At 34.9% G+C, this 288,358-nt stretch overlaps 1 protein-coding gene across 2 annotated transcripts; it reads left to right on the forward strand.

Annotated features, from left to right (window-relative positions):
• Window positions 1-121,328: 121,328 nt before the first annotated feature.
• On the forward strand, window positions 121,329-240,592 carry LOC149544225 (fructose-1,6-bisphosphatase, cytosolic-like). Of its 2 annotated transcripts, XM_089798740.1 has the most exons (12): window positions 121,631-121,840; window positions 152,293-152,340; window positions 152,548-152,622; window positions 152,761-152,822; window positions 152,943-153,009; window positions 155,420-155,533; window positions 158,816-158,902; window positions 166,050-166,120; window positions 166,198-166,263; window positions 239,801-239,887; window positions 240,042-240,117; window positions 240,266-240,592. In XM_089798740.1, the coding sequence occupies exons 1-12, from the start codon at window positions 121,682-121,684 to the stop codon at window positions 240,374-240,376; spliced, it is 1,023 nt and encodes a 340-aa protein (XP_089654866.1). In that variant the 5' UTR covers window positions 121,631-121,681; the 3' UTR covers window positions 240,377-240,592. The 2 variants fall into 2 exon arrangements, with proteins under 2 accessions (XP_089654867.1, XP_089654866.1); XM_089798741.1 differs by lacking the exon at window positions 166,198-166,263 and having other exon boundaries at window positions 121,329-121,840.
• The last annotated feature ends 47,766 nt before the right edge of the window (window positions 240,593-288,358 follow it).

Consider the following 288,358-nt stretch of genomic DNA (forward strand, 5'->3'; position numbering starts at 1 on the left):
GGTGACACTAAATTCACTACACTTAGGGATATAAAGATTGGCATTTATATTGTCTAGAATATTCCTGAGCTTAATTACCAAATGAGGCTTATAGAGACTATGACATAAATTTTGGATGAACATTAAATCTCCTCCTATGTGTAGGATATTTGTAACAAATATAGCAATAATCTCTACATTTGATTTTAGCCTATCACTAAGAAGAGAAAATTCATGGTTGGCTATCCTCTTAATTAATGCAAGGGTAGGTGAAAAAGTCAAATTATAAAACAACCAATGCATAGAGAAACTCATCCAAAGAAGGAATTAGACATGACTGAGTATCAACAAAAATGATCACCAAACATGCTCGACCAATAAAGCACTCAGTGTATACTAGCACTCAGCACACACTAGAACTCAGCCAACACTGAACTCAAACTTGGTCAAAACTACAAGTTGGCCAATACTGGAACTCAAAAAACCAACAAAGGCATGAAGGATAGAAAATAAACCTAGGATTCTCTTACATCCAACAACAAGGGTTGAAAATAAATGATTCTCCTAAATCATGAAGGTGTCACAATCCGAGTTGAATCCAACTCAGATTGAGAAATCCATGTAGTTTCTTCAACTCGTTTGTTCTCCAACTTTACCAAATACTCATAGTAATATTTTCCTATCATACTCTTGCTAACTCTTTGGTCTAGTATCTATTCAATCTACTTCTTAGGATAATCACTTGGTATAACAAATTCATCATTTACCTCATGATACTCATATAAATTAGTAGCATTAAATATATGATATATATCCATGTCATCAGGTCATTCAACTTCATATGCATTACCACTATCAAAATTACTCAAGATTCTACAAGGACAAGCTTCTTTATTTTAAACTTACTATATGTACCAATAGGAAATCTACCTATTTTCAAATGAACCATTACCTCATCTCTAACTTCAAAAACATGGTGTCTTGTTCCAACCTTGATTTCACTTCCTCATGCAAAGACATCATGACATTAGAAAACACTTCTCGTTTGAGCACTCCTCTTTTCTTCTCCAACAATATCCTTCAAATCTGATATACCTCTAGGCTGCATTCTAGTAACAAATTGAAAAGGTGTTTTCCTAGTACTCCTATTCAAAGAATTATTATATGTAAACTTAGCTTGTGCTAATACCATATCCCTATTACTTTTTTTATCCCCAACTAAGAATCTTAGTAAATTACCTAAGCTTCTATTCACAACCTCCATCTATCCATCTATCTATGGATTGAATGTAGAACTAACCTTCAACTTAGTATCCATTTTCTTCCATAAATAACCAATGAACTTACTATATCGGTTAGAGATAATAGTCCTTGACAACACATGAAATCTAACAATCACTTATATACATTATGAAATGTGACATCTTAGAAAATCTATCTATATCAAAAAAATATGGAATAATACCCTCTTTCTATCTTAGGTAAGCCAAGAATAAAATCCATACTAATGTCACTACAATGGCTATCAAGAATACAAATAGGGGTATGCAATCTAGTATTCTAACTTACTCATTTTGTAACTTGATAAACTCAACAACTCTTTACAAACTTCTCGACATCCTTATACATCTTTGGCCAATAATACTTATCTTTAAGAAAAATCAATGTCTTATCAATACCAAAGTGTCTAGCCAATCAACCACAATGTTTTTTCTTAATCAAATTAACTCTCATAGAACTTCTTAGTATTCAAAACTAAATCCCTTTGAATAACGTACCTTCTTAAATAAAATATTCTTCCTATATACTCAGTTGATTTTATAGATTTAGTTCTTTACATTCTATACATGCCTCGAAACAATTAGGTTTAGTATCTTACAACTCCTTTATCTTAGAAAAGCCAAAAACTTCAACCTTCACTTGGTCAATAAAGAACATCTTTGGCTTAATGCATCTAAAACTTGGTTAGTAACTCCACTTTTATGCTTTATTATAAATATGAAAATCGACAAGTACTCAATCCACTTTATATGTCTCTGATTCAACTTATGTTGACCTCCCAAGTACTATAAAGTGTTATGATCAATATACAACACAAATTATTTAGGAAGAAAATAATGTCTCCACTTCCTCAAAAATTGAAAAATGGCATAGAACTCTTGATCATACATAGAATATATCCTCTTAGTTTCATTCAACTTCTCACTAAAGAAAGCAACATGTTTACCTTTTTTCCTCAACACAGCTCCTATGGCACTACCAATTGCATCACACTCAACTTGAAATACCTTAATGAAATTGGGTGAAGCAAATATAGGTAACCCGACAACCTTTTGTTTCAAATTCTCCAAACTCTTATCAGCACCATGTGTCCACTTGAAATCATTTTTATCTCCTCACATTATCTCTGTCATAGCAATATAAATAGAACTAAAATTATTTATGAACTTTCTATAGAAACTAGCCAAACCATGAAATGCTCTTACCTCTCCCACATTTTCAGGTGTAAGCCATTCAAGAATTACCTTAACCTTCTCAAGATCCATCTTGAAACCATTATTTGAAATCACAAATCCCAAATACACAATCTCCTCTTGCATGAATGAAAACTTCTTCAAGTTAATCAATAATCTCTCCTCCTTCAATCTCTATAACACTTGATTAATATGTTGAAGATGTTATTCTTTAGTCTTACTGAATATTAGAATGTTATATAAATAAATAATCACAAACTTACCTAAGAATATCTATAAAACCTCATTTATCAACCTTGGGAAAGTACTTAGTGCATTAGTCAAACCAAAAGGCATAACCAATGATTCATACAAACCATCATTTATGTTGAAAGAAGTCTTCCACTCATCACCCTATCTAATTTTGATCTAATGATAAACACTCTTCAAATCAATATTGGTAAAGTATTTTGTTCCACTCAAACAATCCATTGTGTCATCCATCTTTACCATAGGAAACCTGTATTTATTGTTATCTTGTTAATAGCTCAGGAATTAGTATATATTCTCCATTATCCATTCATATTAGGTTCCAATACAAAAGTTACATCACATGGACTCAAGATTTCTCTAATCTAACCTTTTTGCAACAACTCATGCACTTTCTTATTAAGTTCTTCATTCTTAGTAGGTGTTAATCTATATGTTGCTTTATTCAAAAATCTAACTCTAGAAATTAGATCCATACAATTACTTATACTTCCCACTTGTGGTAAATGATTAGGTATATCTTTTACAACAATCTCCTTGTATTCATTAAGTAATTCCTCAATTTTTGTCAATACTCAGCTTACATTGTCATAATTTTATGTCACTTGGTAAATACTTCCTTCTATCACATGGCCAATATTATCTTTTGTCACTCAAACATTACTATCACGACTTAGCCCTCTAGGAATCACAACAAAGAAAACTTTGTTCTTCTTCATTTTTTTTTTTCAAATTATTTCCCATTAACCATACAAGCTATAACATTAGGAAAATTTACCTCATCGGGAGCTTCAATCAAGGGAAACAATATTTTCTTTCTTCAATTCACCCAAAGAGTATATTGATTCAATCTACCACAATGTACAACATGTCTATGATTCTTACACTTTGACCATTATTACCTTCATTCTTCTTTCTAGATTTTTTTTCACTTGAAGGATATATGTCCTTCTTCACCACATTTAAAACAATTACCACTAAATCTTCCTCTTCCATAACTACTCTAGTAAGAATGACCCCCTTTCCACTTGGCCTTTCCTTTGTCTTCATTTTTTCTGCTTATTTTAACACTTATATTGCATAAAATTATTAGATCTACCACTTTATCCATAAGATCCACCTCTTTCTCTTTTCTTTTGGTCATGTTTTTTGCCAAGATTTCTTTAAGGCATATTTGTATGCTTCTTCCACACTATTCATTTTCATAAAAATTATCTCATCTTGAATTCCAGATCTTAAAACATTCAAGTACCTTGCAACCTTCTCAACCTCATCATCAACATGTCCATATTTGATGTATGTACAATCTATAGAATTCCTTAGTGTACTCCTTCAAATTCATTCCTTTTATCTTAAATTTTGCATCTTTTTCAACAAGTTCACTTGATAATCAGCAAGGATGAACTTCTTCTTCAATTTATTCACCATATTTGGCCAAGTTTGTATCTTATTTTTTCCCTTCTTTTGTCTATCAATTTGCAAAGGCTCCCACCACAATGAGGCATGGACTTTCAACTTAGTAACAAATATTTGCACCTTCCTATTATTAGAAGTGCCTTCAAATTCAAATAAAATTTCCATCTCAAAGATCTAATCCAACAAAGCATTAGTTTCCAATCTTCCATAATATTCTTTTCATTTTAATGGAAGGCTTTGAATGTGCCCAGGATATGACTTGAAATAATATTTTCTCATTAGATTCCACCTCATGTTTAGGTTTAGGGTTTGATGCTCTAGGTTTTCCTTCATCATCACTAATATCATCAAGATGTACTCCTCTCCTTTGGGATGTCTCCACAACAATTAATCTAGCAGTAATCTATCTCAACATGCCCATTATGGTGTTGCCAACATTTTCTCTATGTCAAGCCATTTTAAACAAGCTCTTGCAAAATAGTAACTTTTTGCAAGTTATAGGTTAGACAAAGATCTTCCACCCTACAATAAAGATCAACTAGGGTTCTACATAATCTAATCTCTACAAGGATGAACTTTCTTAGATACCACCTAATGCAAGGGTAGTTAGGTAATTAGGTCTAGAGGTACACCTAACTATCAGACCACCTTGTTGAGTAAACACAATGGATGTGGCACACAAAGAACAACACCAAGAAGAGAGAGAAGAAACATTATCTTATTGATTCATCAAATGATCTGCAAATATGGCTAATTGTGTAGCCTTCCAAGTTGTAACCAAAAAAAATTATTACAAGTTACAAATTAAGATCCATGATCTCAATATCAATCTCACTCTATATAATATTGCTCATCCAATCATACTCCCAAAAACACTACCTAACCAAAAACTAGACAACTTTATTTATACTTTCCAAAATGGTCTACACAATATTCTAGATCTTTACATTAGATAAGATTGACCACATAATGATTTGCACACATCCCAATGCATGATCCTTACATTAAATGTACAACTCAAAATAAATGAACAAGTTGGCTCACAAAAGAACCAACATGCAGAAAAACTTGGGCAAAGAAGGAGTTAGACATGACTGAACACTAGAAAAAATGACCACAAAATAGTCTTGGCCAATAAAGAACTTGCACTAGAACTTGACCAACACTAAACTCAAATTCAGTCAAAGTTGCAACTCGGCCAACACTGGAACTCAACAAAACAACAAAGACAAGTAGGATAGAATAGAAACCCAAGATGCTCCTGCATTACTAACTACATGGATGATTAAGTACTAAGAAACATTAAACATTAACCTAAGTATCCTTTCAAAGATTTCCCCCCAAAAGTGCAAGAACTTTTTACTAGTCTTCATGCCGATATTGGTATCCATTTTCATTGAACAAATATAAAAATAAAAATTGTAAAGGGCATTATAATAAAAAAATACTACACTACATGTGAGATTACTAGAGTGGAATGAAATAAAGGTACATAATAGGAGGAGGAGTTCAAAATATAATAACACTTGGGATGATGAGAGGGCTCACACAAATATAGATAAGCCAAATACTGAGTAGTCTTTGAAGAATTCAAATGCCAATTGGGTGTAGTTAATAATTATAGGGATAAGTTAAGATTTAAAAAATTAAAGGAGCAAGAAGTTTAGAAATGGTGAAAAAATGTCACTAGAAAAACTTTAGGAAGGGTGAAAAATATGGATTCCATCAATACACATATTAGCTAATGAGTTCGCATGAGTATTTCCTTCCCTGTATATATGAGTAATTTTGTAAATGGAATGGTGATTAAGAAGGGTCAAAGCTCTATCCAATCTAGAGTTAAGAGACCAATAAGGTGAGAATTTATTCCTAAGGGAATTTAAAATAATTTCAGAGTCATCTTCTATAATCAAATTATTGATATTAAGTTGCTTACCTAACAACAACCTTCTACCAAAGTGAACAACATATTGCAATTTTCCAATCATGAATTTGTATAATGCTTGGTTCACATTAGCATATTTATCATTCTTAGATAGCTTATGTCTTGTAGACATAGGTGTTTTCACTGGTCTTGAATCTTCCATTCCAAAATTCTATAGTATCGCATTGATGTATTTGGATTGAGTAATGAAAATATCAAACTTCATTTGACATACTTCTAATCCAACAAAAAATTTGATTTCACCAAACATGGACATTTAAAATTCCTTCTTCATTCCATCAACAAATTATTTGCATAATGTTTCTCTTACTCCAAATATAATTTCATCAACAAATATTTTAGATAGCAGTACTCCATTGTTCTTACCATTCTTCAAATATACATTATAGTTATCATCTGTCCTTACAAAACCAATCCTCACCAAATAATTATGTAGTCCTTTTTACTATTCTCTTGGAAAATGTTTCAACCCATACAGGGATTTATTATGTTTACATACCATATTCTTCTTCTCTGGATCTACAAATCCTTTAGTTTGTTCAATGTATACTTCCTCCTCAAGTATACGATTAAAAAATGTAGATTTAACATCCATTTGATATAACTTGAAATTCTTGTAGGCTAAGTATGCAAGAAGAGTTCTAACTCCTTCAAGTCTTTCCACAAGAGTAAAATTTTCTCCATAATCAACTCCTTCTTCTTGAGCATATCCCTTGCACACTAGTCTTGCTTTATTTCTTGTTACTTCACCATTTTCATTGAGTTTGTTTCTAAAATCCCACTTTGTTCTAATGATATTTTTGTCTATAGGTCTTGGCACTAGAGTCCAAGTATTGTTCTTCTCAATCTATTCAATTTCCTCTTTCATTTTCGAAATCCAATCTTCATTTCCTAAAGCATCTTTCACGCATTGGGCTTAAATTTGCAAAGTAAACATGTGTCATATTTTAGTCTTTTTCTTTTCATAACACTTGATTTAGCATCACCAATGATTTTTTTCAGGTTTATGATGTCTTCTCACGTATTTTGCTAGAACAAGTTATTTCCTTCTTTGTTCTTCTATAGGTTCATCTTAGACATTAATCTCAAGCTCATTTTCTCTTTCTTGTTTAGTTTTTTGTTCAGCTTTTGCATGCTCAACATCAACAATCTAATTGTTGGCATTTTTTTTGTATGACTCGGCATCTTCAGTATGTTGCTCAGCCCCACTCTCTACTACTTGGTAATTTGTTGCTCTGCATCATTTCCTATTTGCTGAGAGACTATAGCTTGGTTTTCTTGTTCATTAGGATTGCATGCAATAGTCTTTAGGTTCTTCTTTGCATGCAATGTCACTTCTTTCTATAAACTCTTCAATTTTCACATTTGCACTTTCCACAACTTGGTTAGTGTTAAAGTACAAACACTTATAAGCTTTTCTCTTAGTGGAATATCTTAGGAATATTCCTTTCTCACTCTTTGCATCAAGTTTTCCATTCCTATTATCTTTAATTGTATAGCATCTAATTCCAAATATTTTTAAATATTTCACATTAGGAGCATATATATACCATATTTCAAAAGGTGTAGCATTTTCACCTTTCTTGACTTGTACTTTGTTCATAGTATAAAAAGCAACACTAGCAGCTTCTCTCTAATATTTCTTTGATACACTCTTCTCCATCATTAATGTCCTTACATATTCCATTATTGATATGCTCCTCCTTTTAGCTATTCCAATTAGAGGAGGGGTCCTTGGTGTTGACATCTATCTTTTAATTAAATTGTCATTGTAGAATGTATCGAACTCATTTGAAATGAATTCACCAAAGCTGTCAGATATCAAGCACTTCAGATTCTTATCTTTTTTTTTTTCAACTTTGGCTAAATACCACTTGAATAACTAAAAAGCATTAGGTTTATCTTTAATAAATATCACATTCATCATCCTAGAGTAATCATCAATAAATAGAATGAAATAATTATCTCCATGGTACCAAACATCTTCTTTTTGTGCAAACAAACATGTCTCATTAGATAGATCTAGATAGAACAAGTTTCCTCTTATTTTTTCACTACTTCCAACTAGCTTAACACTTATCTTAGCCTTCCTATTGTGAAATTCAACTCTGTATAAACATTGCCACATTTTATCTTATCACTCAATTGAATATCTCCTTTACCTTTTACAACACATGGAATATCATTACCAAATTTTACACATCCACCTCAACATATAAACTCAGTGTGGAGTATCTACCGAGTAACACTACATCTACCGAGTCACCAGTGGTCACTGAGTTTAGAACTACGTCCAGTGATTAGTATGGACTGAGCCTTCACTTCTATCAAGTGCATGATGATGTTGAGTAATGCAAGGGATGTCAAGTATCAGAAGGTCACCGAGTCAGTTCAGTGAACTCGAGTTATTTACTATTGGGCTAACTCATTAATGTTTTGTTTACTTGTGTTTTAGCTGACCTTGTAATTATAGCTATTGAAATGATATATATGTAATGTATTATATCATTTATAATGCATGCATGAGAGTATCAAGAAATAGACATGTAATGTTTTGAGAAGTGTAAATGTGAATCAGCAGCAGAGAAGAATACTCAGCAAGGTCAGCAAGGAATAGTAAAGATTCATCAATCACAAAAGGTGATCTATACTTCAAGGATCTAATCAACAATCAAGTTGTAAGTCAAAGCTACTGTTTCATCCTAACAGGTGAACCAATTTCTAAATCCTTTAACAACGTAGACTTAACAATCTTTTGTAAATCTCTTAACCAAGTGCATACTTCATTATATGTTTATAAATCCTCTAACAAGGTGGACCTAGCAGTCCTTTGTGCTCCTAACAAGACAGATCACTAGAAGTGGTCAATGTAAGCCTTAACAGGCCAACTTTATACTGCAATATTGAAGTTTTGTGGGTATCATCCCCACCCCAATTTTACTTTCTATTTGGAAGGTTTCTGGGTCACCAAATCACTGTGTACATGTGTTATGAATGTTTGATCTCTCATACATACAATAGATTAGATGAATGAATGGTGAATAGTATATATGATTAACGTGTTGAATTGTATTAAAGTTTTGAGGTTACTTATTCACCCCCCCCCCCCCCCCCCCCCCCCCCTCAGTAACCTGTCATATCTTGAATATTTTCAACAATTGGTATCATGGCTTTATGGTTCTCAGGATAAATATTGACAGCTTGAGCAAAGATCAAGGACAATGGAGATATTCAAACTTGACAAAGCTATTGAAAATGAAAAGCTAGATCTGGAAATGGCTATGGCTCAACTCAAAGAAGCAAAGGAGCATCTTTCCCAATCCCTGAAAAGAAGGAAGGAACTTGCAAGAAAAATGAATGACCTCAGTATGTTGAAGAAAATATTGAACACCTTTTACCATCAAGCATTTTAGATGAAGCTAATGAGGTAATTAAGGAACTCCTAGCAAAGGATGGCTCTCTGCAGGAAGAAGTAAGAAATCTTGAAAGAGAACAAGAAATCCAATCAATCAGGCTATGTGAAGTTTTGGAATAGAGAAACAAGGAAAATGAAGAAATGGAGGCAAGAAATAATCAATCCAATCAGCATGAAGATCTTATAGATCAACTATCTAATGCAAATGAAGAAATTATGAATCTAAGATTTGAAAATGAAAGCCTGAGGAATGATTTAATCACTGAAAGACAAATCAATGAAAGCTTACAAAGTGACTTAAGATCTGAAAGACAAATCAATGAAAGTTTGGAAAATGACTTAATCATTGAAAAGAAAGTCAATGAAAGGATAATGAAATCTCAAGCAGACATGACTCAATTAAATCAACAAAGTGAGCAAAATCTTCATAGGCAAAAAGATAAAGCTGGTCTTGGTTATAAGGAAGAAGTTGAAACCTCCAAACAAGGTGCCCAAAGGAATCAAAGACCTACTTGCAATCACTATGGTAAGTCACGTCACACATCAAACAAATGCTAGAGCAATGGAAAAGGTAAATTCAATGGCAAATGCTACAATTACAGTCAGCATGGTCATAAAGCTAATGAATGCAAGGAGAAACCAAAACTTAAAGGTAATTGTCACAAATGCAAGAAGCATGGTCACAAGGCATATCCAATGTAGATCCAAATCATTCAATCCAGTTGAACAACTTGTTAAAGTAATATTTGGATGGGACTAAAATACTTGGTGCAGATGTCATTATTGTGGAGAATATGGACATATTGGTATAAACTATGCAAGACATCACCTAAGAAAGAAGGACACTATTGTAAGGTTCTATACATGCATAGAACTCGGTCATATAGCTAAAAATTTCATGAATATACGAAGAATTGAAGATGAAAAGAAAGCTAAAGTTGATAACATTTGGAAGCAGATGAGGCAACAGTGGATTCCTAAATCTACCGAGTGGAACAGTTCAAATGATGGAAATGTCACTCAAGAAGTGGGTGACTCCACCATTTCTAGTTAGATCTATAAACAAGGATATGGAATTGTATCTTCAAGTGATATCTCAAGAAGTTCCAAATGAAAGAAAGCAAAATGATCAAATCAGTATTCTAAATACACAAGGATCAAAGAAAGCGTATCCTTCACCGAGTTGCATCTATCGAGGAAAGTCAGTTGAAGACCTTGCCAAGCTAGGTCGGGAGTAACAAAAGTTTTGTTCGATCACCGACCTGCAAGCTTCTACCAAGAAATGAATGACAGCCTATCAAGCACTATGTCATCTCATCTACCTTCATACCAAGCATTTATGGAAAAAATTTCATCAAAAGGGCAGAATTTGATTTCATTCTTCATCGTGATTTTAGAGCTAAGAGATTTCCAAGTGCACTCAAGAAAATTCCAAGTGATTCCAAGCAGTTTTCTAGCAAAGAATTTGTTCAAAAAAAAAATCTTACACCTACCAAGAAGCAATGGCATCCGGGAGTAGCAGTAGCAGCAAGGCAAAGAAGGGTTTGGAGATGCTAGTAAAGGGTGTAGAATGGAAAGCACCTAACTTCAAAATTGTTTCGGCCATTGCAGAGTCAATTGACCCTAATGGAGCTCAATCCCAAATTTCACCAAAGGTACTCCTCATAAATGATATTCGTACACATTTTAAATGTTATATTCAAGAGATTGGAAACCTAGAAATGGACAATGCCCTAGGAGAAATGAGTGTTGATGGCTCCTTGAAACCTAAGCATAAGCATCTAGAGACCAAAGGATTAACCCATATCTCACATATGCCAAAAAGTTTCCAGATTAGGTGGATCAGGTACATACTCAATCATGTTCACAATGGTCAACTATGGTTAGAGTAGCTAGTTTTAATCACCAAGAAGATGATTCATAAGATTATTGGTCTCTCCATACTCAGCAAAGCCAAAACTACCAAAACCCTAGGTCGGGATGAACTACAAAAGAAAACCCTAGCTGAATGGGATGGTAGAGGTTTGAAGGTTAGCACTATCTCTGATGTTGAATTAAGATTTGGCATTCACATCATTGCTCATAAGATTTATAGCTCTATTCATTTGAATAGTGTTCCCTGTGAGGCCATGGATTTGGCATTCAAGATTGTGAAGAAAAATCTAGAATTTGATCTGTCAGAATTATTGTTGAAACAATTGAACAAGAATATGGATAGCATAAGGACCTCAAAGAATAATCCCTATAAATTTGGCTCCCTATTAACTTGTACATTTTTCTATGTTCAAAAATTCTCTCCATCAAAGGGCTTAGTTGTATGGAGAAAAGACACCCTAATTCTATATCAGATTAATGAGTTTATTGCTAAGATGGGTGAAACCTTTGAGAAGGTTATGGATATTTACTTTGAACACTTCAAGGAAAGAATGAACAACAGGTTCTGAATTCCACCAAAATTGGTTGTAGGCTACAAAGATTATGCATGCTTCATGGTTGACTACGATAGAGTATACATTCAAGCAGTTATACCTCGAGTTGCATGGGTAAAATCTCTTCCTTATGAGGTCAATATTGACGAAACTAGAGATATTATTGAAGCACTGGTGAATGAGCCTATAGATCCTAAGCGTCCTGCCTTTGGCACTTATGATGAAGCAAAGGCTAGAATTGAGCTTGAAATCAAGCTACCCTAGGCTATAAGTAAAGGAAAGAGAAAGATAGCAAAATTGAAAACTGCAACTGGCCCTCTAATGCTTACTGAAGGTAAAGGAGAGGATGATGATGAAGAAGAAGAAGAAGAAGGCAAAAAACATGAATATGAAAAAGAAGAGGAACCGCCAATGAAGAAAGGAAAGGTGTCTATCACCAAACCTCAGAAGAAGCCAACTGCAGTATTCACTAGGAGAACCAGGGAAAGCAAGCAGGAAACTGTACTTGTCAGGCCTCCACTCACATTTGAGGAAAGACTAAAATAGTTAAGGATTGGAGCAGGTATCAGCAATTTTAAATCTCTTAAATATGAAACTCAAACTCCTGTAGAACAAAAGGAGATTGAAGACTTGGTAATGGAAAAGTTAGGAACTTGGAAATCCTCTCCTAATCAATTTACATCTCAAATTCTAGCAGTACTTCTTGACAAAATAAAAGTCAGATGGAAGAACATCATACAAATTGTCAAAAATATATTTGAACAAAAATAGAAGGAATTAGTACCCAGTCTAATAGATGCAGAAGTCAAAAAGGCATTGAAAGATCATGAAGGAAGAATGAATAAGAGATTCAATACTTGTCTTATATTATTAAAAGACATTGAATCAGTTGTCAAAAATGCTACAGATATTTGGAATGATGCATATCATCTCAGGAAGCCATCAGATGATCCTGTCAAAATTAAGGATGATGATAGCAGTGACAATGATGATTTTGATAACACTCCATCTATCATAATTACACTAGAAGAGCTGCATGCACTTATGAAAGAAAAAGAGGAAGAAGCGCTTGAGGAAGAAAAAGATGAAGATGACCTAGAAAGAATTGTAGTAGCAGTCATTGCATCCCTTCCTCACTCTCCACCAAAGACTAGTAAATCTACTATGGAGACAGCTTTTGCAAGTGAAATTGTGAACACAACAACAATCACTTCAATTTCTCAATCTTCACTAGCCACATCCCAACTCTAGGTATATGAAATAGAAGTGCCAAGCACTTTATCTACCAAGCTACTTGTCACTTCTTTAGCTATCGAGTTAGCTACCTTAGCTCCTTCACCATCAGTTAGTGTAATAGTAAGTTCTACAATATTGTCTCCATCTATTCCAGTAAGTTCTATAGTTTTGTTTTCATTAGCATTATCTATATCCACTTCAACTCCAATCAATTCAGATACTACTATGGGTACTCTACTGAGTGTGACACCATTTTTGGGAAGTGTTTCAATTTTTTATCCAGTTAGCACTTCTATTGGCATTCAATCCTCGAGTCCTATCCCATTTTTCACTACTAGCCCTTCTATCTCCACTATTGTGTCTATTCCAAAGGTCAAACCAGTAATCAAAAAAGTCAAACAAAAGAATCCATTAAAACTTTTGATCAATGGAAAGGAAATTGAAATAGACATTGACTTAGACATAGAGATAGTGATACCAAAGATTGACTTTGACACTATTACCATTGAAGAGATGAGGTTAGCCAATCAACTCATAGAGATGAAAGCTACGCAGAAGAAGTTAAGGTCTGAAAGGGATAAGGAGTATAGAATAATTGAGAATGCCAAAGATATAATTATAAAAGCTATTGGTGTTGAAGTAGATTCCACTCAACACATTTTGATTCAGTTAGAAGAGGAAATATAGAAATTTAATGAAGATCCTTCCGAACAAGAAAAAATAGTTGAAAAGGCTAAAAGGAAATTTGATGACAAGGTGCTAGAGCATATTGCTCAATAGATAGCAATCAAGCAAGTTGAATTGTCCACACTTTTGGGTAATTTTGAAAATTCTTTTAATAATGTAGCATCACTTTTTTCCAAACTTTGTGATGTTTCTAGTTTTACTAAAGAAATAAAGGATAAGCTAAATAAGATTTACATTGATATGCAATCAAGTGCATCCAAGCTAAAGTTGGACTCCTCCTCCACAACCTCCCTTCACACGAAAATCAGATTTCTAGCAGATGTGTAGGCAAAACTATTGAGAGAGGAAGCAAGGATCTAGTCTACACTAATACATCCAGAACATGATCCTTCCTATCATGCATACAATGCAGAAACATATTGCTCATTGCAAAACATTGGTCCAAGATCAGAACTTCTCAGTGGCTAATCACATGATCCAATTATCAACAGAAGTTCAAATTGCTCTCTCCACCTGTCAAATTTTGTAGCAGACTTGGGATAATACTTTTTCCACCATCCTTAAGATACATCAAGATTTTCTATCTCACTTTGGTGTAGCCATATAAATTATATATGTAGTCCTTTCACATTATTGTCAAAAAGGGGGAGAGATTCAGCATAATAAATGAGGAGAGTTATCAGTATAAGTGAAAGGGGGAGTTAGCACTCAATAGAATTAGCATGTGTACTTAAGTATCTTTGTATATACATCATCAAGAAGATATATGTAGAAATGTATATGCAGCAATCCTATAAAGAGTTCTACAAAGATTAATTTTAAAAAACCAAAATTCAGTGAGTCAGGTTATGTACATATGTTTTGTCTTATAAGTGTTTTGTCACTAATGCCAAAGGGGGAGATTGTTGGTATTAAGTTACTATTGCCATTAGTGACAACACTTATCTATATTAGTATAGCTACTGAGCTCAACACTCAATTTCTTACACTCACCGAGCTTAGAAATGTTTAGCGGTTTACACTAAGCATCTTAGTATACACCGAGCATCTCAGTGTCTACTGAGCAGTCAGACTGTGTCATGAGAATTCAGTGTAAACCAAGCATGGAAGTTATAATGTTTACCGAGTAAAGAAAGGTAAACTCAACGTGGAGTATCTACCAAGTAACACTACATCTACTGAGTCACCAATGGTCACCGAGTTCAAAACTACATCAAGTGATTAGTATGGACCGAGCCTTCACTACTACCAAGTGCATGATGATGCCAAGTAATGCAGTGGATGTCAAGTATCAAAAGGTCACCAAGTCAATTTAGTGAACTCGAGTTATTTACTATTAGGCTGACTCAATAATGTTTTGTTCACTTGTGTTTTAGCCAACCTTGAAATTATAATTATTGGAATGATATATATGTAATGTATTATATCATTTACAATGCATCATGAGAATATCAAGAAATAGACATGTAATGTTTTGAGAAGTGTAACTGTGAATCAGTAGCAAAGAAGAATGCTCAACAAGGTCAACAAGGAACAGTAAAGATTCACCAGTCATAAAAGGTGATCTGTACTTCAAGGATCTAATCAGCAATCAAGTTGTAAGTCAAATCTATTTTTTCATCCTAACAGGTGAACTAGTTTCTAAATCCTTTAACAAGGTAGACTTAACAATCTTTTGTAAATCTCTTAACCGAGTGCATACTTCATTGTATGTTTATAAATCATCTAACAAGGTGGACCTAGCATTCCTTTGTGCTCCTAATAGGGTAGATCACTAGAAGTGGTCAATGTAAGCCTTAATAGGCCAACTTTATACTGTAGTATTGAAGTTTTGCGGGTATCATCCCCACCCTAGTTTTACTTTCTATTTGGAAGGTTTCTGGGTCACCAAATCACTATGTACATGTGTTATGAATGTTTGATCTCTCATACATACAGTAGATTAGATGAATGAATGGTGAATAGTATATATGATTAAAGTGTTGAATTGTATTAAATTTTTAAGGTTACTAATTCACCCTTCCCCTCTCAGTAACCTATCATATCTTGAATATTTTCAACAACTCTAATGGCATAAATAGGGAGTAGACTCCTTAATACCTTTCTTATCATAGTTTTATCTTTGATTTCTCCATTTGCACCACAAATAGCATTAACAACTTCTTTAACTCTTGTATAATATTGCACTATGTTCTCACTTTCCATCATTCTCATGTCATCAAATTTACCTCTCAAGCTTTCTGATTTGGCTCTCAAGAAATTATCATCACCTCCATATATGGTTTTCAATTTTTCCCACATTTTCTTTGCACTATCACAATATTTTAAGTCATCAAACTCGGCATATCTTAGGGCTGAGGCAATCTCCAATATTGCTTGGTTCTTTTCTTGCTTTTGCTTTAGTTGATCAGTTGTCAAAGAAGTAGTGCTCACCTTTACATACTCATTGTCCACAAAGTTGATAGCAACATCACTGATGCTAGATTTGTGCAACCTCATCAAGGTTTGTCATGTAGGAAATTTCTCCTTGTTTAGCTTAGGTACATCTCTCTTGTGAGTCATGATCTTTGGCATTAAGTACCTCCAAAATTTTCTTTGTAACCATTGAGATCTTATACCAATTGTTAGAAATGTTTAGAATAAATGAGCGGGGGGTGAATTAGTTACTCAAGGTCCTTAAGTATTATTTGAATAATTAAAAATAAAAATTACATTTTTTTTCTTATCCTTCTGTTACACGGTTTCTTGTGTTACTTAGTCTCCACTGTAAACCAAAATTATTGTTCCAAAATATAACATGCTTTTATGAATATAAAATGTAAAACATATAAAGCATTCAACACATATTTGATAGTAGGATTTTTATGTGGAAACCCAATTTTGGAAAACCACCAACAACATATCACCACTTTTTCACTCTTTTAAAGTGAGCTCTATTTGGAGCCAACCCTAGTAAACATTAAAATATACACTGTTAAATGTGACCTAGTTAGAGGATTTAATCTCCCTATTAGGAGTGGTATTTTCAGAGGAATTTGGTCATTCCATTTAGAATATCACCTTGTAAAAGGATTTACATAGATTTTTAAGTCATTCAAATGACTACTAGGTCAACATCTGTTAAAAGGATTTCAATACAAACTATTTACAATGATTAAAAAATAAAATAGGATATTTTGATTTGTGATTACAACTCACTTTGTGAGTTCAGATTTTTTTCAATTCAAGTGTTGATTCACTGATAAGCTCTCCACTATCATCTCTACTCTTGATTCACTTGGTAGCTCTTCATGCAATCATTCTTCCCCCTTCAAAAATACTTAAGCCTTCTTGATCATATTTCACTTATCACTATCAGCAATATCTACATAAGAAATCTCTTTTAGCTTCACACTCACTCTCACACTTGTGCATCTCAAATCAACCTTGCTTTGTATGCCTCGCACCATACTCTTTGGTTTGTCTGTATACCTCTTTAAATAGTCAATTATTGATTTACCATTTTCCACAATCACTGTAGATCTTAGGGTTTATGATTAGCCTCAACACAAATCATTATATCTATCCATCTTCTTGATCTTCTTTTAGAAACTTCTCTAGAATCCATTTGTTAGGTCCTTACCTAATCCTTGGCTTAAATTTAATGATCCAACTCATCAATTTTATCTTCAACATGGTTTACATCTCCCAAGAAATCAACTAAGTTTGTTGGGAATCATGATTTCTTCAAATTCATCTTCAACAGTATTACTCGGTAATCACTTAACACTTATGTACTATAAAACTTGTGGCTCAGCATCGACTAGCTTGCTTAATTGATACTACTGTTGAGTCAACACTAGATTTTCTCAGCACTAATTGTGGCTTAGTTAACACTAGCATCACTCAACATTTCTTTTCCATTTACTCTATTTCTTAGCTTGGCTTAACTTTCTTGATATAAACAATCACTTTTCTTTATCAAATTCTATCTAATCAAATGTCCATTGTAGCTTCCTTTTCATAACTCAATCTTTCCTCTAGGTATTATTGTTATGATAAATTTCTCAATCTTCTTCATCAATCAAATAGATATGGCATTTACATTAGGTAGCAATATGTCTTATCAATATATTTGACATCAATGAAAAAACAAAAGTTGATCCAATTGTAAGTTTCCAACATACTAGATATAATATTTTACATATTGCATAGATGATTTGAAATTTAAATAATCTACGAGTAGGAATGCCTATCAATCCCTCTATTTTGAGGCAATTGTATCAAGTGGATTGTAACCTCTATCCATAAGATTTTATTTTATTCCTAGGGGGTATAACCTCTTTTCTCTTGTAATGGAGGTTGAATCCTCTCCACCTACAATTTTTATACATTTCTTGTCTCCTTTTCAAAATAATTAAAATTAATAAATTTTGTTATAGCAACAGGTAAAAAAGTAAAGTTTTGAGAAAAGGGATAATATTTGGAAGATAATGGACTATTAAATGTTAAATATTATTTTTAAAAAATTATTCGCCCCTCTTGGATGTGAGTTAGGGTTATTCACTCTTTTAATGGGGTTTGGAGGCATTTTGGACTCATGCTTGGACTTGATTCTTATTCGTTTCTTTGTTATTCTTCAAAGGTTGCTAATCCTGTGGAGAAGGAGACCAAAAGATGAGATTTTTTGGGTGTCTAGGAAGGATAAGTGTGGGACTTTTAGGCTCTTCCATGTACAATCTCATGCGGAGTTTTCCTTTGTGCTAGTGCTGATTTGTTTGTTTATCGGGTGTGTTGCATGTGAATTTTGTTATTTCGGTTGAGTTTTGCATACCAGTTTTTGTTTCTTTTATATTACAAACATTTTTATGTTAAAATAGATTTTAATAAGTTCATTGGGTCATGAATTTCTTTCTCTATGATTTTTTATAGTGGCTTTGGTGTTTCTGGGCTATTATAGTGTTGTTTTTGGAGCTTGATGACCTTTATATTTGAGCTCCATTTTAGAATTATTTTTTAAATATATTGAAGATCAATAAGTTTCATTTAATAGGATTTTATGCTTCCAAAATTTTGTGTAAAATTTTTACTTTCAAATTCATTAATATTATGTGAATATTTGGAGTTTTTGGCATTGTTTTAGGTATACTTGATTTAGGCATTTTGGAGAAATTTGCATACTCATTTGAAATTTCGGTTGTTGGTTTAAAATTATGTTAAGAGGATTTAAATTTTATTAAAAATTATAAAGGTTAATTACAATGGTTTCATATCTAAGATCTTTCTAGCCTAAGGGTTTGTAGAAATTTGCTTGCAACTAAGTGAAAGAGAAAGGAGATCTTTGCAGCAAGAAAAGAATAAAGAAATTGTGATCAAACCTCTAGTTAGAAATTTAAAAATTAAAGGAAGGAATAAGAATAGCTTACCTATATGAGATGGGGGAAAAAAATTCTTCCAAGACATCCAAAACAATCAAAAGAAAATAATTGATGGTTTGGTAGAAACTAGAGAAGCTCTATAGATATTGACAGAAAAAATCCAAGGAGTTGTATCTACTAATGAGGGGGGCACTTCAGAGGAGCCAATAAATTGAAACTCACACCAACTAAATTTTTTTAAAATGTAGTTTTTTATCTACAAATGTGCCGCTTGTACAAAATCCATCCCTTAATCCTATGGAAGAGGTTTCAGGAAACTTGATTGCATTTAGGGCTTCTTACAATAGCTTAGATGATGACTTTCATAGTTCAATGCCTTTCAAATAATATATGGACATGATGAACATTTTGACACCCAGAAAAGAGTATAGAAGGGAGTAAAAAAAAATTGGAAGATAAATAATAAATAAATAAAGAAAATTTGCAGCAGCTACTTTTGATGGAACAAATAAAATGTTAGTTAGAGCATGGCTGCAAAAATTATAGACCTTCTTCACACTTAACCCCATGGAGGAGAGTGATGTCATTTAGTTTGCAAATCTACATGTGGAAGATGTAACCTATGACTAGTGGTACCATGAAATGACTACTCAAGGCCATGATCAAGTAACTACATTTGATGATTTTAGTCAAAGAGTGATGGATAGATTTGATCTCAAGGATAATGAAGAGTATTTTAAAGAATTGTCAAATTTGAGACAAACCAAATCTGTTAATGAGTATGTAGAAGAATTTCAAAAAGTGATTGTTATCGTACCTAATATAAGTGAAAAAGGGATTGCTTATCTTTTTCTTGATGGATTGTAATATTCAGTCAAGGGTTTGGTAAAGCATCTCTCACCCTCAACCCTATAGGAAGCTATCAAAATAAATTTACAGCTAGAAATTTGTGTGCTTGTGAAACTAGTCACTAATCAAAAAACCCCAAATCTTTGGCAACATAAGAAAAAAATTTAGAAAAATACTTTTCCAACACCACCACCAAAGAATGTGATAAATTAATAAAAAAAGGAAGGTAGATAAAGAGACTAAGAGTGAACTACGAAGGAAAAAGCTTTGTTTCACTTTTAGAGAGCCATGGGTTCCAGGACATGTCTTTGGAGAAAGTTCAAGTGCACTATACTGAAGTTGCTTCAAAATCTGATTCAGATTCTTATGAGGAATTTCCTAACTCTAAGGAGGAAGAAGAAGAAGAGAAAGAAAAAAATAGCAAGAATGGCACTTTTGGAGCATTATCAAGAGTCCTAAGATACCATCCTTTGCAAATTCAAGGGGTACTAGCAGGAAAAAGGTTGATAATTCTTCTTGATAGTGGAGAAACTTATAAATTTATGGATGAGGTATATATCATGAAGAGAGGGCTTCAAGAAGAAGATTTTGAAGGATTCAATTTTACTCTAGTTGATGGATTCATTATGCCTTGCACATGGGTGGTGAAACAACTCAGGGTGAATTTAGGAGATTATGAGCTAGAGGATGAATTCTATGTTGTTGGAATTGGGGAAACATATATTGTATTGGGTGTCCAATGGTTGTATTGTATTGGATGCTATTACATGAACCATCAAACTATGGAATTCAAAGTTCATTCCAATGGGAAAGAAGTCTTGTTGAGAGGCTTATCAAATGGAGCACCTAGGGTGGTCACTACAAAGAGGATGGAGAGGACTTTTTGAAGAGGACAAGTAGCATGGGTAGTAGGAGTCATAATACACCCTAAAAGATCTTCAAAGAATCAAGGTAATTTCCATTTTGAAATTCAGAATATTCTTGATAAGCATAGTATAGTTTTCAATTATTTGGCTCTAGAATTACCACTAGATAGAGGTTTTGAGCATGTTATAGAATTAGAACAAGGTCCCAAACTAGTTATAACTACTCCATACTACCATCCAAGGGGTTATAAGGAGAAAATGGAAAATACTAGACATGGTATTCAAAAGGCCTATCTCTAGTCTATTTGCATCCTCTATGGTGCTTTTCAAGAAAAAGGATGGTAGAATGACAATGTGTATAGACTACAACACTCTAAACAAGATGACCATCAAGAATGGGTATCTCATACCATGCATAGATGAACTCATTGATCAGTTACATGATGTATACTTTTCAAAAAATTTCTTAAGACCAAGTTACCATCAAATCCACATGAGGAAGGAAGATGTGGAAAAGACTACTTTTAAATGTCACTATGGGCACTTTGAATTTTGTGTTATGTCATTTGGCCTCACTAATGCACCATAAATATTCTAATCTTGTATGAATAAGGTATTCAACAAGAATCTTCCAAAAAAAAATTTGGTGTTCTTTGGTGATATGTTAATTTATAGTAAAACATAGAAAGATCGTCAAGAGCACATAGATACTATTTTGGAAATCTTGGAGTAGCAAACCTTATATGCTAAGTTAGTAGCATATTTAGTATAACCAAAGCCTAAATCTCTATCACATTTTTAGTAGCAATACCAATAGGATTTTCTACTTGTCCACACAACTTGTGAGAAATATTTAGAATAACTAAGAGGGGGGGTGAATCAGTTACTCAAGGTCCATAAGTACCATTTGAATAATTAAACATAAAATATTCATTATTCTTCTTATCTTGTGGTCTCTACTATACTGATAAAATTCTTGACTCAAACATAACATACTTTGTTGAATATAAACTATAGAATATATAAAACATTCAACACAAATTTGATACTAGGATTTTACACGGAAAACCAATTTGGAAAAAACCACCAGCAACATGTCACCAATTTTTACTCTTTCAAAGTGAGCTCTATTAGGAGCCATCCCTATTAAAGGTTCACAATACACACTATTAAATGTGACCTGGTTAGAGGATTTAATCACCTTGTTAAGAATAGCCTTGTCAGAGGAATTTGATCATTCTATTTAGAATGTCACCTTGTTAAAGGATTAATGTAGACTGTTAAATCCTTCAAAAGACTGTTAGGTCAAACTTTGTTAAAAGGACTTCAGTATAGACAGTTTACAATGATTAGAAATAAAATAGTAGGGTTTTCATTAGTATGATTACAACTCACTTTGAAAGTTTAGATCACTATTTGATTCATGTGCTAACTTTCTTAGATTTTTCTTATCAATGTCAGCAAAATATGTATAATCAATCTCCTTTTCCTTCGTATTCACATGTGTGTGTCTTTGATCTACCTTCTTCTATATGCACTTAACACTTGCACTCAATGTTAGCATGGCTCTAGATCTCTTCAAATAGGTAATTTTTGTATTGTCATTTTCCACAATTACCATAGATCTTAGGGTTTAAGGGTAGGTTCTATTAGAGTAATATGATATTGTCTTATTAATTAGATCATTTTGATTTAACTATTAAGTCACTTATTATCTCTAGTTTACTTAAGCTAAACTTTAGGCATATAATAATGAATTATTTTATTAATTATTATCGTGTAACTTAGGTTTCACTTTTTAGGGTTTTGATCTCCTTTTATAAGGATTGATCTCTTTGTAATTTATTGATTCACTTTTGATAATAGAAATATCTTTTTGCTCATCAAGAATGTCTCATTTCTGGATCTAGGAATTCCAACCTCCATAGCTTTTGCTTCTCTCTTTTTGTGACAAGTGTTTGCATGCACGTCATTCTTGGGAGCTGTGGAGTTGATCTATCATAAACTTTAACATGGTATCAAATCTTTAGATCTTCATGCTCCTATTATGTTTATGAGAGGTTGGGCTTGGCTTTTAGATCTATGCTTTTTTTTTAGAGGTTTTCATTTTTCATAGTTATTTTGTATAGAATCTAGGGGGCCATGATTTTCAATGCACTTTGAACCCAAGCAGACATCATTGTTGAGCTCAGAGCACCCAAAAATCCCTATTTTAAAATAAAATTTGTTGAATTTGGACACAGTTGAAATCTGAGGCAAAATAAAATTTGCTCCCAGATTCGGCATGTTTCCCAAGATAGTGATTTTTAGATTTTTGCATGCAAATCAAGATTTTTGTTTTGAAAATTGAGATTTTTGGCATGTTTCCCCAGGCAATGATTTACTAAATTATGGCAAGCAAATTGAAATTTTTCTGAAAACCAATCCTTTTGGCACATTTCCTAGGGCAGCAATTTTGTGATTTTTGCAATAAAAATAATGATTTTTTTGGCACATAAATTGAGATTTTTGCTCATGCAAATCAATATTTTTGGGCACACAAATTGAGATTTTTTATTATGTAAATCAAGACAATTTTGGTGTAGAATTGACATGCTTCTCGAGGTAATTTCTAGTACTAGTACACATGCTTTTCAAAGCATTTTGGCACAAATCTCGATGCAATAAAAATATTGTCCTTTTGGTATTTTTTTGACCTACATGTGGTTTTTTGGCCATAACTTTCTCATTCGAACTCTATTTTTCAGTCCAAAAAAAGCGTCCAAAAGATGATTTTGAGCCCGTCATGATGGTGTAATTTATTTATATTTTTGATGCTATTTGGTGGCATATTTTTTCTATCAAAGTTAGAAGCTCTATTTTTTAACTTCAAGAGACATATTTTGAGACATTCTATTTTCCAAATTTTTCTCTAGGCACATCCCATTTAGTTTTTTATTTTTTTGAATTATGATGGATATCTTGGTTATTTTAGGTCTGAGGATCAATTTTTTTGTTTCATATGATTTTTCATGGGTTATTCTTTTATAGTATGTTTGCAAATGCACTGAGATAAAGTGCCACTCTATTGCATTTTGGGATCTTCCACATCTTTGTGTTTTTTTGTACTCACACTACATTATAAAGTGCCTTGGGGGGTTTCATGTTTGCTAAATTCACCGTCTTCATTTTTCTAGTGAGTGTTCCTTCCATGACATTAACCTCATTATGTGTCTATGACACATGCAATAATAAGTGTTTGTACTTCTTTTGCACTCTCAATGTTCCTAGTTCTTCTTTCTGTAGGAGATATTACATCCAATTTTAGTGTTCATGACTTATCTATCAACATTAAAGGGGGTTATGTTGGTTCTATTTCTTTCTTGGTTCGATGGAGTGAGCTATGTATTCAGTATTTGATCCTATGAACTAGGTGATTGCAGTGGCTAGATACCTATGCATTTCAGTGAGATAGATCATTTACCATATAGATATACTTTCTTTCCTATTTTTGGAGACCATGAAGATACCTTTCATCTTTGATTGATCAGCTCTTCAAAATTAGTCTTCTCTACCTAGTCATATTCTATATAGTGGAGGTTCTTCATATCAATAGTTTGGCAGTGTGTATAGCTTCATGCTTTAGTGGTGTTCTACATGATCATCCTTTTGTTCCTATCCTCTAGAATATTCTTTCCATCTCTTTTTGGAGCAGAGTTTTTTCCCATGTGGTTTTCTCTATTTCTCCTCTTTTCGTAGATTTGGTTGAGCTCGGTACCTCATCAGGCTATATTCTTAGGACCCAAATTTGTATTCTAAAATCCATCTATTATGTCTTTACCTAATCCTCACCTTGAATTTAATGATCCAATTCATCAATCTTATCTTCAACACAATTTACATCTCCCAAAAAATCAATTGAATCACCTAGGAATTGTGATTTCCATGAATTCATTCTCAACATTGTTACTAAAAAATCACAAATTTCTAACACTCAATCATCACTTAAGCACTTAGACATTGTAAAACTTCTAGCTCAACATCAACTATCTTTCTCGGTTGATATTGATGCTGAGTCAACATTAAATTTTTTTGGCACTTACTGTGGCTCGGTTGACACTAGCATCACTTGGCATTCCTTAACCTTTTTACTATATTGCTCAACTTAGCTTAACTTTTTTGATATAAAAAATCACTATGTCTTATCAAAGTCTAACTAATTAAATGTCCATTTGTAGCTTCCCTTTTCATAACTCGACATTTTCTCTAGGTTCTATTGTTGTGAGCAATTTCTCAAATCAACTTCATCAATAAAATAGATATGACATTTAGATTAGGTAGCAATGTGTCTTATCAAATAGATTTGACATCAATGACAAAACAACAATTGTTCCAATTGTAAGTTTCCAACAATCTCCCTCTTTGGCATTGATGGTAACATTTCAATATTAGAAATAACTCAATATCTCAATGTATCTAACTTGGTTTCCATACAATCCAAAAGATTTCACTCTGATTCTCTTTATTGATTTTCTCCCTTTGGGATACATATTATGCTTTGACTATTGTATGTCTCTCCTTCTTTATATATTTTTTTTGGAAATAACAATGGGAAAGTAAGTTCTAAGAGGGGGGTAAATCAACCCTTAAATTTTTTGTCTCTAAAACATATCACCAACATCCATCTCATAACTTAACATGTAAATTGAAATAACATACCATGCATCACATCAATAGCATAAAGTAAATAATATATGACACAATAAATTGGTTACCTAGAAACCATCCGATGAGAAGGTAAAATGGGGATGGAGATGACACCCATAAATCTTCACTACTATAGTTATAAATTGTGGCCTATTATGGCTTCATTATGTTTGATCATAATCTATGATCTACCCTATGAAAGGTTTACCCTATTAATAGCTTACAAATACTGTTAGGTCTCATCTTGTTAGAGAATTTAAACTTACAATAAAGTAAGCACTTGGTTAAAAGATTTACAAAAGCCTATTAGAACTACTTGATTAAGAGATTTTCTCTATACCACCTACTAGAATGATTAAACACCATGATCCTTTCGTAAGCACCTTTCTGCTTGATGTCAGATCTTCTTTATTTATTAAACCTTGATCCTCTTAATCATGTATGTCTAGTTTGTCCTTTCACTTCTTTACTTTTTTCTTCTAAAATTGATTGTGCAATGCATAGCTCTATGATAGCCATCTCAATCACCCTAAATGCTCTCTCAACTCTTATTATTCATCTCCTCGCACACATACTAACTCTCTATGGTTTTCCTTATTAAATAAGCATTGGTGAGGATGGATTAGGTAAGAATCAATGGATGTGGTTGACCCATATTGTTGTCTTAAGCTTCTCTTTTTCAAATTGGTTCCATGTACTACATAGGGATTCATAATATACCTCCATACTTATCTTTCATAATCATAAAATATGATTATGTGAGCCCAAAAATGGTTTACATAAAATTTTGTGCCATTACAAAAAAACAATGCCAAAAATTGTTCACTTGACATCTAAAGACTCTGATGCTTGACCCTTATTATGCTCCTAATGTTGTAACTTAGCTTTTGAATAGCTTGGTACTCTCTGTTTACTCGAAACCTGAATCAGTCGACATGTATAGATTGTTTATCACTTGAATGACTTGGCACTAACTATCTATATTTCTTGGCATGTATTGGTTGACAACTTATGCTCAATATTCTTAGATCACTTGGCATACACTATGTACTCAACATGCATTGTAATTCTTCTAGATTATGACTAAGTGTTTTGTCACTGCGTTGTCAAAACCAATCTAAGATTAACAATCTCCCCCTTTGACATGAGTGGAAAAAACACTTTTTCATGGCATATACATCCTTACTTTATGCATAAATTAGACAATATATTCTTCGTTATTTTCATCATGTCCAAAACTTTAAAATTTCAAAATTTGCAAAAATTTTGTTTCTCCCATACGTTATTACTCCCCTTGAGTAAATGCTTCATTTATATTTCTGCTCTAATACTCTTTTTGAGTAGATATTTGCCTTAACAAACATTTTCCTTCAAAATTTCATAATCCCCCTTTTTTTGACACTATATCATTTAGGTCATACAGTAACTGTGTATTTGTCAAAAAATGGCTTGTGAAGCTCCATGATTATCTTCAATGTTGCATCCCAACTGTTGCATACTACCTTTAGAGATTGAAACTATGTGTCTAGCTGGCTAAAAAGGTCAACTAAGCTAGCATGTGTTGAAAGATGAGAATCTTTCTTAATCAAATTTTATGCATTGGCCAGTTCCTTATGCAACACTTCCATGTGAGGAGTTAGTATTGACTAGATACTGATCAAAGTAGATTTGATTCTAACATCTTGTGCTTTCAACTTGGATAGCTTGCTCTAAGTCATCAATAACCTTTGGAAATGTATCTAACTTTGACCAAGAAATAGATTTAATGTATTACCTATGAGCTATAGATCTCCCTATAGTTTATCAATAGCCCTTTGGGTTTCTTGTGTGAATAATTCAACATTGCACAACTTAGTGTATAGAGAGAAGATATTTGCTAACACTATCTTCACACTTTCCATCTTGGTTGCTAGATAATATTTTCTAAGTGTAATAACACTAGATATCTTTTCCAAGTCCTTGGTATGAAACTTTGTTTCTGACCATTAGATAATAATTTTACATTGGACTCTAGGTCTACATCTTGTATCTTGTCCACAATAGTAACAAGTTTCTCTATTATAGGCTTATTTTTATTTGGTTCTGAGAGGCTGAAAGCATCAATGAATATGTCTTTGATGTCATGTAAGACTTTATTTTTCTTGTATTCCCTCCTCAATATTTCTTGGCTCTTTTTCCTTTGTAGAGCCTCCTACAGTATACTCATTTCTTGAATAGTGATCGTGTTTAAATCAAACTTTGGGAACTCAATCACTTCATCTAAACATACATCCTCAAATGATGCTAGGAACTCAAACTTGATATTTGCAGTGGTGTATCTTGGGTACTTAGCCTTTAAAGAGTTTGACTAATAAGAGGAGATGTAGAAATTGGTAATGTGACTAGTGCCTATATAGCAATATGTTCCTCAGCTCAGTAGTCAATTTTAACTCTTCTGAGTTGTTTTATTCCTTCTGGATGTCACCCTATTGTGGAAGTGTAGGTACAGGACTTGCTTCCTAACCTATGTGAACTTTAGTTCCATCATTCTCAATAGTTACTATTGCTAATAAACTTGAACATTTTAGGCTTGGCACTAATGTGTCTATTGGTTGTTCTTTTTCCTCTTTCATCTGAAATACAACTATGGGCATTATAGATGGTGTCAATTGTGTAGCCTCTTGCTAATCCTAGCTTACACTATGATCTTGTGATAGATCCTATTATTTCTTTTCTTTCACCTATGTAGATGGTGGGGACACATTTGATGTATCTTTTGGTTTCTCCCTTATAGATACAAGTTCTACCTTTGAAATTCATCAACTCTCACCAATATAGGATTTATGTAATACATTGGTGCATTGGTAGAATCTTGTAGGTTTTTATTCAAGTCATCCTTAGTCAAAGGATTCACATTCTACGTTGAATTATCCAAAACATCCTTGATAATAACAACTAAATCATGTTGACTCTCTTTGTCTATATGTCAAGGACTGCACTTGGCACTTGTACATCCTATACATCCTAATGCTCATCTTTAGTTGTGGCCTCCTCTTCTATTTCTTTAGTACCTTCCACATTATCTTCCTTGACTAGGTTTTCATCCTTGTCTTTCTCTTCCTCATTCTTATTAGGATCTTGCCTTTCTTGCTCACCTTTATTTGTAATTTCTAGAGTGAATAACCCATAGATTGATTTCCAAATTGATGTACTTTTGTTTACCACATCTTCTATATTCTTTTTCAAAATATGGAAAGCTCTATATTTAGGGGAAATTTTACTTTTATGCTTTTACATAGCTTTAGAAATCACTCTTTTTATCTAATTCAAGCATAACTTGGGCTAGTGTTGTTTCCTTGATTTGTCTCTCAGTTTGTAAGTTGTATTGGCATTTTTGCTCAACTCTTTTATAAAGACTTTTGGGTATAGAGTTGGTAATTTCTAGAAGATTTTTCTTGAATGTAGCCATCATGCCATAAATGGCCTCCTCAACTTTATTTTTATCACCTTTTCCTAGTTTACCAAAATCTACATGTGTGAAACCATATAAATATGCATTTGTAGTATTTTTTTCCCACAAATTATCAATATCAAAAGAGGAATTTTGGCTTACCACCTTGTATTGACTAAGTCATTTGAATTTTTCTTCTTCTCATCTAATTTCTTCTAAGGTGTGTACTTCTTCTATAGCCTTTTGTAGGTCTTCTTAGTAGGCCCACTCATCTCTGTTGTGTCAATTCCTCTTTTGCCTTTAGGCTTGGTAATTTCTATAGCTTGAATAGTGGCTTCCCTTGTGCTTTACCTAGTTATAGGTACAAATGGCTTCTCATGTGGCTTCTTCAGAGGCTTCTCAGTTTTCTCCATTATCTACTCCTTTGCTTTCCTCTTCTTGGCCTTCTCTTTAGGTGCTTCCTTGACTTCTTCTTCCTTAAAAACTTCTGCATCTTCGCCTTGATCTTCACCTAGGCCTTGTGTTAATTTTAATGGGGCTTGGCCTTATTCTTCCTCTTCATCATATTCTTCTTCTTCTTCTCCTTCTCCACCTTCACCAAATCTCTCTTTTAGCTTCTTAACTAATTTTTTCTTCTTCCTAAGAATTTTAGTTGTCTTTAAATCAATTGTTATCCTAGATTTGGCTTCCCCATAAGTTCAAAGTGAGGTTGTGTTGGGACTAAAAATTGCATGCTTCATTTTTAGTCACATTTCAAAAAATTTGAGAAAATCAGGCCTATAAATTCTTTGTGAAGCCTATGTACCCCGTTGTTGAGTTAATGCATAAATGGTGTTTAATGTTTCTAACACCCTTCATTTAGCCCGTTCACTTATTCTGTAATGATAAATTGATATTCTGAGCTGTTTGGCAAAGTCCTGCTTTAGTTCATGTCTAATTTGCATTTTACCTCAAGTGACAAACAGCGACAGGAGGTTGTGTTTGCGATTGAATATCTTACACCCAAAAAGGTTTTGTAACTTTTCACTTTGAGAGTATCTAGTGTCTATACCTGAGAACCTATGTTTTAGATTTCAAGTTGTTTTGAGTTTGTTTGACTAAGTTTTGAATCCCTCAAAGTTGGTCATTTAAATTTGTCATGCTGATGCACATTGCACATAATTCTAGGAAGCCCCATTTTTCGTGTTGTAACTTTTGACCAGTTGACCCAAATGTTGAAATTCCTATTGCAATGCAATATAGACATCAGAGACTTTTTATGTTTCAAGTTTTAGCTTATGAAAAATCTGTTTGATCAGTTTTCAAATGCGATTCCAAATGGAATTTCTAAAGTTTTACTGGTGTCAGCAAGTGCAGATTGTTTGGTACCCCTGTTCATGATGTCATAACTTGAGATCCATGATTGCCTAGATCAAATGGATTATACCATTGTTTTTTTCTTTAAAAATACTCCTAGTGTGTCGGTTTTCAAGTCACGACGAATCCATTTGCACACTTTTCCAAGACAATTTTGTTTGCCAAAATCACTTTTCAGTCAGTGTTCCTAGTTGCAAAATTCTGAGTAGCCCACTTTGACCGCTCGCCATATGGGTCCTATTAATCTTCATGAGCCCAATTCATAGAATCATATTCTTCTCATGATAAAGAATCAATGCCCCAGTTTTCGTGCCCCCAAGTGTCAGTTTGCCCAATTTTCAAAGCCAAATTTGAACCTAGTTTGTCATTTTCTGACTTTTTACTTGCGGGTAATTTTGAGAAGGCAACTTTGACTGCGGATATCTTTTGACTAAGAATTCTTCATAAGACAAGATCTAATAGGATGAAAGTATGCAGAACGAAGCATCAATGTGCCAATTTTTAGAGCTTGATCAGGCGTTTTGGTCAGGTTTTTTAAGGCCAGTCAACAGACCTCTTGGCGCAGATGTGACAGTTAGCAAAAAGTGATAAAATGAGTTCTAATTATTGATTCAGTGATCAAACCTGATTCTAATTAGTTCAAGATGATCATAGAATAATTTGATGATTCAGGTGTTTGGAAATGAAAAAAAAATTTAGCTGGACCCATTTTGCGATCTGACTAATTGCTTCAGAATGATGGACTGATTTGAAGTTTGATGGGTATAATAGAGGCTGGTGAAATTGAGGATGTGTTGTTTAGAGTGAAGAATGCAAATGGCTATGAAATTGAGGAAGATATTCTCTTTCGAGAGGATAATATAGATCCAAAAACTTGGGATCTGAGAGATATCCTAAAAGAAATAGAGAAGTGTGGCAATAGCATGAATATAGACATTGCAGAGCAAGTACAAGAACTAGGAAACAACATAGATATGGGACCAGATGTAGAAGAAACAAATAGAAATAAAGAGAAACAAGATTTATTCAATGAATTTGAAAGTGAATGGTTAAATAAAGAGCTATGAACTTTCTGTAGGAATTCTTCCAAAGTATTTTGATGAGTGGGGACTGGTTAGCCATCAATTGAATTCATTCAACCACTTTATGACTCAAGGTTTGCGAAAGATGTTTGATGATCTTGGTATGTTTGATGTAGAACCAGAACATTAAAAAAAATGAGATCATCATTTTTCTTGAGAGCATAAAAATAGAGCAGCCACCGCAGCTGGTTAAATAAAAAGCCTTCACGCCCATATTAACAACAGTCAATGTAGCAAAAGAATGCAAAAAGCTCCAAGCCCCACGCCATCAGGAAGGAGGAGTTCTAGCACTAAAAAATCCATGCTGAAGTAGGCCATGGGAGTCACAGCCATAGAAGGATTCTTCACGCCATTTAAGATGAAACCTACACAATCAAAGTTAAAACACCACCAAACTCGCAGCTCATAAACTCCACGCACCAAGAGGAGAGCACAACATGCAGTGAGAAGAGAAAACCCATAGTCAAAAAAGTAATCCCCATGTATCAGATTCAACATGGCAACAAGAAGGAAGCTCAATGTTTTGAAAGCAGGAAAGAAACTAATAAAAAGGAATCCACATCCTCTCACAGTAGTCGCAGGGCATAAAAGAACAAGATCATGCATGATGAAATGGACTCCATGTAGGTAAATGGATAGAGGAAGCCATTTTAGTAGGGCATTTGTAGCAGATTAAGAATACAGATCCACGGCTTCCATAGCAGCAAGCAACCCACGTCAATGAAGAAAAGGACACCATATGCAAACAAGAAGCTGCTGGAGAACTCGCATGTAAAAGCTCCCGTCAACCCATAGCCAAATATGGAGTAGTAAAAACAAAAGAGATGCAGCCAAAGCAAACGCATTAAAATAGAAAATAAAAAGGAGGCAGAGAACACATTTGAAGAAGAAGCAACTTGTTAAGATGTGTCTCACGCACAAGAGTTAGCAGAGAACCCAAAAGCACCAAGCTGCAAGTTAAAACATGGTCTAGGTTGGAGGCATTAAAAAAAATTTAGAGGAAGCTACTCCATGCATTATCAAAGAATCTCCAACATTTCAAGGAAAAGCTGCAAGCCAGGTTTAGAAGTCACACCATGCCAGTTTAAATGGGAGTAGCCAAGCTACTAAAAGGAAGCCCCCACACTGAGAAAAATAAGAGGAAGGCCATGCCCATTTAAAAGGCGATAGTATGTAAGAAAAACCCTATGTTAAAAATGTCCGCAGGAAGCATATGAATATTCATGCATCGATATGGCTAGGCAATGTGTGCAATTGCGAGAGATAGTTTAAAAACATAGTCCCACATAGCCCAGGTTTCAAAAACTTTAGTCTTTAAATACAATTACTCATAGCATGTATTGTGACTTAGAGAAGGAGGCTTTAGGAAGCCATGGAAAGTGCGTAGGACCCCCCAATCCAACCCTAAGGAGGATGATGTCAATCAGATCCGAACAGGGCATAATTTTGAATGGGCACACAACGCAAAGTAGAGATGATGTCAGCAAGGTTAGAGGCACCGGAAGAGTCAAATAATTTGGCTAGTCACTATGTTGCTAGCCAAAAAATCCAAAAAATTTGGCTAGCGACATGGCAAGTCGCTGAAATAATCTAGAAATTCAACAAAGGCAGATGAGCTCAGAAGGAGGAGATTTTGCCACATGTCTTGATCATGCGGCCGTCGTTAAGTCGCTATGCGAAAGATGCAAGGAAGTTACCATAGCAAGTTAGCGAGAAGGCAACATGTGGCGTTGACATGGAAGGAGGGATTAAGGAGTTTGCTGAAAAATGTGAACAAAATCCTGTGGTCACCATGTCGCCACCAAAAAAATGAAAAATTTCTGGCAAGCAACTTGGGAACTTGCCAAAAATTTCAAAAAATTGGCAAAGCTTGAACATGGGTCCCGCTCAGATATCAAAACCAATCCCACGGTGACATGTGGCACTGTGCACAAGCCTAAGCTAGTTAGAGATTGACATGTGGCACTGATTGATTAGGTGAGGCAAAAAAGGGAGTTCAAATTAAAAAATATCCCTGCCTGTGCACGATCACTTGAAAAATGGAAATTTTGATTTCAAATTTTTACTTTTCTATAGTTCAAACTATAGATTATTTTAAATTTCTCATTTTTTTAATTTCTTTCCATGAAAGCCATGAATGGAGACACAAACTTTAGAAGGCTGTAACAGGAGCATTTTTTAACTGAAACGCTCCAATATACTGCCAGAATCATGGAAGTCTAAATTTTCCAATTCTGAGGTTAGTTTTTGCACAGGAATCTGTCTGTTCGAGCAGTATGAGGTTTTCTATCAGGTTCATTTTCTACAACCGTATTCAAGTATGGAAGTTCAAAATTGATTCCTAGCATAATGATGACATGGGTATGGTTAAAAGATAGTAAAAATGCAATTGGGGTCGAACTGAATTAATTTCAAATCAGTTAAAGTTTGATTCCTTCAGCATTTCATGAAGATTTTAGACATTTTGGCAAGTAAAGGGATTTCATCATGAGGCAAGGATATTTTGCAAGTTCATTACAGATTAATGATGAAATCAAATTAGATTAGATAGGAGAAGGAAGGACGAAGTTTCAGTTGCTAGAAGATTGAATTTCAAGTGGACACTTGTCAAGTAAAGATCAGAACCAGAAATTCTCTCTTCTATATCTTTCTATCTTTCATTCATTGTAAGGGTTCCAGTCTTGGTCACTGAGAAACCAGTAGGTTGGTAGTTCTCTCTGGGTAATACCAGCAGGGTTCCATTGATTTACTATGAAACCAGATTTCTTCAGTAGATTTCTCTTGTATGAACAGCAGTAGGAAGGAAAATACAGATAGTTCAGATCTGTTAGGTTTTTCATGTCTTTCATTTCATGCATATGATTGTATAATTTCAAGGAAATAATACAGAGCAATAGATGATTAAGCTTCAGTTTAAATCTTGTCTCCTTTCTCAATTGAGCTATGATGTTTTATGGTCTTGGAAGAAGGAGCCTAGGTCATAGTTGCAGTCCCTTAATGTTGTATGTTGTTTCATTGTTGCTAACAATTCAAGGAATTGTGGAAATGCTTTAGAGATTCAATAGGGTTGTAGGTTCATTGAGGGGGATATCATGTAAGAATGAGATTAAATTGAACATTGATGTCTATTTACATGTTGAATAGATAGATCGTATATCTGAAGATGCAAGTAAGTCTCAGATATCCATATGTATGTTTGTGACTCATGGATCTGCCCAATGGTTAAGACATTGATTAGTTCATAGGATCACTAGGTCTTTCTGCTTCATATTTGAGGTTTTGCTGAATTCAACATTATTAATCAAACATTTTTCCCCCTTTATGTTGAAGGACTTAATTATTTTTCCCTCACTCAGCTTGTGAATATTCTAGATCTGCATTTAGCTACTATAGATCTATGTCATTACATGAGTTACTAGTAGATATAAGGGCTTGTATCTATAGTAAATAGATTCATGATATATTTTACACTGGTTCAATATTAATTGAATTTGAGGTCTACTCGCCTAGGTCTTGCAGAGCCTGAAGTAGAAGAAAGGTTTAGCCTTATAGTTGGCCCTGTGTCTGAAGTGGTACATTGAAAATGGGAGTTAGTTGCCCCTAGATGTGTCATATACTCATGGGGATAATTGAAAAACCTCCAGCATTTTCAAACACCAACAGGTTGCACTCTTCTCAATGTCTTCTATTAATAACTTTTTTATTGTTGTAGAGGCTTCATCCACATTGATCTCATATGGCAAGGGTTTCAGCCATCTAACCCTGGGTATTATTGCTTGCACATATGTGTGGTCTGCATCCATTAGGAAACAAACAACATTGTAACGTTCTTCCACTAATGATATAGGAATCTTCAATCTTTGTTTCATGGATTTCTTAAAATATTCAAAGTAACTAGTCATCAATGACTCAAATTTATCTCCAAGTTGCTCAATAAATTTTGAAATCTATTGTGCAATTGACCTATTGGTCTTCCAAGCAACTTGTCCAAAGGTGGGGAATGTGTTTTGCACATAAAATAATATGCAAACAAGTAAAGAACCAAACCGGCATGATGCACTTTTAGCTTCTTGATGGCCTCCAAGTTTTTTGATAGTTGTTGCAATTGTAATTCGTCAAGGTCATAGGAATGGTCTCTCTTTACTGCCATATAAACCAAATTAACTACCATACATGAAACACTATTCAGTCAACTAGACCAAAAGAACATGTGAGCTATCACTTTCACTACAAAGGAAACAAGGGGATTTGAAATAGGATCATTAGACATCCCTCTCTTATTCCACATGGTACCTATATTCTTTTCAATGATTTCTTTTTTATCACTTCTCAAATATCAGTCCCACGTATACCTTTGATTGCCTAGTTGGGGTTGATGTGATCACTTGATCCATTGGATGAAGTGACCTCATCTAAGCTTGATGTACTAAATTCTTCCTTCTTTTTCCATGTCTTGTTCATTTGCACCTTTAACTTCTCAACATTGACCTTTTCTTTTCCTTTACTAGTTTTGTTACTTGATGTTGGTGACCTAGTTGGACAAATTCTACTAACATGACCAGTCTTGAGATAACTAAGGCATATAGTCTCACTCAACCATCTATTTTAGTTGTGCCTAAAATATGTCCTTATGTAATTTATAGGAACATGTCCATATTCTTGACAATAGTGACAATTGTAACTATGCCTTGTGTCATAATCCCAATCATAGGAGTTTTCATTTTAGTGTACCTTTGTCTGCTAGTTTGATGTTCACTTGGCCTTAGATCTGCATTCATGTTCTTTATGTCCATACTTCTCACAATTGTAGTAGTATCCTTCAAATATCTTAGTGCTCACGGTCTTAGTCTTGCATTCATTTTCCCCATGTCCTTGTATTTTGTAGTTGTAGTAGTATCCTCTATATTTCTACTTGGGGTTCTAGTTGATAGTTCTGCTCCTACAAAAATTTGTTGTATGACCATATTCTCCATAATTATGACAAGTAGGTTTTTAGTTCTTACATTTTTTATTCCTTTGATCACCACTTTTAGATGATTCTCTTTCCTTAGTATTAGTGTATCCCAATCAGCAGTATCATTATTAAGTCTTGGGGATTTTATCAATTATACAAAGTGTTTGATGGCTTCACTTAGTTTTTTGAATGTTTCAATGAATTCCTTTTATGCTATGTTTTCATGATATTAGTCCCCTATATTTTTCAAGGTCATAGGATTAGGGTTGTGTCAATTTTTCATGTATGTGTCGGGTCTAGCTTTCTATTATGATTTTTCTCTCTCATTTGTATCCCTGAGCTACCTAGGTGGGAATACAAGAATAATGTAATAGATTCAATTAGTCAAGGTGAGTAGGATTTGGGATGGTAAGTTTCTACATACCCTAGAGAGAGAGAGAGAGAGAGAGAGAGAGAGAGAGAGAGAGAGAGAGAGAGAGAGAGAGAGAGAGAGAGTTCTATTATATGAAATCCTAACTCTATGATCAGGTACTCCATTAAAGACATAACATAGATAGAATGAAGAAATTACGGGCATATACAGAGAAAATACAATAGAGAAACATCAAAGACTGAGGCTTGAATACAAAATGTAGATCATGAGAATGAGATACAAGAAAAATTAGTTGAATTTGCATGTAGGAGAACCAGATAAATGTAGAAATGGCAAAGAAACATGGTCAAAAGTGGTGAAGACTTGAGTTGAAATTGAATCAACAAATCAAAATACATATAATGGTCCACATCAACAAAGTTGAAAAGTCAATTGAATGCAAGAAAGTATGCTATTAGCCAATTGAAAAGTCCAAATGCTTACCTATCAGATCGGATCCCATTTAAATATCAGATAAAAGTTGGATACCTTCACCATCAAATTACAAAGAGATCCATAGATGTCACTATCTCATTATATGAAGTTACTCGATCATTATTCTATGTGACGTAGTGATGATTTGACATGTGGAACTATGGGGCCAAATTTAGTTTTTTGTTACAAAAGAAAAATGGGTTCCAGATTGGTGTGTTACAATTAAATAGATTCTCTAACAGTGATAGAAGTGGGTCATTTTTGCAAGCATTGTTAGATCTTCAAAGATCAACACTTCTCGCTATGTCTCTATGGAGAGATCCATAGAAATTAGTCTTAGTGAAAAAGTGACAAGAAGAAACATGTACTCAGAGGCCCCATGGAAGGAAATACAACAACAGTAATAAAGGTTTAAAATGATTTAATCATGACCGTCAGATTGAGAAGGTCGATAGCTAGAATTTGAAATGATAATGACTGTTGGAATATAAAATATATGGGTTTGCCATGAAACAACGGAACATGAAGAAAATAATGATTTTCTATAGGATTTGTGGAATTAAAGGAAGATGAAAGGTTACTAGGTGTTTGTTTGAGATGCCAAGGGAGCATGATCATGTTAAACATTAGATATTTTTCATGTCTTATTCATATTAGTTTTGAATGATTGTTGATTTTATGAGTGATTCAAATGCTCTATCAATGTAACTAATGAATTTTTAATTGCCAAAACCCTAAGAGGGGGCCTATAAATGTAACTTCATTTGAAAATGAAAAGGTCGGCAAACTTGATGGTGAATGAGTTTATAATTCCATTTACTTTTTATTTACTGACCATGTTTTCTTTCCCATTCCTAGATTAGTTCTACATAAAGAGTTGAAGGACAATTGTATGTGAACCTATGATAATCAGGTGGATTCCATTTCATTTGATGTTTGCAGTGAAAGTGATTCCATTTACTTTCCTCATATATGATTATGCTTCCTCTCTTGTTCATTTCATATCTTGTAAGATAGTTTCATTGGGAAATGAAACATAAATGTATATAAATCTATTAGTTATTGGTTAGATTCCATTTCATTCAAGGTTGATAGTGAAAGCAATTCCATTTGCCCTTATGTGCATATCTCTTCTTTTCTCTTTTGCATTTAGATGGTAAATATACACTTAGAAGTAGGAGTAGATGTTAGAAGAACTTCAAGGTAGCTTTTAATATCCATTCCACTGGGTATTATAAGTTGCCCAAATCTATTTCTACCTGGGGTGCTTATAGTTATGAACATCTTGGTTTATCCTTTTCTTCTCTCAAGTTAAGAGCATACTCCATATTCCAATGATCTATTAAAAACACAATTTGTTGCATATATTGCATATAAGGGAGTTGTACCTTACAATTTAGATGGCATTGATATAACACATACACTGACCCATTTGTTGGTAACATCCTTTTGTTTCCTCACATTTTTGGGCATCTAGAGTCAAGGTAAAGCCAAGATAGTAAGAGGGACAAATTGTCAACCAACATGCTCTTAGTTCATTTTTTCAATACATCATTTTCTAACTTTAGGGTTACGATCTCAATGTCCTTTCCATTCAATTCATGATTTTCAAGCATTAATTGATTCATTGTATCCAATTGTATGTTAGAAAACTTTTGTAAATTTTATGTCTTCTCTTCAAGTTTGTTAGTCAATATTTTTTTGTCATCTTCAATCATGACTTTTTCTTCCTCAACTTTATTTTTCTATTTAGTCACCACTCATAGCAATACTGATTAGACTTCTTCTTCTATTTTAAGATTGTTGACCTCTTCAGTTAGGGCATTTTTCTTTTCCATTAGATTTGGAATTGCTACATCAAATTCACTTGAGTTTCCATCCTCAAACAATCTATTAGTGTCTTCTTCTTGATATTCAGTGTCATTTCTTTGAATAGCCAGTTCCTTTCTTCTATTCAATGAATATTGCAATTCATATCTTTCCTTCTTGAGTTGATGTAAGGCAAGCGGTATTTCAATTTTCTTGTTCTCAATAGCCTTTCCCAACTTGTAGACTTCCATCTTCAAGATCTTACCTCCAAAGTTGTAAAACTATTCTTTCTAGAGAACAAAGCTCTAATACCAATTGTTGAAACTAACAATGGAATAGTAAGTTCTAAAAGGAGTGCTACATCCATCTCATAAATTAACATGTAAACTAAAATAACATAACATGCATCAAATCTATAACATAAAGTAAATAACACATGATATAGTACATTGGTTACCCAAAAACCCTCTAATGAGAAGGTAAAAATGGGGTAGGAATGACACCCACAAATCTTGACTATTGTAGTTGTAAATTGCAGCCTATTATGGCTACAATGTATTTTCCCTATGAAATTTTTTCCCTATTAAAGGCTTACAAATACTATTAGGTCTCACCTTGTTAGAGGATTTAAAATTACAACAAAGAAAGCACTCAGTTAAGAGATTTACAACAGCCTATTAGGACTACTCGGTTAAGAGATTTCCTCTGTATCACATGTTAGAATGATTTTGCACCATGATCCTTTGGTTAGCACCTTTCTTCTTGATGTCATATCTTTTCTTTACTGATTAAAACTTGATCCTCCTAATCATATATGTCTCCTTTTTCCTTTTACTTCTTTACTTTGTTCTTCTCAAACTAATTATGCAATGCATAGCTTTATTACAGCCATCTCGACCACCATGACTATTTTCTCAACTTTTAGCATTCATCTCCTTGCACACATACTAACTCTCTAAAGTTTTCCTTGTTAAATAAGCATTGGTGGAGATGGATTAGATAAGAATCAATGGTTGTGGTTGATCCATATTATCACCTTAAGCTTCCCTTTTTTTGAGTGGTTGCATGTATATCATATGGATTCACAATATACCTCAATACTTATCTTTCATAATCATAAAATATGATTATGTTGGCCTAAAAATGGTTTACATAGAATTTTGTTCCATTACAAACAACTATACCAAAAAATGTTCACTCAGCATCCAAAGACTCTAATGCTCAGCCTTCACTGTCCTCCTAATGATGTGACTCAGCTTTTGAATAGATCAGTACTCTCTATTTACTTGTCAAAACCTCAAACACTCGACATGTATAGAAAACTCAACACTTGAGTTACTTGGCACTAATTATGCACATTGTTTAGCATTTATTGGCTGGAAACTTATGATCAACATGCTTATATCACTCGGCATACACTATGTACTCGACATGCATTGTAATTATGTTATATTATGACTAAGTGTTTTGTCACTGCCTTATCAAAACCAATCTAAGATTAACATATTCTCCCTCTTTGGTTTATCTCTCCCTCTTTATCTATTTCTTTGTATATTCCCCCTCTTTAGTATATCTTTCCCTCTTTGACAAAAATGCCAAAGATACTTAGCTTTTTGAGCTTCAAATACATCTAAATTATGTAGATTTTGCATGTCTAGTTGACTTCTATCATCTATCCATGATTGATCTTGTTATGCTATATGTGACTATCTACCTTAGGTATTTCCCAAAGTCAAGATCTATTGCATCAATATGTAAGATATTCCAATTAACAAATTTGATGCAATGCACCTTGTCTTCTTAAGTAGCTTTTTTTAGGGGAATCACCCCCAATTTACCTCTAATATATTCATGAGCATCTTTAGGTAAGGCTTTATTGAATATGTCAGTAATGTGTTCTTTGGTGTGCACATATTCTAACTTCACTTCTTTGTCTTGAACTAGTTCCCTCAAGTAGTGATTTTGATAACAATGTGCTTTATTTTAGTGGGCATCATTGGATTCTTTAAAATGTTAATAGCACTTTTGTTATCACAATATATAACTACTAGATCTATAATTTCTTCTTTCGTACATTTCAATAATTACTTTATCCACATAATGTTTGAACAGTTCATTTTAGATGCCACATACTCAACTTTAGCTATTGAAGGGGAAATATAATTCTATTTTTTGCTTGTCCATGACACCAATCTCTTTCCTAGAAAGAATGTATGTCCAATAGTGTTTTTTCTATCATCAATATTTCCTACCCAATCTGAGTCAATGAATACCTTCTTTTCAAATATATCACTTCTCTTGTAGTATAATCTATAGTCTTATGTACCTTTCAAAAATCTCATTATCCTTTTTATAGATGTCATGTGAATGTCCTTAGAATTTGTTGAAAATCTTGTAACTATCGCAACTGCTAATGTAATATCAAGTCTACTATGAACAACGTATTGCAATTTTCCAATCATGGATATGTATAATGCTTGGTTCACATCAATAGATTCATCATTCTTAAATAGCTTATGTCCTGTAGACATAGGTGTGCTCATTGGTCTTGAATCTTCCATTCCAAAATTCTTTAGTATCTCCTTAATGTATTTGGATTGAGTAATGAAAATACCAAACTTCATTTGACATACTTGTAATCCAACAAAGAATTTGATTTCACTAAACATAGACATTTCAAATTTCTTCTTCATTTCATCAGCAAATGATTTGCATAATACTTCTCTTCCTCCAATTTGCATAATGCTTCTCTTCGTCCAAATATAATGTCATCAAAAAATATTTTAGATACAAATACTTCATTGTTCTTACCATTCTTTAGGTGTAGATTATAGTTATCATTTGTCCTTTCAAAACCAATTTTCACCAAATAATTATGCAGTCTTTCATACCATGCTCTTAGGGCTTGATTCAATCCATAAAGGGATTTGTTCAATTTACATCCCATATTCTTCTTGTTTGGATCTACAAATCCTTCAGGTTCTTCAATGTATACTTCTTCCTCAAGTATATCATTCAAAAATGTAGATTTAACATCCATTTGATATACCTTGAAATTCTTTTAGATTGAATATGCAAGCAGAAATCTAACTCCTTGAAGTCTTGCCACAAGAGAAAAAATCTCTCCAAAATCAACTCCTTCTTCTTGAGCATATCCTTTGCATACCAGTCTTTCTTATTTCTTGTTACTTCACCATTTCCATTGAGTTTGCTTCTAAAAACCCACTTTGTTCCAATGAAATTTTTGTCTTTAAATCTTGGCACTAGAGTCCAAGTACTGTTCTTCTCAATCTTTTTAATTTCCTCATTTATTTCCTGAATCCAATCTTCATTGTCTAAAGCATCTTTCATTGTTATGGGCTCAAATCACAAAGTAAACATTAGCCATCTTTGAGTCTTTTTCTTGTCATAACACTTGATTTAGCATCACCAATGATTTGCTCTAGTTTGTGATGTCTTCTTACAAAATTTTCTAGCACGGGTGGTTTCCTTCTCCATTCTTCTAGAGGTTCATCTTGGAAAATAATCTCAAGCTAATTTTCTCTTTCTTGATCAAGTTCTAGTTCATGTTCTACATGCTCAAAATTCTCTATCTGATGATCAACATTGCATATCCATGACACAACATGTTCAGTCTATTGCTCAACACCCACTCTCTACTACTTGGCAATTTGTTGCACTTAATCATCTTATGTCTAATGGAAAATTGTAGCTTGATTATCTTGTTCTTTAGGACTGTTGGGAGCACCATCATCCATATAGATGAATGTACTATATTCTCTAGGTTCTTCTTTGCATGCAATGTTACTTCTTCCTATAAACTCATTAATTTTCACATTTGTACTTTCCATAACTTTGGTAGTGTTAGAGTTCAAACACTTATAAGATTTACTATTGGTGGAATATCCTAAGAACATACCTTCATTTCTCTTTGCATCAAGTTTTTCATTCATGTTATCTTTAAGTATATAGCATCTACTTCTAAAGATTTTGAAATATTTCACATTAAGAGCATAACCATACCCTATTTCAAAAGATCTAGCATTTGTACCTTTCTTGACTTGTACTCTATTTAGGGTATAGATAATAGTACTAACAATTTCTCTCCAATATTTCTTTGATAAACTTTTCTCCATTATCAATTTTCTTGCACAGTCCATTATTGATTTGTTTCTCCTTTCAGCAATCCCTATCTGAGGAGGGGTCATTGGTGCTGACATCTATCTATTAATTCATCTGTCATTGTGGAATTTATTGAACTCATTTGAAATAAATTCATCACCTCTATTAGATCTCAAGAACTTTATACTCTTCCCTATTTCTTTTTCAACTTTGGCTAATACCACTTGAATAACTGAAAATCCATCATATTTAGCTTTAAGAAACATAACAGTCACCATACTAGAGTAATTATCAACAAACAGAATGAAAAGCATATCTTCACAATAGCTTTGAACATCAATAGATCCACATAGGTCAATATGAACCAATTTCAAAATATCACTATAAGTGTATTTTTTGCTCTTAAAACTAGACTTGGTCATTTTTCCCAATCGACATTTTTTACACATAGCATTGTTAGGATTCTTTAGTTTAGGCAACCCTCTTACTTTCTTCATCTTACTAATATTCACCAAATTGTCAAAGTTCACATTACATTGCCACTTGTGCCATAATCAAACATCTACATGTTGTGCAAATAAACATGTCTCATTAGATAAATCTAGATAGAACAAGGTACATCTTGTTTGATCACCACTTCCAATCATCTTATGATCAATAATGTATCTTGGCCTTTCTATTATGGAATTCAACTCTGTAAACTAATTTATTCAACTATGAAGCACTCAACAAATTATAGTTAAGTCCTTTAACCCAATAGACATTGCAACATTTTATCTTATCAATCAATTTAATAGTACCTTTACCTTTTACAACACATGGAATATCATTTCCAATTTTGACACATCCACCTTTGTATGGACCAATATGATATAAACATCCACTAGCAATTATCCATTTTTCACTTTTGTTTACATAAGAGATCAATGAAATTTTCTCATCTTCATTAGAATATTCTTTCCTAGAAACATAAAAAACTTTATCAAAATTACTTTTGGATTCATTGCTAGTTTCTTCTTTAGCAATATAACAATATTTATTGCCTTTTCCATCCTTGTTTCTCTTGTAGTCTTGGTCATCTCTTCTTCCTTTATACTTTCTTTCCTTTCTTTCATCCTTATCCTCTATGTTAGGACACCTAGCAACAATATGACCAACCTTATTGCATTAAAAACAAATAATAAGTATTTTACCTTTGTATTTACCTTTTCCTCTTCCAAATCATTTTGTAATAAGGGCTTCAAGTTCATCAATCTCATCATTAGAACTATCATTGTCAATCTTCACATATTTTCCTTTTCTTTTTGCTAAGAATAAATTGTGACTTAAAGGTAGATTCAATAGTAGCAAGTGTGTAGTTATCAAAGCTAGACATCTCAAAAGTAGTTAGTATACCAATTACACCTTCCAATTGTTAGTTTTTGGTGATTGATCAGAGAAATGTTATAACCCTATTTTATCACACCTTATTTAGGTAGGCATATTGCAACCCTAAAGAGGGATATATTATATAAGATAGAATATGGTTAGGGATTGTTAAAATGTGATGTATAATGAGATAGGTTGTTCTTGTGGTGGTATTGAGCTATAAGGGTTTGTACTATAAACACTGGATAATAAGAAAGTTTGGACGGTTGTATAGGTGGACGCCAAGGTTTTGGGTGAAACATGTTAAATCTGTGTGTTATCTATGTCGTTATGGTTTTCTTCTTTTGTTTCTAAATTTAATTATTTATTCATATATTAATAATTGGTATCATAGCGAGGTTTTTTGTTGTAGATTGATAGGACTTTCATATTTGAGTAGAAGCAATGAAGGATTTCAAATTCAAGAATAAAAAATTCAGTGGCCAGAATTTTCAATTATGGAAAATGCATATGGAAGATTATCTATATCAAAAGGATCTATGGAAGCCATTAGAAGGGAAAGCTAAGAGACAAGGAATGATCATAGATGAATATTGGGAGATCTTGGATAGGAAGGCACTAGGATCTATTCGATTATTTCTTGTACCATCTATAATATTCAATATATCAAAGGCAAAAATGATTGTAGAGTTGATGGAGACACTAGCTAAGTTATACGAGAAACCCTTAGCTTTGAATAAGGTATTCCTTATGAAGTATTTATTTAATATGAAAATGGGTGAGGGAGGATCTATACCAAATCATTTAAATGAGTTTTATTCAATGAAGAGGTAAGGGCTCTCTTAATTTTATGTTCTTTTCCAGAAAGTTGAAATAGCTTAGTTATGGTTGTAACTCTATCTCTAGTTCAAATACTTAGAAATTTGATGAAGTTGTTGGTGTTATCCTAAGTGAGGAAATGCAATGGAAAAGCACAAGTGAAACTTCAACCTCATCAAGTTTCGCATTGAATGTGGAGAACAGAGGAAGAACAACTCAAAGAGGAAAATGCCCTTCACATGACAAGTCAATAGGGAAGTGAAAGAAAGGATGTTCTCAGTCTAAAGGAAAGAAATATTGTTGGTATTGGGGAAAACTTGGTCACCTAAAGAAATATTGTTGGTCTTAGAAAAACAAACAAGGAGATAGAAATGAAGATGACAGTAAGGAAGGTAATGTTGCAAGTAATGATTTACAAAATGCTTCCATCTTATGTTTAGATAATGCTAATGACTCCTATGTAATAGATTTTGGGACCTCATTCCATGCTACACCCCATTAGAAATATTTTCAAGATTATGTTCAAGGTAATTTTGGACAAGTATATTTGGGTGATGATTATAATACCCCAAAATTAGCTCGTCACCTTTATACCAATTCAGGTCTATCTGATCAAAGCTAATTCTTGTCCTGACATTTGCTACTTGACCTAATTGTTAGATGCAGAAAATCCTAATCTACATTTATCATGCTTATTATTTAATTCCTATAGTATTTACTCATATTAGTCGCATTGAAACCTATTTGATTTAAATTTAATTTAATATAAAGTATTCATACTTTATTAAATTAAATTATCACCTAAGGCTAATATACTAAGGAATTAAATTTATTTAATTTAATAAATATACTTATTCTAATCAATTGAATGAAATTATTTAATTGAATGGAAAAGGTATTTATGAGGTCATATCTCATTTTATTAAATTAAATATCTTTCCTAATTCTACTCTTCAGTTCAAAATGGAAATTCCTAGTTAACTATTGCTCAAATTAGAAGTGATTCAAATCACTTGCTCTCACACTAGAGGCTATCTGAGTTAACTATTTCTTACACTCAAGATCTAAGGTAGTTAACTCTATCTAAATTTGGAATCTTCCACTATGACTGAAATTGTGCTTCAATCCCAACCGTTGATCCGAGTTGGTTTCAACCGTTGATGGATTCCAGGAATTCTATCTAAGGGACTCATAATTCCTCGTTAAAAAAAGGTTGATTTGAATTGATATCAAATTTTTGTTGCATTTCATACTCATTTAGCTCATACATTTTCATATCTTTACATTCTTAGCTTAATTTCATTTAGCTCTTAATATGCATACATTTAATATAGTTTCTTTTACAAGTTCTTAAATTAGTTGCATAATCATTCTAGATTACTTTGCACACTCATATAGATTAGTTTTCTTTAAATCTTCATTCTTAGAAGGTCTAGTTGCGTGCATCTTGAATCTGAGGATGTTTATAGGAAAAATCCTTCTAGATAGTAGGCAATGGGTCACACTGTCAGGTGTCTTCGTGGATAAACAATTCAATGTTTATTCTAGGATGACTTCACAGGTAATGACTACATTTCAGTGTGTGTGTGTGTTAACAGAGACCACATTCCATGCATACATTTATGGCACCCACCGTGGGTTTGAGGAAATCAATTTCTCTGGCCTCATCTATATTTTTTTATGTTATTTTAGTGTTATGTCCATACTATTCCGTACCATTACTCAAATCTTCACATGAGATATTCCATTTTTGCCTAAGGATTTGAAGGTTCTCACGTGAAGTTTTACACCGTATCGCACAAAAAAGTGCCCCATTGTGCAAGTCTTTGCACAGCACATCATTTTCTCCCACAACTTAGTGAAAGATTTCATACGACCCTGCGCAAGATTTAGTGCAAAAATCTACAACAGCAAGTTCAATTTCAGCATTTTTCAACATTTTGTTCGTTCAATTTTTTTAATGTGTTTTTTTTGGAATCTGTGTTGTTATGTTTCTCTAATTTTCTACAGCTTAACAGTTGTTTGTAGGATGTTTTGATGAAGATTCCTTATAAAACTCATTCAAACAGAAACTGACCCTTGTTTGCAAGATGATTGCCAAAGATACATTTGATGAAGACCATTTTTAAAACCCACAAAATAGTGTGTCTTCTTTATTACTTTCAAAACATAGATTAATTAGGGCTTGTGAACTTCTTAGGGTGCAAGGCGGAAGAATGGGGGATTATTCTCTTCACCACCTAGAGGTCATGGCCAAGGGTGAATCTAAAACCTAGATGCTTCTAAAAGACAGCATTCCGAGGGAGGCAAGCAACTTAGTGGTTCTCTAGTGCTTGTTCTTTTCTATGATGAGATGATGGTTTCCTTTTATAGGGAATCAAAATCTTTAGGAAGAATGAATCTAGATTGATTGAGCTACGTGGTTAATTAATCTATTCTGTGTGTTTGGGTGAGGAAATATGCTAGAGGATTATGCTCTTTCCCCTTGAGAGAAATCAAAAACTCAGACCCTTAAATCCAGACCACTAGTCCATGTCAATCCTTTAGAGGGTCTGCTAGAGTGATCCAACCTCTGAGAATGACCCAAGTGAGCACACTCCTTTTTTTAAAGATTCCAACTCACTATAATCAAGATTCTTTGTAGAGCGAAAGACTCCAAAGCCAAATTAATTTCTTTGCCTTGATTCTTGATATCGCATATCAAGGGGAAGCTCTGTCTATGCACTGGTTGGCACTGGCCCCTAGCTTGCTAAGCAAGTAGTGTGCACTTTCAAATGTTGGTGTGGGCCACTGGTCTCAACTCCACTTGTGGAGCCACTGAGAATTAATACAAATGGAAGCTAAAAACCTCTTAGTTAGAAGCTACCTGGTTCACCTCAAAAAGGAGGCATAATCTTTGTGCAAGGAGGGGGAAGAATCTCTCTTGTAGAACTCACCATAGGCATGCTAATGGATGTTTGAAGGTGGTATATATGCTCATCCCCTGCCACAAGGGTGTTCGTTCAGCATATACTATTGAGTCCTTTGAATATACCAAAAAAATGGGCACCCTCTAGGGTATGACACGGCTGTGTGAGGTACACGCATGCACATAAGATGTGGGACAAAGGTTTTTCCTTCTCTACCATTTTCTATTTCTAGGGATAAAGCATGTTTGTTATCAAGTCCAAAACATGTCCAAACTTCCTCAAACAAACTAAGAGTCAAGACTCCCTTGTCCCTCTAAGTTGTTTTGCCCTCAGTTGGATTGTATTTGATTATTGATTATTTCCCACTGTCTAGTTCAAACACTTTTCCTTAATTGCAACTTGAAACACTTGTTCAAGTGATTTTCAAAGTTAACCTTGTTTTCTATCCAATAAATTAGTCCATCTAGTCTGTCCAATTTGTCCAAACAATCGAGAAGTCTCTTCAAAATCCAACTCTGTTGTCAGTCTGGTCCTGAATTTTGTGCACAGTCTTGCATTTTCTTGCATGAGAATTTGATTTTTTATGCAAACTAGTTTAGGTATTCACGTGATAACTTGTGCATGCCCACATGAAATCTTGCCAATACTATTTGCTATTCTTTTACTTCTTTGCACGAGCCAAAGACAATCTTTGCGCAAATTTAAACTACTGTTCTAAGTTTTTGCCAGACCTGGTAAACTTTCACACACGGCTCACAAAGAATATTCGCATTGGACCTTTCTTTGAAACTATCAAATTAGCTTATTCGACCAATCTATGACGTCCATTCAATCTATTTCTTGCATTAAGTTGTCTCTTCCCTGTCTGTACATAGTCTCGAATAGTGTCATTTAGCTTAACTGAAGATTTGTGATCGGCATTTTTGACTAGTCTTTTCCTTAGTTCTCTGGATTCTCATTCTTTATTTCTTTTCATACTCCATGTAATGTTAGTTATAACCTTTGGTTGTTCTAGCCTTCAAATCAAACTACTTGTGCCTTAGTATACAGTAGTCTTGTCTTGTCTTATTGAGACTAAGTTTTAGTGCGGTCCTTGTCTAGGTTCTTGCTTTTTGTCCTTATCTATAACTATCACAGCAAGGAGCAACAAGGAGCAGCACTGTGTTTTATCCTCTTAGACTTAGGTGAGGTCATGCTAGGGGTTGTAATCATAGTAGGGGTTGCCTACCTTTTGTTACAAAGCCTACATCCAATTCGTCCAACAAGGCATCTTCATGATCTCCCTCACCCGTCAGGTCATCTCGAGTCCAGTGAACACTTTCCATAAACCTACAACAAACTAGTAATCCTTTGTATCAAGAGGATCCTGAGGTAGGTAGAGGTCCTATATCTCCAAACATGATGTATGACTTCCTTTTCAAAGGACCTTTCAAAACACAACATACTGAAACTGAACACCTTCCTCCAATGACTAATTGTGAACCTAAACATGGTAGTCATAGTAGACATCAAGAACCACCTAGGAATGACAAGGAGAAAGAGAAAGACCATGACATTGATGAGGAATAGGAAGAGGTGGAAATACTCCCTGAACACATAACAAAATGTCGAAGAGGCAAAAACTTTCAAAAGGTCATGGGAATCCTACTCAACAAAGAGAAAGAAAAGTACTTTCTCAAACTTTCCCAAGAGGGAGCTAAGCTGCCCTCCAATTTCAATGTGGAAACCATTATCACACTTGAAGAGGAAACTAAGACTTCCAAACTCCAAAAACAACTTAAAATTATGCAAGATCAACTATCTCAGATGCTGCATGAGAAAGAGAAACCTGCAAAAACGTACACATTAGATGCTCTTTTTTCATTTCCATTTGACAAAAGCATAAACATGTCTCCATTCCCATGAGCCATAGAGCTACCTAAGTATGACAAGTAATTTGGCACTACTAATCCCCAAGATCACTTGTGGGATTTTGGCACCTTATCTATGGAGTTTATACATGATCAAACATACCTCATGTGTTTATTCCCTAGGAGCCTAGGTGTTCAGGCTTTGGAGTGGTTCTCACACTTACCTCCCGGTATCAAGACATTTGATGAAATTACCAACTTATTCATCTAGTAGTATTCTCATAACATTCATCACCCTGTCAACATTTGAGACCTATGCAACCTTAAGCAGAAAGTTCGAGAACCTTTTCTCACATTCCTCTAATGGTGGAGACAACTTTACATTAAGTATTCACACAAAATTTTGGAAATGAAAAAGCTTGACATCTTTACTGATAATCTCCTACCTAATTTTGGATATAGAGTCCAACTTCAAGGTCCTCATACCTTTGAAGATATGATCACACAGGCTATCCGCATCAAGGAATTTTTGGTCAAGAAAGGTGAACTCACCCTTTAGAAGGACACAAAACAAGGTTCCACCTCCAACAGGGATAAAACCAAATATGTCAACAAGAACCGAGAAATTGTACATGATGGAGTTGTTGAAAATGTCACTCCCAAACTTGCTAAGGTAGCATTTAATCTCACAGATGGCCTCAATGTAGCCAAAAATGCTAAGAAGCCTCCTCCTGACAACAAGACATCTAGGAACGAATCGAGAAACTCATGGGCCACACACCCTAAGCGCGAATATAGACCCTTGGGTGAACTTTTGGATGTGGTTTACAAAACATTTCTACAACACAAGCTTATTTCACCAATGGACAATCCTCGTCCCTATGATCCACAACCACATCCACCATGGTGGAATGAAACATCATTCTGTGAGTATCACCAAAATAAGGGACACAAAACTAGCAATAACATAAACTTGCACCATAAAGTCTAGGACATGATTAATGCTAGTGAACTTGTGGTAGATGGACATAACAAAAACTTGGATCACAAGGCATTCAAAGAGCCTTTCCTAGCCTATGAAAAAGGAGAGACTTCAAAACCAAAACCCAACAACAAGGTCAACTATACATATTCCAATGATGACAATGTGATCAACATGGTTGAACCTGTGGATTTTGAATATTGTGACATCATTACCATTAAGGGAAAACAAGATAATGACAAACCCAAGACACCATTTGTCTTGAGAGGCCCTACTTCCAACACAATGGATAACACACCCTCACAACATTGTGATAATGCTATTACTCATTCTCCTGCCAAGTTGGTGCTCAAAGGCCTTGCATGTTCTACTTCTGATCTTGAATAACACAAAGAAAAAGCCCATGCTAGTCCATTAGGCAAAGGTGTAAAACTCACAATGAACTCAATGGCAATAGTTATAATGTTCTTGATCAACTGAAATGAACTAATGCTCGGATATCTATCTTTGAGCTACTTAAAAATCCCACTTGCTCACAGGAAGATTTTGGACAAAGCCCTCACTAAAGAAAATGTTCCTCAAGATCTTGATCTTGAGTGATTTCAATCCATGGTAGGTCACCTGACCTCACCTTATCTTATGACCTTCTCTGAGGAGGATGATAATTCACTGAGTCACCCTCATAATCAACCTCTACACATCAAGGTTATGATCCATCAGACACGTGTTCTTTGGGTACTCATCGATAATGTCAGTAGCCTAAACATTGTCTGTGCTACTTTGCTTAGATAATTCAATTATTCAAAGGGCTCTATTGATCCTCAACATAAGATCACCATCAAAGCCTATGACGAAGTGGAATGAAAATCTCTAGGTCTTGTGGTCTTACCCATTTGTGTCGATCCTATAGAAAGGGATATCACCTGTCAGGTGCTTGACATTCCCTTGGCTTACTACATTCTGTTAGGATGACCATGGATACATGAGATGCATGCTATACCATCCACATATCACCAATGCATCAAGTTCCCATTTCATGGCTCCAAAGTTACTATTACTACCACTACTAGCTATACTTGCAATATGCTCAAAGCTACCAAAATTTTCATCCCTGCTAACTAAGAATCCACTGATTATCATGACAATAAGCTGAAACAAATTGAGCAGTCATTCAAACTAAAAGAAACTGGCATGGGGGAGTATCATATTGAACCAGTGCTATCATTAACATCTCTACCAGAGTGTCCTCATCATTATGGGAGACCCTCAAAAGTAAAGAAGTCATTCGTACTGACACCTCACACCAAGTATAATGGCACTTATGTTGAGGCTAAAATTCTCCTAGAGGATGAGAGTGAAAATAGAGCCATTGTTGCATGGCTTTACAAAGAAAAGACTCCAGTAGACTTAACAGAGCAAGCTCAAGAAATCACTCCTAAGAAATATGGACCTAGTCTTAGGCTTATGAAGTGTTTTGGTTACAAGGGAACTGGCCCTATTGGGTGTAATAATAATGGCCTAATTGATCCCATCAAAGCAATAGTAAAGAAACAATGATACAACTAGCCTAGGATTTAAGAAGGTTCCTTTCCATTTGGGACCTAATAAATTCATACCAAAACTTGAGAGTTCATCTAGAAATGAGTCACAAGCTGAGTCAAATACTCAAGAGGAACAATCTAATGATGAGGATTCCTATCCTCATCCTGTTCCTCATGATCTTGCTAAATTCTTCACTGAGCTAGATGACTTTGTGCCACATGTTAGCACTATGGATGATACTAGTGATTCTTCTAAGGAAAACACTGAGAAACCTAAAGATCATTCAAAAAAGGGGGAGTCTAGTCATTCATTACGTATTAAGTATCTGTGTAAGAACCTAGATGGTGAAGGTGAGTATATTCCTATCACTATTGGGGAGTTCTATAGTCTCTTCCCATGTAGCACTAATTCTAAGGAATATGAGTTCGACTCTCTTTCAGAAGAAACTATTGATAAAGACATTGACCAAGTTCGTGTCTATGAGAACCAAATTGAAATTGGTGAAATCTTTAGGGTTAGGTCAAATAGGTCTGATCCAACTAGTGTCCTAGAGTTGTTAATTGCTGACTTTAGTACTCAGAGGCATTCAAACACATTTGTGGATGAATTCGCCATAGGTCTCGAATTGCTGGTCCAAGTACTTAATGACTATACTATGAATGCAATTGAAGTAGCCACTACTCTTTCACTCACACATCCTGAGCTTATAGGCTAGAATCCTAATGCATCTAGTGGAAGTCCCCATGTTCCAAAATGACTATTCTCTCACCTATTACCTAAACGCTATCGAACTTGTAACATCTTCCACTAACAAGAAGAGTGTCAACATGACTGAGGTTGACATCAAATATCTTAGTCATACAATTAAAAAGAAAAAATGCAAAAGGTCTGATGGTGAAAACCACATTGTGGCAGTGTTGAAACCCAAAAAAGTAAAAATAAAAGACATATCCAAGGGTGAAAACCTCTCTGAGGCACCTACGGATGAGATATTTGATGTGCTTCCAAGTCACTTTCAGGAGAGATCATCAGTTTTGATAGAGCCAACATAGCCAATTAATTTGGGCACAGAAGAACATCCTCATATGATACATTTGGCACAGTTGTTGTCACCTGAAGAAAAAGAAGAATTCATTACCTTTTTCAAAGAAAAGAAGATAAATTTTGCTTGAACAACACTCTGACATGCTAGGATTGGATCCTGATCTTATCATACATCACTTGTCCATAGCACTAGGCATCAAACTAGTTAAACAGAAGCTTCAAAAAATGCATCCTCACGTTGCATTGCCCGTCAAAGTAGAACTAGAGAAACTTCTAAAAGCTAGTTTCATCCATGCAATTGATTATGCTGAATGGATATCCAATATTGTTCTAGTCTCCAAGCATGATAAATCTATCAAGGTTTGTACTAACTTCCATGATCTCAATTTGGCATGTCCTAAAGATGATTTCCCACTTCCTAATATTGATATGATAGTGGACATGATGACCAGCTATGAGATGTACTCACTTATGGATGGGTTTTCTGGATACAATTAGATAAAAATTGCACTAGAAGACCAAGAGAAGATGGCTTTCACATGTGCATGGGGAACCTTTTGCTAGAATGTAATGCCATTTGGCTTGAAGAATGTAGGTGCTACATATCAGAGGGTTGTTACTACAATTTTCCATGACATGATGCATAAAACCATGGAGGACTATGTGGATGATACCTTGGTCAAAAGTGTTAAACGCAATACTCATTTGCAAGATTTAGGACCCATCCTAGATCATATGTAAAAATTCAGTCTTCGGCTCAATCCTAAGAAATGTGCATTTGGTGTCACATCAAGAAAGTTGCTAGGATACATCATCTCTACAAAAGGAATTGAGGTGGAACCAGAGAAAGTACAAGCAATAATGGACATGCCACCACCTCAAAACATTAGTTAGATGAGAGGTCTACAGGGAAGGCTCTAGTCTATTCGTAGGTTTATCTCACAATTGGCAGATAGATCATAACCCTTCACAAAGACCTTACATAAGGGTTTGAAATTCAATTGGAGCCAGGATTGTGAGCGAAGCTTAACATAGATCAAACAATATCTTGTCAATCCACCAATTTTGATGCCCCCTATCCATGGGAAGCCTTTGCTTATATACATTTCAGCAACTAATACATTTTTGGGAATCCTATTGGCTCAGGAAGACAATGACAACAAAGAGAGAGCTATCTACTACTTGAGTTGCACATTAATCTCTTATGAGAAGAACTACAACATCATTGAGAAAGCTTGCTTGGTAGTTGTCTTTGCTTCCCAGAAGCTAAGACACTACATGCTTGCCCACACTACGCAGCTCGTGGCTAAAATAGATCCACTCAAGTACTTTCTCAGTAAGGTAGCCCTCATGGGATGATTGGCTAAATGGGTTATGATACTCAATGAGTTTGACATTCAATATGTTGAACACAAAGCTATCAAGGGACAGGTGATTGCAGATCAGCTAGCCGATGCACCCATGCAGAGTCTCCTGCCAATAAACATTATATCAAGTTCAATTTTGGGGTAACTTGGGGTATCCTGGGCATCCTCAAAAATTGGTCTGGTGATTAGCAAGTGCTCCCATGCCTAGACCTATAGGACATACACACTAGTGGCCATACTCTTTCACTCATGGTAGAATACCTTGTGCATCTCGTAAAAGATATGGGCGAGCATGCACTGGCCCCACCCGAATCTCTCTAGTGTATCCAACATCCTCTGCAACATAATGCCCCATCCACACTCTAGTCCATGTTTCCCTCTATTAAGTACCAAGAAGCAATTGAGGAATATGGCCAATCTATGTGTCTACCCATATGTATGGGCAAGCTCATCCCAAGTGATGGCCCGTCCAATTGCTAATTGTCTCCCAAAAATTGTACACAATGCCTCTATCCTTGATCGGGGCACTGTGTCATAGGTCATTCTCAGCCCATGGAAGGGGATCTGTAGTATCTTGTATATGTCCTTGAGAGTGATCGTCATCTCTCCCTGTAGCAAGTGAAATGTGTTCATTTTCTAATGGAAATGCTCCACTAAAGCAGTCAGCAGGTCGTGATTCACCAGCAATGCTAGGATCTGACATAGATAACTAAGTCTCAATATGTCTATGTAGGCCATGTTTGCTACATCCAAGCTCTGCAACAATGCCCCATATGGTAGATAGTGGGATCTAAATGAGATGTCATCAAAGACCTCCTACACACACGAACAAATAACAAACCATAAGAAAATAGTTAGTACTCGATCAACAAATCAGAACAATAAAGAAATGAATACGAAAATCATGTTCGAAACATCAAAAATGCAATTTTTAAACATGGTTGTCATAGATTCTCATGTGAAGATGTACTTCCTCACATGAGAATGCATTTCTTCAAGCTAGAATGTGCATCTTTGCACGAGAAAACATGTTCTCGCGCAAAAAAATGCGAGATCAAACAAGTGATCAGATCCCTACACAAAAAGAGATTCTCTTGCACAAACAAACAACCTTTCACACAAAAGGCGACAAGGACCTGCGCAAAACTTCAACATTCTTTACGCGAGAAGTGGGTATCTCCCATTGGGTTGGCGAATCTTCACACGAGAAAAGACTGCCTTTGTGCAAGAAAGGATAGTTTCGTGCAAAGATTGATGTTGACTACCTAAAATGTGCTAAAATTGCAATAAATGACCTCAAAATGAGTGAAAATGAAAGTACAAAGCTGGGATATCGATAACTCACTGGAGGTCCATAGTTTGTCGACCTGTTATGTCATCGGCAATGCTCAAAATGATGATATCTCATGTTTACTGCCATACCTCTCTCAAAGCTCAAATCACTAAAATACAAAATGCACAAATGAATTGAAAATGACCCCTTGGGCCCTTATATAGGGGTTGACCTAATTTTTTAAAGTTCTTCGATTTGCGTAAAAATCACCCCCTGGCTAATTTGACTACTCTAGATCCATTTTCGAGATCGAATTGGAAATCTAACACACCTAAGTAGCCCAAAAACATGTTTTAAAATTTTGGGACCGACATGATTGAATGCTTGTGCAATCCAAATTTTTCTGATACTTTCTGATTATGGGAATCTTTTCAACTCAAAATTCTTTAAAACTTTCAAAATTTATTTTGGAAAAAGTCAACTCAAGTCAACTATGGTCAAATCTAGTCAACTTTAGGTCAAACTTGGTCTTTTGGATCTCCAAATCACTTCAACTCAACTCTGCATTTTTTTTTTATCATTCTGATCTCTTCTACATTTTGCTCCATCTTTGATTTCTTTTGTATCTCTCACCATATTGCTTTGTGTCATATTTCTAGTGTGTCATCTTTCAATTTCACTCCCGAGGGGGCAGGATGATTACATCATTGAATCCTTATTGCCCAAGGCATCTCATTCCCATCTTATGTCCTCATCATTAGGGACATCTCACCACTAGGGGCATCTTGTTTCTCTCTTTCTGGTGTCTTGGTCATCTATTTCATTTTGTCATCAGTTGATTATAGGTATCGAGACAATCTAAATCTCGACTCCTAAGGATCAAGCCTCGTTGTGGGGATGATTCTATGACTCATAATTCGATCTTGATCTCTTATCAATTTCAGGTATCTAAGTGTTCTACTTGGATCCTTAAAGGTTAAGCTCTATTCTGGAAATAATCTTTTAAATGCTTTCAATTTCAGGTATCGAGGTGTTTTATCTAGATCCTTAAAGGTTAAGCTCTATTCTGGAGATAATCTTTTAAATGCTTTCAATTTCAGGTATCTAGGTGTTCCACCAAGATCCTTAAAGATTGAGCTCTGTTCTGGAGATAATCTTTTAAATGCTTATCAACCCTCAAGTATCTAGGTGTTCTATCTAGATCCTTAAAGATTAAGCTTCATTTTGGAGATAATCTTTTAAATGCTATTGATTTTAGGTATTTAGGTGTTCTATCTAGATCCTTAAAGATTAAGCTCTATTCTGGAGATAATCTTTTAAATGCTATTGATCTTGGGTATCTAGACATTCTATCTAGATCCTTAAAGGTTAAACTTTGTTCTGATGGAAACTTTTAGAATGCTTATCAGTTTGGGTATCTAGGTGTTCTACTTGGATTCCTTAGGATCAAACTCTATTCTGGAGATGGTTCTTAAAAGCTTATCAATTGGTCTCTTGATCATCAACTTCGAAACCAATCTCATCTTCACATCATGCTTTCTGATTTTCTTTTTGCTCACAAATCCATTCAAAGAGGGGCAAAATGTAATACCCCAAAATTGGCTCATCACCATTATACCAATTCTGGTCTATCTGATCAAAGCTAATTCTTGTCCTAACATTCATTACTTGACCTAATTGTTAGATGCAGAAAACCCTAATCTATATTTATCATGCTTATTATTTAATTCCTATAGTATTTACTCATATTAGTCACATTGAAACCTATTTGATTTAAATTTAATTTAATCTAAAGTATTCATACTTTATTAAATTAAATTATCACCTAAGGCTAATATACTAAGGAATTAAATTTATTTAATTTAATAAATATAATTATTCTAATCAATTGAATGAAATTATTTAATTGAATGGAAAAGGTATTTATGAGGTCATATCTCATTTTATTAAATTAAATATCTTTCCTAATTCTACTCTTCAGTTCAAAATGGAAATTCCTAGTTAACTATTGCTCGAATTAGAAGTGATTCAAATCACTTGCTCTCACACTAGCCATTTCTTGCACTCAAGAAATGAGGCAGTTAACTCTATCTAAATTTGGAATCTTCCACTATGACTGAAATTGTGCTTCAATCTCAATCATCAATTTGAGTTGATTTCAACTATTGATGGATTCTAGGAATTCTATTCAAGGGACTCATAATTCCTCATTAAAAAAAAATTGAATTGAATTGATATCAAATTGTTGCTACATTTCATACTCATTTAGCTCATACATTTTCATATCTTTAAATTCTTAGCTTAATTTCATTTAGCTCTTAATATGCATACATTTAATATAGTTTCTTTTACAAGTTCTTAAATTAGTTGCATAATCATTCTAGATTACTTTGCACACTCATATAGATTAGTTTTCTTTAAATCCTTCATTCTTAGAAGGTCTAGTTGCCTGTACCTTGAATCTGAGGACATTAATAGGAAAAATCCTTCTAAATAGAAGGCAATGAGTTGCACTGTCAAGTGTCTTGAATAAACAATTCAATGTTTATTCCAAGATGACTTCAGAGGTAATGACTATGTTGAAGTGTGTGTGTTAATAGAGGCCACATTCCACGCATGCAATGATGAGCCCTGTCTTATTTTTGGAAAAGGAAAAATAAAGATCGAGTTTCCAAATGGAAATGACTAGATGTTGTAGGAGGTAAGGCATGCCCCTAATTTAAGAACAAATTTAATTTATTCAAGACAACTAGGTAGTGATGGTTGTGTAGTCATGTTTACAGATAATGTTTGGAAGGTAACTAAAGGTTCATTAGTAGTAGCTAAAGGTGCAAAGTTTGGCACATTGTATTTGTGTACTAGGAATACTTATTCCACTTTAGTTCCTACTGATATTGATAATGCAGGGAAAGCTATTGTAAATTTTGCAAGAAAATTTTTAGTTGTTTGGCACCATAGGCTTGAGCACATGAGTGAGAAAGGAATGAAATTCCTTCACTCTAAGAATCTAGTGCTAGGATTAAAAAAATTAATTTAGATTTCTATGAAAATTGTGTTTATAATAAATAGAGAAGAGTCAAATTTCTTAAAGTTTGAAAAGAGAAGAAGAGTGAGAATTTGGAGTTAGTGCACTCAAATGTGTGGGGATTGGCTCAGGTATCATCTCTTGGTGGTTGTTGTTACTATGTTATTTTCATTGATGACTCAACTTGAAAGACATGGGTATATTTTCTAAAGAAAAAATCTGATTTCTTTGAAACTTCATGAAATGGAAAGCTTTGGTTGAAAATGAGATAGGAAAGAAGCTAAAGTGTCTCAAATCGGATAATGGAGGTGAGTATTACAGCAAGTCCATTGAAGACTATTGTTTTGTTAATGGAATTAGAAGGAAGAAGATTTTTCTAGGAACTCCACGAGAAAATGGTGTGACCAAGAGGTTGAATAGGACAATCATGGAATGTGCAAGGAGCATGAGATTGCATATTGGGTTGCCACTTCATTTAAGGGCAGATGTTGTAAACATTGTTGTCTATTTGATAAATAGAGAACTTTCAACTCCTTTGGATGGTGGTATTCCAAAGGAAGCATGGACTATAAAAAAGCTAACTTATTCATTTCTAAAAACTTTTGGTTGTGAAGCCTTTTTCCATGTTGATAAAGAAAGTAGAACCAAGCTTGATGCTAAATCTCATAAATGTACCTTCATTGGATATGAAATAGATAACTATGGTTATCGGTTATGGGATTTTGAAAATCTGAAATTAATTAGAATTAGAGATGTTATATTCAATGAGAAGGTCATGTACAAAGAATAGTTTCAGGAAAAGAAGCATGAACAAGTCAAAGAAGACTATGTGATTTTGGATGAGACTCCTGAAAAAGAAATGCCACAAGTACCTGATGCTCAGCAACAACAGGTTATCCCACAAACTCCTATAAGTGTTAAATGTTCTTCTCAGTTGAGTAGACCTCCTCAAAGGTTTTTTCCTTTTTTATACTCTATTTTATAGATTGATTTTGGTGAACCAAAGGAGTATAAAGAGGCAATACATGTAGATGCTAGACAATAGTGGAAACTGGGCATAAAAGAAGCGATGGACTCCTTATTGAAAAAAAAGACTTGAGAATTAGTCCCTTTACCTGAAGGAAAAAGAGCCTTACCTAACAAATGGGTTTATAAGTTGAAGGAGAAAGAAGGAGGAAAGAAAAGGTATAAGGCCAAAATTGTGGTAAAAGGTTTTGCACATAAAATGGTATAGCTTTTGATGAAATATTCTCCCCTATTGTAAAAATGACTTCAATTAGAACTGTACTAAGTCTTGTTGTTGTAGATGACTTTCATCTTGAATATCTAGATGTGAAAATAACCTTTCTCCATGGAGATTTGGAGGAGGAAATTTACATGCAGCAACCAAAGGGATATGAGGTCAAAGGGAAGGAGAATTTGGTGTACAGGTCAAGGAAGATTTTGTATGGCCTAAAGCAAGCACCCCGGCAATAGTATTTAAAAATTGATTGTTTCATGGCTAAACAAGGTTACCATAGATGTCATTATGATCACTATGTATATTTTAAGAGATTGGATAATGGGAGTTACATTATTCTATTACTCTATGTTGATGACATGCTTGTTTTGGGTCTAATATGAAATAGATAAATGAACTTAAAAAGAAATTAGCAAGGTCATTTTCTATGAAGGATTTGAGTGCTGCTAAGAAAATACTTGGTATGAGGATCACATGGGACAAGAAAAATAGAACCTTGAATTTGTCCCAAACTCAGTATATAAAGAAGGTGTTTAAAAGATTTAATATGCAAGATGCAAAAGCAATCAGTACACCTTTGGCTAGTCATTTCAAATTGACTAAGGAAATGTGCCCAAAGGCACAAGAAGAGGTAGATAATATGTATAACATCCATATTCATCAACAGTTGGTAGTCTAATGTATGCAATGGTATGCACACAACTAGATATTGTTCATGTAGCGAGAGTTATCAGCAGGTATATGAGTAGTCTGGGTATGGAATATTGGAGTGTTGTCAAATGGATACTTCAATATTTGAGAGGTACTACTACAAAGGCATTACATTTCATAGGATCTAGTTCTACTTTGAGTGGATTTTATAACTCTGATCTGGTAGGAGATGTTGATACAAGGAGGAGTAATACAGGGTATGTTTTTACTATAGTGGGTACTAAAGTTAGTTGGATTTCTAGATTGTAGAAGGTTTATGCTCCTTCAACCACAGAAGTAGAGTATGTAGCTACTATGGAATATAGTAAGGAGATGATTTGGTTACAATATTTTCTAGAGAAATTGGGTCAGAAGTAGGAAGATCACCCATTGTACAATGATAGCTAGAGTGTCATTCATCTTGCAAAGAATTCTAATTTTCATTCAATGACAAAGCACATACACCTCAGGTACCATTTTATATGGTCTATTTTGGAGGATGGCCAACTACAGCTTGAAAAGCTTCACACAAGTGATAATCCTGTAGACATGTTTATGAAGGCAGTCCCCAAGGAGAAATTGGTTTCTTGCTTAGCTTCTATTGGGCTTCTTGACTGATGATCATGGAGTTAATACACAACAAAGGCTTTTATCCAATGGGAGCCCCATGTGGTAGCAATATTGCTATAGGATCAATTTTCAAGTGGGAGATTGTTGTCTAAGGTGGACTCTAATCATTCCCCAAGTGGGAGATTGTTAGTTTGTGGTGACTAATCAAAGAAGTATTGTACATTCGAATCCTAACACCAATGTCAAAGTGTTACATAGTGTGCATCTTAGTTATTGAATCATAGACACTCTAATGGTATATATAGGGAGTACAATCCTTAATACCTTGCTTATCATAGTTTCACCTTTGATTTTTCTATTTTCACCATGAATTGCATTGACAACTTCTTTGACTCTTGTGTAATATTGCACTATATTCTCACCTTCTATGATTTTCAAGTCATCAAATTAGCTCTTAAGATCTTTGATTTGGCTCTAAATACATTTTCATCACCTCCATATATATTTTCCAATTTGTCCCACATTATATTTGCACCATTACAATCTTTTAAGTCATCAAACTTGGTATAGCTTAGGGCTGAGCCAATCTCCAACATTGCTTGATTGTTTTCTTGCTTCTTCTTTAGTTCATCGACTATCAGAGGAGTAGTTGTTACGTTCATATACTCATTATCCAAAAATTTGATAGCATCATCATTTATGTTGGATATATGTAACCTTGTCAATGTTTTCCATGTAGGAAAGTTCTCTTTGTTCAATTTAGGTACCTGTCTTTTGTGAGTCATGATCTTTGACTTTAAGTACCTTCAAACTTTTCTTTGTAAGAACTATGATCTGATAAAATTGTTATAAATGTTTATAATAACCAAGGGGGTGGGGGTGAATCAGTTACTCAAGGTCCATAATTACCATTTGAGAAATTAAACATAAAACATTAACTATTCTATTTATCCAATTGCTTCTCGGTCTCTATTGTATCAATAAAATTATTATCTCAAACATAACATACTTTTTTGAATATATACTATAAATGATATAAAACATTCAATACAAGTTTGACAGTAGGGTTTTGATCTGTATGATTACAACTAACTTTGTAAGTTTAGATCACTATTTGCCTCATGTGCTAATTCACTAATAAGCTCTCCACTATCACCTCTGCTCTTGATTCACTTGGAAACCCTTCAAGAAATCAATCTTATCCTTCCAACAAAACTTAAGCCATTTTCTTAGATTTCACTTATCAATATCAAAAGTATATGCGCAAGAAATCTCCTTTAGCTTCACATTTACACTTTTGTGTCTTTGATCTACCTTCTTCTACATGCATTTCACACTCATACTCATACTCACTATTAGCTTGGTTCTATATCTCTTTAAATAGGTGATTTTTTCTTTGTTATTTTCCATAATCACCATAGATCTTAGGGTTTACAATCAGGTTCAACATGATCTATTATATCTTTCCACCTTCTTGATCATCCTCCAAAAACTTCTCTGGAATCTATATATTACATATTTACCTAATCCTCACCTTGAATTTAATGATCCAACTCATCAATCTTATCTTCAACATGCTCTACATATCCCAAAAAATCAACTAAGTCAACTAGGACTCATGATTTCCTTGAATTCATTCTCAACACTGTTCTTGGCAATCACTAAGTTCTGACACTCAATTATCACTTAGGCACTTAGTCACTGTAAAACTTCTAGATTGATACACTTAGTCACTGTAAAACTTCTAGATTGATATCAACAATCGTGCTCGGTTGATACTGATGCTTAGTCAACACTAGATTTTCTTGGCACTTACTGTAGGTCGGTTGATACTAGCATCACTTGACATTCCTCAACCTTTTTACCCTATTGCTCAACTTAACTTTCTTGATATAAACAATCACTATGTCTTATCAAAGTCTAACTAATCAAATGTACATTTGTGTCTTTCTCTTCATAATTCAACCTTTTTTGTAGGTGTTATTATCATGAGAAATTTTTCAAATCCTCTTCATCAATCAAATAGTTATGCCATTTAAATTAGGAAGCAATATTTCTTATCAAAGAGATTTGACATCAATAACAAAACAACAATTATTCCAATTGTAAGTTTCTAACACACCTTACTATTCCTATCATGAATAATACATTCAATAATAGCTTGTCCCAAATTTCCCTTTGAGGCTCCATAAAAATTGAGTTTATGTCATAATGAAGGAGGTTAGTTCCATATGCATTCTTGATGACATTTTTTGGATTTAGACCCTCCTTGACCAACGTAATAAGGAATGATCAAACTAAACCATTCCTTATTCATTTAAGAGTCCCAATTCAAAATGAATCCCTTTTGGGGGATACTAGACAATAATTTATTGTTAATATTTCCACAATACTTGCCTCAATTTTATGACATAAATAAGAACTCATTTTTTATTCCTGAGAAGTTCTTCAATTATGTTCCTTTTGTAATTTCCAAGATAATTTATTTGGTGATGATTTCCAAAGTTCATCATATGCATTCTTACTAGATTTGGAGGGCCATACATGTAAATGATTTAGAAGGTCGTTACGAAGAAAGGAGTGAAAGTGAAGTTTCTTACAAAGCCATGACTAATATTATTCAATATCGGGTCATTAAAGAAGAATATGACCTGTAGATTCTTCTTGACTTTTTAGAGGCTATAACAAGAGGGTATTAAACATATAATCTTTCTAAACCATTCAACAATAAGGATTCTCTTTTGAGTCATAATGTAAAGAAACATGCATTTCTTTGAAAGGAATGACTTGTTTCAACATAGGTCCAAAGGGAGGTCTATGAGGTTACAATGCATTTGAGATGAAAGTGCATTATATCCCCCCTTGACACTATAGTGACTTCATTTATCATTAGTCCAAATAAGGGGGAATATATGATGCTCTTTTAAGATGTTCATCAATTTAATTTTTTCTTTAGGGGATAATGGGACATTGTCTGGGGCTCTCCATTCCCATCCTAAGTGGGAATCAATATTTAAAAAAGTGATATAATTATTGAAAGAATCACCCCAATTTGCTTTGAGTGTGTTGGAGATATTGGGGAAGACAACTATTGAGAGTGGAATATAGACACGCCACAAATCTTCCCAGAATAAAGTAAATTATCTATTTTCTATGTACCAAGATAGATAATTAGTGATAAGAGGTATATTATCTAACATAAAATTTCATACTTTTTAACTATTGGAAATATAAGGTAGGAAAGGTTACTTAGAGGGGAGGGGTGAATCGGGAACCAAGAAAACTTGATCTTATTTCAATTAATCCTTCATATAATATTCTGATCTAATTACATGCATGAAAGAATGAAAGCAAATAAATATTCATAGTGATTTGACACAAGATATGGTGACCCAGAAACCTTACAATTAGAAAGTAAAACTAGGTGGGGATGATACCCACAACCTTTAGTACAAAAGTATAAAGTTGGCCTATTAAGGCTTCAAATTGATCACTTCTGATGATCTTCCCTGTTAGGAGCAATAAGGACTATGAGGTCCACCTTGTCAAAGGATTTACAAACAAAAAATGAAATATGCACTCGGTTAGGAGATTATCAAAGACTATTAAGCCTACCCTATTAAAGGATTTGACTAATGCACCTATTAGGATGAACAAGTGGCTAATCTCTGATCTGTGACTCTGATTTTCTACTTGAGATTCCTTGAATTGTAATGATCACCTTGTTGTGATAGATAATACTTTTTGTCCCTTATACTAATTGTAGCCTTCTTTAATTTACAAGTCTTCTCATCATATCTTCATATACCTTCTTACATATTTGGATATGATACAATTTTTTACATATATACCATCCAAATCACAACTTACTAGAGTCAGGTGCAATACAAGTTTCACCAAAATCCACAAAGTTGGCCCAACTATTGTTACTCACATTCTAAAGGCAAACTCGGTGATGTTCTGATAGCTGGTAACTACTGTCAACACTTAGCATTATCTATCACTCAATCAACAAAGAGGCATGGTTCATACTGATCACTTCCAAGTAGCTTGAACTAGGTTAGCACTATATGACTTAGTGAACACTGTCAAACTTGACATATACTAAATCATTCGATTGATACTCCATGGCTTGTTCAACACTAGATTCACATCACTAATACTATGAGCTTGGTAAACACTAGAGAACATGGCTAATATTGTGTAGCTCAATTAACACTATGGAGCTCAATTAACACTAGAGTTTCCATCACTTGCACTGAACAACTTGGTAGGCACTGCTACACTTGGCATGATTTATACATAGGTTCTAAAGCTTGGTAGCAACTAAGAAACTTGGTAGCAACTATATAGCTCTATAGCAATGTAACCAATTGACTAAGTGTGGGTCACTAATAAACAAATTGACCTTAATGTAAATAGAAACCCCTAGGGGGGAGTTTGTTCTAAAAATACTTAAAGGATCATTTGGAGTTAAATATTTGTGGAAAATTATTTTCATCCACTTCTATTAGCATTCCTTAAAAAGTCTCTAGACTAGTTTACCCCCAAATGCTTTACTTTGCCACTCAAGCTTCTTTATACCCATGTCCCCATTCTTGAGTAGTTTGTGAATGCTATCCCACTCAATGAGAAAAATATTCTTTGGCTAAGAGATACCTTTCTAGAAGAAGGTTTTGATCTTCTTTTTAATATTAGTTTTAGCTTTGTATGTTAAGGGAAGCCAAGATAGTTGATATAAGGGAGGGCTAGTAAGGACCGATTTGATCATGGTTAGTCAACCAAAATTGGAAAGTCATCTAGATTTCCAACTATCCACTTTTCTATCCATGTTCATAATGATATGGTCCCAAAAGTTGGGGGACATGATCTCTTTATCTAGAGGCATGCACAAATATTTACAAGGGAAAGTCCATTTTTTGAATCCCAAGATATTGCATACCCTATTTTCAAGGTCCAAGTCTATATTAATAAACAAAATTTCTAAGTTATCAACATTGAGAAGTTGGCTAGAGACTCTTATAAATAAATCAAGATTAGATTTCTAGGAATTTTCTTCATTGATAGTACAATGCGCTAGTAGAAAGGTATCATCAACAAAGTGCTAGTGGATAATATTGCAGATACACTTAGTAACCTAAATTCCTTGAATGAGACCTTGATCTTGGAAAGCCTTGGTTAGTCTTCCAAAGGCTTCAAGCATGATAAAAAATATGAAAGGAAATATAAGATCACCTTTCCTAAGATCTTTGGATATGTTAAAGAAACCTTCTAGGGCTCTATTGGCCAAATTTGGCTTCCCACCAAAATTGCCACATTTGAATTCAAATGTTAAACAATTATGTCCAACCTTTAATATTAAAAAATTCCATGGAAATATGAAATAAATTAAATAAAAACCTTATATATTTTCATGTTTTCCTAAGTTATTTTCAACCCCCACATGTTTCCCTTCACTGTCAGATCTCCCAGGATCAACAGCGGGTGCTTTCCTGCTTTATCAAGATGCAAGGTTTTTCAAGAATGCAAGGAAGCAAAATTTTGGCACACATCTAAGATGGGGCCTTGCTTCTTATTTGTGGGTCATTTTTTAGTATGTTGACATCCTGATGTGAGTTGGAATATGACTAGAATTCTATCAGTAGTTACTTTCCTGCATCTTGTATTCTGACAATCTGGGAAAGTGAGGTTTTAACATGTGTACATGTGGGTCTATTCTTCTGTGTGGGTCGCTGGGGTTGGAAAGGAATGCTAGGTAGTTTCTAGGTGGAAAATATGTGTCAATTCCTTTGTCTTGATTGGTCAAGGGTTTATGTTTCTATAGAGGTGGATGTTGAGTGTTTAGTGGGCCCGAAAGTTTTAAGAGCAAGCATAGTAATAACTAGGGTCTTTCATGATCATTGATCATTTGGTGATTGATGATTGTAACTTGCCCACATTATGGACTTGCCTAGAAATTAGGTAATGTGGGAAAGCAAAAAATGACCATGTATCCCATTGGGCCTGGTTAAGGAAATAACATAGCAGTCATGTTGCGGTTAGTTCACGGTTCCATGAGTAGTTAGTGATTGAGTTAAGAAGGTGGCGTGGTTAGTTGGTCAATGGAACAGTAAAATTTATGAAGACCTTGTGAGGTGGCAAAAGGAAATAATGTAATTGGTCCACATGGCTTGTCTTGGTTGCAAGACTTAGTTGACCTATTGACCTTACTAATTCAAAGCCAGAAATGAAGGAAGATTAGGTTTTCTTGTACAATCTAATTTTTCTAATCAATCCCAACCACTTCAAGTTAATAATGGATTTTAATCATGCAAAGAACACTCTTCTCACTATTTGATCATCTATTTTGAGGAGTTTTACATTGATTGGTACTATTTCCATCACTTCAAGGTTTGCTCTAGTTAGGGCTTCCATGATTTTCATGCCTCTGCAAGTGTACCAAATCAAATCTTCTATTTGGATCATCTTAAGGGAAGTAGTTGTGGAGTAACTTTAGTTAGAAATATCTTAGTTATGCCTAAGCTATAAAGGCATATTTTGTAATCTTTATAAGGGTTGATCTTTCTCTAATTCTCTAGTATTACTTCTATACACACTACTATAATTTCTTATGCTTCTAAACCATTTTAATCTTTTTTTGAGTCTCTTTTAGCCATTAATACATTGTGCAATATTTCTTTGCCTCTAGTTAATATTGTTGTCTATATTCTACAATTTGCATGATTATATCTACTTTTGACATTTGAATGATATTAAGTGAAGACTCTTCCTATAACATTCTTTTGTTGTTTGATCTACTTGTGTTGTTAAATTAAGCAAGGTTTGAATTTATATTCTTTGAGGTTATAACTAGTTAACTATGCATTTATGGGTAGAGATAATGTCAAACACTCTATTTTGGTGCATCACCCCTTAGGTTAGAGTAGGAAGATTTTCTTTCATGCATTTCTTCTTCCTTTTCTTCTCTAAGTGCACTTAGGTGCACCTTGATAGTAAAGGAAGTCAACCTTCTCTGGAGACTCAACCTCACAATTCAAGTCCCATAGCTTGGAGGTTGTTTCCATGTTTCACAAGGTTTTCCTTAGGTAAAAAATTTGGACAAGAATGTAAACTTTTGTGACAACGCTTTTTAGCATGCCCAGTGGGACCATATTCAAGAAGATTTTTAGTCCACTAATGTTAAAAGAGAATAATTTCAATTTAATGTTGAGGAAACAATGTTTCTCTTAGGACTCTAGGCCTTCAAGAGGCTCATTTCTACAAAGCACTTGGTGACTCTACACCTTCATATCTAGTTCCAAACCAAAGTTGTTGTGATTCATGCCCAAAGCTGAAACAAGGGCATCTTCTAGAGGTAATTTTTAGTATCAAGAGCTTTCATTTTCAAATCCTAAAAGAAGAAAGACTAGATTGTCTCTATCACCAATTAGGAGTACAGGGGAAATACATACACCTACAAGATCAATTTCTATTCCACTTGTCATTAGATATCAACCTAGGTTTCCATCAACTCATATCAATATATCACTTGCTTATATGGCACAACTTAGAGCTCATGCTTTTTCCACCTTTAATGGTGGAAGTTCTCTTTAATTGGCCCAAAGACATGACATACCAATACCTACACTTAAATGGATACCTAAATTTACTAGCAAAACTTCTATCTCTCCCTTAGAACATATTCAAGAGGTTACAAATGTCTGCAATATCCATGGTGTTCTAGAAGATGATGTGGCCATTAGACTCCTAGCTTCATCTTTAAAAGGAAAAGCCCTACAATGGTATAGGGGTCTATCACATGGTTCTATAATATATTGGGATGAGTTTGAAGTAGGACTATGTAAACATTTTGAGGGCAAAAGTAACTACTTGTCACTTTTAGAATAGCTAACCACCATAAAAAGACCCCCCCATGAATGTATGACTAGTTTCAACTATAGATTTCAGAAGACATGGGATAGAATACCTACTTAAGTAAAACCTACCCCTAGTAATGCCTTCTTACATTACCTCAGAGCTTTTAACAGTGATATTGCCACTACAATCCAAACTATGGGAGTAGATATCTTACTGGATGCTTATGAGATAGCAAAAAGGGCAAAAAACATATTAATACAAGGAGGAAAGTTAGCTCCAAGGCCTCCTATGCCCTTATTCCTTGATATCCTGAATCACCAACCAAAAATAGCCCCTATTCCCACAACTTTCAGATCACAACCTCTTGATCTAGCCCCTCAAGCTTCTACATCATATAGTGAGCTAGGAGAGTTGAAGGAATTAATGCAAGATATTGGACAAAAGTTGCAAATTCAAGATAGGAGGTTGGAGGATAGTTTCTCTATGATTCAAAAGGTGAGAAACAAAGTGGTGGCTTCAGAAAGGAAGCAAGCTCAAGGTAATAAGACTCATCAATTGCAATATTAAACTTTAAACAATGGTATGCTTCCAAATCATAATTATGGGAAAAATTATTTTGATTAGAGTAGGCAGAATAGTCATGTTTCTACCTCAAATGAAAATCAAAGTAGGCCCATAGTCCCTCAAAACAACATGGCTCAAGACCAAGATTTTTTCCCCTCCTACAACTACTCCTATGCCTATTGTATGTGTCAAAATGTTGAATCCTATTTAGCTTTGACCAACTAAGAGCCTACAATAGGATAGTCATATAATGAGAACCAACCCAAGGATGCCTCACATATGTAAAGGCAAGGTGATTGCTCTTTCATGAATCATTAGGTGGAGGAATATTGTAATGTAAAATAGGACTCCATTGCTCACAAAACTAGGAGAAAAAGAAGAGCTATTGAAGATATTACCCCTCCTCCTCCTGATCAAGTTTCAACATCAAATGCAGTACCTCATGTACAAAAGGTGAATGATCAAGCCAATGCCCTTCAACAACAAAGATAGAATAATGGCAGAGGAGATACAAATGACCCCTTAATTATTCCAACTCAACCACCTACAGATGTAGTTCCTAAGGCTTCTACCAAAGCACCTAATGCCTCATTCAGTGTGGTAGAGTAGATGAAGAAGAAAAATGTGAATACTTCCATGTGGGATGTTGTTTCTACTATACCCATGCAAAAGAGGCTGCTACAACAAGAATTGGAAAGTATTGAACCAAAGGATCAACCACCTAGTATGGAAAGTGCCACAAGCCTAGTACAACATCAAGGGAGGTAGAAATAAGTAAAAAGGTTATACCTCCTCCATTTTGTGTTTCTCTAATTATAGGGGATAAACTAGTCCACAATTACATGATTGATTCAAGGGCTAGTAGTTCAGTGATGCCTAAGTGTGTTGTTGATGCTCTAGAAATGAAATATGAGCCCATTGTTAGGGATGTATTATAGTTGTATGGTAGCACTATCAAGACTGTAGGGATCCTTAGGAATGTTGAAATGGCCCTACATGCATGCCTTACTTGTCTTATAGCTCAAGATATATCAGTTCTTGAGGTCAAGCCACACTTTGCCATTTGTCTTTCAAGAGAGTTTACTACCAAAATAGGTGGTTACATATCTTTTGATTGCTCTTTTTTTTTTTAGAACAATATATGGGACCAAGGCTTCAATCAGAGAAGAGCCTCTAGCCCTCCATCATATTGAGCCCTACACCCCTAATATCATCAATATGAATCGCACTATCCTAGAAATGGATGAGAATGACATAGTAGATGAGTCTACCACTTCTCTAGTGGAGATACCTAATTTTCTCTTGGATGAATGGGATAATGCATATCAATTTGATCCCATATCAGAAACCCTTGAGATAGGTCTTGGTACATATTGTATGTTAGAGAAGGATGCTCTTGTCCCTAACCTTGTGAAGAGCAAAGAAGATATGAGTGGGATATGGAGTATGTATTTTGATGGATCAAGGAATAAGAATGGATCAGGGGCGGGTGTGATGTTGATTTCTCCTACACAAGTAAGGTACTACTTCTCCTTTAGGCTCCAATTTAGTTGTACCAATAATGTGGCCAAGTATGATTCCTTGATTTAGGGTCTTTTACTTTCTCAAAAAAGAGGAATTCAAACATTGAGGAGATAGTGAGTTAGTGATCAATCAGGTAAGAAACTAGAATATCACTAAGAATGGATTGCTCAAGTCTTATAAGCATAGAGTATGGGATTTTCTTGAAAGCTTCAATGCATTTAATATTTAGAGCATCCCTAGGAAGGAGAATAGATATATTGATAGACTTGTAGTACTAGATGCATCTTGTGATATTCCAAATAACCTTGAAGCTAAAAAGAAGCAAAAAATTAAAGTGGTAGTAAGGCCTGCTATTCTTGACAAAACACTAATTGGAAAGTGTTTGAATTTGATGCACAAATTGTAAGTTTCTTGTAGAATGAGGTAGAATTCTTAGAGAGAAACCAATCTAGGTTGCACGACCAATATGGACATCAAATCATCAATCTTGGTTCCAAAAAGTTTCCTAATGGTCTCATTACCTTAGCGAGTGTCTTCAACCTTGATGACTAAAAAGGAGACAGAGCCATTAACCTAGTTGTTGACAAAGATGATTATATACTAGTTGTGGTTGTTGATGGGAAAACCTTAAACATGGGAAAGGTATATTCTCAAATTGAGCAAGAAAATTTCATTCATCTATGTTAAGAATTTAATGATATATTTTCTTGAACACGTGATGATTTAAAGGGTTTTGACCCAAGTTTGTTTCAACATACCATAGACTTAATTAATAATGTCAAACCGGTAACACAAAAATAGAGGCCAGTGAATCCTAAGATTGAACCACTAATGAGAAAAGAGCTATCCAAGCTAATTGAGGCTAATATAATTTTCCATATCAAGAACTCATCATGGATAGAAAATTTGTCCCTGTTAGGAAGAAGAATGGAGAAATTAGATTGTGTGTGGACTTTAGAGATCTCAACCAAGATTCCCTCAAAGATCATCATCCCCTTCCTTCCATGGAGAAAATATTATCCAAGGTTAGTGGTTCAAAGAGGTTCTCATTTCTTGATGGATTCTCTAGTTGCAATAAAGTGATGGCCAAAGAGTCTGATAGATACAAGACTACATTCACCACCAAATTGGGTACCTATGCTTATAGTAAAATATCTTTTGGGCTAACAAATGTAGGTGCCATATTTCAAAAGGCAATGGAGATGGCCTTCAAAAACATGATTGAAAGGTTTGTATTGGCTTACCTTGATGATATCACAGTGTATTCAAAGGATATAGAAGATCATTTTGGTCATCTCAGACAAGTGTTCATAAGGTGTAGAGAGTTTGGGGTATCCCTTAATCCAAGCAAGTGTCACTTTGCTACCAATCAAGGAAAATTATTAGGAGACATTGTATCTAAGGATGATTTAACCATTGATCCAAAAAGAACAAAAGAAATACTTGCTCTTCCCCTACCTAGTCATAAGAAAGTTTTGCAAAGTTTTTTTGGTAGAATAAATTTTGTGAGGAGGTTTATCCCTAATTTAGCTACCATGATGAAACCTCTTACAACCATGCTTAAGAAAAATATGGTCTTTTCATGGACCAAGAAAGGAAAGGTAAGTTGTGGAGAGATCAAAGTAGCCATAGCTTCAGCCCCTACTCTCATCAATCCAAATTTTGAGAAGGATTTCATTCTTTATACCTTGGTGGTGAGTCAAGCATCTCTACTATCTTGACTCAAGAAAAAGATAAGAATGAAGAACAACCTATTGCCTTCTTTAGTGAAGGGCTTAAGGAATATGAAGAAAAATATAGTTATGTATAAAAGAGAGCCCTTGCAATCATAAGAGCTTTAAAGAAATTTAGACAACTCCTATCTCATAACAAGATCCATTTGTTAATACCGCATGCCAGTGTGAAGGACTTTCTTTTGAGAAAATATATTAAAGTGAGAAGAGATTTGGATAGATCACTTAGATAATGGAGTATGATGTTGATATCTAGATTACCAAGTTGATAAGAGGAAAGGGATTGTGCAAACAAATGATCTCATTTCAAGAGTCAAATGAGGAAGTTTCTATGGTATTGACTGAACAACAAGAAGAAAGAATTAATAATCCAAGGAATTGGATGGATGACATCATGACCTTCTTGTTAGACAATGGATATCCTCAAGGGTTGGATAGGACTAAAAGGAGATAGTATAGGCTGCAATCAATTCATTATACCATCGTTGATGGTATCCTTTTCAAGAGGGATTTCAATGGAGCCCTATTGAGATGTATTGATACAGACCAAGCTGAAAGAATGATCAAAGAGCTTCATGATGGTCCTGATGGTGGCCACTTTTTAGCAAGGACAACTACAATAAAGATTATGAGAGCTAGTTACTACTGGCCATCCTTGTTCCATGATTGTCATAAGTATGTGAGGAAGTGTGAAAAATGTTCCTTCTTCTCTAGTAAGAAAATACTTGTAGCTCTTCCTCTTCACCCCATCCAATATTATCAGCCCTTTGCTAGATGGGGATTGGATTTCATAGGCCCCATCAATCCACCTTCTAGTTTTGGTCATAAATAGACTCTAGCTACTACAGATTGCTTTCCTAGATGGACAGAGGTAGTTTCATTGAAGGATGCCATAGAATCTTTAGTTGTTGAATTCCTTAATGGAATTCTTACCATATTTGGTGCCCCTTCAACCATTATTTGAAATAATGAAAAATCTTTTGTAGGGGATTAGATTTTTGCATGGGTGGTTGACCATAATATTTACTTGAGCACATCTTCAAACTATTATCCTTAGCATAATGGTTTGGCTGATTTATCTAACAAAAACTTAATTAGGATTATGAAGAGGAATATAGAGGAGATAGCATTGTGGGCTGATAGAATAATGCCTAAGAGGGCAATAAGAAACTCACCCTTTATGTTGGTATATGGTAGGGAAGAAAGGCTTCCAAATTCATTAGAATTCCCATCTCTGGAACTAGCTCATTAGTTGGAGCTAATGGAAAGTAATACCATGACAGTAAGAATGGAAAAGCTGATGGAGCTGGAAGAGAAAAGAATTGAAGTCATGCAAACCCTAGAAACACATCAACAACAAATGAAAAACAACTTTTATAGGAAGGCCAAAGTCAAAACCTTTAGAGAAAGTGATCTAGTATTAAAATGGGATGCAAATAGGGCAAAACCAGGGAGGCACTCAAAATTTGATACACTATGGAGTGGTCCCTATGTGGTTATGAGTTGCAAATAGGCCAATGTTTTTTCAATTAAGCAAACCTAATGGTGAAATTCTGACTATTCTAGTTAATGGAATATATCTTAAGTCCTTCATTTGATAAAAGATGAGTATTCCATGTATATAATTAGGTTAGTTTCCTTCATTTTGTTTCCAATTTTTCAAGAAGTGCACGAGCACATGTGTTCTACAGAGGCTACAAAGGATTTTTTATTCCTAGTTGCAGTTGCAAAGAGACAGTTTTGAGGTTCCTAGACATGTTTTTATGTGATTTTAAGGTTTTTCTAAGTGGATTCTAATGATTTATATGACTCTATTTCCTAATGGATGTGCAAGCTACTAGTCTATTCATAGCTGGCTTGCATACCCCCTGAGTCGCCAGAATTGTTGGCCAAATTTGCCTTCCTACCAAAATTGCCACATTTGAATTCAAACGTTAAATGGTCACGTCCAACCTTTATTATTAAACAATGCCATGGAAATACAAAATAAATTAAGTAAAAACCTTATATATTTCTATGTTTTCGTAATTTATTTTTGGCCCCACATGTTTTCATTCACCGTCAAATCTCCCAAGATCAACAGTGGGTGCTTTCCCACTTTATCAAGATATAGGGTTTTTTATGAATATGGGGAAGTGACCTTCTGCCACACATCTAGGGTGGGGCCTTGCTTCTTGTTTGTTGGTCATCTTATAACTATGCTAAGATGCCAATGTGAGTTAGAATATGGCCAGAATTCTATTGGTAGTCACTTTCCTGCATTCTTTACTTTATTAGATTCTCTGACAATGTAGGAAAGTGAGGTTTTAACATGTGGACATGTGGGTCCATTCTTTTGCGTGGGCCACTTGGTTTGGAAAGGAATGTCAAGTAGTTTCCAGATGGAAAATATGTGTTAGATAGTTCATCCTAATTGGTCAAGGGTTTATATGTCCACAAAGGTGGATGTCGAGTGTTCAGTGGGCCCAAATTTTTTAAGAGCAAGCACAATAATTTAAAAGGGTCTTTCATGATCGTCGATCATTTGGTAATCGACAATTATCTCTTGTCTGCATTATGGACTTACTCAAAAATTAGGCAATGTGGGCAACCAACAAATGCCCACGTGTCCTAGTAGGCCTAGTTAAGGAAATAACACTGCAATCATGTCATGGTTAGGTCATGGTTCTATGAGTAGTTTACGATTAAGTTAAGAAGGTGGTGTGATTAGTTGTCTAATAACACAATCAAATTTATGAAGACCTTGCAAGGTGACAAAAGGAAAAAAAATTATTTGTCCACATGGATCATCTTGGTTGCTAGACTTAGTTGACCTATTGACCTTGTGGATTTACAAGTTAGAAATGAAGGAAGATTGGGTTTTCATGCACAATCTGATCTTTCTAATTAATCCCAACCACTCCAAGTTAATACTAGGTTTTAATAGTGCAAAGACCACTCTTCCCACTTTTTGATCATCCATTTTGAGAGGTTTTAGCATTGATTGGCATTGTTTCCATCACTTCAAGGTTTGCTCTAGTCAGGGTTTCCATGATTTTTATGCCTCTGTAAGTGTACCAAATCAAATCTACTGTTTCGATCATCTTAAGGGTAGTAGTTGTGGAGTAACTTTAGTTAGAAATATCTCAGTTATGCTTGAGCTTATAAAGGTAGATTTTGTAATCTTTGTAAGGGTTGATCTTTCTCTAATTCTCTAGTATTGCTTCTATACATACTACTATATTTTTTCATGCCTCTAAGCAATTATAATCTCGTGTCAAGTCTCTTTTAGCCATTGACACATTGTGCAAGATTTCTTTGCCTTTGCTTAATGTTTTTGTCTATATTTTGCAATTTTCATGATTGTATCTACTTTTGACATTTGAATAAGTGAGGACTCTTCCTATAACATTCTTTTGTTATCTGATCTACATGTGTTTTTGAATTAAGCAAGGTCTGAATCTATATTCTTTGAGGTTATAACTAGTTAATTATGCATTTATGGGTAGAGATTAAGTCAAACACTCTATTTTGGTGCATCACCCCTTAGGTTAGAGTAGGTATATTCACTTTCATGTATTCCTTCTCCCTTTTCTTCTCCAAGTGTAGTTAGGTGCATCCTGATAGCAAAGGAAGTCGGCCTTCTCTGGAGACTCAACCTCATAGTTCAACTCCTACAACTTGGGGGTTGTTTCCATGTTTCACAAGGTTGTCCTTAGGTAAAAAAATTTGGACAATGGTGAAAAATTTTGTGGCAACAAGCTCCATTGGATAGGATGAGGATTTTAAGCAAGAAGATGCACCTGAAAATGATGTGAATCTATTATCTAGAGAAATTAAATGCCTCCATGTAATTGCAAAGCAATCTCTATTCTACTTTTTCATATGCCTTTTGAATATCAAGTTTAACTAGCATAGAGAGAGTTTTATTATTTTGGATAGAGTAGATGAGTTCTTGAATGATGATTATGTCATTTGTTATGGACCAACTAGGTATGAAAATAGTTTGTTCATCTAAGATTATGAAAGTGAGGTCAAGTTTAAGTCTATTGACTTGGGCTTTAGTGAGAATCTTATAAATTGTATTGTATTGCTTCCCTTTTCATCTTAAGTCACTAGGGTGGATTTCTTCCCTTTTTTTTGGAATAAGGGTAAGGAAGGTGTGGTTAATTTATTAGAGGATATTTCCTAATTTTATGATACCTTCAAGAGCCTCTTATGCCTCATCACTAAGGAAATACTAGTACATTTGAAAGAAACATGTCTAGAAACCATCAAGTCTAGAAGCCTTGTTAGGATGCATCTTGAAAAGGTTGATCTTGATTTTTTCTTTGGAAAGTTTATCGTTCAACATTGAATTATAATCTCTAGTGACAAGTTTGGGAACAAAGTTCAACAAGGTTGATTGTTCTGAGAGTGTAATGTCCCCATTTTAGCAGTTGACCAAGTGTGTGTGTGTTAGCCTTGTTCTACATGGTCTCGAGGGCTAACGAAGGGTTTAATGGGATCCTAGAATGTTTTGGCCTAGTCATTTCTAGTTTGGGCCAAAACGAATTTGATTTACTCAATTTCAGGCATACTTACTATTTTTAGTAAGTCGGCAGGACACAGTGCAGGTCAATTTTGGTGATTGGATTCGATACTCCTTGGTGAGAGCTTTCTGATGAGCTATCACTCGCATTATTCGGAGTCTGATTGCTAATACATTTTAATGCCTGAAGTTTTATTAAAGTAACGTCTAATTTAATTGTAAAATATTAAAGTGTTACTTTAATATTTATTTTATGGTGATGTGTACCCAAGGGAGACATAAAGGGTATTTTAATATATGTTTTATATATTACACATCTTTTATCCCACATTGCCCATATGAGTTGAGCGGACCCTTGGAAATAGAATAAAAGGAAGCATTTGTGGCTTCATTAGGCAGGTTGAATATGAGAAGAAATTGGTGTGTGAGTTGCAGCTCCGTTCTTGGCATTTGAGGACGTCTATCCTCTCTTGTAACATTCTAGACGTCATTCCCTTGGGGTTTGGCCTTTGGAATTCTTTTTTTTTGGCTTCATTATCAAGCAGTTTAGTTGCATTTCTGGCTACAGGCAGATTTGGTATTTTGCTCATATCTTCTTCACTACTTGTCCGACGCTTATGCCGCTTTGAGGGAATGGTATTAGGAAGGTAGTGGACTGATTGAAGGACAAAGTATTGTAGCAGCAAGTTTGAAAGCATGGGCTGGAGTATTATGTCAATACTGCTGAAGTAATTAGTGAGTTGATAAATCTGCCATGTATTTGGTTTTATGAATTCTAAAAATAACATTTTATTAGCAGTAGTTCATTTCCACTTTGCATATCATTGTAGTTTCTTTCTTGTTTATGTTGTATGATACCAATTCCATGCATGAAACACAACAAACAAATAAACGTTTGATTTTCGGAGTTATAAGGGGTTTAAAACATTAAACGGAGAAAAAAGAAGTTGAATGCAAACTGTATGATAGAATTCCTTTCAGCAATTTGGTTTAGTTTTTTTGGGACATCCAGGGGTGCCCATTACAGAGAGGTTAGAGGAATACCACTTATTTAATATCCTTGAAGTAGTTTATTATCTCATTAGCCATGGCAACATGATCTTCAAGAATTCTTCCCTAGGAATATTTAAGTTTTGTGATCATCTTAATGCAAAATCTACCTTGAGAGATGTTATGAAAGAATTTATTCTATCTATCTTACTTAGAAAGCTAAGTTTCTCTAGATTTTGATTTCTAGAATATCTTCTATTTTGAAAGAAAATCAACTTTCTTTTTAAGAATGAATTTCTCCCATAAGTAAATTTTGTTGTCCATACCATTGTTAAGGACTTGATCATTCAAGCCCTTGATGTCCTATGATAAATTATCTAATTCTACAAAAAATAATTAAAGCAAAACTTGTTCAAGGATTTTATTGTAAATTTGAGATTCCCTAATTTGGAAAAACACCATCTTCAAACCCTAAAAATACTTTTCATTCCACCATGTTTCAAGTAGAAAAATGAACTATTTACCCTAAAACTACATATTCTCACACTTGAAGGGGATTCTATTACATTTTGGCACTTCTGCAATGTTAAGATGAGTTGTAAAGTGATGAAAACCTAATACATGATTAATTCATATAGTGCAACTATGTTTAAAGATGGAAAGGCCACTAAAGAATAAGAACTTGTCCAATCTCTTTGCTATTAGGTCAGGTGTTTATCTCCTATTATTTAATGTATAGATATCATTAGAGGTGTTAATATCAAGAAATATTTTTCTAATTATCCAATCCTTGAAATCTCTTGAAGTTTAGTTTAGGATTCTGATACCTCCTTTCTTTTCCTTAAGGCTTGTGATAACACTTAAATCACCACCTAGTACTATGTTGTTATTTTGATGATCAGATAGGTATTTTGATAATTCCTCCCACAATCTCATCTTCTAGAATGTGGAAATGATTCCATACACATTAATGAGATTTAAAGAAAGGTTAGAGTTGATACTTTTAACCCAGCCACTCATCCAATTAGCTTGGATCAAATCTAAGGTGGATTTTATAGTTTTTGGGTTCCAAATGCGAAAAGGTCCTCTAGATGTTGGTGTGATCAGGTAACCCCATACTTTCCATATCCTCATCATCCTAGCTAGTAAGGAATGGTCTTGAGATTCTAGTTTGGTCTCTTGAAGAAGGATAAAGTCAAACTCAAAATTCTTGAGGCAGTGTTTCAAAAGGTGTTGCTTATTATGGCCTTCTAAAGTTGGGCTGAAAAAACTTTCAAAATAAATGTCAAAAATGTATTTGGTCAGATTTATATGTATTGTTAGGGTCTTTCAACCCTAGGTATTAATTTTGAGTGTCTAGAACCTTCCCAAGAAACATACAATTTCCTATTTAAGAAATGCTCGAACATTGTCTAGGATGTTGAGATAAGGGGTGTTACACACATTGCATAATATTGTTTTATTATGTTATTTTTATTATGTAATGTTATACCTAGATGGGCATGCAACATGTAAAGATTCCCATGGGATATACTTGATGAGTTGTATTGTAACATTGTGATAATATTTCATGTAATTATTGTTAACCTCATAATGGTTTTTGACACTTGAGTGCCAATACACTTAACCACTTTCTATATTGGAGCCGAGTACACCATGTATGATGAGCCACAACATGAGCTGAGTTAGGAAAGACTTTAGGTGCTGAGTGATCTTTAGGTGCCGAGTAGCCTTTAAGTGCCGAGTGAAGATCAGGTGCTGAGTGAAGTTCAAGTGCCGAATGACTCTAGGTGCCGAGCATGATACAAGTGCCGAGTGATATTTAAGTGCCAAGTCACAGATGATGCCGAGCAATACAAAAATGCAACAAGAGTCGAGTAAGCTAGTATGATATTAGTGCCGAGCATCTCGAATCAGCAAGTGTCGAGTAACACAGAATGTACATATGAGTTTGTAACTTCATTGATTCATATGTAAACCATTTTCATGGCCGACATATGATGAATCTTGAAGGATTAAATGATAAGATTGAATATTTTGTATTTTCTATGCAATCTACATGCAGCCAATAAGAAAAATGGAGAAGGCATGCAACCAATAAGAAAAGTGCAAGGAATGAGCGGGAAGCAAAGATTCAATATGGATCGTAGATCCATACCTAACCCTAAGTCTTCAAATGTCTTTATAAGGAACACGAAATCTCATTAAAAAAAAAAAGTGGATGTACAAGGGTGTGGAAGGAACACTATTTCAGAGTAAAGAGTATTAGATCTCAAAGGATCAAGATTAGAGAAAGCAGATCAAGTGCTTGTATTCAGCAAATGAAGGATTGTAAGCTATCAGGTTTATTGTACCTAATACTCTCTAGCAATTGTATTAGAATGAAAAACCCTATGGTGATAGGTTAGCTTAACAGCTATTTTGTAGATCCTTTAAATAGGTGATTAAATCCTTTAACAGGGTGACACTTCATGTAAAGTGTTTGTAAATCCTTTAACCAGGTCACTATTGATATAGTGTAAAGCCTTTAATAGGGCAGACCATCAGAAGTGGTTAAATATTATTACTTCAGTGATTTTGTGGGTATCATCCCCACCCCAGTTTTACCTTCTTATTTTTGGAGCGTTTCTACGTTACCAAAATCTCAAGTGTTATGTGGTGATGCTTATGTGTTTCTCATAAATGTCTGATATGTTATTATGCATGCAATCTACTTTTAGTTAAAAAGTTTTAATGGTCAAAATACAGTACTTCTGATTCACACCCCCCCCCCCCTAGAAGCATTCTTCCTATTTGAATATTCCAACAATTATTTAATATTGGGAAAAAGAATTAAATGACCAATATTAAATGTTAGTTTAGTGGGTTAGGTAGCACATGGTTTATTATATATCACTTAGTGGTTTTGTGGGGGTTTCTAGTATACAAGAAGCCACAAGGGTAGTTAGTGTAGTAAGAAGAAGGCAAAAAGGGAAAGGGTCAAGTGGGACAAGGCTTGACAGGTTAGCCAAGGGAGCATTTGTGAAGGTTGGAAGCATGGCATAGGAATATGCACTCAAATAGGCTCCTCAAGCTCGGAATGAAAGGATTGATAAATATCTTCTTAAGTCTTAGATTCACCAAGAATGATGTTGATCCAAATTTTTACTTTAAAGTAACTAAAGTCGATATATTGATTCTAATTCTTTATGTTGATGACCTTCTAATTACAGGAGAAGACCATCTCATTAATTAGTGTAAGAAAGATTTGACTTCTGAACTTGACATAAAGGACTTAGGGATTCTTCATTACTTCCTTGGATTGGAAGTTTGTCAAAAGTATGGGAATATCTTCCTACATCAAAAGAAGTATATTGTCAATATTCTAAAAAGATTTAGTATGTGGAACTATCGACCAATGTCAACACCTATGAAAACTAGCTTACACAAGCTAAAGGAAGCAAGTGCTAAATTCATACTAGTTGATCCCACTTTATATAGATAGATAATTAGGTCTCTAATGTATCATGTGAATACTTGACCTAATATCTGCTATATTGTGAATGCATTAAGTTAGTTCATGTGTAAACATCATGAAATGCATCTTGTTGCTTTGAAGCATATATTAAGGTACCTTCAAGGTACTATTGGGTATGAACTTAAATATGAGAATACCATCTTGAAGTTATGTGGATATATTGATTCTGATTGGGCTAGAAGTGTAAAAGACTGGAAGAGTAGATCAATATGTTGTTTCACCTTAGGATCAGTTATGATCTCATGGATTTGCAAGAAGCAAGCTTCAATTGCTCAAAGTTCTACTAAGGAAAAGTATATTGTAGTAGCTATGGGAGCTAGAGAAGTAGTGTGGCTTCGAAAATTCCTTTCTAGCATATTTTGTGAGCCTTTGAAACCTACCACTATTCACTATGATAACCAAAGTTCTATCAAGTTATCCATGAATCCAATATTTCATGATAGATCCAAGCATATAGGAATTCCTTACCACTATGTAAGAGACATGGCAGAAAGAAGAGTTATTTAGCTAGAATATATTAATACAGATGATCAAACAGTTAACATTCTCACCAAGGCTCTGCCTAAAGTGAAGGTTGATCATTTCAGAAAGAATCTTGGTATGGTTGAAATGTATGTTTATGAGATTAAGCCTCAACCTTGTAAAATTGTATTATTTTTATAAAGATTTTTAAATTGTAAACTCTTTTGTCATATGTGTGACTCTATGACTAATGGGCCTACACTATGTACATTATTAAAAGGTGACAATCTTTTATAATTAAATGTTGACTCTAATATTATAAAGGTGATGACTTTATAATTACTAGATTACTATCATGATGAATATCATGTTACTTGATATTCATGGACAAGTCATGATAGTTAAAAGAACATGTTGATAGATATCATGTGACGTGATATCTGTAGAAGATTAGTATGTTCATTTTTATCATGGTGGATATTATATGACATAATATTTATGGATGTACCATGATATCTTATGGTAGATATCATGAGACTTGAAATTTGTGTACACACCATAACTAGAAATAGTATCATGAGATTTGATGTTGTTAAGTATATCACTATCTAGGTGATATCACTTTTCAAATAAGGAGAACTTATATATATGCACTTTGTCTTCCCTAGCTAAGGAGTGTTAAAGCATGTATCTTTGGTCTAACAATGACTGGAATCAGACATATATATATATGTGTGTGTGTGTGTGTGTGTGTGTGTGTGTGTGTGTATGTATATATGTATACCAGTATGATGTAGATATTATTATTATAATATATATATGTATGTATATATATATATAAATATATATATATATATGTATATATATATATATATATATATATATACATATATATATATATATATATATATATATTCACAGTATATGTAATTCTGCATACATGATCGATACAATTGAACCGATGAACATATATATATATATATATATATATATATATATATATATATATATATATATATATATATATATATATATATATATATATATATATATATATATATATATATATATAAAATCTAAGATCACATCTTAGCCATGATTGAAACTTATTATGATTCCTTTGATTTAAAAATCATTATCAATCTATATAAATATCAAGCTACATATGAATTGAGTTCATTATGATACATGTTTAAGACTTATGTTAAGTCTAACTATAATCAGGTATGATAAACAAACATTGCACTAGTATGATGGTGAATGGTCATGTCTCCATTTGGAGACATGCCCATTCATTCACACCCCTTTGTGTAATATGTATACTCAATCTGCCTAACATAACAAGACATTGAAATCAATTAATGCAAGTATATCAAAGGATCGATAGCATCTCAAGTTCAATAACATTTTTGTTATCTCTAATCATTTTGTACTAACTTGTACAAATTCTAGAGCAATTCAAATTCATTGACATCAATGTTGAAATCTGCAATCAAAATTGTGCATCAGTTAGCCTCACATTGAAATCTGGTAAGAAACTTTACATCTTCCTAGTCCAAAAAACTTAATTCCATCAAACTGAAGAATTATCTTCTATTTTCTTGAAGTGTGTTCATTTCATGGTATATTGAGTAACATGTGGTTTTTGGCTTCCGCAAGGTTCATGTGATTTCAAGGCTTTTTGTGGCCTTGGGGACATCTTCTTGGGTCATTTGTGGATGTATCTTAGGTTCTTATGACATGATTAAAGGACTTTAATCACCCTATTAGGAATGAGCCTTGTTAGAGGACTTTAGACCATTCACTCAGAATGTCACCCAATTAGAGGATTTACAAATGACTATTAGGCCAACCTTAATTGAAAGGATTTACCCTAGGCTAATACAATTATTAGAGAGTAACAGTAACGCTTGATCTGATAATAACTTACAACTCCATTTGCAGATTATAGATCTCTATTTTAGTCCTCCATTTTGCTTGGCTTTCATACACTTCAACTCTAATAGCTTGTTCTCCCTTCAAGCATCCATACCATTAAGCCTTCTTACTTAACTTGCTAATGCAGACTTTTCACTTAGGTCACTAAATGAAGCAATACCCTAGATTCCTTGTCTTCCTTAGGTTCTTGCACATGACAACCCTTGCTTCTGACCAACCATCCCTATAAATAGAGAATTAAGATCTTTTGTCATTCATTCTCCATCATCCAATTTAGGGTTAGGACAGATTAGGTAGGATTCAATGAATCTAGCCCTCATTCCATTTCATTTTTAGAAACTTCTCCTTCAATCCTCTTTGAATTCACCTTAGAATGGTTTGCCATGAATTCTGTGCCACCAACTCATCAACCTTATCTTCCACCTGGTTCCCACAATCTAAGAAAACAAACTTGTTAGCTCAAATCCATTGAATTCATGATCTTTTTAATAATGCCAACACTCGGCATTAACTTGTTTCTAATGCTCGACACAAACTGCATTCCTTAGCATCCTCTGTAAAATCACTCAACACGAACTAAAGCTTATTAGTGCTTGACATCAACTAAACTTTACTTGACATCAATTGTTTTACTTAAAATACACTAAAATAGACTTTTACTCAGGTCTAACTGATTTTATAATTGGCTTGTACTAACTTTTCTCGGCACCTACTATCTATTGGATCAAGCTTGGTAGACAAACTTTATTTAACTTGTTCTTTTGAACTTTCTTAGTGTAACCAAGCTTTGCAACCTTAAGTAGATTATTAATCCACTATGATATCACTGTCTCAGTTGATTCTTGTACTCCTTTTCATATCATAACTCAACCTTTTCTCTAGGTGTTATTCTTACATCATTTGATCAAATCCTCTTCATCAATCAAATAAGTGATAGTACTTAATTATATAAGCAGTTGTCTTACTAGCAAAATAGCAGATTTGACATTAGTGATAAAAAAATGATTGAAATACATTTATCATACTTGTATCAATCTATTTTCAACAATCTCCCTCTTTGGCATTGATGGCAAACCAAACTAATCAACCAAACTAAATTGGTTAAAATAGTAAGACCAAAAAAATACCAAAAAGAAAATAATTCCTTGTATTGAAATCCCTCCCTCTATCAGCAATTTTCATCTTTTGAATAGGTTTAAAATTATGTTATGTTCTGATCAATAGACAATCAACTCATCCTTATGAATTCCTTTGAATTACTTCTTATATCTCCCTCTAAATTATCTCCCTCTTGCTAGGTATATGTAATCAGCAGATATACTTTCTTTCTCAACAATCAGAATTTCTCCCTCATACTATGTTGTAGGATTTCTCCCTCTTTGTACAATGTCTATCTCTCTCATACTATCTCTTGTATATATCTCCTTTCAGTTATATCTCCCAATCTCTTGTATTTCCCCCTCTTTGACAACAATGCCAAAGACTTGTCATCTAAATATGTAGATATGAACTTCTTCAATTTCTCCCTCTATCACCTTGCTTGTGACTGATTTGTAATTTTAGCTCTTTGATTACTTTAGGCAGTTCCTAAAGTAAGATCCACTACATCAATATGTAGCATATGTTAATCAACTTGTTTGATGCAAGGCACTCCTCTTATTTCTTAGATAGCCTTTGTTATGGGTATCACCCCTAGTTTACCTCTTAGATACTCATGAGCATCCTTAGGTAATGCTTTTGTGAAGATATCAACAATTTTCTCTTTTGTGTTAACATATTTCATCTTTACCTCTTTATTTTTAACTAATTCTCTCAAGTAATGATGCTTGCAATGTGCTTAGTTTTTGTGTGCATCACAAGATTCTTTGATATATTTATAACACTTGTATTAACACAATAAAGTAATATTGGTTCAGTGATCTCTTCCTTCATACCTTTGAGTAGTTGTTTGATCTATACAATGTTTCCACAATTTACAACAGCAACAACATATTCAGCTTCAACAATATATTGTGAAGTGTAGTTTTGTTTCTTGCTAGTCCACGTAAATAACCTCTTGCCTAAGAGAAATCCTCCTCCACTGATGCTCTTTTTGTCATCAATGTTTTCATCCCAATAAGAATCAGTATAGGCTCTTAATTCAAATCTCTCATTTTTCTTATAGTATAGATAATTTTCTTCTATTCCTTTTAGATATCTCATTATTCTCTTTATAGCCATCAAATTATTCTCCCTAGGATTAGTAGAGAATCTTGCAACTATCCCTTCAAATAATGCAATATCAAATATGATATGTACTACATATTGTAATTTGTCAATAATTGACCTATATAATATTTTATTAACCTCAGTTGAATCATTATTCTTTGACAATTTATGTCCTATCATCATAGGTGTACTTACTGGTTTGGAATCCTCTAATCCAAAAGTTTTAAGTATGTCCTTGGCATACTTTGATTGAGTGATGTATATACCATATTTCATCTAATGTACTTGCAAATCCCTAAAGAACTTGATCTCTCCAAACATAGAAATCTCAAATTCTTAATTCCTTTCATTTGTAAAATACCATGAAGATACCATGTTTTTATTGTTAACTGTTTGTAAACAGATTTGTTCTTTCTAATTCTGACTCTTAAATGCCCAAAGTATGAACAATATATAATTACTAACAGTTGAAAAGTTGCTTCTTGAAAGGCTAACTTTTCTCTGAATTAATAGGTACAACTCCCTATTATAGATTTGCAATGAATTATGTTTTGTTCCTAAAACTTATATGGGGTGTGTTCATGACTTAAGAATAGGAGAGGTAAAACTGAGCTAGGCCTAAACAGGATCTAACTCAGGTAAGAAGTGATTTCTAAAGAATTGATTAAGTTTGTGAACCCAAACATCTTATGAACTCATAAAGCTTAATAACTCAACATGGCATAACAACTAATACTATCTGATTCAACTAGAATCTAAGCTATAGGGAAAGAAAGATTAACTGAAGGGAAATACATCTAAGAGGTTTCTCTTTGAACATGCAATGACACTACTTATCACATATGTTCACTACTTTGAAATAGGGGAATCAAACTTTGTTCGTTCCTTGCTACCATTTAGATTAAAGAGAAAACATGTAATTAACAACTAATAGAATGGAAAATAAAATAATTGATACAAAATACCATTCAATTGACTCTGCAACATCAAGTACTTCACACTGAAAATTAGTCGACCCTTTATTAATCTTTCAATTTCGTACATATAGGATTTTGAGATGACCATTACAATAGAAATTCAATCGGTTCATCTCCTCAAAAGAATGACAAGTGGCACAAACCCAATTTTTTGTATTACAATGATTACATCAAACAAAAAAAAGAGGCAAAAAATGAATCACTTTGCCTTCTTTCCCTTTTCAACTTTTTCCTTAAATGCCTTAGCAACAACAATGATTGGGATTAACTCTTCATGCCTAGGCATGTGTATCTTGGTATATCTCAAGAGTCACTTTGAATGCTCTCTGACCAAATCCTTCACATCATTTAATCGATCTTGCAATTCCTTTGTGGCCACATGTATGCATCCACTGAGTTTCTGGAGTTTTGTAACTTTGTTTTGATTATTGGAAGATATATCTATAAGACCATCTATGACTTTGGAGAAATTCTCCTACATGATAGTTATTCCAATGATTCCTTTCCCTTGGCTACTAGTCTATGAATCTATATGCAGCCCCCTCATGAGCTCAAAACTTATATCTTGGTCCTTCTTTACTTTTTCCTCTATTTCCTTAAGTCCTTGTTCTACTAACAAGATCATTTCTGATTTGTACTACATGCTCTAAAGCCATTCAAAAAAAGGCTCTTCTCCCTTTGGCAAGATCTTGGCTTTGACAGCTTCCTTCTCCTTCATTTAAATAATCATCTTCAGAACAGAGATACAATCATCACTCTTCACTCTTTCTCTAGCCAAAGTATTTCTATTTTATGAGATGTTATCCTTCTTTGTTTCTAATCTTAAGAAAACATTGCCAATTTTCTCTATAATAGAGACTCCCTCCAATTTGAGCTTCCTAGTCTAGTCCTTACCAATTTGACCAAAGTGCCTATCTTCCTAAAGCTGAGAGATAAGGGCTTGAACATGAGCAGTATTAGGATTACTTTTTATTGACATTTCAAAGATACTTGATAGTGGAGTGACCAATTATCTAATAAATTTATTCAGTTCTTCTATCTTCATCTTCATCCTAACTTTTGACACCTTGAGGCTTTCTAGTTGTCCTTCAATTACTTCATTGGTTGAATTCCACAAGCCAACCTTCATGTTGTTTCTGGCCTCTCCAAGATCTACCAAGTGCAAAGTAAAATCATCTGCAGTCATATCTTCCATTTTTCCATCCTTAGTGGGCTTTGCAATCTCCATTTTTAGGTGCCCAGTTTCAGGATCCTATCCAAGGATATATAAGGTCTTTCTCTTCTTGACCTTACTCAAAGAACACCCAAAGAAAATTATAAGAGATAAAGCATCCTTATTTGGAGCACCTTCATCCTTCCACATTCTCTTCTTCTCCAAAGTGTCCTCCAACAAGGAATTTGTGCCTATCACTTTGGAGTTTGTCGCAAGTGAGTCTATGCTAAACATCTTCTTCTTGACTAGAGTAATTGACATCACAATCAAAGAGAATGTGTTCTTTGGGGCTTGAGAAATGAGCTTGGAAGAGCTCTAGCCTTTCTCCACCTTTGAGGTTTTCTTAGTTGCCTCATCAGTTTCAGTAGATTCACTGCTACTGCTATTTCCATCTCCCAAATCCACTATCTACACTAGCAAGCTCCTTGGTTGTAGAAGTGTAGTACTTACTTTCAGTATTGGAGTATGATGAGATGAAGGGACTGGAGTAACATGAGGAGAGGAAATGAGGTGGCATGCGGAGAGGGAACTGGGGTGGCATGAGGAGAGGGAACTAGGGTGATAGCACTATTTGTTGGCTCCTCTATCTTCTTCTTCTTAGCCTCAGTTTGGGTTCTAATAACTGGGAGGGAACCATCATGGCAAGTCTTAGCCATAGGGATGTTTTTATCTGGAGGTTGGTCACCTCCCCCTGATGGTTGAGTTGGTCCTTGAGTGATGACCAAGGTTACACATGTTGTGCCACCTTGAGAGGAGGAAGGAGCTACAGCTACTTTAGAAGCTTGAGCTGATGTGCTCTTACTTCTACTCATCTTCACAGTAGTCCATTGGACCCACTTTCCAGTTCTTTTAATGATTAGGGCCATCATGAAATCTATGTCTTCCTTAGCATCCTCGTAAGGCTCCAAACTAATAAGAGTGCCTCTTAGCTTGGTGAGATATGTATTACTATACATATGTTTCCCATCATCCTCTAGTCCTTTAACATCAAGATTGATATTATATGTTTTTATTTGCTCCACTATGAGCCTGGTGAAAGTACGATCTCAACTTTTAAATTCATCTTTACAATCTACCTAATAATCTTCAACAGTGGTAATTTTCTTAATCATACTCCCAATTTGCAACACCTCCCTAGCATATTTGTTTAGATCAAACATAGGTATGAGGACCTCATACATCTCTAATTTTTAACTCATCTCAAACATGTTAAGCATATTCTTTGCATTAGATCAGGACTCGCAACTAAAGGCTCCTACTCTCATAAGGAACTCATATCCCTTCTTCAACCTCTCACACAACATGTTAACATGGATTACCAGCCTCACGATCTCTATCAACACAATCATGTCACTTGAATATTTGGGCAGCTTCAAGGGGAATCCATTGAAAGCTGCAAGGCACAAATACAAGAAAGATGAGAATTGGATAAAATAACTTCTAAACTGGCTAATAGTTTCCATTACTTTCAAGATGAATCTCCTCTCTGGGCATCCTTGGAGCTCCCTGCAAATTCTCATAGTGAATGCATCATTAACTTTGACATACTCCGCATAACTATTTTGCAATTATAAACAAGGGTAAAACTCATAAGACTTACATTATCAGGAGACACTTCTACTCTTGGGAGTCCTAACCATAATTGTAGGGAAGCTAGCATATAAATGAGAAAGGAGGAAATGTAGAAGGTGTTGTAGAATTTCGTACCACAGAGAGTATTGGACAAAGTCTCACTTACCTCATGAGCCCAATCAATATACTGAGTATCTAAGCATATAACTTGCACTAAAAAGAAATATTGCTCAATAAAATTTAAAGCCTCTACTTCACCTCTCGCTTTGTGCAATAGGACCAAGATGTCAACAATCTCATTTTTGAGATTAGTACCAAATAGAGTTTTGGGGACCTTACTTTTGGCACTCTGTGGATTTTGAAACCAAGACTGCATAATCTCCTTCCTCCGAACCATCTTTTTGGTGGAGAACTCAGAAATTGCTCCTCCCACTGTCAAATCCAAAAACTCTTCCCATTCTGGAAGATGGAGGCAATTCACCATAGTTTTCCTATCAATGGAGATCAATACTATATTATCTAGTAACACAATCGGTCTGGTATCCAGATTGTAGTGATTTATGCATTCATAAATCAATTCTAAAGCTCGGGCTGCCATGGGGAAACCAGCTACTTCCACTAGCCCACATCCTCAAAGCTTCTCAATTATGGGATGAATTTCAGCCTTCTTTGAAGATCTTGCATATCATAAAAATGGAGTGAGGTATCTGTGAAATTCTATAATGTGGACTTGATTACATTCAGCCCATGATAACTTGCAAACTTGGTTTCCATAGTGTCTGAAATGAAATGAGTTGAAATTTTGAATCTAGAAGAAGAACAGGATATTGAAATCACAATTGCAGGTTATTTACAAAAGTTATGCAATTTAATAGAATAATTGTTCAAGAAAAAGTGGTAGTTTGAATAATTGTTATGTTTCCATCTATATAGGAGCTTCAATTTACCTGTTGATCTTCAAGATTCGTGCCACACAAATGAACTAAAGGATAATTCTATTGAAACAGTAAATGCAGGAGTTCTAACAGATATTTTAGTGTCTTTTCACTATTTCTGTTGGCCCAAAAATAACTTTCTATTCTTTCATACTATAAGAATTTGGTTTAGGCCAGAATTCACCCAAGACCAAGGAACTCAAACACAAGAACAATAGTAGACCAAAATAGAGAGTATGATCAAAATGATGATATTCATTCAATATGCCATCTTCAGAGTACACTAGGAGTGCCTATATATAAAGGCCTTAGGAGAGCTTCTAGAATGCATAGAAGTCAGCATCATGATAAGTCATACAACTAGGCACATGTCCACCAGATATCGGTTATCCTCCATTAAGCATGGAATTAAGTGCAATGATGTGAGGATAAGCCTACAATGGTGTAGCACACAAATCAGTGGTGTAGACAACATGTGCTAAATAAGGAGTACAAATAATTGTGTTGTCAACATGACAACTTAGTGAATGAAGTGAACTCCTATGTTGTAGACACCATGTGCATAATTAGAGTTGTGCACTTCTATGAGAGTACACAAACTCCTAAGTGTCTCACTTAAATAAATAATAAAATAATGCAAAATAATTAAATAATGCATTAACCTAAGTAAACTTAAGTAAGCGTAATAAGTAAATATGTATTTACACCAACACCCCCCCTTAAGTGCAACTTAGGGGAATGCCCTTAAGCTTACGAAATCTAGGATGCAATGCATAATGGGTCTCGACTACTAGGCCATGTTAGGTACCCATGTACATAATGATATGCAATCTCTCATAAAGTGGAGAAAGAGGGAAAACCTCATGGGAAAAACCCTCCCCCAAAAAGAGAGATGAATAGGGATGCATGGATGGATGGAGTAATCAAGACCCCCCAATTACGACATACATCCAATATATACATAAGAGAATGATGAGAAGAGGAAGAGAGATAGGATAGGCTCGCCACCACAAAGAAGAATGTCAAATAGTAACTGCTCCAATGAAGAAGTTGATCCAAGACTACAGAATGGTGTTCCTCCCCTTAGGAAGAAACAATGCCAAGGGTACAAATGAGACACTTTCATTGTGTGTGGAAAGAATCCCAAGAATAAGTGATGTCTCTGAAACCTGCTCAACTAGCTGAAGAACCTGTCTCAAAGAACTGCTTGTCTTTGCAATTGATGAAGAACCCTGATGCAACTATTGATCATAAGTATCCACAATCACTTCAATCTATGAGGATTGATCATGTAGAGAATGAACAAGAGAGTCAGATAGAACCCTCGTGACAATTGAAGAAGGTGCTTCTGCATCAAGAAGAAGAGGCAGATCATCAATATTGTCTCCCAAATTTGTCATTGAACCCGTACCTAGAAGATTGAATGTACCCTACTATTCTGGACCTATCATTGTGGCGATATAAGCATGCAGACTAAACTAATGTAGTGACCTCTCACTGCAACTCTCAATAGAACCCAATGTGTCTGAATCTGTTGAAGCACTATCACTGTTGTCAATATCAGTTTCCACACAATATGATGTGTGAAGAGGAGTAGAGGACAAGCTGGGTGAACTTTCCTCAAAGTATACATCCTTCTCCACACAAATCTGATGTGTCTCTGGATCTAGAAGTCTATATGCCTTCACAGTATCTTCATAACCAATGAAAATACAAGGTTGAGATGACTGTTCCTAGGATCCCCTGGAAGATCTCTTTGCCCATGCAGGACAACTGAAGACTCTGAAGTGTGTCACAATAGGTTTTTTGCCACACCATGCCTAAAAGGAGTCTTGTCACCTAAGGCTGGATGAGGAGATCGATTAAGAATGTGAGTGGCACTAGAGATTGCTTCGACTTCTAATGATGGATCTAGAGACTTAGCTTGTATCATGGAACTTTCTATAGACTTAAGAGTTCAGATCCTCAAAGCTACAACTTCTATCATATGTGAACTAAATGGTGCTAGAGTTTGAAGATCAATTCCCTCAAGTCTACAAAAGTCCATAAGTCTTTTATTCACATACATGCTTCCATTATCCATTCAAAGAATTTTGACGGCTTTCCTGAATTTCTATTCAACATGAGTCTTGAAGTCTAGAAACTTTTCCAACACTTCATTCTTATTATGAAGAAAGTAGACCCAAGTGAACCTTGAAAAGTCATCAACAAAAGTGAGTATGTAGTGACCTTGGCTGAATGCAAAAGGACCTTCTAATACCATGTGAACCATCTAAAGAACACTTGGTGCTCTTGAAGACTTCCCTCTCTGTAACTTCCCTTTTGGATGCATATCCACTAAATCTATTGAACATTCACCCTTAGAAAAGTTGATTTGAGGTAGACCTTCGACCATTTGGTTTGTACAAAGTTGTTGAAGATAGAAAAAGTCAAGATTCCCATACCGCTCATGCCATAATTGCATGTTTGAATTGGATTTTGATAATAAGGCCTTTGAAGGAGACTTGGGCACAAAATGTGAGAAAGAGTACAACCTTTTGTTATGATTCACTTTCGCCACTGCAACCAAGGAATCATCTTTAAGACTGTGCACTTTTACTGAGTCTAGAAGGAACTCAACTCTATGTCCATCTCCAAGGTCAGTGATTTGGTAAATTGATAAGAGATTTGAACTTAGGTTTGGAACATAGAGAACATCTTGAAAATCTCCAATTTCCATCTCCACATTTCCTTTTCCTTCAATGTCCATTTTGCTATCATTACCCATGAAGATGTGAGGTACCTTGGACTATTTCATTGAAGAAAAATCTTCCTTTGAAGAACCCATGTGATATGAGGCACCTTAGTCAAATATCCATTCCTTTGAAGAGTTTGAATTTGCCATGAGTGCTTGCCCTTTGTCCTTTGAATCAGAAGAAGATCCTTTCTCCTTGTAGGAATTAGACAATGGAACATTATGTTTCTTCATGATGTTGGTCAACTTATCAATCTTTTTGAGATAACACTCATGCTCTTCATGACCAGATTTCTTACAATAATTGCACTTCTTCTTCTCCTTATTGTTGTCCCCCTTTTTGTTGGAATTTGAGGACTTGCCTTGTTGATTGAATTGTGGTGTTGTGTTTTCTGCATCCTCAAATTTTCTCTTCCATTTCTTCTTACCCTTTCCTTTATTTAAAGATTGTCTAGTTGAAGTGTGAGAACTCTCATTGTTGGCCACCAATGCTTTAGACTGAGGTGATTTGAGAATCCCCATTGATTTCAACTTCTTTTCTTCATCATCCAACAATTTAGCATATTCATCAAAAGTGACTTTCTTGTAGGCAGACCCTAAGGTAGTCTTTGAGGTGTTAAAAGAAGATACAAATGTGGAATACTCTGATGCTTGTTATGAATGAGATAGATCAGTTTGTAATATTTGATAGAACTCCCACAATCAGTAAGCTTTGTCCTTAGTTCATTCACCTTGATGATGAAATCCTATATGGAGTCATATGACTTAGGATCTAAGGAGACAAGCTCATCTTCAATTTGAACACATCCTCTTCAGACACTTTACCATAAAGGCTTTCGAGGGTATCCCAAGCTTCCTTGGATGTAGAACACTTCTTGATTTGATACATGATCTTATCATCAACCCCCAAACATATAACACCTAGGGTCTTCCTATCCATTGCCACCCAAGCTGAAATATCACTATTTGATACATTATCACCTGTAGGTTTAGGAAGAGTACCATCTACATATTGTGAAACTCCATTATGCATTAAGTGATACCACATTTTAATGGACCATGTAGCATAGTTATGAAGAGTTGATTTTGGAAACTTAAAGTTTTCCATAATGTAGAAAATGAAAGAAAAGTGCAAAAAAAAGAGAATACAACACCAAGAACACCCCCCCTTTTCACTAAATCAAGAAACCCCCCACAAATAGATGCTTTGGGCACTTTATCAGTAGTGTGATTACAACGGGCCACTTACTAATTTTAGCCTTCATGGACTTTTGATTTTGCTTGTTACAAGCTCTATATGGAGTACAAATCCAAAACTTTTACAATGTGCTACAATTCTGAAGCATTACTATGCAAAGAAAGGCCCTATTGTTGAAAGTGACACTTTTGTCCATACAACCCTACAATTTGATAGTAGATCTAGAAATTAGACAAAAAATAACACACTTTATAAAAAAATAGAACCTATTTTAAACTCCAGATGTGCCCGTATGGAGAGTTTGAAGTTGCAAAATGCAAGATTATGCAAGTACAGTCACCAAAAAATGCAATTTTTGACCAATTCATGCACCAAAACTAGAAAAAAGCTACACCATTAAAAATTTTAGGAAATTCTACCCAATTTCAAAAAAATTCAAACCTAATTTGGAGTCCGGATGTTCGAGTTATGGCCTCTCGAAGTTGAACTGCAAAAACCAAAATTAATCTAGAGAGGGGTTGCATCAGCAAAAGACGAGGTTAAATTTTACTATCATACAGCCATTGCAGTAGTTCAATTTTTCCCTAGAATGACAGTTAGAGGGCTACCAATTTTAACCTAGAAAAATGATGATGTCAGCAATGTGCAGGCCTATGATAACATCAGCAGCTGATGTGATGTTACTGTACCATATAGATTGTACAAAATTGTACAAAAATTGATGATATGGTAGGGTACTCAAATGCTAACTGGTTGATGACTTGGATAGTACAATCACTACAAATGTGTCATAGAGATGTGATGTGGTGGTGTCTGGGTCAGATGCTATTGTGGTTGATTATTACCGGTCCGTGTGTAATCGCTTGGTGGCACTACATAGGTCTGGGCGAGTAGATTTATGTCACATGGTTGTCCTTCTTAATAGCATAGATTAATTTGGTTGTGTCGCATGTCCCTATCTCAAAATGCATGTGCATGACTTTTTTTGACCGAGCCAGATTTCACCCTAAACTCTGAAAACTATTTCTGTCACCAAGAAACTTGTTATGTCGATGCTAAATTTAATTTAGGGTACCCAAATTTCTGTGAGAATTATCCCACACATAGCAAAGTTGGAGGCTGTGAAATATTTAAATGTGCCTTGCCATAGTGGACTAAGCAAAGGTAGTGGCCACTAGGTTATCTACTTCACGGTTGCGGTGTCAATTATGGCCGCTAGGAAAGTTTGTAGTACTCGTAAATTGCAGAGATCAGCCAAATTTTATAAAGCCAAAGAATGAATGGTATGGCCTAGTTTAAAAATGCCCACAAACTAAATAATGAACCCCAAACTACAAATTGGGGCCTCTGCATTCTGATTTGCAAAAAAAAATTGCCTCACGATCAACTTTCACCTAGCACAGGCAAATTTATAGTTGATCTTCACTGAATCGATGCTCCAGATGCAATAGTGAGGTTAGATCTAGCTCTAGACGCTCCCAATTTCTATGGATCCTTCAGATTCAGGTCGAGATGCTGAAGCATGAACGGTCTCGAATGGTTATGTGTAGAGAATCTCCCTCAGCTGATACCATTTAAGAATTTTTCTTAGGCCAGAATTCACCCAAGACCAAGGAACTCAAACACAAGCACAACAGTAGACCAAAATAGAGAGTATGATCAGAATGACAATATTCATTCAATATGCCATCTTCAGAGTACACTAGGAGTGCCTATATATAAAGGCCTTAGAAAAGCTTCTAGAATGCATAGAAGTCAACATCATGATAAGTCATACAACTAGGCACATGCCCACCAGATATGGGTTATCCTCCATTAAGCACAGAATTAAGTGCGATGATGTGAGGATAAGCCTACAATGGTGTAGTGTGCAAATCAGTGGTGTAGACAACATGTGCTAAATAAGGACTGTTGATAACTGTGTTGTCAACATTACAACTAAATGAATGAAGTGAACTCTTGCATTGTAGACACCATGTGCATAATTAAAGTTGCGCACTTCTGTGAGAGTACACAAACTCCTAAGTGTCTCACCTAAATAAATAATAAAATAATGCAAAATAATTAAATAATGCATTAACCTAAGTAAACTTAAGTAAGTGTAAAAATTAAATACTTATTTACACCAACACATACTTACTTTCTCGTTTCCCTTCAAGTTTCAAAAAATTATGAACAAAGTACCCCGTAAGGACATATCTGCCTAGTCAGATTTTGCTCAGTATACCTTTCCCATAATAGTTAGATTGTTTCCATTATCATCTTAAGATGTTTTTCCTCCTATTTTTGAGTCCAATCCGTTTACAAAGTTGATTTTCTTTTGAATATGGAAAATTGTCCTCATGGGTTCAAAACCCGCCGAGGAGAAGATGATTTTCATTTCTCTGCCCTGGCTTTCTTTTAAACTTTATCCTTTGATTTAATGCTTTCTTTGGGTTCAGAGAAGTTTAAAAGGATTTTGAAACTCAAAAGGGGCCCACTTCCTTGTTTCTTTCCTTTACAATTGCCTTTGACAGAAAACAAACTTCATGGGTTGAAAACCCACCGAGGAGAAGTCAATTTCGAGTTTTCCACTTAAGATGATTTTGAGCATTGTAATGAATCCTAAATATTTCCCAAGGTAGTATATCAAAGTGAAAATAGGGATTTTCCATAAGATGTCTCGTTATCTTCTTACATGGATCTATAAGCATCATTTGTTGCTCCTCATGAGAAATCGCCTTCATGGGTTGAAAACCCGCCGAGGAGAAGGTGATTCTCAAATTTGTACAAGCTTCTTCTTTTCATTGAAAATAGATAAGCTACAAGGGAGCTCAGCTTTGTGAATAATTTTTGCATGTTGCAAGAATCTCCATCGAATTAGGTACTAAGCTACCCGTAAGACTCACAACATAAAAGAAAACCACCTGACTATGAAATGTGGGGGAAGGGAAAGATGAAGAACCCCGATGAAGTCTCTTTTCCACCTAAGAGAACTTAAAACTAGACTCAGACATACTTAGGCTTAACTGAGACACAAAATTCTCCACTTTTGCAAAATGGTTATAGGGTGAAAAGTGGGGCAACAACTGGCTCTAACTGGGGACTTGGGTAGACTATACCCAAGCAATGAACTCAAAATCTCTAGTTTAACAAAAATAAATAAAAGGTGGCAACACAACAAAACTAAAGCGGGGAAAACAAGGAAGTAAAAGCAAGAAAGGAAAACTAACTAGGAAAACACAGAAAGGAACTAAACATAACTATAATACAATATAGGGGTTACCTATTTTTAGTTTGAAATTTGATAAAGTTTTATATCCTAACCATTGTAGGTCAGAGGCAGCACTTCACCATCTTCATAAGCCAGTTTGAATGAATTATTCTCAAATGCTTGATGGATTTTGAATGGGCCTTTTCCACAAGGTATCAAAATTTTTATGCATACCCTTTGGAGCTCTTTGCTTATTCCACTATAAAACACTATATCTTACCATGAATTTCTTTAGTCTCACCATCTTATCAAAAAAACTCTTCACTCACATCTAGTGTTGAATGATGTGATCCATGATTTCTTCTATTTCCTCTTTAGGCTTACTCAAGCACAAAATTCTCTTTTCTATGCCATCTTTATAGATATCATCTTCAATTACTGTCCTAAGTTTGTTCATAACCAATTCCAAAGGTAATGGGAGATTAGCCTTAGTTCCATAGACTAATTCAAAAGGAGATATACTAATAGCCCTCTTAGGTGTCACCCTGTCTGCCCATAATGCCTCATGAATTTTCTTCTACCAATTTTTTTGATTATCTGACACCAAGTTCTTGATAATATTCATCAAGTTTTTGTTGTTACTAAAGTTTTCTTGACCATTTCCTTGCGGGAAATAATCAGACGAATGGCTGACTATGATGTCATGCTCAAAGTAAAAATTGGTAATCTCAATTGAAGAGGAATATGTTGTGTTGTCCATCACCAATTTGAGGGGAACACCATAACTAACTAGTATGATTTCTTTAATGAATTCATATACTACTTCAGAAGTAGTTTTCTTAGTTGCTTTGGCTTCCACCCACTTAGTGAATAATTAGTCATCATTATAACATACTAGTGACTAGCACTGGATGTTGGGTTAACTAGACCAATGAAATCAAGACCCCATTATTGAAAAGGCCCCTCGATGATGATAGGCCTTAGCGGCGACATGGCTAATTAAGGACGTCCAGTGAACATCTTACATTATTCACATTTAGCCACCCAGGAATAGGCATCCTTGAACATTCCTAACCAATAGTAACATTGTCTTAATATTTTAAAAGTTGTGACTGAGGATGAGAAATGCCCTCTACGGGCTTCATCATGAAATATTTTCAATAGATTTTCTTGTTGTTGTTTGTCTACACATCTGAGGAAAGTGTCATCTATGGCTTTTTAAAACAATTTTCCATCCCAAATTACATACTTAGCTGCTTTCAATTTAAGATCTCTCATTTGTCTTGCAGTGAAGCCATCTAGACATTCTTCATATGTTAGCAGATAAGTAATATTCTCAAACCAAGGATCATGAAGACCTACAGCCAAAACTAATTTCTTTTCTCCCAATTCTTCTGATTCTTCCGCTATCTTGTTTGTTGCAATCACTTTGCACAAGGCATTACCCCTTACTAGCTTGGTAGGCTTAATTTGTATATCATACTCTTATGTCTTTGCTATCCATGTTCCTCTGACATTACATCCCATGTCCTGCTGTGTTAGTACACTTTTTACTGCTATATATGGGACATGGACCAAAGAATTTGAATGCAAAATGTAAAATCAAAAAATTTTAAGTGCTTTGACTATTGCAAAAGCATGTTTCTCAATTTGTGAGTATTTTAACTCATGATTTTTTAGGGGTATGCTCATGAAAGCTATTGGGGCTTGTATCCCTTCATCATTATCTTGCATAAGTTTTGTTGATAAAGTGTGTTGAGAGGCATAGCAGTAAATGATGAAATCTCACTTATAATTCGAGTGGCATAATATTGGAGCATTAGCAATAGCAATTTTTATATTTTGAAAGGCTTGCTTTCTCGCCCCATTCCATTTAAAATCTGAATTTCCCTTCATCATGTCTACAATACACTTAGTGGTTTCTACAAAATTTGGTACAAACCTTCTAAGAAAATTCACCTACTCGAAGAATGATTTAACTCCTATTTTATTTGATGGTAGGCTCAATCTTCGAATGGCTTTGACTCATTCAAGATCAATTCTAATACCTTCTTGAGAAACTATATGACCAATGAGCTTTCCCTTTGTCACACAAAAATGCATTTTTTGGGATTAAGACATCCTTGAATCTTCTATGTGATGTTTTCTCTTCTTTGAAAACATGGTGAGGTCATCCAAATCTATAACTATAATCAAGTCCTTTAGATCAGCAAATGTTTTACTCTTACACCTTTGAAATGTAGTGCCAGCATTAATGAGCCCAAAGGGCATTCTCTGATATGCAAACATACCCCAAGGAGTGGTGAACATTGTCTTATGTTGATCCTTTTCTTCCACTTCAACTTGATTGTAACCTGAGAACCTGCTAAGCATGGACATCATTTTGGCTCTAGCCACTGTTTATGGCAAGTAATCCATATTGGGGAGAGCAAAATTATTCTTCAGGGATGCCTAGTTCAAATTCTAAAAATCAATGCAGATCCTTCTTTCTCCGTTCTTCTTTCTAACTCATACTATATTAGCTACCCAGGTGGAGTGAGGGATGGGATAGATGATTTTTTCCTTCAGCATCTTTTCTACTTCCCAAAATATAGCATTTGTTATCCTAGGATTGTAATTCCTTTATTTGTGCCAAAAAGGAACTGCACCAAGTTTGAGGGGAATTTGATGTTTTATCTTCTTGGCTCTATAGCTTTTCAAGTCTTCATAACTCCAGGTAAAAGCATCCTGGTATTCTATGAAGAGTTATTTTGCAGCTTCTTTCTCTTCAGGCGAACAACATTTTCCAATATTAATCATTTTGGGAACATGAATACCTCCAATATTGACCCTTTCGTATTCACCAGTAGTACGACCCTTTTCTATCCTTTTTGGGTTTATGTAAGCATCATGTCTATTGAACGGTTTTTCTAAAGATATAAAGTATGAGGAAATGATATTACCTCGTAGTTGGAATTCATTATTTTTATTCCCTCTCTACTTGACATCAAATTTTTCATGATTATCATCACTGGATTCATATCTAGAACTAGATTTGTCATTTTCTAGGAATAATTACAAACTTCTATCATCTTCAATGACTTGCCAAGACTTCACATTGTTAGGGACAGAGGCTTGATATATGATTTCTAATTGATACTTCTTTTCTTTGAATTTTGAATGAGGAAGTAACAAGGAAGCATAAACAACTAATGAATCTACTTTGGTATTCAATTCTCTTGGTATTGGTTCAATAGAAAAAGCATCAAGACCTATTTCATCCCAAACTCTATTTTTGTAATTCTTGAACTTGTGATTCTTCACAAAGTATTGCCCCTTAATTTGTCTTATAATGAGCTCTGCATCATCTCAAACTTTTAGGATTTTTATTCCTTTTTCTTTCGCAGCCACTATCCCTAGAAGTAGGGCTTTGTACTCCACAATGTTATTTGTATTTCCAAACTCCAATTTAAAAGCCATATGTTTGAGTTCTCTTTCAGAGGGTATTGACACTACACTTGCACTAGATCCTGATGAGGAACAACTTCCATCGAACTCCAATGTCCATATAGATGATGACTCTTTATCTTTACTTAAGACTTTCATTTTTGAGTCTTCAGTTTCTTGCTTATTCAAAATGTCTTCAGTAAATAACATGTAATTGTTGAATTCTAGCTCTTGGTAGAGGATTCGAGCTTTAGGATCATCTGACTTCAACACAGTGGATTTTTCTTTTTCTTCAGGTTCCAATTTAACTTTCTTATTTCCTATGGGTATTAATGCTTGAGACCAATCTAGTTTTATTTCTCCTCCTAAGTCTCGGCAAAAACTCTTACTTAATAAAAGCCCATAGCATGCTGGAATATCTTCCACTAAAATAGTTAGTAAGAGTTTCTTTTTTGGATGAGAAGCTAGGCTACTTGAGCATCTTTAATCTATCCAAGCAAGGGAACCTATTTGGCATCCATAGAGTAACCTCTCCCATGAACTTTAGTAAGGTTGAGACCCAAGGCCTTAGGTATAGAATAAGGCATAACATTGTTTGACACACCTGAATCTATTATGCAATTGCTCAATTTGCATTTACTGATGTACAGTGAAATATAGAACGTGTCAGGTTTTTTCCCAGGAGAGGTTGCTAGGACAGTAGAATCTTCTTGATTAAATAGGTTAGATGTGAAAGTTTCATCTCTTTCTTCCATAGTCACATCATGATTTAAATCTAAAATATTCCCTTTAGAACAATCTACCAATCTTTTCAACTCAGAGGGATGGGACTTCAAATAATCTATGGGAGAAATTTGGATTTTTGACTCTTCACAGAATTGAATGAAATCAAAGGGCATTTTATCCTTACCTGTTTGAGATGTAGATACTCGTTGATCAACATGAATATTATTCACTGAAGGACTGGGGTCATTCCTGTGAGCATGACTGGAGGATTGATTATTTTCCCTTTGACCTTGCGTCAATACTATGTATGAAGTTCCATCAATAGTTGCATAGCATTCACCTTTTGGTTCAAAATCTAACTCATACTCCAAAAGTAAATTTCTACAGTCACCATTTGAGTATGAATATGACTCAGAACAAGGAGTTGCAGTGTTCAACAAATTGGTGGATAACAACTGCATCATACAAGTGGTTTCCAGACAACTCTGACTATCATGATCTATTGTCAAATGAAACACACACATATTTCCTTTCTTTGGCACCACTTCAATTGCCAACCTAGGTTGTGAACCTATAGGCTACAGGAATTTTCCATCATTATTCCTTCCTAGAAAATTTTGATAATGCTGCTGGTAAGAATTATTGAATCTAGGTAATTGCCTTTTTACTGCTATCAACTCATTTGACAATTTCTAAATCATTTCATCAGATGATGTGGTGGTATTGGAACTTCCTTTAATTTTTGGTGACTCATCTTCTAATTCAATTGCCTTCTTTTGTACATCTGCTAAACCTGTGGGATGTGCCCTTCTCAAGTCATAATTGATATCTTAGAGCATCACACTTATGAAGAAGGTTTTTAGATTATCGGTAGTGGGCTTGTCAATAGTTGGGATTCTACTAGTAACCCTATTAAAAGTAGCAAAAAAATCCCTCATACTCATGGTAGGTTGCTTTTTAATAGATGTCAATTGTATTAACAAGACATGTTCATCTTTCGCAGTTTTAAATCCTGTCTCAAAGGTCATTCTTATTGTATCCCAATTAGTGATTAAGCCATCATCCAAATGATAGAACCAAACTGCTGCACTTCTTTTCAAGGTTTCCACAAATAATCTTATGGCAACATCCTCATTTGCAACTCCTAAGATGTGGGTAGCTACAAAGAAGGCCTTAATGTGTTCATATGTGGTAACCTTCCCATCACCTGAAAAATTTAGGGAAATTCTTCCTTGAACCAACTAGGAGTGGGTAATAAGCTATTAGTGCTAATGGTCTTGTTGCTACAGCCCATGGAGCAACCATAATTGTTCTGGCAAGGTATGGCAAGAAATTTACAATTGGGGGAGTAGTGATTCTATGCAAGGCCAATACCTGACAAGTAGTATGTAAAGTGCTTTGATTCGTAATAGGGTAAGGTGGTCTACTTTAGCTCTTCTTTTCACCTTCCCATTTTAGAATATCCAGGATGGGAAAACCAAGCTCTGTAAGTTTATCAAAAATAGGGTATTGCCCACCCTATTCTTTGGTACTTCTGAGGAACCTTGTTTGTTTTAGGGTGCTAGGTTAGCTTTGTCTTTGAGCTTCACGCCTCAATTATCTTTTTGCTCTTCAAATGTCCCTCCTTTGAACAACTCTTTCCAAAGCTTTGGCTCTTGATTCTTCCTCTTCCAATACTTGGCCAGCATTCTTGTAATGTTCAACATTCCTCCTATTTCTCCAAAAAAAATGTGTTAAGGGATGAAATTATGTCTTCTTGGTCGTCTTGAAAACCAAGGTTAGGTTGGAGCATTGGAAAAATGTTCTCATGAGGTAGTACCATCTTCCCTCATGATATAGGCTTATTAGTCAAGTGACTATTCATATTCCCCAGCAAAGTCACCAAAAATTTGTTGGTAAATAGATTTGTCCTTTTTTATTCTGACTCTTAAATGCCAAAACTATGAACAATATATGATTACTAATAGTTGAAAAGTTGCTTCTGAAAAGGCTAACTTCTCTATGAATTAATAGATACAACTCCCTATTATGGATTTGCAATGAATTATGTTTTGTTCCTAAAACTTACATGGGGTGTGTTCTTGACCCGAGAATAGGAAAGGTAAAACTGAGCCAGGCCTAAACAGGATCTAACTTAGGCAAGAAGTGATTTCTAAAGAATTGATTAAGTTCGTGAACCCACACATCTTATGAACAAATGAAGCTTAATAAATCAAAATGGCATAACAACTAATACTATTTGATTCAACTAGAATCCAAGCTACAGGGAAAGAAAGATTAACTAAAGGGAAATACATCTAAGAGGTTTCTCTTTGAACATGCAATGACAAACAGGGGAATGAAACTTCATTCATTCCTTGCTTCCATTTAGATTAAAGAGAAAACATGTAATTAACAACTAATAGAAATGGAACAGAAAATAATTGATATATAATACCATTCAATTGACTCTACACATCAAGTACTTCACACCAAAAATTAGCCGACCCTTTATTAATCTTTCAATTTTGTACATATAGGATTCTAAGATGACCGTTACAATAGAAGTTCAATTGGTTCATCTCTTCAAAAGAATGACAAATGACAAGAAACTAGTTTGTCATATTACAATGATTACATCAAAAAAATAAAAGAGGCAAAAAATGAATCACTTCACCTTCTTTCCCTTTTCAACTTTTTCCCTATATGCCTTAGCAACAACAATGATTAAGATAAGCTCTTCATGACTCGGCACGTGTATATTGGTATATCACAAGAGCCACTTTGAATGCTCTCTAGCCAAATCCTTCACATCATTTAATCAATCTTGTAATTCCTTTATGGCCACATGTATACGTCCATAGAGTTTCTAGAGTTCTGCAACTCTATTTTGATTACTAGAGGATATATCTATCAAATCATCTATGAATTTGGAGAAATTCTCCTACATGATAGTTATTCCAAGGATTCCTTTCCCTTGGTCACTAGTCTAAGAATCTATATGTAGCCCCCTCATGAGCTCAAAACTTTTGTCTTGGTCCTTCTTTACTTTCTCCTCTATTTCCTTAAGTCCTTTTTTCTACTAACAAGATCGTTTCGAATTTGAACTGCATGCTCTAAAGCCATTCAAACAAAGGCTCATCTCCCTTTGGCAAGATCTTTGCTTTGATGACTTCCTTTGCCTTCATTTGAATAATCATCTTCAGAAGAGAGATACAATCATCACTCTTCACTCTTTCTCTGGCCAAAGCATTTCTATTTTTTGAGATGTTATCCTTCTCTATTTCTAATATTAAGATAGCATTGCCAATTTGCTCTATAATAGAGACTCCCTCCAATTTGAGCTTCCTAGTTTAGTCCTTACCAATTTGACCAAAGTGCCTATCTTCCTAAAGCTGAGAGATAAGGGCTTGAACCTCGACAATAGTAGGATTACTTATTACTGACATTCTAGAGATACTTGCCAGTGGAGTGACCAATTTTCTAATAAATATATTTAGTTCTTGTATCTCCACCTTCATCCTAACTTTTGATAGCTTGAGGCTTTCTAATTGTCCTTCAATTACTTCATTGGTTGACTTGCACAAGCCAACCTTCATGTCGTGTCTGGCCTCTCCAAAACCTATCGAGCGTAGAGTGAAATCATCTGCAGTCATATCTTCCATTCGTCCATCCTTGGTGGGCTTCACAATCTCCATTGTTAGGTGCCCAATTTTAGGATACTATTCAAGGATAGACAACATCTTTTGCTTCTTGACCTTACTCAAAGTAGACCTAGAGCGAACTGTAAGAGATAAAGCATCCTTGTTTGGAGCACCTTCATCCTTCCTCTTTCTCTTCTTCTCCAAAGTGTCCTCTAACTAAGAATTTGTGCCTATCACTTTGGAGGTTGTCCCAAGTGAGTCTATAATAAACATCTTCTTCTTGACTATAGTAATTGCCATTGCAATTGAAGAGAAGGGGATCTTCGGGGCCTGAGAAATGAGCTTGAAAGAGCTCTAGCCTTTCTCCACCTCTGAGGTTTTCTTAGTTGCCTCATTAGATTCAGTAGATTCACTGCTACTACTCTTTCCATCTCCCAAATCCACTATCTGCATTGGGGAACTACTTGGTAGCAGAAGTGTAGCACTTACTTGCAAGACTGGACTATGATGAGGTGAAGGGACTAGAGTAACATGAGGAGAGGAAACTAGGGTGGCATGAGGAGAGGGAACTGGGATGATAGCACTATCTTTTTGGCTTCTTTGTCTTCTTCTTCTCAGCCTCAGTTTGGATTCCAATAACTGAGAGGGAGCCATCATGGCAAGTCTTAGCCATAGGGATGTCCTTATCTGAAGGTTGGTCACCTCCCCATGATGGTTAAGCTAGTCCATGAGTGATGGACAAGGCTACACTTGTTGTGCCACCTTGAGAGGAGGAAGGAGTTGTAGCTACTAGAGAAGCTTGAGCTAATGTGCTCTTACTTCTACTCCTCTTCGCAGTAGTCCATTGGACCCACTTTCCAATTCTTTTGATGATTTGGGTCATCATGACATCTAAGTCTTCCTCAGCATCCTCATAAGGCTCTGAACTGATAAGAGTGCCTCTTAGCTTAGTTAGATATGTATTACTATACATATGTTGTCCATCATCCTCTAATCCTTCAACATCAAGATTGATATTATATGTTTTTATTTGTTCCATTGTGAGCTAGGCAAAAGCACGATCTCGACTTTCAAATTTTCCTTTATAATCTACCCAATAATCTTCAATAGTGGTAATATGCTTGATCACACTCCCAATTTGCAACACCTCCCTAACATATTCATTCAAATCAAACATAGGTCTCAGGACCTCATACATCTCCAATTTGTACCTCATCTCAAACACTTTAAGCATATTCTTTGAATCAGACTGAGACTCACAATTGAAGGCTCCTACTCTCATAGGGAACTCATACCCCTTCTTCTTCAAGGTCCCGCTTAGCATGTTCACTTGGATTTCCTGCCTCATGATCTCTATTGGCACAATCATGTCACTCAAATATATGGGCAGCTTCAAGGGGAATCCATCAAAAGTTGCAAGGCGCAAATATAAGAAAGATGAGAATTGGATAAAATAACTTTCAAACTGGCTAATAGCCACCATTACTTCTGGGTTGAATCTCCTCTCTAGGCATCTGTGGAGCTCCCTAAAAATTCTCATAGTGAACACATCATTAACTTTGACATACTCTGCATAACTATTTTGCAATTGTAAACAAGGGTAAAACTCATAAGACTTCACATCATCAAGAAACTCTTCTACTCTTGGGATTCCTAGCCATAATTGTAGGGAAGCTAGCATATAAATGAGCAAGGAGGACATATAGAAGGTGTTGTAGAATTTTGCAACATGGAGAGCATTAGATAAAGTCTCACTTACCTCGTGAGCTCAATCAATATACTAAGTATCAGAGCATATAACTTGCACTAAAAAGAAATATTGCTCAACAAAGTTTAAAGCCTCTACTTCACCTCTTGCTCTGTGCAACAAGACTACGATGTCAACCATCTCAGGTTTGAGATTAGTACCAAATAGAGTTTTGGGGACCTTACTTTTGTTTCTTCATGGCTTTTGAAACCAAGACTACATAATCTCCTTCCTCCAGATCATCTTCTTAGTGGAGAACTCAAAAATTGCTCCTCATATTGTCAAATCTAAAAGCTCTTCCCATTTTGGAAGACAGAGGCAATTCACCACAATTTTCCTATCAATGGAGATCAACACTATATCATATGGTAACACAATTTGTCTAGTATTCATATTGTAGTGATTTATGCATTCATAAATCAATTCCAGAGCTTGGACTGCCACTAGGAAACCAGTTGCTTCCACTAGCCCACATCCTCTAAGCTTCTTAGTTATGGGATGAATCGACTTTGATTTTAGCCTACTTTGAAAATCTTGCATATCATAAAAATGTAGTGAGGTAATTATGAAATTCTGTAATGTGGACTTGATTCCATTTAGCCCATCAAAACCCACAAACCTGGTTGCCATTCTATCCAAAAATGAAACGAGTTGAAATTTTGAATCTAGAAGAAGAATAGGATATTGAATTTTTAATTGTAGGCTATTTGAAAAAGTTGTGCAATTTAACAAAAGAACAATTCAAGAAAAAGTGATAGTTTGAATAACTGTTATGTTTCCATCTATATGGAACCTATTGATATGTAGGATTCACGCCACATGAATGAATTAAAGGATAAATCTGTTGAAATAGTAAATGTAGGAGCTCTAACGGATATTCTGGTGTCTTTTCACTGTTTCCATTATCCCAATAGTAACTTTCCATTCTTTCATACTTTATTTCTCATTTCCCTTTAAGTTTTAGAAAATTATGAATAGAGTACCCCATAAGGAAATATCCGCCTAGTTGAACTCAGCTCAGTATACATTTCCCGTAATAGTTAGATTGTTTCCATTATCATCTTAAGATGTTTTTGGTACAATTTGTGGTTCCAATCTGCTTACAAAGTTGATTTTCTTTTGAATGTGGAAAATCATCCTCATGGGTTGAAAACCCACGGAGGAGAAGACAATTTTAATTTCTCAACCTAGGCTTTCTTTTAAACTTTATCCTTTTTGTTAATACTTTCTTTGGGTTTGGAGAAGTTTAAAAGGACTAAAAAATTTGAAAGGGGCCCACTTCCTCGTTTCTTTCCTTTACAATTTCCTTTGGCGAAAAATGGACTTCATGGGTTGAAAACCTGCTGAGGAGAAGTTAGTTTTGAGTTTTATGCTTAAGATGATTCTAAGCATTGTGATGAATCCTAAATATTTCCCAAGGTAGTATATCAAAGTGAAAATAGGGATTTTTCATAAGATGTCTCGTTATCTTCTTACATGGATCTATAAGCATCATTTGTTGCGCCTCACGGGAAATCACCTTCATGGGTTGAAAACCTACCGAGGAGAAGGTGATTCTCAATTTTTCGCATGTTTCTTCTTTTCATTGAAAATATGATAAGCTATGAGGGAGCTCAGCTTTGTGAATAATTTTTGCATGTTGCAAGAATCTCCATCGGATTAGGTACTAAGCTACCTGTAAGACTCACAACATGAAAGAAAACCACCCGGCTATGAAATGCAGGGGCAGGGAAAGATGAAGAACCCAATGAAGACTCTTTTCCACCTAAGGGAACTTAAAACTAGACTTAGACATACCTAGGCTTAATTGAGACACAAAATTCTCCCCTTTTGCAAAATGGTTATAGGGTGAAAAGTGGGACAACATTAACATCAACAAATCCTTCTAGTTGTTCTATGTAAACTTCTTCCTCTAATATGTCCTTCAAAAATATAGATTTAACATCCATTTGATAAACTTTGAAACTTTTGTATGTAGAATAAGCAAGCAGAGTTGTTACTCCTTCCAATCTAGCAACAAGGGAAAATGTTTCTCCATAGTCAATTCCTTCTTCTTGTACATATCCTTTGTAGACTAATCTTGCCCTATTCCTTGTGACTTCATAATTTTCATCTAGCTTGTTTCTGTATACCCACTTGGTGCCAATTACAATTTTTCTTTTGGTCTAGGAACTAGAGTCCATATTTTGTTTTTCTCAATTTTTTCAATCTCTTCTTCCATGGCTTTACTCCAATCCACATCTTCAAAGGCATCTTTCACTATTTTAGGTTCTTTCATGCTCAGAAAACATGTATCATGTTGTGATGTAGAGCGTAATCAAGCTTAGAGGTTTATTCGATGCATTTTTTGTCCTCATGTAATTTCTATGGAGGTTTGGGGGCAACACCCCCAAGACAAGGTCAAGGGGTAGTGCCCCTGCAGAGTCCTAGGGTAGCGCCCCAAGTGCATTCCCTGTCGCAGTATAGAGTGGGGTTGAGGACCAACACCCCCATGGGTGTTTTGCCAAAAATGACCTTATATTGTAAAAGGAATTGGCTACTATATTTCTCTTATTCTAGCCCTAATTTTGTAAGTGACAAAATGCTTGTATAAAAAGGGCTTAGGGTTAGGAATCTTCATGATGTGTGATGCGAAAATTAGTTCTTGTGGCACTATTGAGCTGCAAGGGGTTACAGATTGTAATCAAGTTGTAATCACTAGATAATAATAATATTGGACTCATTATTAGTGGACGTAGCCCAGGGATTGGGTGAACCATGTTAAATCTTGATGTCTTGTGTTCTCTTATGTGCAATCTACTATTTTTTGGTATTGATTATATTTGCATGTAACTATTGTTTTATGTTTGAGGTTAATCCTAACATATCATTTCTCAAATTTTTCCTTATCATTGGTCTAACATCTTTATCTCCAATGATTTGTACAGCAGGATGATGTCTCTTGACATATTTAGACAATCTTGGTTCAACTCTAGTTTCTTAATTTGGTCTTTCAACTTCTGAGTCACTATGTACATCTCTGTCAGGTAGTTCAACATCTCTCTCCTATACACTAATCTCAGAATTAGAATGTGCCTCAACTTCATTCTATAACTTGGCATCTGAATGTAACATAGTTCCTGAATGCAACTCGACATTCATAGTATGTGACTCAATAGTCACTAAAACTTGCTTTCCATTTGTAGCTTGATTTGTAGCATCTTCTTCAACAAGCATACCTTCATAAAAGTATACAAATGATTTCTATTATTATGGTTCCTTCATAGATTTGGCCTCATGTACTTCTATATATTCACCAAATTTCATATTTGTACTTTCAATAATTTTGTTAATGTTAGTATTTAAACACTTATAAGCTTTACTTCCTATGGAAAAACCTAGGAATATACTTTCTTAACTTTTTGCATCTAGTTTACCATTCCCAAAATCTTTGAGAATAAAGCATTTTTTTATAACATTGGGTGGGTATCCATACCATAGTTCAAAAGGTGTTGAATGAGTACCTTTCTTGACTTGTACATGGTTCAATGTATACACAACTGTACTTACAACTTCTTTCTAGTATTTTAAAGCAACATTTTTCTCCATCATGAGTGTCCTAGCACAATCTATTATAGACCTATTGCTCCCTTCAAAAATTCCATTTTGTGGAGGGGTTCTCGAGGTAGATGTTTGTCTTTTGATTTCTTTATCATTACAGAACATCTCAAACTCATTTGATGTAAATTCTCCTCCTCTGTCAGATCTCAAACATTTCAAACTTTTACCTGTTTCCTTCTCAACTCTTGCTAAGTACCACTTAAACATTTGGAAAGTATCAGATTTTTATTTCAGAAACATAACTATCATCATTTTAGAATAATCGTCAACAAGAAACATAATGTACTTATCTCCTTTTTAGCTTTGCACTTCAATTGGTCCACACAAGTCAATATGAACAATCTTTAGTATTACTTTAGAGGTATGTGTTTTACTCTTAAAACTTGACATTGTCATTTTGCCTAATTGACATCTTTTGCACCTTATATTATTAGGCTTCTTCAACTCAAGAAAACCTCTAATTTTTCTCATGTTACTGATACTAACCAAGTTATCAAAATTAACATGACATAACCTCATGTGCCATAGCCATACATCATCAAATTTTACAACTAGACAAGTAACATCCTCTATATCAAGGTAGAATAGATTACTCCTAGTTTGATCACCCTTTCCAATCAGTTTTCCATCAGTATCATATATCTTAGCAATCTTGTTTTCAAACTAAACCTTACATCCTAAATTATTCAGTTGTGACACACTCAACAGATTATAGTTAAGTCCTTCAACATAGTAAGCATTGCTACATAAAATATTTTTTGTGAGTTTTATGGAACCTTTTCCTTTTATCAAACATGGTGCATCATTACCAAATCTTACACTATTTCTTTCATAACAATTGAAGGTAATGAACTTACTTTTATCTCTAGTCATCTAATGTGAACACCCATTGTCAATAATCCACCTCTCATTCTTGTTCAAACAAGACACAAGTGCAATTACCTCATCTTCATCAAATGTGTCCTTCATTGCAACATACACGTGCTTCATCATCATGTTCATCAGATTCATCTCTTGTTTCCTCTTCAGCAATGTAGCAAGACTTCTTGCCTTTGTCTTTGTAATATTTGTTGTCTTCATCTCTTCTACTTTTGTATTTGCAACCACCTTTGTAGTTCTTCTTCTCTAGACATCTAGCAGCAATATGACCAACCTCATTGCAATTGAAACAAATGATAGGTAGTTTACCTTTACCTTTGTGAAATATCCTTGCTAGTAGTGCTTCAAGTTGATCTACATCTTCCTCATTTGTATCACTATCATTGCACACGTATTTTGTCTTTTTCTTCTTCATATTAGGTTCTTTCAATGACAACTTAGCTTTGAAAGAAGATTCAATATTTTTAGGTTTGTAATTATCAAAGTTAGACAGCTCAAAAGCAGTGAGTCTACCTACTAGACCTTCAAGAGTTAGAACATTCCCTAGCATACATCTCAGTTCTTGTATTGTAGAAACTCTAATAACATATATAGGTAGCAGTGTTCTTAAAAAATTTCTTAGTATAGTATCATCATCTATTGTACCAATAGATCCTTTTATTGCATTAACATATTTTATCCTTGAGCAATATTGAGCAATATTTTCACCTTCTTGCATTCTCATATCATCAAACTTACCTCTAGGACTCTCAGATTTGGCTCTTAGAACATTCTTGTCTCCTCCATAGATGGTGTGTAAATTGTCCCACATTTTCTTTTCACTATCAAGACTTTTGATTTCATCAAGCTCAACATAGCTTAGGGTAGAGGCAATCTCCAACATTGACTAGTTGTGTTCTTTCTTCTTTTTCAGATCCTTAGCAGTTAGGGCTCCAACAGGATCAACATGCTTAGTAGTAATGGTAGAGTGTGCATGATCTCCAAGTCCTCCCAGGTGTCTCTATTAAACTTGGGTACTTCTCTTTTTGAAATCTTCATCTTTGTGCTTCTAGTACCTTCAAACTAGTCATCTTAAGTAGATGGCTCTAATACCAATTGTTAGAATTCTTTAGAATAATTGAGAGGGGGGTGGGTGAATCAGTTATCCAAGGTCCAAATGTACAAATAAAACTTTTCACAACTTAGTGAACCCATAAAACATTTATCATCATGCATGCATCCATAAGATTATGCAATCACTTAAAACTTGTAGGTTACTGTCAAATCAATTTAAAAAAATGTAAACATGAAATATAATAGATTCAGTAACACACTTGACAAAATGATTTATGTGGAAACCCAATATGGGAAAAATCACTAATAACATGCTACTCTTTCTCACTCTTCTAAAGTGATGCCCTGTGAGAGGCCAAATCTATTAAAGGTTACAATGCACATTGTTAAATGTGACCCAGTTAAAGGATTTCAATCACCCTATTAGGAGTAAGCCTTATTAGAGGACTTTAAACCCTTCACTTGGAATGTCACCTAGTTAAAATATTTACAAACGATTGTTAGGTCAACCTTAATCCAAAGGATTTACCCTAGATTGATACAATTATTAGAGAGTAACAGCAAGGCTTGATCTAATAACAACTTACAACTCCATTTGCAAATTACATATCTCTATTTCAGTCCTCCATTCTATTTGACTTTTACACACTTCAGCTCTAATAGCTTGTTCACCCTTCAAGCATCCATACCATTAAGCTTTCTTGCTTAACTTGCCAATGCAAATTCTTCACTTGGGTCACTGAATAAAGCAATACCCTAGACTCCTTGTCTTCCTTAGGTTCTCACACATGAAAACCCTTGCTTCTGAGCCATCCCTATAAATAGGGAATTACGATCTTTTATCATTCATTCTCCATTGTCCAATTTAGGGTTAGGATAGATTAGGTAGGATTCAATGAATCTACCCCTTATTTCGTTTCATTTCTAGACACTTCTCCTTCAATCCTCTTTGAATTCACCTTAAAATGGTTTACCATGAATTCTGTACCACCAACTCATCAACCTTATCTTCCACTTGGTTCACAGAATCCAAGAAAACAAACTTGTTGGCTTAGATCCATCAAATTCACAATCTTTTTAATAATGCTGACACTCGACATTAACCTGCTTTTGATGCTCGACACAAACTGCATTGCTCAACATCCTCTGTAAAATCACTCAGCATGAACTAAAGTTTATTGGTGCTCGACATCAACTAAACTTTATTTGGCATCAATTGTTTTACTCAATATACACTAAAATAGACTTTTACTCGACTCCAACTGATTTTATGCTTAGCTTTTACTAACTTTGCTTGGTGCCTACTGTCCATTATGTCAAACTTAGCAGACAAACTTTGTTTAACTTATTCTTTTGAACTTGTTTAGTGTAACCAACCTTTGCAACCTTAAGTAGATTATCAATGCACTATGATATCACTACCTCAGCTGATTCTTGTACTCCTTTTTATATCATAACTCAACCTTTCCTCTAGGTGCTATTGTTGCATCATTTGATCAAATCCTTTTCATCAATCAAATAAGTGATAGTACTTAAATCATATAAGTAGTTTTTTTACCAGCAAAATAGCAAGTTTGACATTAGTGAAAAAACAATGATTGATACACATTTATCATACTTGTATCAATCTATTTTCAACAATAAAGTTGTTTGACCCATCATACCATAACCTAAAATTAGGTGTACCCTTCAAATATCTCGATATCCTCTTTATTGTTGCATAGTGTGATTCCTTGAGATCAACTTGAAATATTTCTACTATACCAACTGCATTTGCTATATCTAGTCTTGTGTGAGTTAGATATTGCAAACCTCCAATCATGGATCTATACTTCTTTTGCACAACTACAAGTGTCTTGTCTTTGCTAAATAACTTGTGACCAATTATCATAGGTGTGCCAATAGACTTGCAACTTTCCAAGAAAAATATCTTCAATAAGTCTTTCAAATACTTAGTCTATGATATGAAATTACCATCACTATTCTGCACAATATGTAAACCCAAGAAATATTTCATGTCACCAATCATGCTCATTTCAAATTCATTATTCATTTCATCAACAAATTTGTCAATTGTTTCGTCATTACCTCCAAAGCTTATATCATCCACAAATATCACAATAATCAACAAGCCATTCTCAATTTCTTTCAAATATAAGTTGCAATATGAAATACCTTAAACAAATCCCAATTTTGCCAAATACTTATCCAACCTTGCATAATAGGTTCTAGGTGCTTGCTTTAGTCCATACAATGCTTTCTTCAAATTGCATACAATATCTCCTTCTTTTGTCAAAGGAAATCCTTTAGGATACTCAATGAAGACATCTTCTTTAAGTTCTCCATTTAGAAACATTGACTTCACATCCATTTGATACACTTTGAACTTCTTATTTACTCCATAAGCCAAGGACATCCTCACTACGTCAATTTTGACAATAGGTTCAAATGTCTCTTCATAATCTATACCTTCTTGCTACAAATATCCTTTGCATACTAGTCTAGCTTTGTTTCTCACAACCTCACCTTGTTCATTCATTTTATTCCTGAAAACCCACTTAGTTCCTATAAAAAATTTGTCCTTTGGTCTAGGGACCAATTCTCATGTCTCATTCTTCACAATCTGATCTAGTTCTTCTTTCATTTCTTGAATCCAGAGATCATCCTTACACTCTTCATCTGCACTCTTAGGTTCAACTCGAGAAATCAAACATAATTCTTCATGTACTCTATTTCTTATCATAACTCCTCTATCTTTGCTTCCAATAATCTGATCAACATGGTGATTCTTTGTCGAATTCTTATTTGGTGGCGGTGTCACTGTCTCAACTATTACTTCTGGTATAGGCTCAAATCTTAATTCCTCTCATTGTCCCACAACGTGAATATCATTGTACAAATCATTGTTAGTATCATAAAAAGGGTCAACATTTTCTTGGATAGGCTTAGGATTAGCTTCTTCATCATTAGAATTATAATCAAGCGTCCCCTCTTGAACTCTAAATTTGTCATCCACTTTTACATTTGTGCTTTCAACAATAGTCATAGTTCTTTGATTAAAACATCTATAAGCTTTGTTTTTCAATGAATAACCAATAGACATACCTTCATTGCTTCTTGCATCAAACTTATAAATGTCATCATCTCTCTTGATATAACATTTACTTCCAAAAGTTCTGAAATACTTCACTAATGGTGCATGTTTAAACCATAATTCATAAGATCTCTTGCTTGTATCTTTTCTATTTTACACTCAGTTTATTGTATATACTGTTGTATTAACCGCTTCTCTCCAAAATGTCTTTGATACATCATTCTCAAACATCATAGCTCTTGATGCTTTTGTTATAGGCATGTTTCTTCTCTCAGCTATACCATTATGGTTAGGAGTCTTAGGGGTTAATAGATGCCTCTAATACCATTCATTTCACAAAAAATATTAAAATCATTTGAGGTAATTTCTCCATCTCTATTTGATCTTAAACATTTAATAATCTAGACTCATTCTCAACTCTGTTATTAAACAACTTAAACTTCTCAAATGCTTCAAACTTTTCTCTAAGGAATGCTACCCACATCATCCTAGTAAAGTCATCAACAATAATAATGAAGTACCTTTCACTGTAAAATCCTTTTGTCTTTGTGGGACCACTTAGATTGATGTAAACAATCTCCAATTTTACTTTTGTAGATAACTTCTTGCTAGGAAAAGAACTTTTCTTCTGCTTAGCCATAACACAATCCTTACACACAACATTAGTAAGCTTCACAATTCTTGGCAAATCCCTAACAACAAATGTACTACTTGCTTTCATAATATTATCAAAATTTATATGACAAAACCTTCCATGCCACAACCAAGTATTATCAATTTTTGCAACCAAGCATTTCATCTCTGTAGGATTTAGCTGGAAAATATTACCTCTGGTCTTGTACCATTATGAATCATCTTACCATTCTTATCCTTGATGGTGCATGTCTTCTCTATGAAGTATAACATGTATCCCTTATCAACCAACTATCCAACACTCAAAAGGTTATGTTTTAATCCATCAAAAAATTAAATATCATTTGTGTTAGCTTTTCTAGTAAGAGTAATAGATCCTATTCCCTTGATATGACAGGCCACATTGTTTCCAACTCTAATGATTCTTCCATCATTGCTATTGAACTTAACAAATTTTATTCATATCACTAGTCATATGATATGAACAACCATTGTCTATGATCCAATCAACTTTCTTATCAACTTGTGACACTAGGGCTTTCTCTTCTCTGACTTCTTTTCCAGGATTTTCTTATTTTGTAGCAACAAAGCCTAACCCATCATCACTTTCACTCTTTTCTTCAAATTTATCATCATCATTTGCATACAAACATTCTCTAGGCCTTCTAGACTTGAAATTATTCTTATACTTCTTTACTCTCTTAGGACATTATAAAAAAAAGACCAAAATCATTGCAAGTCCAATATTTATAGATTTTATTACCATCTGGTTCTCTCTTCACAAGCAAGATAATTTCTTCTTCAATCTTTCTATCTTCTTTGGATCTAGATCTAATACTACTAGCATAATCTCCACTAGCTTGCACTCCTTGATAAGGAAAGGTTGTCCTTTTGTATGCAACAAAAAGATTCTAGATCAGGAAGCTCAATGTTCTATTCTGTACATAATTATGATGACTCATCGAGGAACTCCATCTTCTGAATATCAAAATTAACTCCATCAAAATTAGGATTTTATTTTCTGAAATGACCCACCATTGATCTCCTTAAACTATTAAGCTTTTCCTTCAAGGACCTGATGCTCTAATACCAATTGTTAGAAAGTAAAGTTCACCAAGATAATTGAGAGGGGGGGTAAACCAGATATCTGATCAATACCATTTTTATCTACTTTATTAAACCTTAAAAATGTGATCAATATAAAAAATAACCATATGAAGATACACGTACATAATAATACAAAATATGTTAACTAGGGAAACCCTTGATTAGAGGGAAAACCCCGGTGGGGATGGTACCCACAAAATGATGTACTAATATAAATGTTCCTTGTAAGAGGATGGAATTTGTTAGGAGCCAATTAAATATATTCAGTACATGTAACAATCCCTTTTAGGAGACTTTGAATCCCTATGAGGAGATTCCAACCCTATTAGGGTTGTAGAAGGTAGAAGGATCCACTATCCAAACAACCTAAGGGGAAAGACCATCAAACTCACTATCCAACTAGTCTCTTTGTTATTCCTTTCAAAATAATAGAAATGCAATTGATCTCAGCAACTCAAACTCTCGCTCTACCCTCTTATCATGCCTCTACCACACCAAAATACTTCTTTGATCTCAATACCAGATCTGGAACTCACATCACAATGATCCCTTTGATCGCTTATTTGCATTTACCAATCTTCACAAATCCAATACAATTCACTTACTTCTATATTTACAACCAATGAACCAATTCTTCCTTTATACCAAGTCCTCAAAATAATTCATTGAGTTGACCTTGATGCTTTCCCAATTAATTACAATAGGACTACATTAAGATAACACACTACAATACATCTTTTTCATTATTATAAAATATTGTTGGCTCACATTCTTCACAACTTCTCACATGCGTGACCTTAGACTTCATGCACTCGTTGATGTCATCATCAACATATCTTTTGTCTCTATCTAACTTTGCTCATCCAGATTCTATCCTTGTTAGGAGATATAATCCAATTACCAAAAACCACTTCTCAGGAACTTTGTCTACAAACTGTCTTCTATAAATCATAAATAACTGTAACTAGTCTTCAACTTTCTACATGCGCTATTAATCACATCATCATAACTCATTGTAGAACATGTCCTCAATTGTGCTTGACCTCATCTTCAACACTCGATCTGTACAACCTCAATCTCTGTCTACTACTCTGCCAACCTTTTTAGTATGTTGACATCATTGACAAACATAGTCATGAATGCAACACACAGTCATGCTGACTATCTCTCCATTGTTCCAATAATGCTAGAATACTCCCCCATAGAAATATAATCAAGATTCATGCTAACACATACATACATACATACATATGTGTGTATATACATGTGTCTATGGAGTGTGGGGCAGGGGGTGTGGGCACGAGCGTGTACCATATATTGATATTAGGACAACATTTTTATTGTGTAAAATATACTATTAGATATAATATCTTAAACCAAATTTCATCCCCACCTATTTGTTTTAAAACATTAGGCATTTTGTGTAAGGTGAGGAGTTCTTTTGCCAAAGAATAATGATGAAGCATATGCTTCGTGGTTTGAAGGTTAAGCACCTCAATAATGTTCTCGCCTTGTTGAGTATAGAAGATTCAAGTTTTGTGGTGGCAGTTGACTTTAAAATCAATTTTGTATTTATTTGCATATGATGTAATCAACCTTTTGGTCTCAATTATTATAATATTTTCATGACTTGGGAAGAATAATTCAAATTGTATTAAGACTAAAATGTAGTTTTTTAGTTATTCATTTATTTTTGGTTTTGTGGAATAATTTTTTATAATTTTACAACTCTATCTCTATCTTTACATATTGTATCAAATTCAAAGTTAAACACTAGGGCCTTGCGTCTAGTATGCTATGATGCAACTCTTTTGTTTGTAGGACACACATGAAATAATCATGATGTAAACCAAGAATAATGACCATATTGGACCAAGTAATGAACATGCTAATAAGTTAAATCGAATTCTAAATCTTTTAATTGAAACTAAGAACAAAATGGTCAACTTAGAATAAAAAGTAAGCAAATATCAAGAAGCTTGTAATCGAGGAAAGGAGGAGGAAAATGATGAACAAGAAAGAGAAAACAATCTCACCATCTCTCTCCCTCTCTCCTTCCTTCCGTATTAAAAACGAATGACTCTATTGCTAACGAAGATAATTGATTATGTATGAATTTTGAGGTTTTATTTATAGCATCCATTGAAACCTTGCCTTTGTTGTATAGACATCATCACTTGCTAAAGGACTTAGGCTACCTATGTATAAAACTAATAAACCATTTTTTTTTCCGAGTGGACCATCCGTTTCTCATCCCATCCCCATCCATTCTACATCAAAGACCAAAGTGCAATTACCAATTAAATTATGATATTATGTAGATTCACAATAAAAGAGACAACCTGAAGAAATCACATGAGACTGAGTAAGGAGTTTTATGTGAGTCCCTCATTAAAAATCTTTCATTCATTCATTCACTCACATAGTATCCTAACGTTTATTTCTTGTGTGGAAATTTAAAAATAAATCAAAAAATTTTCAGGAGAGAAAAAGTACAGATGACGCGGCGCCAGATCACCATCAAACGTAATTTTAAGCATTCTATTCAGCGTGATCTTGACATGAAAGTTAGCATCCATCCGGGCAGTTGATTTTTTCTTGGGATTTTGAAATAAACGCATAAAAAGCACTGTCAGTAGTGGAAGATTAGAAATGACGCGCCTCCAGGTCATCATCAAATTCCTATGCAATCCATTCAGAAAACGAGCAAACGGGCGATACTTATAAAACCGGATGGCCAATATATAGTTACCAGAAACTTGGAGAAGTTTGATAGTGCTTCTGCATTTGGAAGAGTCAGGATGGATCATGCGGCAGCTGCTCATAACACAGACTTGATGACCATAACGCGCTTCGTGCTTAACGAGCAGTCAAAACATCCCGAAGCGCGTGGCGACTTCACAATTCTGCTCAGCCACATTGTCTTTGGCTGCAAATTTGTATGCTCTTCTGTCAACAAGGTAGATTTCTCCCTTACCCAACATTTTACATTTCGTTTTTCATATTTTTGGGCGTTTGGGGATTCTATATATTTTTAATATCAACTGTTCTTTTCAAATATATAGAATTTGAAGGATCTCTGTTGAATCATTTTAAAATAATTCCCCAGTTGCCCCCTTAAATTTTGTCGTTAATTCCTTTATTTTCTTGGAAGCCTAGTCACGGGTATGAGTCACTTGTTGGCGTCTGAGTACCTGCCTGCTTTTGAAATGAATGCTTATGCTTTCGGTTGATGAAGTTTAATTGGGATTTGAAAAAGCGCACTGCATTTTTCGTTGGCTACTCGTCTGAATGGGTATTAATAAGAATATTCAGTTAGCTTTCGATTCAGTTGAACTCTGGTCATTGTTTTCTTTGATGTGCCGAAAATGATGACTCGATACCTGATTTCTCCGTCATCGCGTCACTGGGTTTTTCCAACACACACAGGGTTAGTCGCATTCGACTTTAGTTAGTGTGAGTTGAAGATCCATAATCTGTTTTGCACACATTTTTCAATGATCCATGATAAGCTTGGTTTTATTGGTGTCTAATCTAATGCCAAATCTTAGTCTTATGACTACCACATTAGGATCGTTTGTAGATTTAATACTAACTTCTATGCACAATCAGTTCATAGAATGGGGTCTGGGCATATGAATTGCATTAAGAATTGAGAAAGGAGCATATAAATGTATAAATGAAACAAATTCAGTACCCACAAATATTTCTGAATTAGCCGGGAGTAATCCCAGTGTGGGAAAGTTCATCCTGTATATTACCTTCAATTCGCTATCAACTAAGAAACACACCGTTACAAGTCCACAGTGATATGTCATGACCAAATGCCTTTCTCCCTTGTTATACATCTCTAAAGCCCTATTCTATGTTGACTTTTCATTCCTTTATACTCTGCATCTGACCTCAAACACTTAGATGACTCTTAATGTGCCCCTCAATGCTCTGATATGACTTAAGCATACACAACATTCGAGTCAAAATAAGCGTACATGAAATGCAAGACAAAAGTTTCCACTCGAGGACAGACCCAATAGACAGTGTTCCAATCCATCCACACTGGGTGACAAGTTTCATCTTCTGTCATTTAGGATGAGATTAGACTTGAAAAAACGCTTTCTTATGTTGTCTGTTTTTTGGACAAGTTTGTCCTGGGATAAATTTGTCACATATTCATGGGGCTGGTTTTGTGTGGACAGATTTGGCCCTGTGAAATGCTGTAGTAAAACAATATTTGCTGAAGATTCTTTAAGGCTCCTATTCTTCCTAGATGAATTTTGGAGCTCTGTAAAACACTGTGAATACCTAGAGAATTAATCTTTAGCCGATCATTGGGCTAGAATCTTTTCTCTTTATATGAGAGATACTCACATATATGATAGCAACACAAGCCACATCTGGATCTGATTCTGACCATGCGCCCCAATTGGTAGGCTTTTGGCTTCCAAAATATTAGTTTCCTCCAAGTTGGGAGCAATAAACCCATTACCCAAAGATCTCTTATTCATCATCATGGAATGTGAAAATGAAATATCTCATGTTGATGAATTCCTCCATTTTCTTCTTGGAATGAATCTTGGCTTTGCTTGTCAGCTGTCCTTTCTGTCCAACTTGACCTTTCTCCTCTCCTGGTTTTCTTCACCTTCGGTTACTGCACCAAGTCTTCCTTAAATTTCATACAGAGGTAAAGTTTCAAATATGGGTAGCATGAGACATGTTTCTTCTTCGTACAACATGGAAGGTTCAAACATGACCATGTTTCCCACATTGACAAAGTCATGCATTCCCAGGGAGGGAGGTAGGTTTAAATGAAAGCATTTCCACTTACTTCCCCATATCTCAGAGGGACTGTAGCTTAATTGCTTAAGTTTCTTGCTTGCATGTAGACTTGATCTTTACTCAGTTATAAAAATACTTTATCTTCCACTTCGAACATATGCTCAGTTTTATGTTGATAATCTCTTGCTGTGTTCATTGCCTGCAACTCTTTAACCTGCACATGCAAGTAGATGTGGATTTATGTCACTTTTTTCAATCAACTTTGAGACTCGGTATCTATAGAAATGCTCCTTTTTATTGTCTTTTTAGGATTAGGAATCAGGATGTAAGCAAGGCTCTATTGTTTGAGTGTTGAACATATCCCAAATTCTCATCACATGCTTGTGGATACTTCCTATTATAACCTCAGAAGAGGTGAAGCAAATAGTCCTTATGTCACTTTAGTCTAACTCGGTGTTGATAGTTTCCCATAAAATTTGTCAAAAACCAGCACGAGCACCTTTATATTTATTTATTTATTGGAAGAAGGATTCATAATTTCATGGAATAATACATGAAACAAAAACAGAATAAAGCCTGCTGCATTACAGCTATAGCCAGTGGAAAGAAAAACTACAGCTCTGGAACAAAGAGAGAGCCTTGTATCTTTGCTGGGGGCATTAGCACTAAGAAAACTGAAATGCACTCAAACATTGGCAAAAAGCAACTCAACCGCTCAACCCTTTGATGGATTTCGACATTGATTGATAACCTTTCCCTCAGAATACTCTTCCTTGGCCTGGAAGGAACAGTTGTGGCACACATTACCCAAATTTCTATTTTCAGCTGCTTCTTCTACAAAACGAACATTCTCTTCTGAGCCTTGAAATATCACCTCACATTTTAACACAAGCTCACAGGTTGATAATTTCCTGGCCACTCCATAATGACGAGCAACTTTGGAGGCATTAGTTTCATTCTTTCATCTTTAGACATACGAAAATTCTCATTGTCAGAAAACATTTCTTCCTTCAAGAGTTGTTCTAATCTGAAATCAAACACAATTGTTGCAAGTTGCAACCATTGATATGCCTAGCCAAACTATGCATCTTGCATATACTGCTTCTTGTTGGCCTCATGTTTATGGCTCAAGCTGAGATATAGTAACTAAGTTGCATCAGAGGTGTCCTTGAGGTACCAAAGATGAGCCAAACGACCAAATGAAATTGCTAGAGGAAACCTATATAATTATGCACTTGCTTTAATTTTGTTTGGGCTTGTAAGTATTTGGTAATTGGATGGTTGGTATGAATGACTACTTCCTTATCTAGGAAGTAGTGTCCCCCTCCGCATCTCCTCCTCATTCTCCTCCTCTTCATTATGTGGATAAAAGCACACGACTCTATCATATATTTTCAAGATTGCCCTGGGAAAATTCAGTATGGTAACAGAATGGTTTTCTTCTTTCCATGTTATTGCTCCCATGGCATAGTTACTTTCATCTGTTTGAACCTGAAAGAGTTGCTGCAAGTATGTAGTTCTAGCAAAGTGCTCTGCTCATATTGTGTTTTGGCCAATTAAAAGCAACATGGTGATTTGTGCCTCATGAACAAGGCTTAACTCCTATAATTATGGCATGCAGTGGAGTTCTAAATGAGGAAAGTGTTACCTTTAATGCCACCAAATATCAGAGAATGGCTTTAATGCTTCTTGCTTAAATTATGCTAGAAGGATTATGCCAACTGAGAACAACCTCCATGCTTGCTGGATTAATCCTCAACTCTCCTCCACTAGTTGCATATCTAAGGGACTATTGCACATTTACACTTTTTCTTGTTTAACAAAAGTTTGTACTCCAATGATATTTGCAATATTCATGCCAATCACATCAGGTATTCTTTATAACTAGACTTAAAACTAGAATGTCATCTGACTATACTTATTTTGATAAAGAAGACCATATATAAAACCACAATTAGAACACTATGACTAATCCTAAAAAAAGCGGGCAACATGGAATTGCACTGCAAAATGAAACTAGAAAAACCAGGAGACTATCAATTGTCAAGTGTACCATAGAGAAAAAGAGAAACAGTCATCTAAGTCACAAGTTTATAAAATACCATCAACATAGAGAAAATTAAGTAACAAGTTCTATGACACCAGCAGTGGGAGTGGATACTAATTATCAATGTTGCTCCAACATAGGAAAAGCTCAGACATGTTACCAAATTTTTGAGTTGGACTCGAGACTTGGTAAAAGTGTGAGGAATATGATTCACAAAAAAAAACAGAAAGAAGTTAATGCATTGAGAGGGCATATAAGTCTACAATGATCATTAACTTGTAGTTCAAATATTGTACCTAAAATGCTCAAAATTTGAAAATTTGAAATTGTAAAGTCAAATAACACATTATTCTCTCTCAAAATCATAAAATAAAATTGAACAACCATAGTCCAACTGTTTACATATGTCAGTAAACGGCTAAATACCATCAACATTGTCCTCTTTCCCCTCCAATACATCTGCTCTAAGATGCTGCTAATCTCTCCCATTCAGCTAGGTCTTCATCAGCGATATCATTACATGCTTCTTTGGCAGTCCTTTTAACAAATGTATTGATGTCATCCAAGTAATGGTATCATGAGGGCAGTCCAACTTTTGGTTTGAACTTGAAGGTTAAAGTTGTAATAGATGTGTACAAAATCATTCAGGTGCTTTCAGGTCAATCTTTTTCTCTTCTTAGTGTGAATGCTTTGAAATAAGCTGCAATTGCATTCTCACCCAAGAACATTACTGGCGTGGGACAAAAAATGGGTAGCTGGCCTTTAAAGATTTTGTGTAAGCGTTGTGATTGTCCCACTTCAAGTTTACAAATAAAACATATAAAATAATAATATAAGAATTTACTAAAAAAAATTCATAACTCAATTCTCCCAGCTAAAAATTAAAAACATTGGACAACATTCTCAATTCAAACCTCTTGCACCACACCCGCAAAAGATTGCACAAAGTCTCAGCATTTTCGATTTCCTGAAGAATTTATGGACTTTAAGAACATCAATGTGCCGCTGAAAGCCAGAAATTTTTAAGAAGAGGCTTGTTCCTACCATTTGTCCATCTTTTTGATAAGATGTTGCATCCCTTCTTTTACCATACTTTCTTTTGATCATCAACTACAAGCTGTATGTATTTAGTGGCTTTCTCTAGCAATAGACACTCAGATCCTTAATTGTTCGAGTTTTCAGCTCCATACAGGAAATTGTTGAATTCTTTTACTGGCTTTTTCCAAAGAGCCACTCACCATTTAAAGCTATATTTTAGTAACAAGCCTACTGCAGTTGTTCTGACCTTACTGTGTTTCTGTTTGTTCCAAGTAGTACCTTCAACTGAAGGTTCTGCCCCTGCCCCTTGAAGCTCATGAGTAATAAAGAAAGGAAGGAACACAGCTAATGTCATGAGTCTTTGGAGTAGAGGAAAGTAGATGTCAAATGTGTGGGCCAATAAAAGAATTCATAAGTGAGTCGAGATTGTAATTCATCACTGCTGCAATTGCTTCCCTCGTCCTCTTCTTTTCCTTTTTATTGTATTCATATAAAAATTGGTGATTATGCATTTTCTTTTCTGCTTCTCATTGTGTACATCAGGATATACCTTTACATTGTGTCTAAGCATTTGAGAAGAGTGATATCTTAATTGACTGTTTCCGTTGGCTTTTGTCATAGGGAGGTAGCAAAAGTTACAGCTTGCATGCAAGGTCTTTCTTGCCTTTGCCTTGTGTTGAACTTGCCATTATTAATTTTAACGTAGGAAAAAATAGGGTTCTGAAATAAATGGAAAGACAAACAACAAAAGGATTAAAGAGAATGAAACAATTGTATAGAGAGTTGGGAAATGAGAAAAAATAATGGGCAACATAACACTTAGGTTTTCAAAATTGAAATTTGAAAAACAAAAATACAATTAGATAGATACCTTTGCCAATTCCACTCCAAACTTGATTCAATCTTTAAACTCCCCATCCAAACACTCTAGGCATGTCTGTTTTATGTTTTATATGAAAGAGAGTTTGACGTTGAAACTTTTGAGTTTGACTTTGAGACTTAGGTATGGATTTTGCAAAAATTGGAAGATTCCAGGTGAGCCCATCAACCAGACCCAACATTATGGTGAGTTCTTATGGTTGACAGATGAACTTGCAAGTCATGTTGAGTAACGAGTTTGTGCACGTTTATGCATTATGACCCCACTGTTTTGTAGGCTATTTTTTGCCTTCTTCCATAAGCTTCAAACCATTTAGAGTGGCATCTTCTGCCTCCTTAGGCCTCTCATGCGTATTGATATGAAACTCATTTGTAATTTTTGTGCTTTATTATCCCTCTCCTATATTGCTTTGTATTCTGCCCTAAGTTCAAAAAATCCAAATGAAATAAGAAACACAATATAGTGAGAGATACATCTTAACCTAGAAGTAAGATGAGCATGTTTTGGCTCCTGTAATAAAATTAGTTAACAATATAATCATAATACATGTAACACATTCATTAAGTTTGAGAGTGAAATACGCTTATAGCACATAATTTTCATGGGTTCAATCCACAATGAGGGTTGACATAGGAAAGACACGATGAGGTGCCCTAATTATCTCTAGCCCTAGGCCCAAGCGTGGAAATTCTGCCCACCTTGAGCTCATGAAGTTACAACCAAGCTTATGAAGTGGTGTACTTGGCGGAACCTATATGTTGTTCTCCTCCATCACACTATCCTTCTCTCTTATGATTTAGAATCCATCTCTTAGATACCTCAATAGCTAACACATATAGGCTTGGAGGGAAGATTGCAATAGGGTGACCCTAATTCAACCCTTGTCACAAGAGTGGAATCTCTATCTCCCTTGGCCTCATGTAGTCCTTAACTATTTTCCTAAGGTGGTGTACCTAGTGAGGCCTCACCATTCCCTCTCCTTGCACTTCCTATTCTTCCTAATATGGCTCATTATTGTAGGTAAATGGGTTTGTCAACTTTACATTGTGTATATCTGTTCTAAGCATACAAATATATTAGAGACTTGCATATGTCTATTCTAAGCATATAATATATCAATATTCATATTCATTCAAATATGATGGAATATTGTCATTGATGTCAAAGGCACTTAGAAGATTGTTGTGATGTTGTCATTGATGTCAAATGAAGAGATGAGATTCTAGTTGCCTATAACATGATGATTTAATCAGTGGAAGATTAATCTGTGCAAAGGTATCAAAGAAAAACCTTATATTATGAGTTTAGATATATAAAGAAAATCTTATATCATGAGTTTAGATATTTCAAGAAAAGCTTATATTATGAGTTTAGATATATAAAGAAACAAGTGATACATTGATGCAGCAGTATTGTATTACTATTAGATTACCATGCTATAAGACAACATACAACAGCAATGTAGTGAAGAGTATGCACAGGATATGAAGGTAAGATTATAAAAAGAAATGACAAAGAAAGTAAATTAAGAGATGCTGTCAAGACTCTTCAATAAACATTCCTAACTATAGGAGCAGCATTACTTAGTGTATCTAACATGGGTATGAGAAAATTAGACGAATTGGTGAAACAACTTCATTCCAAGAACCTCCCGATAGTTTAACTTTAAACATATCAACAAATGATGGCAGTATATAGAAAATTCATTCACACAATATCAGGTGCATGCGAAGACATTCAAACAATATATTAAAATATATGCTGCATTAGCCATAATATATTCAGAACTTTGGAAGATGCCAGATATATGTGTTCAAACATCATAAGGCCATAGTAAGAAGTTGAGCATTGGAAACGTTGGAATTAAAGCAGCAGTTCATGGCAACATTCAGAACATTCACACACAAGCAGCGACGTCAGTGATTCAAAGTCAGCAAAGATGATAGTTATACAGGAATATCAGGTTTCTAAGATGTATTTGGAATTAGATCCATGCCAGCCATGGAGGACAAAGTTCAGATTATATAATTGATTCTGAGAGAGCAACAACAAGTTATAAATAGCTGAGACCCAAATTTAAAATGGTTCGATAGTTTTACCAAATCATGGATGCCAAACCATGGAAAGACGGTGATAAAAATAAGTAATAGATTACAAATTTGAACAGCGATCATGCCATCCTGAGTACAAGCCGAACAAACAATTTTTGCATCACCATTTATAAAGTCAGTCTGAATTTGAGGTAACAGTGACTCATGAATATGAATATTCCAAGAGATGTGGTCAAAACAATATGTGGAGTCGGGAGTTAAGTATGATTCTTGAAAGGACAATTATAATCTATGTATTTCAGCAGCAACAATTGTTCAAGTAATAAAAGACAGAGTTGAAGAGAACGTAATCATTATGTAATAAATTTATAAAAATGGGGCAGTGATTATAGTCTCATCAATTTGAAGTATGGAGACAAATTTGGGTTGTGAGATGTACTGTCTGGAGTTCAGATGACATAAACAATATCATGGATAATTCATCTGCCAAGTCAGTGATGAAATCAAAGGCAAAAGACGTGGTCAAACATTCTACGAATCAGGAAGTTAATATTTGAGCAAACTATTAAAATTTATTATCAAGTGGTGTTAATGAGAGATAAGGCTCCATGGTTAAAAAGGAAAATAATTATTAAGCAAAGACAATGATTTGTTAGAGTAAAGGGTTAATTTAATTTAATTTATTAAATTACCTTTACTCCCTTCTTAAGATTTCACTTTATGCACTTTGCATTTCCATTTAATTAGTAATTATTAAATGTCATTTATCTCTCAGGGCTTCCCTTTTAGATTTTCGATTTCCTTTTATAAGGATTGATATTTTGTAATTATATCTCATTCTTTTAGTTTGATAATATAATTTGCATATTTTTAGAGCAAAACCCTTGTCTCTTATTTGTTTTTTCTTCTCTATGACAGGTTCTTACATGTAGGTATTCTTCAGGTTTTGTGGATTTGTATTGCTCAAATTCTTCATGGTATCAGAGCTGGATCTGTTGTAGCTTGTTCAGTATTTGGAGAAAAAGAAGAATGAGGGTTTGACAAAACAAGTCTGACATTTTTTGGGTATTTTCTATGAAAATTTTCTATGAAAATAGGGGAATCTCAGATTTTTGGAGCACTTTGAGGCCAAAGAGACTTCATGGTTGGATTCAAAAGGCGTCGAAACCCCCATTTTCATATAAAATTTGTTGATTTTGGACAATGCCGACCAGGGAGGCAATTTGTTTTTGCATACTAGGGTTGTATGACCTCTGACACACATTATGAGGCAAAAAAATACAAAAAACGTGATTGGTTGCGCAGGCAGTTTAAAAAAAACACCGTCGTGGTGTCTAGTAGTCCGCTGTTATCCACAGGCCGTCACAACAAAACCATCAGTGGTCAACATCGCTCAACTGCCACTGCTCCTCCCTTATGCTACTGCTTCGCCACCCAGTCACCACCCATGTCCCACCACCACCGACTCACCACCCAATCGTCGCTCCCACTTTGCTTGGCTGCTAGCTTGCGGTCATGTGGGAGGGCTGAGGGCTTAACTTTAGCCCCTTTTTCATTTATTTAAAGGGTTTGCTATTTTTTTTGGTTATATGGAGGCCCTGGCAATCTTTTCGCTCTAACTTCAGCATACAGGGGTTTTTTTTCGATTCGAAAAAAGTGCCGGAAAGCTGATTTAGAGACGAAGACAATGGCGTAAATATTTTTTTGGATTTTTTTCTAGTTTGGTACCCATTTTTTTGCTGGAAGTCCGTTGATGTCTTCAATCTTCCAGGAGCATAACTTGCTCGTTATAGCTCTGTTTTTCAATCCGAAAAAAGCGTCGGAAAGCTCTTCTCGAGCTCGGTCTTTTCACCAATATTTTGTGCTAGTTATTTGTGATACACAACTGATGTCTTTTTGCTCTATTCTTGTATATGCATTCCTTTTGGAAGATGGGGTGTGGGCTTTTGCATTGTAGGGCTTTTTTTTTCATTATTTTCTGTTATAATATCAACATATCAAAAAACTTCAAAACCCCTTCTTAAAACAATGGTCGAGACCTCTTCTTGTCTAGTGCTTCTAAACCCACACAACTTTCACACATGAGGATCTCATATGGAGTGGCTTCTTTGTTCAAAGGGTTTGTGGTCTTGTTTAGATACAGTGCAACTAGTATTTCAGAGTCAATATTAGAGTTTGTATGGATGGATTCAATATCGAACCAACTTTCTTCCTTGCATAATGGACAATTTTTTAGATGGACGTGAAGAGTGCCTTTTTGCATGGAGACCTTCATGAGGAGATCTATATTGAGTAGCCTCATGGTTTTGTGTAGGACTCTTCATTGGTATGCAGGCTTCAAAGATCTTTATATGGTGTCAAATAGGCCCCTCGGACTTGGTATGAGAAGATGGATTCCTTCTTGCTTGCTTCACAGTTCACTTTGTGTCATTTCGATCCTGTAGTTTACATTCAGCATCATGGGCCTGACTTATTGATACTTGTGCTTTATGTAGATGATCTCATTATTACAGGTTGCTCATCCTCTATGATACAGAGTGTTTAGTGAACCTTGAGAGAGCAGTTTGAGATAACAGACCTTGGACTTCTGCACTATTTTTTGGGCCTACAAGTTGTTCAGCTTTGGATGGGATAGCCATACTCCAGCAGAAGTATACTCTTGATATGCTTTAGAGATTCGACATGCTTGATTGAAAGCCTGCTCCCACACCTTTTTAGTTGGGTGTTGTTTTATCTACCACTTGCACTACTCCTACAATGGATTCTACTTTATACAGACAACTTGTGGGTAGTTTGTTGTAGCTAGTCAGGAGGTTTTGTGGCTTCGACAGTTGATGACAGAGTTTGGATTTCCTCCTGATAGTCCCACCTTTCTGTGGTGTGACAATTAGAGTGTTGAACACATTTCTTGCAATCCAGTTGAGCATTAGTGGACCAAGCACATTGAGCTTCACATGCACTTCATCAAGCATTTGATTCAAGATGGCACTTTGAGCTTGGAGTACATTCCCACTGCTATTTAGGTTGCAAACATCTTCACTAAACCTTTTGCATCCTTGCGGTATCTTCAATTGCTTCTATGCTTGGGGTGAAGGAAGTTGTCCTTGGGGGGTCTCAGTGATGAGTCCTTTTCTTGCTATCTCTTTTTGGAGTAGGGTTTTTCCCATGTGGTTTTTCTTGTTTCTCCATTTCGTAGAGATTTGATTGTGATTGGGTACCTCATTAGGCCTTGTTGCCGGGACCCAAGTTTGCTTTCAGCAATTGCCTTGTTTCCTTGCATTTTCTACATTGTTTGTAGTTGCATTGTTGCTCATCTTAAGGGGGGGTGTTAGAGTAAAGCATTAATCTAATATCATTTATTAAATTACGTTTACTCCCTTGTTAAGATTTCACTTTATGCACTTTGCATTTCTATTTAATAATTAATTGGTAATATTAAATGTCATTTACGTCTTAGGGTTTCCCTTTTAGATTTTTGATCTCCTTCTATAAGGATTGATCTTTTGTAATTATCTCTCATTCTTTCAATTTGATAATATAATTTACATAATTTCAGAGCAAAACCCTTGCCTCTTCTTTGCTTTTTCTTCTCTATGACAGGTTCTTGCATGTAGGTATCCTTCGGGTCTTGTGTATTTGTATTGCTCAAATTCTTCATGATTCACATAATCAAAAGACACATCGTTAATTGAGTTGAAGCAAGACATCTCTTCACAAAAAGTCACATTTTTTTAAGAGAATATATATAGAAATCATAATTGGGATTAAAGTGTGTAGGGTGAAGAATAGAGGTAAAGAGTAAAGCATATATGAGTGGAGTAAAATTTGCAGTTTATTTACATATATACATCAAAGTATGTGTGATGGATAATGAAAAAGTGTGAAAGATATGAACAGTAAACAAAGGAAATAAATATATATTCTCAGATATATGTATGCAGATTTAGAAGAAGAGTGGGTGTTCAATTCAAGTTTACATAATATATCATAAAGAGATAAGAGTGTGAATCCAGAATGAGATAGAAGAGTAAATTTATTCTGATATATGTAAGTAAATGGATCATATGAGGAGCTATTAAAGAACACATATTCAGATTTAATAAATCTAATATATATATATATATAGGAAGAGTGTTCTTTGAAGACAGTAAGCTCTTAGACAAAGAAAAGAAAAGAGTTGCAGATTTCTTAAAAGAAAAATGTAGAAGAAATGTATATGCAAATATAAAATTGGGAAGGAATAATTGTGCAAGAAAAATGTCCACCATCAGTTGAGTTGGCAACATTATCAAGGTGGAAGAGAAGTTTGAGTGCAGTGAGTTGGTGCTCATGAAGAACATAGTGGGGGTTGGTGCTTCCAGTAGGTCGGAGCTTATGAAGTGTGGGAGTTGGAGCTTCTAGTGAGTTGGTGCTCATAAAAGAGTTGGAGCCTCTAGTAGGTTGAAGCCTACAAAACATTATAAAAGATCAAGTTTATATATAAAAAGCGATTATTTGCCGTGGTTTTCTCCCGCATTAGGTTTCCACGTAAATTCTTATGTAATTTTGTGGATTGCATAATGGTTCATTTCAACATTTGAAGTTAATTGCTTGGATTGAAGTTTAAAATTGCATAAGTTGTTATTATACTGATTCACCCCCCTCGTCCTCTTAGTATAATCGTGTGCTCTTCAAAATATGCATCAGCATTATAATTATTCTATCATACCATAGTAACTCAAATTATTATTGCAATCTGATCTATTATAAATGATATCTTAAATAGTTATCTGTATTTGTCATCTAGATTTTTGCTGCTTGGATTGCTTGCCTTTTTGGAGTTGACACTTGAGACCCGATGGCTGTTTGTAGTTGTCTTCTAGATTTTTTCTGCTTGGATTGATTGCCTTTTTGGAGTCAATGCTTGAGACCCTTTATATCTTGGAAAGGATGAGGCATGTCCTTCCCCCTACGCCCCTTTAATCTTGTAGCTGTCTCCCTTCTAGATCTCTTCATAATTGATTCTTTTTGGGAGTCAACTTGATTAATAATTAATTAATCACTACTTAGAGTTGGCTATGGTATTAATTAATTAATCGGTGCTTTGCAATAATTGAATATGTTTTCTTTGTGTCTTGCTCCCTATCCTCCAGTTGTCCTTGACCTTATATATATGCCTTTGATATTGGGTATAGTTAGCATGAGTCGGCCCTTTATTGACCATCTCTTGCTTTGACTAATTTTCCCTCTCAAGGTTAGGTTGGCTCTAAGCCATTTTATCTTCTATGTTTTTATTCTTTTGAGGGTTAGCCCATTTTTAATTTCTTTTCACTTTCCATTAAATTCAAATTTGTCGGCCAAGTATAAAAATAAGACAATTTCTAAACACACACACACAAACTCATATATTGGTTTTGAGGTCTTAGGCTAGAGGTATGATAGTCCTTGCATCTCAAAATTGCGTGTCTTCAACCAATATCTAAATTGTGATGATTGAGTTGATTCCTTATAGGAGGATGTCTTGACCTTTGTACTCTTGCTTCAATCATGTTTATTCTTCATTACTTTGACTATCACAAGTAGTTAATTTGAGTTTCTTAATTGATGCAAGAGCATCTTGGGTTCTCGACAATCATCCATCAATCAAAAATATGTTTGTTGTTTAGTTTCTTGTTTGTATAGTTACCGCATTTCATGCAATGATCCTTCAATTCTTTGAATTAGCTAGGGGAGAGGACCTGATACTTGAACACCCTAACGTCACGCTTATCAAAATCCTATGTGGAAATTTCAAATCACTCCCAATTTTTTATAGAAGCTTATTTGGTGAGTCATCTACCTATAACTAAGGTTTCAAGTCCACATCACCCATTATGATGCCACATCAGCATGCTTTTTGCCAAATTGTCCAAAACAACCCAAATAAAAAGTGAGACCAATGGTCGTGCATAAAGGGTACCCGTACTTGCACAACTGATGTGGCATCACATCATCGGTTAATTTTTATAGCCAAGGATACATTTTATTCAATTTTGGGTAGTCATCATTGTACTAACAACTTTACAGTCACAAGTATTGGTACAATGTTGTCAAAAAAATTGGGCATTAAGTCAATAAGTGTAGGTATCAAGTCAACAACTCCTATTACAACTATTAAAATGCGTTCAAGTACTGGGTTCTCTCCCCTATTTTGCATCTAAAAATGTGTTTTGGACATGGTCTTGGATCATTTCCCAGTTTGCACCACATTCGTATGCGTCACATTTGAGTTATGTGAGATTCTTATTGGGTCACCGATGTTCTTTATAGCTTCTTCAGTTAAGTTGTGTTTTCCAATCTTGCAAAGCTATATTTGTTAAATATGAACTGGAAAATTTATAAGCTTAAAATAAACAGGGCAAAATAATTCTCTCTCAAGTGGCGCAGGCCCTTCTTTTCTATGCTTTCTAGCAATAGGTGTAGATTTATGATAGATTGCATGTAGAAGAAAACTACTTTGTGAGTATAGGAAAACATGTACTTATATAATCGCTTCATGCAATTAGGTTATGAGTTCATTAGGCATTCCAACATTGAATAAGTCATAGTTGTTGAATAAGTTAAGGTGGTTGACAGTTTGCTCTTTTCTCTCCACCTTATTCTCAAATTTATTCCTATATAAAGTAGAGAGCTCATTGTATATTATCATCTTTGTTGTAGGCAACAAGGCTGTTGGGTGGATATTTTGCAACCAATAGTTTTGTTAAAATCTAGTCGAAAAATAGGATGACCAGCCACATCATATGATGAGACAAACTCTCCTACCTTAAAAGGAAGACTCCCCCTTCACATTGTTCCTTGGATCAACTCAAGGTAAGCAAGAAGCTGAGAGATTTGTAAAGGTGTTACCAATATTCTTTCCTCTTATCTTTTAGGAAAGAATTCACTTATCCATGGAGCGAATAATGGGCAAGATGAAATCTTTAATTACACTTCTATCTAGTAGTTGTAAACGATGATTTCGATAAACCAACACCAATTCAAAGGCTGATTGAAAGCGTACCAGCTCGGCTCTAGGTCTTGTTTTAATCTATTCTATAAGAATAGCCTCTACCGTTAGGGTGCAAAGACTTCCAGAAGTGGGGAATTCTAGCTTATTTTGTGAGTTGAGACGACGATACAAGCTACAGTTAAAGCTTGTAGTCTATGCACTACCACAATCACTCCCAGTCAAAGCTTTGACTCTGATTGCTTCTTAACTCACCATGATCTATGATTAAACACATAATAATAACCCGAATCAAAGACAATAGACACAAATTATTGTCAAAGCTTCCAATTTGCACTTATCACAATTGCACTCAATCAAAGTTTCAGCTCAAATCACTTCTTTGTATTCACTTTTCATGAAAATAGTACTACACAATCAAAGTTATGCTTGCACAATTCTTCAAAGCTTTCTTGCATACAAATAAAAGATCATTTTTACAATGAGGGGGGGACTTCTTATATAGGAAAAGAAGTAAGAAAAAGGAGGAAAAAGTGGGAGCAACTTAACCACTTTGACCCGGTCAAACCAGGTGAGAAGAATTATTGGATTACATGTAATCGGATACATGCGATTACATTATAGACATTTGAATTATATGTGATTGGATTACATTTAATCCATCTTGTGCATCTACAAAGATGGAAAACACTTGAAGAAAATGTTGAAATTGTTGATTTTGAATGAATCAATCTTATAGACTATCAACAAAAGCCTTGTACTTCATTATAATCGTGTGATCAAGGAATGCTGTATTCTGCATGATTGCATTCTCTTTGATGAGTTTTTAGTTGTCATTTGAAAACTTGATATGATCAAGCCTTTTGTCGTTCGAGTTGTTGCGAATTCTCCTTTGTAGATTGACATATTATGGAGTCCCTAATACTTTGAAGACCTTCTCGATGGTGTCCGAATGTAAACTTGGAACAACTTTCCATCAATACCTTTAACTTGTTGTTTTTGAAGTAAAGTGTTTGATGCATTCCCACACGAACTTAGGTTCTTGGACAGTCATTGGGAAAATGGAGACCAAATGAATTACTACTACTTTTGATTCGAAACACACCTTATTTAGTGGATGTCTTCATTCTTTGTAGAAATTCTGACATATTTTGACTTGCTGCAACATGAAAGTTTCAATGAGATTGTATCCATGAAAGCTTTGAGATCGAGTGTGGATGACGGGTCTATGAATGAACAAGGTGCTTGGAGTATTGATTAGATAGTCATGGAACACGTGATGGCTGGAAATGAACCAGAAAGCATATGTCTTTGGATGGAGTGGGCCTGATGGAGCCCTATTTTTTGGCAAAAAATAGGGTCTCCATTTGACAGATAATGTTGGAGAGCTATGATGGGATTGTTAGAATAACCATTACCAATGTCATAACTATGAAGCCGAACTCACTATTCGAATGATGTGGAGATTATTTTCAAATTGTCAAACAAATCAAGATGCCATGAATATTACTAGTGGCAAAAGTGAATAAAGAATCTGCAGCATACATGATGTATACATAGAAATAGTGATACATGGATACACTCAGCCAATGGGTAGATATACTGCAAGGTATAAGAGTCACATAAATATTTAAGGTAAAATATAAAAAGTCATGGTATGGGAGATGTAATTCACTCAGTCAAGAAAATAATGAAGGTGGTCAAATGATTGTGTTTAACAGAAATAAATAACAATCATATAACTAGGTGATAGAGATGATATTGAACATCAACATATATATGCAGCAACACATATTTGGGAAAAATTACCCTGGCAGTATTAATTCTGAAGTTTGATGAAGAAACAAACTAATACAAAGATTGTGATAGACATATATCTTGGCCATGAATAAAAATCTGAAGGAGACACTGTGGAAGATTCAGAAATAATGAAGTAGAGACTGTTTGTTGCAGTAACAGAATCATATTAAATGGAGTATATGTTTCCTAAGCTATGGAAGATAGAGCTTGTTAAATTGGGGAAGTCAAACACAAATTTCTAGCAATCTAAAATTTGCTCCAGTGCTAAAACAATAGCATAAATATTGCTTTGAAAGTAACATAAATCTAGGAGTAGCTTTCTCAGGCATATGACTATAACAACTACAGGCCATAAATAATCAATAATGAAGGAGAGAGCAGATATGATATGTCATTCAAGATGCTAATTATAAATTACCATGTGGTACCTATGAAAGGAGAAGTTTGACTGAACAAGGGAACAAATCTCACAACGCTTGGTGGATCTTGAGGGTGGATGTTTATGAAGTTCTAGAAATAAGAATCACCACCAGAAAATTGTAGATGAATCATCGTGAATTCACAAGAATATTTGGAGTTTTAGCATAGATATTTGATCGGATTTAATTTCTAGATATCAAACTTTCCAAACACATAAAGCAAATCAGAAGACGAAAGACAAAGATCAATAAAAACCCTATTTCATGGCATATGGAGGAGGAAGGGCTTGAGTTTTTGCAATTTGCTTTCCGTTGGTTCAATGGCCTTTTAATACGTGAGATTCCTTTTCACCTTGTCACGAGATTGTGGGATACATATCTGGCAGAGGGAGATGCTTTTGCAGAATTCCTTGTATATTTGTGCTAGCTTCTTGCTAACGAGTCCATTCTGATGGAGATTTGATGAAGTATTTGAGGCCCCATCTATTGTGAAGGAGGTTCTAATTAGTCATGTTGCACTTGAACGTTCATTCACAGGTTCAAAAAGACCAACCAAGAAGCAGATGATACACGATGAACAAGGAAATAGCAAGGGAGTAGGAAATGAAAGAAGCAAATATACACTACAAATCCTAGTTAGAGATGATGTGTGGCAAGAAGAAAACATTGAACACCTCTAGACATCTCATTCGCACAAAGCGCAATCAATAACCTTGGATCACGCATTTTCAGATAGGAATAAGTGAAGACGAAGTTAATGATTTCAATAGCATATTTCAAACTAGCATTGAAGTTGATCATTATTTCTGTGGCAGTGAACATTCACATCCATTGAGATATTGAGAAGAAGCATTTTATATTTATATATTTTTGTAAGGAGGAATAAGGGCTCAATTTGGCTTTGTAATGTAAATTCCATTATTTTATTTTTAAAATAAAATAAAATGTCTTTTGTTTATTTTTAAATGGCGTGGAGATTCAAACTGCAGGCGAATCGTCCTTTGTAATTATCTTCTGGAATTCTGTATATAATTTAAATGTCGGATAAGTGGACATGATCATTTAGCATTTTAAATTTGATCATTACAGATATTGTGAAATTTTAAATCATTTCTGTATTTGTATCTAGTTTGTCTCCTTGCCAGAGGAGTTAAAATTCAATCTAGACTAATTTAAAGATTGCGTAATAATTGATCTGTCGCATCATGATTATTTAATTGTTGGCAGTAAAGTGTATAAAACATTATGAAGTTGTACGTGAAAATTCACTAAAGTTGACTCTATAGCCGGATGAGCAGAGGCACTGGTCTTTTTATTGAAGTCAGAAAATCTATATATATTCCTTTTACAAGCATCAAATTCATGATTAACAAAACTTATACAAAACATTCAATTATCAAGTATTCAACATCTTATTTTATTTTGATCAAGTTCGAGGACCTTGCCAGCCGAAGAACTCCAAAGTTTAAATTTGCTATATAAAAGCCTTGAACCAGATAGTCAATGTTTGAGATGAAGGTTTACCCGCCTGGGTGTAGTGGAGCCTGAAGTGCAGGGGAATCAAGAGGTATTCCCATTCGTTGGCCAGAACTAATTGAGAAATCCTATCAGAGAAGTGGCAGGCTCTTGGATTTCCAATCTGCGGTTTTGGGAACCAACAGATTGGCGACTCTGCTGGGGAGAGTTACTTGCAATACATATTGTGAAGTTACCTAGAATTTTTAAGTTCGTAGATCAGTATCATAAGTTGTATCAATTTGTTTGGAAGTGTACTCTGCTGGAAGTAAGAACTTGGAGGATCAATACATTCCTCGAAAGAGTTGGTGACTCTATTCAATAAAATTTCAGTTGGTAACTTTGTTGAGGGAGAGGACTTAGAAGGAGATGATTTGATTATCTAACATGGACAATATGTACTATGATCAGGAGGCGGATTTATGTTACACCATGGAGGAAGAATACATACACCCCTTAGATGTATTTTTCAATCTAGAAAGATATGAAGGCGAGACATCGACACATTTGTTTATAAGGATGGTGGATATTTTTTGGGAAGTAACTTCAAACATCATGCCTTCACGCAAGGAATTGATAAGAAAGTTTTGTGAATTGAGAATCTCACCAGATGACCCGGATTTGATGCTTCTTTGCCAAATATTGGATGAAAGTCCAAGTTATATATCTCCTTTGGATGCATATTTGAATTTAGAAAGGCAAGAAAATGAATCCGCAACATAATTCTTTATGAGAATGTTCAATGCTTATCAAGAAATACCTTCAGAATACAAACCTCCATCATCTGATCTTCTCTACAGGATGCGGGAATTAGGCCTCTTATATGATCATTAGTTTGCTAATTTTCTCAAATTTATGGATAATGAGCTGGTTGCAAAGGAAAATGAATGCGAGACTGAAATAACATATGAGTGAAATGAAATTTCAGATTCAAATGGAGATGAAAATTTTAGGCATTCTGAAGGAGAATCAGCCCATGATGTTATTCATATGCTTACAAGTGATAGTGAATGTGAAAATGAGGAACAAGATTCTCTTAGTGTGGAGGAGATTTCAGCCTTGTTAGATCTGGAATATCATAAGCATGTTGAGAAAAATGGCTCAAATTTTTTCTCAATTCACTATGGTGAGAAAGGTGACGGATCAGTGCATTCTGAAGAGGTATTGGGTGAAAGAGATGATCATTCCAAGGAATCATATAGTGAAGATGGTATAGAATTACATACAACATATGAACATGAAGAAGTCTTAGGATATATTGTTGATGAAGATATCCATCTTACTGGTCAAGCAGATAATGATTCCCAGAAGGATGAAATTAGTACACTATTTGATGAAACATTTGCTGATTCAGATGAAAGTTCTCATGATAGTATGCCTGATTTCTCCATGTACGTAAACCCATTATTTGAAGAAGTAATAGACAAATCAGAATTCACTATATTCTCAAATCCATTGTTTGGGGAGGATTTTCTTTGCAATCAAGTCAAGCAGCATCATGATGAAGATAGCAGGTCTGATTTTGAAATTGATAAAACTCATGACGTACATTCAAAAGGTGAGATATCTTCTAGTTCATCCCATGAGCAGGAGTTGCAGCAAAGCTTTGAAGGAGATACAAAATCAGATATGCATAATAAGGAAGATAGAGTGAAGAATAGTTGTGAAAATTTTCCATGTGTCCTAGCTGATCAAAAAGAGGTTCTTGAATTTGAGCCACTCTCAAAGCCTTGTTGTGAGGAGAAACAATGTTCGGAGTATAGATGTGGGGTAGATTGTGTGCAAGCAGACAATCAAGCAAAGAAGATTTATTTAGATGCTTGTATGAATGTTCACATGCATGAATCTAAAGATATTCCATTCAGCAAATGCTATAAAGCACTTGATGATTTCTTGAAGGCTGAACAAAAGTCGGACGCCAAAGCCAGCATTGATGAAGCAAATACAAGGCAGCAGGCCATGATCAGAAGAAAGGTGGTGTTACATGATCAGAATCGGGTGTTCAATAGAGGAAAGACACAATGTTCACTTTTGGGGGGCCCGGGGTTATCCGATTTCACCTTGCATCATGTAAAGCATTGATGCTTGGTCTGCTTCACTAGAGATAGCTGGATTCTCACTATGGTCACAGGGAGCATACGTCCCCAAAAAAAGCCATTGATGGAGCCCTATTTTATTGGCAAAAAATAAGGTCTCCATTTGAGAGATAATGTTGGAGAGCCATGATGGGATTGTTAGAATAACCATTACCAATGTCATAACTATGAAGCCGAACTCACTATTTGAATGATGTGGAGATTATTTTCAAATTGTCAAACGAATCAAGATGCCATGAATATTACTAGTGGCAAAAGTGAATAAAGAATTTGCAACATACATGATGTATACATAGAAATAGTGATACATGGATACACTCAGCCAATGGGTAGATATACTGCAAGGTATAAGAGACATAAATATTTAAGGTAAAACATAAAAACTCATGGTATGGGAGATGTAATTCACTCAGTCAAGAAAATAATGAAGGTGGTCAAAGGATTGTGTTTAACAAAAAGGAATAACAATCATATAATCATGTGACAGAGATGATATTGAACATCAACATATATATGCAGCAACACATATTTGGGCAAAATTACCTTGCCAATATTAATTCTGAAGTCTGATGAAGAAACAAACTAATACAAAGACTGTGACAGACATATATCTTGGCCATCAATAAAAATCTGAAGGAGACACTCTGGGAGATTCAGAAATAATGAAGTAGAGACTATTTGTTGCAGTGACAGAATCATATTAAAAGGAGTATATGTTTCCTAAGCTATGGAAGATAGAGCTTGTTAAATTGGGGAAGTTAAAGACAAATTGCTAGAAGTCTAAAATTTACTCCAATGCCAAAACGATAGCATAAATATTGCTCTGAAAGTAACATAAATCTAGGAGTAGCTTTCTCAGGCATATGACTATAACAACTACAGGCCATAAATAATCAATAATGAAGGAGAGAGCAGATATGATATGTCGTTCAAGATGCTAATCATTAATTACCACGTGGTACTTGTGAAAGGAGAAGTTTGACTGAATGAGGGAACAAATCTCACAATGCTTGGTGCATCTTGAGGGTGGATATTTATAAAGTTCCGGAAATAAGAATCACCACCAAAAAATAGTAGATGAATCACCGTGAATTCACAAGAATATTTGGAGTTTTATCATAGATATTTGATCGGATTCAATTTCCAGATATCAAACTTTCCAAACGCACAAAGAAAATCAGAAGACGGAAGACAAAGATCAATAAAAAACCTATTTCATAGCATATGGAGGAGGAAGGGCTTGAGTTTTGCAGTTTGCTTTCCGTTGGTTCAACAACCTTTTAATACGTGAGATTCCTTTTCACCTTTGCACGAGATTGTCGGATACATATCTGGCAAAGGGAGATGCTTTTGCAGAATTCCTTGTATATTTGTGCTAGCTTCTTGCTAATGAGTCCATTCTAATGGAGATTTGATGAAGTATTTGAGGCCTCGTCTGTTGTGAAGGAGGTTCTAATTAGTCATGTTGCACTTGAACGTTCATTCACGGGTTCAAAAAGACTAGCCAAGAAGTAGATGATACACAATGAACAAGGAAATAGCAAGGGATTAGGAAATGAAAGAAGCAAATATATGCTACAAATCCCAGTCAGAGATGATGTGCGGGAAGAAGAAAACGTTGAACACCTCTAGACATCTCATTCACACAGAGCACAATCATTAACCTTGGAGCACACATTTTCAAATAGGAATAAGTGAAGATGAAGTTAATGATTTCAATAGCATATTTTAAACTAACGTTGAAGTTGATCATTATTTCTGTGGCAGTGAACATTCACATTCATTGAGATATTGAGAAGAAGCATTTTATATTTATATATTTTTGTAAGGAGGAATAAGGGCTCAATATGGCTTTGTAATGTAAATTCCATTATTTTATTTATAAAATAAAATAAAATGTCTTTTGTTTATTTTTAAATGGCATGGAGATTTAAACTGTAGGCGAATCGTCCTTTGTAATTATCTTCTGGAATTCTATATACAATTTAAATGTCGGATAAGTGGACATGATCATTTAGCATTTTAAATTTGATCATTACAGATATTGTGAAATATTAAATCATTTCCGTATTTGTATCCAGTTTGTCTCCCTGCCAGAGGAGTTAAAATTCAATCTGGACTAATTTATAGATTGCATAATAATTGATCTGTCGCATCTTGATTGTTTAATTGTTGGTTGTAAAGTGTATAAAACATTATGAAGTTGTACGTGAAAATTCACTGAAGTTGTCTCTATAGCCCGGATGAGTAGAGGCACTGGTCTTCTTATTGAAGTCAGAAAATCTATATATATTCCTTCTACAAGCATCAAATTCATGATTAACAAAACTTATACAAAACATTCAATTATCAAGTATTCAAGATCCTATTTTATTTTGATCAGGTTTGAGGACCTTGCCAACTGAAGAACTCCAAAGTTTAAATTCGCTATATAAAAGCCTTGAACCAAATAGTTAGCGTTTGAGGTGAAGGTTTACCCGCCTGGGTGTAGTGGAGCTTGAAGTGCAGGGGAATCGAGAGGTATTCCTGTTCGTTGGCCAGAACTAATTGAGAAATCCTATTGGAGAAGTGGCAGGCTCTTGGATTTCCAATTTGCGGTTTTGGGAACCAATAGGGCCGAAGTAAGACTTAGAATGATGGATTGCATGTGGGCAATGATGGTTTTTTGTTGGGATGACCAAGAATGCAAGCTAGGTGCATAGGGATGTGCGCAAATGATGACTCTGGTATTTAAAAGAGTGACCTTTTACTAGATTGAGCTCTTCTAATGTAATTACATGTTAAGTGATTTACATGTAATTTCACCTAAACATGTAATTGGGTTCGAAGGATGTAATTACATGTAAATGAGAAAATGGATGTGATTGCATATATAAGAAAATGGACGTAATATGCACTTGTACGAGATGGTGAAATGTGAAAGGATGTGGATGCATTTGCATTTTTGGGAAAAATTCTTCAACTTTCTTTAAAAAAAGGAAACCAGACAAGCAAGCAAACCACAAGAAAAAGTTTGCACAAAACGAAAAATATACCTGTGGCTGTTGACTTGGACATGGCAAATATCAAGACACTCTCCTACATGTAATTTTGTTTTTGGAGTTTGGGGAAGTTTCAAGCACTTGAAAAGAGAAGTTTTCATCTTATTTAAAGAAAATTTGCAAAATATATGGCATGACTTTGAACAAATGGACAAAGATAAGCCAAAATATGCAACAAAATAGCAAAGTAAGAAAAGACAAGCAAAGCTGAAATCTTACTTACTTGGAGCTCAAAGAGCCAAATGTGGAAGATTGTGAACTTGGAATGAAAGACTTTCCTCCAAATTCAAATTTCCCAAATAGCTCTTGACTATTTCAAAGCTTGCAAATGTGATCCTTCAATGTCAGAACATGGGGCATTTTTACATGCAAATGGCAAAAATGTGATCCTCACACCTCCAAATGCAAAACGTTTTTGGAAAAACTTATGTATTTGGGACATTTTTGGGCAAAAATGTGCCCTTCAAATGCATGAACATGAGCTTTTTACAAGGAAAGGTAAAAAAAGGTGAATCCCAAATGCCAATTTGTGCATCCAAACTCAAAAATGCCTCGTTGATGGATTTCGTGGCTTGAAAAGGAAGAAATCTGGGTGTTTTTGTCAAAAGCGTGCCCTATAAATGCCAAAGCATGAGCTGTTTTTGGCTTCAAGATGCAAAATCGTGGTCTCCAAAAGCATTTACATGTATTCAAATGCCCAAATGCACTCTATGGACAAGTTTACATGTTCAAAATGCATACATTTGAAGGTGGGGAAAGCAAATTGCACTCTCTATCGGCAAACACATGTTTTAAAATGCATGTAAATGGAGTTGAAGAAGCAAATCACACTCTCCTAGTCCTAGTGCACGCTTTAAAACATGCAATATGTAATATGCTTCGGGCATTTTTGGCCTTTGAAGGCTAAATCGTGGATTTGGAATGCAATTACATGTATTAGAATGCAAAATCGCACTCTCTAGAAGGCATTACATGTAACAACTAACATGTAAAAAGCCATTTCTATGCAATTGCACCCTTGGATGACCATTACATGTTTTTAAAAACTTAGTTTTTATTTGTCTAAGTCCATAAATTTACCTTTCTAGTGCAAATCACACTCTCAAGAGGCAATTACATGTAAAGTGATTAACATGTAAAGGGGATTTTTTGTGCAAAGTGGACTTTGGGAAGCCCATTACATGCCTTTCTAGTGCAAATTGCACATCAAAACAAGTAAAGACATGTAAGTTGAGTTTGCACAACTTAAATGGCCGACTAAGTGCATGTCTAACCGTTTTTTGAGTCAATATTACTTAATTGCAAGGTCACCAGGAGACGGGGAGACTTTGAGGTCTCCGGTACTAGTACTGGTACTGGTACGACAATTTTTCAAATAGGAGACGGGGATACTTGGAGACGGCAAATTTTTTTTTTTTTTTTTAAAATAGTTTAAAGAGTCTAATACTAAAAGTAAATACAAAATTTGAAAATAGTAATACTGTAAGACTAAAGTAAATAATAATAGTAATGTCACATTAAAAATTAAAATAGACCTAGAGTCAAAGATTTCAAAACTCACATGATCACAATATTGTATCTCATAGACATTTGTTTTTCGAATATTGCATACTATCACCATCGTATCAAATTGATAATCTCTCAGATTATCATTACATATTCAAATTTTAAATTCAAAAAAGTATAGTTTGAAGCTGAATTGCTAATATGCAAACAAAAATGAACACTTTGTACAATAAACAAAAAACATAAATCTATCTAGTATTAGTATGTTGATGGTACTATCATCTACTCCACAAGGTTGTGATCATCCATCTCAAGGTCTTCAGCTATCATGCTCTCCAAAAAATCATCACTCTCCAAAAATATTTTAAATGATTTAATCATTTAAATTGTAGAATAAAAATATTTAAAAAAAAGTTTTCTAATGTTTTTAAAGTTATTAATTTATTAAATAAAATATTTTAAATGATTTAATCATTTAAATTGTCGGTGGTCTTAATTTTTGTATTAAAGACATTAAAATGAGGGCTAAAATATATAAAATTATTTAATATTATATTTTACATTTATATTTTACCAGGAGACTTCGGGGAGACTTCACTTTTTGGATTAGGAGACGGGGAGACTTTAGGAGACTTCGTCGTGAAGTCTCCAACCTTTTTTGAGGTCTCCGGAGATGCGAAAAGTCTCCGAGACGAGTCTCGATCTCCGAGACGCGACTTTTAGGGGGGAGACGGGTCTCCCGGTAACCATGCTTAATTGGGTCAAAATTTATATTTATACTATATAGTTTATATAATGTGCAAATATTATTCAAAAAGTAATATTTAACTTAAATGTTTTTAAAATAAAACATAAAGTAACTCATTATACTATATAGTTAATAAAGTCACGTAAGTGAGAAATTTGAAAGCAACTCAACGTGATAATATAACATAAAGTGCTCTATAGTCACTTTAAGTGATAAATTTAAGCAGTAATGTAACATAAAAAACATAACATAAAGTCAATTTATGTTATATTTTTCAAAAAGTGAATGTCAACATTAAAATATAGTATGATATTGTAAATATGCAATTTCAATTAGAGTGTCCACATTTTGGGCACTTAAATGATCATATCTTTTGACTGCCAAGTTCGATTAAGCCCTAAGATATACCGAATCGAAGGGAAAACCGAAAGCAAGAGATTGGTTGAAATAAAAAGACTAAAAGCAACTAAACACACGGTAAAAAAGGAAAAAAAGGACATTGAAGGCTTCAAAAATCAAGCATAGGTTTGATAAAATGAAAAACGAAAAGGACTTCAAAAGGCTTCAGTAAAAAAATTCATTATACAAATCGTGGTCGATTGATTGATCAATGTTAGCCAATTAAACAATGATCTATCTCAGAGAAATACGAAACTAAGTTGAAAAAATAAAGAGCTCATTGTATATTATCATCTTTGTTTTAGGCAAGAAAGCTATGCTTGGAGATCTTGTATTTTAAAAACTATGTTTCATGGTACAATTTTCAGAATTGAATAAAAGAAGCAAGATTTTGCAAACTTTGTGTTGCAAATCTTGAGATTAAGTAATGTTTTCTTATGTTGTATTAGTTCTTCGTTCTTGTGTTCATTTACTATCTTCTCTTGTATGAAATTTGAACATTCAGTTTAGTTTCTTGTAGACTTTGTGCTTCAAGGAAAGAGATTGTGATGGTTAATAGTGGCTGCAATTACTGAGAGTTGAAGACTTTGAGATTCAACTTTGAGAATTTTATTTCAATACAATTAGTAAGAGACTTTGCACCTTGCTACTTCTTATGGATATTCCTCAAATCAGATTAATCACAAGAGACTTTGGGCCCTTGTTCTTAATCTACCAAATAGAATAATAACTACTATCTTAGGAGTTTTTTAAAGTCAACCACCGAACCACTAGCATTACCATAGTGGTAGATACTTTTTGCTAGATTTGAAGTCGTTTTTCACATCATTTTGAAAAAGGAGGAAGATAAAGAGAATCGTCCATTTTGTAAATTCAGTTAAGTCTCTGTTAAAATTTAAAACCACCTGCTGTAAGAAGGGAGCCTCCTCTATTGCTGAGAGGAGAGATTTATCACACTATACCATTGCCTAAAGTCACAATTTTGTAAGTTGTAGTCTTAGTGACTTGCAAAATTTTTAGCCAACACTATGAATGCATTAACTTGAAATTTGAAGTCATTTGATCCAGTTAATGCTTTATTCTATGATGATTCAATGAATGATCATTGATTCAACAATTTTAGATCAGTAAATGTTAGTATGTTGCTATGTTGATTGTTACAATGTTATGTGTGTGTGTGTGTGTGGATATATATAGCCATTCCCTGACATATGCTGCTTTGGATTATAAAATGTCTCGGAAACTCATTTTCCTGCCCCCCTGTCCTAGAAACTTGGGGTAACATAGTTAAAACTAGAACAAGTTGCATTAGGTTAACTATAAAAAGTGTGATCTAAGATCCTAATAACATTTATAAACTTTTGCATATGGAGCAAGTGTCAAGAAGTTCTTATGGAATCTAACAAGAGAAGCATATGTGGACAGCCCCACTATATTGAAGATTGCATAGATCTTTGGTGGTAATCCTATCTTTTACCATCCGATAAATTCTTGGATGCCATGCAAAGAGGACACATCAATGTGACTGATTTTTCAGGTTGATAAATTTTGTGATTGAATAGAAGATTAGTCTCTGCATTGGCTTCTCAAACTATGTGCTTTCCAGTGTAATCTTCATCTTTTTCCAAGAAAACACGAATGCCATTGATCCACATCTTAGATTTCCAATTAGGGGCTTTATTAGAATGTACACCTTTGAAAACATTCAAAGAATCTCCTTTAATGTCCACACTCTTAATGATTTTCACCCCGCACAATGACAAAGTGACATGTGGTGTAGCATATTCGACATTATTATTGGTGCTATCCAGGAGTCTAGTAGAGCCACCTCAAATGAGTTTTCTGTCATCATTTTGAATGATAAAGCCTACACTTGAAGGTATGACATTTCCTTTGGAGGACCCTATGAAATTTAATTTCAATCTGCCCTTACAAGGGAGTAACCAGGAAGTAGAGGTACAACCACTCTTAGTTTGGATAAAGTCCCCTTTTGGGTAAATAAATGGTTCCAGGTCTTAATTATTTGGTCATCCCGAGATGAATAATACTTGCATTTCCTATTGGCCACATTCATGTTAAGTGTTCACAAGCCCCAATCTGAATTTTATTCATAGGTGAGTTGATTGAGGCCTCCACACCCTTGAAAATCCTTGTGTTCCTTTTTTTCCATATGTACTAAATGACCATCACAAGGATGGCTCGCCATGGTCGAGCCCATAGTAAGCCTTTATTTTGTATTGGCCAACTAGTGAAGATTTTCTGTAGAGTATTTGGAAGAGGACCATGCCAACCAAGCTTACCTTGGAAATATCTTCAATAGGCTTGTGCTCTTTTGCATTGTACGAGGAGGTGGTCTAAGATTTATTCATGTGTATTGCAAAGAGGGTATATGAATGGGCTGGCAAACCCAAGCTTCATCATTGGTTCACTAGTTAAGATCTTGTGGTGGAAGGTGGTCTATGGAAAAGCTACCACTTTGGGGAAAATGTTGGAATTCCAACACAAATCCATTTGCTAGGGACATATATCAACTTCTCTTGAGGCCATGCGACGAGAAATAATATTGAGAAATTGTGGATCATCTTTAACATTCACAATTGAGCATCTATGATCGGCATAGGAGGAAAGTTCTTTGAGGGGAAGGCTATCTAGTAATTTCCTCTGTCTTGGTATTCAAGGAGGCTTCCCTCTCTTGGGAGGACTTCATTTTGGGGGCATGTTTAGGTGTTTTTTGAGGTTCTAATCCTTCATAAACTCTTGAGAGACAAATCAAGGGCATGGGTACCTAAAATGCTACATATTTGTCAAGACCCATCAGTCTGTCTTTCTTATCCACCTAAGCTATACTTATTGGGGGCTTTTGGTGCATTTACTTTATGTATTTTATTGCATATCATGCTCCTAGAGTAGGATAACCTTGCTTAGCTAGGTGCCTACTTAGGTTGTACTTGCATTATGTGACTTGTAATTTCTTAGAATGATGGAGATGATGTGCACACATTCAACTACATCTCCTTTATCCTACATTGGTTTTGCATATTAATATCCACTTGGAGCTCTCATTTGAGAAACATCTATCTCCCTTGCTTCTCTTTTGCGCATTGCATCCTCGAAGAGAATGACTTTATTCAGTCACTTTGTTGTTTTGAGTTCTTTGCGCTTTCTTTCTTGATCTTGGGTGTCTACCTTCATAGCCAAATCTTAATCCCTTGATTATATTTACTCTTGTGTTGTTTTAGGGTTCATTGTAGTTATTCTCTTTTCAAATTGGCTGGTTTCCAACTGATGCAGTAATGAAGGATGCTGAATATGCCAAGTCTCTCCCAATATGCATCCTCTAAAGGTCAATTATAGAAAAAGTTCTGTAAGAACCTTGTTGATTACCCGTCTATCCATGGTATCCACTATTTGTTTAGGAGGTAGAATCATTTTCCCTTCCTCATGAAGACAAGTTATAATAGTTCAGGAAACTTTGATATTTTGACCATTGATTTTCCCTTCTTTAAATAAGACTCGTACAGGTAAAGCAAAGCATGGAATGCTGCCCAACTCTCTGTAGAATAGTTAAGGAACCATGATACTTGGGAAATAGTTTCTTTGGTGCCTTATTATTTAGATTATTCTGTTATATCTAGTTTATTTCTGGCCCTATTTTGATCACTATGCAATTCAGTTTGAGCAGATTCCTGGTTTATGTTAGCTGCATGGCCATGGAATTTTTTCCTTAAAGGTCAATACAAGAAACAGCCAAGCCTGTTTCATTATAGATGGATTGGGTGCTCTACTATACTATCTAAAAAATAACAGAGTTTGATGGATTCCCTGAGAAAATAGGTAGATTTAGAATCTTTGATTTGTTTATGAATTATTAAACTGCAAATATCTGATGCCATCTATGATCTGAATTTCTGGACTACTTTCGTGTAGTTAATATGGTATTAGCTATCATATTGTGTGTTGTTTGCATCTTCTGTAATTATGTTCTGTAACTTGATCATTGAAACTGGTGGAAACTATCTTTCCAATTGCTTCATTGATAATAAAAAAATCATGACAAGCAGCATTAGGTAAGGGTGAATATTTTATTTTTTCAACTTATTCCATCTTCATGTCAATGTTGCTTGAGCAGGCGGGACTCGCCAAGCTTATTGGTCTTGCAGGAGAGACCAATGTGCAGGTTAGTACATGCATTTTTGTTGATTTGAATCCGCTGTTGATTGTATTAAACAATTTCTCTATGTCTTTTTGAATATGAATGAAGTTCTCTTTATAAGAAGGCTGGTTTCAAGAATTTATGTCTCAGGACTCCTTGGATAGCATACCTGTTCCTGGTAAATTATTTAACAAGAAATTTGAATATCTTTTTGCTTGTATCTACGTTCAGGGGGAGGAGCAAAAAAAACTAGATGTTCTCTCAAATGAAGTATTTATCAAGGCTCTTGTAAGCAGTGGGCGCACAGTAAGTTAATTTTATAAAGTAAACCAGCATAAAGGGTTCGCTCTGTTGATTCCTTTGTACACTGATCAACAGTTCACTGGTGTCTATGCATGATAACTTTCAACATAAATTTATTCGATAACTGCTAAATTCTTGCAGAGCATTCTTGTTTCTGAGGAGGATGAGGATGCATTGTTTGTAGAGCCATCAAAAAGGGGAAGGTGTTCCTTCAAATTTTTGTCTGTGGGGATTTTTCTATTCAGCAATGGTATCTGTTCATGACTAGAAACTTGGGCTCTTTCCTGATAAGGTGCATTTGTTTGGACTTTATCCTTGTGCAGGTACTGTGTATGTTTTGATCCTCTTGATGGTTCTTCAAACATCGATTGTGGAGTATCAATTGGAACAGTAAAACTACAATTAACACCCTCTTTGATATTGTTTCAATAAATCTTGTTAGTTTTTGATTTATACACTAATGGAAACTGGATGTCTCATTGAGCTCAAATGAACAACAACCAATCACTCAATCATTAAATCAATTCAGAAAACACAGACACAATAAGGAAGCTGAATTGAACACACACTAAAACCTTAAAACTTTTTATTTCTCCCAATAGATAGGAGGAGGTTTACAGGAAGGCACAATACAGATTTTTATCCGTTCAAAATGAACTTATCACAATTTGGTCTAAGGGGACCTACTTAAATATTTTCCTTGTGCACAATTTTATTTACTAACCACTTTGTCTTCCTTCTTTGGATAAACACCCCACTGACTTTTCTTTTCTAGCATGCTTCCCTGTTCTCAAGAATGCGTTATAAAAAATAAAATTAATAATGGAAAAAGGGTAAAATACTATACCATCTTTTGAATTTTATGAAATTGCAAAGCAAAGAGGCATGCCATCTTTGTCTTTTTTGTTTTACAAAGCTTCTGCTGCATCTCTTTCATCCTAGCCATTTATCTAAACGGTAAACCATCCCCAAAAAGCTGTTTCTACCTTCGAGGATTAAATCTTTAGTTAGCTTTAATTCCATGAAGAGTGCTACCACCTGTCAATCTGTAAGGAAGCAAGGTAGCGGAACAACTTCATACACTAGCCTTGAGAGGAGGGTTATTAAAAACTTTCTCAGATCTTTGCAACAATTACATAAACTATACACAAATAAACATAAATAACATGCATACCATAACACAGTGATTATGTGGGGAAAATCGTTTTAGGAGACACACCTTACACTCTAAAAGCTGTGCAATATATTACTCAGAAATAAACAATAGATTACAATATACTTGTAGAGCAAGCTTCTCTCAGGAGTATCACCAATGGAGATCCAGTGGCAACTCAACAACTATCAGATTCCCAGAATGCATCATAATACAATGCCCTGTTAAAATAGGGCTGCCTTCTAGGGCAAACAAAGCACACATAATATCCAACACTAGATCTATGACCATGATAAACAGTTAGGATTCACAATAACAAATCATAAATAATATTTTGTGGGGTGCTACCCCTAAAAACCCCTGCTGGGCCACACTGCTATCCCTCGTAATCACTTATCAGTAGTACCTTTTATCAGCAGTACCGTTTTTATTATTGTATGGTTGAGACCATAGTTCAAAATCTCGTTCTCTGCCACTTTTTCGGCGAGGCGGAAAAAAAGTCATTGACAAATATTGGAGATAAATCGGTAACTTCTTGGGAAAATATCAGGAATTTTAAAAATAAAAATATAATTAGAAATGCATTTTTTCACAAAGTTCAATAAGGAGATGCATCTAATGAGTCAATAAATGAGTAAACAACCCAAACAAGTTGATCTAGATATATATATAAATGCAATATTTAACAAAATCGCATCCTCATGTGGAGTCAGACTCTGAACTCTGAAACAAACTAAAAATAGAAAATATTCTTTGTAAAAAAATAAGAGAATACAAATATCAAGTACAATATGAAACTAGTCCACATCTGCCTCTTCTCCTTCCCAGTAGCTCTAGTAAGAACTGGTCAATTTCGAATCCATTGCCAAGGACTTTCTCTACCAATACCCTTCTCCTCTCTCCACACTCAAAATTGCAAAATAAACAATAACTGGGCAAGTCACTAGGCATCCCAATTTTACTGGTGGGGCCTGTGAGAAGTAGTTATCATGAGAAGTTCGTGATTTATTGTAGAGAAGTGACCAACTTCTCGTGAGAAGCAGAGATATCTGCCACTTCTTGGAGAGATTTTAATCTATGGTTGAGACACCATTTTTCCTGACAGAGTCAAGAATCTTTACTATTGGTTAATTTCAAGGGCAATTTAAAATCATTAACTTGATTTGAAGGCACAAGTGTCTTTAACCACTATTGATACCAATTGGATGAATATGATTTGTAAGTCATTTTGAGCTCAAACAGGCTAATACTCAGCCCTGGCCAAAAATTCTTCAAAAGGATTCTACTGCTGTCCACCTGTCAAAACATCTTATTCTAATTTGACCCCAAGATGCTTAAACTTAAAACATGCCAACCGTTGATCTGATCCAAAAATACATGTACTCTTGTGTCTTTATATAGACTAGGAGCCTATGCCTATCTTGGCCCTTAAAAGCATGAAAGTTCATTGATCAAGATTGATCCAACTTCCTCTAGGCCAAGACTAGTATACCTCATCATACCTTCTAAACTGCTTCTTTGCTAACTAATGGCACGTTTGTAATTGTTGCTTCTTTCACCAGCATTAGCGCATAGGCATGGTTCCATTTATTCTGTTGAAAACGATGAAAAAATAGGCACTTATAAAAGTGTGTTGATTTCTTGTAGATTTTTGGGATATACATGCTCAAGAATGATAGTGAAGGAAGCTTGAAATCTGTACTCCAAGCAGGCAAAAACATGGTTGCTGCAGGGTATTGCATGTATGGAAGCTCTTGCACGGTAATAGATCTGTTTGTAACAATGCACCATAAGTAGGTAGAGTGTAACTGTTTACAATATTTTTTGACATATATGCCCCAATTGTTTTGACTGTGTTGTATCTGATTTCCATGAAGATAGTAGCATAAGCATAACATTATTGAAGATAGCTCATGTTGTGAACCTTTGTAGCCATTATAAGTTAATTTTGATGTTAGTTTATTATGATGTTTCATTTTGCGATAGTAGGCAATTTTCTTTTTTTTAGGTTAATGTTGGCTTAATTTTTTGTAAGTCACTAAAACTACAACTTACCAAATGGTAACTTTAGGCAAAGGCGTAGTTAGCTAAATCTCTCTTCTCAGCAATAGGGGAGACTTGCTTCTTAGCATGGGTGGCTACAGCAAAAACCTGACTGAAATTTACAAATGGGCAGTTCTTTGAATCAACTCCTCTTTTTTTTAGGAATGATTATGGTAACAACTACTACTTGGAAACTAAAAAAAGGAATCTACTGCTACAATAATACTGGTGGCTTAGTAGTTGATGCAAGAACAACTCTTAAGACAACAATTACAGCTTAATTTGTTTGATTGATAATAGGAACCTAAAGTCTCTTACGATCAATCTTTTCTGAAGAATAAAGTGAATAACCAACTATCCAAATTGAAATACTATAATAGAAATTAAAGCACAAAGTCTTTAGTCCCCGGTATTTGCAGCATCAATGATTTTATATTTTACTCTGAATTTTTTTTTCTGTTCATTGTCATATTGCTCTATATATTATTAATATTTATTGTAAATGATTACTTATCCTTTGTCTGATATGGCATTGGCATTCCAAGGGATATTGGAAAGATTAGCTGTAATGCCCTCTTCTTTTATGTAATCTCTCTAGGAGCTTGGTTAGCCTATTTTCCCATCCCCATAGGTTCATAAAGTAATTTAAAAGGGATGCTTTCCGGTCACAGATTTATTTGCGGTGAAATGGAGAAAAAAAAATATTATTTAACGGTTTAAACTTTATGAAGTTAAAGTCACATTATATTATAAAGTGATACTATAAAATTAAAGTGACTTTGTAGAGTGACTTTCTAATTTGAAGCAACTTTTATCACACGTTGCTAAAATTACAAGTGCTCACTAACTTGAAAAGATATAAAAGTGAGGTTAAACTTTTATTAGGGTTATGTTATGAGATTATTCTATTGAGCTATTTTCTTTGTTTCTATAGCATGGTAAGTCATGTGGGGGTCTTGAAGGGGTTGAATGGCCATTTCTCTCTGCTAACTATTCAGAGCAAAAGCAGCATGGTTAGTCACAGATGCTTAGCTACAGTAAGTCGTGTGTCATCTTGGGCAGCTGCTGGGTCTTCTTCACACCTGGACACCCAAAGTTTTTGAAGCTTTTCTCAGCAATAAATTCACAGCTGCAATCGTAGGAAGGCATGAGGAGTTTCTATATTGATAAACACACAGGAACATTACTGGAAGGAAGAGTCTCAGGCACCACACTCTGTTAACTCTTAAATTTCATACCCATTCTCTACAGGCTTCCGAAGTTCAAAACAGCATTATTACTTCACATAGTTTCATCTCAAAGGTCTTTGGCGTTTAAAGATTTTTCTTATTTGGTAGTCTGCCAAGTATTTGCCATTATTCCTAGAGTGGTGTGATGGTAAAAACAGATCAAATTATGGTTGCTAATTGTTTGACATATTGCTTTAAGTGATACTGATGTATTTTATGTGTGCCAAATGTTTGAATAGATGCCTTATGTGTGCCAAATGTTTGAATAGATGCCTTGAAAGTAATGTGAGACTAGGGAAGGGTAGTTTGATTTGTTGTTTATTGTGAGTTCATTACAAGAGCATTTTCTACATTTTACTTCAGTTTGCTTCTTCAGCTAAGTCTTTTGTGAAATACCTTGCAAGAGTTTGTTTTTGGTTTGCAGCTTTTGGCTCAATGCTAGAACAGGGCATAGATTAGCCGCTAAGATCCACATACATTTAGTTTGTATTTGCATGCATTGTCAGCTGTGAGAATTGCCACTAACAAGAATATTTAAATTAATCTAATTACGATATGCTCTCACCTTGCCCATCTCAGGATCTCGATGATTATAAAGTGCTAGATTTCTTGTATTCATATTGGAAATTTGATCAGTTATCAAATTATCCCATTTGGAATGTTACACACTGACTTTATGGGATCTACCTTGAAGGAGGCCTCCTTGGTACTTCAGCATGAACCTAGAGTTATCATTCTTAGATAATCATTCTCACATGTTTGTAGTGGTTTAGTAGTTTAATATCCATACTAATTATAAAAAATTATTTGTTCACGGAATTTAATGTTCTACCTTGAGAAAGCTTGAGTTTTTAAATTATTAAGCAGGTCTGGATTCATGCAAAATATTTTAAATTTTCTTGTTTAGGAAATTTTTGTTCTAAGTTAGGGAAGACCTATCTCTAAGTAAGTAATCAATTTGGGAAATGTGCAAGGTTGAAACAGAAACACTTGTTGAACAAATGGATTTTTGACTACCATTCTAGAGAAAGATTTGGTGACAAATGGAGGTTTAAAATATGTATTAAGTCTTTGGTACAGTTCTCAAACCAACATATAGCTGCAATATTATCATTCCATCTACTATTCACAACCGCTTATAGTTCTATAGGTAGTTTTTACCATGTGCATGTTAAAACTTCATAGGCTATATGACCTGTCTATGTTTTTTTCCATTGTAGTAAATCTGGTCTGTTCTTGGAATTGTATTGGTTGGAAAACAAGGTAGTGCATGTAATATTTCCAATTGGTTAAGAGGAATGCACATGTGCTCGATTCTTGGAGTTTTTCATACCATTCCTGATTGATAAATTTGCTATGACCAATTTAATGCTCAGTGCATATGTGGCATTATTGTCAAACATAATTCCCATTTGGATATTTTTCTAGCTGGGGGTGGGGGGGTGTGGATGTTTTGTGAAAGTACTATTATAGATCACAGTTGAGGATTTTACTTGAAATGTGATTAAAACAATCCTAATTTTGAGAAGTCATTTATATTTATACGAATGAAACTATGCAGTTGCCTTTTTGATTATTGAATTTGTATTTGATATTACTATGGTAATATTTAATCTTTTCTATTGTTTCTGGAAATTATTTTAGCATTTTTATTTTAGTGCTATTGAGATAAATATTTGGATCGTATAGTCCATTTTATGTAGTAAATTTTTTTTATTTCTGAATTTTAAAAATGTCATGCTACGAACAAGCCTAAGATTTTCTTCTGCAGCTTGTCTTGACTACAGGAACAGGCGTGAATGGTTTTACACTGGATCCGTCTCTTGGAGAATTTATTTTGACTCATCCAAACATTAAGGTATGTTAAGAAACCTAACTTCTGTTATTTTGTCCTTCCTTAACTGTACGCTCTATATTTTTAATCTTTGAACTTAGTGCTTTAGGAATCAGATTTTTCTCTAGATGACATGAATGTTGCAAAGTGCATTAAGAAATTCTACTTGTGGGTTGCTTCTCATATTTGTAAGAATCCGATTTTAATATGCACAATGACTTATTTACCACATAAGGAGAATGATTCATTTGAAAATTCAATGGACACTTTCAATCCAAACAAATTAAATTGGTTATCTTGATAAATTAATTGTATAAGAGATTGTTTTAATACATAGATAGTAAGGTGTATTTGTTACTCAATTTTAACTCATGTTAAAATTCAGTACTAAAAGATCAAATTCAGTTCTGAAAATCAAATTTATATTCAAAGTTGCTGAAAAACACTTTTCAATTGATATTTACAAAGGAATAGAAATGTCCTTGTATTATTCATTTTTCGAATATACAATTGATATTTACAAATATGGAATGAATTAAAAATGTTGAAAATGAAGATCTCACAATAGCCGTGAGTCTAACTACTACCTTTCATACATATTCAGCATATGAAAAAATAAGACATATGAAGGTAGGGTTAGAGGTAACCAGTCATTGCCTTCTAAGCTTTTGACTGGTTAAGTGATCCATGATGTTGTTCTTGGTCCAGCTCTTGATCTGCCAAGCTCTGGTTTACTTCTTCCTACATGAAGGAAAAGAGTGGGGTTAGATCTCAAAAGATCTAAGCAATGACTGAATCCCTATAACTAGTCATCCCACACATGTACTATCTTTCCCTATTCTGAATACATATCAACGATAGTAAAGTACATTCTCAGTGCTCAAATGAGGGAAAAGAAGAACTATATGATGTTAAAGGGACATATTACTTTTGATATGAAACCTTTCATTATAATTAAGTACAAGCATGTTAATTTCACAAGGAACAGGTGTTGAAAAACTATGAACGCAAAGTCGCAGAAAGTGGTTTGTGAGTGTCATGAGCCTGTGCTCGAACCTCATAAAATACTCTTTATTTGCTGGGGTTGCATCTATTTCATTAAAATAAAGCTTGTGCATGTGCTGATAAGATGAATACAAGAAATAACTCAACAACAGTTCATCATAGGAAAATGCAGTGGAGCTATAGTAGCAGAAGAACTTCAACTAAATCGCATACATCTCCTATGGTAGCTCATTATTTTTTGTTATTTCTAAATGCAGCAAATACATTCATGAAAAGTAAGGGTTTTGATGAGGCACAAGGAATATTCCTTCAGTGATAGACAACAGAATAGCTATGACAGAGCAAAAACAACAATATTCAGAGATTCTTTATAGTTTTACATTGTGATCAAGTAATCATGATAAGAGGATTCGTAATAAGAACAATAGTGTGCCAATATTATTCCTCTATGTAATCAATGAAAAGCTTTTACATTCACGTATCAGATTACTGAAACAAGGTGCAGAAGTGAATAATATTTCTTCAGATTCAGCCATGAAGCCAACTTCATAAAAAAAAAAAAGAAAAAAAGTAAATGTCAGCAGAATCTTTTATGGTTGGAATGTCCAGAATCACAGTTCACATCAAAGTATACAGAAAGAATGACATAGAATATCAAGATAGCAACAGCATAAATAAATTCTTTTAGAATTTTTCAAAATAGCAAATGAAGTTAATCACAGCTCATGCGAAAGCCACTAAATGAACAAGCAGCAATCACAATGAGGAGTTGAAGAATATAAAAAATGAGGACATGAAGCCCAGCTGTAAGTAAACGTGAGACTGGAATTTCTTGGAGACGCTGTATTAGATTTTGTTATCACAAGGCATCTCTTTAAGGAACACCCTGATCTTACACCAGGTGTTTTGACTGATTTGTGCTCTGCAGCTGTCAACAATGATAGTTTTGCATATGTGGCTGTCAAATATAATTTACAGCAGTATATTCACCATGGTTCAGTCATGCTTCTGGGACAAATCACCAAATTTTTCAGGGGCTGTACAATATTGTATAGGGGTAAAAGTTGTCCCTTTTCATCTTGTGTAGTGAAAGCTCCAAAAGTGCTAGGAGATACAGTAGAAAGCATTGCAGGAGCAATAATGGTGGATAATAGACTTGATGTGGGACATGTATGGAAAATAATGAAAAACCTTTGTTGTCTCCTATAATAACACCAGAAACACTGCATTTGCATCCTGATAGAGAGGTTTCTGAACTTTTTCATCTAGAGGGTTACCGCATTTAAAAAAAAAAAAAAAAGTGCACAAGAGGGTGGACTATATTTTGCAACTCTTGAAGTAGTTCTTGAGGATGATACTATACTTGGAAAAGGATGTAATATAAGTAAAAAGTCTGCAAGGGAAGAAGCGGCTCAAAGATATTAATGCAACTCAGAATTCACCATTCGCGGTGTAGTAATGTGACTTCTGATACTGAGGTTAGAGGAACCACCAAACAAAGTGTAGAAGAAATCAGTAGTCTCAAAGACATTGCTACAACCAGCAACAAAGAATCAGATGCGAGTGAAAGTAAAAACAAAGCAAGGAGAAGAAATAATATGCTTCAGATGCTTAGTTTTCTCTAGATTCAGCTAACAATATTAAGCGATAGGAAGCAAAATCAGAAAAGAGTTTAAATGTGCCCAGCAAGTTAAAACAACAGCATCACCTAAAAATGGTGGCTTCAAGTTCTTCAATTAACAGTCACGATTTCAAATGGCGGCTAATAAGAAATGCAGCAATACGGACTCCAGTCATCATGATGACAGCAAAACAACCAGAGATCAAAAACGTTACCCAGCAACAGATGAAAGCATAGAAATCCTCTAAAAACACCAATAGCAGGTGAGTAAAAAAGAAAACAAACAACTTTACTTTTTGAATATGGCGACTTCCAATCATGGCAACTTCAAAAGATAACTATAGGAGTATCTAAAATTCCAGAATATAGCAGCTTGAAAACCTTACTCAAGTCCCAGCTTGCATAATAACAATAAAATGTAGAGAAACCATGGTTCTAGTCACGTGAAATGACTACAATAGAGGAGCAACTTCAGAAAGTAATCATGGCGGATGTTCAAACCCTAGCCGCGTTTTTTCCAAGCTCTCCAGAACAAATACAATATGCAAAATGAGAGGAGTTTAGGGTTTTGCAAGGAAATAAACTACGCCCTTTTTCCCTTTTCATAAATTTTGAAATCCGCGGATGTTGGAGCATTTTTTTTGAGGTTTTTATTTTATGCAATGTCATGTAATATGCCGTGGGGGAAAAAGGGTTTAAAGAAAAGGTTAATAGGTGTTAGGGCTTAATAGTTAAGTTTTGGCATAAGGATTGAGTCAAATATATTAAATGACTTTTTAAGTCATTTAAATATTGATTTTTAATGCAGATAAGGAATATTGAATATTTCCTTAGATATTAATCTATTTAATATTTGCCATAAAACTTGGTTTGGGGAAGTTATCTAAATATGCAAGGAGGACTTAGTATTATGATTGGTTGGGATTTTGAGGAGTTTTTATAGGAGCTAAGTATAAGGTCGAATTTTGACCTTATCTTGACAGTTTGAAGTCATTTATTGATAATTTGAGTCCTTTGAGGGCAGTGTTGGTGAGTCATAAGTCTCTTTATGGCTTAGTGGACCTTTTTGAAAGGTGGAACTTTATTTCATGGGTTGTGAAGTCCTCTTTTTGGGGGATTTTTTTTGGCATTCGACCCAAAGGTTGTAAAGGGTATTTATTGAAGTTTTGGACTCACTTTTAGTCAGTTCTGATTATGCAGAGGAGGCTTGTGAGACATTTTTGTCCTTAGCATTTTTATGCAGATATCTGTAACTCATTTTTGAAAAATCAAATACAAGTGACAGCAGCTTAGTTTATGTTATCTGAATCTATTTTGGAGCCTTCTCTTCTTTTTGTAATTCTGTGTTATTTTCAGGTGATTTGATAAAGACAACTAGTGAATTATCATTTTTCCATGTTGCTTTGTCTCACCCAAACAACTAGTTGCAGAAAAGTATGTTTGTTTGCAGGTTGTAGTTCATGTTTTAAAAAGTGAAGTTTAAAAGAGAGGCATCTATTTTCCTCCTTATTCTGGTTCATTTTTCAGACTTTATTACAAAATATTTATGCAAGCCTATACAGAAAGGAAGTGTTTTGTATTCATTCAAATAGTTTAGTAATCCTTCTTAGTTACCAGTATTTGACCTTTCATATCATACTTTGGTGTATCACCTGGTCCTCTAGTTTAGAGTTTAAAATCTTAGGTTCATTTCAATAACTTCTATCTCTTTTCCTATAAGCTCAAGTTAGTTTTGTGGAGCTATCCGTGATTATCCAAAAGGAACCGGCCTAGAATCTGGAGGTTTCATTTCTAGTTACACATTTCCCACATGCAGAAATGAATCCCATTTTAGGCAAGGTTGTTAAACTTGTTTAGTTTAACAAGGTACAAATTTTAGCCTTAACAATATCTAAGAATACACATTTTTGGTCAATTTACTATGAATTCTATCCAATCCTATCGTTGATCTAAGTCTTATAAATTATTAGTATATTTCTTTCTTGATCATGGAATCCCATTGTTGTAGCCTAGGCAAAATGGCTCATTACAGCCACATTCATAAGAAAAAGGATGCAAAGATTTACCATTGCTTTAATCAACATATCCCAAAAAATCAAATTTAACATGATTAAAAACTTACAACCAATTTGAGAGTAATGGATTTTAGATTTGTTGTGATAAATAAATAAAATGAAAAGTACTACAATTTAAACAATTGTATACGAATAATGAGACTATAATTCAAGCAACTATATATGATAGCGATCATTCAAGTGTAGGCAGAAATATTAAATACAAATAGCATAGAAATATGAATAATTAAACGTGTCACATTATATCACAAATCAATGACGAAGTTTATTACAATTATATACAAGCCACGCAAGGAATGAAACACATTTCACCACTATATAACTATAACTTGTTTTGCAACTAAAAAGTTAATTCTTATTAACTTACCTTAACATATAAAAAAAAAATGCAGTTAAAAGATGGTGCTAATGGAAAATACAGTCTCAAATTTATTTCCTTGACACTTTAGTGAGTAGAGACAAGGTTTACACATACATATTGCTGAAAAGTAGTGATGGTGAAAGATTGACATTCTTAAGAAGGGTATGATTATGTAATTTTTGATAATGTTTTGTGGTCTCTACATAACTCCTTCCAACTAATGCATCTTGCAGAGGAGTGTTTATATAAATACCACCACATCTCACATCAAATAATGATTGGCTGTTCGACATGATTGTTCTTCAATTTGTGGCTTCCATATTTTTGTAATGCCATCATGAATATTCTCCTGTTTTGAAACTTTAACATATCTAAATTTCATTGTTCCACTTTGCGTAACACTGTTGATAGCACTAGGATAGAGAATTGCAGTTCTTATTTCTTGCAACAGTATGTATTTGTACCAATATTTTTATCAGCTTCTTCAGAGTTTACTTGTCAAAATTTCATATTTCGTTTGCACCTCTCTAGCATACTTATAGAATTCTACCATAAAATATTTTTTTGAATGATTCACTGATTCCTGATTTGAGTCATCTCTTTGGTGCATTTCTCCATCTCTTGTAGACACAGTGCAGTTGCAAAATCCCCCATATTTGTCTTACCCACTGTAGCCTCATTGAAAATTCCTGCACTGATTAGCTCTAAAGCTGAAATTAGTGACCCTTCCTGAATTTTGGGATGGATTTAGCCATATATATCTCTCCCCCTCATAAACATTTTGTTTTCATTCACCTAGGTTGTCATAATTGTGGTAGGTTCTATGGATTACATCAACCACTTAAAACCAACAACCGACAGATCCTAACATGCACTTTCATTGTTTGCTTATAGTGGCCAATCTCTCCAACTTGGCCAGGCTATCCTTTAGTGGGAAGAGATCACTTGGAATGGGGGAAAATTGGGCATCCAATGATTCAAATAGCCTAATAGGATGACTCAACATATTTTCTATCCTCATTAAACTACCTTTAAACTTCTACATTTCCATTCTTCATAATTTGCATGGTTCTAAGATCGCATGTTGTCCAAAGGTGTAGGGTTTAGCATTTCCATTGTTTCTTCCATTATTTGTTTTCAATAATTATTGTTGATAAAATATAAAGCACATGGCCCCACCTTAGCAGGTTGGATACCCCTATTTACACAAGTCCTCAGTTTCATCAATACAATTCATTAAATGGTTGAGCACTGATTTCTTGGTATGCATCCATTACTATTTGGAATTGCAAATATAGAGTTTAAATTTCTGTTAAAATATATGAGAACCTAGATTCTTATATCATTCGTTTAGATATTTGCATTTTAGAATCAAATGCATTGTATCTTGCATACGTTTCATGTTTTAAAACCTAAACAACCACTTGAAGTTGGCATTGAAAACTCAAACAAATAACCCTTGCAAATAAATTCGGATATATATATATATATATATATATATATATATATATATCAGAACATCCAGATAATAAGTTGGAGCAGATCTTTCAGATTTAGATATGGTGTAGCATATATTTAAATACTTTGGAATACGAAGAAAATAAGATGGTCATTTTAGGAACATATGTGGAAGAGGGTCATATATATTTGGATGAGTTTGGAAAAGTCAAAGGTGTAACTTGTTCATGGGCAATTCTTTTGATTAGTGCACTAACATGCAAATTGGGTAAACATATCGATAGAATTATTCAAAATAGTATCTTAATATTTAAAAAATAGAGTTTATGACACATTGAAATCACTATATGAGGAGAGGAAACTGTTTACCAAAGTAAAGAATATAAATAGTTAAAAGCAGTGAAAAATGTTCTAAAACGTAACATTGTGTGTGTGTTAAATTCTGTTGCAGGTTCCTTAGGAAGGAAAAATATATTCAATAAATGAAGGCAATGCACTAAAATATGAATGGCAATAAGATTTTTCAATTAGAGCTAGGAACATAAAATGAATATATTTTCAGATGAAAGTTTTTACAGAAGTGATATAAATATTGAAAAATTGTGATTTTTTGAAAAACATAGCATAATATGAGTGTTCGAATTGTCGCAGGTTCCTAAGAAAGGAAAAATCTATTCAATAAATGAAGGCAATGCAAGAAATTGGGATGAACCGACCAAAAAGTAAGTTATTCCGTTCCCTCATTTCTGGATTGAATGAAACTCGTTTTCTGTTTCTAAAACACTAATTTGCTTCATAGGTATGTTGAGAGATGCAAGTTTCCTGAAGATGGATCATCACCTAAGTCTCTTAGATATATTGGAAGGTGCAGTCTAACTTACCTGATGTTTGTAAAGGTTGGGACATGCTGGTACTAATTTTCTTTTGGAACAGTTGGGATTATTGCTATTTTGTTTCTAATGAAGCCTTACGTCTTATAATGCTCCATGGAGGATAAGGAAATTACATAGATAATATCTTTCAGAATATTTGGAAGCTCTCTTCCATTATGACTGGAAAAGCTAGAATTATTCTCTTACAACTTTTTCCTAGAACCATTTACTTTTAGATAAAATATGTTCTGCGAATTCCATCCCCCTAAACCCATCTCATATAGTCCTATCAAACACATAAACAATACAATATTCAGTATGCCAGTGAAAAATATTATACATGTAAGATTTTCAAAGAACTCTAGACTACTGCAATTTCTTAAGTTTGACTAAAATGCTATTCTACCAAAGATGGTAAGGGTCTGAAATGTCAAGAACAAATTGTCATAAATTGCTGAATTTAAAACAATCCAACAAACAATGAATCTATACCACAGAACAGAATGGAAAACACATTAAATGGGTATCTAACGCCGACAAAGGCTTCCTCTCTTAACATGGAAGAAGAGTCAAAAATAAAGAGTTAATATTTTCATTTATATGCAGAGAACTAACTGGCTTGGTCCTATCTTCAATCATCTACTCTTGCCTCTCTGGCTCAGTCCTATCCTCACCATTCATTCAAATAGAGAATAAGGATTGTAGAAAATAATATGGCTTTGTTTACTCTAAAGGCTGTTAATTTTCCATAGTGAAAGTTGAACAAAGCTCTCAAGTAATGAGTTGTACATAGCATTAACAAGTTGTGCAGCCAGTCATCTGTGCTGCTGTAAAAAAGAATGTGGAATTTGGGAGATCTTTGAAAGATTGGGTTCTACCCAATTCTTTTATGCTACAAGAAATTTATAGACTAACTTCCTAATTTATAATTTTGTTGGAAAAAGGTTATGTTATGGTAGGTCGGGTTGGTTTTACTTTCACTTGCTAGATTATTGCTAAGATGGCTGGCTTAGTTGTGAAGTGGAGAATCAACAAGATGAGTTATCAAGAATTTATCGAGGCTTTCATGGAGAGAGATGACAGATCTATATGTTCCATCCAAGGAGTAGCTTGGAGCAATTAATTAGCCTATTTGATTCCCATAGGCTAGAGTTAGGTAGAAGGGAACGATTTTATATAGTTCTTTACTATTATTCAACAAAGTAAATTTTATAGTTGATATTATTTAATAAAATTTAATAAAATTTTAAAAAATGAGTTCGTGGAATACTAAAGAAGATTAATAAAGTCACTTTATTTCCCGAGTTTCAATCGATTATTGAAAGAGTTGGAATTTGAAAAGTTCTAATGGTCTAGGGTTTATGATAAAAGTACATTTTGAGGCTTATTCTCACAGGCTTCAAATATTTCTCTTTCTTTTGCATTCTGGAGAGCTTCTTTGGAGTTGACAACCTAACAACAGAAACCCTTAGGGTGACTAAATTTGTTAGTGCAACTAATCTACTCTAGCCAGTTTGTTTGAAAGATTGCTTGAACTTCTCATAGTGGATGTAACAGGTTTACATACAAAATTTGTGAAGTCTCTTGGACAAATTTTTTAAGTTTAGAGATATAGCAAATATTTCTTGAGGCATATGTGGATGTGAAGGATATAAGGAGAGAAGGCTTTGGAAAATAAGGGAATAACAGGATGAATTCTTTGAGGGAGCAATGGCATTTGTCTAAAGGTAATACCATGGTTGATCAACTAAAGCAAAACATATTCTAGCCACATGGGTTCCTTGTTTAGAAATTGTATTACTCAGATCATATTTATCATTTAGCTAGGCACCAATACAGAAGCAATAGGTCAAATGTCTCGCAGACTCTTACGTTATATCTTTAGCTAGCCACTAGTCCTTTATTGCTTATGGACTTCTAAAGATCTGAATTGTGTCTTGGCATCGACTTGTCATTGATGCGAAGAAGGATGATGTGAAGTTTCTAATTGTTTTTAGTTCAACATGATATGTTGGCAACAAATCTTCCAAGCATAAAAGAGACAACATGACATGTATATGTGTGGATTTTGGAATATCTCACAAGATATTTTTGTGAAGTTTGTCCATAAATAATTTTCAGATATATGACAAAATTTATGCAGATAAACCCAACAAATATCTTGGCAAATGCTCATACAAAATACTCATAAAATGTCATTGCATTATAATATTCAATAATACAATAACGATCCAATCATAAAATCAATGATAACAGTCAGGTTGGATAACTAGAAATGAACTAGAAATGCAATTGTGAACTTTGTCGCAAATTCTCCACAATTGATGAATCGAGTTTGTGTCCAATCCACCAAGAAGAGCGTAAAGGTTTCTGTCCCTAGTTTTTGAATTTGAAAGTTGATAGCTTCCAAGATTTTCCAAGAGAAATTTGAAATCAAACTCAATCCCAAGCATTATGAAAATGTTCTCTCTCCCCTTTTAAGCTCAATGAGACGACTCTTCATATTCCCTTACCTATCTCTTTATTTTTATTCTCTTTTCCCTTTTAATTGACCTTTTCCTACATAAAAGAACAATATTACTTTATAAGCTGAAGTGACTTATTAATTCCCCTTTTTAATTTTAAAGATAATTAAAACAAGCTAATCCCTAGATGTTAAAAATGTCATTTCAAACTCAAAAAGCCATGCATAGAAGCTTGCCGGAAAGCTCTCTGCAAGATGCTCAAAGTCCAATACTGTAAACTTGGAAATATGGACCCTATCTGCCTTACTATAAAGAGTAAGTATCAGGAACCCCTACTATCTCGCCACTAATTGGCCCAAAAGTGAAGAAGCATATGTCTAAAATCATACTGACCTTCGGGCAAGACCCGGGTAGCCCATGAAACCATGATGGAAAAGCTAACGACGTATCAAAAGTTAATGGCTAGAGTAGGGGACAATAGAGTCCTTTCTCAAAGATTGCTTTCCCTCAAGTAATCGAGGTTTGCATGTTGTAACCAAAATGCTTGGATCCCATATCAATTTGAGGAAAGCTGCCCCACCAAGTCGTTGCACTACTCTAATACAAACAATATGTCTAGAGCTATGAAGCTACTGAGTAATTCCCCACAACCGCAATGCACCAATCGTACTAATACCAAGATCCTGGGTCACTCCATGTACATAATCTATCAAATGAACTGTATCATGTATGGAAAAATCCCCCATCCAACTGAGAGCCATACTGGAACTGAGATCACAAGCACCACTAGAGTCAGATAAAGGTGGGAAATCAACATTATGCCAACCAACTCCTTGAAACAATATTGACTCTATGAATGATCCTGTAATGTCCCCATTTTTAGCAGGTTATTGTAGTTGGCTTGGTTTCTCATCATCATGAGACGGTCTCAGTTGTAGACTTGCTATTTTTAGTAAGTCTATTTTGGGGCAGTTGCCATATTTGGTAGTGCAGTTGGTGGCACTGGCAGTTGGTCATCTCGTGCATTGGATGGAGCTGTTTATTGATGGGGTTTATGTTTATTAATTAATTAATGAGGTATCATTATCATTAAGGCACTTATGATATCTAATGTTATAAAATGGAGTTGTGTTGACGAAGTTTCTTAGTGAAAAGTGCGAAAAGAAGCTTAGTGCCAAAGTGCATTATAAATATGAGCCCATTTGGCGAGAAAAGCATCGAATTGTCTATTTGCTTTTCACGTTTTCTTGTGAGGGTTTTTTGTGTTGGTGAATTTCATTCCCTTGCTAAGGTATAAGGGTTTGATCTGAGGTTTTTGGAGATTGAGTTGTTTTCCAATCTGTTGTTGAAGTATAGTGTAATTGGATTTGTAATTGAGTTTTTGGTCATGCCTTTTGGTCTTACCAATGCTCTTGCCACCTTTTAGTCTACTATGAACAGGGTGTTCCACAGCTAACTCCACAGGTTTGTGTTGGTCTTCTTTGATGACATTCTGATTTATAGCAAGACTTGGGATGATCATGTTGCAGTCTTGAGTATATTGGATAGGGCTTGCTTGTATGCCAAGGAGGCCAAGTGTGCTCTTGTTATGACAGAGTTGCTTTACTTGGGGCATATTATTAGTGCTGATGGAGTGCTATTGTGGAGTGGCCTACACTTGAGACTTTGACACAATTGAGAGGGTTTACTAGACTTTGTACCTTTTACCATAGGTTTGTGGTCGGTTTCTCACGACACGTTGCTCCCCTTACAGATTTGACCTGTAAGGGTGCTTTCCAGTGGTCGGCCCAGGCACAGGAATGGTTTGAGAAGTTTAAGAGTATTATGACTTCATATCCAGTATTGGCTTTACTTGATTTTTCTAGGCCTTTTGATTTGCATTGTGATGCTTCCGGAGAGGGTATTGGTGCTGTTTTATCCCAGGATCGACATCCCATAGTTTTTGAGAGCAGGAAATTGCGGGCTCCTGAGAGAACTTTTAGTATTTATGATAAGGAGATGTTAGCTATCATGCATGCTTTGGCCAAATTCAAACAGTATTTGGTGGGCAACAAGTTTTCCTTTAAGACTGATCATAATAGCTTGAAACATTTCTTGGGGCAGAGGGATTTGAATGAGAGAGAGCAGAAATGGGTCAGCAAGCTACAGTCTTATGATTTTGATATCTCCTATATCAAGGGAACTCAAAATATAGTTGCGGATGCTCTTTTGAGGAGACCTCACTTGTGTATAGTTTCTGATATTTTAGAGGATTGGAGACATTTGATTATAGCTGAATATGCCAAGGATCAGTGGGCAACAGGTATTGTGGATGGTAGTATTCAGATGATAAATATTCGCTTTTTGGAGAGTTTATTATCTATAGAGGGAGGATACATTTGATTCCAAAGTCAGATGTGCGTAAGATTATCTTGCGCGCATTTCATGATTCTCCTATGGCTGGTCACTCCGGGTTTTTCAAGACTTATAGATATGTTCGAGAGAGATTTACATGGAAGGGATTGAAGATTGATGTTCATCACTATATCCGAGAGTGTCAGTTTGTCAGCAGAACAAACATGAACACATATCCTACTAGTTTATTACAGCCACTTCTTATCCCCGATAGGAAGTGGGAAGGAATTTCCATGGACTTCATTGTGGGCTTGCCTAAAGCCCAAGGACGAGATTGCATATATGTGGTGGTAGATAGGCTCATGAAGTATGCTCATTTCTTCCCTATTACCACTACATATTCAGCCGTGCAGTTGGCTGAATTATTTTTCAGAGAGATCTTTAAGTTGCATGGTTTACCTAAAACCATTGTTAGTGACCGTGACAACAAATTTATGAGTCATTTTTGGCAGGAGATTTTTAGCTTGTGTGGACTGAGTTGACTCCTAGCACCAGCTACCATCTGCAGATTGATGGACAAACAAAAATAGTAAACAAGTGGATAGAAGGATATCTGTCGAATTATGTCTCTTCTCAGCAGAAGGCTTGGGTAAATGTGAATATTGTTACAATTCCCCTCATCACATGACTGCATAGATGTCGCCTTTTAGGGCTCTATACAGGTATGGTCCACCTAGTTTTATAGACCTGTTATGTGGTGATAGTAGAGTACTGAGTGCAGGAGATTTGTTGTAGTATAGTTAGGATGTAGTGAGGTCCTTGAGAGATAATATACAGAGAGTACAAAATCAACAAAAGTAGTATGCTGATCAGAGGAGAACAACTCAGACTTTTGAGGTAGGTGACATGGTATACTTGATGTTGCAGCCATATCGGCAAATCTTCGATCAAAAGGAGTGGTGCTGAGAAACTCAAGCCACATTATTATGGTCCCTTTCATATCTTACTACGGGTTGGAGAGATGGCTTATGAGTTCCATCTGCCTGAGGATAGCAAGGTTCATAATGTATTCCATGTTTGTCGCCTTAAGGGAGCTTTGGGGAGTCATGTGATACCATCACCTATATTGCCTCTGTTGGATGACGAAGGAAGATTGGAATTGATTTCGGAGGCAATTCTTGATACTAGAGAGAGATAGTTGCGACGGAGGACTATTTGTGAGTTGTTGGTTAAGTGGTAAAACCTACCAGAGGAGGATGTTACTTGGGAGCCTGAGGACATTCTACAACACCCTGGATTGTGATTGCTTGAGGACAAGAAATTTTGGGGAGGGAGGACTGTAATGTCCCCAATTTAGCAGATTTCTAGAATGTGGCTTTGTTAGCTCATCATCGCGACCCTCGTGAGTTGACATTTAGATTTGGGGGTCTTAGTCTGGATATTGCTATTTTTGTATTTACTATTTTTAGTAAGTCACTTTCAGATGGTTACTATTTTTGGGTGTTCAGTTAAGGCATGGTGAACGTTAGTTTGTTATTTGATCTCTTAATGCATTTTTATGGAAATCACATTTATTTGGAAGATTGTGGTTTAATGGTTATTAATGATACTCTTTATTATCATTGTATTTTTTAATATAAAGTGTTATGAGTTTATATTATAAATGTTACCTTTAAGTGAAGAGTGTGAGTTTGAAGCTAAGTGGCTTAACTTTGTAGTATAAATATGGTTTTTTGGAGGAGAAAGCATCTTGTTTTAATATATTTTATTGCTCATATCAACTGCGTGAGGGTTTGAAGGATTTTTGAGTTTTCTTGATAATTGTGTTGAGGTAAACAATTATCTGTTTCTTCGACTATATCCAGTGAGGCTCTGGAGATTGTTATTCTGAAGGAAATCGCTTGTCATGTTTGCAAGCTGGTAATCGATTTGCAAATCGATTGGTAGTATTTTGGGTGACTCCATTACATTGCTAAGGGTGACAACTGGAGTCATTGTTGTTAACGTCCAAGGTGGTAGACCGATTGACTAGTATCCTGGCCAGCAACATTATAACACAAGACTGCAATCAACGCCAACACTGTGGACTCTGCAAGACGTCATTGTTGGACGTAATTTCTGGCCGCAAGCACAAACTAGTGACACAGAGGGTGATCAGATGGACCTGCTGTGTACTTCTTCAGGCCTTTGCCATGTGAGGACTACTATTATCACATAGCCTGGCCTTCCCTCCCATCCGGCAGTAACAAGGTTATGGTTCGCAGATTTATCAGGTTCCCCCATTGTTTTAAGTTGGAAATTCAATTATAATAATGTATGGAATTTTGTCTTTTCTTTCTTGAATAAAATTATGTGTGGAGTTAGAAGGTAATTGTTAGAATTGAAACATACTTTGCACTAACCATAACTACTGAATTTCAAATAAAAATCAAAACTTTGTTCCCTGTCACTGGTAATTCTATTGGAGCCGAGTTTGGGTCTTTACAAATTGCCTTAGTCTGAGCCATATCTTGTAAGAAAATTAAAGAATTTTTTTATCTTGAGATATACGCCCCTTCCACAAGAACTCTCTGATCAACTTTTCTATTTCATGTACAATAGATGAAGAGGCCTTACATACTACAATATAATTATTAGGAATAACTGATAAAACAACTTTTACAAGCAAAATTCTGCCCACAAGTGGAAACCATCTAGCTTTTGATGCTGATATTCTAGCTTTAATCTGTTCAGTTATAGCAGTCAAGTAGCAAATTTCGTTGGCTTGCACAAAGAAAGGAAGACCTAGATACAAGGGAGGTAGCTGCTCAATTGGAAAGCCTAAAATGTTGGCAATCCTACTTGATATTCTCATATTAGTGTTGAATAAATATATTTTTGAATTTTGACTATTAACTTTTGGCTCGAAGTAGACATGTATAAATCCAAAGTGGTTTTGATCTGCTTAGCTTTCAATATAGATGCAACCGCAAACAATAAAGTATCATCCGCAAGGAGGGAATGAATAACCAATATTGAAGTTATAGTAATTTGAACCCCCTTCCAAAGACCACGACTCTGCTTATGTTGAATAATTCTACTTAAGGCCTCAACCATGATAATGAAAAGAATTGGAGAAAGGGGATCACCTTGCCTCACTCCCTGAGATGATTGAAAAAATTAGACCGAAAACACCCTTTATGAGTATTGAAAACCATGCCCTTAAAATACAAGCCCTAATTCACTTACACCAATTAGATAAGAAACCAAACTTCTGAAGTACACTTAAGAGGATATGCCAGCATACTCAATCATATGCCTTCAACATATCCAATTGGACAACAAAGCTGGATGACTGACTAACATTAATGGAATGAAGGGCTCAATGAGCAACCAAAGCACCCTCCACGGTCTCCCTACCATTTACAAACCACCCTTCTCCTGAGATGTAATGAGAGGAATGCAATATTGTAGCCTAAGATGGCTTTAGTGAAAGTCTTATATATTGTATTGTAAAGAGAAATAGAGTGAAAGTTGACAAATGTTGAAGGTTTTTGCACTTTCGGGATAATGGGAATGTGTAATGTCCATGTTACCTAAATTTTCTCGCCCAACAGAATTTAGGTAGAGCAATAGTTATGGAGCAGTAGGTGCATATTTCTTTTAGTCAAATACAAGAGCTTCGATTTCATGTAAAGTAGGAAAGGAAAATCATTACATTTAATGAAGAAAGAGCATTACATAAAATTGACTTTTAAAAGCTTTTTTTGAAAATGTGATACTTTATTCATCAAAGCTTTGTTCAAATGCCTTACATAAGACGTGAAACTAGCTAAGCATTTCAAGCAAATAATGCTACAGAATGATGTGTAGTTAGAACTTGAGTGAAAATCTTATATATTGTATTCCAAAGAGAAATTGGGGAAAGTTGATAAATGTTGAAGGGTTTTGCACTTTTAGGATAATGGGAATGTGTAATGTCCGTGTTACCTAAATTTTCTCGCTCGACAGAATTTAGATAGAGCAATAATTATGGAGCAATAGGTGCATATTTCTTTTAGTCAAATACAAGAGGTTTGATTTCATGTAAACTAGGAAAGCAAAATCATTACATTTAATGAAGAAAGAGCATTACATAAAACTGATTTTTAAAAGCTTTTTTTGAAAATGTGATACTTTATTCATCAAAGCTTTGTTTAAATGCCTTACATAAGACGTGAAGCTAGCTAAGCATTTCAAGCAAATAATGCTACAGAATGATGTGTAGTTAGAACTTGAGTGAAAATCTTATATATTGTATTGCAAAGAGAAATAGCGCAAAAGTTGACAAATGTTGAAGGGTTTTGCACTTTTGGGATAATGGGAATGTGTAATGTCCGTGTTACCTAAATTTTATCTCCCAACAAAATTTAGGTAGAGCAATAGTTATGGAGCAGCAGGTGCATATATCTTTTAGTCAAATGCAAGAGCTTTGATTTCATGTAAACTAGGAAAGCAAAATCATTACATTTAATGAAGAAAGAGCATTACATAAAACTGATTTATAAAAGCTTTTTTTGAAAATGTGATACTTTATTCATCAAAGCTTTGTTCAAATGCCTTACACAAGACGTGAAGCTAGCTAAGCATTTCAAGCAAATAATGCTACAAAATAATGTGTAGTTAGAACTTGAGCAAAAATGAGGTATGCTACAAGATAACCAATCAATTTCCAATGATTGTATTAATACATGTCCGAAAAGCAGAAAAAGCATAAGTACAACCTCATGATGTTTTAAATCGGTTATATAAAAATATGCAAGCATATGGAGCAACAAGTGCATGAATTCATTAGAGCATTATATTTTTATATTTCAAAGGCAAAGTAAGGCTACTATTTTGAAGGAAAAGAACAACTTAGAACAACAACAATAGGTTATGATTGCAAATAGTGACCTATATTGGATTCATTGGATACTAACGAATGCATACAATATCAATGTGACATACAAATGTGTTAATGTTTGGAAATAATCATCATACATACATGAAACGTAGAGTCTAAGTAATCTCATCACATAATAAACTGAATCCATAGCACAATATCTGATAATCTCAAAAGAATGCTGCTAACCAACAACATAAAACTAGTTCTAAAAGAGTTCAACAACGATAACAAAATGTGAACCAGGGGCAGACACTACATCCACCCCCCCCTGGAATTAGGCTTACTCCTGGAAGCCTACAGGAATGAAAAACTAAGATACTCACTATGTGGGTCCCATTGAACCCTTTTCCTCTGTAGGGAAACATGTTTCTACTGAGGATATTACAACACCCTTAGAGTAATATGATTCTGGTTTAATGGTAAACCGAAAACCATTGCGATTTTGTATATATATATTTTCACTGCGATTATTAAATTCGATTCCTCAATTAAATATACACACACACACACACACACACATATATATATATATATATATATATATATATATATATATATATATATATATATGTATGCAGATAAAAACATACATATACACAATATATGTAAATTCTAATTCTCAGAATTTTCTTATAAACTTTTAATACCAAATTTTTTTTCCAATAAATAATCTAATGGGTTTGGCTATGAATTTAAACCCTAGCCCCGTTATTTTTTTTTCCAGATCTATGCATATAAAGATTTCCACATAAATTCAATTGCCCATATTGAGAATGCATATCATAAAAATATGAAATTCGTCAGAAGACATATGGAAGACACGAAGAAGACAAGAATACATGATGCAGAAATAGCATAAGGAAAATCACAAGAATCTACTCGGATTCTGATGCTAAATTGCTCTTCCTCTGAAAATCCGCAGAGCAAGCTCCTCCCTTCTTTAGAGTTCTCGAGTCCTCCAATGCTCCAATTGCTCTCCACCTTTTTTTTTTTTAAGCTTCTATGAATGCCTGAATATAAAGAGCTCTCAAGAAACCTTTGGAATGCTTCTTGAAACTGTTGAAAGGTGTCACCAACTAAGCATGGGTCTTTTCCAATTCTTTTTGATGAGTCATAGAATTGTAGACACCTTGTGCTTAATTGATGCACTAACCCCCGTGTTGTTGACACATGTTAATTTCCATGCAAGCTTATAACTCCAATTTACTTTTAAAATAATTTCTATTTAAATTTTATAACTTTCATTTTAATTTTTTATAACTTTTATTATTATTATTTTATTTATTACTTTATTATTATTTTATAATTATTATTAATTTTAATTTGTAGTTTTCTTTTATTTAATTTCTTTCCTCAATAATTCACATTTAATTAATCACAATCAAAATATCAAAGATCATGATATTTTATTAATTTTCTGAAATAAATAATTTATTAATTAAATCTATTTATTAATACTTAATTAATGAAAAATTCACTATAGACCTTCAAGATAAAATATGAAAACCCATCATAGAACAATCATACAAAATAAATCTAAAGGGTTAAAAATCACGAAATATGTTATCCGACACATTCGGTGGGTATTCAACTTTGATACTTGTCCTAACTCACTAGGACAAATGGTTTTTAGGTTTGGGATTTGGACTTGAGAATTTATCTCCCTTCTCTTATCATTGAGATAATATAATAGGGTACGCTCATCTTGGCATTTCAGGGAAGTCGATACCCGGTACCTGCAACCTGCAGAAAAATCATGCATGTACATACAATATATAATGCTAAGCTAAACAGACAATGGTAGGAAGTGGTGCATCGTGTAGATCCTGACTAAGCAGGTGACTACGACTCCCTTCCTTAACCACATCAGAAATGCCATACAATAAGAAAACATGCACACCATACACATGCAAGTATGGGGTAAGTAACCATAATAAAACACATGAGATAATAAATCATCTAATTAATCATCATTAATAACTGAAAACAATGTAATGATCATCATACATACATGAAATGTAAAGTCTAAATGATCTCATCATATATCAACTGAATTCATATCATAATATCTGATAGTGTCAAAACAACACCACTAAACCATCAATACAAAACTAGTCTACATAGTCTGATAACAATAAGTCTAGAAAAGATGCGAACGAGGGTAGGCACTACATCCACTCCCCCTTGAATTAGGCTTACTCCTGGAAGCCTACAAACAAATAGGGATATAACTCCCTCAATCTAGCTGCATCCTCCCAAGTAGCTGAAGAATCATCAGTAGGGTCCCATTGGACCCTTACCTGCTTGATGGTTCGACCCCTGAGGGTCAACTCCCGCTGCTCCAGAATACGAACCGGCTCCAAAGCCAGCTGCCCGTCTTCTACCTGCAACGCATTCCAATCAAGAACATGCACAATATCAGGAATATACTGCCTAAGCACTGAAACATGGAAAACATCATGAATGCGAGCTAGCCTGGGCGGTAGAGCAAGATGGTAAGCAATTGGGCCAATCCTCTCCAAAATCTCGAATGGTCCCACAAAGCGAGGTGCTAGCTTAGAACCCTTTCCGTACCGGATCAGACTCTTTTGCGGTCGCACTCTCAAGAAAACCTTATCACCCACAGCAAACTGCTTATCAATTCTATGAGCATCGACATACTTCTTCTGCCTATCCTGTGCCGTAGTCAAATGCTCACAGATACGCACTACCTGTTGCTCCATATCACGAAGCATCTCAGGTCCCAATAGAATGCGATCCTCGAGGCTGTCCCAACTCAATGGTGTACGACAAGGACGTCCATATAATGCCTGAAATGGTGCCATGCCAATAGAACTATGATACCCATTGTTGTAAGCAAACTCCACTAGGTAGAGATAGTCCTCCCAATGTGTCTGCCTATCCATCACATACATCCGTAACATATCCTCCAAAACCTGGTTCACCCTCTCTGTTTGACCATCAGTCTCTGGATGATATGCCGAACTGAAGTTTAACTGCGCTCCAAGCTCATGCTGTAGTGATGTCCAAAATGCAGATGTGAATACAGGATCCCTGTCAGAAATGATCTTTCTAGGAATACCATGTAATCTCACAATGTCACGCATGAAGACATTAGCTACAGAAGCTGCTGTGTAGGAAGACCTGATGGGTGAAAAAATGCGCCACCTTAGTCAACCGATCAACGGTGACCATGATAGCATCGTGACGACGAACAGTCATAGGTAATCCTACAATGAAATCCATGGAGATGATATCCCATTTCCAAGAAGGAATGAGATTAGGCTGCAATAGTCCTGCCGGGTGCTGGTGTTCTGCCTTAACTCTCTGACACTCAAGACACCTAGCCACAAAATCAGCAATATCTCGCTTCATCCCGGACCAAAAGAACAAACGTCTCAAATCAGCATGCATCTTCTTGACACCTGGATGTGCTGAGTAAGTTGTATGATGGGCTTCTGCCAGAATCAAGGTGTGAAGCTCATCCAGTAATGGCACATAAATCCTCCCCAAATGTCTCAAAAGACCATTTGATTCTCGAACGTAACCTGCAAACTTACCTTCCAAGGGTCTCCCTAAATCTATCTCTCTGCACACTTCCTGATATCAGGAATCCGTAGGAAGTGCCTGAAGAATCCGACTCCTCAAATCCACACTAAGAGTCATCGATGTTACCACATGTCTCCTGCGACTCAAAGCATCTGCCACCACATTCTCCTTACCTTGAATGTACTTAACCTCAAAATCATACTCGCATAAAAATTCCATCCATCATCTCTGGTGAGCATTCAAATTAGGCTGAGTAAAAATGTACTGAAGACTACGATGATCACTATGTAGCTCAAATCTGTGCCCCAACAAGAAATGTCTCCACCTTGTCAAAGTATGAACTACTGCTGCTAACTCAAGATCATGTGTAGGGTAATTTAACTCATGATCCTTGAGCTTGCGTGATTCATACGCAATCACCTGTCCATTTTGCATCAACACTGCTCCAATTCTTTCAAGAGAAGCATCTGTACATACCATGAAATCACCTTCTGGTTCAGGTACAGCTAAAATCGGTGCACTAGTCAAAAGCTCCTTGAGCCTTTGAAATGCTTTCCCACATTTCTCTGTCCACACAAACTTCTTACCTTTCCTTTGAATAGAAGTGATAGGATGTGCTATCCTAGAGAAGTTCTGGACAAATCTGCGATAATAACCAGCTAAACCCATGAAACTACGAATCTCTGACACATTAGTCGGGGTAGGCCAATCTGTTATCGCTTGAATCTTTGCAGGATCCACTGAAATACCATCACCTGATATAACATGCCCTAGATATTGAATCTCCAATTTGAAGAATTCACACTTGGCGACATTGGCATAAAGCTGATTGTCTCTCAAACACTGCAATACCAACCGCAGGTGTTCCTCATGCTCCTTCTGAGTCTTAGAAAATATCAATATGTCATCAAGAAACACGAGAACAAACTTGTCAAGATATGATCGAAAAACACCATTCATCAAACTCATGAACACCGATGGAGTGTTAGTCAATCCAAAAGGTACCACTGTGAACTCATAATGCCCATAGCGAGTTCGAAAAGCGGTTTTGTGAATGTCTGCTTCCTTAATACGAAGCTGGTGGTATCCTGACTTAAGGTCAATCTTGGAGAATACTGTAGCTCCCTTGATCTGATCAAATAAGTCATCAATCCTAGGCAAAGGATACCTGTTCTTAATAGTCACCTTGTTTAACTGTCTGTAGTCAATACAAAGGCGCAAAGAGCCGTCTTTCTTCTTCACAAAGAGCACTGGAGCTCCCCATGGTGATACATTAGGTCGAATGCTCCCTTTGGCCAAAAGTTCCTCTAGCTGAAGACGTAGCTCACCCAGTTCCTGAGTAGTCATACAATAAGGAGCTTTAGAGATAGGCTCCGCTCCAGGAATTAGATCAATGCTAAAATCAATGTCCCTCTTCGGAGGCATGCCTGGAATCTCACTTGGAAAGACATCTGTGTACTCCTGTAAAATCGGGTGATCTAAAGTCTTCTTCATAGAATCTTCCTCATCAAGATCATTTACCATAACAGCAAATATCTGACATCTCTTACGGAAACTTCGCTTCAATTGCATAGCAGAAATCATCCGCAGAGATATAGGCCTCGGTATCCCAACTATCTTCACATCATTCCCTTGGTCATCTTGGCACAAAATAATCTTCTTCCTACAATCTATACTGGCTCTATGAGATTCAAGTCAGTCCATTCCTAAAACCACATCATAGGAACCAAGGGGTATGACTCGAAGATCCACTGCCGTATCAAAGCTCCCTAAGCTAAGCCTACACTTATGAACTACAGAATCCGTGGAGGCCTTAATCCCTGAGGCTAGTTCCACTTGCCAACCATGATCTTGCTTCACCGCATCCAACTTACACTTAGAAACTATAGATGGTGAAATAAATGAATCTGTAGCTCTTGAATCAAACAATACTGAAAGAGATATACCTCGAATAGCACCTATGGTCTCAAACATTGTTCCCTGATGATCTACCTGATGCTGATCAACTGTTGCAAAAACTCTACGAGCTCTCCCTGCATCACCAACTGTGGGTCCTGAAGCTGTAGGCCTAGGTCCTGAAGACTGAGGTGCTCACTGTGGACACTGAGCTGCATAATGTCCAATCTGACCACATGAAAAACATTCTATATTCCTGCTAGATCCTCTTCCCATAGGTGGTACATTAGATTGCTGGCGACTGTTCCTGCTTACAAAAGACTGGCTACTCTGAGCTGGCTGATTGGACTGATTTTGTTTATTGCGTTGAGCATTACGGTTGTTCTTAAAGTTAGAACCTTTGCCACCACCTTGAGCCTGCGAATTTGATCCCTTCTGCTGCTGCGTCTGCTGAGACTGCTACTGATACTGTTTTCCCTTAGAAAAGAAAGGCTTCTTGTTACCACCTGAATTGAAGTTGCCTTTAGATCCTGATGTTGCTGGTGCTCCTACAAAACCACCTTGACCAAGGTTGACACTTTGCTCAACAAGGATTGCTCGATGTACCGCATCCTTGAGAGTTTTTGGCTCAAATAACTTGACACCCCCAATTATACAGTTATTCAAACCCCTAACAAAGTGTTGTGTCAACTGAGCTGAATTTTCACTGAACCTTGAAAAAGGCATAAGCTCATAAAACTTACGCTCATACTTGGTCACTGACATAGTGTACTGCTTGAGATTATGAAACTCATTTGTCCTTTGTAGTTTCCATTCCTCTGGTAGGAATTGTTCACGGAAACTCTCTAAGAATAGTTCCCACGTGACACTGCTCATATCGATGCCCCAGCTTCTTCTCCTCAATCGTCCACCAAGTGGCCCCAAAATTCTCTAAATTAGTGATCGCAAATCTTGCCTTAACATTGCTGTCAAAATCCTGCATGGCAAAAATCCTGTCGAGGGAAATCAGCCACTGCTCGACCACATAACCAGAACCTTGCCCATTGAAAGGCTTGACTTTGGATCTTGAAAGATCCTTCATCTGAGTGGACACAATGGACCTCTGACGATCCTTCCGAGGACTTCTAGATCTGGGTCTATGCTCTTGTTCTGTCTGATGCACTTTAGGCTGTTCTTGAACAGGAGGTAAACGTTCTAAAATAGTCTGCATCATCTGTCTCAAACCGACCTCTTTAGACTCAGCTTGGTCCTCTCTACGGCTCTCTTCCTGCTGCCTATTAGAGTGCTCTTCCCTGCTCTCTACACGAGCCGATCCCTCATGGGCAGACTCATGGGCATTGACAGCTCTGCCACGACCACGACCTCTTCCTCGGCCTCTACCACGGCCTCTAACAGAAGACCTAGTCCCAGACACCATCTTACAACAGAACAAAGTACTATTACAATCAAAAGACACATGTTTGCAATAGACTAAGTTCAATTCTATGTTTAGGTTTAAGTAAAATCTCCAGTTTTGAAAACTAAGTGTTGAAGTATGAAAAATATTTAAGTAATAGTTCAGGTTTTGTTTCAGTTCACCTAGTTTCAAGTTGAAGAGATACACTTACTAGTTATTAACTAGTTGAATAAAATGAAAACTTAAAACTATCATGTGTATCTTTTTCAAACTGAAAATTTGAAACTAGGTGAACTGAAATAGAACTTAAAACTGTTACTTGCATATTTTTTTTATATTTCAACACTTAGCTTTCAAAATTAAAAATTTTACTGAAAATCTAAATGAAGGCAAAACTAAAAATTGAAACTCATTCTAGCTGCAAAACATGTATCTTTTATCTATGTTGTAAGGTAGTAAACCTCTGTTTATCCTTGCAATCATTAAGTTGCTCTTGTTTAGAATGAATTAAGAGATTTATTTTAGTAGTTGTTAAAAGAATGAATGTTGGATCGATATGGTTTTCGGTTTACCATTAAACCTGAATCATATTACTCTAAGGGTGTTGTAATATCCCCAGTGGAAACATGTTTCCCTACAGAGGGAAAGGGTTCAATGGGACCCACATAGTGAGTATCTTAGTTTTTCATTCCTGTAGGCTTCCAGGAGTAAGCCTAATCCCGGGGGGGGTGGATGTAGTGCCTGCCCTTGGTTCACATTTTGTTATCGTTGCTGAACTCTTTTAGAACTAGTTTTATATTGTTGGTTAGCAGCATTCTTTTGAGATTATCAGATATTGTGCTATAGATTCAGTTTATTATGTGATGAGATTACTTAGACTCTACATTTCATGTATGTATGATGATTATTTTTAGTGTTTACAATTATTGATGATGATTATTACATTGCTTTCAATTATTAATGATGATTAGTAAGATGATTTATTATCATATGTGCTTTTTTATGGATATTTACCTCATACTTGCATGTGTATGGTGTGCGTGTTTGCTTTTGTATGGCGTGTCTGATGTGGTTAAGGAAGGGAGTCGTAGTCACCTGCTAGTCGGGATCTACACAATGCACCACTTCCTACCATTGTCTGTTTAGTTTAGTATATATTGTGTTTGTACATACATGATTTTTATGTAGGTTGTAGGTACCGGGTATTGACTTCCCTAAATTGCCAAGATGAGCGTACCCTATCACATTATCTCAATGATAAGAGATGGGAGATAAATTTTCAAGTCCAAATCCCAACCCTTTGACCTATTTGTTCTAATTGAAAAATTAGAACAAGTATCTGAGTTGAATACCCACCGAATGTGTTGGATGACATATTTCGTGATTCTTAACCCTTTAGATTTATTTTGTATGATTTGTTCTATGATGGGTTTTCATATTTTATCTTGGAGGTCTATGGTGAATTTTTCATTAATTAAGTCTTAATAAATAGATTTAATTAATAAATTATTTAATTGAGAAAATTAATAAAATATCATGATCTTTGATATTTTGATTGTAATTAATTAAATGTGAATTATTGGGGAAAAGGAATTAAATAAAAGAAAACTAAAAATTAAAATTAATAATAATTATAAAATAATAATAAAATAATAATAATAAAAGTTATAAAAATTAAAATGAAAGTTATAAAATTTAAATAGAGATTATTTAAAAAATAAATTGGAGTTATAAGTTTGCATGAGAATTAACATGTGTCAACAACACGGGGGTTAGTGCATCAATTAAGCACAAGGTGTCTACAACTCTATGACTCATCAAAAAGAATTGGAAAAGACCAATGCTTAGTTGGTGACACCTTTCAGTGGTTTCAAGAAGCAATCCAAAGGTTTTTTGAGAGCTCTTTATATTCAGACATTCATAGAAAAGCTTAGGGAGGGGGTGGAAAGCAATTGGAGCATTGGAGGACTCAAGAACTTTGAAGAAGGGAGCTTGCTTTGCGAGTTTTCTGAGGAAGAGCAAATTAGCATCAGAATCTGGGTAGATTCTTGTGATTTTTCTTATGCTATTTTCGCATCATGCATTCCTGTCTTCTTCGTGTCTTCTATATGTCTTCTGAGGAATTTCATATTTTTATTGTATGCATTTTCAATTTGGGCAATTAAATTTATTTGAGAATTTTATATGCATGGATTTAAAAAAAAGAGAAAACGGGTTTGGGTTCGAATTAGAATCAAATTGAAATAGATTTGAAAATGGTTGCAAGATTTATGGCCAAATCCATTAGTGAAATTATTGGATAAATTTAGAGAACAATTACCTTTTAAGAAGAAATTTTTTAATTGTTCTGTCGCTGCCCCTTGGATAGACCCGAACTCAGTTATTTATGACTTTTTATCGTGATCGAATTTATTCGATCGGTCTGGTCAGAATTGGCGCAACTTGGCCCTCTCCAACATATTTCAATTTCAGCCCGATCCATCGGTTCATTAGGGAGATATGGCCGTCGTACTGGGACTGTATTATTCAAGGACAAATATTTCTCGTTTTCCCATAACCAAGAGTTCTTTATGCTTAACTTCACAAAAATAATATATCAAAGCATGGAATGAATTAAAGATAGTATTGAAATCTTTCCTTATTAAAATCTTATTAATATGCATTAGTTTTATATGGTTTATTATCTAATCTAATTAAATCAAATTTAATTAAGATTAATTAATAGTGGAAGAAGTGTAATTAATTACTAGTCAATCTAAGTAAATGGATGAGAGAAAATTAAAAGAAAAGAGATTTTAATATAGTTTATATAGTGGACTTTTTATAATGTATATTGAATACTATTTAATATATATTAAACAATTTTAGAATTGTTTAATGAAGATGATAATGTTAAGAATTTGGAGATTATTCATGTTAAAATCTACAATGAGTCTTATTGGTTTGTGATAGGGATCTCTTTCAAACAACGTTTATATAGACAAAATATTATTAGAACAATTAGAAAATGGAGTCTAATGGTTGATTTTAATATTGATTAAATAATTGTAAGATGATAATTTATATTATGTTGATTTAAATTTAGAAACTCTGAATGATATTGGATTAAGACTGAATTATTATGTTATTGGTTAATATGTTTGAATACTTTAATGGAGTTAAGAGTTAGCCAAATGTTAACTAATGAGTTTATGGAAGGATTCTATAGATCGAGTATGTATAGTTTGAGGAGTTTATTATTTATTAATGTTTGTAAGGACTAGCAAACTATTAATAAATAATGGTTTAAATAGATATCAACAAATTTGATTAGAGTTAATCTAGTGGAGATTATTTATTGATTGAAGTTTGGTAAAAGATAATAATTTTTGGAGTTGGATTATAATTGATTTTTAATTAATTGATATTCATTGAGTTGATATTATAACTATGATATTAATAATTAAGTTGTGCGATAGAGTCTTATTTGAAAAGATTAATGATAATACGAATTTGTTGAGGGAATGTTGGTATTATTTGAAAGATGACGAATATGGTCATTTAAGATTTTTAATATTTATTATTGAATTATTAATATGATCTTTTGAATATTGAATTATAGTTGACTTTTATCATATAGAATTATAGTTAGTTATTAGTCAACTGATATTAATTGGAACGTTGCTATGATTATGTAATTATTAATTGAATCAATCAATGAGAGTTAATTAAATTTAATTAACAACTAAGTTAAGTAATCAATTGAAGGCATCACTGATAATAAACTCATCAAAACTATTATTAATCGATTTAGAGAATTTTACATAAGATTCATTAGTTAACTCTTAATACCATTAAGGTATATCAATAATTTAGTTAATAATATATAACGTATTAATAATACCATAGAAATTCAAATTATAACAATGTTATAATAGTGATTTCATGTCAATTAAATCTTAATCCATTATCATTAAAGTCTCTTCATTTAAAAACGTAATATAAAATTACCATCTCTAAATTGTGTAATATATATTAAATAATATTTAATATACATTACAAAAAGTCCACTATATGAACTATATTAAAAATCTTTTTTCTTTTAATTTTCTCTCATTTAAAAATCTATTTACTTAGATTGACTAATAATTAATTACACTTCTTCTACTATTAACTAATCTTAATTAAATTTGATTTAATTAGATTAGATAATAAACCATATAAAACTAATGCATCTTAATAAGATTCTAATAAGGGAAGATTGCAATAATATCTTAATTCATTCCATGCTTTGATATATTATTTTTGTGAAATTTAAGCATAAAGAACTCTTGGTTATGGGAAATGGAGAAATATCTGTCTTTGAATAAAACAGTATTAGTACGACGGCCATATCTCCCTAATGAACCGTTGGATCGGGCTGAAATTGAAATTTGTTGGAGAGGGCCAAGTTGCGCCAATTTTGACTGGAGCGATCGAATAAATTTGATTATGATAAAAAGTTATGAATAACTGAGTTCGGGTCTATCCAAGGGGCAGCGACAGGACAATTAAAAATTTCTTCTTAAAAGGTAATTGTTCTCTAAATTTATCCAATAATTTCACTAATGGATTTGGCCATAAATCTTGAAACCGTTTCCAAATCTATTTCAATTTGATTCTAATTCGAACCCAAACCCGTTTTCTTTTTTTTTAAAAATCCATGCATATAAAATTCTCAAATAAATTTAATTGTCCAAATTGAAAATGCATACAATAAAAATATGAAATTCCTTAGAAGACATATGGAAGACACGAAGAAGACAGGAATGCATGATGCGGAAATAGCATAAGAAAAATTACAAGAATCTACCCGGATTCTGATGCTAATTCGCTCTTCCTCAGAAAACCCGCAGAGCAAGCTCCCCTCTTCAGAGTTCTTGAGTCCTCCAATGCTCCAATTGCTCTCCACCCTTCTTTTTTTTTTTTTTTTTTAAGCTTCTATGAATGCCTGAATATAAAGAGCTCTCAAGAAACCTTTCAACTTTTTTAGAATCATTATTCATTTATAAAAGAACCAATTATCAAACTAAGAAGAATTGTAACTTTATTAAAATGATCAATTAAATCAAACAATAGGTACACCATCCATGACCTATTAACATCTAATAGTTTCCAATTCAATAATACTAAGTCTCACCATTAAAACATCTAAGGTCGTTATTCAAGTCATGAGAGTACGACTTATCAACTTCGATATAAATACTTCACAACTTTGCTAGAGGAATCAATATTAGCATATCAATTAAAACACTATTACATAACTTGATTATTAATTAAATCTAATTAACTCTAATTAATTTAATTGATAATTACATATCCAAGGCAACATTCCAATTAATATCAGTTGACTAATAACTAACTATGATTTTGTAAGTTAAAAGTCATCTATAATTTAGTACACAAATATTCATATTCATGGTTCAATAATAATAACTTGTTAATATTTAATAACAAGCTATATTGGAAATCTTATTAATAAATCTATAATGACCACATTCGTCATTCTTTCAACAATGTTCCCATTTTATTTTAATAATAACAAGTTATAATAAATTCCCAATACCAAGTATTAGTATCTCAAATAAGTTTCCCCTATGTACGATAATTCAATTAATTAATACTCCAAATTATTAACCAATTCAATTTGATTAATATCTTTTACAGTACTTCAATCATTAACTAATCTCCTCTAGATTAACTTTGAACGTATTAATTGATAACTATTTAAACTATTTACACTATTATTTATTAATAGTTTGTTAGTCCTCTCATACTGACAAGGCATACTACGGAATGCACGGTCACAACCATGCGTTCTCACTACTCCCATCCTAGCTTGTACAAGCACTCAAGGCATGGGCGAGAACATCAACAATTATCTTTTTAGGTTCATTTAATCCTCATTTAGTGTGTAAATGTTATCACTTATTAACCAAACTTACAATGAGTTACCCTGACAGCCACTTAGGGCCCCGGCTCCCATTGCAAGCCACTTTCCGACACTACAAGTAGATTACCTAACCTAAGCTCATGGAATCATAAATCTCAAAATCATAAAAGATAATCCATAATAAAATCATCAGATATGCATAAAAGCATCAAATATCCATAATAAGAATCATTAAATCTCCAAGATAAGAATCATCAAATCTCCATGAGCATCTGAAAAAGCATTTATAGAAAATCATGACCACAACAGTTCTCTATTGGCAACTGAAGGCATCACTGATAATCATAAGTATCAATTGGTTCTCAATAACCAAAATATATCTCAAGATAAATGGTTCTCAACAAGCAACCAAAAATATCTCAAAATCATACTGATCGAAGACTCCAAAATGGTTGAGTTAAACATGTCACAACATGACATCATCAAGAAATAAATCCACATTTCAGTTCGATCATGGCGACTAGAAAGTAATCCAAGGATAACTGATTGATGACTCAAAAATGATTAGCTCAAGCATCTCAGATATATATACATCTCAGCTTCACACATGAAGGCATCACTAATAATCATAAGTATCAATTGGTTCTCAATAACCAAAATATATCTCAAGATAAATGGTTCTCAAATGGTTGATTTTAATATTGATTAAATAATTGTAAGATGATAATTTATATTATGTTGATTTAAATTTAGAAACTCTGAATGATATTGGATTAAGATTGAATTATTATGTTATTGGTTAATACGTTTGAATACCTTAATGGAGTTAAGAGTTAGCCAAATATTAACTAATGAGTTTATGGAAGGATTCTATAGATCGAGTATGTATAGTTTGAGGGGTTTATTATTTATTAATGTTTGTAAGGACTAGCAAACTATTAATAAATAATAGTTTAAATAGATATCAATAAATTTGATTAGAGTTAATTTAGTGGAGATTATTTATTGATTGAAGTTTGGTAAAAGATAATAATTTTTGGAGTTGGATTATAATTGATTTTTAATCAATTGATATTCATTGAGTTGATATTATAACTATGTGATATATATATTTGTGTGCGTGCGTGTAGTAAAATAATAAATTATTATATTAATTAAATAATAATGAATAGACATGTCTATCCATATCTCATCCATAATATGAAGAGAGACCGCTACACTTAGAACACACATATCAAGAAGGCAGTGCTACTACATTTGCAAGTGATCCATAAAAATCAACATGGTGTCAGAGTAGGTTCCCTCTTTGCTAATGAGGAAGATAGTGTTGTGGACTACAATGGTTAATGTAACGAGCTAAAATACCATACTAAATTAATGAATTGGAAATATCTAAAAATAATATTTCTTTTAAAGGTACATGAAATACAGTATAATGACATAGACTATCATTTCCTTTCCATTTATACATAAACAAGTAAAGAATAACTGAATTAATTGCTTTTAATCCAAATAAAGAGAAACTAACCATATCATCTAACTATAATACTTAACTGAAAATGCAGAACATAAATATAAAATAAAGTACCGGAATTTCAGATGTTTGCAAATAAACCTTGACTTTGAGTTGTGCATGTCTTGGCTACTGAAGGAGAGGAGAAGCATTGCTACGGGCTTAACCACCCAATTGCAGACCCTTAAGTATCCTCACACAAACTCTATTGAGAAAGACCCTCCCTACCTTGGGAATTAGGCTCGGGGTATCATTGTCCAACCACTGAGCATTTTGGTGTTAGAGCGTTTCACAGCAACAAGCATGCCACAACCTACCTTAGCCACGGATTTGTGAGGGCACTATGTACCTGATCACCCACCACTCGACTTGACAACAAGACTACACTAAGGACTATCATGAGCTGACATAGGTTTTTAAACAAGTCATATTATTTTCTTGAGTTATCAATGGTTCTTTTCTTTTTATTATGCAGGAATAAACCATAATTTAATGATTACCATTTCACACCCTTCATCTCGACCATGCTGGTCTTCCTAGATGATTCATTGGGTTGATGTATGAACAATTGTTATAATAGCCATTGTATCTGCCGAATTGCCCTTGGCTTTATAAAGGAAATCTGAATGTTACAGCATTTATATGCACAACAAATACATCTGCCATTCTGGCGTTCACATTATACAAGAAATCTGAATATTAAAGCATTTATATGCACAACCAGTACATCTGCCATTCTGGCATTGGCATTATAAAAGATTGCTTTGAATGTCTAAGCATTTATATTTGCAGCCATTACCTCTGCCATTTTGTCTTTGTCATTATAAAAAGGTAGTTGGATTTTAAAACAAATAATATTCTTGATGCGCAAGGTGCAGTTTCTTATCTCAGGGAATATATTTCAAATATCCTTGTATATGTTACGCTCCAACTATTTATGATTTCTGAAAGAGAATTTCATAAATGAGAGATGCCACAATTTTGGAATATTCATACAATGTGTGAATAAAGAGAGAACATCAGTTCATATCATGATTGATTCTAATCAGCATTACATAAACTTTCCAAGTGGCTTCAACTAAGCCTCACTATATCATTTGAAAATATAAACATAAGAAAACTATGGTGATATCATGACTTGAATGGCGGTCGTCCTTCCATGGTCTAAACAATACTTAAATGATGCTTGGAATGCCCAAACACCGAAAGATATGAAAGCAAGGAAGCAACGATCGGCTACTGCCGCTCTGATTAGGCACCATAATATTGAGTACATTTGATTCAATTCCTATAGACAGTGTATAAAGCTTGGATGGATAATTGTGAAGCAAGAATAAGAGTGAGAGAAATATGTAATTTTGTTTGCGGTGGTTTGGTTTCCGCTAAAGATGAGAATGAGCTTTCGCACCAAAGACTTAGCCATCTCAGCTACATGCTCAATTACAAGCAAGATTGCAAAGGTGGCAAGGAATTACAAGATACAAGACCATCGGTGGAATGTGGCCAAAAAAATAATGTGGCCACCAAAACAAAATAATATAAGGCCAATGAAAAGACTCATCTCAATTGGGCACCAAAGATAAGAGATGGGTAGGTACGCTTGGTTTAGCCCTTACAGATTTTTGCATTATCAAATTTAACCAATCTTAAAACCCACTTTTGATTCCATAATGCATAGCTTTATTTCTTGAGAAGTCCTAGTATGTAATACCTGAAAATCAAAACTTGGCTAAGATTGACTTGTTAGAAGATTAAATGAAATGTAATGCATGTTCTGAAATATAAAATTAATAGTCAAAAAACTTCTCTTACTAGCTAGTAATTAATTAAGTGTATTGTATGAGAAATAACAAAAATATTTTTATAAAATTTCCTTTATATGTTGTCCCTTGATATGAAGCTTCCCATAATTGTAAATGATATCAGATTTCATTGATCAATAGTGTTACTCAAGAAATTCATACATTTTCTTCCTTTACATAGACATAAAAGAGAATAATTCATACATGATCATCCTTATCCTTACAGATAGAAGCAAAGGCTTGAAGCCATACTACTGAGAAGGAGTAACATCTGAATTGGACAATTTGTCATAGGGATCGTTCGGCCTGATAAATTCAAGATTGATGATGTCAATATTCTCTCATAATCCAACTTGATCTTCGTTCATAAACTGATCAATCCAGTCATACCAGCAAGGTATCTAACATGGAGAAAGTGCATTAGAAAATCCCCATTTCTCCTTATGAAGGGTTTCCACTTTTTAAAGATCTGCAGTGAATGCAGTAGGAAAAAGAGGAACATTATTCCTTCCCATCATATTAAGGTCATAGTTGCAAGGTCTAGGTATCATTTGATTTTCATTGATATTTATCAGCACCTTCTCTAGATCTCCTAGATAAATGTTCTTAGAAAGTCTCCTACAAAGAAGCTGTATACCGTATTTTTCAGCCTCCACCATATGTACTATTGCAGCAAACATTGATGCAATGTCAGAGGGAACTCTATATCGGTCAAGATTAAAAATGAACTCCTTTCCCAGTATTCTTTACACCACTCTAGTGACCAGAAAATGCGTAGACATCAACATAACTTTGATTATGATTCCTGTTATAGGCCCATCTAATGTTGTTTGTAACGTAGGTCTATGAAGCTTAACAAAAATTTGCATGCTTGGGCTTAAGAGAGATTGAGCCTATACTAAAATAATGGCTGTAGCTCTCTTTATATAGAGAGCTTGTCCACTTAAGGGGGAAAGTGAATTGATACAAAGCGAACTGAAAGGCCAATGATAAAGTATTAATTTGCCTTTAGTAATATAATATTCTTATATTATTGATTTTAATAAAATAAACTTAGACAACTATTAATGTAGTTGATGGGTCATCCAAGTAATCTTAAAAGATTTGAAACAACATAATCTGACGCATGAACCTATGTGAAAGTAATCTCCATGAGAGAGGAGCATCGAAGACAATGAAGCATTCCCTTTCTGGTGTATACTGAGGGTTATCACTCTCAGGGTACACCGACAAAAGGGGAAGGTCCCTAATCTAATACCACAAAACGCACACCATCATCAGCCACAATGATTGGATAGCAACAATGATCTATGTGACACCAATCGAGATAGTCTGTGATAAGGAAAAGACCTAACTTAAAGAACTGTATCAAATTGACCAATAATTTTTTATATTAAATATTCAAATATAAGTAAATAAATATAATAAAATAATAAAATCTGTAGAATGACTGAGCTAAACTCATGACTAAGCATTATCTATGTAATCCAATTCCTTGCGATATTGATCGTTTAGATTAGTCAAATGTTTGTTGTTATCATTAATACAATCTGATTGTCACAATGGTTCAGACTAATAATAATTAATTTGACTCTTTACTTATCTTTAATCTCATCTTTACTCATAACCCAATTGTAATTGTGGAACATCATCACATATGTCCTACTCTAAAATCAAAGTTAACAAATATCACCATTGTTTCACGATGCCATGGATCTTTTGAATGGAATCGTAATCTGATTCCTTAGGGGATTGATGACTATGAATTGGTGGACAAAGGTATGCCAGCGTACTATTATGAAATAATCTATCAAACTCGATGAAGTTGATAAAGGTACCAAACATATCATAGAGAGTCAGGTGAAGTCCACACAGGGAAGGAAACAATCAGAAAGCAATATCCACTTGGATATCCACCTTGGCAATGGAGTAAGAGAAGTAAAATCATGATCTTGAGCACCATTCAAAAGTTACAAATGAAATAATTCATTGACACTTCAAATAACAACAATTTAGGCAACATTGGTCCTCTTAAGAAAATAACAATTGAATAAGATGTAAAATTAATAAATTAATAGTTCACAAACAATATTCGAATTATCAGCTGTAGTAATTGCCTGATGCTTGTCAAATCACCATCAAGCCAATTTCGTAATAAACAACAATTATAAGAGAGTGGGCACATCTCTTGAGAATTAATTGATGCAGCCATTTGATGATAAGGGGACATATAAGGAAATAAAAATCAGTCATTGAGATATATTTCTTAGACTATTACAAAATTTATATCTCATCCTTCGGGGTTACTCACATTTGAGGACTTGCCGAAGTGATAACTTAGGCTTCAGGGCCTTATTTAATCCATCACAGATGACTCTATCCATATTGCAAGAATATAGAATCAAACTAGCATAGAATTATAGAGGTAAATATAATCTCAAAAAAAATCATTCGATATTAGATCACCACTCATAACAACAAACAAAATATTAATATCTTATCCATCTAGATCAGATTTTTAACTAAATCGAATATCCGAAGATAGTCTACTTGAGCACTATTTCTACCCAACATATGCACATGATTATTGTAAGCAAGTAAAGGGGAGATCATGTTTTAGATAATTCTACCATAATTGATACAACTATATATATAATCATCTAAACCAATTCCATCAAGGGAGGGGGGAATTAGAAATAGTATTAATGGGGGTGCAGCTGGTGTTGTTGGAATTCTCACTGTAATTTTATTCTGTATCTTGAACTAAGTGATGGATCTGCCCACCATGTGTGATATTGGCTATGGGCTTTTAATCTTGGCTATTTTCTGAATCCTTTTCGGGTTTTCAGGTTGTAGATTGGAGTGATCGTCCAAATTAGTGACGAGTTGGAGATGTGTTCATTCTTTGCTTTGGCCTCATTTGCATTCATCTCCTCTTCATTTTATGAGAAAATTATATTTTGGGTATTGTTGCTACTTTTACGAAGGGACTAAGTTTAGTTACATTGGTTGAGTCAAGGTGGCTTTTCCAAACTTTGCAACAAACAAAAATAACCCTTCCCTTTTCTTAGATCCTCCTCAGAGACATCGTCAGTGTAAGTACAATAATTTGGCCCTTAAAGAATACTCAGACACAAGAAACCCATTCTTCTTTTCGAATAAGCATGATGAACTCCCTTGCTGGAAGAAAGAGAAAGACCTTTTTATTTCCTTTGCCATCCTTAGTGACTATTTCAATAGCTACGTAGGCATATAATCTTGCACATTCTATGTCTACATGGATTTCAAGCTGATCTTCAGTATAGCAGTGTGGACAACTTTGAATCTATATGCTTTTTGGCAAGCCATCTAGATACCAACCCTACTCTGTCATTTTGTGTCCAAATTAGTTATGCTCAAGCCCTCAAGTACCATATTAATTAGCTTGTCTTTGTCATATGTAGAGATTCAGCGAGGGGCTCTTGACTACATGGCTTTTAGGTATAACTTGAAAGCTTATGTTATGTACATTTTTGTAGTTGGGGGATTTTGGAATAGTTGACATTGTATGTAATGGAGGAATTCAATCTATATGATCTTCAGATGACCCTAATTTGGATTATTTGCTGCTAGAGATAGATTATCAGATTTGGATCATGACCAATTTTTGTACTTGGGCCGTGATTCAAAGTTTTATTTCTAGTGCTTTATCTCAGAGCCTCCTGAATTAGGTATATATTTATAATATATTAGTGTTCCGTCACTTTTGATTTGAAAATATCTATACAAGTTAACTAAATCTAATGAAAAGTCAAGAGATATGTAATAAAGAGATTTGACTCCTTAAAATTAAGATATAAAAGGGAGGAGAGTTAATTTTTAAGAGAAAGAAGGAAGGGGAGAAGTAAGGAGTTGAAGAAAGATTAATAGAAGAGGAAAGCAATGAGAAGAAAACAAGAAAGTGACTTTTCCAAATAGTGGCAACGATGAAAGGATGCAACTCTTCAAAAGGGTTGTAATTTTGAATGGTTGCAACTATTTGAAAAGATTGTAATTATGAAATGTTGTGACTACAAATAAGACAAGATTTATAAATTAGTATTGAATAAGGAAAAAAAGAGTTGTATTAAGAGGTATCTCTTTTGTTACTTTATTCTATTTTTTTTGTTTTGATACAACTCTTCTTTTTTCTTATAAAAAGTTACAACTCTTTATAATCAAAATCTTTTCAAAAAGCCGTAACCACTCATAATCACATTTCTTTAAAAAAGTCACAACATTTCATAATTACAATCTTTTCGAAGAGTTACAACCATTCATAATTACAACCGCTTTGAAGGAGTGCTATCCTTTCATCATTGCAACCATTTGAAAAAGTCGCTTTTCATTTTCTTCTCATTACTTTCCTCTTCCATTAATCCTTCTTTAACTCCTTACTTCTCCCCTTCCTCCATTCTCTTTAGATTTAACTCTCCCCCGTTTTATATCTTAATTTCAAGGAGTCATATCTCTTTATTACGTATCCCTTGACTTCTTAGATTCAATATATATATAAATCAAAAGTGATGGAGCACTTATATTTTATTAATATATATTTACCTAGTTCAAGAGGTTCCTCAGAGAAAGGACTAGCAAAAAAAACTCTGATACATAGCCCGAATACAAAAATTGTTCATGATCCAAATCTAATAATCTATCTTTGGTAGAAAACAATCCAAACAAGGATCAACTGAAGAGCGTATAGATCAGATTCCCCCATCGCATACAATGTCACATATTTCAAAATCGCGTACAAACATCTACATGACATAAGATTTCAAATTATATTTGAAAGCCAAGTAGTGAAGAACCCTTGACTGAATCTTTGTACATGACAACGACAACTTTATAAATATGGTACTTGAGCGCTTGAGCATTCGAGCAGGGTTTGTATTTGGATGACTTGCCAAAAAAATACATATCCAGAGTTGTCCACTATGCTGGAGGTCTGCTTGAAATCCATGGAGATGTAGAATGTCCAAGAATATATACCTACGTAGCTGTCCAAATAGTCCCTGAGAATGGCAAGGGATGAAAAAGAAAGGTCTTCTTGTTTTTTTTGACAAGGGAGTTCGTCCTACTAGTTCGAGGGGAAAAATGGGTTTTCTAGAATCTAAGGACTCTCCAAGAGGCAAATTATCGTGCTTACAGTCACAATGTCTCTAAGGAAGATCTATGCACCGGGAATGCCTATTCTTGTTTGCTGGGAAGTTTGGCAGAACCACCTTGACTCAACCAATGTCACTAGACTTAGTTCCTTGGTAAAAGAAGCACCCTACCCAAACAGTAACCTCCTCATAAAATGAAGTGAAGATGAATGTAAATGAACCCAAAGTCAAGAGCAACACACCTCTAACTTGTCATTGATTTGGACCAGCAGTCCACTCTGTAACCTAAAAACCCGAAAAGGATCTGGCAAATAGGCAAGATTAAAACCCCATATCCAATATGACACATGTTAAGCAGAGCCACCACTCAATTCAAGAAACATGTTAAAAATTGTGTTCAAAATCCAACACCAAATGCACCTCGATTACAAAACCAATGCCCGTGGGCAGCGAAAGCCACACCGAATATCGTCATCATAATTGTTAGTGAACAATTTTTCCCTTCTAACTGATATGTGCTCTTTAAAATTTGATAGCAAGGAAAATTACTCTACAACAAATGAGTTCTCCGTTCAAGACTATTTGTGTCTAGAGGCACAACTCGCTCCAGGATAAATTTAACTTTTAACTAGAAAGGACTAAAGGCATTCAAAACACTTTTCCATAAACATGTAAATGCATTGTTGATAGGTAAATGTTCCACAAGTAAGCCTTAAGACTTATAAAATGAAAGAGAATCATACAAATTGATTAAGTCCACTGAACGTAATTGATTCAAATGATCTTCATAGAATTAATAGACAATCAATCCCAACAATCAAGATTGCATTCCTTATGAAACCAATCCAATTTACTTAAAACCATAAGATTTAAAGTCAGAGACAATATTATGAGAGGAACCAACAGATTCACCAGTATTTTCTATGAATTCATACAAAGATAGCAACATCAAAATATTTTCTTTGATCAAGTTTGATATCTAATCACTATAAAAATATCCAGAGTATCGACCCTTGCATTAGCAAATAAAACATTCTTTATAGCCACATAGCGCTTTTGAAAATAGTTTTAAAGCTAACTCCATAAGGAGTTATTTAAAAGTTTTAACTTAAAGCTTAACACGGCTAACCAAAAATAGTAACAACTATTGGCTGAAGCCCCTAATTTCTATCTAATTGTCAACTATGTTGACCAAGGCAGTTTGTTGTTCGTGATTTGTAGGTGTATTCCCACTTGCTTCTTTCCACTCCTTATAGGCGACTTCAAACTCTACGATTTCCTTTTGTTGTGGGATTCCCAGTTGCTCTATTCTTAGTTGCTAGATAGTAATCACTCTGTGAGCGTGCTCCAATTTCTTGTCTTGAACCATTAGGTGATCTTCGCAGATGATAATCATGTAATCAGCTCGAGCCGTGATAATGAAATTCACAACAGAGACCTCTTTGGTTTTGTTTCATGGTCCTCAGTTTATTTTTGCAGGCAACACATGTATCTTTTAAGTCCTTCTTTGGCTGATCTTTGTTCTCCATGATTTCCACATCAATGCATTTTATGTCATTGTCAATAATCTGCTTTAGACATTCTAATTCTTTGACCAGTTCCAAGCACTCATTGAGGCACTATTCGATCACCATATTTCTCCATTCTAGGTTAGTCCTGGATACATATAGGAAATCAGCATCTAAGCTGGAGCTTGGTCTCTTTTCTAGGAACTTATTTGTTCCATGCTCTTGGACTTCAATCACATGGATGATCACTTCATCCCATTTTACTTTCTCTGCTTCCCAAGCATTCAGCTTTGATTCTAGATCAACCATCATCTGATCAACTTTCATCCTTGTCTCAGCAAGACAGGCAATGTAAGTGACTTCATGAGAGACGAGTGATTCAATCCACTCATCAAATCCACGAGAAACCGATCTATCGCTTTTCACTTGATTGATGAATTGTTGATTCACACGAGAAGTCAAATCAACGATAGAAATTGCATGGGGTTGAGAATGGGTGTCCACCTAGCTGAAGCTAAAGGCTGAACTTAACTCTTAACAACAATATTAGTTTCAACTTTAGGTTCATGGTTCAAGGTACCTGCATAGAAAAATGTGACAATTTTATCAGTACAATGAATAGGCAACTCTGATCTAGAACTAGTAGAGCCTTTATGAAATTGCAACTCGGCATGCCCTGACTTGGGCCTCATTTTCTCTACTAGGCAGTTCTTAGTTCTCTCAATGACAGGGATAGTCTTAGCTTGAAGATCCTCCTCTAGTAAATTTTAGTCTATTTTATGTAGGGGAAAAGCTTCGACCTGAGCTACATAGAAGGGATCAACTATTTCTTTACTCACATCTTCTTCTTCCTCCTTAACATCCATATGTAGCTTGAACTCTTTAATTTGCTTCAAGGTAAATCTGGACCACCATCTTTTTCTTATCTCATAGTCTTCTTTGCAATCTGCGCAGAAATCTTCTATCTAGGGAATGTGGGTAAAAGATGGGCACAATTCAAACTGAGATTGCACAAAGCTTATAGTATTGAACCTTGATCGTATAGAATAGAATGTCACGTTCATAGTCTTTAATTCAATTTCAAGCTCGAAAGCATCTAGAATGTTTTTGCATTGATACTGGCCAAGCTCAATAGGGAAGATAACACCAAGACCTTTTCTAGCTTTACAATTTTTATCCATTTCAGCTACTTGCCTGCAAACTTCAATTAGGACTTAGCGGTCTAAACAATACCTGGGTAATTTCAGAGGTTTACCTTTGTACCCACCTACTCTTATGTACGTAAATTTGGGAAATTCGGTGAAGAAGCTACCATAAATAGTGACAAATTGAGTTGCTTCTTCAGTTAATCTCTGAAAAGCTGAAAATGTGTAAGCACAACCTCATGATGTTTTAAATCAGTTGTACAAAAGTAGGCCAGCATATGGAGCAACAGGTGCATGAATTCATCAGAGCATTATATGGCAAAATAAGACTGCTATTTTAAAGGAAACTAAAGGTTATGATTGCAACAGTCACCTCTATTGGATACTAACGAATGCATACAATATCAATGCGATATACAAATGCTTTGGTTCTTTTTCAGCTACTTTTATTTTTTGGTTTTTACTTTAGAGACTCTTGTCACTGTTAATTCATGGAGAAACCATGTCAATGTCGTAAGAAGGAGAACCATGGCCTTTTTTTAATGACAAATCTGTAAAACCCATTGCTGATAGAGGAAATAAGTGCCTGAAGTGTGCAGCAAAAAACACATATATGCTCATGATTTTGAAAATAGAGTTTTTATATCAAGATTTCTAATGGAAAGAGAAATATGCAGCAGAAGGCAAAGAAGTCTCAACACATGATCGTGTACCAGTAATAAAGCTTTCAAAATCACGCTACAACTTTCAAACCCTTGAAGTGAATGCAAAGGTTTACGAAAAGAAAATATCAATCCAGATTGGTAAAATCAATCAATGCATTTTTTCTCCACATTTTCAGTATGAGCATCAACACAACAGAAAATTGTTCTTTTATCATTTTATTATGTTATGCTAAAGTGATTTAAAAAGGAAATACCACAAGGTTTACAGAGATCAAACACAAATTTCAGGACATAACATTCTGGGAGGGGGTTTGCATTATGGACAAATTACGTGATGGGTCAAACACAGTCTTACTAGACATAACATCAACTCTAACCATGGAACCAGTTTCAGTCACCTTGTCACTGTCAGCTAATATATCATCTTGGAATGTAAAAGACTTATCAGACTACTGGCAATTACTGACCGCGTTGTCTTTTAACATCATACTATCGTTATGTTGGAAAGGCTGACCAAAATCATTAACATTCTTCAAGAGATCTTAATTTACCCTCTCAACCTGGTTGACCTCATCTACAATCCATATATGATCTTGTTGCACATTACAAATATTACAAATTTCTTCATCTTGCCGCAGATTCTAGGCATTCCGATGTGCATTCAGGGATAATACATCTGTAACATACCATTTTTCCTAAGCTAAAGAAGAAACATATTCTAAGGTAAAAGTGGTTTTCATATCAAAATGACATAAAGGTGGTTATATTTGTTACTTCACTTAGAATGAAAAGCTATCAACTGATTTGATTGTACAAGATTAAACAAACATAAGTAAAATAATGACCCTTTTCTAGTTCACATGAAAGGAAACTATTCCAACTTCCATAACTAACTTCTACCCATACATATATATATATATATATCAAGGCAACATTAAATTAAGATAAAGAACGTGCAAAAGGAACAAGTGTCATAGATGTATCAAATAACTGTCACTATGTTGTGGAAGCCTCGGTATCTAGTGAAGAGGAGAAGCATTGCCACGGGCTTAACCTCCCAACTGTGGACCTTAACTTATCCCCACAAAATCTCATATGAGAGGCCCTCCCTACCTCGGGCTTAAGCTTGGGGAACCATGGTCCTACCACCTAAGCATTTCAGCGTTAAGAGCGTTGGCTAAGCAGCAGACAAGGCAGTGGATATCCTCCATCAACCCCCCCCTCTGTCAATTAGCACTCTAACGTCTAGTGATCAATTGTGGCAAGCATTCGACTAACCTACCTTGGCCAAGGATTTAGATACGCATTTTATAAGCCCGATCACCCACCACTTGATTTGACAAATGAATTATAATTTGGACAATGATGAGCTGACTTGGTATATGCAGTTTAATTATACATTTACTCTTGTTTACTGACATTCAGATTTTCTTGCATGGATACTTGTCCTTCCCACCCATTAATGCTTAAACTTCCTGATCTTGGGTGTATCCTGGGAGATTCAGTCATGTATAATGCAATTGTAAATTTAACAATCAGATTTACTTCATCCAATTTGATCTTATCTCAATGCCATATGGACAGTACCACTGTATTAATCAGATTGATACCTCATGTTATATATCAGTGCTAGCTTCTTATATAATATACAAAGTACGCCATTTAGAAATGTGCTCACTAAACATTCACAATGGTGACAATCTGTTTTATGACAGTGCAGGTCTGTATGGTCATCAACACTTGATAAGCAAGGAAATAAGAGAGATGAAGTAATTTCAATACTTTCTAAATCATCATACTATGGTCTTTGGTCACGGGTAGTATTGCTTCAATTGTGATCGAGGATGCACATTGATACTACAGTCATTCAATTACATCAAAGACAACCATATTGAAACAACTAGAAACAGAGAACATATGATAATGAAATATGAGCAAATGGTAACATAACTTGAGAATGGTATTTACGCTCTGTCAATTGCGATCCAACGCGAGGAATGAAGTCTGAAAATGGTAGAAAACTAGCGTTGCTTAACTTGCAGCTTGGGATGTCATTATGTGGAATAGAGAATAATGGAATACTACCCATGGAAGTTGCAGTCGGCTTCTAGCCGTGGAAATGAATTCTTTGCTAGATGAAGACTTAGAGCCAAAATGTGAAAAGGGAAGGAGAGAAACATTTCATCGGCATCGGGGAATGATTTAAATGGATCACCTGTACTCTCCCTCAGATACAAAAAAGATGGTGGTGGTGCATTGCCAAACATCGGTCACAAGTAAATCCCCTAGCTTTTTAAATTTAGAAAAGAACATAAGCCGATATGAAGGTGGTAGTCGCTCATCAATATGGAACCAATAAAAAGACATAAGGATCATATTTTCTCATGATTTTCAGATCTATTATAATGGCATCATGCTATTTATTTCATCTCTACTTATATATATATATATGGGCATAATTCCCTTTATCAACATGTTGATTTATACACATATATACATATATATATATATATGTAGGTACAAGTACAAATGTTAAGATAACATGGTGTCAATATATTTAGACATACATTTTGGTGATGCCTCAAAGATCTTGAATAAGAAGGTAACCAATTCTATGTTTTTGTCGATGTTTAAAGTTTTCTTTTTGCTAGTAACCGATTAGGTAGCTGATGGTATAGTCTGTGTTGCCTAGCCATTAAATCCTTAACCAAGATGGCTAGAGTCCATTCCTGATGCCCTGTCGATGGACCTTTTTGGTGCCCCATTCCTTAAACCTTGTTTAGCAATGCTTTCGCCCTTTTTTCTTCTCCTGCATCCAAAATGAATATTTCCACGACAATAACGTATTCCTCAATTTTAAATCAGGATAACTATAATCAAAAGTAATTCATAATTGTCACAATGGCTAACCACCATTACCACTAGCAACTATTTTTATAATTTCTTGAAATATAATTATTCATTTTAATTTGAATGGTAACAAACAACTCACAATTCATTTTCACATGAATCAAAACAGTTAACCATAATTTTCATTTCACAAGATCATAGCATCCGATTCTTTTAACTAACTAAATGTCATTCACATGAAAATACAATGACTATAAGACTATTTTAAATGAGCGAAAAATTGGGATGTAACATACCCTTCCCATTCTGTTTCATTGTCCCTAATGAACTTTATAATATAAAAGAACAAAATTCTAATTAAATAAAGCAATCCAAAGTTCAAATGACAATTTAACAGGATTTATTTTTGGTTAAAGTCCTTGAGAAAAAGTGGGGAGATTTCTAGAAGATCTCATCATAATCTTTCCAGGTAGCATTTTCTTCGGTGTACTAGTCCTACTAGACCTTGCACTGGGTTATGCTCTGATTTCGCAAGTTAAGCTTACCCACCTTGAGTATTCTAATCGGCTCTATTTCCACCACCCTTGGGTCTCACACCTGCATGAGATTCCAGTCAATTATATGCTTACAGTGGGTAATATATTTCTTAAGATATGATATGTAGAATACGTGATGCATTCTAGCAAGGGCTGGAGGTAGTACAATCCATTAGGCTACCAGGTTCACAACTTCTAACACCTCAAATGGCCCCACATATCTGTTGAAGAAATTGGATATTTTTTGCAAATGTACTAACATTGTCAACGCAATTGATGTCTTCCAAATGCAGATTTGAAGACTCATAAATATGAGAGGAGACATGTCTCTATAGTTAATCATCAGTAGTTAATGAATAACCATATGTATAACTTATTTTTAAGCATATATGTAATATTAATATATTGACCATATATGCAGTATATTATCATATAATAATATATAATGTATAATATATATAATATATATTATATATAAGCTAATTATCTTAAAGATGATATACTATCAAGGTATCTCATGATAAAATCAATTCGACAGAAGTTAGAACCTTAACACTCGGTCTTAGCTAGGGAGGACTTATAGAACACATTATGCTCTCAAGAATAAGAAGAGATATCATCTCAGTATGATATTCAATTCACTATGAGACTAAATTCCTCACGTTTCATAACACACAATTGAAGCAATTCCCATTACTTTAAAAACACCACCGTAAGTGTGGTCTATAGTAGCAACTATGTTGTTTGGCAAGATCTGGCCCAAAGAACCATAACAAGTTCGTTATCATAGTTTCTAGGAGAATCCGGCCCAAAGAACCATGATAGCAGGTATACCATTTGTAAGATCACCACCTTACAATGGTTACCTTCTAACTGTTCGTTAGGTCTATAGTAGCAACTATGTTGTTTGGCAAGATCTGGCCCAAAGAACCATAACAAGTTCGTTATCATAGTTTCTAGGAGAATCCGGCCCAAAGAACCATGATAGCAGGCATACCATTTGTAAGATCACCACCTTACAATGGTTACCTTCTAACTGTTCGTTATCATGGTGTCTGGCAAAATTTGGCCCGAAGAACTATGATAACAGGTCTATCATTTACAAGATCGTCATCTTATAATGGTTACCTTTTGATTGTTCGTTATCATGTTGTTCGGAAAAATCTGGCCCAAAGAATCATGATAACAGGTCTACCATTTATAAGATCGTCATCTTATAATGGTTACCTTTTGTTTATATATGTCAATGAAAAATCGTCACCTTTCATTACATATCATATGTGAAATAGTAACCACCATGAACCAAGTCAGAGGGTGGTGCAAAGGCTTTCACCTCAATTCTCTCTCATAGAGAAAAATGCATTAAAAGGAATTTTGCATAGAACTTCTCATAAAGAAGATATCATTCACAAAGGATTGCATCTCAAAATTTCTCTTTTTGAACATTAATCTTGGGAAATCAGGTCCTCTAGTTACTTCCTCAGAAACTCTCTTTACCCAAGGATGCCTGTCGAACTCATCACTCCCTCATGATATACGTAGGAGTAGATCCATCAACATCATGCAGTCACCCACATGTATTTCTAGACTTCCTTTGAGTATCAATCTTCTAAGCTCCTGTGTTGCCTTTGAAGCAGTGTCATACTCCCTCTTAATGTAGAAGAATCTCACAATCTCAATCATCGAAGATGAGAGCCTTATTTTATCCATCTTGATCATTAGGGTCTTTGGAGTCACTATCATTAGGTTGAGTCTGCACAATATCTGGTAACATCTCCACATGAATGGAACATCTTCCCTTTAAAGATGGTGTAAGTGAGAATAGAACATTGTTTATCATTTACCGTAGATGGTTCAATTGAAGTCACCACTTTCATATGATGTACACAAAGGGTAGGGCCATTAGGATCACATGGTTGCATGAATTATAGTCCTCTTGACTGTTACAATTTATCGATCATTGAAAATTCCATCACAACGTTGTTTACTCCTTCTGAATCAATATGATCGAGATCATCGAAGATTGACTGGATTATATCCTCTATCTACTCCCTCTCTTTCAAGGTTGCCTTTAATGAAATGTCAGGCTCCCTCTAAATCTCAATCTCCATCCTCCTGTAGTAACATTCTCAGAGGAAAAGATTAGGGCACATAGCTCGTATAGAAATAAGAGATAATACTCAAAGATAATAAATAATTTTGCAAAATTATATAAGATCATCCCACTGAACATTAAGCATATCTTCCATTTTCTATATATATATATATATATATATATATATATATATATATATATATATATATATATATATATATATATATATATATATATATATATATATATATATATATACTATGATCTATATTTTAACATATATAAATACCAATAAAAATATTGATTTGGATGTTAGTTAATTTATCTCATATCTATTATTAACATCAAAACTATTATAACTCTTTATTTTATATTTTCAGTAATAAAATCAAGATAACATAATACTTTTATTTTTATTCATAACATAATACTCAATAATAATTAATTCATAACATCTATCATTATAATATGAATTAATTGAATTTATAACATTGGAATAAAACACAAAATATATCATACCTTCACCAAAAATCGGTTTGGCACTTATCCTTTCTGCCATCAATGTATTGCACGAGACATTATTTTCTTTTAGGGTTCACACTTATTAAAACATCCTACTTATATCCGGTGTGTTCATTTGTAGCCTCGATGCCTTCTTTAATGCATGCTGAGTTTCTAGGTTTTACACGGACCTTACGTCTTTCAACATTCGTTATACTGCTTTTTAGGATGTCCTTCGTGTTGCGTGGATGCCATGTCAAACATATGCCTTTCATTTGTCAATATTCACCTTATTGATATTTCGTTGTATTTCTCAAATTGTATGTGTCGAGTTTTCCGTTCACATGTTTTTATAAGGTAGTCTTGATAGCAATGTGGGCAATATTGCAAAAACATATACCTTTTGCCTTTCCATCCATCGTAGATGCCATCGATTCAATATGTCCTTCCTTTGATATCCAATGTTAATGATGGTAGCCAGAAGAGTGTGCTAGCTAGAAGAGTGTGCTTGTCTGTTGTATTAAAGGAAAATAATAAATGGGTTTGCCACCTTTGATAACATAGAACCCTATCACCGGCTTTTAAGTCCATGACGTAGTATTATTTTTATTGTATTAAGTATGGACTGATCCATGTAGGTATCGCTTCCTCTGTCTTCCTGAGTTGCTTTTAACCTTGTCTCTCACGCAAACCTTTTCACTTTGTTGGTGTATTTGGTAATAATATTTTATAAGATTCACGGGTTGAATCCCATCCTTTTCTCCACACACCATCTGCAGACCTCAAGGTACAATCTTTGATCACTCTTATTTTACTTTCAAGCAACAAGACTATAGATGCTCAATCTGGAGCTAGAGTCATTTGTGTCCCAACCTCATATATAATGGTCTTTACGTGAATATTGGTCTTTGTAGTCTTGATTTGCAGCTTGCCTTTGATACCGTGTTGAAGAACTTGGATCTTTTCTGCAAATGTACTAACATTGCCAATGTGATTGATGTCTTCCAAATGCAGATTTGAAGACTCATAAATATAAGTGGAGGAGACATGTCTCATGAAGAGACATGTCTCTATAGTTAAATCATCGTTAGTTAATAAATAACCATATGTATAACTCATCGTTAAACATATATGTAATATTAATATATTGACCATATATGTAATATATTATTATATTATTATATAATAATATATAATGTATAACATATATTATATATAAGATAATTATCTTAAAGATGATTTATAATGAAAAAGATATCTCATGATAAAATCAATCTGACAGAAGCTACAACCTTAACAATATCTTGGGGCTAGCTTGGCGTTCTTTTCAAACTTGATAGTGCTCTTTTGTGGTTTTACCTTTGAAAGAACCTTTTCTCCCACAATAAATTCTTGGGGTACCCATTTTGCATCTACATAACTTTTTGTTTGTCATTAACCTCCTCTAGTCTCTATTGGATTTGAACTACCTGTTCTATCATTTCCAATAGCATCTCGAGCCCAATAATGATTTTGTCTTCAATTTGGTTCCAACTTACAGGAGTTCTGCATTTATATCCATATAGGACCTCAAAAGGTGCCACCTTGATAGCGGATTGATAAGAATTGTTTTAAGGAAACTCTACTTTAAGGGAAGATAAATTTCCCATTGGTATTGTTGATCCATGCAATACACTCTTAGGAGATGTGCTAATACCTGATTTACACTTTCTGTTTGGCCATCAATTTCTAGATGATAGGCGGAATTGATATTTGGCTTGGTTCCCAAAGCTGAAAATAAAGTTTGCCAAAATATGGATGTTATCATAGCACCTCTATCAGATATAATCTTTTGTGGAACCCCATGAAGTTTGAAAATTTCTTTGACAAATTTGTGAGCAATCTCTAGTTCCCCATCTGTTAAATTACTTGGTATGAAGTGAGGTTGTGTCTGGTCCGGGTCATGGGTAGCCCTTGAATAAAATCCATGGTAATTATTTGCCACTTCCATTCAGGAACCACATATGGATGTGGTAGTCCTGCTGGATAACGGTGCTCTACCTTGACGCTCTGACACTTGAGACATCCTACCACATAATTTGTTATTTCTCTTTTCATTCTTTTCCAAAAATACAAGGGTTTCATATCTCCCAACAACTTGGTCACCTTAGGGTGTCCAAAATATGGAGCTATATGGATTTCTCCAAAACTCATTCTTCGGACTTCCAGAGCCTTAGGTATATACATCCTATCATTGTATCTCAAAATTCCATCCTCTTCTAGTTGGTAACCTCCATACTTGGGGTCTTGAGGATCTTTGTGAAGTGCTTAGCTAACGTCATTATAGAAGTTGTCACTGAATAGGTGTTGTAATACTTGCTCCCTAAGCCCAGGATTTATTGCTACCATAGCTAATATATGCCTTCGCAACTTAAAGCTTCACTACCTTGTTTTCCTTACCCTTAATATTGTTAAAGTTGGAGCTTCAGTCGGATTGATTCAATTTGATATACATTATTGTTATTGTAAAATCATCATTTCCTATATATACTTATCCATGTTAAATAATATATATTATAGTATATAATATATATATTATATTATTTATATATTATATATATGGTTATTTATATTACTAATATATTAATATGTTATCTAGTGATGATTAACCGTAGAGACATGTCTCCTCTCTTATTTATAAGCCTTCATTTGCATTTTGTATCAGAGTCAAACTACAAATGTAACTTCAATGAAATTTTACATAATTGCATGAGTATTACAATGCATTAGAGTGGAAACTGGAGTTTTCTTGTTTTGTTTTCGAGGATAGACTTTGTTAGTGTTGTGTTCTTCATTGGTTTGCATCAAAATTCATATTTGTGTGTGCAAGTTGACACAAATGTTTGTCCATCTCTGTCCAATGTTATTATGATGCTCACAAGCAGTTCCACGACATTGCAAATCCATTAAAGCCTATTTTTGTAGGGAACAATGAAAGTTGTGCTTCAACATCGCAGATTAGATCAAGAAAGACCTTGTCGTTTCTCCAAGGGATTCCTTCTATAAATGAAATGACGCTTACTAAATTGGAGTCAAGATGACCTAAGACAAATAGAATTTCGAGCACAAAACTTTAGGGTTATCAATGGACGAGCAAACGAAAAGGGAAAATGAATAGCAAAAAATGATCTATGACATTACTTGTAGTACAGGATATATGTAAGCCACGAACAATAGAAATAAAAGATCAATTATGGTGAACAATCCACCTGACGTCTTGAATATGTTGGTGGATTAAAATATAATGTGTTCACATTAGAAACTGGCAGAAATAATTGAAATTACAATAATTCATGTGAAGGGGAGATCCATTGTTTGGAAGTAGAACATTGGTGACATGAAACTGTGGGAAATATATTGACCAAATGACTATCACGGGCATTACGTGGGGACCTCCCAATAGAAGTAGGGGTGAATATGGTTGAGCCTCTACAAGTTAGTGGCTTTGGCTTACATCTTAGTGAACTAAGTTGGGAAAACAAAGAAAAGTGGAGTAACATAAGGCGAAGAGAAATTAAGAATGAGGATTTATTTATATAGTTTACGAGACTGTGTAATCTGCGACAAAGATGGGTGAACATAGTGAGCATTAAAATATTAGAATCTCCTTTATGTATGTCAAATAGAAGGCTTATAATTAAATATAGCCATGGTTGGTGAAAGGAAAGACTACCTATATTCAAAGATAACTATTTCTATTGCTAGGGTGGAAGGACTTATAACTACCTCATAGTGCATGATTATTCCTTATGGACCCCACAAGAGGAGATAGGCCATATAAATGTTTGAATTCAATCCCTTCAAAATAGGGCATCGCTCTATTGAAAGTGATTTAGCATGAACCCTGCGAACATCAAACAAGGAAGGCACTTATACTATCAATAAAATAATCAGAAGCATCTACCTTTGGATATATATCGTTGAAGTCATTGCTGATTGGATTGATCACAAATCATCAAATGAATTTCACAAGATATCACATACTGGTTTGGATGGGGCTGACAAATATCACCCCACGAAAAGCGATAACATAAATGACTCCACTTCGATCCTTGGTAAATTTGACAAATTTGGTGGTTGAGTTGAACTGAATGTGAGGGACCCACAACTAACTCAAAAGTGATTAAGTGTAACAAGCCTAATATGAGGTGATTCATCATGGAATTTAAAATGGTAAAGTGGAGGTATAATTATATATTCTGTTATATCTTATTTAAAGGATTGTTATTTAAAATATAAAACAAAGAGCTATGTTATAATCATTTATGATTGTTAGTAATAGGCATAAGTCAATTTACTAACATTTTAATCAATGTTAACATATTCTTATTTGTATATGCACTATAAGAGTCACATGCCTTGATCTTTTCCTCTAAGAATGTTATTGCAAGCAGAGGGAGATTAGGATTTAGAGAGAACTTGACATTTCATTATGGGCAACCTTGAAAGAGAGGGAACGAGATAGAGGATATGATTTAGTCAACCTTTGGTGATCTTGATCATATTGATTCAGAGGAAGTAAACCATGATGAGATGGATTCTCCAGGCAGTCAAAAAAACCGTGTTTCATACATAGTGACCATGTGATTTTAATGGGCCTGCCCCCTGTGTGCATCATGAGAGAGTGACGACTTCCAAATAATCATCACTTGTATTTGGAGAAGTTGTTGTAAGGTGACAATTTTGTAATAACTTGTATTATGAGATCAAATAAATTGAGTAAATGTTGAATGTCTTGCTTCTCAACATTCTAGAAGACCATTTCTCAGAGTTTTTGGTGAATATCATCGATATTTTGGGAGGTTAACACTCTTGATATGAGATGTGATATCAAAACCCTATTTGAGTAATTGGTGAATACCATGTGTTGATATTCTGGAAGACCAATACTCATGATATCATATTGAATATCTTCTAATCAAAGATATTCTTATACTCAGGTAATATATGGTCGTGTTTATCCTCCCTAGCTAAGACGGAGTGTTGATGTGTGGTAGCTTCAGTTGGATAAACCCATATATATAATTATCTATGAGATATAGTTATATATATGTGTTTATCATTATATGAGATAAGTTAATATAATAACAATATACATTTACAATCAAAATAAGACATCAAATCGGAATGTTGATTCAATGAATAAGAATGTACATTCACTATCAAAATAAGACATTCATATTAACTACCACCTTAAACAAATCGAGGTCGAAAACTTTATTTTATTTAATACAAAAGGTGCTAGGCACTATGGGCCCACCTTTTGAGAGAAAACTTACTAAGGAGAGGGGTCATCACAATGGTAGCTGAGATAGGTAATATATGATTCAGTTGAACAACTTTTTGTCAATAGGGTGCATATACATTGAGGTCACAAATAGATTACAAGCTTACGCCTAAAGCAAACTGGTAGAGATTTTCTGACTCCATAAGATGAAATGAGTGGAAATTATACATTGTAGGGGGAATAACAATAATCAATGTTTCATTCCTATTTAAACCATCTTTAAAAGGGGGAGATGTCAGGGAAAGGGAATCATCAGAGTTTGAAATATGAATCATTATTTGATTTGATGCATATGGGCTTTCTTTAAAGTAGCTTGTATCAAGGATGTGTAGATAAGTATTCTTCTCTTTTACATTCATCTACTTATTGTAGTCTCTCTCCTATTTGTAATTCTATACATAGTAAAAGGGTTATTTGCCTTTATCTTTTTGTTTTCTGAGGATGTTCTTGTAGGAAAAGAAGGCTGGTACTTTACGCATGCTACTAAAATATTGTGTAGACTCAATCTTATGATAGTAGCTCGAAACAAGTTGTGATCTAAATTCATTAGTCATCTGATGATAATACTAGATAAAGTAAGGCTCTTAAAAGAGAATATATTTGATGATGATTAAGAGGGAGTTTGACACTTCTTCAAAGGCAATACAAGAGTTTAGAATGTTTTTATTCAGAGAGTCTAAAAATACATGGTGTGACTGCATGATTTTAAAATGGGCCTACCCATGTATACATCATGAGGAAGTAATGACTTATCACCAGAAAGTCAGGAAGATAGATATCAGATCGAAAGGGAGCTTGATAGGCATCCTTAGGCAAAGAGAGCTCTAAGGGAGTGACTAGAGGACTTGATTTCTTAGGATTGTTATTAAGAGGGAGAAATCTGAAGTATGATCTATTCTCTATAAGGGAAATGTCAGAAGTGAAATTTCTTGTAATGCATTCTTCTTTGTGAAAGAGAATTGAGGTGAAAGACTTTGCAAAACCCTTTGACTTGGTTTATGGTGGTTACTATTTCACATATGATATGTAATGAAAGGTGACGACCTTTCGTGTGTGTAAAGTCACTATTGTAAGGTGACAATGTTATCAATAGTTTGACCTATCTCCTAGATATGCTACATTAACTTGTAGCTCCTAAATGTGCGAGGATGTATAGGAGCAAGTGTTATCATGGTTCTTTGGGTTGGATTTTGCTGGACAATATGATAAACAACTCATCATGGTTCTTTGGGTTGGATTTTGCTAGACACCATGATAACCAACTTGTTATAGTTCTTTGGGCCGAATCTTGCCAGATACCATGACATAGTTACTATTATAGGCCACACTTAAGGTGGTGTTTAAGCTTATATCAAAGTTATGCAAATTGTTTCAATTGTGTGTTATGAAAGGTGAGAAATTTAGCGTCATAGTGAATTGAATATGATACTGAGATGATATCTCTTCATATACTTGAGAGCATAATGTGTTCTACAAATCCTCCTTAACTAAGAGGGAGTGTTAAAGTTGTAGCTTCAGTCAGATTGATTCGATCTGATATACATTATTGCTATTGGAAAATCATCATTTCCTATATATACTTATCCATGTTAAATAATATATATTATTGTATATATATATATATATATATATATATATAAATATCATATACAATAATATATATTATATTATTTATATATTATATATATTATATATGTGGTTATTTATATTACTAATATATTAATATGTTATCTAGTGATGATTAACCATAGAGACATGTCTCCTCCTTTTTTGTTTATAAGTCTTCATTTGCATTTAGAACAAAATCAATACAATGGCAATTTTTAGTACATTTGCAGTAATCCTAGAAATTAACAAATATGACTGATCTCGAAATCGTAATCTGCTAGAAATTCTAGCCATCTTCTTTGTCAGACATTAAGGTTAGGCTGGGTTAATAAATATTTTAGGTCGTGATGATCTAACCAGATTTCAAATGGTTTCCTTGTCAAGTAGTGCCTCCACATCTAAAGAGCATGAACAATGGTTGCTATTTCCAAATCATGCGGGGTATAATTCTGTTCATAATTCTTCAACTTTCTAGATTCATAGGCAATAACTTGATCTTCCTACATTAGTGCACTTGCTAACTACTCCTTGGATGCATCTATTATAACCACGAATTGGCCTTTCGGATCAAGTACTCTAAGTATCAAGGAAATAATTAATTTCTTCTTTAGGTATTCAAAAGCTGCTTGACATTTTTTAGTTCAAATGAACTTCTTTCCTTTCCTTTAAAGTGAAGTGATGGGTATGCTATCTTGGAGAAATCTCTAAAAAAATACTATAAAATCCTGCCAAGCCCATGAAGCTTCTGACCTTTGTCACATTCCTAGGTACAAGCCAATTTCTGATCGCCTTGATCCTAGTGGGATCTACAACTATTCCTTGAGCTAATATAATGTGCCCCAAGTACTGAATTTCTTTTTTGATAAAAAAACACTTGGATAGTTTTTCGTACAATTATGCTTTCATAGTCTCTTTAAGACTATCTCCAAGTGCTTTTGATGTTCCTCCTGATTTTGCTAGTAGATGAGAATTTCATCAATGAAAGCTAACACAAATTTACCCAGCCAATACTAGAAAATGCTATTCATAAGATTCATGATAGTTGTTGGAGTGTTGGTTGGCTTGAAAGTAGTATTGTAAATTTATGATGGCCATATCGAGTTCTGAAAGCAGTTTTATGAATGCTTTATCTTTGATGCAGAGTTGATGATAACTAGACCTTAAATCGATCTTGGAAAATATGGTTGCGCCTCTCATCTAATCAAATAGATCATCAATTCTGGAAAGTGGATACCTATTCTTAATTGTAACCTTGTTAAGTATCCTATAATCTATGCACAACCTCATGGTCCCATCCTTCTTCTTGACAAACAATATTGGAGCTCCCCTAGGTGAGACACTGGATCGAATAAGCTTCTTATCTAATAGTTCCTGTAGTTGTATTTGAAGTTACATTAATTTGTAGTGGTCATTCGGTAGGGTGCTCATAATATAGGCTTTGCCCCAGATACCAAATCTATAGTGAAGTTGAACACCCTAGATGTTGGTAGACCAGTGAGCTCCTTTGGAAACACATCCTGAAGTTTCTTAAGGTATGGGTAATTGTTCTTGAAGGATTCCTCCAAGTTTCCTCTAATTTCACCATCCTCATAGGTGTAGTCACTTTGGTAAGTATTCTTTATAGATTCCCTTAAGTTTTTTAACTTGACTGCGAAGATTTCACACTTTTTTCTACTACACCTCTTAAGTTGCATGGTTGAGATTTGGCGAGATTTGATCTCGTGCATAATTCCTTTAATGCTCACAGGATTTCCCTCGATCATTTAGACACTACTGTCTTGGCAAGATAATCCACCTTAGCCTTATGCTCACCGAGGCAATTTATACCCATAATGATGTCATAGGACCCAAGAGGTGCTATATATTGATTCACTTTAGTAGAGAAGTTTGAAAAGTTAACCCAAGCCTCAAACAATCATTGCTCTACCTTAGCCCTTGTTTGGTTTGCATATTCAATGGTCCACAGTTTTTCCATAAAACCAGTGCTCTTAGGAAATCTACATAACAATTTTGGGGAGATAGAACATTTAGTCGCCCCTGTATCAATTAGTATGGAAATGTGGGTTCCGTAGATCTCTAGTTTCTTTTGTTTCTCAGTTTGGGTGCGTGAGGCTTGAGTACCTCTTTTGCTGTGGCCAGAATTTTTAGGTTCAGTTCTAGGTGGAAGCGAGAAGTGTGTCTCTTCTTGACCTTGCCCGATCTGCGTTGTCAGTTCATTCATTTTCTTTTCCATGTTTTCCAGCTTTGTTTGTGTGTCTTGCAAAACCTAAAGCAATAGATACGAGGGAATTTGAGGACTGATATCATTGGTCACTTTATTCTCTAGAGTGTTACCATTGCTATTCATTTTTCCTATGTTTTTCTTTTAAAGTTTCATGTAATTTACAAAAAAAATTCTTAAGTCAATATCATGCTCACACTTAGATATATAGGGTTTCTCAGAAAGATGTAAAGACAACAAAGATGTTTTGCTAATTACTTATTTTGTTGTATCCATCAAAATTGATGGTTACATCTGTAACAACTTTATTTACAACAAAATCTCCTCTTCTGAGGACACAACAAAAGGGAATATTAATTACAATTCAGATACCCTACTCTTGGGTATTTTGCTCAATTCAATCTTGGACTTATCTTGCCCTTTACATATTTAATAAAAGATCATGAGAGGATCAATTTACCGAGCATTCCATGCCTCAAGAAGTTTGTTTCTCAGTATTGCCTTCCTGGTAGGAGTCCATTTGACCCTTTCTTTATTCGCTACAAGGCATGTGCTAAGTTTTTTTCATCCTGGGGCATGGAGCAATAGAAATAATCATGCTTCGGCATGTTCTTCATCAGATAAAAGAATATGGGGTGTCAGGGTTTCTTGCGAGGAGTCTTCCGGATATACATCCTACTAACATTTAATTCTGTATTTTTAGTTTTCCTAGTGTGGTTAAGTGATGAGTCCAAGTTTCAGAGTTGAACCTAGTGCTCTGATACCATATGTAACATAATTTTTTCCTAATTTAAAAGAAGAAACATATTCTAAGGTAAAACTGAATATCATAACAAAATGACATAAAGGTGGTTATATTCGTTACTTCACTGAGAATGAAAGATATCAACTGATTTCATTTTACAAGAATAAATAAACAAAAGTAAAATAATGACCCTTTTTCTAGTTGACATGAAAGGAAACTATTTCAAGTTCCATAACTAACTTCTACCCATACGTTCGTTAGGAACATAAAAGTATATATATATATATATATATATATATATATATATATATATATATATATATATATATAACAAGGTAACATTAAATTAAGATAGAGAATGTACGAAAGGAACAAGTGTCATATATGCATCAAATAACTATCACTGTGTTGTGCAAGCGTCGACATTTGGCGAAGAGCAAAAGCATTGGCATGGGCTTAACCTCCCAACCGCAGACCCTCCCTACCTCGGGGTTAGGCTTGGGGCACCCTGGTCTTGGCAGCTGAGCATTTTGGTGTAGAGAGTCAGCTAAGCAACAGACAAGGCAGTGGATATCCTCCATCAACCTCCCCTATGTTAGCTAGAACTCTGACCTCTGGTGAGCAATTGTGGAAAGCATGCCACTAACCTACCTTGGCCAAGAATTTAGATGGGCATTGTATAAGCCTGATCACCCATTGATCGACTTGACAACCATGAGTTGACTTGGTATATTTAGTTTAATTATTCATTTATTCTCGTTTATTGACATTCAATTGTTCTTGCAGGGATACTTCTCCTCCCCACCCGTTAATGCTTGACCTTCCTGGTCTTGGGTGTATCCTGGGAGATTCAAAGTTATGAATAATGCAATTTTAAATTTAACAATCTACTTTACTTCATCCAGTATGATCTTATTTCAATGGCATATGGACAATACCATTGTACAAATCAGATCGATGCCTCATGTTATATATTAGTGCTAGCTTCTTATATAATGTACAAAATATGCCACTTAGAAATGTGCTCGCTAAACATTCACAATGGTGACAATTTGTTTTATGATAGTGTGGGTTTGTATTATTGTCAACACTTGATAAGCAAGGTAATAAGAGAGATGTAGTTTCTATACCTTCTAAATCATCATATTATGGCCTTTGGTCATGATCAGTATTGCTTCATCCATGATCGAGGATGCACATTGATATCATAGTCATTCAGTTACATCAAAGATAACCATATTGAAACAACCAGATGTTGAGGGATACACTAAAACATCAAGTTTGGAAGGATGCCATGATCTAAGAGTACCAATCCATTCCAAAGAACTATCTCTGGGACAGTGTGCCTAGGAAAATCACTTTTCTCATTCAGATGGCTATTTAGAATCAAACATGTAACAGATGGAAGTATTGACAAATGTAACTAGATTTGTTGCCAGAGGATTCTCCCAAAAGATAGGAATTGATTATGGAGAAACATTTACCCCAGTCACTCGGTACACTTCAATCAGGACTATAATTGCTATCACCACCTCAAAAGGATGGAAACCACCCCAAATCGATGCAAAGACTGCATTTTTGAATGGTATTATAGAAGAGGAAGTATACCTAGGGCATTCTGAAGGAAATTTTATTCATGATAGTACTTCTCATGTTGTAAATTGAAGTAGGCCCTCTATGACCTCAAACAAGCCCCTAGAGCCTATTACGAAAAGGATAGACAGCTACCTCACCGAATTGGGATTCTCCAAGAACGAAGTAGATCTTAACCTCTACTTTAAGGTAGCAAATGGAGACATGGTAATCCTTGTTCTTTATGTTGATGATTTACTAATGACAGGTGAAGATCATCTCATCATAAAATGTAAAGAAGATCTTGCTTTTGAATTTGATATGAAGGACGTGGTCTCCTACATTACTTCCTAGGACTAGAAGTATGGCAAGACGACAATTGTATTATTCGAAATGTTGAAGGGTACTCCACTTATCAAGACAAACACACATGAAAAATAGAGTAATAACAATAATTTTCAAGAACAAGAAATGGGCTTCTTATATCTTGAAAAGTATGGAATTACAAATTTTTGAAATACAAGAAGCAAAGCCACATGAATGTTTTCCTTATAATATCTTGTAAGCCAAAGCCAGCACCAATGACCTAGAATTGTCCTAGACAACCCTACGAGCCTTCTTAGGCAATTTTCCATCACCAAAGAAGGTTCTCAAATTTTAGCCAAAGACCCATTGACCGACTAACCCTAAATTATTAATCCTAAGTTATTAATTTGTTTTTACATTTTATTGCATTAGAGTCGGTCCAAATAATTTCATTTTTATAATTTCAACTAGCACAACTTCTGAATACCATAACTCATCAATCGTTGCTCCAATTGACTATGATTACCCCTTTCCGAAAATGACACCATCTTATCTACAATACTAGATAGCGAAAGTACTGTCACCCTAGGTTTTACCTCATTTCGAAGCCTCTAAGGCCTTCAAACTGAGTTCAAAGTTTTTGCACTGAAAATTCTCAATAATTTTATCCATACACTTGGTATTGCAATGAAACTCAATTGCTATATCTAAAATCAACCTCCATATATGAAATCAGAACATTCTGAGTTCAAACGGCTAACTTACTAAAAATATTAAGTTCCCAAAAATAGCAACTCTGCACTGAAACAAACCCTATTAAAAAAGACAAAGCATAAATATTTTTGGGTGATATAAGATTGCCCTTACACCGAAGATGCTCCTACATTAGACACTCGGGCTAATTTGAGAAGTGACTCTTTCACGTTTCATGTATTCTGAGGGAAACCAAGATGGTTAACTTCGTCCCTTGTCAACCTTGAGGAATCTTCTACATGTCTTTTCCATTTGACTAGATATTCTTCATATGCTTTGTTCCTTGTTCTTCTGTTAGCATGACTGTCCAATATATCTTCAATCTCCTTTGTGACTGAAGTAGTCGTTGAATACTCCACTATGCTTTTGTGACCTCATTTTCCAAACTACATGATACTCTGTCAGATTTGAAATGTTAAGTGCTGGTGAAATATTCAGTTCACTGGGCAAGCCTACTTCGTAGGCATTTCCTGAATCATTCTTTTTCAATATCTTGCATGGGCCAAACTTCTTCATCTTCAACTTATTATATGCTCCTACTGGATAGCACTCCTTCCTTAAATGAACCTTGACTTCATCTCCAATCCAAAATTCCTTATGCCTCTTTTTCTCATCTTCCTTAGCCTTGTATTGTGGTGCACCTCCTCATGAATGTTCTTCAAGTGCTTTGCAAAATTTTCTGCTTCAACACTATTTGTCTCCTCTTTGTCCAACTTTCTTAATTTAGAAGCATTTCTGGGACTACTTCCATATACTATTTGGAATGGTGATTTACTAGTGCTCCTTTGACAAAATTAAAGTATGCAAATTTTGTATGTGGTAAAATCAAATCCCATCCCTTTGGTTTATTTCCAACCAAACATCTCAACAAATTTCTCAAACTCCAATTCATCACTTTTGTCTGCCATTAATCTATGGATGATGTGATGAGCTAAATTTCAAATTTGTCTTTAACTTCTACAATGTGTGTGTCTAAAGTGCCCAACAAATTTGGTGTCTTGATTTGAAACTATGCTCTTTAGTAGTCCATGTAGTCTCACCACTTCCCTAAAAAACAATTCTACTACATGAACAATATCATTGGTCTTCTTGTAGGGAATTAAATGTGCCATCTTTGAAAACCCGTCAATCACCACAAAAATTGAATCATGCCCTTGATGAGTCCTTGGTAAGCCAAAAAAAAAGTCCATATTGTTATCCTCTCTTGGCTTCTCTAGTACAGGTAATGACTGATAAAACTTTGTATTTTTCTTTTCTCCATTTGCCATCTGACATACTCTACAACTCTATACATACCTCTTGACATCTTGCTGCAACTATGACTAGTAATAATTCTAACTAATTTGAGCAATGGTTTTATCACAACCAAAATGTCTAGCCAACCCTCTACTATGCTTCTCCTTGATACTCTTTCTCATAAAAATCCTTACACTACACAATTGACTTCCTCTTTGTAATATGCTAAAAATTCATACTAAATTAATGAATTGGAAATATCTAAAAATAGCATTTCTTTTCAATGCAACATGAAAGATAGTTATAACTACCTATGCATGGATACCGTCTTCCTTTCCATTATACATAAATAAGTAAAGAAGTAACTGAATTAACTGCTTTAAACCAATCAACAAAAACTAATTTTATCATCTAACTATAATATTTAACTGAAAATGCAAAACATAAATATAAAGTACTCGACTTTCAGATGTTTGCATGAAGACTTTGACCTTGAATTATGCACGCCTTTGCTGCCAGAGGAGAGGAGAAGCATTGTCAGGGGCCTAACCTCCCAACGACGAACCCTTAAGTAACCCCACACAATATCTTCCGAGAAAGGCCCTCCCTACCCTGGGAATTAGGCTTAGGGCACCACAACCCAACCACTGAGCATCGTGGTGTTAGAACAGTACTCAACTTTCAAATAGTTGCATAAAGACTTTGACCTTGAGTTGTACAGGCCTTTGCTACTAGAGGAGAGGAGAAGTATTGCCATGGGTTAGGATACCTTCCATACACCTATTTACCAATTGTTACCACCCTAACCTCTAGTGATCACCGCAACAAGCATGCGACTAACCTACCTTGGCCAAGGGTTTGTGAGGGACCTATGTACCCAATCACCCAGCACTCGACTTGACAACAAGACTACATTAATGACTATCATAAGCTGACACCACATTTAAACAAATCATAATTACTTGCTTTGAGTTGTTGCTGGTTCCTTTCTTTTATCATGCGGGAATAAACCATAGTTCAATGATTTCCAATCTGCACCCTTGATCTCAACCATGTCGATCTTCTTGGATGATTCATTAAGTGGATGTATGAACGTTTGTAATCACAACCAATGTTTCTATCAATCTGGCCTTGGCATTTATAAAAGAAGGCTGAATGTTAAACATATTTATATGCATAAATTATACATATGCCATTCTGGCGTTCAACAAAATAAAAGATAGTTGAATGCTAAAGAATTTATTTGCATAGGGAATACATCTGCTTTTCTGGCTTTGACATAATAAAAGATAGATGAATGTTAAAGCATTTATGCACAATTAATGCATCAACCATTTTGGCACTAACATTACAAAGAATTTGAAAACAATGCTATTCTGATTTGCAAGGTGCTATTTCTTATTGCAAGAGATATATATTTAACTATACTTGTATAAGTTTATACTCTAGTATTCATGATCTTGGAGAGAGAGAGTTCTTTAATGAAAGAATGCCACAAGTCTAAATTATTATTACAGTGTGTAAAAACAGAGAACATCGGTACATACCATGATTGATTCAAATCAATATTTCATGAAGGGCTTTAGACATGCCTCAATATATCATTGGAAAATATAACATAAGCTAGCAATGATGATATCATGAGCTGGAAATGGTGGTCATTCTTGCACGGCCTGAACAATTTGGATTGATATAGGTTGTCCTAACACCAAAGACTTACAGAAGCAAGGATGCACGATCGATTGTTGCAATAATGACTAAGCTGATTTCAATCCCCTATATAAGGCGCACGATCTTGCAAGGATGAATGTGAAGCAATGTTGGGAGCAGAAGAAAGAAATGACTCTATACGCGGTGGTGGTTTCCACCAGAGCAAGAATGTTATAGTAGAATGACCTTTCGTATCATAACTTAACCTTCTCGACTACATGCTCAGTTACGAGCAAGATTGAAAAGGTGGCAAGTGGTTACAGGGCACATGACCATTGGTTCAACGTGGCAAATATAATAAATATTAATGTGGCTACCCAAACAAAACAAAATAAAACCAATGGAAACATTATAGAAATATAGCCACTCAAGGTGAAAGATAAACTATTGCTAAGGAATAATATTAACCCATGCTATTTACCTTAGTACAATAATACCATACACCACCTACTTATACTTGTGTATGTATGTACCCACGTGTATATATATATATGTGTGTGTGTGTGTGTGTGAAAGAGCATACATAGACACTATGATATTATTGTACTAAGGCATGTCAATATCACATAAAACTTTGAGATCATCAAATTCATAAGGTAACATATTTTAATTAAATGTTTAGTGATCTTTAATAATGCATATTTATTGACCATGTATACTCTTGCTTGCTTAGCCATTTTAATCCTTAGCCTTGGTGGTTAGAATTCATACCTGTCGACTCATGGGTGAAGTGGTGCCTCTTGCCCAATTCCTTTCTTGGCAATGCTTCCCCTCTTCGACATGCTCTTGCAAGAAGAAATTCTCTATGACAATATCATATTCCTCAAAATATTCATTATCACTATAACAAGTTATTGATCATAAAACATCATAACGGCTGACTACCATTTCACTTCCCATGAATGAATAACCAACTTTCCAATATTTCAAGATAACATATAATAACATCTTCATGAATAACCAACATGTCATCTTCACATGAAATCCTAATGATTAACCATCTTACATTTCACATAATCATAACTAATTTTAGTAGTCAATAGGCTTCACATGAAAACTCAATGGTTATATAAGCAATTTAAAATTAGGCAAAAATTAGGATGTCACACTCTTGTAGCATACCATACTGGATGATGAAATCCAACCACTTGGTTTCTCTAGAGTAACAGGTTTTGTAGAAGCTTTCCAAGATTCACCAAAATCAGGATGCTTTGGGTACAAACTCTTGAGTTCTTTGAACCCAACCACCTCAATCTACATCTTTGTCAGCAAAAGTTGTCTCCTCCTAAGAGCATCTGCAATCCTGTTAGACTTCCCGCTCCAGTGTTTCAAAACAAATGTGTAACGTTGCAGAAATTTAACCCATTTCAAATGCCTTTGATTTAACTTTCTTTGACTCTTTAAATATCACAATTAGTATATAAATCAAAATCCTTAGGACAAATATAATGCCTCTTCCTCAATCCCTAAACTGTAGCATAAAATTCTTGCTCATAAACAATTTTTTTTTTGTGGCATTATTTAACTTCTCACTGAAGTAAGCAACAAGTCTACTTTCTCGGCTCAAAACAACTTGTATTGCGTTACCACTAGCATCACAGTCTACTTGAAATATCATATTAAAATCTAGAAGTGCTAAAACTAGTTGTTCTATAATTTTTTGTTTCAACAATTCAAATCTCTTATCTGTTCTTGTAGTCCACATAAACTCTTTCTTATCCCCTCTCATTGCTTTAATCAAGGGTCCACAAACATGGCTAACACTTCTAATAAAATTTATGTAAAAGACAACTAAACCATTAAAAGAGATTACCTTAGTTGCACTTCTTGGATTCAGTCATTCAAGAATAGCCTTCACCTTCTCTAGGTCCATTTTTTAGACCTTTTGCTGAAAGTACAAATCCTAGATATACTAACTCCATGAAACTGCGTTTCTTCAAATTAATTCGCAATTTCTCTTCCATAAACTTCTCAAGCATTCAACGAATATGCATTATATGCTCCTCTAAGGTCATAGTGAAGATCAGAATATCATCTAGGTAAACAATAAAAAACTTACCCATAAATTATTTTAGTACCTCATTCACGACTAGCATGAGTGTGCTCAGTGCACTGGTTAGCCCGAGAGGCATGACTAACCTCTTATACAACCCTTCCTTTTTCCTGAAGATAGTTTTCCATTCATCTCCTTCTCTGATCCGAATTTAGTGATATCAACTCTTCATATTTATCTTTGTGAAATACATAGATCCACTCAATCAGTCCATAATATCATCCATCCTTGGCAAGGGAAATTTGTACTTGATTGTGATTTTGTTGATGACTCAAGAATCTGTACACATCATCCACTCTCCATTCTTCTCTAGTGCTAGTATTGCAAGTACAACACATGGCCTCATAGTCTCTCGAATCAATCCTTTCTGCAACAACTTCTGTACTTTCCTATTCAATTCTTTTCTTTTGGTTGGTGTCATTCTGTGTGTTTCCTTATTTGACCAATTGGCTTCTGGAATCAACTGCATCTAATGACTGATCTCTCACTAGTGGCAAGCTATTAGGCACATTATTAGATACAATATCCTGAAACTCACCTAGCAAATATGCAACTTTTGTAGGTACATCTTCTACTTCTTTACTAGTGTTTGGAATTAAAATAAAATACATATGCTCATGCCTCATACCTTCTAGGAACTTTCTTCCATCAACTAAACATATTCTGACATTCATACATACCTTTTCTTCTATGTCCTTCAATGGCTTTAGCTTATGTCTCATTGCATCCTTTGTCACGGAGTAGGTATTCCCATGACCATCATGTACAACATGCTTGGCAAACTACCACAACCTTCCCAACAACATATGACATGCATCCATGGGCATGATGTCACATAGTACCTCCCAATCTTGAACTTTACTAGACACTATTCATTGACCATGACCACATCCTACACCTAGGCAATCTGATATGGATGCAAGTCTCTCTCTCTCTCTCTCTCTCTCTCTCTCTCGCTCTCTCTCTCTCTCAAACTTTGACTTTGTGACAATCTCCTCTGACACAAAACTGTCAATGGTCCTAGTACGGATAATCATATCACAATGCTTATTCTCACACTTGTACCTTGTATGAAACAAGGGCCTCCTTCGTTTAGGTTCATTCTCATCACTTAGCAAGACTCTTCTGTTAACTAGGATTTATCTTCTTTCAGCATCTTCAGAATGTAATGACTTAATATCTTCATCTACATGTGTAACTCTTGCCTGAGCTTCAACTCTCCTATCTGTCCTTCCTTGGCGTTGAGGACATTCATAAGTTCTATGACCTTCTCCGCAGTGAAAACATGTTCCACGAAAGCCTCCTCTTCCTGGTCCTTGTCCTCTTCCTCTTCCTCTCTAATCCTTATTATTTTGATCATGGAAACGATTGAAATTATTTCCCCTCTGATTTTGACCATTGTTGGCGTCATCTTTCCTTTTCTGATCTTCATTTCGATCTCCATAAAATCGTCCACAAGATCTTCCACCTTGACCTCTTCCACTTTGCCTACTCTTAAACTTCTTGCCCAACTTTTCGTCTATTCTTAAGACAAACTAGTGTGCCTCCTCAATACTAGTAATTCTAACTAGACTCAACTTATACTGAATACTTCAAACCATTAAGGTAATGGGAAACTTTCTCCTTGTCAGCCTCTACATGGCCTGTTCTAATGAGGATGATGAGGACTTGATATATCTCTTTTGTATACTCCCGAACGGACCTTCCCGCTTGCTTCAACTCTTGCATTTTGTTCAGCAAATCAAACTCATAATTGATAGGAATAAATTGTTGCTTCAATTTCTCCACTATCTGAGTCCATCTTGTGATTTTATCTTTTCCTCTTCTATTTCTCTCTAACTAAATCTCCTGCCACCAAATTTTCGCATGCCCTTTCAATATGGCCTCTGCAAAGTTGATCCTCTTGGGATCTTCAATTTCTTCGTATTCAAAATATTCTCCCAAACATTGATCCAATCGATCAACTCCTCTGGGTTAAGATTTATCAAAAATGTGGGGACTTCAATATTGGGTCTTTTTCCAATCCTAGAATTTGCTATGAAAAAACATATCCTCCTCAAGATCCCTAGCCACTTTTACTCCTTCCCATTTAACATGCCCTTCTTCGAATCCATCCTCACTTTCATTTCTTACCGCAATATTCATTGCTTTGGGAATCTCCTCTTACAATGCTTGCAGTTGTCTCTGGAGAGTTCTAAAACCCTCAGTTATCACACCTCTAGTTCTTCTGCCACGTTCACTTCATGGAGGCATTTTTCACGCTATCACTCACACCCACAATGAAGGTCCTAGTGCAAATTCCCTTAATCGATGATCTGTTCACACACTCAAGAACTCCTACTTTGATACGACTTGCTGAAGGGTACTCCCCTTATCAACACAAACACGTGATAAATAGAGGAATACAAGTAATTTTCAAGGAACTTTCAAGAACAGAAAATGAGTTTCTTATTATCTCCAAAAGTATGGAATTACTAATTTCAAAAATACAACCTACAAAACCACGTGGGTGTTTTTCTTATAATATTTCGTAAGCTAGAGCCACCACCAACAACCCAAAACTATTCTAGACAACCCTATGGGCCTTCTTTATATAGCCAAATTTTCACGGCCCAGGAAGGCTCTGGAATTTTAGCCCAAGACCCAAAGGCCAACCAATTCTAAATTATTATTGTTTTTCAAATTTTTTTACATTACAGTTGACCCAAACAATTTCATTTTTATAATTTCAGGTAGCACAACTTCTGGAGACCATAACTCATCAACTGTTGCTCCGATTAGCTATGATTACCCCTTTTTAGAAATGACACCACATGATCTACAACAATTGACAGTGTAAGCATTGTTAGTTGGGGTTTGATGTGATGTCCCCTTCTCCGCGCTAGCCTTAATGGTGCCTAGTTGGTCTATCTTTCCATTCGGATAGGCTAACGACATATGTTTTAGGATGCTAGTCAGTCACAGGAGTTGGGTTTCAATTGAGGAGATTTAAATGGGAGATCCTTAGGTTTTAGTGACTTTATTTTATTGGACTGAAATGTAAAGTACTTTATTATTTAAAGTCACTTTAGGACAAATTGGCTTAAGTGACTAAAAGACAAAATAGTCTTTTATTCCACATTGCTAAGTTGTTTGTATCTTCCCACACTTTGAGATGACAAAAGGAAGCTTTTTGCATTGGAATTGACACAACGAATATATGATATTTATACGAAATCCTAATGGTTGCTTAAATGTGACTGGATATTTCCTTGGGACGAAACCCCTTATGGAAAAAGAGTGAGACTAGACGCAAACCTAGCCTTCACCATTTTCACTTCAGACTTATGTTTCCTGGTTGATTAATATCTTTCAATATTGGGAAAGCAACGACAAGGAGTATTCTAGTATCTGAAGGTCATTAAGAAGTAACACGTACAGGTCAGTATGGGTGTTTAATGTTTGGAGGATTAAAAGAAATAACAGTCTTTCTTGGACAGTGAAATAATTTTCCACGTGAATATCTCCTATTCCAGTCAGCAGTAATTGCATTGTTTAGCAACAAACCTCCGGAATTAATGTATAATGGTTAAGAGAATTGAACAAGGGAATCGGTTTGTTTCAGAATAGGTCCTAAACTAAATATCATCAACCAGAAGAGTGGACGACTTTAGACAATAACAATTCAGTGGCCATTATCTCCAGCAACGCACATGCATTATACTAGTAGAGTGCAAGTGCAATGGTGTAGCCTAGGAAGATAATGTCGTCAGTATACAAACACATACACTTGGGCATTTAAGATACTGTGAATATGAGAGGAGAACAAGATATCATTATCATCTGAGTGAGTGTATCATAGTCAGTAATATAGTAACCATTGTAAACATCTGAATGTGAGCACAGGAAGGGCATTCTGACATATCCATGTCATCTTCAACAGCCCCCACACTGTTAATAGGTTTGTATATTTGCTATCCATTCGTAGCTCAAACACTGAAATCTTTAATGTTTGGATTCCAAAATTTATCATTCACATTTGTATTAATGGTGTCGGTTTATTAGTCTGATCATAGACCATTTCTTCAATATAGAGCTTTCCTTCATAATATCATTCTGAACTTGACTTCATAAGTTAAACTTGTTATTTCATATTATTTATGTGAGAAAACAGTACAGTAGCTGGCAGAGGTAATATTACTTTAAGAATTTGGTTACTGGAAATTGTTTGACAAAATTTCTGTAGGTCAAGTGTAACATTTCTAATCAATTCCGACCAAGTACATTTCAGTGGTATCAAAGCTACAGCTCTTGTCATCTTGTGGATTAAATAGAAAATAAAATGACAGCGGGGTATGAGGAAAAAACTTTATAATTTTAGTCACCTCCAATCGGAACAAGTAGGGTCATCTGAACAAATTGATATTGAGGATTCAGTGGATGAGGAATTATTTTTGGAACAGGTGAACAAGTTAAACAAACTGAACAGGTTGATCAGTTTGAACAGGCAGAACAGGTAAACAATATATAAATGGCACGTAATGAAACTGAACCGGACTGGGAAGTAAGGGAAACATTGTGGGCTATTAGGGATGGGCAGAATAACATAGCTGATGCTCTTCAGCAACTTGCAGTTAATATACAACAATTAGCCCCTATTAACAGGAGAGCTTCGAGCCATCATAGTGGTGGTAGTATTGTAGCGGGATCACCCCGAGCTGTTAGGGCTCCCACACAAAACATTGACAGGCCTTTAATGTAGAGGAAGTGGCAGCACCACCAATAGCACCAAATTTACTACCAGACAATGTTATGGTAATGTATGATGAATGAGATTTATTCCCCAATCCTATTAAACAAAATATGTCCTTTGTCCAATATCTAAATTAGAAAAGGGAGTCAGATAAACAGCAGCAGGATAGGAGGCCTAGAGCACCAAACAGAGACTTAAAGCATGCTATGAATAAACACTGAAATCTTTAATGTTTGGATTCACAAGCTAGACATGTACCTAACACTTAAACCTATGTCAGAGACATAAGCCATCAGATTTGCTACGATGCACTTAGAGGGGGCAGCATATAATTGGTGGCATCACGGGTTGGTTACCCAAGATCATGGTTTCATTACATCATATGAGGCTTTCAGCTCTAAGTTGATTACTCGCTTTGACAAGAAGGATATAGAGGTCTATTATAGGGATTTGGCACAACTACGATAGGGTGGATCTCTAGATGATTTCATTGACGAGTTTTAGCGGATCTTAGGATAGTTCCTGACATGACAAAACAGCATAAGATAATGCTGCTCACCGAGGGTTTATAGGATAGAGATAGAGGTTTGGTTAAGGTATTTAAACCAAACACTTTGGATGATGCTATTAAGATCGCACACGATCTAGAGTCACCCTCTTCGATATTAGAGCCTCTTAAGAAGACATATAAGGGGACCACTTCTTTCCAAAAGAATAAAAACTAGCATAAGACTACACCTCCCAAGATGGACTTTGAGACATGAAATGAACTCAGGAGGAAGAAGCTATGCTTCACTTGTAGAGAGCCATGGACACCCGATCATAGATGCCTTGGCAAAGGCAAGATACATTATGTAGAGGTACTTTCAGAGGAGGAGGATGAGCAGTAGGAGGGCAGCGATGTTGATGGTAGTGATGAGGAGGAGAACAAGGATCAACCACCTAGAGGGAGAAAGAAGGAAGGTACCCAAGGGGCAGCCTCCTATCATAGCATCACTTTTTAGCGATCCCGCAAGACACCCCTTTCATTTGAAAGGAATTGTTAGAGGACAACGTATCATGTCTCTTGGATACAGGTGCCTCGCATAACTTCATAAGCTCACGATGGGTTATTAATAGGAAGTTACAGATTGATGACATACCTAAGTTTGAGGTTAGGGTGGCAGGAGGTGAGAGATTGAGATGCATAGGGAAGGTATCAGGACTTCCAATTTATTTTGATGATTTCCTTCTTGAGGCAGATTTTTATATGGTGGATTTAGATGGACTAGATGCCATGTTGGGGAGGCAGTGGTTACAGACCATAGGCAGATATATAGTTGATCATGAGAAGATGCTATTGGAGTTTTTACAGGATTGCCAATAGGTGATCCTCAAGGCTATGCCAGAAGGGGAGCCCAGGTTGATTTCAACCCACAGGATGGAGGCCATTATGAGGCATGATGACATGGAGTGGGTAGCACACTGTTTCATTTTGTCTAAGGCTACCTTAGACTTAGGACAGCAACTTCACATTGACATTCAGCTAGTGCTTGATAAGCACCAGAGGGTTTTTGAAGACATACCTCCAAGTATTCCCCTAGACAAAGGGTTTGAGCATATCATTGAGTTGGAGGAGGGTGTCAAACCCATCATCACGACACCTTATCGTCATCCTAGGCATTATAAGGAGGAGATAGAAAAGACAATTAAGGATCTTCTAGACATGGGACACATCGGGCCTAGCTCCAACCCCTTTGCTTCTTCAGTTGTATTGGTGAAGACGGATGGCACTTTAGGCATGTGTATTGATTACCATGCTCTCAACAAGAGGACCATCAAAAACAGGTATCCAATCCCTCGCATTGATGAGCTACTGGATGAGTTGCATGGGGCGGTTTACTTTTCAAAGATAGATCTCAGATTGGGGTACCATCAAATATAGGTTCACGAGGAGGATATGCATAAGACAGCTTTCTGATGTCATTATGGTTGCTATGAGTTCTTGGTTATGCCACTTGGACTCACTAATGCGCCAGCTATTTCAATCATGTATGAACCACATTTTTCATAAGCAACTGTGGAAGAGTGTATTAGTATTTTTTGATGACATTGATTTTCAGTAGAACTTGGGAAGAGCACTTGCAACATCTAGATGAGGTACTCAATATCATGGAGGAGCACTTTGTGTTTGCAAATAAGTCCAAATGTGAGTTCGGGTTCACTGAGATCCTCTACCTTGGTCACGTGATTGGTGCAGATGGGGTGAAGGTGCATCAAGAAAAGATTTAGGCAATCCTAGATTGGCCACCACGGAGGAATGTATCAGACTTGAGAGGCTTCATGGGTCTTTGCTCTTACTACAGTAGGTTCGCTAGGGATTTCTCTCAGATAGTGGCTCCCCTCACCAACCTCACATGGAAAGGGGCTTTCAAATGGACAACTAAGGAAGAGGAGACCTTGATAGGCTCAAACAGGTGATGAGCACATTCCTAGTCTTGGCACTACCGAATTTCTCTCGACTGTTTGTTTTGGAGTGTAATGCTTCAGGGAGTGGTAATGGCGCTGTGCTCGTGCAGGATAGGCATCTCATTGCTTATGAGGGCAGGAAGCTCAAGGATGGCGAGAGATTGTACTCCACTTATGATAAGGAGATGTTAGCTATTATGCATGCTCTAGCCAAGTTCAGACAGTATCTAGTGGGGGGCAAATTCACAGTTAGGATAGATCACAATAGTTTGCACTATTTTCTAGAATAGAAGGATCTTAATGAGAGACAACAAAAGTGGGTCAGCAAGATTCATGCATATGATTTTGACATTGAGTACGTCAAAGGTAAGAACAATGTAGCTGCTGATGCACTTTCCAGGAGACCCTCAGTAGTGGAATGTTGTGCTATATCTGAGATTTCAGCAGATTGGAAGTCTCAGTTGTTGGTTGAATATTCTAAGAATACTCAAGCATGCCAGATTATGGATAGACAACATCAAGACAACAGGTATAAGGTAATAGATGATTTGATTTTCTACAAGGATCGGATTTACCCCGTACCAGGGTCTAAAGTCAAAGGAAAAATTATGGAAACTCTACATGATGCCCCATCAGCCGGTCACCCAAGGTTCTTTAAAACCTATAGGAAGGTCAGGGAAAGATTTTCATGGAAGGGCCTCAAGGAAGATATCCTCCAGCATATCAGGGAGTGTCAGACTTGTCAGTAGAACAAGTCAGAGCATGAGTTTCTAGTTGGGTTATTACAGCCTCTCCCCATTTCGATGCAGAAATGGGAAAGTATTTCCATGGATTTTATTACAAGGTTGCCTAGGGTGTAGGGCAGGGATTCTATTTTTGTGGTGGTGGATAGATTAATGAAGTTCGCTCACTTCTTTTCCATAGCTGCAAATTGGTCAACCTCGCGGGTAGCTGAATTATTCTTTTGGGAGGTTTTTTGTTTGCACGGTCTTCCTCACACCATTGTGAGCGATAGGGATTGTAAGTTCCTTAGCACTTTCTGGCAAGAACTGTTTAGATTGATTGGTACGGAATTGACACCCAGCACGAGTTATCACCCTGAGAGGGATGAATAGATTGAGATAGTTAACAAATGGGTAGAAGGTTATCTTCGAAGCTATGTAGCAGGACAACAGAGAGCCTGGGCTAAGTGGTTGTATTTAGGAGAGTATTGTCACAACTCTTCCTACCACATGTCCATTTAGATGTCTCCATTTCGTGCTCTCTATGACAGCGAACCTCTGTCATTCGTAGACCTGGGTTCACATGACAGCAGGGCACCTCTAGCAAGGGATTGGATACAGGGGTAGCAGGATATCCTTCGATTTCTTCAGGAGAACATTCTACAGGCCCAAAATCAACAAAAGATGTACGCTGATCGACGTCAGACTAAGTGGAGTTTTGAGTTGGGTGACGTGGTTTATCTCCATCTCTAATCATACAAGCAGAGTTCCTTAAAGAAAAGTGGGTCTCAAAAACTACGTCTTCTTTAAGAGTTCTTTAAAGAAGAGTATTGTTACAACTCCTCCTACCACATGTCCATTTAGATGTCTCTATTTTGTGCTCTCTATATGGCAGCGAACACCTGCCATTTGTAGACCTGGCTTTGCAGGACAGCAAGGCACCTCTAGCAGGGGATTGGATACAGGGTCAGTAGGATATCCTTAGATCTCTTTGGGAGAACATTCTACAGGCCCAGAATCAGCAATAGATGTACACTGATCGCCATCGGACTAAGCAGAGTTTTGAGTTGGGTGACGTGGTTTATCTCCATCTCCAACCATATAGGTAGAGTTCCTTAAAGAAGAGTAGGTCTCAAAAATTACAGCCTAGATTTTTCGGTCCATATCACATTATTAGGAGGGTTGGTGAGGTCGCCTATGAGCTAGATTTACCTGAGGACAGCAGAATACATAACGTGTTCCACTTTTCATGCCTCAAGAAGGCGATTGGCCAGCATACAATACCATCCATGGAGTTGCCTCCACTCAATGAGGAAGGGAAGCTTGTATCAGTTCCAACAGAGGTGATATAGGTCAAAGAGAGAAAGCTGTGTAACAGGGCCATCAAGGAATATTTGATTTGCTGGAAGGATTTATTGTATGAGGATGCTACTTGGGAAAGCAAGTCAAGCTTACAGCATCCAGCATTTAGACTGCTTGAGGGCAAGCAATCTTAGTAAGGGAGCACTGTAATGTCCCCTTCTCCACGCTAGCCTTAATGGCGCCTAGTTGGTCTATCTTTCCATCCGGATAGGCTAATGACATATGTTTTAGGATGCCAGCCAATCACAGGAGTTGGGTTTCAGTTGAGGAGATTTAAATGGGAGATCCTGAGGTTTTAGTTGCTTTATTTTATTGGACTAAAATGTAAAGTACTTTAGCATTTAAAGTCACTTTAGGACAAATTGACTTAAGTGACTAAAAGACGAAATAGTCTTTTATCCCACATTGCTAAGTTGTTTGTATCTCCCCACACTTTGAGGTGATAAAAGGAAGCTTTTTGCATTGGGATTGACACAACGAATATATGATATTTCTACGAAATCCTAATAGTTGCTTAAATGTGACTAGATATTTCCTAAGGACGAAACCCCTTAAGGAAAAAGAGTGAGATTAGACGCAAACCTAGCCTTCACCATTTTCACTTCAGATTTATGTTTCCAGGTTGATTAATATCTTCCAGTATTAGGAAAGTAGCGACAAGGAGTATTTTGGTATCTAAAGGTCATTAAGAAGTAACATGTACAGGTCAGTATGGGTGTTTAATGTTTGGAGGATTAAAAGAAATAACAGTCTTTCTTGGACAGTGAAATAATTTCCCATGTGAATATCTCCCATTCCAGTCAGCTGTGACTGCATTGTTTAGCAACAAACCTTTAGAATTAATGTATAATGGTTAAGAGAACTAGACAAGGGAATCAGTTTGTTTTAGAATAGTGTCCTAAATTGAATATCATCAACCGGAAGGGCGACCGGCTTTAGACAGTAATAGTTCAATAGCCATTATCTCCAATGGCGCACATATATTATACTGGCAGAGTGCGGGTGCAATGGCGTAGCCCAAGAAGATCACGTCGTCAATATATAGGCACATACACTTGGGCATTTAAGATACTGTGAATGTGATAGGAGAACGAGATATCATTATCATCCGAGTGAGTGTATCATAGTCAGTAATATAGTAACCATTGCAAACATCTGAACGTGAGCGCAGGAAGGGCATTCCGACATCTCCATATCATCTTCAACGACCCCCACACTGTTAACGGGTTTGTATATTTACTATCCATTCGTAGCTCAAACGCCATGAAATCTTTAATGTCCGCATTTCGAAATTTATCATTCACATGTGTATTAATGGTGTCGGTTTATTAGTCTGATCATAGACTATTTCTTCAATATAGAGCTTTCCTTCGTAATATCATTTTGAACTTGACTTCATAAGTTAAACTTGTTATTTCATATTATTTATGTGAGAAAACTGTAAAATAGCTGGTAGAGGTAATATTACTTTAAGAATTTGGTCACTGGACAATTGTTTGACACAATTTCTGTAGTTCAAGTGTAACATTTCTAATCAATTCTGACCAAGGACATTTCATTTGATCCCATTTCGAAGCCTCTAGGGCCTTCAAAACCAAGTTCAAAGTTTTTACACCAAAAAATGTCAATAACTTCACCAATACGTGTGGTATTGCAATGAAACTTGACGGGTAGGTTGATATATCTAAAATGAATCTCCATGAGGGAAATCAGAACAATCTGAGCTCAAATGGCCAAATTACTAATAATAGTAGGTTTTCCAAAATAACAATTGCATGAAACAACCCTTATTCAAAAAGACCAAACAATTTTTTTGGATGATGCAAGATTGCCCTTACACCCAGGATGCTCCTGCATTATTAAATCAAAGTAAATACACTACTGATTCTAAACAGATTTGGAATGCTGGACAACAAACCTATGCCTACACCCATGGAAACAAATCTACATAAACTAAAAGATGCAGCCTTTATGTTAGAATCAGCTAATCCTACTCTCTATTGACAGATAATTGGATCCTTGATGTATTTGGTGAATACTAGGTCAGACATTTGTTATGCAACAAATGCTCTCAGTCAGTTCATGCGTGAATGCAGGGAAATACACCTTTTAAAAGCAAAAGATATCATGAAGTATCTACGTGGAACTATTGGACAAGGATTAAAATATGATAATATAGATATACGTCTACATGGATATTTCAATTCAGATTGGGCTAGTAGTGTTGTTGATCAAAAAAGTACCTTAGGGTGCTATTTCATCTTAGGATCTGGCATGATATCCTGGTTCAGCAGAAAGCAATCTTCAGTTGCACAAAACTCCACGAAAGTTTAATACATTGCAGCATCAATGGGACTTCGAGAAGCAGTTTGGTTGAGGAAAGTATTGTAGGATTGTTTGGACAATCCATGGACCCCACTATTATACACTATGATGATTGAAGTTGTATAAAACTTTTAGTGAATCCATTATTTCATAACAAATCGAAACACATTGAGATCCCCTATCATCATATCAGGGACATGGTGGAAAGAAATGTCGTACAATTGAGATACATTAGCAAGAATGAGCAAACTGCTGACGTTCTAACTGAGCCCCTTTCAAAATTAAAAGAGTATCACTTTAGAGGTGAACATGGTATGATAAAAATGTAATTGTATTTTCTAAGGTTGAGTCTCGGTAAAGTTTTAATGTTGAAAGATATCTATATTTATACTCTTTTCTTATCATGTGAGTTACTACATGATTCCGTAGAAACATCATGAAAGGTGATGATTTTTCATTGATGTTTGATTGTGGTTATTATTGTAAGGTGACGATCTTAAAATTAGTCTAACCTACTATCATAATGGATGTCATACAGATGATGTCTATGACGATCATGATAGTGCACATCTCTTATGTAACTAAGTATTGTTTATACTATTATAAGTTATATTACTAAGATAGTGCATGGTGGATACTATGAGATGTAGTATCAGTGGAGACACCATGTGCAAAAACCTCTTTCAGTAGGCATCATGAGACCTGATGCCAGTGCACGTACCAAGGAAGATATAAGTATGGTGAATATTTTATGGTTAATATTGGTGGAAGTGTCATACTTTTAATGATACCGTAAGGTAACATCTAACTGATGGATATATGTTGTTATTCTTAATCACACCATTTTCTAGAATATCAAATTGAGATGATTTTTCTCTCATAACTCGAGAGTATAGTGTGTTGATCTTTCAAAGAACCTTCCCTAGCTAAGAGGGAATGTTAATGTTGTAGCTTACAGTCATATTAGCTTGATCAAGAGATAAATTATTTTGATCAGTATATTAAAATTATTATATTTACAACTTAAACATCATTATCACTGATTAATAATTATTAGATCATTCTCACACACACACATATGTACATTGTATAATGTTAATAATATCTAATAAATTATTAATCAATCACAAATCATTGGCCAATACTATATCAAACTGAATAATTGATCATATACACTATGTACAGAAATAATCAAATGTTGTTATCGATTTATTGAGATTGATATACTTACAGAACTTCATAACAAACAAGAGTGCATCGTATTCCCTGATTAAGCTGTCACTTATCAACAACTGTCGCTGTTATGAAATGACACTTATAATATTTGTTATGAACCAGTTGAATTGTGATTTTCGGGCATGTCTCAGGTAAAGACATGTCCCTACGTTGACTTGGGCCATGTAGAGACGCCTCTACATGAGACATGCCTCCTTGATATGTATATATAATCAGATCTGCCAAGCACTTGAAACACATAGAACTAGGAAGTGTTAGTACAAATTGCAGCAATCTCTAACCTTTGAATTTGCATCTTATATTGAAAGCAAACATACAGACATACTTACAGGTTGGCAGTCCAATATACCTGTACAAATCTGCAAGAAGAATTTGATCAAATCATATCAATAAGGAGATCCAAGTGAGTGCAGTCATCACATCAAGATATATATAGATAAAATAAGAAAAAGGTATTAGGTCTGATCCTATTTCCTTAACACAATTAGAAAACTCCTTAGCATCATAGTAGGGAACCTTGGGAAACATATCTGACCATAATATGGCCCCACCAACGTCTGGCAACTGCAAAACAAGAGGGGAACTAGGGGGCTTTTCCGGAGGCACCTCTACAAAGGTGAGACCCATGCTCTCGCACAGAACTTCCTCATGTAGCAGCCTCGTTGGAACAAGGCCCCAGCACTCACTTCCATGTTCTTGAACCCGAGCTCACCACAAAGCTTAACCGAAGGAATTGACACCCAGGAGAGAAAACCCTTTAGTAGGCCCAATGCAGAACTCTTTGAAAGCTCGCAAGTGGCTATTGATGCATGAACACCGAAAGATTCCTATAGTCTTGCCTCTGGCAAGATGTAAAGGAGGACATCATCATTATTGTTATCCATGCACCAAAATTCTTAGTTGACATTGCCCGTACAATCTTCATCATTGTCATCTGCATCGTTCTCTATGAAAATCCCTCTTGTAGAGGATTTAAACCCTGCTCGCGCACCCCCTGTCCCACACCCACTTCCACTTGCCATAATTTTCGTCCTTGCATTGTAAACTTCTCATTTTTCTATAAAGAACTCCTGCCACAAAATATTTATATATGATACTTATAGAATATAAAATAATTCCTGGTCTCTAGGAAGCCTTATATAGTATGTGAGGATAATTCCATTTATTCATTTATGATATATAGGTTCTATTTAATATTTATTGTTTATTTATATTTATATTAGCTTCCCTATAAACTGCAGTGCGTCTGGTAAACTTTTTAGCGTGACAGGGAAGATTTAGCCAACCGAGCTAGGACCCCCGCCCTATATTATACTTGTATTATTATATATAAATATATTTATTTAAATGATGTAGAGAATGGTCATTGACTTAAGTGTTTATATTGGATTTGTCACATGAATTAGATAAATATTTTAACAAAAAGATTTCACAATGTTTTGGGGTTGACCTTGCAGTGCGACAACAATTATGTTGTGCTGTGTTGATGTGGCTTCCATAGTTTGAGTCCCTTCTCCGTCGTAGATATAATTGATTCGCACATTGTTCAATGTTTGTTCCCTGTGCTGACATAGGAGATTGTGCCCACACTTGCTGCCGCTGATTGTTTTGGTTGATGCTGTTGGGATCAGTGTTGATGCTGTTGGGATCAGTGTCCCTGAGATGGCAATTCTGCTTGGTGGTGTTCGTGGCCAGGCTCACACATGGAGTTGGTGATAACAGATGTCAGCTGGAGTGATAAGGCTTCCAGGCACTCGGGAGACATAAGGATGATTGGGAGATATAAGGTGTAACGTAGATTTGGGAGTCATCGGGATGCAAACAGAAGAGAACAGGAGTCGGCCAGAATATGCTAAGTTGTTTTACGGGAGGCACAAGGTATTCTGACACGTGGATAGAAGAGGGGAGGAATAATGAGTACGGGAGGTATAAGATGATGTGCTGCCATACGAATGGGAGATATAAGGTTTGGAATGATAAGGAGAGCCAAATTTGATGTTACAGCATGAAACAAATTCAGTAAAAGCCTACTAAAAGGTGGTCATGCCTAAATACAAGAAATGTAACCTTGGGGATGAGACCCCCAATCGTGCCCTCACTGGTTCAATGCTTCAGTCAGAAGTGGTCATCATTAAGAAAAGTACAATATATTTACATAAATATATTTATGATATGTATGGTAGCCATAGAATGCTTTCATGTCTCTTCTAAGTGAAAAAAATGGCTTTTTACTGTCTGATTATTGATATTTCAATTTGAGCCAGGCTATAAACAATTTGAAATTCATGTCACTATTTTTATAGTTGTTTTAAAATACGACGAACTTCTTTTCAATCATTGTAGAATGGTTATCAGGCACAAAGGATATAACAATATAACACAGATTCACATAATATACCAGAGACTCACTCGTAACAATAGAGTATTCATTAATTGTACTGAAATACCAAAATGGCGAGAGAACCTTATTCTTTATTGATACCACAAAACATGAGTGCATCATCAGTATTCCAAAGTTCTTATACGCATTCCCTCACTTCCTAACTGCCCAAACACCACAAGCTTAACTAGATCTAATTACAATATTACTTCATTATGTACTACAATCCTGATCTGAACTTTGAATGGGCTGTTTTGTATTATTAGTTCGAAGCTTCAACATGTTCCCATATAAAGGATTCAGTAGATGATATGAAGAAATCTTTTAATTAGCTATTGGAATTTTCACATAAACATTAATTATATGTGCAATTCGTTAGTACATATCTGTCTTCATATCACCAAACTTGAAAAAGACAGGACTTAAAACATATTTTTGCAGCACACCCATCATACAGAAAATACAAGCTTGTTTGGTAGTAGCATAGATTGATGATCTTTGATAAGGAGATTGTGTACTTCTGTTTCTTATGTACCTTACTGCGGTGCTTATGTTGCACACTGTTATTATTTTCTAATAAAGAGTTCATTTCTACAGCATGGTAGCTGACGTTCATCGAACACTCCTATATGGTGGCATATTCATGTATCCTGCAGATAAAAAAAGTCCTGATGGAAAGTTACGGTATGATACAAGCCCAGATATAGGTTACCAAATAGAAATTCTAAGGCTTTTATTTAACTAGAATAAAAATTTCCAACCAAAGCCTTAAATCAAGTTTCACTACATAGATTTGATCCTTAATAATACCCAACTCTCTATGATTGCTTGTGTACAGAACACTTTATGAAGTGTTTCCAATGTCTTTCATAATGGAGCAAGCTGGAGGTCAAGCTTTCACAGGGAAAGAACGAGTATGGATTGCAAAACAATTGTATTACTAGACATATGTAGATAGTACATTTTCATATTACTGCTTTCTGGCTCACTAATTTCAAAAACTTGGTTGAGATTGCCATCCGATTACTGTTATTTCAATATATTTTGGATTATTTACTGCAGGCACTTGACATAATACCTACCAAGATTCATCAACGTTCACCGATCTTCCTTGGGAGCTTTGATGATGTTGAAGAGATCAAGACTTTATATGCAGCCAATGAAGTGAATTAAGCTGTCGGAGTTCGACATTGGCTCTGTAAAGTTCAGGTTCAAGTGTTAAACATATAATTACCTCAAAGTCTCAAACTCATTTCGGCATGGATAATAATCATTAAATACTTATAGAAGATGACATTTTTAAAGATAAAAGGATCTCCATCTTCCAAACATAAATAATATTTGATCTATAATCAAAAGAATGTGGATCCATTTTAATCCCTTATTTCATTTCTCTTAAGTGTCCATATATTTCAATTTTGTTTTCCGTTTCCTTCATCTTGCAGACAGTATTGTATCAAATATATGCATGAAATATGCTTTTTTAATATAATAACAATTACAGTAAGAAGAAAGTCCTAGCATTTTACAAAATGCCAATTTAAGCCGTTCTGTAAGGATGTGTCAAAAGTCTGGAAAAATTGCGGAGACCATCCAGACCAGGGGGTTTACCCTTGTCAGAAGAAAAGGCAATATGCTTGAGCTTGGCTTCCTTGATAAGAGGGAGACTAATCATCCATATAGTAAAGTAGTGTGTTCTGGAGCAGAGCCCGTCGAGCTGAAGAATTGCTGGTGTTAGGTTTCGTCTTTAACCTGTTAATCTTGGGAGTTGGTTGATATGCCTGTAATGTTATCATGGACTCTGGAAATTTGCTGCCATTAGTGATTGATATGTTTATTAGTCCGTGCCTTTATTTAAAGGCAAGGAACTATTGTTTTTTTTCCACCTCTCACTATTAATTTTTTATTTTTAGGAAAGAATTGTTCTATTTCTACAGTTATATGCTTGTATATTTTTAAATCTATTTATGAAAACAAAATCTTTTTTTCAATTAGTTAATGACTATTTTCTAGAGAGAAAATTCTAACAAAAATACAAATATTCTAACATGCATTAATGAATTCATTAATTACAATTTTATCTTTTCCATATTTGTGACAAGTTCATTATTAATTACAACTTTATCTTTTCCACATTTGTCACAAGTTCATTAGATTTTCAAAAAAGTAATGTTTTTATCTTCCACAACAAAAATAATGTCTAATCAATATTAATTATCACAATTTTTAGTTTTGAAAATAGTTTTTAAAAATGTTAATATATTTTAAATTATTTTAAAAATTATTTTTATATAAATCAATAATGATTGTAAATTATTAAATTTGATTTTTTATTAAAATATACTATTGCTATTAAGAGTTGTATTGCTTTATATATATAGACTTAAGTATATATTAATAAAAAATAATTTAAAAATGATTAATTTCTAAATTTAACTTATGTAATAAAATTTTAAAATTTTTTAAATTTTCTTGGTTAAATTTATTAATTCAAATCTCGTAATTTTACAATGCATTACATTAAGTTCTATATTTTTAGACAAAGGCTAGTCACCACATTATTCTATAAAGCTAAACTTTAAAATATTAATTAAAAATCTAAATTAAATTTGTTAAAATTTATAACTTCTCTTTTCAAAAACATTGTATGTCTTTAAACATTGCATGTCTTTGACTATTACATCCATATGGTCTAAAGATTAAATGATTCTGTAATCTATTATTAAAATATGAATCATTAACTACAAAGGCAAGGACTTAAGCTCTTCCAAGAGCTCTTGTTCATAAGAAAATAAATTTGTGGAAGAAATTAATTGGAATGGCCAACCTCTTCCTTGCACAAATTTTTTTATGAATAAAAAGTTGTCTCATGAAACTTCTTTGAAAGGTTCAAAAGCTTATCGATTATACATTGTTATCGTTTGGTTTGTGAAATTTGAGTGCTAGATAGTACCAGTCCATACAAAGAAATTGTTTCATAGGCATCATTGTCAATGACCATAGTTCAGAAATATCAGTCTGAAGTTCTCTCTATTAAAATAGAAGAGGGTTGATTATTAACTTAGCAAATTCAATATAGGCACATGTAAATTGATCCCTTTACAAATAAATTAGTATTATAGTTTTAATTATTTTTTACATAATTATTTTTTTATTAATCTATTAGATTTCTACAATCCAAATCAATGTATATATTCTTCTTAGCATCGATTGTGTAAATATTCTTTTAGTACCAACTTTTCAGATCATTTTCATATTCCTTTGGTCTCATGCATCCTCATGATAGATCATGTAATATGATCTGGAACATTGATTCAAAAAAAAAAATTACACAATCAACCCCACAATGAATACAATAATTTTTTAAATTTTGTTTTCTGATTCTTAAAGGGCATCAAGCTTGGAAGAAAATAATATTATTGTAGCACATATTTTAGATCACCGTTTTGGGAAGAAATGAGATAAAATTGGTATCATGGATCACTTTTTGCAAATGTAATTATATTGCCATTATTATCTATATGTTCCGAATACAGATCCCAATCTCAAGAGTACGATACGAGACATGTCTTTGTGATTAATCATTATTAGTTATTTTATATATATATATATATATATATATATATATATATATATATATATATCAACATTGTATCTTAAGATTAAATCAATCCAATTGTAACTATAATCTTAACAAAAGCATCCATACATAATAGGCTGATTTCCCCAAAAATATTGCCCAATGTTACTACTGCTATTTGTTTGTTGTATTTGAAGTAACGAGTTATTTTTCTTACATTTACTGAGAAAGTTAGTCTTCTTGCTTCAAGAAACACATTTCAGCATAATCAGTTAAACTTAATCATCATCTACTATGGATAACTATATTAACTAGAACTATAACCAGTAATGTGACATTAATGTGAATTATATATTTCATATTATCTCGGCTTGTGTAATTTCCAAACTAATCTCTTGCATCATCATCATCATCATCATTATGATTATTTAGTTTTTAGAAACTGACAAAAAAATTGTTTATATCATTACTTTATGTTAAGATTAGAAATCTAATTTATTTAATTTTATAGAAATAAAAAATCACATCTTCTAAGTTTTAGATATGGAATTTTATTGATTATTTATAATATTTATTTTTAGATACACATTATGAGGGTGTTAGTTTCCTAATAATATGTGAAGAAAAAGATTAGTATTTCTTATAGACATTTGTGTAGGGTGAACCTAATCCTATCACTTATTTCATATATTCTAGCTATTCGACCATTACACAAATAACTTGTATAATATTCAAAAGGTCCCATGTCACCTTGACCTTCCCTCTTCCCAACAATCTATTGACTAGATATTATTTTATTTAATATACCTATATTTATATAAATAAATATCTATTTTGTACTAGTTTGAAAAATGTAATATTTGAAATAAAACATGTTTGTTTAGTTATATAGAAATTTAAAAAAAATTAAAAAATTATTGTATATAAAAGTTATATTATTAAATATTTTATTATTATTATAAATCAAAGATTCTTTTTATTTTTTAATTCAATGACTTTTTGTGAATATATCTATGTTATTTTATTCTATTTTGAAATGGTTTTGAAAAAAATGTATAAACTAGTATCTTCCATATTCACATTATGTACCTTAAATTATTCATTTGATCATTTTTGGAGCTAAGAGTAAAATTGAAAATGGTTACTTCTCCATATTCATTTGGTATCCTAGTTTTTAATTGTTCATTATGTTTCATGAAGTTTTAACACAAATCTAATAAAGGAAGGAACCTTTTTTGAAGAAATGATTTCTTTAGAAAAAGAAAAGAAATATCAATTATTCTCATATAAAGTATTTATCATATACATTATGGACCATATTACATAACATTAGAGATGAAATGAGAATTCAAATGTGAACTTAAATTCAACGATGTCTTAATGTCTAATAATTTAAGCTTCATTATCAATGTTATCTACAATTTTACTGTGGAGTGAAAATGTGAAAGGGCTACAAGGACAACTCAAATCTAAAATATGGACAGTTAGATTTCCTATCCTTATCCTTTTTACTTGTCTTTACTTGAATTAATATAACACCTTTGAATATGAAACAAGACCAATATGAGGGCTAACTTATCTAGTAGAACCCCATCAAATCCATCAAATGCTTCATCATCAATTTGTGTGGCATATTCAAATTAAATACCATAGCATAGCTAGTGTGTGTATATATGAATTCACAAGGCAATTTCAACAATCATGGGCATTTTGTATTGACTAAATGAAGCATGTGGACCAAGTCCTTTCTATAGTAGAGGAATTGACAATCAATGAAATGATGCAGACAAAATATTTAATAATTAATGATTAATGAAAATGCAACTAAGTGCAATGTAATGTTTTTTATAAAGTCCAATATAGTCCTTTAGAGCAAAATGTAAGAATGTAAACATTGATTCAAACTCTACCCCTTTATATTTAAAATTACAAATGAAATTATATGCAAAATTAATCTATATATGTGTAAAACTAATTATCACTTTTATTGGATTATGTTATATCTTCATCATTGAGCATTTTGAAATATGGAATTGGTAGAACCACCACTTGTTCAATCATGGTACTATGAATACTTTTTCCCATTGATTTAGTGTTTATAAATTTTTTATAACCCTCACTGGTTAGATCACATGCCCATGGTGGTTAGAATACTTCTTTAGTTGGATTCAATGTTGTAAGAAAATTTTAGCATTAAGATATATACAATCTAGATGAACAAGATATCCTTTTGCTCAAACAAACAAAGATATGATCCCTCCACATGAAAACATCCTCTGCGACTCTTTAATGATCTTATCCATAAAAAAGATTGCATACACCACCGAATCAACCTCCAAATAGTCAAGCAGAAATCAAGAAAAATGTCAATCTTTCATCATTTCTCTGAGTCATAAGACATCATTGTTTTTCTAAAAACGCCGGACTCCAAAAATTAAAGTAACACTTTACTGTCATTGTTTGTATATCCATAATGACACCAAATACTTAATTTTCACCATTTGGTTTTATTACACTTTTTCTCTTGATTTTCTTATTCTTTTGTTGTCAAGGTGCATGTTTACCAAGTTTTCACAAATCATTTTTTTTTTCTATTTTTTGATTTAATGTGTCAAAGCACCTATTTGCTAGGTTTTAGCATGATGATCATATTTTAGGACTCTTTCCACTTTTTATGGTGTATGCCATCTATTTGTCAAGTTTACCAAGAATACCATACTTTTAGGATCAATATTTGGATGCTTTTAATTGCTTTTTTTAGAATCTACGTTCCACTATATTTCATGCTTTCTTGAAGAACTCTTTTCACTCTTTTTTATTCTGCATGCTTAATCTTCTCAATATTTTTGGATTTCCTACTTCTTGACCATTTTTTGGACTTTTAAGGATCAATATATCAACTTTTTTACATTTATTTTAGGATCAATATATGTTGTACACAATTTGATGCTATTTCATCTGATCACTCATATAACTAAGTGTAAAAGCTCTTAAATTGGATGTTATTTGGGGGTTCATCTAGTTCTTCCCCATCACAATTGGCCAACTGATAAGTACCCATTCCAAATGAAGTTGTGATGACATAAGGTCCTAACCAATTGGCTTCACATTTCCCTGTCTTCTCACTTTCTTCTTGGTTCTTAGGAGTCTCTTGAAGGCTAAGTTACCAACATTGATCTCTCTTACTTTATCTTTTCATTGTAGTGTCTTGACATTATATTTGGGTAAACCTTGAGATGTTTGCATGCTTAGTTTTGGTGTTCCTCTAAGAATTGGAGTTTTATACATGTGAAACTCTATAGCCTTCGTCATTTAGTAGCACATGCATGGATACTCTTAAACATAGCATCTCAACCTCTAAAGGTAAAACTACTTCAGTTCCATAACTAATCAAGAGGAATGGTGCATGCTATGGAATTTGTCACATAACTAATCAATTTGTTTATTCTTGAAATTATCTATCAAAATGACATGAGGAATACTATATCTACAAATACTGTGGTTCAATGTTAACATAGAAATTTATCTTCTTATAGCAATGGAAAGTGGTACGATTTTAACCTATTTGGTAAAATATTATGTTGATGTTATGGTGTACTTATGACCATTGAAGATGTTCAATAAATCATTCCAATCAAGTATGACATCCATTGATAGAAGGGCCAAGGTGAAATCATAGGGTGTGATTCTTGAGTTAGTGCATGAATTAAGTTTCAATGAAATTGGCACTTATTTCATACTTTTGACAAATTCAATATCATCCTTTTTCTATTGTTAGCCAAAAATATCTCACCATCCTAAGGAGTTTCTTTTCTAAGGTTAACCCATTTGAATTTGACCCACATATTCCTTTGTGGATTTCATGTAAAGAGATTTTTGGCTCATCACTTTCTAAACACCTAAGTAGTTTTCTGTCAAGACCCTTATAAAATAATGTGTTAGAAATAAAGGTATAACAAGAAGCTTGATGTATACAATTTCTCCTTTGGTTTTAGGATTTTTTTAAGGGTTAAGCATTACCTTTAAGATAATAATAGATGGGTCCATACTAGAGTGAGTCATGTCCAACAAGTAGGCAAATTATTTGGGAATCATGTTGGTCTAGTGTTGTATCTTACCAACTCTTCTACCAAGAATTAATAATTTGCACTTTAATCAATTAGTTCAAGTAGAGAGACTAAGGTCGCCATTGCATCAGTTATTTTATTCTTCTCTATTGAAATTTTCAATAGTTATCAACACAAAATATTTCTTTACATCATCTACCATTCTTTAGCAAGGTATTGGCTTGTCATCTTTTATTTGATACTCATCATTGATCTAGTTTATGACTAGTTTTGAATCACCATAGACTTTGACTTTTGTCACCTTCCATTCTTGTGTCAATTTTATGCTTGTGACTAAGCCCTCGTATTCATTTATATTATTGGTGCATGCAAAGAATTTTGTAGGATTTTGGAATAGTATAACCTTAAGGAGTGATAAGAAGAATTCCTACCCCTAAGCCATGTTGAGTGTAAGAGTCATGTAAGTCTAGTTTCCATATTTGTCCTCAAGAATAATTATCTCTACATTAAGAAATCAAACATAAATAAATTAACCATCTTGTATGGAGCATCTACTAGTTGATCAACAATTACTTGTCCTTTAATATCTTTTCTATCAACATATTCAATATCAAATTCGCTTAAGATTATCACCCACTTTGCTAACCTTCCATTTAATGTTTTTTTTCCTAAGAAAAAAATTGAAGGGATTAATCTTGGCAAGAGTTTAATTTTATGTGTTGACATGTAGTGATGAATCTTTTGTGCAACGAAAAAAATCACTAAGAAATCTCTCTCAATGAAACTATAGTTCAACTCATATTTAACCTGTTTCTACTAATATATTAGTTTGGTTTTTATTTCCCATTCTCATCCTCTTGATCTAGAAAAGTGCACCTTATGAATGATATATTTGTGAAATGTAAAACAACAAAGACTTGTTATTATTAGGTTACACTAAGATGGGAGTGGATAAATGTAATCAAAACTTTACATACTTTTCATAATACTTTCCATAATATGAAACATGCAAAGCAAATAAAAATGTAACTGAAAAGTAAATTAAACATATTCACATCAAACACTTTGACACAAGTATATTTCTTGTGGAAATCCTTGGTTAGAGGGAAAAACTATGGTGGGAATCAGAACCACAATATCCCAATACTACAATAATAATTTTTACTATTATGATCTTTACATTCACTTAATTAAGAGTCAACTTGGTTAAGAGTGTTTGACCCTATTATGTGCTTTACAAAATATCTGTTAGGATCTACTAGGTTAAGGGATTTTGCAACACCTTCTAAGAGTCGCCTAGTTAGAGGATTTTAATCTTCAAACCTATTAGGATCATGCACTTTTAGTTAACAGTGAGCTTTTTAGAGGATTTCTCTTGTCTTTATTATTTTTGGAAGATGTGTGAAGAAGTTAGTGTTCAGTTGGATTGACTTTGAACTTGAGGGTATACATTAAGGATGATACTTTAGTTAAATTATTTTCCTTGCTTGGGTGTGTCTTTGATTTTGACAAAAGAGGGATGATTAATGTGGAATACCAAGTAAGAGTAGAACTAAAAATGATGTTCTTTTTATTTTATTTGCCACTTTCAAATTTAGTTCTTAGGTTCTTTGGGAAAATCCATTTCGCCATATGTTATTTTATATGCTTGGTTATTTTTTTCATCTCGTCGTCACATCTTTGATTGTGTTTTACATGTTAGGCACATGCTCTATTGTAGTTAGTTTCATGGTTGCACTAGATCTATCTAACCTTTTTGTTCCAAGTTACTAGGCTTATTGGGTAGGGTCGCAAAGTTCCTCCAAGGGGACTACATCCTTAGTATGGCTTTCTATGCCGAGCACTTCTTAGATTTTTGGGATGGGATTATTATACACCATGAGTACTTACATAGATACTGGACACATGCCCTGCATATCTCCCTTGGCTCCTTCAGGGTGGGCTCGCACATGCTCCAGATCTAGGTCAATCACCATATTGCTATAGAGGATTAGGTGTGTAGACTTTGTACCTTACCAAAGTCAAAATCAGAGATCCATTTCCTTTTCAAGTGCCCCATATACTACAAGATTAGAGGGATATGTAATTTTCTATTTAGAGATTGCAAATCCCTCTCAAATTTTTTCAAGTATATAGATCAGTGTTGCATCACGCTTTATCTTCATGAGTCCTTGTAGCTTCGTGACCATACTTTATAGCTATCATTTCCCAGGAGTTAGACCCAGGCACAACATATTATGACCTTCTTCTTGCCCTTAGCTCTAGCTCAAGGTGTGAAATGACCATACAATTTCCCTAACACAGGCCATTCCAGATCTGTGAGACCCTGCAAGAGATCTCTTCACTAGTGACACTCCTCTTGTAACACTTAGCTTCATCACAAGGTCTCTAGTAGTCACGTTGATCTATTGCTATTGGACTTTTTCCTTGTGAGGACAAATACCTAATCTTTTTCGTGATGTCTCTTGATTTCTTCTTCATTTGTTGTACTTTTTTTTTTGGACACTGTTTGGTGCTCTGTTTGTCTACTTTCTTCTTGGTGTAAGCTTCTAGTCCCATAAACCCTCGTTGTGGTCTTTTTTTGGACATTAACATAATTATCTTATCTTATATCTTATCATGTTATGAATAATCCCAAGGAAGCTCATCGCTATGTGGTTGCAGGTTAAAAGTGCTTGGACCACACTCCCATCTTGAGTAGCACATGGACATATGTTTGAGAGCTCATAGAATAGATTCTTTTAGATAGGCAAGTTTTTGAGGGCATCTTACGTATCATTTTTCATGATGTACTTTATATTCGATGTATTGTTCCTTGTATCATTATCATATTGTATAATGAGAGATGCTTGATGAGTAGGTCGACAACAACTGTAAAAATGTTATGATATAACATTTTGTATAAATATTTTCTCTTAACTTTGAGCTTATATATTAATTATAGGTTATAATTATTTTTGGCTAGTTAGATTTGGATATTGACTTTATCTTATATGAAATCTTTCTGTAATTTGTGCATATTGATGATATGACATGCTTAGTAAGATAGAAGTTATAGAGATACTTAGGAGAAATGAGGACCAATGGAAAATGGAATTTGATTGTACTTAATAGAAAAATGGAAGTGCTTTAATAGGATGCAGGCCTCCACTTTTCATGACTAAAGTATTTAAATATATGTGTGGCAAGGAGAATCTACAATTATGATTCCTTCTTGGATCCAAATTAGATTTTCATGGCCCAAATGAAAAACATGATGCCAATACTAAACTTTAATTGTGAAAAATAATGTAATATAAGGAAATACTCTTTGTTACACATGTGACAATGTGTATGCAAAATTGAACTAATTGACTAAGTACTGTAAATCTAGATATCAAATGTATATAGTTAGCCCAATTAAGATACAAAACTATGGTAAAATTATGAATTGAAATGAAAGATGAATCACCTTGAAATATATAGTGGAAAGTGTCTCTTTGCTCTGAAAAGTGCAGATCTGGACTAAATTTTGAAATTTCGTCAGCTATTCCCTAAATAAAACAAAAAACACCAAAAAAATGCTTTTTTGGTCAACTTGGTGGAAATCCTTCTAGAATGTTTTCCATGAAGTCACCATCTTCCTAGGGCTCTATAACTAGGTTGACCTATATCTGTTAGAAGTATCTTGGTCAATTATTTCTAGATCCATAACCACAAATTGTTATCCTACATTTAGACAGAATAAGTTTGGATTTTTATTTTTGGGTGGATGAGAGATTATCTGTTAGCCCCATTTGATATTGTAATAGATGAGGAGGAGATTGTTAGGTGATGATTTTATGAATGTATGTAAAAGAGTCATAGTAGTTGTTATATTGTGATTGATGTCAAAGTCTTAATGGGCTAGACATTTTGCTAACTCAAGAAGGTACCATGTCATTTGATTGATGAAGAGGATTTGAAGAAAGTATGATGAAGTCAGAGTTGATATGTAAGGTATTCAATGGGTACTTGAATGAGTTGGATAATGATTGTGTAATATCGGTTTGATTATTTTACAAGATCATGTATTATTAAGAAGTATTGAAAGTTGCAATCTCAACTAAGTTACAAGGTTAATGAAGGGAGACTATATTCACCAAGTGACTATAGTATTGCTCGAGCAATTAGTAAGAAGGAAGAATGCAGTGTTGTCAAAGCAAGTTCATATTAACCAAATTATATGTTGCCCAAGTAGATATAATGTTTACTAAGTGACAACCAGATGAACAAGTTGGAGAATTTGGAATATCAGGCCGACTTTTGATGAAATATGGAAAGTTCAAGAAGGTCTAATATGAGAGTCAATGTTTGTTGCAAGATCTATGATGGAGAAAAATCAAGAAAGATATGACGAAATAAAATGACAAAGGATAAGGATGGACAGAAATTTCTATGTAAAGTTATATTTTCTATGTGTCTAAATTCATTGTATGAAGGAATTCTATTGTAAACCTAAGATTGGTGATCTTGATTAAGTGGAAAAAAGATGGAAGGATCTAGAGCATTGAGAAATTTATTTAAGGAGGAGAACAAGATAGTTTTAAGTTGCTAGTTTGAAGTGGCCAATGATTCTATTATGATGTTGATATGATAATATTGATCAAGAGTTGATGATGTTGATAAGGATCAGATTGAAGGTTGTTGTAAACTGTAAAATTGATGAAGGAGAAAAGAGATAAGTGTTGATCCAAGTAAATTGAGTAGAGAGAGGAGAAAAAGAAGAGCTTGTGGAAGACATAATCAACCGAGTGAGTAAAAGATAGAGAAAGAGAAAGACCAAAGATTTAAACAAGCAAAGGTAGTTTCTATTCAAGTACAAATCATTTTATAGTGTTACTATTTAACCATTGTAGTGGAAAATATTAGAAGCATAGAGTGGACCTAACAAGTCTGTGAAATCCTATATGGTAACATCGATTAGTTGTGTTTGTAAATCCTTTAAATCAAGCCTCTCTTTTTAGTCCTAGATAAGGAGTGATAGGGTCTAGATGATCTTTTGGTGAAATCATCTTACAAGGTCACTTTAACAAAGTGTATACAACCTGTAACAAGGTAGTTTCTTTATAGAGATTAGTTTAGAAGTGTGAAATTTTTGGGTTGCTGGTCTCAATTGGTTTTTCCTTTAACAAGGCTTCCACATTAAATATTGGTGTCAAAATTGTGTCAATATTAATTGTGTTGCAAGTTGTTTTACATAGTTTAACAATTTGCTGCAACTCGATAATAACTAAGACATCACTAGATAATTATTAGAAATTTACTGACAATTGGTGTAGTAAGAAATGTAGTTTAGAAAGAAGTTGATTTATGAGTTAAGTTTTATGTTGGAAATATCTACCGAGAGATTGGATGTATTAAGGATAATGTTCTTGATTTTTATGTTACTTTGATGGTGATAAATTTTTTGAAGGGATTGTGAGATAATTAGACATAATAGATTCACCACCCCCACCCCACCCCTCCTGAAAATACTACACAATATGTATACTAAATCAAAGATGTTGTGAGTGCAATAGGAGTTGTTAGAGTTGTCATCCTAGATATTGAAATTGTAAGTATTCAAAACTCTCTTGCCTTTTATGCTATAAAATTTTGTTCTATTCAAGAAGTAAGAGCTATATTTGGTAATGATTTGACACTTGATGGTTTATTTGGTAGGTTAACTACTTTTATTTGAGCAATTATGACAACGGTATGGTTACAATGAGAAATGCTTTCAAGTCTTCGCTAACCATCAACAATCCAAAGAAAGAGAAGAAATTAAAAAAAGAAAGTGAATCTTAAACTAAAGATTATCTTGATGATATTGAAGCATTTATTGCAAGAAGGTTATCAAGAGGTAAAGGTAAATACAAAGGTAAGCTACCCTTGATATGTTTCAAATGTAATGAGGTTGGTCACTTTGCTGTTAAATGTCCTAACCAACGAAAATTTGATAGAAATGATAAGAAAGATAAGAAATATTATAAGTACAAGAAGTCATGCTACTTCACTAAAGAAGAGCATATCGAGACATGTTTTGATGATGATAAGGAAAGAGTTGAGATGGTTTATGTTGCAATCAAAGAAGATTCAAATGGTGAAAGGTATGAGAATGAAACTTCCCTTATTTCACATGTTACTAAGAATTATTCATAGATTATTGATAGTGGTTGGTCACATCATATGACTAGTGATCTAAGTAAGTTTGAAAATTTTGAAGAAATAGATCATGGTGGAATAGTTAAGTTTGGTAGTGATGTTTCATACTTGGGGAAAGATAAAGGATCACTAATGTTGAATGATAAGATCAAATGTGATGATGCATATTGGGTTTAAGGACTAAAATATAATCTTTTCTGTGTTGCTCAATTGAATAACTTAGGTCATAAGGTAGAATTTGAGAAAAGGAAGTTCAAAATCTTTGATGATGAAGGTAATTTGATTGGAACAAGAATGCAAACAAAAGGTAACCTATTCTACCTTGATCCTATAGTTGAGACAATTTTACTTTCTAGAATTGTGGATGTGTGGTAATGACATAAATGGTTGTGTCATGTTAACTTTGAAAATATGGTGAAAATCAGTAGAAAGAAAAGAGTAAGAGGCTTACTAAATCTACAAAAACCTGAAAATGTTATGTGCAAAGAATGTTAAATTGATAAGATGAAAAAGTCAAGTTTCTCTAGCAAGACACACACTTCGAATGATATTATGGAATTAGTCTACATTCATTTACGCTATCCAATTGGAATTGATAGTTGCTATGGTGATAGATACTTTATATTATTTTTGGATGATTATTCAAGGATGATGACTATAATGTTTATGAAAGTAAAATCACATGATTTTGATATGTTTGAGTGGTACAAAGAAAGAGTTGAAAAGGAAACTGGTAAATCATTAAAATGTTTTAAATCTAAGAGAGGCAGTGAATTTGTGTCTTTTGAATTCACTAACTTGTGTACGAAGAATGGTATCAAAAGATAATTATTTGCATCAAGGACTCCAAAAAAAAATGGTATTTCTAAAAGGAGAAACATATCTAACATAGATTGAGAAGGAGGTCGCTCAAATATTTTGGAGAGAAGTAATTAATACTGATGTACACACTTAACCGAGTTCAATTGAAGAAAGGAACAAGCAAGACACCTTATGAGCTATGGTATGGCCATACACCGAATGTATGTTATTTCAAAATATTTAGATGTAGATGTTACATTCATACTGATGCTAGGAATGGAAAACTTGATGTTAAAGGAGATGCAAGAATATTCCTAGGATATTCATTTAACAACAGAACTTACAAATTTTTGAATAAGGCCACTAACAAGATGATTGAAAGTGCAAATGCAAGACTTGTTGAGTCTGCAAAAAGAAATGATCTAGAAAGCAATAAGGAACCTGAAGACTACAAAAAATGTATTTATGTCTACAATAATGCACCAAAAACTCTACCCAAGTTACAAAACAATCCTACCAAGCATCAAACAGTAGCATCCAAGTCGAAGTCACACTCGAGCATCTGACAATACAACCTAAGAGGGAAGTTGAATTTCCACTTAACAAAGAAAACAACAAGGGTTAGAGAACTAAACCTATATTATCCAAATATGCAAGAAAGAACCATTCAAATGAAAAAATAATTGGAGATAAAAGAGCAAGAGTACAAATGAGAAGAAAATTAAGAGAAGGTACATGTTTAATAGCTTATTTTGAACCTAGAACAGTTAAAGCTACTTTGAATGATGAATGTTGGATTAATGCTATGAATGAGGAGATTGATCAAATTGAGAAGAACAATACTTGGAAACTTGTACCGAGAGCTACTAATAAAAATGTAATTACAACAAAGTGGATTTTTAGAAACAAATTGAATGAGAATGGAGAAATGGTAAGAAAAAAGGCTAGATTTGTCTACAATGGTTATGCACAAGAAGAAGGAATTGACTATGGTGAGACTTTTGTACCTATTGCAAGATTGGAAGGTGTAAGAACTTTATTGGCTTATACTACATTCAAGAAATTCAAGGTATATCAATGGACATCAAATCTACATTTTTGAAAGGAATACTTGAAGAGGAAGTCTACATTAAACAACATGAAGAATTTGTTGAACCTAAAAAGAAGGATATGGTCTGCAAGTTGAACAAAACACTATATGGACTAAAACAAGCCCCGAGAGCATGGCATGAAAGATTACACTCTTATTTTATTAAGATTAGATTTGCCAAATCAAGTGATAATAGTAATATGTATTTGAATAATGAATCATAAGATATGGTTTTGATTGCTGAAATATTTTCTAATGATATAATATTTGGAGGAAATGATATATTGAGTAAGTCATTTACAGATCAAATGAGTACTTAATTTGAAATTTCAATGTTTGGAGAGATTAAAAAATTTATTGGTTTGAAAGTTTGTCAAACACCTAAATGTAACCATGTTACTCAAACCAAGTATGTGAAGAAAAAGTTGATTTTTTTTGGGATGGATGGGTCTAAACCAATCAGTACACCTATGGTGACTGGAGTAAAATTATCGAAGGAAGACACTATAGGTGAAGTTGATTAGACACAATACATATCTATGATTGGAAAGATACAATATGTTATACATAGTAGACTAGACATTGCCCTAGCTATTGAAATTGTTGCAAGGCTTTCATCTAATCCAAGGGAAACACATTTGAATATTGTGAAAAGGATATTCAAATGTCTCAAGGGTACTGAAGATTATGGCCTATGGTATAAACAAGAAGATGATCCAATCTTAAAGTCTACATAGATGTTGATTGAGCTAGAAATGTTGATGATGGAAAAAGGATATTCAAATGTCTCAAGGGTACTGAAGATTATGGCCCATGGTATAAACAAGAAGATGACTTTAATCTTAAAGTCTACATAGATGTTGATTGGGCTAGAAATGTTGATGATGGAAAAAGCACAAGTGGAGGAACATTCTTTTTAGGAGAAAAGTTGATTACATAGATAAGAAAGAAACAAAGTTGTATTTCACAATCTACTGTTGAAATTGAATATGTTGTTGTTGCAGTCAATTGTTCAAATATAGTATGGATCAAACAATTATTAGAAGGAATGCAAGAAGAAGTAATCATACCTGTCACTATTTACTGTGATAAAAAAAGTGTCATAAATATATCAAAAAACCCGACGATGTGTGCAAAGAAAAAACACATATCAATCAAGTATCATTACTTGAGAGAAAAATTTCAAGAAAAGAAAGCAAGTCTTGAGTATGTAAAGTCTAAGGAGCAAATTGCTGATATATATACCAAGCCATTGCCTAAAAATGTTTTTGAGTATTTAAGAGGTAAACTGGGGGTCTTTCCCCTATCCAAAATTTACTGGGTAAAGCTACATGCTACATCAATTCATTAATGAATTTAAATATGGAGTTGATGCAAAAGTTTTCACATTTTAGGAGCGTTTCTGAAGTTTTGAAAGTTAATTGTGATTTGATGTAATATGTACATACAAGGTTATATAAATTGCATGTTGAAATCTATAATGACCTTTGACATTACTATCAAAGGGGGAGAATAAACTAGAGAGAATAATGAAGAATGGGGGAGAATAATAAAAAAATCTAGAAAGGGAGATTGCTATAGATGAAGATGACATTATACTAAACTTGAAAACGTGATCATAATCAAATGGAGAGTAATATTGAACATATTGAAGAAGTTTTTTTTACTAAAGATACAGACAAAGTATTAGTTTGAAGAACCAAAATTGCAAAGTTGTATTGTTTACAATGCATACATTTGATTATCTTATGTAATGTAAAATCTCATCTTATGTGTTGTCATCAATTCCAAAGGGGGATATTGTTAACCCCCACTGATATTTTAATAAATGATGAGGAGATTGTTAGGTGATGATATTGTGAATGTATGCAAAAGAGTCATATCAGTTGTTATATTATCATTGATGTCAAAGTCTTAATGGGCTAGATATTATACTAACTCAGGAAAGTACCATATCATTTGATTGATGAAGAGGATTTGAAGAAAGAATGATGAAGTTAGAGTTGATATGTAAGGTATTCAATGGGTACTTAAATGAGATGGACAATGATTATGTAATATGGTTTGATTGTTTTACTATCATTAATTATTAAGAAGTTTTTGAAAGTTACACGCTTAACCAAGTCACAAGGTTAATGGAGGGAGACTATATTCACCAAGTGATTACAATATTGCCCAAATGATTGTTAAGAAGAGGAAAGAACACAATGTTTTCCCCAAGAAAGTTAATATAGCCAACTTATATATTTTCCAAGTAAATATAATGTTTACCAAGTGACAACTAGATGAACAAGTCAGAGCATTTGGAATCTAAGGTCGATTTTTGATGAAAATATGGAAAGTTCAAGAAGGTATAATGTGAGAGTTAATGTTTGTTGCAAGATCTATGATGGAGAAAAATCAAGAAGGATTTGATGAAAGAAAATGAAGAAGGATAAGGATGGACATAAAGTTCTATGTAAAGTTATATTTTCTATGTATCTAAATTCATTGTATGAAGGAATTTTGTTGTAAACCTAAAATTGACGATCCTAATTAAGTGGAAAAGAGGATGGAAAGATGTAGAGCATTGAGAAATCTATTTAAGGAAGAGAACAAGATAGTTTTAGGTTGCTAGTTTGTAGCGGTTGAGGATTCTATTATGTTGTTAATATGGTAATACTGATCAAGAGTTGATGATGTTGATAAGGATCCGATTAAAGGTTGTTGTGAAGTATGAAGTTGATGAAAGAGAAAAGAGCTAAGTGTTGAGCCAAGTAAACTAAGCAGAGAGAGGAGAAATATAACATTTTTTGGAAGACATAATTAGCCGAGCGAGTAAAAGATAGAGAATGAGAAAGAACAAAGATCTAAATAAGAAAAGATAGTTTCTATTCAAGTAACATATCACTTTATACTATTACTATTTAACCATTGTAGCATAAAATATTAGAAGCACCAAGTGGACCTAACAAGTCTATGAAATCCTATATGCTAACATTGATTAGTCATGTTTGTAAGTCCTTTAAATTAGGCTATTATTTTTAGTCCTAGACAAGGAGTTATAAGGTCTAGATGATCTTTTCATGAAATCCTTGTTGATCTTAGATTGGTTTTGACAATTGAGTGTCCACACGCTTAAGTCATTTACTTAGTTCATGCTGAACAAGTACTACATGCCGAGCACAACATGTATATTATAGAGCATACCGAGTCAACAATGAGTTCCAAGCCACTCATGTGTTGAGTCACTCAAGTGTCAAGCAGACAATGTATGCTGAGTGATTCAAGAGCTGAGCAAATAGTGCATGTCGAGTGATACAGATGTTGAGTCACAATATAGAAATCAATGTATGTCGAGCATCATAAACTTTAGATGCCAAGTGAGACAATTTTGTTACAGTTATTTGTAATGGCAGAAACAACCATGTAAACTGATTTTGAGCCAACTTAAGGATTGAATTATGATATTTTGGAGATAAGGGTGAATCTTATGTTGGATTCCCAATGCAATTACATGCAGGCAATCAGAAAAAGGGAAGGTTTAAGTAGAAAAATGGATGAATCATAGCCATTGATTCATACCTAACCCTAAGTCACCAAAGTCTTCTTAAGGAGGACAAACCCTAAACTATTTATGATGCGAAGGAGTAAGAGAGTAGTTTGCATGTGCAAAGAGAGCATTCATGGTGGCTAAGGAGTTATGAAGTGAGATCGCATTGCATAATCAACTAAAGGAGAACAGATGAAGGGACGAACATAAAATAGAGAGACATCTAATCAAGAAGGATCAAGAATACATCAGTTTAGAGGTGATCTATTATTAAGCAATCAAGTGCTAACTACATGATCATTGTTGAATAATTCTAATAGGTGAGCCAATCAAATCTCTTAACAGAGTAGTCCTAACAAGCTCTGTTGAAATCCTCTAACAAGGTGCTTGCTTAATTATGAGTTGAAGTCCTTTAGCAAGGCACACTTTTAATAGGGTTTTGAAATCCTTTAATAGGGTAAGACCTAACAGTCTTTGTAAGCCTTTAACTAGAAAACAAAGGTAAGGAACAATGGAAACTTTTGTAACTAAGCTTATGACGCAACATATAGCTATCATTATTGTCAAGAATATGGAAACATTCCTGAGAATTGTATTAGGACACACTTTAGAAATGATTACAAGAGGTGGTTGAGTCAAAACACATGTTTTAGCTATTTGAAGATTGGTCACATTAGTCGCTACTGTCTAACAAGGTCAAAGGCACCAAGTTGTGAATTTGATAAAGGTAAAGGCGAGAGATGAGATGAACAAGACATGGAAGAAAAAGGATGGTTGTAGCACATCAAATGGAGAAGGGATCACTTCACCTAATGGGTTAGGTGATCACACATCATGAAACTAAGCAATCAAGAGGTATGCAAGACTGATATTTAAAAGTTATATCATACATCATTTCCAAAATGACTTAGCACTGCAAAGACTATATGAGCATGAACAAAGATGCAAAATGTTATTTGAAATTCAAGAAAAATCTTTAAGTTTTTCATGTTACTACCGAGTATAAAATGTTTCCTATGACTGGCGAGTGGAATACTAGAAGATACTGAGATAAAAAACTAGCTAGTTGATGCCGAGCTAGAAATAGTTTTCAAACAAATGGAATGTTAATGGATGCTGAGTGAGCTTGAAATTGGTTAATGTCGAGCTTACAACTATGTAAGAATGTAATATTAATTATAGAGTTTCAAAGGGTATTTTATCAATTTTTGACTCATTTTTCATCATTTCAAAATCGAGAAAGAGCAAGGAGAGCAGAAGGAAATCTGGAAATCCATTCAAAGCAATTGTAGAAGGTTTGAGCAATGATTCACCACTAGTTTGTTAGATCTTATAAGGTATTTATCAAGTACCGAGCTATGCAGTTTATATTTTTGTAAACTCTAGTTTCACACTATGGCATCTAGTTTAAAGAATGTAAAGGGTAAGGAGTTTTTAAACATTCAATTGGTTAATAATGAAGTTAAGCAACCCATATTCAAAGCTATTCCTAATATTTCTTACAAGAAAGATCCCTCTGATGCGTTATCCATGATACCACCAAATATTTTAATGGTGCAAGATGTTAGGAAATACTATAACTATAAAATTGGTAGCATTGGTGATATGGAGATTAGACAAGCTTATGAAAAACTCTATGATAATGGTGTACTGAAGGAATAATTCAAAATCATAGAGAAGAAAGGGTTAACACGAGCCCTAGATTTTCCAAATGTATTTAAAACAAAATGGATAAGGATAGTGCTTAGCAGGATTCATGATAGTTCATTAAGGCTGGATAATGGACCTATCAAAATAACCAAGAGGATAATAAATAGTGTTACTAGTTATCCAACCCTAGATCGGTCTAAGATATTGAGGAGTGACTCAAAAGAGGTTATTGAGAAGAATATTGGAGTTGTATGGAACAAGAGAGGCATGACTATTGACACAATTATTGATCCTTTGATAGAGTTTGTAGTAAGGGTTATTTCACACAAATTTTATCAATCCAATATATTGAATAGTGTGCCCTATATAGCAGTGGATGTGGGATATAAAATTGTCAAGAAAGATCACACATATGATCTAGATAAACTACAACTACAACAACTACTTGAGAACCTTGGAGCAATAAGGAAGGCATAGTGCACAATGTAAATTTGGTTTTATTCTGAGGTATATTCTTTTATGTTCAAAACACTTTTCCTACATTTGGTACAATTGCATGGAAAACCAACAAATCAGTAGCAGTATAGATTGGTGATTATATTGAACAATTGGGTGAGAATTTTGGTTATGTGATGATAAGCTATTTTGAAGACTTTGAGTAATCAATGAAGAAAAGATTGAGAATACTAGTATCTCTAGTAGAAAATCATTATGATAATGTCTATTTTCTAGTAGATGCTGACTAAAATTTTGTTCAAGCTACAACACTAAGGGTAAGATGGTTGAGGCCAATTCAAAAAGAAATAAATGTGGATGAGGCCTTTGTAGCTATTACAACTAGTAGAAGATGTTGATAAAAATGCTAAGGCATTTGGAAGCTATGAAGTGGAAAAGTCCAAAATCACAATGGAACTTAAGACTGCTTATGTTATTAATAGAAAAGATAAGTTGGTGAAGAAGCTAAAAGAAAAATTTGGACAGGGTGACAAGCAGGAAGAAGAAGAAGAGGATGAGGATGAAGAGGAAGAAGATTCTCAAACACAAGCACTACTTGTACTTACTCAAGGAATGGGGGAAGACCAATAGGAAGAGGAGACTGAAACTACTGAAGGTGCTAAGGGAGAAGAATCCTAGGAAGTACTTACTCCCACAGAAAAAGAAGAAGAGGAAGGCTAAGGTCTAGCTAGTGACAAAAGCTAAGAAGGTAGCCAAGCTGAGTCAACCCAAACCAACTGTGCCTACTACAAGGGCTAGTGCCTATGGGACTACACAAAAGAGTAATGATAAGATAAAACTTACAGAGTAGGGAGGAAAAGTGCAAAAAAGGCCAAGAAGGAAATATGTTGCACAAGCTGAATCAGATGAGGAGAAAATAGAATCAGATGACAACATCCAATTCAAAGTGGTGAGTTACAATGCTCTATTAGATCTTGAAAATCTATGTGAAAATGTCAAGAATAGTGCAGACTTATTAGGATTCTCTCACATAGACTTTGGTAATCTTGGTAAAGTGGAGAAGAATCAAGTGGAGGAGGCTATATATGCCATGATGGAAAAATTCAAGACATCCCCACTAGATATTGCCAACTCAATGCCTAAAAGCATATATGATAGAGTTGAGCTAAAATGGCACTATTGTCTGAACTTGGAAAGACATATTAGAGAGAGATCTCTTGCACAAGTAATACCTGGACTTAGTAAGGCACAAATTGCTAAGGATATGAAGAAATATTCAGTTAGGTTTACACCTAAATACAAAGCCTTTAATATTTTTTGAAACAATATTGTAGATGTTGTTAAGAAGTCCACACAAATGTGGAAGCTTACATATGGCTTGACTACAGTCAAGGAAGGTGAGCAAGAACCCATAGAGGTCAATGATGATGAAGAAGATGATAAAAGTGATGATGAAACTATTGAGGGAGGAACTAAAATGCACATAGATGACAAGGCAACAGCTGAACTAGAGCAATAAGAAGAATAGAGTGTGCAAGACACACAATTGCCTACTGTTAGCCGCAACATATAACAAGTGAGAATAATGAAATAGTAATAGTGAAGGATGTTTTTTATGTCATAGCTTAGAACATCAATCCCCTTATAGAGGAAGATCTCAAGAAGATACTTGATTAGTCCACACTACAGGCAAAACTTTGTGATAATCCTATATTGGTCAGTATGCATGAGATATAGAAAATGATGATTGAAACAAGGGAAGAGGTGAATACATAAGAACCACTTGCTATCACCCCTCAAGTCACTCATGTACAACCTTTAGACAACATACCAGAAGCCACATCAGAAAAGGTTGATACAATTGAAAAGGATACAATGGAAAATCAAGCCACTACTAAAGAACAAAGTCAAATAGGTCAAATAGACTTATCTTCACCCACAACACAAGTACAAGGTGCATCACCAGACATCATAGAAGTCAAGGATGAGACTAAAGAGACATAATTGACACCTAAGGTGAAGGATCAAGTTGTCATTCAAGACCTAGTAACATTACCAGTATTTGGCACTCCTTCAAGTCATACTCTTCAAAAGTAGAGCACAGATGCAACAACATTGTAGATCTCAGTGTCGAGCCTGAGCTCATCAAAGGTTGAAGAAGTGATACAATATGGAGATGTGAGCCTTGAAAAATAAATTATTCTACCGAAGTATGATTGTGATACAATGGCTATAGAATAAATGGGCATACTTTAGGAAGCCCTAACAAGGAAGAAGCATCAGGAAATGCTTAGAAGGGAGCAAAGATAGAAGCAAGCATGGTAGGACATCAAAGACATCTTTTTAGATGCATTTAGCCTGCCAGCTCTAGATGAGACCAAGCCACTGATTGAATAGCTAACAAACATAGTTGAAAGAGTTAGTGATGCAGACCTAGACACAAATGCCAAATTGTTAGAATGGTCAGAAAAGAAATTTCAGAGCAAAGTAAATAAAAAGATATCAGGTGACATAGCATTGACACAAGTTGCATTGGAAACTAAAGTAGGAAGTGTGAAGAAGGTACTTGAGAATATCTTCTCATTATACACAAAATTGTGCAATCCAACACTCTTCACACAAGAGACTAGAAGTCACATTTTGAGCTTGGAAAGACAAATTAGCTCATGAGGTGCAAAATTGCCAATGACACCAGCTCAAAGTGAAAAGCACTTCAAAACATTGATACATACTCAAAGTAAGTTAGCTGCATTGTTAGTAGATCAAGCCAATATAAGGGCTAAATTGATTAGCTTCTAAAAAAATTTAACCCCTCATACGAAAATTTTTGCACAAGGAATTAGTTTGTGCTAAAACGCTCATGAAGAAAAACCCAAATCTTTCAACATTAGATGGTTTAGTCTACCTTTCTGCAAAGCTAGCCATCCAAATCAAGTCTTTGGATGCAACATGTGAAAATTGGGATGCAACTCTCAAGATAATCCTAGATCTCCATAATTTTTTTCTGGAAAAACACACTATCAGTGTATAGCCCATTGACATAAGTGTCAAAAAGGGGGAGAAGAAAAAGTGAGAATTTTGGGGGAGATATAAGGAGAGTGAGAAATGGGAGAGTAAGCAAATGGGGAGGAATAAAGATAAGAGAAACAAGAGGGGGGTAGGAAAAGGGACAAAAAAATAACAGATTAAGCTGAGTTAGAGCAAGCACAAAACAACATGAAGTCAAAGAGTATTAGTTGAGACATATTTACTTAGCAGGAGTATAAAATTTTGGATACAGAATAGACCTATCAACTCAAGAGGAGTTTAAATTTTGAGGTATACAAGCTGTTACAAAATTTTGAAAATTTGAAGTTTTTTACATAAGCCAAGTTAGAGATATGTTATGCTCATAAGATTAAGGATATTAAGGTATACTCGAGTGTTTTTGACACTCATGTCGAAGGGGGTGATTGTTGATCTCATATTAGTTTTGACAATTGAGTGTCCACAACTTGTATATTATAGAGCATGTCGAGTCAACAGTGAGTGTTAAGCCACTCATGTGTTGAGTCACTCACTCAAGTGCTGAGTAAACAGTTTATGCCAAGCAATTTAGGAGCTTGAGAAAACAATGCTTGCTGAGTGATACAAATTTTGAGTCACAACATAGAGATCAGTGTGTGTCGAGCATCATAAACTTTAGATGCTGAGTGAGACAATTTTTTTATAGTTGTTTGTAATGGAACAAACAACTATGTAAACCATTTTTGAGCCAACTTAAGGATTGAATTACGATATTTTGGAGACAAGGACGAATCTTATTTTGGATTCCCAATGCTATTACATGCAACTAATTAGAAAAAGGGAAGGTTTGAGTGGAAAAATGAATGAATCATAGCAATTGATCCATACCTAACCTTAAGTCACCAAAGTCTTCTTAAGGAGGACAACCCCTAAACTATCTATGATACAAAGAAGGAGTAAGGCAAAATTTTGCATGTGCAAACAGAGCATTCATGGTGGCTAAGGATTTATGAAGTGAGATTGCATTGCAGAATCAGTTAAAGGAGAACAGAGGAAGGGAAGAGCATACAACAGAGAGACATATGATCAAGAAGGATCGAGAATACATTAGTTTAGAGGTGATATGTTATGAAGCAATAAAGTGCTAATTGCAGGATCATTGTCGAATCATTCTAACAAGTGAATCAGTCAAATCTCTAAATAGAGTAGTCCTAATAGGCTATATTGAAATCCTCTAACAAGGTGCTTACTTAATTGTGAGTTGAAGTCCTTTAGCAAGGCACAATTCTAATAGGGTGTTGAAATCCTTTAACAGGGTGAGACCTAATAGTCTTTGTAAGCCTTTAACAGGGCATACCTTTCACAAGGTAGATCATGTTTCATGGTCAAAACATTATAACCATCATTAGATACACTTCATTACTACAATAGTGAAGATTTGTGAGTGTTATCCCCACCCCAATTTTACCTTCTCATTGGAGGGTTTTTAGGTAATCATATCTAGTGTTATATGTGTGTGAATGTTTAGTTACTTACATGTTTTAGATGTACATGCTTTATGTGGTATTTTAGTTTACTTAGTAATGTATGAGATGGATGTGTGGTCAAAATTCTTATGGGTCCAAGTTTAAACTACTGATTCACCCCCTAGAAGTTTACCTTTCCTATTGCAATTCCAACAATCCTCTATAAAGGTCACTTTTAAAAAGTCTATGTAATCTATAATAAGGTAGTCTTTGTAATACCCCAAAATTGGCTCATTGCCATTATACCAATTCTGGTCTATTCCTGATAATTTCAAAGTCCTATTCTAATAGGCAATTCTCATTCTGCTATTCGCTACTTGACTTAATTGTCAGATGCAGAAAACCTAAATCTGCATTCATCATGCTTATTATTTAATTCCTATAGTATTTACTCATATTAGTCACATTAAACCTATTGATTAATATTTAATTAAATTATTAAGTATTTATACTTTAATTAAATTATAATTATATCCTAAGGCTAATGTACTATGGAATTAAATTTATTTAATTTAATAAATACGCCTATCTTAATTAATTAAATGTACTTATTTAATTAAATGGGAAAGGTATTTCTAATTAATTAAAAGAAATTATTTAATTAAATGGAGTACTTACTTCTAAATAATTAAACAAAGTTATTTAATTAAATGGGAAGACATTCCTAATTAATTAAATGAAGTTATTTAATTAAACAAAAGTGTCTCTAATTAATTAAAGATTATTTAATTAAATAGAAAAAGTAATTATGAGAGCATATTTCATTTTATCAAATTAAATATCTCAACAAAATCTGTCTTCAGTTCAAAAAGGGGAATTTCCAATTCATTATTGATAAAAAATGAGTTAACTCAGTTAACTCCTTTTTCTACTCAAATTAAAACAGTTAACTCCTTATTTTACTCAAATTAAGTCTGTTAACTCCCTTTAATTTGGGAATCTCCCTTTATGACTGAAACTCATCTTCAATCCTGACCGTTGATCTGAATCGATCTCAACCGTTGATGGATTCCAGGAGGCTCTATTTAAGAGACCCTCATCTCTTCATTTTAGGGGGATGAATTGATTTGCTATCAAATTGTTGTTGAAATTCATGCTCATATTTACTTACATTTCTTGCATACATTCTCATTCTTAGTTTAATCATGCATATGCTTAATCTAGTTTGCTTCATTTGTTCTTAGATTACATTGCATCTTTCATTTTTTAGATTAATCTGTATACTAATTCTTAGCTTAATTCCATTGTCAAATCCTTCGTTCTTAGAGGGTCTAGTTGCCTGCACCTCGGTTCTGAGGATATTAATAGGCAAAATCCCTTTAGATAGAAGGCAACAGGTCGCTTTGCAGGGCAAATTTCAGACGAACAATTTAATGTTCATTCCGCGATGAATCCGCAAATAAGGACTATGTTGAAGTGTGTGTGTTAGCATAGGCTGCATTTTCACATATACATTTCTGGCGCCCACTGTGGGGCTCGAAAATCAATTTTTCTAGCCTCTTTCTATATTTTTAAATCATTTTTTTGTTCTCTGTCCGTATTGTTTCGTACAGATTTGGATCTTCGTGCGAAACTGTTCATTTTCGTGCGAGGATCTAGAATCTTCGCGCGAAGATTCTTTCCGCATTGCACGAGAAAGTTCTTTGGCGTGTGAAACTTCACGCGAGACCTGTTTCTTCGCGCGAGCCGAGTTTAATTTTGCGTAAGCCAAATTTAATCTCGCGTGAGCCAAATTTGATTTCGCGTGAGTCGTAAAAATTCTTCGCACGGACTGTCAGGAATTTCATGCGAAACTCTGCTGACAGAGGCAAATTTTTTGCATTGATTTGCATGTTTTTTGATTTTTCTGTTCACTGTTCGCAGTTTCTAATGTTTCTGTGTTTTCTAATTTTTTTGAACAACATAGCAGCGGTTTGTGGAACAATGGGAAAAGCGTGCTAAAGTTGTCAGAAATAGGTAAAAATCTACTAAGCATGTTGCGAGGATCACAAGGTAATCTTCATCAGCTGATAACATTTCATTTGGATCTAAAACAAACACCTTTCATGTTGAACTTGTGTGTTTCCTTCTGTATTTCCATTTTACAACACACACATAAACTCATACTAGGGTGTGATCTCTGTTAGTATTCATTTAGCAGGCTTAGTCTTTAGTGATAGATCTGATTAGCTATCTTTGGTTATTGGACTCGCTAATCCGCCGGCCCCTCGTTGCACCCTATGGTTGCAAGCTCAGCACCATGTTAAATAGGGGAGGGGTCTACAGGACATAAGCGTTAAAGGCTCCACAAGGCAACCCTTTTGTGCTTTTTAGAACTCACTAATTTTTTAGTTGTGGACTCGTTTTGGCTTGTGAGAGGGGTTAAATATTCCACATCTTTGGACTCACCTCACATTAGTTAAAGCGTTAAGTGTACCACCTTGTGCTTTTTGATTACTTTTAGATAGATTTGCTTTCAAGAATTAACATCTGTACACACATAGTAATTAAGCCCCCATGAACACTATTCGTGGATCTTGAGGGAGTGGGTTCCTAGTGAAACTCCTCTCTAAGACGGATTCCTTATGGGTGGGGAGGATAGTTTGAGCATCTCATAGATAGATGAATCTTCAACTTGTTGATTAAGGCATCCTTTCTCTGGAGAGGTTGATAGATCACAGGAAGATGATATCATAGATCTTTAAGAGATAATCTTAGTCTAGCGTGTCGGATTAATCTGTTTGTTTTGATTGGGCTAAAGGTGAAAATGTGTCAAAACCTTGAATCTGGAAGCTAAGTCCCCTTGTGGTATACTATTGTGAGTCGGTCACCTTTAGAGAGGGTTAACCGTAGCAGAAAATCCCTCTACAGGGAAAACTGTGATGATGGAACCTCAAGCGGTAATAGCCATTTTTTGCCATGGTAGTGACAACCGCTATATAAATGTCCTTATGGAAGAAATCTCCATGGGTGTGGTTCATTGTGGGTTGTCAGATCTCCCTAGTAGCTCTTGAAGATTAAGTTCTCAGACTGTGTCAAAACCTCGGTGTGTCGGGATTGGAGGTCACTCCTGTGAGCCATAAAAGTTGCAGAGTCAAACCATTATTAAATACCTTAGAGAAGCCAACTTTTATTTTCTAGGAATGTGTGTGATGATTGCAAAACTTTAACAATGTACACAAATAGCTCTCTTAGGGATTAGCACAAACTAAGTCACTTGATTGTTCATGCGCAAGGCTACTTTTTCCCTTGCTCATTGTTTTTAGACGTGCTTGAAATCACTTGCTTGCTATTCTACATGCCTGTTTATCTACTTGGTTATTGGATCGATCAAAAATTTTGTCAAAATTAGTCGCTGTTGTGAAACTGTTCTGACCTTTCGCACGAAATCATTTTGGTCTCACGCAAAATCATTTTGCTCTCGTGCAAAATCATTTGGCTCTCGCACGAAGCCATTTTGCCCTCGCACGAAATTAAAGTTCTGTTGTGCATCTTCACGCGATTCATAAAACATTCTCACGCAAAATTAAAAATTGTTATTGATCTTCGCGCGAGATAGAAACATCTTCACGCGGCCCGTAAAACTTCTTTACGCGACCCTTAAAGGTTTTTCGCGCAAGATTTTGTATCAACATATACAATTTGGGTCTGTTCTAGCTATCTGTGGCCTACACGCTGTCCTTTTCTGTGTCCGTTTATCACTCTCTATTTGCAAACAGTCCTGGAATAGCGACACTTCGCTTAATTGAAAACTTGTGTCTTATACCTTGACTAGTCTCATCTCATACGTAATCTTGGTCCTCGTCTTAATGCTTGCCATACTTTGTGCTGCAGTGGTCATAATCTCTAGCTGTTCTAGCCTTTAAATCAGACCATTTGTGCCTTAGTGAACAACATTCTTGCTACTATCTTGTCCTTTTTGAGACTCAGTCTTAGTATAGTCCTTGTCTAGGTTCTAGCTTCTTGTCCTTGCCTATGACTATCACAACCAAAAGTGACAACATGTTTTATCCTGATAACATTAGATGTGGTCGTGCTAGGGATCGTAATCGCAGCAGAGGTAGCTTACCTTTCGTTATGCAATCTATATCCAGTTTGGCTAGTGAGTCATCTTCACGGTCTTCCTCACCTGCAAGGTCATCTCAAGTTCAACGAACATTTTTCAATTTGCAACAAATTAGGAATCCTTTTTACCAAAAGGATACTGAGATAGGTAGGAGTCCTGCATTCTCAAACACAATGTATGACCCTTTCTCCACGGACCCTTTTCAAACACAATGTACAGAAACTGAACAAGTTCCTATAATGACTAATTGTGAACCTGAACGGGGTAGCCATAGTCGATATCAAGAACAACATAGGGATGACAAGGAGAAAGAGAAAGAAAATGACACTAATGAAGAACAAGAAGAGGTGGAAATCCTTCCTGAACACATAGCAAGATGTCGAGGAGAAAAAAAATTTTAGAAGGTCATGGGAATCCTAATCAACGAAGAGAAAGAAAAGTACCTTCTCAAACTCACCCAAGAGGGAGCTAAACTGCCCACACATTTCGATGTGGAGACCATTATCACACGTGAAGAAGAAACTGAGACCACTAAACTCCAAAAACAACTGAAAATTATGCAAGACCAATTGGCTCAGATGATGCATGAGGAAGAGAAACCCAAAAAGACATACACATTGGATGCTCTTTGTTCATTTCCATTTGACAAAAGTATAAACATGCCGCCTTTCCCAAGAGGTGTAGAACTAACCAAATATGACAAGTACTTTGGTACTATTGATCCCCAAGATCACTTGTGGGAATTTGGTGCTTTGTCTATGGAGTTTATACACAATCAAACGTACCTCATGTGTTTATTCCCTAGAAGCCTAGGTGGTCAAGCTTTGGAGTGGTTCTCACATTTACCTCCTGGTATCAAGACGTTTGATGAAATTGCTAATTCATTTGTTTAGCAATATTCTCATAACATTCAACATCCTGTAAATATTCGAGATCTATGCAACCTTAAACAGAAGGTTGGTGAGCCTTTTCTCACTTCCTCCAACGGTGGAGATAGCTTTATACCAAGTACTCCCGTAAAATCCCAAAAACAGAGAAGCTCGACATTTTCACTGATAACCTCTTACCTGATTTCGGGTATAGAGTCCAACTACAAGGTCCACGTACCTTTGAAGACATGATTACACAGGCTATCCATATTGAAGAATTTATGGTCAAGAAAGGTGAGCCCACTCTTCAGAGAGACTCAAAACAAGGTTCCACTTCCAACAAGGATAAAACCAAACATGTCAACAAGAACCGAGAAATTGTACATGATGGGGTTGTTGATAATGTCACACCAAAACCTGCTAAAGTAGCATTTAATCTCACAAACTGCTTCAAAGCAGCCAAAAGTGCTGAGAAGCCTCCTCCTGACAATAAAACGTTTGGGAACAAATCGAGAATCTCATGGGTAGCACGACTCAAGCGAGAGTATACGCCTTTAGGAGAACCTTTGGATGTGGTTTACAAAACATTGCTACAACACAAGCTTATCTCACCAATGGATAACCCTCATACCTATGATCCACAACCACATCCACCATGGTGGAATGAGAACTCATTTTGTGAGTATCACATAAACAAGGGACTTAAAACCATCAACTGTATAAACTTACATCATAAAGTCCAGGACATGATTGATGCTGGTGAACTTGTGGTAGATGGACATAACAAAAACTCTGACCACAAGGCGTTCAAAGAGCCTTTCCCACCTTATGAGAAAGGAGAGACTTTGAAACTAGAACCCTACAATAAGGTCAACTATACATATTCCAATGATGATAATGTCATTCACATGGTTGAACCTGTAGATTCTGAATACTGCGACGTTATTACCATAAAGGGGAAGCAAGATAACGATAAACCCAAGACACCATTTGTCTTGAGAGGCCCTACTTCCAATAACATGGATAATGCATCTTTGCAACACTTTGCTAACGCTGTTACTCGCTCTCATGCGAAATTGGTGCTCAAAGGCCCTACACCTCCTACTTCAAATCTCGAACAACACAAGGACAAAGCGCTTGCTGGTCCATCTGGTAAAGGTGCAAAAAACACGACGAACTTGACTGAAACCAATTATAGTGTTCTAGATCAATTGAAATGAACCAATGCTCACATTTCTATATTTGAGCTGCTTAAAATCTCGCCTGCTCATAGGCAAATTTTGGACAAAGCCCTCACTGAGGCAAACGTTCCTCAGGATCTTGATCTTGAACGATTTCAATCCATGGTAGGTCACCTGACCTCACCTCATGTTATGACCTTCTTCAAGGAGGATGACAACTCACTGAATCACCCACACAATCAGCCTCTACACATTGAGGTTATGATCCACCAGACACGTGTTCGTCGGGTACTCACTGACAATGGCGCTGGCCTAAATATTGTTTCTGCGGCTCTGCTTAGAAAATTGGATTATTCTGAGGACTCTATTGATCCTCGACGAAAGATCACTATTAAAGCATACAATGAAGTAGAACGAAAGTCACTAGGTCTTATGACTTTACCAATTCGCGTCGGTCCTATCGAAAGGGATGTCACCTGTCAAGTGCTTGACATTCCCTTAGCCTACAACATTCTATTGGGACGGCCATGGATACATGAGATGCGCGCTGTGCCATCCACATACCACCAATGCATTAAATTCCCATTTCATGGCTCTGAAGTTACTATTCCTGCAACTACTAGGTACACTTGCAATATGCTCAAAGCTGTTGATTCTTTCATCCCTGCTAACCGTGAGTCTACTGATTATCACAACAATAAGCTGAAACAAATTGAGCAGTCATTTAAATTGAAAGAAACTGGTATGGGAGAGTACCACATGGAACCAGTGTTATCATTAACATCAATTCCAGAGTCCCCTCAACATTTTGGGAGACCCTCAGTAGCAAAGAAGCCATTCGTGTTGACACCTCAGACCAAGTTTAATGGCTCTTTTGTCAAAGCTACAGTTCCCTTAGAAGATGAAAGCGAAAATAGAGCCATTGCTGCATGGCTTTACAAAGAAGAGTCTCCAGTAGACCTAACAGAACAAGTTCGAGAAATCACTCCTAAGAAGTATGGACCCGGTCTTAAGCTTATGAAGCATTTTGGCTACAAGGGAACCGGCCCTATTGGGTGCAATAACAATGGTTAAATAGATCCTATCAAAGCAACAACTCGAAGCAACAGTGACACAACTGGCCTAGGGTTCAAGAAAGTCCCTTTCCATTTGGGATCCAATAAATTCATACCCATACCTGAGAGTTCATCTGAAAACGAGTCACAATCTAAATTAGGTACTTAAAAGGAAGAATCTGATGATGAGGATTCTTACCCTCATCCTATTCCTTATGATCTTGCTAAATTCTTTGCTGAGCCAGATGACTTTGTGCCACGTGTTAGCACTATGGATGATACTAGTGATTCTTCTGAGGACAATACTAAGGAACCCAAATATCATTCAGAAAAGGGGGAATCTAGTCACTCATGCCATATTGAGTATTTGTGTAAGAATCTAGAGGCTGAAGGAGAGTATGTCCCTATCACTGCTGGGGAGTTCTATAGTCTCTCACCATGTAGCACCGATTCTCATGAATATGAATTTGACAATCTTTCAGAAGCGACTACTGATAAAGACATTGACCAAGTGCATGTCTATGAAAATCAAATCGAAGTGAGTGGCACGTCTAGGGATAGGTCACAAGGGTCTGATCCAACTAGTGTCTTAGAGTCGTCAATTACTAACATTTGTACTCTGAGACGTTTGAATACACCTGTGGGTGAGGTCATCGTAGGTCTCAAATTGCTGGTCCATGCATTTAATAACTATACTGCGAACGCAATTGAACCAGCCACTACTCTCTCACTCGCACATCCCAAGCTTATAGACTGGAACCCCAATGCATCTAACAAAGTCCCCACGTTTTAGAATGACTATACTCTTGCCTGTTACCTAAATGCTATCGAACCTGTAACGTCTTCCACCAATGAGCAGAGCATCAACATGACTAAGGCCGACATCAAATATCTCAGTCACATAATTAAAAAGAAAAAATGCAAGAGGTCCGATGGTGAAAACCACATTGTGGCAGTGTCGGATCCAAAAAAAGTAAAAACAAAAGACGTATCCAAGGGTGAAAACCTCTCTGAGGCACCTGCGAATGAGATATTTGATGTCCTTCCCAGTCACTTTCAAGAGAGATCATTAGTGTTAATAGAGCCAACACAACCAATTAACCTGGGCACAGAAGAACATCCTCATGTGATACATCTGGCTTAGTCATTGTCAACTGAAGAAATGGAACAATTCATTGCCTTTTTCAAGGGAAAGAAAATAAATTTTGCCTGGACATATTCTGACATGCCAGGATTGGATCCTGATCTTATTATGCATCACTTGTCCATAACACCAGGCATAAAACCAGTTAAATAGAAGCTTCAGAAAATGCATCCTCATGTTGCATTGCTAGTGAAAGCCGAATTGGAGAAACTTCTCAAGGCTAGTTTCATTCGTGCAATTGATTATGCTGAATGGATATCCAATATTGTCCCTGTGTCCAAACACAATAAGTCTATCAGAGTTTGTACAGATTTCCGTGATCTTAACTTGGCATGTCCTAAAGACGACTTCACACTCCCTAATATTGATATGATTGTGGACATGACGGCTGGCTATGAGATGTACTCATTTATGGATGGTTTTTCTGGATACAATCAGATAAAAATTGCACCAGAAGATCAAGAGAAAACAACCTTCACATGTGCATGGGGAACCTTTTGCTGGAATGTGATGCCATTTGGTTTAAAGAATGCTGGAGCTACATATCAGCGGGCTGTTACTGCAATTTTCCATGACATGATGCATAGAACTATGGAGGACTATGTTGATGATACTTTGGTAAAAAGCGGTAAACGCAATACCCATTTGCACGATTTGGGACCAATCCTAGATCGTATGGAAAAGTTTAGTCTTCGGTTCAATCCTAAGAAGTGTGCATTTGGTGTCACATCAGGAAAACTATTAGGATATATTATTTCTACAAAGGGAATTGAAGTAGATCCAAAAAAAGTACAAGCAATAATGGACATGCCACCACCTCGAAACATCAGTCAGATGAGAGGACTACAGGGAAGGCTTCAATCTATTCGCAGATTTATTTCACAATTGGCGGATAAATCACAACCCTTCACAAAGACCTTACATAAGGGTGTGAAATTTAATTGGAGCCAGGATTGTGAGCAAAGGTTAACACAGATTAAACAATATCTTGTCAATCCACCAATCTTGATGCCTCCTATGCCTGGGAAACCTTTGCTTTTATACATTTCAGCCACTGAAACATCTTTGGGAATCCTATTGGCTTAGGAAGACAATGATAAAAAAGAAAGAGCTATTTATGACTTGAGCCGAACATTGGTCTTTTATGAGAAAAACTACAGTATTATTGAGAAAGCTTGCTTGGTAGTTGTCTTTGCTTCCCAAAAGTTGAGACACTACATGCTTGCCCACACTACATGGCTTGTGGCTAAAATAGATCCATTAAAGTATTTTCTCAGTAAGGCAGCTCTCACAGGAAGATTGGCTAAATGGGTCATGATACTAAGTGAGTTTGACATCCAATATGTTGAACACAAAGCTATAAAGGGACAGGCAATTGCAGACCAGCTGGCTGAGGCACCCATATAGAGTCTTCTACCAATAAACATTGATTTTCCAGATGAGTCAATTCTAACACTCACTCACCATACATGGGTTATGTTCTTCGATGGATCCTTCACACAACAAGGATCAGGTGCTGGATTACTTTTCATCACACCACAGAAATACTCATTGCCCAAAGCATACAAGATTCTATTTCCTTGTACAAATAACATTGCTGAATATGAAGCTTTGATCAATGGTATGAAAATTGCAGCTGAATGGAGAGTATATCAATTGGATATCTTCGGTGACTCTCAGCTTTTCATCAACCAAGTAAATGATGTGTATCAAACAAAGGATGAAAAACTAATTCCTTACAAACGCATGGTTGATGACTTGACAAAATATTTTGCACACATCACCTTCCAATAGGTTCCACGCGTAGATAATAAAGCGGCTGATGCCATGGCCACTCTGGCCTCCCTTCTACAAATGCCAGAAAATGATCTTCGACATGAGTTCTTGGTGGAAGCGTTACACTACCCAGTCTATGACACACCTGATTCCAAGATGATCTGTTCTATTATAGGACAAGAATCATCCTGCTACCATCACATCTATTCCTACCTTCGTAATCAAACCATTCTGGAAGGTCTGACCTGGAATGAGAAACATTACCTAATCCGTAACGCTTCACATTATGTCATTATTGCTGACGATCTGTATAGGAGAGGTCTCGATGGAACACTCCTTAGGTGTTTAGAACCCGACGAGTTCAAACGTGCACTAATTGACGTTCACGAAGGAATTTGTGGATCTCATTCCAATGGCCTACCACTAGCTCGCAAACTCCTTCGTGATGGTTACTACCGGCCTAAAATGGAGCAAAAAGCTATTAAATATGCTAGGTCCTGCAAACAGTGTCAACTACATGAGAATCTCATTCACGCTCCAGCTAGAGAGTTGATTCCCTCTACTACAACATGGCCATTTCAACAATGGGCCTTTGACTTGGTGGGACAGATTCACCCAACCTCTTCTAATGGACATAAGTTCATTATCACCGCTATAGATTATTTCACGAAATGGGTAGAGGCAGTCCCTCTCACAATTGCTGATGGCAAAACTATAGTGCTTTTTATCACAAACTACATCATCTGTAGATATGGTATACCATCCTTAATCATTACTGATAATGGAGGACAATTCAAAAATAAAGACCTTAAGGAACTGTGCAAGAAATTCAAAATTACACAACATTGGTCTTCCATTTATTACCCCCAGGGTAATGGCCAAGCTGAGGCATCCAATAAGGCGATCCTCAAAATTCTTCATCGCACAGTCACTAAGTCAGGGCGAGACTGACATTTTCAGATCAATCCAACCATGTGGGCATATAGAACAAGCATTAGAAATCCAACAGGCATGGCTCCTTTTGTGTTGGTATATGGGGCAGATGTTGTGCTTCCAATAGAGGTCAAGATTCCTACCTTGAGAATCTCTATGAAAGGCCTTATCGCTGATGATGACTATAGGATAGCTCGGCTTCAAGAACTTGTGTTGCTGGATGAACAATGACAAGTGGCCTGTGATCATCTACAAGCATATCAACAAAGAATGACACGAAGCTATAATAGGAGAATTAGGCCACGTGACTTCCAGCTGGGTGATCTCATCCTAAGAGAGAACCCTAAGAATCAACAACAACGAATGCAAAAGGGAAAGTTTGAACCAAACTGGCTAGGTCCTTACATCATTACTGCAGTATATGGATCTAGCACCTATCAACTTTCCACAACTGAAGGAGAAGTGCTTAAAGAACCTATGAACACTCTCCACCTGAAGCGGTTTTACAGTTGATTCAATCTCAGCAAGCTCTCTGTACATATCTAAATGTCCTAAAAAAAATCCTAAAAATCAGAAAATGTCCTAAAAAAAATCCTAAAAATGAGAAAATGTTTTGAAAAAAAAAAAAAAAAAAATCCTGCCAAGAAGATGGAAACCTGGTAAACAGGCGCCTCTTGTTAGTCACTTTCATGCTTTCGCTTTCCTGCTTTTCGTGCTCATGTATCCATGGATTGAGTCTTGTCATAGCTCAGGGGCATCCCCCCCTTAGTGTCACTCTTTTTCAAGATTCTCCTCATAGAATCTCCTATGCGACAGTCACCAGTCGTTCTGATTGCGTTTGCCTACTATCGCTAGTGTCACTCTTTTCAAGATTCTCGTCATAGAATCTCCTAAACGGTAGTCACCAGTCGTTCTGACTACGTCTGCCTACTGTCGCCAGTGTCACTCTTTATGAGATTCTCCTCATAGAATATCTTTCGCAATGGTCACCAGTTGTTTCAGTTTTGTCTGCCTACCGTTGCTCGGGTCATGTCTCAAGATTCCTTTATGGAAGATCTCTTTTACGTCAGTCACCAGTCATCCTGGCTATGTTTGTCTACTATCACTTAGTCCTTCTTAGGTTCTTCATTATGAAGATTCCCCTTTGACCTCAGTCACCAATCGTTTTGACTGCGTCTGCCTACTATTGTCACCCTACTGAAGAGATTTCTTTCTTACATATTCTGGACATTGACACTTGACATCATCTCGAAAACATTAAACTCAATGATATACTTGTTTGGATATGCTGAGCATTTTCTTTGTTTGCTTTGTTTTGCTTTATCATATCTCCTTGAGTAACTCGATGATGTCATCTTCGATTAGAGAAGTAATGACTAGGGGCATGATCTTTTTCTTTGCTTTCTGTTTGCGGTTTAGCTCTAATAAGTTGATCTATTCCTATAAGAGGAGTGTCCACTATAAGAGCTTCCATCTCGTATTGGATGGTCGTGTGTACCTCAAATTTTTTTATACAAATACGTCAATGAAATTGGTTCTTCTCCTTGTTTGTTGGAGTGAACTCTTCATGCTACAGTAAATATTGATACTCGTCCTACTAAGTGAACGTACAAGTCACTGCGAGTATATCTAACACACTTCTGTCTCAGGTTACAAACACAAGGGTCATTGCGGACAGCATGAATACTGAATGCTTTGAATAAGAGGAATCTCTCGTGTGTTTGGTGTGCCTATCATGCAAGCAACATTCAGGTCATCCTAGCATTCATGCTTTGATGCTTATGTTAACTTGCTACATTAAAAGGGACAAATGTTCTGGTCATTCTGGCTTCTTGTGCCTCGAATGCTTACATTTAATCCCAACATCCCAATAACATATGTTATATTCATATTTTCATGATTGCAATGTCAGTGGAAATTGTATAACATACGAGCTTTATTTTATATCCAATGATGATAAATCATTGAGGCTTGGTAACTAGACCTAGGGTTGCACTTAACATAGTCTTGCATACTTCATTTGCATTAGCACGCAATTCGATGGTAATCTTGTTCATACTCCACATGCATCAAATTCCTCCACGGTTGCACAAGCGTTTGGTTCATCGATTCTCGTTCCTCAATGGAATACCTGTGACTGTCAAACAAAAACACACAACACTACGTCAGATGTCAGTTCATACATATGCGTTCTATCTAAACATACATCTCATGTACATCAGAGCAAAACAAAATAGACAATGACATGTATATAGGAATACTCGGCTCAAAATCTTGTATATATATATCAAAGAATGGGTCAGTACAAAAAATGGGCGCTACTCGAGTGCAATCGATCAAAAATGATACATCTGGTGCTGGCACACCAATCGATACATAGCCAGAGATCAAAATAAAAATCAGGCATAGAGAGTCTAACTCTGTCCCAAACTCTCGCCTCCAGGAGGAGCAGGAGGAACAGGGGCAGCAGGTGGCGGAGGCAGTGGTGGCATATCCGGCCTGACAGGAGGTCGTTTACCTCCAGACTCTCGTGCGTACTGAGAGAATCGCTGCACCTGCAATGTCTCATCAGGTATTGCACTAGTGTATGCAGCATAATAATATGCAGCTCGAGCAGACTCAAAGCGGATCTCATCCTGTGCCAGCTCTAGCCTCCTCTTTGCAGCCTTCGTGCACTCTCTGTGGCGATCTGTCTCTCTACCAGCTGCGCATCCCTGACTGCCACTGCAATCTGCAACTCTCCCAACTGTCAGGAGGCTACACGAACCTACTCTCGATACTATCGTACCGCATCTTGTACCCCACCTACCGACTGATCCAGCATATCCTCATCGACCATCTCTTGTGCATGTTGCGGTGGAGGTACTTGTGACTGTGGAGGCACCTGATGCTGTGGGACCTCCTGCTGAGGGGCCTGCTCCTCTGTCCTCTGCCTCCTCTGTCGACTGTGTCTTGCTCCATTGCCCCCCACACCCGGGTCTGATCCCATCTGACATGGGGGAATAGGTATCTACTATACCCGGTGCTGGACCTGTGGTGGCACCTATGGCTGTGCCTGCTGCTGCTGAGGTACCTGTCTCTGTCCCTGTACCTGCCCTGCCATCCCTAGTGGATCTGTGAAGCGTGGGAATGGATGGCTCATAAAAAATGCTTGATATGCAGGCATCATCCCGACATCTACTACCTCTGGTAGGTAGTCCCACTGAATTGCAACTAGGTTGCGGATATCTATGATGGATCGTCCTGGATCCATCCATGGAGGCCATCCCCACTCTATATCCTTTTTCACCCTGGCATAGGCACAGTACTCAGCTGAAATGTCCTGTGGTTGACCATACTGCCGCCACACTCGTGAGATGACAAATCTCTCTATGACTGATGTCGTCTTGCCTGCCAACGGTCGAGAACTAAACATCTAGGGCAGCTCTCTTGAGGCATCATCCCAGTCCTCTGTCTCTCTCCAGGGTCGCCATATAATAGACACCAGGTCATCGAGATGTGTCCGCCAATGCTCAGTCTTACTCAGGTGGGCCTGGGTAATATGCCCTCGATATCTACAGATGTAAGGCTCCATGGGCTCCCGAGAATCCTCAAAAATTGGCCTACATACAGGGAGATGCTCCCAGGCCCAGATCTGTAACACATAAACACCTGCTGCCATGGTCTTCTCATGGAAGACAACCTCATGCATCTCATGAAAAAGATGGGCCAACATGCACTGACCCCACCCAAAGATCTCAGGTGCCTCAACCATCCTACGAAGCATGACACTCCATCCACACTCCAACCCATGCTGTCCCCTGTCAGGACATAGGAAGTAGCTCAAGAAAATACCCAACACGGATGCTAACCTGTGTGTGGGTCCATAAGTATGCATCAACTCATCCCAGCTGATGGCCTTGCCTCTTGGTAGCTCTCTCTAAAAAACAATGGATAGTGCCTCTGTCCCTAATCGAGGCACTGTATCATACACGACCAGGGCACCGTGAAATGGGATCCTCAAGATCCTCCATATGTCCTCTGGTGTGATGGTCATCTCACCCATTGGCAAATGAAATGTGTTTGTCTCCGAATGGAAATGCTCTACCAATGCAGTCAGTAAACAATGATTCACCATCACGGCTGGAATTCAGCATAGTGAAGACAAATCCAATTGGGCAATGTGTGCCCGATCTGCGTCATCCAAACTCCGCAATAACTCTCCATAAGGCGGATAATGAGATCTAAATGATACGTCTCCGAATACCTCCTGCATGCACAAAAAAAAAATGACAAACAAACGATCAGTATCAAGTTGAATCGAAGCATCAAAACGAAATAAAATGCAATTTCTAAATGTGAAAATCACAAAACTGGCACAGAATTTCGTGCAAAATTGGTGAAATCTCGCGCGAAGACATACAGTTTCGCACGAAATAGTTCTCTCTTCGCGCGAAGAATCTCGACTTCGTGCGAAAACACGAATTGCCTCGCGTGAAGAATCTCCATCTTCGTGCAAAAGCAAAATCGCCCCGCATGAAGATATTCCAGTCGTGCGCGAAGAAACAACACATCCTGTTTCTTCACGTGAAGAAAGAAGATCTTTGCACGAGAAGAGTTCGGTCTCGCACGAAGAAAGAATTGAACATCCTAAAACATGCTAAAAACGTGCATAGATGAACTTGAAATGCATGAAAATGAAAGTACAAAGATGGAAGATCGATGACTCACTGGTGGTCCGTAGTCTATTGGCCGACTGTGTCATCTGGAGCACTCAAAACGATGATATCTCAAGTTCACTTCCATGTCTATATCAGAGCTCAAAATCACTACAAGACAAAAGCACAAAAGAATTGAAAATGACCCTTTGAGCCATTATATAGGTGTTGACCAAATTTTTCAAAGTGCTCAAATTTGCGCAAAGATCGCACCCTTGGCTAATTGGACCATTCTGGATCCATTTTCGGGATCAAATTTGAAATCTGACACACCTAAGAGCCTTAAAAATGTGTTTTAAAATTTTGGGGACTGACGTGATCGAACGCTTGTGCAGCCCAAATCTTTCTGATACTTTATGATTCTTGGAATCCTTTCAACTTTACATTCTCCATATTTTCAAAATTCATTTTGAAAATAGTCAACTTAAGTCAACTTTGGCTGACTCTAGTCAACTTTTGGTCAAACTTGGTTTTTGTGACTTCGCAATCATTTCAAATCAACCCAATCTTTAGATTGTTCTGATCCCTTCTAGATTCTGCTGACATGATATACTGCTTCAAATCATATTTCTGGTGTGTCATCTTTCGATTTTGCTCCCAAGGGGGTAGGATGATTACATCATTAAATACTTATTGCTCAGAGCATCTAGTTCCCATCTTATGTCCTAGTCACTTGGGGCATCTCATCACTTGGGGCTTTTTGTTCCCTTCTATCTGACATCTCTGCCATCTATCTTATCTTTTCATCAATTGATCAACCTTATAACAACTCTTCTCAGAGTTTGATGGACAGGTATTGGGACAGTCTAAACCCCGACTCCTGAGGATCAAGCCTCGTTCTGGGGATGATTCTATGACTCATGATGGGACCTTGTTATCTTTTATCAATTTTGGGTATCTAGGTGTTCTATCTGGATCCTTGAAGGTTAAGCTCTATTCTAGAGATAATCTTCTAAATGCTATCAATTTTAGGTATCTAGGTTTTTTATCTAGATCCTTGAAGGTTAAGCTCCATTCTGGAGATAATCTTCTAAATGCTATTACTCTCAGGTATCTAGGTGTTCTATCTGGATCCTTGAAGGTTAAGCTCTGTTCAAGAGATAATCTTCTAAATGCTTATCAATCTTAGGTATCTAGGTGTTCTATCTGGATCCCTGAAGATTAAACTCTGTTCTGGAGATAATCTTCTAAATGCTATCAATTTCAGGTATCTAGACGTTCTATTTGGATCCTCAAAGATTATGCTTCATTCTGGAGGTAGTCTTTTAAATTCTATCACTATTAGGTATCTAAGTGTTCTACTTGGATCCCTTAGGATTAAGCTTTGTTCTAGAGATGGTCCTTAAAAACTTATCAATTGGTCTCCATGTCATCAACTTTGGAACCAATCTCATCTTTGCATCATGCTTTCTAATTTTCTTTGAATTAAACGTGTTGCTCGCACATTCATTCAAAGAGGGGCAAAATGTAATACCCCAAAATTGGCTCATTGCCATTATACCAATTCTGGTCTATTCCTGATAATTTCAAAGTCCTATTCTAATAGGCAATTCTCATTCTGCTATTCGCTACTTGACTTAATTGTCAAATGCAGAAAACCTAAATTTGCATTCATCATGCTTATTATTTAATTCCTATAGTATTTACTCATATTAGTCACATTAAACCTATTGATTAATATTTAATTTAATTATTAAGTATTTATACTTTAATTAAATTATAATTATATCCTAAGGCTAATGTAATATGGAATTAAATTTATTTAATTTAATAAATACGCCTATCTTAATTAATTAAATGTACTTTTTTAATTAAATGGGAAAGGTATTTCTAATTAATTAAAAAAAAATATTTAATTAAATGGAGTACTTACTTCTAAATAATTAAACAAAGTTATTTAATTAAATGGGAAGACATTCCTAATTAATTAAATGAAGTTATTTAATTAAACAAAAGTGTCTCTAATTAATTAAAGATTATTTAATTAAATAGAAAAAGTAATTATGAGAGCATATTTCATTTTATTAAATTAAATATCTCAACAAAATCTGTCTTCAGTTCAAAAAGGGGAATTTCCAGTTCACTATTGATCAAAAATGAGTTAACTCAGTTAACTCCTTTTTCTACTCAAATTAAAATAGTTAACTCCTTATTTTACTCAAATTAAGTCTGTTAACTCCCTTTAATTTGGGAATCTCCCTTTATGATTGAAACTCATCTTCAATCCTGACCGTTGATCTGAATCGATCTCAACCATTGATGGATTCCAGGAGGCTCTATTTAAGAGACCCTCATCTCTTCATTTTAGGGGGACGAATTGATTTGCTATCGAATTGCTGTTGAAATTCATGCTCATATTTACTTACATTTCTTGCATACATTCTCATTCTTAGTTTAATCTCATTTTAGTTTAATCATGCATATGCTTAATCTAGTTTGCTTCATTTGTTCTTAGATTACATTGCATCTTTCATTTTTTAGATTAATCTGTATACTGATTCTTAGCTTAATTCCATTGTCAAATCCTTCATTCTCAGAGGGTCCAGTTGCCTGCACCTCGATTCTGAGGATATTAACAGGCAAAATCTCTTTAGATAGAAGGCAACAGGTCGCTTTGTAGGGCAAATTTTGGACGAACAATTCAATGTTCATTCCACGATGAATCTGCAAATAAGGACCATGTTGAAGTGTGTGTGTTAGCATAGGCCGCATTTTCACATATACACTCTTCTAATAGAGATCACTTCAGAAGAGTGAAATTTTTGTGTTGCCATACTAGGTAATAACTAAGATACTACTAGGTAATTATTGGAAATTTACTGATAATCGGTATAGCAAGGAACCATTTGGAAAGAAGTTGATGTATAATTTAAGTTTATCCTGGAAATATCTTTTGATTGATTTGGTGTATTAAGGATAATGTTGTTGCTGTTTATGTTGCTTTGATGGTGATGAAATGTTTGAAGGGATTGTGAGATAACTAGACATAACTAATTCACCACCCCCACCCCTTTTCAGTTATCTAATATTGGCTTGATCAAGCCCTAGATTGAGGAATCAACCTTAAATTGAAATGTAAATGTAATGATAAATGAAATGCTAGCATGTAGTAGGATATAATACACCAAAAGATATAAATACTTGCATAGATACAATTGAATTTGATACGTAACCATATATGTAAATGTAATTGCCTTGACTCAAAGAAACCAAAAGAAAATCAATGAAGCCAAAACCTCATGAATAGGGATATATGTGACTGCCATGGATGAATGATAGATGAACTTGAAAAACTTGTAATTATATATCTCCTTTAAATCCAAAATCCATGATGACTTTAAAGGAAGAAACTTAATGCAAAGAGGAAATATCTGGACTTGAAGATGATTTAAGACATTTTCTTTCTTTCTTGAATGCCTTGATATCTGGAATACCTTAAATGTTTGATATTTTATGAATGTGTAGTGATTACTTGATGGATTGGTAATTCTTAATCATAAAGAGTGTGGATGTGAAAATGAAGCCCCCAAACCTCTTTATATACTAGTTTTCAGGCAAGAAAATAATACAAGTACAACGGGAAGTGTGAAATTAATATTTAGAACCTAGAGATATTTCATTCCTTGTGCTTTACAATCATGGGGAAAGACGTGTTATAAAGGTTAGAGTTGTCACATTGCACCAAAAGATCAACCTATCAATGCCTGATACAACAAATATTCTTATAGAGCCACATGAGACAGTTAATTCATGTCACAAATCCTATGAGGGATGCTGGCCCATTGCATAAAATCCCCCCACCCAGCGTCACATGTCGTGGCCTATAGGATTTGAACCTATGACCAAGCTTCGATACTAATTGTTAGAAAGGCCAGAGTTTTCATTACACCAAAAGATTGACCCATCAATGCCTGATTGAACCAATAGTCTCATAAAACCATAAGAGGTAGATAAGTCATGTTGCAAACCTTACGAGGGATACTAGCCCATTGCGAACAAGAGGTTGACCTATTCTCCAAGAATGGAAGAGGAAGGGCCTCCAAAAGTCTTAGAGGAAGTGCAGACATAATTTGAAAATTTTGGGCCCATTGAAAGATATGACCAAAAAGGTTGCAAATAAACACTTAAAGGACCATGCCTAAAGGTGGGAGATGATATAGAAGTGGAAGATATATTATAAGAGGATAAATAGAGACTAAAACCACACTAAGGAGGGCTAAAAGGTCTCAAAATAAAGTACATCCATTTTGAGATGATATTTTTAGCCCCCTCTGTATTAGGAGTATGAGGCAGGTCATCCTCTCAGTAAAGGGAGAAGAAAAGAGACAACATTACAATGAGGTAAGACATCATCAAGTCAAAGGAAATGAGCCCCCAAATCTAGGATCTAAACCTATTCTCTTGTATAAAAGCATGGAAATAAAGAAAAAGAAGATAAAAGGAAAACAAATAAACAAAAAACCCAAAAGACACAAAAGGGGTTAGTACTAAAGCCCACATAATCTAGTGAAAGAGAACTTAGCTAAGGAAATGTCTCACCCAATATCATATTTGGAAGGCTATTACAAAGTACAAGAGATCATGTAGTAAAGGAAAAAACACCACAAAGGACTACACCCCTCATTATTTTGTCTCATGAACATAAAAACATAGAGAGAGAGAGAGAGAGAGAGAGAGAGAGAGAGAGAGAGAGAGAGAGAGAGAGAGAGAGAGAGAGAGAGAGAGAGAGAGAGAGAGAGAGAGAGATTATCTTTCCCAGTAAGGTTTGTGTGCTTTCCAACAAATCAACACAAAAAAGAGAGGTTTTGGAGGTTTTGTTGGGCAAGGGCTTCCCTTGGTCAAGCCTTAGGTTAAGGAATTAATCATAATTGATAAATGTAAATGTAAATGAAACAAGATATATGTAAATATCCACCTTTATTGTAGAAACCCTTGCCAATAAGTATTTGTCATGATGTATGTTGTAGATCTTGAATTCAGTATGAATGACGTAAAATATCTCCAAAATTGTAATGGATCTACCATAACCACATCATGGAGCCAAGGATGTAAATGCGCATCAATGAAGAAGATAATGAATATCTTAATGTATTTCTCATGCTTCTATGGTCAAAAACATGCTAGATCTTGAAGAGGAAATGCTAATAAAAGATTCTTGAATGCTTGAAGAAGATATGCTTGCTTGTTTGAATGCTTGAACTCCTTGTCTTGAATTTTTGAAAGTCTTGATAATGAGATGTTATTACTCATGAATGAGATGAGATATGAAATGAATCCCCCAATCTTCCTTATATGGATTTTTAGGTAGGAAAGCAACTTACGTTGACAGGGGAGTAAAATTAACTAATTGGAAAACTCGAAGACTTTTGGGCCCTAAAACCTGCAACCACTGGGGACTAGGTTGACTTAGGTCACCCTAGTCTTGCACTAGATTGAATTGGGTTGACCTACTTCATCCCAAGTTGACCTAGTCCACTCTAGATTTACTTGGTACCAAGGGTTTGGGTAGAAAAGCCTCAGAAAGGTCCAAAAGAGGTGTAGGTGAAACTAGAAGATAGTGGAATGAACAAGAGATTTGGTCAAAAGGGTATTTAAATGATACCTAGAAGACCATGTTGGAGAGAAAGAGATGAAAAATAAGAGTGAAATGAAAGAGGAGAAGAGGAGAAGAGACGTTTGAGCATAGGTCCATCCATGGTCTGAGAGAGAAATTATGGAAAAAGGTGCTAAAGGTATTAAAATGTAAGTGTGTCCATTTTAAGATGATACAACTACAAATTCCACAAGTCCAAATATTAGCCACTTCAAATTAAAAACTAGAAGCATGAACAACTCTAATAGTGCAACTAAGCAGTATACATAGATAAAAAAGAATTCTAAACTATCTTTGAGCTAAGAAAATACAATAGAGTATAATGGTCTTCTCCTTTGATGTCTTAACATAAATGAGATTCTTTTCTTCCTTGCACAAGCTCATGGGAAAATTTAGATGGAAAATCCTTAGTTAATAAGTTTCTTTGGATGGGATACTATTGGCCAATTGTGGGCCAAGATTCTTTAAGCATTAAAAAATTTAAGCTTCGTTAATCTAACTGGTATTTAGTGACTTCTGAAACTTACAACATGTCATTCTAGCATTCAAGGAATTTTATGAATTACGCCACATCTTTATGTTACCTACTTCGCTTTAAAAAACTACTAAACATAATTATCATTCATTGCAATAATTCTTAACCAATTGCTTTTTCCACCTCTACAACAAGTTAAAACATTTGGGCAGGAACTTAGACACATTGATCTCTTATTCCAAACAATTTCAAAGTTCAATGATCAATATGGGACATCTCTTGCTCAAGGATTTCATATAATGAAGAGATTCAAGTGCTTACATATAATATCATTTTTTGTTGAATTTATTGAAGAGTTTGAGTTCGTTCTTCCTTAATGGATTGAATTACTAGGTAAATTTATTCTTAACTTCTATATAATTTTTTCTTAAGTAGTAAACATATGTGTGATATACCAAGTGTAATAATGAGAGATAAAATGTGGCTATAAACCTTGGTCTAAATGTTTTATGTTTGATTGAGCTTAGTTTGTAAAAAAAATTTAATGTGCATGTGTTTGTCAATGTTTGATTGTTGGACATGTAATTAATTGTATGACCATTTAAAATAAAATTCAAAGGTCCCACAATTCATTTATTATATTTTTAATTTTGATTCTTAATGATAATAATATCATAATACAAATGATCAAATTAAAACAAATCATATGCTAACTGTAAATGATCTTTGGTTTGTACTGACCATTAAGACATGTAATATTAAGTTAAATGATAAAGTTTAAACTATGTTTTGTTGTTTGTTTATTTTTTATGAAAACAAGTAACTCTGGTGGAGCTAGAGTCCCTGCCTTTTGTCCAAAAAGAAAGATATATTTATTTAATATTCAAAGTGTAGTGAATGTTGCTTCTTCCAAAGTTATTGTATCTAAGTACTATATTTTTGATGAAGAGTGTTCCCCTTAATACCTTAAACACATGACAAAAACAAAGAAATAACAACTATGGCAAGGAAACAACTACTATATCTTGCGGCTCCATGGGTAGGAAAACGTTTTGGAGGAACTTTGAGTCTCAGACTACGAAGATGGGCATTGTTAGAGAGACTATACAACCTAAGGTATTAGAGGGTGATGATGGTAAAATCTATTTGGAGGAATTAATTGATCTAACAATGGTGGTTCTTAGCAACAATGCTAGGGAGGTTGGGATGAATCTCCTCAACAATGCCTACAATAACATGGTAGCTAATTTCCAGTCAATCAAGTGGATTTTCCATGAAACTAAAGAGCTGTAGAATAGGGTTATGGGGTTGGAAGGGAAGGAAGTAGATGTTGGGTCTAATAGAATTAGAATTCTAGAAACTAGGGTTATTGAGATGGATAAGAGGTTGGACAAGGTGGAGTGCACTCTTCAAAAATTGGCTAACCAGAGCCTTAATATTATCAAAGGATTAAATGATAATATCAAAAGAATGCAAGAGATGATGAAGGTTGGTATAGATAGGAAAGTTGAAAT

This window comes from Cupressus sempervirens, chromosome 8, assembly GCF_028749045.1.
Source record: "Cupressus sempervirens isolate cs-2001-9-10 chromosome 8, ASM2874904v1, whole genome shotgun sequence".
NCBI classification, from domain to species: Eukaryota; Viridiplantae; Streptophyta; class Pinopsida; order Cupressales; family Cupressaceae; genus Cupressus; species Cupressus sempervirens.

Coding starts and splice junctions, on each gene's coding strand:
- LOC149544225 (XM_089798741.1), top strand. CDS start 121,565: ATGCAATCCATTCAGAAAACGAGCAAACGGGCGATACTTATAAAACCG. Junction 153,010..155,419: donor GTGGAGTATCAATTGGAACA/GTAAAACTACAA, acceptor GATTTCTTGTAG/ATTTTTGGGATATACATGCT. Junction 158,903..166,049: donor TGACTCATCCAAACATTAAG/GTATGTTAAGAA, acceptor GAATTGTCGCAG/GTTCCTAAGAAAGGAAAAAT.